This window comes from Myotis myotis, unplaced genomic scaffold (genome assembly GCF_014108235.1).
Source record: "Myotis myotis isolate mMyoMyo1 unplaced genomic scaffold, mMyoMyo1.p scaffold_m19_p_6, whole genome shotgun sequence".
Classification (NCBI taxonomy): Eukaryota; Metazoa; Chordata; class Mammalia; order Chiroptera; family Vespertilionidae; genus Myotis; species Myotis myotis.
Window position 1 is genome coordinate 80,920,587 of NW_023416368.1, and position 258,564 is coordinate 81,179,150.

Below are 258,564 nucleotides of genomic sequence, written 5' to 3' on the forward strand. Positions count from 1 at the left end.
ACAACAAAAACATATTTTAAAAATAAAGTAAAATTGTGTTTCTCAATAAATAAATAAATAAGTAATTGGTAGTCTTCAGCTTCTGAGTGGCCTTCAGTGGTGGGACGTGGCCAAAATGTTCCTGGTCAAGGGCTTGTAACCTGATTCTGATTTGGAAAATAATGTCCTAGTGATTTTGCCCCACCTCCTTCTGAACAAAAAGAGGAGTCTTGCCCTGACCGGTTTGGCTCGGTGGATGGAGCGTCGGCCTGTGGACCGAGGGATCCAGGGTTCAATTCCGGTTAGGGGCGTGTGCCTTGGTTGCGGGCATATCCTCAGGGGGAGGTGTGCAGGAGGCAGCTGATCGATGTTTCTCTCTTATCGATGTTTCTAGCTCTCTGTCCCTCTCTCTTCCTCTCTGTAAAAAGTAGATAGAATATATATATATTTTTTTTAAAAAAAGGAGTCTTGCTCCTCTCCTTCCTTGGTGTGGGGCTCAACCCCCACCCTCCAGTCCCCAGCGAGCGAAGTCAAGGACATTTGCCATTGAGCATGTGCACCTGTGGTGGAGGAGGGGCAGGAAAAGGCAGCTGCACCACTGCTTTCACCACCACTGCCCCGTCCTCCTGTCCTCCTGCAAGCCTTCCTGCCTGCCTCCCCCGTCTCCCCCACGCTAGGGTTGCCAGGTAAGATACAGGACGCCCAGTTCACTTCACACTCAGAATGAATATCTTTTGGGGCTATAAGTATATCACATGTGATATTTGGGATATACTTATACTAAACATCTCTTCATTGTTGATCTGAAATTCAAATGGAGCTAGGCATCCTTTTTATTTTGTTGGTTTCGAGAAATCTGACAGCTCTCGTCCTAAACCCATTTCCCTTTCTCTGCCCCAGCCATGTCTTCATGGAAAATCTGTCATCTCCCAGCCTTGGGGGCTCCTGGACAGGTATTGCCCTCAAGGAAAGGTGATGTCATACCTCCATTGGCACCCAGAGTTGTCTGTCTTCCAAGTCTTTGTTTCTGAGATTTTTGCCTGCTGCCCCTTTGCCTCCTCCTCATACCCCCTTCTCTGGTTCCTGCCCTTCCTCCGGTTCCTCCCCCGCTTTTTCCCTCTCCCCCGGCTCTTCCCTCTCTCCTTCTTCCTCTTCCTCCTCCCTCCTTTTCCTTCTTCCTCCACTCCACCCCTTCCAGTGGGAGGACTCTGAAAACTTCAGTTCTTTTCAACTGAGTGTAGTGGAGGGAGAAGCAGGCTAGCAATGTGCCACAAGGTGGCGCTGCTGGCCCCAGATTGGTCTCTGCCTGGTCCAGGTGTCCTTTGTCTGCCCTCCGACCCTTGCCTCGTCCATTCATCCGTTTATCAAGCATCTCCTATTATGTGTACGCCATACCAGGCCTGGCCTTGAGGACCCAGTAATCATTGGCTTTTCACCCATTCAACAAACAATTATTAAGCACCTGCTGTGTGCCAGGCCTTTGCTAGGCAGCCCTGGCGACCTGGTGTCCACCTCAGCCTTCCCGGCACTTCTAGTCCAGTGGGGAGACACACATGGGACCAGCAGGACCACAGTAAGACCTTCACGGGCCCAGGGCACTTTTGCCAACGCCGGTCCCTCCCTCCATGAAAAAAAATGCTACAAATTACCTTTTACAGCTGCCTTGGTATCATTTTATTAATTTTTTTTTCCTGATTTTCAGAGAAATTAAAATAAAACCATTTTGTTCATCCCCAAAAGTGTTGCGGAACCTGAGTCTCCTGTGTCTGGTGGTGAGTTGGCTCTGGTGACCAGGTGGATGAAATAGAGAGTGATCAGGGCTGTGAAGTGGGTGCACAGGCATGGTGGAGCCCAAAGGAGGGGCTGGACCCAGTTGGGTGGGGGATGGGAAGTCCTGGAAGGCTTCCAGGAGGAGGTGATGTCTAAGCTGAGGCCCAAGACATGAATAGGGGTCAGGCAGGTGAAGGGATTGAAGAACTGTTTCAGGCAGAGGGATCAGAGAGTGTGAAGGTACAGATAAGGCTGGAGGGTAGAATGCTGTGGGGGCCAGGGTGTCAAGGAGGAGAGATGGAGTTAGAGTTAGGCTGGAAAGGGCCAGACTGACAGAGTCCTGAGAGCACTGGGGAGCCACAGAAGACTCTAGAGCAGAGTCAGGAAGACAGGTTGGAACATTCGAAAGATCTCTTGGGCCTCCCTGTGGAGGCCCTGCGAAGGAAAGACCTGGAAAAGGAAAACAAGCCCACCTTTCTCAGGTGAGGCTTGAAGAAGGGTAGCACTTAGAAAGGTGGAAGGGGGGTGTAGGAGGACATTCCAACACCGTGATGTTGGTTCTTTGAGGAAGTGTTTATTTATTTTTTTTAATTTATTTTTATTTTTTTTAAATATATTTTATTGATTTTTCACAGAGAGGAAGGGAGAGAGATAGAAAGTTAGAAACATCGATGAGAGAGAAACATCGATCAGCTGCCTCCTGCACACCTCCCACTGGGGATGTGCCCGCAACCCAGGTACATGCCCTTGACCGGAATCGAACCTGGGACCTTTCAGTCCGCAGGCCGACGCTCTATCCACTGAGCCAAACCGGTTTCGGCGAGGAAGTGTTTATTAAGTGCCTCCTGTGTGCCCTTCTGGGGATTTGGCTGTGACCCAGGAAGAGAACATCCCCTGCCCTTTTGGAGGGAGATGGACCAGATAGAAAACTACAAAGTACACATTAGAGTCTATTGGAAGGTGGCGTGAGCCGTGGAGAAAACTACAGCAGAAAGGAGGATGGAGAGTCGGGCAGTTTGTGATTTTCAGATAAGGTGGACAAGGGAGACCTCACTGAGGTGGTGACACCTGAGCTGAGACCTACAGGAGGGAGGTGGCTGAACTACCTAAGTGGCTCTCTGGATGAGGTGTGCATTACGCAGCAGCAACAGCTGGTGCAAAGGTCCTGGGGTAGGACTCTGCCCTGTTGCAGGGACAGGGAGGAGGCCGTGTGGATGGAGCAGAGTGAGTGGGGGCGGGGGAAAGGGGAGGGCAGGGAGGAGTTGAGGTAGGTCCTACAGGGCCTTGGGAGAGCAGGGAGGACGTGGGCTTCTACCAGGAGGAAGATGGGAGTGCTGGACGTCTGAGGATGGAGGGACAGGACCTGACTCAGGTGGGGGCCATGGCTATGCCTGGGGTCCTGAGAGAACAGAAAGCTTTTGGGACAGCAGAGCTAAGCAAGGAAGAGCAGTAGAGTGGGGGGCAGGTGGGAGCTCAGGTCTCATAGCAGGGTGTGCAGGGAGAGGGGCAGATGAGAGAGAGACTGCAGACAGAAAGAGTGGACAGGCCATGGTTCAGAAGGTGAGGTTGACATGGGCCTCTGGCTGGGGGCCCTTGGGTATGGGAGAGGGGGACAGCAGGGCCATCTCTGAGGCTGGGACCAGCTGAAGGGCAAGTTTGGGGGGATGTTGGTGAGCCCAATTTTGCCTCTCCCAGAGCCCCTGGCCTAGGATGGCAGGCTTATCAAATAAAAATATGCTGTGACACAGTTACATGCGAATTCCAGATACACAAAAAATGCTGGTAAGCAGAAGTTTGTCCTAAATATTGCAAAGGACACACGTATGCTAAGAAACCACTTGTTTACCTATGTGTCCTGTATTTTTTTCTGGTGGCCCAAACCCAGCTATGACAGGCCTGCCCATGTCTTCCCCTGCACCACAGACCCAGCCAGTGGGGGACGGCCTGGCCGGCTGCGGCTGCCCCATAGCCAGGAGGCAAGGTTTTGTCTCCTCGGGCCTGCTAGCCAAGGAAGCTGGGTCTTTTAACAGGCAGGCCCTGGCCTGGCCTGTGTCCTGCGCCACTCTGAGCCCCTCCCCCACCCTGCCCCTCCCTCGTGGCGCCAGCTGTCCAATGCTTCCTGCCCGGTCACCTGGGTTGGAGGAGGGGGAGGGGACATGTGCTAAGACACACTGTCCCTGGGCCAGCCCTTCCAGGCGAGGTGGGTCCTACTGGGCACCCTCAGCCCCAGATGCCAGGCCAGGGGTCTGGCCGCGAGAAGGTCTCCATGGGGCTTTTGTTCCCTCTCCCCACTCCCACCCTCCTCTCCTGGCCTTGGCGGCCCATCCAGCTCCCGGCCAGACATCTGAGGCCCCCTGGCCTTAAAGTGAAGTTCGGGAGGCAGAGCGGGCGGACTTCCTCGTCAGAAGGCACCGGAAGGACAGAGGCCGAGGGGCAGCTTACCAGGAACTAGGTCCCTCCAGGCCACAGCCACCACCCCCCACACTGAAAGCCTTGTCTAGGGTGGCCAGGCCCGGAGACTCAGGACACGGCCCTACGAGTGCCAACTGCCGGGACGTGCCAGTCACGTTGGCAGGGGAAGAACACGCAGTTCTTGGCTCTCCTGGCTGCCCCTTTGTTCCCAGGCAGAGATGGGGGGCTGTTGTCCTGGCAACCAGCCCTCCCCCCCACACCAAAGAGTGTCTTGAGGTGAAGACGGGAGGCACCTGGGATCTAGGAGTTCTGGCCAGAGAGGGTCCCCTGTCCTCCAGGGTGGCAAAGGAGGCCCCTCCTCCAGCCAGCCCTGCCTGCTCAGAGCTCATGAGTCTCAGACCAGGGGGGGCGGGGGGAGGCCAGGTCATCCCCTGGAGATGGGCGAAGGGGAGGACATTCCCAGCGGGGCAGGCTTTGTGGTGGCAGTTGCGGGCCCTGCCGGTTCTGTGTGCCTGGCTGCAGCTGGTGCTGGTCGCTTTGGTTGGGGAATGGGGGGGTGGGGGGGATATGTTATTTTGGGGGTGGAGGCAAGGGAGCGTGAGAGGCACCCCCGGGGGCAGGAAGTAGGACGGCCCCAGCTGTGCTCTCTGGTTGGCCCACCTGGTCCTGTGGGCACCACGGGCCACCGCACAGGAAGTGTTCCCAACGCCCGCCTGAGTGGTGCCCTGAACCTGGGCCTGGAGAGGAGGCAGCCGGCGGGGAGGGTGCAGGGGCCGAGATTGTGGGTCCGAATCTTCCAGAAGACCCCAGCTGCGGTGAGTGCCGTGACCGCTTACTTTGGCTGATAAGGTTTATAGACTTTGGCTCATTTAATCCCAGGTTCTTCAGGAGGGATCGGCTATCGCTGAAGCTCAGAAACAAGGGACACGCCCAAGGTCACACAGCAGCTGAACGGAGCTGGGATTCTCATTCGCATTTGCTCTCAGATAGACTAACTCACCACAGGCTCCCAACCCTGTGGCGTGAGCAGGAGTCCCAGCCAAGGCGGTCCTTGGCGTCCTTGGGGTGTCCGGAGACGTTTTTGGTTGTCCTGATTACCGGGTGCTCCAAGTGCATGGGGGCCAGGGATGCTGTTCAACACCCCACAGTGCCCAGGATGGCCCCACCCAGGAAATAATCCAGCCCCCAATGTAGCGTCTTGCAGAGGTGAAAAAGTAATAGCATTAACAGTAATAGTTATGTTTATCGAATATTACCTCCATGCTGATGAGGAAACTGAGGTTCAAAAGCCTTTATTGGACTTCTGGGTCCCCCAGGCACCCATTGTCCTTAGCTGCTTCCACGGCGCTTTCCTCAGCTTTGCAGTAAGGGAAACTGAGGCCCAGAGCGAAGCTGTAAACGGAGGCTCGAACCTACAACGTCAGCACAAGCTCCTCTGCCTCGTGGGGTAGAAGTCCCTTTTCACACATCCAGCCTGCAGTGGCTGCACTGGCTCGGACACTCCTGGGTCCCCATCCCAGCTCGGAACTGATGTCCAGGGACGCGGGCCAGCGATGCCACCTGCCTCAGCATTGCATCTCTGTGACCGGTCCCTTCCTTTTTAGCTGAAGCAGTAACAACGAGAGGCTCTGTGGTTCACAAGTGGTATGTACTGTGGCTAGGGGCTCTAATTCTGGCTGTGAGAACTTGGGCAAATCACTGCATGTCTCTGAGCCTCAGTTGCCCCATCTGTAAAATGGGAGTGATGATTGTTGTCCTGAACTCAAAGACAATGGAGAGAGTTAAATGAGGCAATATATCACAGCACAGTGCCTGGGACACAGTAAGTACTATATAATGGTTGGATGCTATTATTATTTAAGTTTTTTAAAATTGTTAAATACACACAGCATAAAATGGAACGTAACCATTTTTAAGTGTACCGTTCATATTGTTATGCAACCATCTCCATCACCCATTCCCAGGACTTTTCTATATTCCCACATTAAAACTCTGTCCCCATTAAACACGAACTCCCCATTCCCCTCCCCAGCCCCTGGCTCCCATCGTCTACTTTCTGTCTAAATCTGACTTCTCCTAGGACCGCCAGTGAGTGGAGTCATGCAGTATTTGTCCTTCTGTGCCTGAGTTGTTGCACTGAGCATAATGGCCTCAAGGTTCATTCATGTTGTAGCAGGAGTCAGAACTTCCTTCCATTTTAAGGCTGAGTTACATTCCATTGTCTGGATGGACCACATTGTGTGTATCTTTCCATCCAGCAGTGGACACTCAGGTTGCCGGACCGGGATAGCAACAATGTAAAGGTTGAGAATCTGGAAGGATTTGGAAGGTGGAGCCAATGGGTTATGCCGAGAAATGGGTTGAGAAATGTGTTTTTAAAAAGTAGATCCACAGCCCTGGCCAGTTTCTCAGTGATTGGAGCATCGGCCCACAGACTGAAGGGTCGTGGGTTCGATTCCCCGTCAAGGCCTCCTACTTTGGTTGCAGGTTCAATCCCTGGCCCCAGTCAGGACACGTGCTGGAGTCAACCAGTTGATGTAGCTCTCTCACATCAATGTTTCTCTCTCTCTCCCCCCCCTCCCTCCCTTCCACTCTCTCTCTAAAGGTCAATGGAAATAATATCCTTAGGTAAAGATTAAAAATAATAAGAAAAAAATAGATCCACAAATTTTTACTATTTTTTATTTTTATTTTTGATCCACCATTTTTTTTAAAGGTGGAGGTTAATTCTCCTCCTCAGGCATGTGGGCTGAACTTGGTGAATTGTGTCCCACAAACAAAATATGGTAGAAGTGATTGCGTTTGTCACTTCTGAGATCAGGGCATAAAAGGCATTCAGTGCCCGGCCTCCTTTCTCTCTGTCTTGGACCACTTCCTCCAGAGGAAGCCAGCCACCATGTGGTGAGGACGCTCAAGAAGCCCCTATGGCAAGAAACCGAGGCCTCCCACCAACAGCCATGTGAGGAGCTATCTTGGAAGCGGCTCCTGCAGCCCCAGTCAAGCCTGTAAATGCATTTTGGAACGCTCTCTCTTTGGCTGCTGTGTTGAGACTGGACTGTGGAGGGAAGGAGTGAAAGCAGGGCCACCTGGGAGAGGCTACCTGAAAGGTCCAGGCATGCATTGAGGGTAGCCTGCATTCAGGTAGTGGCAGGGGAGGTGGAGAGAAATAGGTTTAATAATTACTTAGGCCCTGGTCAGTGTGGCTCAGTTGGTTGTTGTCCCATGTACCAAAAGGTTGCTGGTTCGACTCCTGATCAGGGGACATACCCAGGTTGCGGGTTCCATCCCCGGTTGTGTGAGTGTGTGAAGCAACCAATCGATGTTTCTCTCTCCCTCTCCCTTCCTCTCTCTCCAATAATAATAATAATAATAATAATAATAATAATAATAGCTGGGCTAGCATGACTCAGGGGTTGAGCATTAACCTATGAACCAGGAGGTCATGGTTCGATTCCCAGTCAGGGCACATGCCCTGGTTTCGGGCTCGATCCCCAGTGTGGGGCGTGCAGGAGGCAGCTGATCAATGATTCTCTCTCATCATTGATGTTTCTATTTCTCTCTCGCTCTCCCTTCCTCTCTGAAATCAATAAAAAATACTTTTTAAAAAGTATTATTATTATTTAGGAAGTAACACAAACAGAACTAAGGAGAATAAAAGGTCAGTAATAACCCTTAGGTGGGGCCTTCAGTGCAATGGAGAGCTGAGGGCGAAGGGTGAAGCAGGTAGAAGTAGGGATGGGAGAAGATGGGGTGACAGGCTGAGCTGTGGCCACATTGAGCCCATGTCCAAGGGCTTCCATAAATGTAGCTAAAAGAATAGACTAGAGGCTCTCAACTGGGGGTGATTCTGCCCACCCAGGGGACACTTGGCAATGTATGGAGACATATTTGGTTGTCACAACTGGGATGGGGCAGGGTGGGGGATTGCTGTTGGCATCTTGTGGGTAAAAGCGAGAGATGGTGGTCAATATCCTACAATGCACAGGACTTTCCCCTATAAAAATAATCATCTGACCCCAAATGTCATGTGTGGAGAAATCCTAGGGTAGACCAATAGCTGGAATAAGCAAATCTCAGTTTCAGTGGAGTTTGTTTACTCAATGAAGTTTTATTTCTTGTTGTATGTGACAATCAAGTGCAGATCAAGTTTCCTGGGCAGCTCTCTTCCAGGCCTCTCCAAGCAGCTGGCAAAAGCGGAAAGAAAGAACAAGACACCTCTGGAAAGTTTTTAATGGATCTGACTGGGAGTTATACCACTTCCTCTTGCATTCCAAGTCAGAGGCCAAGTCAGTCACGTGGCCTCACCTTGCGGCAAGGGATGCTGGGAAATGTAGTCTAGCCCTGTGCCCAGAAGGAAACATTTTGACATTGAACCTGTTGGTGCCACAGTATTATTATTGTCCTCGTTATTTCTGTTATTATTCAGACCTAGCAGCTTCCTGAACATATTTCTTTTTTTTTTTAAAGAACTTTATGTGTATTGGTTTATTTCTCTTTATAACTAGTCTTTTTTTAAAAATATATTTTATTGATTTTTTACAGAGAGGAAGGGAGAGGGATAGAGAGTTAGAAACACCGATGAGAGAGAAACATCGATCAGCTGCCTCCTGCACACCCCCCACTGGAATTGAACCTTGACTGGAATTGAACCTGGGACCCTTGAGTCCGCAGGCCGACGCTCTATCCACTGAGCCAAACCGGTCAGGGCTCCTGAACATATTTCTACTCCCATGTTTTTTCTCAACTCTATTCCATCCACAGGGTTAGTGGAATGATTTTCAAACCTATTCTATCAAATCCTCACTCTCTATCCCATCAACAAAGAAAAACACTCCAAATATTTCAAGCCAAGTTCAGTGCCCTTGGCCTAGCATTTCCAGAATTCAAAATGTTGATCAAACAGTGGAATATGGGTGTCTGCGGAAATAAACCTTGAAGGTCATGTGTATTTCAGGTCCTAGAGGAGGAAGGGCCGTAGTTCTGCCAGTCATGGCTGGAAGGCTTCCTGAAAGAGGAGTCTTTGATGCTGTGTCTTAGAAGGAAGCGGAAGCCCCAAATCCAAAATCTGCGATGTGGGAGAATGAGAAGGGTGTGGCATCAGGGAAGTCAAGGGAAGAGGATGTTTGAGGGAAAAGGATGCGATCAGCTCTAAGGAATGCTGGACAGAGATTAGAAAGATGATGGGGGTGAGGAGGTAGTGGGGTGGGGGTGGTATAGGGAAAGCTCCTCTTTGCAGAGCAATTCAGGTAGCAGATGTAGAAGGAATCTATAGGTTTAGAAAAATCATTGTTTTGCAACCACCAGTGAAATAACTGATTCAAGCAAGGGGCACCCATGGAGACAAAACCCACCTGATGAAAGGTTGTAAGAGACAAGGTGGTCACAGATTGCTTATTAATCTATAATAATAATAACATAATAAGCTAATTAGACCGGATGACCTTCCGGACGAAGTCGGGGCTGTGACGGGAGCCTGGTCCAGGTGCCAGAGGGAAGCCAGTGCCAGCAGCTGGGGAAGGAAGGCCTACTCTTGCACGAATTTCGTGCATTGGGCCTCTAGTTATAAAGGCAAAAGGAACTTAAAATGCGGAGATCTGATTGACACCACTGCAACCAAGTGGTCAAGGATCACATCACTAGTCACGTGACAAAGCAGCATCATGTGCCTCCTGATACCATGCACTGAGGAGAACACAGTATCAGTTCTGAAATCTCAGCCTGAAACTAATCAGGAGGAAACACCAGATTGTGGGTGACTCTATAAGACAACTGGCCCAGACCCCTGAACGCACACAACAAGGCAAGGGGAATGTTCTAGATGAAAAAAGAGCCGAAGAGTGTGCCCAAAAAAAAAAGAAGCAATGTGTGATCCCTATTGGAGCCTGGATTTGTCTCCACCTCCTTGCCACTCCTCCCCCCAAAAGTCCCAACTATAAAAGATATATTCAGTGAGAATGTAAAATAATGTAGCTGCTGTAGCAAATGGTAAAGCAACTCCTCCAACAATTAAACATAGAATTAGCACATGGTCCAGCATTTCACTCTGGGCACACACACAAAAGAATTGAAAGTGGGGTCCCCAAAATACTTATTTGTGCACCCATGTTCATAGCAGCATTATTCACCAGAATAATAATTCCAGAAGACGGAACAACTTCAATGTCTATGGATGGATGACTGGGTAAACACAATGTGGTCCCCATCACACACTGGAATGTTGTTCAGCCTTAAAGGGAAAGAGATTCTGCAACATGGATGAACCTTGAGGACTTTATGCTCAGTGAAGTACAAATACTGTGTGATTCCTCTCACATGAGGTCCCTAGAGGAGTCAGATCCATAGAGACAGGAAGTAGATGGTGGGAGTCAGAGGCTGGAGGGGGCGGGTGGGGCGCCCGGGGGAGGAGAATGAAGAGTTAGTGTTTAATGGGGACAGAGTTTCAGTCTGGGAAGATCAGAAAGTTCTGGGGATGGATGGTGGTGCTGGTAAAAGAGCAATGTGGTCCTAGCCGGGTTGCTCAGTGGATAGAGCATCGGCCTGTGGACTGAAGGGCCCCGGGTTCGATTCCGGTCAAGGCAACCAATCGATGTGTCTCTCTCACATCGATGTTTTTCTCTCTCTCTCTGTCTCTCCCCCTCCCTCCCACTCTCTCTAAAAAACAATGGGAAAAATGTCCTCGGGTGAGGACTAACAAGAAAAACGACAAAAAAGAACAATGTGAATGTGCTTACTGCCTCTGAACGGTGCACTTAAAATGGTTAAGGGTAAATTTTATGTACTGAATATTTTACTAAAACGATACAGATATATGGGACAGTGGGGAATGGGAATGTGGAGCACAGACCTGAGATGGCGGTGCTGCCCCTGTGAAAGCCCAGAGAGTGAGAATGGTCCTGTCGTTTCCTCGGAGAAACTTCTGATTCTTAGCATATGGGTTGGAGCGCAGAGCACTGCAGTGAAGTGCTATGATGCTGCAACTTACTTCAAAGCGGTTAGGCCGTGGTCGGCAAACTGCGGCTCACGAGCCACATGCGGCTCTTTGGCCCCTTGAGTGTGGCTCTTCCACAAAATGCCACGTGCGGGCACATGTGCAGTGCGATTGAAACTTCGTGGCCCATGCGCAGAAGTCGGTTTTTGGCCTGGGCGAGTCTATTTTAAAGAAGTACTGTTGATATTTGGCTCTGTTGACTAATGAGTTTGCCGACCACTGGGTTAGGGGGACAGAGGAAGAGAAAAAGGGGAAAATGGTCAATACCAACCATGGAGAACAGAGTGGGGAGATCACGTGTCTATTGTATCGGTCTTTCAGCTCTTTTCCATAGGATTGGGATTTTTCCAAATAAAAAGCCTAAGATAATAAGAAGACAAGGACAGTGAGGTGACAAGGTCCTCCAAACCCTAGAGATGGCTATTACTGTCCTCTCCATTTTACAGATTGGGAAACTGAGGCTCAGAGAGGAGAAATCACTTGCTCTAAAGCAGAAGTAGGGATAGTATAGTGAGGTGGAACAACCCAGCACGAAATCTGAAGCCTGCTTCTGGTTCAAAGGTGCCCCCGTCCTGACGGATGCCGCGCCCCTTGAGGGGCATTCACCCGCTGACTTATGACTGACCACGGTGCCTGAAATGCTGCCTGTCCTGAATGCCGTTGTTGTGTACTTGACCCCTGAACAATGTGGTCTGAACTTCAAGGGTCCCCTTATACGCAGGTTGTTTCAATTGACCCACAGAGTCCAAACCTGTGTTGTTCAAGGGGCAACTGTACTCCATTCTACAAACACCTGGGGCTGGGTGGTGCGGGGCCTGAGGAGGACTCTGCCATGGCTCCCCCAGCTCAGTTCCCCGGCACAGAGCAGAGCAAGACACAGGCCTTTGCAGTGCAGGTGGTCGGGATGAGATGCAGGAAGGGGACTGGGCCTTGGCTCTGCAGCGGTGAAGAACACAGCCCTTCTGGACTTGGTTCGAGGACATGGGAATGGCCCAGACTTGGCCGCGGAGCCTCGAGGATCTCAGGCTGGGGCTCAGGACATTAGGGCAAGCAGGGCCATCCCCATCTCCCCTTCCTCCCCAAAAAAGCTTTTTTGTGAGTTTCTGGGAAGCGGAACAGACAGATGAGGACACCCTAGGGAAGATCACATACCCAGGCCGGCAGGGGCACATCCCACCCCAGTCCAGCAGCACCAGGGAGCCAGCCCCCGCCCCCCCTTTCGCCCCCGCCCCCCCCCTCCGCAACTAGCTTTTGCAGATATCTTAAGAATGTGTTTGTGAGGGGCCTCTCCCTCGACCTCCCCAAAAGATAAAAAAATAAATAAATCTGTGCATCCTATTCACTCTGTCTCCCCCCTCCACACACACACACACACACACACACACACACACACACACAGTTTTATTTAAAACAGTGACTCAGTTGGAGCTACCCACTTGCTCTTTGGGAATCTTCCAAGGGCTGGGGAGGGCTGCTATTCAAGTGTATATGCCTCCTGCCTGAATCATGGGTGAGGCGAGTGTGGGTATTTTGCGGCCTGTGGTTGCCTGGAGAAATATTTTAGTCATTAGCCAAAGGGAACACACTCTGGCCCATTCCTCTATTCCTGACTATGCAGGGCCTTGCTGGCCAAGGCGATTGCTGTGAGGACCTGATGGAGGTTTTAAGTCAAAGGGTGAGGTGGCCTGATTTGTGTAGGGAATCCTTGAGTTGCTTGGGGAATAGGATTGTCAGATAAAATCCAGGCTGCCCAGTTAAATTGGAATATCAGACAAACAATGAAGTTTTATTTTTTCTGTTAATCCTCACCCAAGGATAATTTTCCCATTGATTTTTAGAGAGTGGAAGGGAGGGGGAGGGGGGAGAGAGAGAGAGAGAAGCGTCTATGTGAGGGAAACACATTGATTGGTTGCTTCCCGCACACACACCAACCTCCTAACCGCACCCCAAACCCCCAGCCAGGGAGAGGATCTAACCTGCAACCCAGGTATATGCCCTTGACTGGGAATTGAACTCAAGACCCTTCAGTATGTGGCCGATGTTCTAACCACTGAGAAACACCTGAGAAACACGGGCCAGGGATGAATGAAGTTTTAAAAAATATTTTTACTGATTTCAGAGAGGAAGGGAGAGGGAGAGAGAGAGAGAAACATGAATGATGAGAGAGAATCACTGATTGGCTGCCTCCTGCACTCTGCCTACTGGGATTGAGCCTGCAACCCAGGCATGTGCCCTTGACTGGAATTGAACCTGGGACCCTTCAGTCCTCAGGCCGTAGCTCTATCCACTGAGCCAAACCAGCCAGGGCCTGAATGAGGCTTTTAAAACAAAGGCATATCCCAGGAATGGTGTGGGATGTACTTATGCTAAAAAATTTTTTTTTGTCCCTTTGAAATTCAAATTGAAGTGGGCATCCTGGGAGGGAGACATGGTCAGGAGCCAGGAGATCCAGGTGCAGGTGACTGCACTGGTCCAAGTAAGCGATGATGATGGATGGATGGAAGCAAAGTGGAGAGAAATGGGAGGATTCTGGGTAGACGTAGGAGAAGGAGCCCCTATGTCTTGCTGATGGATTGGACATGCGGATATGCATGCCCTTGGCCTTGGAGGACTTTGGTTGAGGGGAGCCCTGGAGCCCAGGTGGGCTGAGTGGAGGAGGGGCAGGAGCTGATGTGGGTAAGAGGCCTGCAGATGCAGTCCTGGGACTCAACAACCACCTTCCCCTCTGAATTGCTCCAGCCCAGGGTCTCCCCCTCCACACTCCTGACATTTGGGTGGGTCAGTCTCTGGGTTGGGGCCTTCCTGGATACTATGGTTACTGAGCAGCACCCCTAAGCCCCAATGACTTAGTGCCAGAAGCACCCCCTTCCCAAGTGATGGTCCAGTGTCCCCTGGAAGACAGAACCACCCCTGGCTGAGGACCCCTGGTCCAGGCACCAAAGACCCCAGGGAGACCCAACCAGCGTGGCTTAGTGGTTGAGCATCAACCTATGACCCAGGAGGTTGGGGTTTGATTCCAGGTCAGGTCACATGCCTGGGGTGCGGGCTCGATCTCCAGTGTGGGGCGTGCAGGAGGCAGCCTATCAATGATTCTTTTTCATCATTGATGTTTCTATCTCTCTCTCCCTCTCCCTCCCTCCCTGAAATTAATAAATTTATATATATATATATATATATATATATATATATATATATATATATATATATATATATTTACATGGAGCTGGGGCCCTGGACGGCTTGTCAGTTCCCTTTGTGCCCTCCTGGCAGTGAACTTTCTGGGGATGGGAGAAGTGGATGCCCAAAAGGCTGGAGCTTGGGGAGGTTTAGATAATGTGCTCCCACACCAGACTCATGTGAAACCCATCTGTGCAAGACAAAGAAAGGGCCGCTGGTAGAGTGATAAAGCTCTTTCTATTTAGAAGTTTGGGCACTTAATTCTGGCAATCCTTGCTCATGGCTAACACTGCCTTGCCCACTCCTGCCTCTGGCAGCTGTCTGAGTCCAGGGCGGTGCTGGTGATGATGATGGGAATCTTGGCCTTCACGCTGGTCAGGGACCAGGGCAGGTGCACCGTGCTGACCAGCTCGTACTGGGTGCTCATGATCTCGCCTTCCTGCAAGTCGCTGCTCACAGACAGAACCGGCGGGAGGTTGAAGATGCTGACGATCTTGGTGGTGTCGAAGGGTACGATCTGGGTGTTGGCCTCCTGCCGGAGCAGCTCGCAGCTCTCCACCCGTGACCGCCGCTCCGTCTTGGGCGTGAAGCCCTCGTACTGCACGTGGGTGTAGAGGGCGAAGACGACCGTCTTGATGCACTTGCTGGTCTGGTTGTTGATCTCCGTGGTGAAGAGGACCCGCTCCCCTGGCGTGAAGGTGTTATTTTCCAACTGGATCTGGACGCAGATGCTGCCCTTCCTGCAGCAGTTGTAGGAGACCTTCTTCTCAGTCTCCACAAACAGGGGACTCTAGAAGGGGTGGGGTTGGGGGAAATGAACCATTGTGAGGCACTGTGGCCACGCGATCCACTCATCTGCCTAACGCCCCACTATTTCAGCACTTCTGAGGCTTGAGCCTTTTGGGACTTTCCTAGTCAAAGGCATGGAGATGGAATCTAGAATCTTAGGGATGTTGCAGCCAAAAGCCTGGAGTCACCTCCCAGCTTCCTTTAATCACAGCCCTTGCCATTCTAAGTATCAATTTCTTTATATGTAAAATTAGAGGCCCAGTGCCAGAAATTTGTGCACAGGTAGGGTCCCTAGACCTGGCTGGTGATCAGGGCCAATTGGGGCCTTCCAGCCGGGGCCTTCCTTCGTTCTGCGCTGCCCCCTGGTGGTCAGCGCATGTCATAGCGAGCGATCGAACTCCCAGTCTCCAGGTTGAACCCTGAGGGGACACTTCGCATATTAACCTTTTATATATATAGATAGGGCTAAGAATCCACCAGATCCTAGTTTTATCCCCAGCTCCCTTACTCATTTGCTGTGTGAACTTGAACAAATGGCTTGACTTCTCTGAGCCATGGTTTTCTGGGAAAAAGGGACTGTCTTAGAGTCTAAGCCAGCCGTGGGCAAACTACGGCCCGCGGGCCGGATCCGGTCCGTTTGAAATGAATAAAACTAAAAAAAAAAAGACCGTACCCTTTTATGTAATGATGTTTACTTTGAATTTATATTAGTTCACACAAACACTCCATCCATGCTTTTGTTCCGGCCCTCCGGTCCAGTTTAAGAACCCATTGTGGCCCTCGAGTCAAAAAGTTTACCCACCCCTGGTCTAAGCCCAAGACTAAGGCTTACCCAAGTTGCTCAGATTTAAGGAGGAACTATGATGAGCTCTGAATCATGATAAGAAAACTATAGGGTTGAAATTATGTAATGTGTTAAAATAAATGCTTCAAAATGCAGCCCTTATATCTACTCGTCAGCTGCTGGATTGCAAATAAAGTCACATATACATTATATTTAATGTGTGGCTTGAGTTACATTTTTTTTGATTTGTGGATAATATTTAAGAGACTTGATGTAATGTGGGCGGGTTTAGAATTTGCCTGCATGCTTATTCCCTTTAAGCATAAAAGTGATCGAGAACAGTGTTACAAATGCTTGCAAAGTCCCCTCAAACTTCCCATTAGTGGCATGAGGTTAGTAACTTGAAATTGACTATGACGGGAGTATTTACACCATGGAAATTGGCGAACATTACATATTAGGGCTGTCTTGCACCAGAGCAGGTTGTTAATCATTTACTAGAACAGCACTGTCATGTCCTGCTTTATCAGCAGGTAGGACTTCTCCTGATTTGTTTCAGAGCTCTGTTCACTGAAGAAATAAAACACCAGGCTTGGTGGGCGTGGCTCAGTGGTTGAGCGTCATCCTATGAACCAGGAGGTCACGGTTTAATTCCTGGTCAGGACACGTGCCCAGGTTGCTGGCTCAATCCTTGGTGTGTCCAATTGATCATGATTCTCTCATCATTAATGTTTCTATCTCTCTCTCCCCCTCTCCCTTCCTCTCTGAAATCAATAATAATAAAAAATAAAACATCAGTATTGCACAACTATGTGAACTGTACACTTAAAAATGGTTAAGATGGCAAATTTTATGTTATGTAATATTATCACAATTTAAAATAAAAATAGCCCTGGCCGGTGGGATCAGTGGTTAGAGCATCAGCCCCTACACCAAAGCATTGTGGGTTGGATTCTGGTCAAGGGCACATACCTGGGTTGCAGGTACAATCCTTGGCCCCAGTGGGGCACATTCAGGAGACAACCAATTAATATGTCTCTGCCACATCAATGTTTCTCTCTCTCTTTCCCACTCCCACCTCTCTAAAAGTTAATAGAAAAAAATATATAACCTCTGATGAGGATTAACAAATAAATAAATAAAACATCATCAATATCATTGAAGCCCCCGTGGACCCCTCCCCAATGCATCACCTCTTCTCTCCCTAGAGGTAAGCATTATCTTGAATTTGGGGTTTATTGTATCTATGCATTTTTTTTAAAAAAACCCAAACATTATAAAAAAAATACAACTCAGATACAGAAAACTTCACAAAACAAATGTATAACCTTGTGAATTATTATATGGCCAACCCTCTTATAACAGCCACCCAAGTCAAGAAGTAGGAATTTGCCAGTTCCCCCCCTCTCCAAAGTTCCTCATATATGACCAGAATGCAACTATCCTGAGTTTTATTTTATTAATTTTTTTAAAAATTGATTTCTATAGAGAGAGGAAGGGAGAGAGAGAGAGAAACATCGATTGGCTGCCTCCTGCCCATTGGGGATCGAATGCACAACCTGGGCATGTGCCCTGACCGGAATTGAACCAGAATCGAACTGGCAACCTTTTGGTGCATGGCACAATGCCCAATCAACTGAGCCACACTTGCCAGGGCACAACAATTCGGAATTTTATTTATTTATTTATGATTTTTAAAAATATTTTTTTTATTGATTTCAGAGAGGAAGGGAGAGAGATAAATAGAAACTTCTATGATGAGAGAGAATCATTGATTGGCTGCCTCCTGTGCACCCCCTACTGGGGATCGAGCCTGCAACCCAGCATGTGCCCTTGACTGGAATTGAACCTGGGACCCTTTAGTCCGCAGGCCAACGCTCTAATAATCACTTTCTTTTACCTGCACATGTGTATGTGTAGGGACCTAACTAAGATATATTGTTTTAGGAAAAGGCATATAAAGAATAATAATAATAAAATAATAATACAAAAACCTAAAATGTATCTTCCAATATGTTTGAGAAATAAAACATTACCTATTATACTGAAATCTTGTGTGTTCTGTGGGCTTCAACTCACTGCTCCCTCTCCTCTGTGCAGCCAGCCATGATCTGAATTTGGCATTTGTGGTTCTCAGAGAATTTTCACATTATTTAGGAATACATCTATTTTTTTTTACATATTTTAAATAAGTCAAACTGCACATGTCTCCTAGCAAGTTGCTTTTTCCAGCTCAATATTCTGTGTTTGAAATGCCTTCACATTGGTGCCTGCCATTCTGGTTAATTAGTCTTTAGGAATGCAACTGAGTGTGTTGCAAAATAATTTATTCATCCTCCTATGATGGACATTTCTATTTTTCCATGAGTTTGATATCATAAAAATGCTAGAAGGAGCAGCCTGAAGACAATTTTTGGGGGCTTACAACATGAGTTTCTCTAGGGCATGAATTGGCAAACTTTTTCTGTAAAGGAACTGATAATAATTATAGTTTAGACTTTGCAAGCCACATACAGTATTTATAATATATTATTCCTTTAAAAAAACACAGTTAAAACATAGGTTTTTAACATTGAGGCAAAGAATAGAAATCTGTATGTACATCTCCACCTAGATCGGTGAAAGAGAAGCAAGTTTATGAACTTCTGCTTCCTGTTCTACTCTATTTGATTTATTTAAAAAATGTTGGTTGCAAGCCTTTGAATTTATTTTTGTTATTTCTAGTCCATTTACTCTAGTCTATCATTTTGTTTTATATAAAACAAAAATTTTTATAAAAATTAGCTAGTTGTAACCCACCAAGTTTTTTTTTTTTCTTTCTGGAAAACTCTATTCTATTCTTTCACTTGAAGTCGATTGCAACCCACCAAATGACTTTTTTTGATATTTCTATTCTATTTATTTTATTCTCTGTTCTTTCTTCATATATAAAAATGATTATATACATATACATATACACATACATATACATATACATATACACACATACACATACATATACATATATATGTGTGTGTGTGTTTGTACCCCACAACGTAGATATTTTCTTAATTTTGGTCTTGCCTATTCTTTCATTTTACAGAAATGTGTTTGCAATCTGCTGAATTGACTTTGCAACCCACTAATGCAGTGGTTCTCAACCTTCTGGCCCTTTAAATACAGTTCCTCATGTTGTGACCCGACCATAAAATTATTTTCGTTGCTACTTCATAACTGTAATGTTGCTACTGTTATGAGTCGTAATGTAAATATCTGATATGCAGGATGGTCTTAGGAGACCCCTGTGAAAGGGTTGTTCGACCGCCAAAGGGGTCGCGACCCACAGGTTGAGAACCGCTGCACTAATGGGTCAGGATCTGCGATTTGAAAAGCACTGTTCTAGGTCCACTGTGTCTCCTCTTGGAGACCTCGGGTGACCCCCGACCCCTTTGGACCTCAGCTCCTGCCTTCTGCCTGTGGCCCTACTTCTCTTTAGCCTTCACAGGCTTCCCTTTCCCTAGGAAGGCTCATTGAGGGGAGTTTAGGTTCTAAATCCCTCTACTGTTATTCGAAATGGCGTGGCATGCGTTAGGACCCCGCACGCACGTGTTAAGGAGCTCCCTGCTCTAACTCAGGGCCGGGGCTGTAGTTCTGTCCTGGCCCTGAAGGAGGTGTGTAGAGCAGCCAGCGGTGGTCCGGGAGACCTCCACGCCTGACCAGTAACAGTTCCAATGCAGAGCCAACACTGGAGTTCTTAGACCTGCGAGTTCTTTGGAACCCTGTATTTCCTTAGCATATATGACACTGTGGGAGGTGGGCTCATTCATTCAACTGGGTTTTATTTGCATCTACTTGGTGCCAAGTTTAGGGAAAACCCATAGCGATGAAGACCTGCTCTGGTTGAGGAGGTGGATGTAAATGGCACGTGTGAAAACACACCACGTCGTTTCTGGTTGAGACAGTGATGAGGCTGCGATGGGATGCAAATGGGGGACATAATGAGATAAGGGGAGCAAAAAAAGGGGGTTTCCTTAGGGTTGCTAGTTAGGAAGGGGCTCTAGGACAAGCTCCTCTCCCAAATGGTGCTGAGTGGAGGGGATGTGGAGGAATTGGAACCCTGTGCATTGCTGGTGGCAAGGTAAGATGGCGCCGCGGACAACAGGCAGTTCCTCGGAAGGTGAAACAGCCTTACCATCTGCCCCAGCAATTCCGCTCCAGGAAGCCACCCAGAGGAAGGAAGGCTCACGCCCCACAAACACTTGTACTTGAATGTTCACAGCAGCACGATTGACAGTCACCAAAGAGGCAGCCCAAGTGTCCATCAATGGGTGCCCACCGTGCACTGATGCAGCCTTAAAGAGGAGTGAAGCACGGACACTCGCTACAACACGGAGGGACCTTGAAAACATGACGCCCAGTGAGCGAAGCCAGACACAAAGGCCGCACAGCGTGTGACTCCACTTCTGTGAAATGTTCCGAACAGGCACATCCACAGAGAGAGTGGGTTAGTGGTTGTCAGGGGCTGGGGTCCGGGCAGAGGGAGGCTGGCTGTGACAGCGAGGGGGGGCAGCATTTCTTTTGGGGGTGATGAAATGTTCTAAAACCGACTGTGGCGACGGTTGCATAACTCTGTGTACACTTTAAGTGGGTGAATTACAAGGTATGAGAATTATATATCAATAAAGCTGTTAGAAATAAAGAGTGGAAGGGTGGAAGGGGAAAAGTTTCTTTGCTTCCAGCTCCCCTACTCCCTCCCACAAGGCAGCGTTTGTGGCCAGTTGCTCTGCTCTCCTTCCTGCAAGGAAGTAATTTGTTTTCACCACCAGTGGCAGGCTAGACCTGCTGTCCTGAACTTTGCTTTTTTCATTCAGTCCAGTGACTTGGAGATCCTGACCAGGGGCGCTGCCTCACTCCGTCATCGTCCGTCTGTCTCTTTTGCTTTACTCCATAGAATGTGTCTTTTTGCCTGGGTGTTCCTACGCAAACAATTCCCTAAGCAACAAACATTAGACTTCCCAATTTTTTTGCCACTATAAACAATGCCGTGGGGAGTCATGCCACATACGTGAAAGAACGTCAGTAGGAGAAATTTCTAAAAGGGGAATGACTGGGGCAAAGTGCATGTTCGTTTTAATATGGATAGATGTAGCGAAGTTGCCCTGCATAGCTTGTGGCTGTTTATTCGGCCATCGGCAATGCAGGTGGATGAAGACATGGCTTCTGAGCAAAGATCAGAAGGATAGCAAGGTCACATTATAGTGTTCCGAGCAGAGGGAACAACTTGTGCAAAGGTCCTGGGGCAGGACTGTGCCTGGTGTGTTGGAGGAGCAGTGAGGAGGCCCATGTGGCAGGAGCAGAGTGGTGGAGGCGGAGGGGAGGTGCGCACGTGGAGAGAGAGGGAGGACATGAAGGCACAGAGGAAATGGAGGCAGGTCATGCAGGACCTTGTGGGCCGTGGGGAAGACTTGGGCTTTTCCCCCAAGGAGGGTAGGCACCCTGGAGGGCTGTGGGCAGAGGAAGGTCATCACCTGACTTCCTCTGTCTGCTCTGAGAAGGACAGACTGTTGGGGGTTAGGACTATGCCTCTACTTGAATCAGCGTAGTAGCCTCTGCCCTGGCCCCCCAGCTCCTGCCCTCAGCCTGCCTCATATACGCTATCCTGCCTCAGGACTTTTGCACATGTTGTGTGCTCTGCCTACAACACTCTACTGCCATGGCTTTCCCCCACTCCCCTTTCAATTCTCTACTAAAATGTCACCTCCTCCAGGAGGCCTCCCTTGACCAGTTTGGTTAAAACAGTACTGAGTAGTTGGAAAAAACAGTATTTTCAGACTCTCAAAACTTATCTGTGATAACTCTCCTTGCTGCTCTGATAGCGATTTTAGCTCTTCCCACTTCCTGGGTGCCTCCTATGTGTAGGCATTGTGCTTGGTGCATAGCAGTCCTCACAGGCACCCACGGAGGGAAGTGTTGCTGTTATTATTATTATTCATTATTCCCATTGTACAGATCAGGAAAATAGAGGCTCTGCAAGGCGCTGGTAAGGCTATCTGGCTAATGAAGAGTCTGGTGTTGGAGATATAAAGCAAGGTCTGACCCAACACCAGTGTTTTGTCCCCAGCTCCTGTCTTGTTCCCTTGGCGCTCCAGACTGCCTCTGAAGGGAGCCCAGAGAAGAGACATGGCCTGCTCAAGGTCACACAGGGGGCAGGGGACTAAGCAGGCCTTGAGCTCCGACCTGCTCATCTCAGGGCTGACCCACCCCTCCAAGCACCGACCTCTCCTGGCCGCCTCCCAAAACCATCCCGTGAGATTGGCTGGACTAGAAAGGACCCCCTTGTTACACAGATAACAATACAGGTGGTGGCAACAGTGACACGATTTACTGCCCCTTGCCAGGCTCTCTGAGAAGCCCTGGACTTACTTGCATCAACTTCACTCATTACTCCCTCCATGACTAGGAGGCAGGCACTGGCTCTCTGCTCATTTCACAGATGAGGACAAGGAGACCCAGAGAGGCAAGGTCACTTCTAGAGGGTCACACAGCAGGTAGGTGGGGAGGGGGTGGAGTCTGGGATTTTAGTCAGGACCTCAAAAATGAAAATGCCAGCTCCCTGAGCCGCCAACGCTGGTAGCAAATGAGGCTCCAGGAAGGTGAAGTGACTGTGGTCAACGGTCCTCTACCCGCTTAACTTCCGCCTCTGCACCTGGGCCTCCAGAAACCACCCAGAAATCCTTCTCCGCTCAGGCAGACTGGTGCCACATGCCCTCCCTTCCCCTGGGATGGAGGCCGCCCCCTTCCCTTGCTTCTTGCGGGGAGGGGGGACACCACCTGCATTGTCTGAGGGCTCAAAGCCCAGGACGAGTCACTGAGTGTCCAAGTCTCTCTCTGACCCAGGGGACCTCAGATCAGTCTTCACGTACTGTAGGGTCCAGGACACTGGGGCCTGGTCATTCTCTGTGGGGGGCCATCCTGGGCCACCCACCAAGGCCAGGAGCACACCCACTGGCGACAACCACACATGTCCCCAGACATTGCCCAGGTGAATCACCCCGGTCGAGTTGCACTGCGTAGTTCCTGCCCTGGTTTCTGATTCACACTTGTGCACTCACTGGGCCCGGGAGCCTCCAACACCCTTCCCTTCTTCCCTGCCAGGGCCTCCTCAGTCGCACGCACGCCCCCTGCCGCCCTGGAGCTTTGAGGAACCAGCCCCACCAGGGCTCCTTCCCCATTCCTACCTGGTTTTCTCGGGGGAAGTCCGAAGTCCCTTGAACCAACAAGTACATTCTCTTCTTTGCTAGAATGTGCTCCCGGCCCATGCAGGAGGCTTGCACGAAGTAGAAGACATGGCCAATTTTGCTGGTAAAGGTAGAAGGGAGCCTGGGAGGTAAGTTGAAATGGAAATCAAAGGTGTGGCTGCCTGCACTTAACCAATTATCTGAAAGCAAAACACACCGATGCCATCAGAAGGTTCTAGCAGCTTTTTTTTTCTTTTTCTTTTTCCATTTTGTTTTCCTCTTTAGTTATTGCTTTGGTGGGGGAGGTTGTTCGGGGCCTGGCCTGCCTGTCCCAGAGCTCGGCTGAGCTAGGTGCTTTTAGGGACCTGAGTGGCCCATAAATATCAGGCCCAGGCCTCAGGGGGGCTGAAAGGGGATGCCCCAGGTGGGTGACGGGGCTGGGGTGGTTGCTCCAAAACAATGGTGGGGACGCGCTCAGTTCTGCCTTGGGTCTGAGGAACTGGTCCTCATGATTCAGTCCCCAGGAGGACATGGCTTCTGAATTCCTCTGCTGGGAATGAGAGGGGTTCATTCAACAAACACAGCCTGAGCCCCTGCTACATGCCAGGGGCTCTTTTAGGCAGTGTTTGCTGCAGTGAGCAAGGCAGCCACACCTCCTTGCCCTCGCAGAGCTCAGTCTTCAGTGCACTGTGAACAGCAGCATACAGTAGGTGCTTAATATCTGTTGATGGACTGAGTGGAGACTGAGGACCAGGGAGAAACTCACACTGCCCCCATTTCTGTGACCTTATTTTTTATTTTTTGCATTTCTCCAAAACTCTCTTATGATTGTGTTTTTCCCGCCTGAAGGCAACCCAACGACACCAGGGACCATGTGTGTGTTCTTCGCTGTTGTATCCCCAGCACCTGGCACAGTGTTGTGTCCAGCAGGTGCTCACTAAATGTTTGTGAAATGAATGAATGAACCTATTGCAGGCTTAAGGTTGATACTTTTGCGGGGGAATACAGTCTCTTGGAAATGGGGAAGGAGGGGTGGTGCCTAATGCTGGGGTGGTACTGGGCAGGTGAGTGTTTTGGTTGAAAGAATTAACATTTATCAAGCACTTACTGTATACCCCGCACTATCTAAGCCACTGAATCATTAAGCCCTCAAAGAAATCTCACGAGGCAGGACTTGTTATTTTCATTTTCCGGATGGCTAAATGGGGACCCAGAGGGGCCACATGATTGCTGAGGATTAAGATCTGGCATCTTGCTGCTCCTCCCCCAGATGTCTGCATGGCTCGTGTCCCTCCCGTCACTCATCTTTGTGCTCTGTTGTCACCTCTTTGGAAAGGCCTCCATGACCAGCTCCTGAGATCTTATTTTCGTGTATCTGATGGTCATTGTTTTACAGGGATTCCCTCCTACGGAGGAGCCACGTCTCTGCCCATTTCTGACATCCCCGGGGTTTGCTGACCGACTAACATCTGTTTACCTTCCAGACCCAGGTTCCTATTATGTTTAGGGTTGGCTGCTGGCCTCCTCCTTACCCTGCACTGGGAACTTCTTTGACTTGTGTACATAGTCGGCCCTGTTGTTGCAAATAACATCTCTGCTATAATCACGGGATGCCCCGGTTTCTTCACTCCACTCCACGTAACCCCTTCCCACGAGCTCCACCTTCACAATGGGGTCCACCAGGGTGCTGTTCAGGGTTAGAATCACCTGCCCTTTTATGCAGGAGCCGGCCAGGTAGATCGCATCCTTGGGCAGCACTAACTCGATCCACTTCACCACAGACATGGAGGGTTGGGCGGGTGGGGAAACATCCTCCCCCTTCCTCCATGCCACGGAGATGCCGGGGTTCCTTGGCCTCAGTGAGGTCACCTGTCTGTGACATCATCCAGCCAGGGTTCCGGGAAGGGATCCCCAGTGACCAGGAGGAAGGGAGGCAGCAGCTTGGGAATCCCAGAGTCCTCACTGGTTTGTAAAATGGTAGCCTGGAAAATAACACCTTTTCCTAGAAAATAATAAGCAAGCAAACAAAAAACAACCATAAGGCGCCAACATTCCGGTCACACAGGGGACCCCTATCATCATGCCAGGGGTTTAGGGGCCTTGGGTGGGAAGAGTTGGTCCAGCCACTCTGCTGAGGTAGGTGGTGTGAGCTCTATGTCCAGATGGAGAGGCACAGCAAATGAGCCCAGAGGTATTTTCTGCCCCATCTGATGGCCCCCAAATTTGCTGTGTGCGCCTCAGGATCCACACACTGTTCTGGGGTCAGACACAATCATTTTCATTTTTTAAAAAATATATTTTATTTTTTTACAGAGAGGAAGGGAGAGGGATAGAGAGTTAGAAACATCAATGAGAGAGAAACATTGATCAGCTGCCTCCTGCACACTCCCTACTGGGGATGTGCCCGCAACCAAGGTACATGCCCTTGACTGGAATCGAACCTGGGTCCTTTCAGGCCAATGCTCTATCCACTGAGCCAAACCGGTGAGGGCAATCATTTTCATTTTAATGGTTCTATATTCATCCCATTCTGTGTTAGAAAAAAGATTAAAGATGTGGCCAGGACATGAAATCTGATGTGAATTGAAGGTGCTCAGAGCACTGTGTGGTCCTACCTACACGTGGATGCCACCATGAAGAACCGTCTCCCTGCACAACTGACATTTCCCTTTATGCCTTTGTCTCCCCCATTGGATGGGAAGTGCCTTCAGGGCGGGACTTCGTCTCAGTAAGTGTTGTGTCCACCAATGTCTGCTGGATCCAGGACCTGATTGGACCAGGGAGGGCAATAAAAGTTTGCCGAACATCTTACTGACCTTCAAGAGTGTATCATTTCACAAAAGGGAAATTGAGGTCCTTTGTACTCTAGTGGTTATTCCTGATTGGCACGTGGGCTGGTGCCTAAGTGAGAGTGACACTAAAGCAAAAGAGGCATTGGGAAGTGTCCATTCTCCAGACTCTGGGAAGGCCTCATTCATCATCTTTGCTGTTTTAATGTACATGATGTCTTTTGTGGACATCAACATATTGTCACCCTAAAGGGTTTGTAAGTGTCTTTTGGAGAAACTTGGCATAGTATCTTTTTTTTTTAAAAAAATGTGTTTTAAAGAGAAAGAGTAAGGGAGAAAGCGAGAAACATCAATTTGTTGTTCCACTCATCCACACATTCATTGGTTGACTCCTGTATGTGCCCTGACTGGAGATCGAACACACAACGTTGGCTCATTGGGACAACACTGACCAATTGAGCCACCAGGCCTAGTTTATTTATTTATTTTAATCCTCATCTGAGGATATTTTTCCCATTGGTTTCCAGAGAGAGGGGAGAGGACAGAAGGGGGGGGGAAGGGGGGCAGAGAGAGAGAAACATCAACATGAGAGACACATTGATTGGTTGCCTCCCGCACCCACCCTTACTGGGGCTGGGGAACCTTCAACCAAGGTATGTGCTGTTGATGGGGAATTGAACCTGAGACCAATTGATCCGCAGGCTGACCCTCTAATCCAGCGGTTCTCAACCTGTGGGTCGCGACCCCTTTGGCGGTCGAACGACCCTTTCACAGGAGTCACCTAAGACCATCCTGCATATCAGATACTTACATGACGATTCATAACAGTAGCAACATTACAGTTATGAAGTAGCAACGAAAATACTTTTATGGTTGGGTCACAACATGAGGAACTGTATTTAAAGGGCCTGAAGGTTGAGAACAACTGCTAATCACTGAGTAAAACTGGCAAGAGCTTATCCATGTCTGTTAATTAACCCAAGCAACCCCTCTCTCTCCAAATGACTAGAGAAATGGGGATCTGTGTCACCAGTTCTTGTGAACTTTTCTGCAGGAAAAGCCAGATACCAGTACTTCTGTGTTACTTAACTTCAAATGTCCAAGGAGCCTGGGCTGTGCCCTGTATCAAATGTACAGAAAGAATGTATTACCGCTTTGGGCGTGCTGAGTTTTTGCAACAGCAGGTTCAGCAGATGATATGTGCTCAGCAGGAGCAGGCCAGGTTCCTGCAGCAGGTTTCATTTGGAAGGTTTCATTTGCTAAACAGGCTCCAGTAGGCCTGATGGATACCTGCTCCCACCTGTGACATGGCCTCTACGTGGCTGAATGCTGAGCCCTCAGAAATGTACTTGGTAATACGGAGTCCTGAAGTTAGAGAAAGTTAGCAGCATCTGGACTTTGTGTATTGGAGTGTATTAGTTTTCTATGGCTGCTATAACAAATTCCCCCAAATGTAGTGGTTTAAAACAACACAACTTAATTCTCTTACAGTGCTGGAGGTAAGAAGTCTAAAGCAGGTTTTAAGGAGCTAGGTCAAGGAGTTGATGGGACTGTGTTCTAGGGGTCTAAGAGAGAATCTGTTCCTTGCCTTTTCTAGCTTTTAGAGGCTTCCCACCTTCCTTGCCTCTTGGCCTCTTCATTCCAAACCCCACTTCTGTTGTCACATCTCTTCTCTGACTCTGACCCTCTCTCCTCTACTTAATAGGACCCTTGTGATGATATTGGGCCAGCCCAGATAATCTAGGATATTTCCCCATCTCAGGAGTTTTCACTTACCCAGCTGTAAAGCCCCTTTTATCATGGAAGGTATCCTATTCACCTGTCCCAGGGATTAGGATGTGGGCATCTTTGGAGAGGCAGGATTCTGTCAACACCGGGAAAATCAAAGCAGAAGTACCAGTGCTAAGATGGAATGGACTCTACAGTGTCAGAGAAACCTTGTAAAAGCATAAATGGCAACTCCTCACTTTTCTACTCACAGCCCTCCCGTGCTACTTGCTGCTCCCAAGAGACCAAAGTCCTTCAGGTGGCCTGTGAGGTCTTATCTGACACCCCTCTGACCTCACCCTCTCCTAACCTCCCTTCTGCTGTGTCTGTTCAGCTACTTTGGCCTCCTTGCAGCTCCCCCTACACCTCTCAGCCTTTTCCTGTTTCTGAGCTTGCCCTCCCTTCCTGAACCCATCTGTCCTTGGTTTCTCTTCTCAGATCTCAGCTCAAATGTCATGTTCCAAGAGAGGCCCACCTCTCCACCTCACCCAGAATATCCTCCTTCCCCACCCCCACAGGCCACTGGCCACTCTCCAGCTGTTGGTCTGAAATGATCTGCTTCATTTATCCATTTCTTGCCCGGCTCCTCAGATAAAAATGTACCCTCCTGGAGACCACCCACAGGGTCAGCCTTGCCCACTTGCTGGGCCCCTAGCTCCGAGCTCTCCTCCAGACGCTTTGTAGGTGCCCAGCATGGATGCCCGCCAAGACTGGCCAGAGCAGAGCAGGCAGGGCAGCCCTTCTCGCCTGGACAGCCCGGAAAAGGCGGGAAAAAGAGGCGGGGGGGGGGGGGGGCGGGGGGGAGCGGGAACGTGGGGGAACCAGCAAACAAACAAGTCTCATGGGTGGGTAGAGTGGGAGTGCCGGCGGGCCCTGACGCTAGGAAGTGGGGCTGGGGGCAATCAGCCTGTCCATCCGGTTGGCCCCCCACATTCTCCTGCAGTGGTGACATTGATTCCAGCCTTCCTTGCCCTACTGGTCAATGGTGCCCAGGTCGGGGTGGGGGGCCCGGGGGTCTGCAGGAGCCGACTTAGTAGGCCAAGGGGGGGTCTCTATTCTGGATGTGCCTAGGGCTCTTTGGAGGGCAGCATGTGGGGCGACCCTGGTCCCACCACTGGGCCCCATGTACGCTGGGCACCCAGCAGAGCGCGCAGGCCTGGGCGGGGCCGTGGCCTGCTGGAAGAAGCGGGGGGGGGGGGGGGGGTGGATTGAGGCGGGGGCGCCCCCCACCCCCTTTCTTGCTTCGCGCCACTGCAGCGGCCAATCACCGTGCAGGCGCCCGCCCCCTGCGTGGCCTCCCACAACTTCTAAACGCCGAGTTTTCGCGGGAAAAAAATCAGAGCAGCTGGCAGCGTGGGCAGACTGGGCGCTCCGGGTCGCACGCACGTCCGCGCGGGGTCCGGGCCACACACGCCGCTCTATCGCCATTTCCAGGGCCAAGCGCGCAGGCAGGAGAGTGGGGGGGCGGCCGGCGAGGTGAGTGGCCAGGCGACTTGGGGCACCAGCCTGGGCCGGTGTGTGTGTGTGGGGGGGTGGGGGTGGGGGTGGGAGGGCGGAGGGAGAAGGGGGTTGGGGGAGGTGGGAAACCCAGCACACCGGGCGCTGAGACTTTGCAAAACTTTCCTGAGCGGCCTGAGACGCGCGGTCCGCACCGGTGCCGGCGTGCCCGCGCCCACGCCGGCACCGGGCTCTCCTGCACGCGGACTCGGCTGTGCCGGAACCTCGGTCGGCCCTGGGCAGTGGCCTTCGGAATTCCGGACGTAGGCACAGGCGGGCGGAACCTCCCCGGAGCCCCGCGGGGGTCTCGCCAGCTGGGTGGGGGAGGGCCGGGAGAGCCGCGGGGGACCTTGTCAGGCTCCGCGCCTGCGCGCGGGGCGCCCCGCGATTCAATTGTCGCGCCGGAGCCCGGTTTCGCGCGCCCTTCGTTCCCCGGGCACGTCTGGGCCAATGAGGAGCGGGCGGGGCGGGGCGGCCTGGCGCGGCGGAGCCAATGAGCGAGGCGGATCGAGCGAGGGGCCCCTCCGGCGGCCGGGCGGTGGGGGTGGGCGTGGGCTCGCTGGCGTGGCCCACTCCGGCGGGAGGGAGGATAAGAGGGGCCCCGGGGACGGGAGTCAGAGTCCGGGGAGCGAGAGCCGGCGCGCGTGGACGTGGTGGGGCTGAGGTGAGACGCTCGGCGTGTGCGGGGGTGGCCGGGACGGGGCGGCCGGTTGCCATGGCCACCGCGGGGGCCAGCCGCGTCGCGCCCCGGGGGCCGCCGACACCGAGGGGTCGGAGCCTCGCGTGTCTCCGGGGTTGGGGGTGGGGGGTTCTTCCCCTTTGCACTTAGTTGAGTTCCCAGGGACTTCTGAAGTTCCGACCTGCGCCGGACTTTTGGGTTTCCCTCTTGCGTCAGTATTAATTCAGTGAATGAATGAATGAATGAATGAACGAACGAACTCGACCCCTCAGCTTTTGGCTGTGTCCTTCCTCCTCTGGACGTTGGTGTCTCTCCTCCGAAGCGGGTGTGTGGGTTGGACTGAGTGGATCAAGAGGCCGTTTGCCTTCCCTAATTTCCCCTTCCTCCTAAACGCTACCCTGGTGTTAGTCATTTACGCGTTAACTCCTTTAATTTACTCTGCCTGGCCCCGGGCTAGCTCTGGCCGACTGTGGGGACCAGGGGGTCCGAGAGGGCGTTCGGGGAGTTTTTGGGTGTCCTCGCACTGGACAAAGCCAGGATGACCCAAGTGTGGCACGGGCCTGGCGGGGGCGGCAGCGGCAGCGCTGACCGGAGGATCCACTCTCTGCTCTCGCAGCACCAGCAGGCATCATGTGGATCCAGGTTCGCACCATGGACGGGAAGGTGGCCCACAGCGTGGGCTCGCTCTCCAGGCTGACCAAGGTGGAAGAGCTGCGGGAGAAGATCCAGGAGCTGTTCCACGTGGAGCCCGGCCGACAGAGGCTCTTCTACCGGGGCAAGCAGGTAAACGCGCCCTGCAGGCTGCCCGCCGCCCAGCACCTTTGTTCCTGTCTCGTCCAGGCTTTGCTCCCCCGCCACCAGCACATTCAGTCCCCCCCCACCCCCCCCATCCGGTCCCGCTTCATGTCTCCACAGAAAACTCCCATGCCTGAGCCAGGAACAAAGGCTCAACTCACAGACTGACACACTGGGCAGGCAGCTGGCACTGGAATCTGTAGCATTCGGGCTTCTCACACTCCCTTTTCCTTTTATTGTTTTTGAAGCCCCTCAAAATAATTTCTAGGAAAAGAAGTTGGAGGTGGCTGACGGAGAGCCGATGAATTTCAAGGAAGAGCCCAGAATCCTTACTCAAACACTAGGGCGGAAGGGACCGCGTTGTTCTTTGAAACGCACACTGGTGGCCCACGGCCTGCACCTATTTTGAGTTTGACCCCCCAGGGGGTGTTTTCTAGAAATTTGGACCAGCTTATTCAGAGGCGGGAGACGGTGCTCGAAAATCTGGAATTTCTGCCACTCTGGGCCTGCGGGGGCTGCGGATGAGCAGGGGCTGGTGCTGTGGTCTGCGGCCTTGCTGTCCTTTGCGCTCTGTCCTCCGACCCTGGTAGCAGTTAAAATGGCCACCCCTGCGTTAGCGGTGGCTCGCAGTTGGGACGCTCTCTCCAGTGGCATTGGGGGAGGTTTCCAGTTTTGTAGTTGTCCTTGGGGGATGTACGCCTGGGAATGAAATTTCCCTGAGTGGGAGATGGTGGCACGAAGTGTTGGTCCTGTCTGCTGGGACCGACCTGGAGTAGGGACGGGTGTAGCGATTGAACTGGATTAAAAGTCTTCAGTTGGGCTGTGTGCCCGACTTTGTTGTTGTGGCGTTTTGAACTGGATCCTGCCGCCATCTGGTGTCTAGATTGAAAAATAAACACTCCGTGTCCGCGCCTGGGCATGATTTTTGGGGGTTGGGAGGATCCTGTGTGCTTACTTGAAATGAGACCTGATGATTAATTTCTTGGGCTTGGAGCGCCCTGGAAGACCTTTAGCCTCCTTCCTGTGAGAGATAGGATGACTTGAATGTCTTAAGAATCTGAGTTAACCCGCCCTGCCTGGGGAGGGAAAGCCGATCCTGCAAACTTGGGGATTTAACTGTGCAGTCGCATTCCTGTTGAGAAAAGGCAGGGCTTGCGTGGAGCTCCGCTGGGCTGCTGTCTCCTGCCTCTTAAGTGCCTCATTTGGTGGCATCTACACGGATTGTGATTTGCCACTTAGTCGATTTGTTCAGCAGAGGTCCTTTCTGAAAACCTCCTGCATGTGCCTACTAAGCAGTTCATGGTGTAGTTCAAAGGCAGGTTGAATGGAGTCCTCACAAAGTTCAAGGAAGCACGTATGTTTGTTTGCCTGTTGTGTGCCAAACACGTTTTTTTGTTTTTTTTTTAAAACGTCAGTAGGTTTATATTCTATTAAACACTGTTCATTTTAATTTTTACATTGCAAACATGTAGAAAAGTTGAAAGACCCACGAACACATGAACACCTCCCTAGGTTTTACCACTGCTATTTTGTGTAGTCACTTTTATCACTCGGCTCTGTCTTGCTCTATCCATCCACCAATATGTCTTATTTTTTGGGATGCATTTCAAAGTAAGTTTGCAGACGATAGTTCATATCACCCCTAAATACTCAGCATGCCTGTCATTAAGTAGAGTTCACTATTGGGGTTCTCACTGTCTTTTTAGGTAAAATTTGTATATATCAAGGCACGTCTTTAGCAGACCATTTGGAGTTCTGACAAATGTCTATACCCACATAACCAAACCCCTATCTCCCTTCATTCATTATACAATATTTGATCCATTCAAAAGTCTTGCTGACCTCTGTGTAAGTACAAAGCATGATGACAGCAACACCAAGGTGCCTTAGATACGCACATAGTGCTTTTAATCTTAAGGCTGTTGGCGATGAGATACAGGACTCTTAACGCTGCTTTCACACAGTGCAGCTTTTATAGTTACCGCAGTGTGGCCCGTTCTCCTTCCTGCTGTGCTCCTCGGCAGGCAGCTTTGTGAGGGAACGTGCAGTTGTTTCTGTCTTCCGGGTAAGGAAGCCAGGCCTCAGAGCCTGATGCAATTTCCCCAAGGTTGTCTGGCCAGGAATCGGCCTGGTGGCTTGGAGGTGTGGACATCGACGGGAGGGTGGGTGACAAAAGCACACAAGCCACGGCTCCAAGCAAGTCAAGCCTGCAAACAGACTGGACTAATAGTGATAGGAAGTGGTGCAGTTTCCAGTGGGTGCAGGAGAGCTGTTGTTTTCCAGAACGTTCTAGGGAGTCTGCACAATCTCCCCGCCCTTAAAAGAAATATGGCAAAGCAGTTCAAGTTCTGCAGGGAGGTTGACTGAGATCATAAAGCAGAACATAGCTGAGTCTTTCTTCAGGATATGGGAGGGCTTTGTGGCAGCTTGTTTAGGCTGAATAGGTTGGCGGTTATGTCGCTTGATTGGCGGAAATACAGGGAGCATGGGGGGAAGGGACCTCGGCGGCAGGCCCAGCCTGGGCAAGGAGAGAGGCATCTGGCGCCTGTTTTTTTGCTGCCCATAAAATTAATAATAGCTGTTATTTGTGGCATAGCCTTGAATAAGCTCAGGTACAAGGCTTTGCGCTTTACATGATCTTCCCAAGTCCCCTGTCCCAGAGGCTTGGCCATAGACTCTGTTTGGACGGAGCTAATTGTGGACCCACGGCATGGTGGCATGGTAAGAATTCAGTGAGGTAATGGACGTGAAGGAATGAGCCCATGTCTGGCTCACAATAAAGGTGCAATAAATCAGCTCAGGGCCTGTCCCCCTGGGGGCCCCCGCCATGGGGGCCGGTCATTCTCCATGAGGGGCTTGGTCTTTCTCTGTGGGGGGCTGTGCCGTGTTGAGCAGCATCCCTGGCCCCACCCACTCAATGCTAGGAGCACCCCTGGTTGTGATAACCACAAATGTCCCCAGCATCACCAAGTGTCCTCTTGGGGACAAAATCACCCCTAGTAGTTTTGTAGCTAACTTAGGAAAACAGCTAACTTGGCCTTGCTGAGCTCCAAGGCTCTGTTAAGGTCAGTCTGAAAGATCAGTTGAAATGATATCCTGGGAATGGCCTTGCAAGGGTCACTCATGTCACAGTAACCTACCAAGTGTCCCTGCTGTAGTGGCCTTTCCAGGACACTGCCTGCCTTTCCGAAGGGCAGGGTCAGGCAGCAAATAGGACAGTTCCTCGCAGAGACTTGTTCTTCCGGCTGCTTGAGGGAAGGTCCCTTTTTCCCATGGAGAGCTCCCAGCTAGAGGGCATGCCCTCTAAGCCGGGGGTCAGCAGATTCTGTCTGTAAAGGGCCTGGCAGTAAATATTTGTCTCTCTGGGGACGGCTCACCTCCACCACTGGAGCAGGAAGGCAGCCACAGACAGTATGTAAACGAATGGACCTGTTTCAGTAGGCGTCACAATACATTTTGTTTACAAAACCAAGTGTGGGACAGAACTGTCACGAGGGCTGTGGTGTGCCAATCACCTTGTGCTCTGATCCAGGCTCCGGGTTGGTGAAGCCAGGTTTTATTCTCAGGAACAGCATTGCTGTGGAATGTGTCAGGGCCCTTGGTTGCAGGAGTTTTTCCAGGGCAGGGCGCTCAGACTGTTTGGTCTCAGGCCCCCTGTCCACCCTCCAAAGTGATTGAGGACCACGAAGAGCTTCTGCTGGGGTTATGTCCATTGTTTCTTGCGTGTTAGAAATTGGAAATTAGAAGTCAGAATTCACGCGTGCACGTTTCCTTGGTCGTCAGAATGGTGGCATCATCCTGCATTATGAAGGCTCCCCTGTATCCCTGTGAGACTATCGGAGTGAAAATGGCCAGGGTCAGCGTGGAGCCATCACAAGAGTTTTGGCCTTATGACCACTGAAATGTTGCTCCAGGGCACATGGTCAGCTGTGGCCCTGCCGGGTCAAAGGACAGAGTTCAGTGGTCGTGCCTGATTTGCATTCTCCATGTCCGAGGGGGGCTAGGATGTGCGAGAAGGGTCGTGCTTGAGGCGCTCACTCTGCTTGCTCCTTCCCGAGTGGGCAGTGTGTCACCTCTGCCACATCTGGGATCCTTCTTCCATCTCTCCATCCCTCTTGTCTGGCCTGCACCTCAGGCTGCTCTGCGGAGGCCTGGAGGCTGAGATGGGAAGATGGGCGGTGGGGTAAGCTGCATCCCCTGGAAGAGGGGCAGAGCAGTTTCTCACTTCCTGCCTCCGCAAGTTCCCTTTTCTCCAGCTCTGGGTCCTTCTTGGTACCAGGCTCACGCTACCCTCATTAAGACCCTGCAGTCTGGTTTATGTCCTCTCCACCTCTCACCCAAATTGCCGCCACATGCCAAACCCGGTGACATTTATTTCCTGCTCTCTTGTGTTTTGGGGCAGCACACGGCACCCTGAAAAGTATCCCCCAAAAGTCACAAAGGGCAGAAAGTGAACAGAAGCAATAGGCATGGAGAGCTTTTTTATTTTCTTATTTGTATTTTTTGTATTTTATTGATTTTAGAGAGAGGGGAAGGGAGAGGGATAGAGAGATAGAAACATGGATGAGAGAAACATTGACCGGCTGCCGCTTGTGCACCCCTATTGGGGATCGAGCCTGAAACCCGGGCATGTGCCCTGATCAGCAATTGAACCTGGTGACCTCTTGGTTCAAGGGTTGATGTTCAACCACTGAGCTACCCTGGCCAGGCAACATGGTGAGCTTTTTTTTTTTAAAGAGCATCTCCTTTAATTTTTTTAATTTATTTTTTTAATCCTCACCTGAGAATGTTTTCCATTGATTTTTAGAGAGAGTGGAAGAGAGAAAGACAGAAATATCGATGTGAGAGACACACATTGATTGGTTGCCATCTGCACTCACCCCGACCAGGGCCGGGGAGGAGCCTGCAACTGAGGTACATGCCCTTGACCGGAATTGAACTGGGACCCGTTGGTCCGCAGGCTGACGCTCTATACACTGAGCCAAACAGGCTAAGACATGGTGAGCTTTTTTTCTTTTTTTTAAATATATCTTTATTGATTTCAGAGAGGAAGGGAGAAGGGAGAAAGAGAGAAACATCAATGATGAGAGAGAATCATTGATTGACTGCCTCCTGCACAGCCCCTACTGGGGATCAAGCCCACAACCCAGGCATGTGCCCTAACCAGAATTGAACCTGGGACCCTTCAGTCTGCAGGCCCATGCTCTATCCACTGAGCCAAACCAGCCAGGACCGTGGTGAGATTTTAATACAAGTTTCCAAAAGGAACAAGGTGCTTACTTGTTAAATTGTATATGTGTTTATTTAGATTTACATGATGCCCATGGCATAAAATTCCAAATGTCCAGGAAGCATACTTGGTTTAAAAGAGAGAAAGAGAGACATAATTTAAATATTGTAGGCAGTTGGCCCTGGCCAGGTAGCTCGGTTGGTTAGAGTGTTGTCCTGAGGCGCCAAGGTTGTGGGTTTGAGCCCCAGTCAGGACACATACAAGAACCAACCAATGGGTGCATAAATAAGTGGAACAACAAGTTGATGTTGCTCTCTTTCTCCCTCCCCCCCTCCCCTCTTCCTTTCTCTCTCAAATCAATTTAAAAAAATACTGTATGCAGTTTTGCTGTCAGACCTGAATCTGCAGTACAGGGGTTATGTGCCTCCAAACATATATAGTCAGTCTTCCATATCTGCAGGTTTTGTTTTGTATCCACAGATTTGACCAACCACAGATAAAAACTATTCAGGAGGGGAAATCCCAGAAAGTTTCAGAAAGCAAAACTTGAATTTGCTGCATGCCAAGCACTATGCTGAATCCACGCAATTGAAGGGATGTGTAAGGTGCCCTGCTCTAGGTGCTGTGCTGTAGCCTGTACGCATGTATAGGTTCTGTGTAAATACTACACCCTTTTATATAAGGGGCTTGGGCATCTAACCATTTGGGTGTCCCTGGGGGTCATGCAAATGTAGGTTATGTGCAAGTATGCTATCTATATATATAAAAGGCAAATATGCTAAGTGTCCCTCCGATAGTCCGGCCAGTCGCTACAATGTGCACTGACCACTGGGGTCAGACGTGCAATGCAGGAGCTGCTGTGACATGCACTGGTCATTTACAAAGAAATGGCACTGTGGACCTGGCGCTGACAAAGCAACACTCGGCTTCCCCCAAGTGGGACACAGGCCCTGCCACCACCCTGGAGCAACAGCCCACCAACTCGCAGCCAACGCTGCCGTGACCCCATGGCGCAAAATGAGGCCCACAGCCCAGCCCAGCCCAGCCCGGAAGTGGTCGCTGTGGGCGCCAGGTAATGACGTCACGTAGCAACGCCTGGCTTCCTCTCCCTAGTGACTAGCCTCCTTGCAGTTTCTTCAGCCCAGGAACATGACTTGCTTTATACTTTAAACATTTTACACTTTAACCAAATGTCTGTGAAGCATTTTCCCGTGCCTCATCTCATTTCATCCTCACAGAAGTCCCGGAATGGGTAGATAGGAGACTCGGTGGAATCCTATTTTCTTTTCATTAGCCGGAAAATGGAGATTTAGAAAGTTTAGAAACTTGACCTGACTGAAAAGAAGTAAGAAATGGTGGACCTTGAAAATGACTCCAGGTTTTTTTACTGCTCAGAATATAGCCAAACACTGCTGCAGTTAAATATTTCACCCTTTGTTCTCCCTGCGTGATCTACAATGATAATCTGCTTCGTGTTGATATTTACTATGTTGCTGACAGTTACCTGAAAGGGAAGTTGAGGTGCTTCACTGGGCTGGAGAAAGTTTAGCTAAATCAGAAAGCAAGTCTAATTAAGCAAGTTTATTCTATATATATATATAAAAGACTAAGTTGACTCGCCCATGCATGATACATATAAAGCTCTCTGCACCAATTGCACGCTTGTGTTTCGATCTTTCATTGTTGATTGTGAATTTGGTTGACACTTCTATTGTAGAGAAAGGGCAAATAGCGATATTAAAATATTTCTTCTAATTAGTTTCCTTTCAATGTGCACGAGTCCATGCACTAGGACACTAGTTTTCTTTAAGGGACTTGAGCATCTCGCGATTTGGGTGTCCTTGGGGGTTCAGGACCCACGGCCCCGCAGATATCTAGGTACAACTGCATATTTTACTACAGGCAATTTAAGGGGTTGTCAGTGGAAATTTTGGTTATTCAAGATTTTAACTTCAGGTTTAATTTTTTTTTATTGTCTAAAGTTTTACATGTCTCCTTTTCCCCCAATTGACTGCCCCCTCAGGTTTAATTTTAACATTAGAACCTCTAATGAAAGGTGGTGCTCACTTGTCATTCAGTTTTTATAGCTTTTTAAAATTTTTTATAAACATCAGATTTTTATTTCTTACAGTTCTGGAGGCTGGAAGTCCAAGATCAAGGTGCCAGCAGATTTGGTGTCTAGTGGAAAAAGCTATAGCTTTTATTAATGCCGTTAGCCTTGGTTGGAATTTTAGGATCTCAATAACGAACCCAAACCTTAGACTGTTTGGTCACCTCATGCGGACATGTTAGGATGAGGTAGGCCTGGGCCCAGCCTCTCTCCCTGTGGTTTCTGAACGTTTCTGCACAGCTTTGGGGAAGCCGATGGGGGTAGACAATAGGGGCACACAATACACCTCCTCACTGTAGCAAACAGTTGTGCAAGCTGCTTCCTGCTGACTGCAGGACCCTTCTGGAAAGTTCTAAGTTGTGAATCGTGTCCTGCAGGCAGAGTTTCATGCCAGCCTGGCCCAGCCTGAGTGCCCCCTTTCCTGCCCTGTTTGTGCCTCTGTCTGCGCCCTTGTGCGGGCAGGCAGGTCGCCTCCTCCAGGAAGCTCAGGCCCTGAGCAAGTCAGTGGGCTTCTGTCAGTCTGGCTTCCTGACCTGTCATGGAGGTGAGGGGCCAGGTCAGGCCCAGCGTGGGCTCACCCTGTGGGAGGTGTTGTCAGTAGAAAAATACCATGAGAGAGGAGTGGTGTGAGTGCTGAAGCCAAATCAGAATTCCCCCTGCCTCCGTGTCTGCGTGACCCTTTCCACCCCTCCTCTGCACCCCCAGTGGCCATTCTGGTGCATTCTGCCTCCTCTCTTACCTCAGCCTCCCAGCTTGGCCTCTCTTCTCTCCAACTCGGTCTCTGTCCGGGGCCTCTGTCCGGTGTTCCTTGTGAAACAAGTCTGATCACGTGCTCCCTTCTGGCTCGGCCCTACAACTGCCTCTGTCGCCCAGGCAGCTAGGTTTATTTCCCGTCCTCTGAAGTGTCGTCTGAAGTCGTCCTCGTTTCCCTTGATGTGTGTGTGTGTGAGACACATCCACTTTTGTTGTATTTCACTGTCACGTGCAGCTGTGTGATACTCTTTTGCATGTATAAGCCATAGTTTTGCTTGCAAATAATGCCTGTGAATATGCCAGGTAGGAACATTGGTGTCTGTGTCCTCAAGCACATGTGAGGGTCTCTCTAGCTTACTGGTTCTCATTGAGGGCAACTGCCCCTGGAGACACTGGGCCTTGTCTGGGGACATTTGTGGCCATCAGGACTGGGGGTGCTCAGGCATTAGGTGTGGGTAGAGGCCAGGGATGCTGCTCAATGCTCAGGAGTGCCCAGGATGGCCCCTCCCCACAGAATGACCAGGCGAATGAGGGATGTCTGCCTAACCCTGGAGGTGCTGGGCCCTAGGTACGAATGTCTTGTTTATCCTTTTTAAGGCCATTTGGCTTGCCCTCTGCTGGTTTCCTGTCACAGTTACACTCGGGGCATTTGTCCTTCTTCATCTTTTTTAAAATTAATAAACTTTATTTCTGAGAGCAATCTTAGCTTCTCAGCAAAATGATGAGGCAGGTTCAGAGATTTCCTGTGTACTCACAGCCTACTGTCAGCATCGGGCACCGAATGGTGCATTTGTTATAAGCCATGTACCTAGATCGGCATGTCATAGTCACCCAGAGTCCGTAGGCTACCTTAGGGTTCACTCTTGGTGTCATAAATTCCATGGGGTTGGAAACTACACAGAGTAGTTTCACCGCCTTAAAAATACTCTGTGCTATACCTGTTTTCCTCCCTCCATTTCCTGGCAGCCACGGATTCTTTCACTGTCTCCATAGTTTTGCCTTTTCCAGAATTTCATATACAGATGCCCTTTGACTTGTGATGGGTTGTGATATGGATTGTTGAGATATTCTAAGTAAAAAACATATTTAGCCCTGGCCAGTTGCTCAGTGATTGGCACGTTGGCCTGAGGACCTAAGAGTCACGAGTTCCATTCCTGGTCAAGGGCACTTGACTTGGTTGTAGGTTTCCCTCCTCCTCCCTCCCTCCCTCCCTCCCTCCCTCCCTCCCTCCCTCCTCCCTCCCTCCCTTCCTCTCCCCCTCTCCCCTCCTCTTGCCCTCCTACTCTCTCTAAAAGTCAATGGAAAAAATATCTTAGGTGAGGATTAAAAACAAAACAGAAGATATTTAGTACACCTAACCTACCGAACATCACAGTTTAACCCAGCCCGATGTGAATAGAACACTTACATTCGCCTCCCGTTGGGCAAAATCCTCTTGATGCAGCTGCCCAGCACCACAGAGTGTATTAGACTGCATATCGCCAGCCTGGGACAAGATCCAAATTCAAAATTCGAAGTATGACTACTACTGAATGCGTATTGTTTTGCACCATCGAAAAGTCGAAGTAATCGCAAGTTGAACCATCATAAATCAAGGACCATCTGTGGATGGGATTATATATAGGTAGCCTTCTTTTCTTTTTTTTTTTATTAAATATATTTTATTGATTTTTTACAGAGAGGAGGGGAGAGGGATAGAGAGTTAGAAACATCGATGAGAAACATCGATCAGCTGCCTCTTGCACGCCCCCCACCGGTGATGTGCCTGCAACCAAGGTACCTGCCCCTGACCGGAATCGAACCCGGGACCCTTGAGTCTGCAGGTCGACGCTCTATCCGCTGAGCCAAACCGGTTAGGGCCTTTTTCTTTTTTTAAAAACTATATTTTTATTGATTTCAGAGAGGAAGGGAGAGGGAGAGAGATAGAAACATCAATGATGAGAGAGAATCATTGATCGGCTGCCTCCTGCACACTCCCTAATAGGGATTGAGCCAGCAACCCAGGCATGTACCATTGACCAGAATCGAACCCGGGACCCTTTAGCCTGCAGGCTGACGCTCTATCCACTGAGCAAAACCATCTAGGGCCTTTTCTTTTTTTTAAGGAAAAAAAAGCAGCTTGATTGAGATTGAACTCATAACATACAATTCTCTTAAAAATATGCAATTCAGTATTCTGCTCTCTATATATAGATTTGCAACTGTCATCACAGTAAATTTTAGGACATTTTCATCCAAAGGAAACTACACCTTTTAATGATCACTGCCTTATTCCCCATCTTTCTCCCCTAGCCCCTGGCAACCATTACCCACTTCCTGTCTGTGGATTTGCCTGTTCTGGATGTTTCACATAGATGAAAACACATACTGTGTGGCCTTTTGTGTCTGGCTTCTCACTGAGCATCATGTATTCAAGGTCCATTCACGTTGTAGCGAGTGTCAGTGCTTCACTCCTTTTCATGGCTGAATAATATTCCATTGTGTGAATGGGTAAACATTGTGACACCTAGGGGGATTTCAGAGGGGCCCTGGCAGCCTCTGCAGCTGTAGGCAAGTGATGGTGTGTCCAGATGCATTTTTTGGGGGGAGGGGTCATCATCCCTCAAATTCTCAGGTTTGTGATGAAGAAAGAGTAACAACCACTGGACTGAAGGATGACCTTGGACCCTGGAACTTGCCTCCACTGTGACCCCCAATGCTGTTTGCATATTAATTGCAATCAGCCCTTTGAAACATCAGCTTTGGGTAAAAATTTGGAAGGAGGGAAGTGTATGTTTTCCTCTCTTTTCCCTTTTCTTTAGGGTACCGCTTCTGAACCAGGTTGTTCTGCCCCAAGGGGACAGTGGAAGTTTGGAGACATCTGTGGTTGGCATGACTGGGGGAGCTCCTGGCATTGTGGGTGGGGGCCAGGTGTGCTGCTCAGCACCTTGCAGTGCTCAGGATGGCCTCCACAGAGAACGATCCAGCCTGTGTCACACAGCCCGGCTTTAGGGGCATCTGGATAGAACAAGGTGCCCTTGCTGGTCCTGTTGGGTGTTGGCGCAGTGCTGCGGGATAGTTCCTAATAAAAGGTAACTCCTTGGCCTTTTGTGCCATCGGGATGCCACTCAGAAGACAAACTTCACACCCAGGGGTGTAGATTGCTGAGCTGTGCTGGCCACAGTGTCCTGTTAGCAGGTGTCTAGTGTGGGTGGAATTAGCATCAAGGAGTTAATAGGGGTGGAGGTAACGGATCTGAGAAGTTGCCCTGTGTGGGTAAGACCTGAGCTAGAGCTTTACAGAGGAGACTTGTGGATGTTGGGGTGCATGTCTCCTTGGACTCCCGTAGGCTGGGTCTCCTTCCTGGCCACTGCTGACACTGGGGCCAGGTCATTGTCTGTGGAGGGCCATCCTGGGGAATGTGGAAGGTGTTGCAGTATTTCTGGCCCGATGCACTCCATCGTGACAACCATAGATGTCCCCAAACATCGTGTGCCAGTGGCACCTGTATGCCGGATTGCCCTCAACTGAGAATGACAATGTGTGTTTATTGTAACAAAAGTTGCAAAGCACGTTAACACATGAAGTACTAAGGAAACCTCCCCTGACATCTGATGTGTGTCTACAGCACAGCAGGATTGTGCTGTGCTCATGGGGACACTTACCTAATGACACCAGGAGTCCTCATTTGAGAGGGTCTGAGGAAGGGGTATCAGTGTGCATGCCCAGGAGGGAACAGGTTTTGTTGTCCCATAATCTGAGGGCAGATCCCCTCCTTAGCTCACAGCATGTGCCTGTGCCTGGCACCCAGAAGACACACTAAATACAGGCGGGTAAGTGATCTCTGTCTTGGTGTCTCTGCAGATGGAGGATGGCCACACCCTCTTTGACTATGATGTTCGCCTGAATGACACCATCCAGCTCCTGGTTCGGCAGAACCTCATGCCTCCTCCCCCCAGTAGCAGCAGCAACAACAACCAGGAGAGAGACTCTGAGCTTTCTGACACGGATTCTGGCTACTGCCTGGGCCAGAGTGAGTCGGACAAGTCCTCGACTAGCGGTGAGGTGGCTGCGGAGGCGGACAGGAATTCAGGCTTATCTGATGAGGCAGTGTGTGATGAGACGGAGCTGGGCCTGTACAAGGTGAGGCTCCTGCAGAAGGTTTGGGGTCTGGCCGATGTCTGCATCCCTGAGGATCATTCCTCATGCTCCACTGATTTGGCTTCCCCACCACCGAGCCATGAGCTCATGAGGGCGGGCCATCTCCCCTCCATCCCTGTGGCTGGGCACCCACAGTCCTGTCGTGAAAACCTGAAGTTTCTTTGGCAGAAGCATGTGCTACTCCAAATTTCTTCCTGATCCCTGAAACAGAATCCTGGGTCTGGCCTACAGGTGTCTGCTCTGGCCTCTGTAGTGGCTGTAAAATTTCTGAATTCTCTGCCACCCTCTAAGATCATGAAATTTCATATAATGATCTGGATTCTCAGCTTTTCTTAAGAAATGAGTTCTGGCCTCCCTAGGCTGATTCTGCTTTCAGGGACATTGGCAAATCTTGGGACATCTCTGGATGTCATGACTGGGGATACTGCTGACATCAAGTTTCCCCAGTCATGGGGGACAGATTCTCAACACCCAACAGTGGCCAGGATGGTCCCTCACAGAGGCATCCCTATGACCACACACAGTGCTGCACTCGAGAAACCCGAGTCCAGGCTTTTGGGTTTGCATCCCAGGCCTGAAACAGCCAGTGCCAAGGATCAAAACAGGCCTGAGATATGATGAGCGAGTGTTGCTGATCAGATTTCCTTCCCTGGGTTGGACAAGAGAGTTTCCCTTTACCTTGCAGGTCAATGAGTACGTTGATGCCCGGGACACGGATGTGGGAAGTTGGTTTGAGGCGAAGGTTGTCAGGGTGACAAAGAAGCCACCATCCCAGGACACGCCTTGTAGCTCCGCCTCATCTCAGGACACGCCTTGTAGCTCTGCCTCATCCCAGGACACGCCTTGTAGCTCTGCCTCATCCAAGGACACGCCTTGTAGCTCTGCCTCATCCCAGGACGCACCCTGTAGCTCCGCCTCCTCCCAGGACACACCCTGTAGCTCCACCTCCACATTGGAAGAAGACGACGACGACGACGACGTCATTTATCACGTGACATATGATGAGTGAGTGTCATCCCAGGGAGGTGGTGGGCCTGAACTGTTGGTCCTGTGTATATAGAACCTGGAGTTTGGTACAGCCTTGGGGATGATGGTCAGGATTCGAGGCTCCCACCCTCATGCTCCCAAACAACACAGGAGGCCGCACCTAGAGGACTAGTGTCACAGGGACCCAAAGCTAGGCCGACCCCTCCTCAGGTCTCCTAGGAGAGCTCTGCTCTGACTTTCCAGTCAGACCCCCCTTCCCCATTTCCTGTTCTATTTTATTCATACCTCGTATCATTGTACCACATGAAACCATCTTACGTGTTTGCCCTCTCCCTCACCGGAATGGGTGTTTATTGAGCACTTACTGTGTGTCAGGCCCTGTGCTGGCCACAGGGAATTCTTGTCTGTTAACCCAGAGGCTGTCTTAGTAGGCTTGGGCTCCATAACAACATACCACATGCTGGGCGGCTTAAACAGCAGACATTTATTTTCTCAGTTTTGGAGGTGGGAAGTCCAAGGTCAAAGTATTGGTAGGGTTGCTTCCTTCTTGGCTGTCTTCTCACTGTGTTCTCACCTGGAAAGAGAGAGAGCTCTGGTGTCTCCTTCTCTTACAAGGACACCAACCCCATCAGATTAGGGACCCAACGGTATGACCTCATTTAACCTCAGTGATCTCCCGAAAGGCCCCATCTCCAAATGATAGTCACATTGCGGGAGGGATACAATTCAGTCCACAACAGGGCAAGCATGCCTGCCTATAGGAAGCTCACATTCCAAAGGGCACAAGAGCTTCCTTTGGTTCTCTGCTGGGCCCCTACTGCCTGTCCCAGTTTCTGGCACATACTAAGCTTTATTAGCTCCATAAAAATTACAGAAGTAATTGAATAATGAATCACAGTAGACACAAGATTCCCATCTACTTAGGTTAGAGGATGCAAACCAAGCCTGAGGGCCAAATCTAGCCCACCCCTTGTATTTGTAAATGAAGCTGTATTGAAACACATCAACGCCCATTTGTGTTTGCCTATTGCCTGTGAATGCTTTCTTAGTGAATGCAGCACAATTGAATATTCATGATAGAGACCTTTTAGCTCACAAAGCCAAAAATACAGTAAACCCTCGATTTAATGGACTTCGGATTTAACAGACAAAATTTCTAGTCTGTAAGTCATATGTGAACATTAACACCCTGATGCCCAGCTGGTGTGGCTCAGTGGTTGGGTGTCGGCCATGAACCAGGAGGTCATGGTTCGATTTCCCATTCAGGCCACATGCCTGGGTTGCAGGCTTGATCTCCAAGGGGTGGCAAGCAGGAGACTGCAGATCAAAGATTCTCTCTCATCATTGATGTTTCTATCTCTCCCACTCCCTTCCTCTCTGAAATCAATACAAATATATTTTAAAAAAACACAAAAGAATTATTTGGAGATGTTTAAATGAAGCATCTCTAGAGTACGAATTTTAAAAAAATTTAACACCCTGTTAATTTTGAAATGCTTTTAACCAAGTGTTGTTTATAATTAAATCACAGGTTATTTTTGTTATTAATTCACTTATTTTAAACAAATTTTAGTGATTAAGAAATGTAGCAAAAAACACTGTAGTAATTTTGCCAATATAAATAATGTATATCTATAGCTATAGTCTACATATTTAAATCCAAGTGTCACCACTTCTAAACAATGTTTGGCAAATGATTAGCACATGATCACCCAGCATGGCACTTGGTATTAGTGGTGTTGTCGAGTGGTGTGACTTTCTACAGCAGTTTTCACGAGTGCTGGCTGATGTGCTAAGCTACCCCCCCCCCCCCACGTGTGCATTTGTTTACTCAAGGTGACTAATGAATGCACACATTTACTAGATCAATTCAGTATAAACTTAAAATTACAGTAATATAGAAAACTTTTCTGTGAAATTAAACTTTTCATACATACTTAATTTTAATTACACAAATATGTCTGCATAAGTCAAAATAGGTAAACTAATTTGTCAATTTTTTAACATACACATTCGGAAAACACTCTGTTATATAACGGGCTTTCAGCTTTAATGGACACCCTCTCGCTCAGATTAGTCTGTTATATCGAGGTTTTACTGTATTTACTATCTGGCCCTTTACAGGAAAAGTTTGGCAACCCTTGCCTTCGGTGGTTTACTAGCGAAAATAATGAGCGCCAGGCGATATAGCTACCCATAATAGATTTGGAGTTGTCCCCTCACAGGTGAGGTTTAAGTTTGTTTCGGATAGAATTTGTTTCTTTCAGGCCAGTTATTTTACGCCTTTTATGAGGCTGCTGGAATATTTCTGTATATCCAGCATAATGACTTCCTATTGTATCCTAATAGCCAATGCATTATATTTATATAAATGAGTTAATGCATGTCCCTCTGCAAAAATCATTTTCAGAATGCGGAAAAAGTTAGTTTACAGTTCCAGAGGCCAAAATCAAGGTGTCAGCCAGGCCATGATTTTCCCGAAACCTGTAGGAGAGAATCCTTCCTCGCCTCTTCCAGCTTCTGATGGTGGCCGGCAATCCTCGGCTTGTGACTATATTATTCTAGTCTCTGTCTCCCCCTTCATGTGTCATTCTCTGTGTCTGACTTGTTCCATCTTAGAAGGACACCGGTTAAATGGATTAAGGCAGTGTGACTTCATCTTAACTTGATTACATCTGCAAAGACCCTATTTCCAAATTAGGTGCCATTCCCAAGTGCCAAGGGTTAGACCTCCAGCATATCTTTTTTGGGGACACAAGGTCAATCCATAGGACCTTCTGTAATTGAAACCTGTCTTCTGCACCTGTGTATTTTCGACACCTGCAGAGGGGAATTTGCTTGCTTCTGTGATGAGATAACCCACACCTCTGTTGTGTGTGGCCTTCTCCTTGCTTCTCTCTTCTTGGAGGGAAAGTGGTGTGGTGTTGCCCTGGGATCTGAGTGTGGGGTTTTCCTCCCAGTTACCCGGAATACGGTGTGGTCCAGATGAGTTCACAGAACGTCCGGGCCCGAGCCCGAGAAATCATCAGATGGCAGGAGCTGAAGGAGGGCCAGGAGGTCATGCTCAACTACAACCCCGACAGCCCGAAGGAACGGGGCTTCTGGTACGATGCAGTGATCACGCGGAAGAACCAGACCCGGACATCGCGGGAGCTGTATGCTAACGTCAGGCTCGGGTGAGTGGCTATCCAGCCAGCACGCTGTGGGCAAGGCCCTCAGCCTCCACCTGTCCGCCCCTGTGGGGCTCCGCTCCACTTCCTGCTGGTCTACTGGTGATCTTTCTGAGACTGACCCTTCATGCCCCTGCTTGGGAACTGTCTCTGAGCCTCAGGTGGAAATGTTGGCCTTCCTTGTTCTCTTTTATTTGTTGTTTTAGATTTGGCAAATAGGTAAGAACATAAAATGCATCCAAGTCAGAAGGTACTGCCCTGGTTGGTGTTTCTCAGAGGTTAGAGCGTCAGCCTGTGCACCAAAGTGTCTCGGATTTGAATCCCTGTCAAGGGCACATACCTGGATTGCGGGTTTGCTCCTCACCCCGTCAGGGCGCATGTGGGACGGTCTCTCATATCGATGTTTCTATCTCTCTTTCCTCCTCCCCTCCCTCCCTTCCACTCTCTGGAAAGCAATGGAAAAAAATGTCCTCAGGGAGGATTACAAAAAAACAACACCTTTCTGGAGATAATGACTGTTCCTGTGAACTTCCAGGGACATTCTGTGCACAAACAAGCATAAACATGCAAACACACCAACCCACATAATGGTGTGCCCCATATCCAGGGTCAGCAAACTGCAGGCCAGAGCTGGCCCTTCGCCTGTTTTGGCAAATAAAGTTTTATTGGCACACAGCCACACCCATCTGTTTGCTGATTATCTGTGGCTCCTTTTGTGTTGGAAGTGCACATTTGAGTAGTTGGGAAAGAGACTGAAAACATGTACTGTTTGATTTTTTGCAGAAAATATTTGCCAGGCTCTGTTCTACTTTGCGTTTCTGTATGTGTGTTAAAACAATATATAATAGAAAACTTACTATCCTAATCATTTTTTAAAATAAGTTTATTGATTTTAAGCGGGGGGAGGAGAGAGAAACATCCATGTGACAGGATGCCTCCTGCATGCCCCCTTCCGGGGATGGAGCCTGAAACCCGGGCATGTGCCCTGATCGGGAATTGAACCAGCGACCTTGTGGTGCTCAACCAGTTGAACCACACCAGTGTTTTTTTGTTGTTAATCTTTACCTAAGGATATTTTTTCCATTTATTTTTTTTTAGAATGAAAGGGAGGGGGAGAGACAGAGGCACACATCAGTGTGAGAGAGACACATCAATTGGTGGCCTTCCGCATGAGCTCTGGCCAGGCAGGAGTGGAGGGGTGGGAATGGGGATTGAGCCCACAGCCAAGGTATATGCCTTTGACTGGAAACGAACCTGCGACCCTTCAGTCTGTGGGGCGATGCTCTAACCATTGAGCAACCAGCCAGGGCCATCCTAACCATTTTTAAGTGTACAGTTTAGGGACATTAAGAACATTCACGCCAAACCGGTTTGGCTTAGTGGATAGAGCATCGGCCTGCGGATTGAAAGGTTCCAGGTTTGATTCCGGTCAAGGGCATGTACCTTGGTTGCGGGCACATCCCCAGTAGGAGGTGTGCGGGAGGCAGCTGGTCGATGTTTCTCTCTCATTGATGTTTCTAACTCTCTATCCCTCTCCCTTCCTCTCTGTAAAAAATCAATAAAATATATTAAAAAAAAAAAAAAAAAAAAACATTCACATTGTTGTGTGACCATCAACACTTGCCCATTTCCAGAGCTTTTTCATCATCCCAAACAGAAACTATTTTCATTAAACACTAATTCCCCACCTCCCTCCCCCAGCCTAACACCCACCATCTTCTTTCTGTCCTTCCTCCAGGGACCTCATGAATGGAATCATACAGCATTTGTCTTTTTGCGTCTTTCTGGCTTATTTCACTCAGCATAATGTCTTCAAGTCTTATCCATGTAGTAGCTTGTGTCAGACCTTCCTCTTGGTGACTGGATAATATTTCATTGTATATGGTGACTATAGACACATATCTGGGCAACAGTGTCCCAAACACAGATAGGTGCAGAGATTCTGGAGCAGGGCCATTCCTGGTCCATTTGTGGCCTAGTGAGGAGGCCAGTGGGCTGGAGTGGAGGGAGGGAGGGAGCGAGGAGTGGAGACTGGAACCCTCCATGTGTCTGGATATTCAGGGTATGGCCAGGAGTGGTACAAACTGGTGTTTAGTCTCTATTGCTGGCAGTCATTGCGGCATTTTGAGCCTGGGAGCCACATGCTTTGACCTACAATTGAGAACCATCACCCTAGCAGCCGAGCAGGGAATGGACTGCAGGGGGCAGCATGGCAGCCAGGACACCAGGGAGGAGGCTGCACTGATGTTATTGTGAAAAAATAATCAGCTTTTTGTTTCACTGCTATTCTCTATTGTTTTCTTGTTTCCAATTTCATTGATTTCCTCTCGTCCTTTTACTTTTCCTTGGATTGATTTTGCTCTTCTTTTTCTAGTGTCTTGAGGTAGCAACTTAGACTAGTGATCTGAGAAATTTCTTTTCTAATATAAGCATTTTAGTGCTATAAATTCCCCTCTAAGCAGTGCCTCAACTGCTTCCCACACATTCTGCTATATTATATTTTTCTTTAGGTTCAGTTCTCTATTTTTAAAAATATATACTTTTATTAATTTCAGAGAGGAAGGAAGATAGAAACATCAATGATGAGAGAGAATCATTGATCGGCTACCTCCTGCACATCCCCCAACTGGGGATTGAGCCCACAACCTGGGCATGTGCCCTGACTGAGAATCGAACCATGACCTCCTGGTTCAGAGGTCAACCACTGAGCCACACTGGTTGGGCTCTATTTCTTTTATTTCCTTTGAGGCTTCCTCTTTGACTCCTGGCTTACTTAGAAGTAAGGTGTTTAATTGACAAATACTTAGAGATTTTTGCATTGTCTTTCTGTTATCTTTTTTTTTTTTTTTTAAATATATTTTATTGATTTTTTACAGAGAGGAAGGGAGAGAGATAGAGAGTTAGAAACATCGATGAGAGAGGAACATCGATCAGCTGCCTCCTGCACATCTCCTACTGGGGATGTGCCCGCAACCCAGGTACATGCCCTTGACCGGAATCGAACCTGGGACCTTTCAGTCCACAAGCCAACGCTCTATCCACTGAGCCAAACCGGTTTCGGCCTTTCTGTTATCTTTATATATGAAATCCTAAGTGACCATCCCACCGTCTGACTGTCTGACTGGTAGCTATGACGTGCACTGACCACCAGGAAGCAGACGCTCAATGCACAGGCATGGAAACACGGAACAGACTGATGAATCTCAGAAGGGAGGGGGGAGGGCGGGAAGAGATTAACCAAAGATCTTCTATGCATACTAGATTCGTGCCCCAGTGGGGTCCCTCGGCCTGGCCTGTGGGGATTGGGCCGAAATCAGCTCTCCGACATCCCCGGAGGGGTCCCGGATTGCAAGAGGGTGCAGGCCGGGCCAAGGGACCCCACCAGTGCACGAGTTCTCTCATTAATTTATAGTTTGATTTTATTATGTCTGAAGAACATACTCTGTGTGATTTCAGTTCTTATAAATTTCTTGAGGTTCTATGTTGGTGAATAATCCATAGTTATTGAAAAAAAAAAGTATTTCTGTCATTGGATAGAATGACCTAATATCAGTTAGATTTTATTGGTTGAATTTGTTTACTTCTTCTAATTCTTTCTGATTTTCTGTCTAGTACTTCGACTGGCCCTCATCAACTGATAGAAGTCCTCAGCTATAATTGTGGATTTGTCTACTTCTCCTTTGAGCTTCATACTTAAGAGACTGTTGTTTGATGTATATACATTTAGGATAGTTATCTCTTCCTGGTTAGTTGATCTTTTTATCATTATGTAGTATCCCTCTTTGTCTCTAGTAATTTTCTTTGCTCTGAAGTCTACTTTATCTAAGGTATGTGTATGTATTGAATACACCTGCTTTTTTAAAAAAGTTACTGTTTGCATGGTGTATCTTTTTATCCTTTTACTTTCAATCTATGTAGTTGAGTTTGAAGTGATTTTCTTGTAAACAGCATATAATTGGGTACTTTGTTTTGTTAATCCTCACTCAAGGATATTTTTTTTCCCATTTTATTTTATTTTTTTAAAAGAGAGCTGAAGGGAGGAAAGGATGCTGGGGAGAGAGAGAAACATGAATGTGAGAGAGACACATGCCTCCTGCACGTGTCCTGACCAGGGCCAGGGATCGAACCTACAGCACAGGTACATGTTCTTGACTGGGAATTGAACCCATGACCCTTGGATGCAAGAGCCGATGCTCTAACGACTTAGCAACACCAGCCATGGCTAATTGGGTTACTTTTTAATGCAATTTGCCAGTCTTTGCCTTTTATTTTTTTTTAAATATGTTTTTATTGATTTCAGAGAGGAAGGGAGAAGGAGAGATAGAAACATCAATGATGACAGAGAATCATTGATGGGCTGCCTCCTGCACGGCCCACACTGGGGATCAAGCCCGCAATCTGGGCATGTGCCCTTGACCAGAATCGAACCCGGGACCCTTCAGTCTGCAGGCCAACACTCTATCCACTGAGCCACGGCAGCCAGGGCAGTCTTTGCCTTTTAATTGGGATTTTTAGACCATTTACATTTAAGGAAATTATTGATATGTTAGGGGTTAAGTCTGTCAATTTATTACTTGTTTTCTTTCTTTTTTTCTGTTCCTTGTTTCTCTTTTTCTGTCCTTAGATATTTCCTTAGGATTCTTCATTGATTTATTGTAGTCTTTGGAGTATGTTGCTTTGTACATAGTTTGCTTAGTGGTTTTTCTGATTTTTTTTTTTTTTTTTTTTTGTGGTTTTTCTGAATTTTACCATATAAACATGTGACATCTTGGTGTGTCTCACCCCCCTTGGGTCCCCTCCCCCAACACCTCTTGTTCCCCAGACTGGTGTCAATTTTGTCATTTGAGTGAAGCATGAAAATCTTTCTTCCTTTTAGGTCCCTTTATCATCACTTATTATCTTGTGTATTGGATGGTGTTATGATTTATTTATTTATATATTTTTAATTTTTTGGTGTTATGATTTTTAAAAATATATGTTTTCATTGATTTCAGAGAGGAAAGGAGAGGGAGGGAGCGAGAGAAACATCAATGATGAGAGAGAATCATTGATTGGTTGCCTCCTGTATGCCCCTTACCAGGGTTTGAGCCCACAACCTGGACATGTGCCCTGACCAGTAATCGAACCATGACCTGGCTTACAGGTTGATGCTCAACCAATGAACCACGTTGGTTAGGCATGATTTTTGGTTTAGTCACCACAGATGATTTTGGAAAATCCTGAGGAGGATAATTGTATGTACCCAGAGTTCTGTTTTTATTTTTTTTCTTCCTTTTTGCTCTAAGATTCTTTCCTTTATAACTTACTATTTGAAGAACCCCCTTTAATTTTTCTGTGAGAGTGGGTCTATTAGCGAGTTGTTTTGATTTTCCTTTATCTGAGAAGGCTACCACCCCATCCTATTGCCATAACTCCCTCAAATCCAATCATTTCATCTGTAAATATTTTAGAATGTTGTTCTTAAAAATTATTCTTGAAGAAATCCAGTTATAAAGCTATTATTACAACCTAAAATTGCTCTTGAAGAAATCTAGCTATAATGCATTTTGTTACAACCTAATAATAATTTTTGAGTAACACAGATCTATTGTTCAACCTTCCAATTATCTTAATTTTTTAAAATATATTTTTATTGATTTCAGAGAGGAAGGGAGGGGGAGAGAGAAATAGAAACATCAATGATGAGAGAGAATCATTGATTGGCTGCCTCCTGCATGCCCTCTACTGGGGACCGAGCCCGCAACCCTGGCATGTGCCCTTAACTGGAATTGAACCAGGACCCTTCAGTCCGCAGGCTGACACTGTCCACTGAGCCAAACCGGCTAGGGCTCACTTGTTTGTTTGTTTTTTAACCATTTCTTTGATTAGAATCTAACTAATGTGTACAGATTTCAGTTAGATCGATATGTATGTTTTAAATCTTTTATCTTTAGGCTTTCTGTCTTCCCCTTTTTTCCACTTTTCCTTCACAATTCATTTGAGGAAACCTGGTGGTCTGTCCCATAGAACTTCTGCAGCCTGGATGTTGTCATTTCCTGTGAACTGGCAGGTAGATCTGGGCCTGTCCTGTCTAGTTCCAGCCATGGGCCACGAGCTGCCGGGCACTTGGAGTGCGGCCCGTGCACACTGAGATGTTCCCTGAGTATGCAGCACTGGCTGTATTTGGAAAAAAGCTATTAATCTGTACTTTCTGTTGAATTTGGCTGTGAACCAAATACTGCTCTAAAAAATAAAGTCTACTATATAAAAAAAGGCTATTAATAATTCTTTACTATTCATTACATACTGAAATAATCTTTTGTGTACGTTGGGTTACATAAAACATATTCACATGAATTTCATCTGTTCTTAACTTTTTGAACGTAGTTCTTAGGAAATGTGGAATTACCCATGTGGCACCTGTTCGTGGCTTGTGGTCATTTCTGTGGGACATTGTGGATGTTCAGTGGAACCTTGGTTCTTGATCTTAATTGGTTCTGGAAGGCTATTTGAGAAGCAATTTGTTCGAAAACCGAATCCTTTTTCCCCATTAAAAGTAATGTAAGTGGAATGAATCCATTCCAGACCCCAAATGCTTCTGTTTTAACCTTTCTTATATACAGCACGTGTCGACTGCACTGTTTCATCCATAAAGACTTAAATTTATCAAAGCACCCCCCACTAGCCTTAAACGAATTTTTCATATATTGCTGCCTCTGAAATGCAATCACTGGTTAACTGCTTATCAGTTATCCAATCAACAACAGTTTTTCTACCTATTCAATTGCCTGTGATTGTTGTTTTGTGAGCACTTTCACACCCTTAGCAACATTAGCACTCTTGCTGGTTTCTTTATGTTTTAAAATTGTGCTAATCATTGATTTCACCAGCAACAAAAGCATTTTCTCCTTTGTTCCCTGAGAGATGTTTTTTGTCATGCTGAGGTATCAACATGGAAGGGTTGTCAGATTGAAAACTGAAGTTTTGGTCCAGACAGCCACATCCAGCCACATCCGAGAAACAGGTTTGAGTGTCTATGGCAGTGGTTCTCAACCTTCTGGCCCTTTAAATACAGTTCCTCATGTTGTGACCCAACCATAACATTATTTTCGTTGCTACTTCATAGCTGTAATGTTGCTACTGTTATGAATCGTCATGTAAATATCTGATATGCAGGATGGTCTTAGGCGACCCCTGGGAAAGGGTCGTTCGACTGCCAAAGGGGTCGCGACCCACAGGTTGAGAACTGCTGGTCTATGGGGTCATTTTAACTTAGAGGAGCTTTTGTATTTTGATGACAGCAAATTGATCAGACTTTACCTTGGTGATTCTTGCACGATGGGCCCTGTTCAGTCAGCCTCCCCTTGCCCGAAGGTTAGAACTTGCTCTCACTGCATCACGTAGTGAAACTGTTTTATACTCTGCTTTCTTTTATCTTGTGTTTGATTTAGTAGGACTTGAATTGGCAATGCAGTAGCTACATGAATGCACTAGGGCCCTGAGGAGACTCTTACTCAGTGTCATTAGAGAGGTGCTCATATGCTCTGAGAATGTGCTGGGTGGCCAAGTCCTCTTGGAGGTGCCTTAGCAGGGCTGGCCAGCTGGAATGTTCTAACGGCTTGTCTCTCACAGGAGTGGCTCTCTCAGCAACTGTCGGATCATGTTTGTGGATGAAGTTTTCAAGATTGAGCGTCCGGGCGAGGGGGCTCCCATGGTTGAAAACCCAGTGAAAAGTGAGTTCTGATTCTGCCCTCTGTCTCCCGCCGTGGGGGTGGGGTGGGCCTCCTGTTTCTCTGGCTGGCCCTGCCAAGCTGACCCAGCCGCTGTGTCCAGGGAAGAACAAGCCCTTCTGCGATAAATGCAAGGATAACCCGAGCAAGCCCTGCCACGAGTGCTCCTGCAGCCTGTGTGGGAGCAAGCAGGACCCCGACAAGCAGCTCATGTGTGATGATTGCGACCACGCCTTTCACTTGTACTGCCTCAACCCGCCTCTCAGCAGTGTTCCCACGGAGACCGAGTGGTGAGTGGGTGCCACGAATGCTCCAGAGGCGGGCTTGGGCCGTGGTGCTCAGCTATCCAGGTTAGGGGGCCGGCGGGTGCCAATAAATAACACGCATGTTGCCTGTCACCTGGTGAACCCAAGAGGGGCAGTGGGAGAAGTGGGGTGTGAAATTCCCAGCAGGAGAGGGACAAGAGTCTGTTCAGTAGAATGTCCTGTGAGGATGGCAAGGCTCTCGCTCTGCACTTTCCACGACGGTTGACCCTCCACACATGGCTCCTGGCCACTTCAGCTGTGGCACGTATGACCGAGGAACTGGATTTCTTGTTTAATTTTAATGAATTGAAATGTAGAAGATTTCCCATTTCGGACAGCTCAGGAGGTTGGGAGCTGGAAGGAGCCAGCTATGTGTGCAGGGCCAGTAGGAGGCTAAGGACAGAGGTGATGTCCCTGTTGTCACAGGTTCTGCCCTAAATGTCGAAATGACGCCAGCGAGGTAGTGTTGGCAGGGGAGAAGCTGAAAGAGAGTAAGAAGAAGTCGAAAATGGCATCGGCCACATCGTCCTCGCAGCGGGACTGGGGCAAGGTGAGGTGGCCCCCTTGCTCTGTACGCCCCCGGCAGCTCTGCCCGCCCTCCCGTGCTCACTCACACTGTCTTCCATCTCTTTCTGGACTGGACAGGGCATGGCGTGCGTGGGGCGCACCAAGGAGTGCACCATCGTTCCATCCAACCACTACGGACCCATCCCAGGGATCCCCGTGGGCACCATGTGGAGGTTCAGAGTCCAGGTACTCGTAAACATCTGGAGTTTGGCCTCAGGCACTGATCTTCCAGAAGCCCCGTCGCCGGAGAGGGCCACCCTTCGAGCAGGGGGCATGGCTGGAATTCAAGCCAGCTCCTCCTGTGCTGTGGCCCAGCTTCAGGGGCGAGGTTCTCATAACAGGCGTGATACACTCGGAGGGAAAGTCAGGCCCCTGGCTCTGAAAGCAGCAGCAGGAGGGTGAGGGGGAGCGTTTCTAAGCAGCCAGTCCAGATGGTGCCATTTGTTTCTCGGTGGTTTTCACAGGTCAGTGAGTCGGGGGTCCATCGGCCGCACGTGGCGGGCATCCATGGCCGGAGCAATGATGGGGCGTACTCCCTGGTCCTGTCTGGGGGGTATGAGGACGATGTGGTGAGTGGGGGTGGTTTTATTTATTTTTTAAATGTAAAATACACATAAGATGTGCCATATTAACACTTTGTAAGTGTACACATCTCAGTGGAATTTAAATACATTCACATTGATGTGTAACCATCACCAGCATTTATCTCTAGAACTCTCTCATCTTCCCAAACTGAAACTCTGTCCCCATTAAACAATAATGTCCAATCCCTCTCTCCCAGCCCCTGGCTCCCACCATCTCCTTTCTGTCTCGATGAATCTGACTCCTCTAGGGACTGCCTGTGAGTGAAATCACACTGTATTTGTCCTTTTGTGACTGGGTTATTTCATGGAGTATAATGTCTTCAAGGTTCATCCATGTTGAGCATATTGCAGAATTTCCTTCCCTTTTTTTTTTAAAAAAAAAAATATTTTATTGATTTTTCACAGAGAGAAAGGGAGAGAGATAGAGAGTTAGAAACATCAATGAGAGAGAAACATTGATCAGCCGCCTCCTGCACATCTCCTACTGGGGATGTGCCCGCAACCCAGGTACATGCCCTTGACTGGAATCGAACCTGGGACCTTTCAGTCCGCAGGCCGACGCTCTATCCACTGAGCCAAACCGGTTTCGGCTCCTTCCCTTTTTAAGGCTGAATAATATTCCATTGTCTGAACGGACCATATTGTGTGTGTCCATCAATGGATACTTGGGTTGCTCCCACCTCTTGGATATTGTGAATAACGCTGCTGTGAACGTGAGTGTACAGATATCTCTGAAATGCCCTTTCAATTCTTTTGGGTAGAGACAGACCCAGAAGTGGCATTGCTGGGTCACATTTCATTTTTCGAGGGACTTCCATAGCATTTTCCACAGCAGCTGCCCCATTTTCCATTCCCACCAGCAGTGCACAGGGTTCCAATTTCTCCACATCCTCATCATCACTGGTTATTTTCTGTTTGACAGTTGACATTCTAGCGGGTGTTGTGGGTTTATTTTTAGTGGAGTCTTTCCTCTGTGGAGGGTTCAGCTTGCTCTTCCCTGTTGCAGGACAATGGGGAGTCTTTCACGTATACTGGTAGCGGTGGTCGAGATCTTTCCGGCAACAAGCGGACTGCAGAACAGTCCTGTGATCAGAAACTCACCAACACCAACAGGTTCGCAGAAACAAGGTTTTCTTATTTTTTCACCAACTCACTTCTGCTGCGTCCTCTGGCGGCTACCCAGGGAAGGGGGTTGGTTCTGTTTTAGGGTGTCATGTCCAGGAAGTTAGATTCCTTTTAAGAGTGTGGTAGAACATATGGATGCTGAAAATCCACATCTTTCTATCTCTGTCTGCTAAAGACTTGTGAGTCATTCAATGCATTAGAGCAAGCATGTCAAACTCGCAGCCCACGGGCCACATGCGGCCCACAACGAACATTTTTGTGGCCCAGCCAATATAATGGAATGTAAGAAACATTTTAATAAAAATTTCACAACTTAATTTTTACAATATCCTATTATACATAATTATTAATAACGAACTACAACGTTCGCTAATGACTGATTAATCGTGTTGCATTCATTTCCCCTACACGCCTTACATGCAGGCGCACCATTTCTCTCCACTAATACTAGCAGCGAATATTCTAGCAGCTGATTGCCATGTCATTATTCTTGGACTGACTTGTTTGGTGTGTGCAACAAGAAATACTTCACTTTCCGAGAACAAGAGAAATAGGTTTATTTGCATTATGCTTATTAATTTGTGCAGTTATTCAGTGTCTGGTAAGTTAATGTTCAAGCAAAAATACTAATTTTTATTAAAATGTTCTGTTTTATGTTAACGATGACTCATTTATTTGCTCCCATTGTATTCAGCATGTCTCTATTGAGATAAACCTACGTTTCTGTGAAAGTTGAAGCTTTTGTTTTTTGCGGCCCACATAAACTTACACTTATTTGGCTCGTGTTAGCCTTTGAGTTTGACATGCTTGCCTTAGAGTGAATTTTCCCCTGAAGAGGCCAGATAATCTTTTGGCTTTTTGAACTGCATGATCTCTGTTGCAGCCAGTCAACTCTGCCATCATAGCACGAAAGCAGCTGCAGAACTTACATAAGTAAACACGCATGGCTGTGTTCCAATAAAACTTGATTTGTAAAAACAATCAGTGGGCTGAAGTTTGCTGACCCCTCATTTGTAGGATAGGGAAAGGTATTTTTTGTTGTTGTTAATCCTCATCCGAGAATACTTTTCCTTTTTTTTTTTTTTTTTTTTTTTTTTTTTTTTTTTTTTTTAGAGAGAGAGAGAGTGGAAGGGGGAAGAGAGAGAGAGAAACATCTGGTGTGACAGAGACACATCAATTGTTTGCCTCCTGTATGTGAATGAGTCTGCAACTGAGGTATATGCCCTGACCCGAATCAAACCCGACCCTTCAGTCTGTGGGCCGATGCTCTATCTACTGAGCCAAACCAGCCAGGGAGGGAAAGTCTTTGTAAGCATAAAAAGTATCCTAAAGCCTTGCCCTGGCCGGTTTGATTCAGGTCAGAACACATATCTGGGTTGCAGGCCCCATCTCCTTTAAGGAGCGTGCAGGAGGCAGCTGATGGATGTTTCTCTCTCACATCTCACGTTGTTTTCTCTCTCTCTCCCTTTCCTTTCCTCTCTCTCTAAAATCAATAAAAAAATATTAAAAAAAAGGTATCATAAAACCCAAAGGAAAAGATAGATTTGATGACCTAAATATTAGAAATTGCATTAGTAAAATCCATAAGTAAAATGAAGATCAGATGACTCTTTGGGGGAAAATCTGTAACAAACATGACACAGGATTGTTATGTAAAGAGCTGTTGCAAATCAACAACAAAAAAAACTCATAGAAAAATAAGATCATTCACAAAAGAAATGGAAATCTCTAATGACCATAAAAAATTATTCAACTTTAGTAAGCAAAGAAATACAAATTGAAGTGATGGTGGAATACTATTTATTTCCCCTGTGAAATGCCAAGACATAGACTGGTGTTCCAACAGAAATACAAGTGGGTACCTTCTTTCTGGGAAGGTGTTGAAAATGATCTTATGACACTAATTCTACTTTGAAAGTGTATGATGAGACATGGGGAGGGGAAAATCTTATAATTAGTAATGTTTATCGTATCAGTATGTAAAATAGCAAAGTATTAGTAGTACCTGAATGTTTTTTTGTTTTTGTTTTTTTTTAAAGGAAGGGTTTGTTGTACATTTGTTTAATGGAATATTTTAATTTCAGTAGCTGTTAAAAACCATGTTTTCAGAAAAGGTTTAATGTGAGGAACTGCCCGTAAGCTAACATTAAGTGGTACTTGCTGCACACAAACTAAGAAACTTGTTTAAAGTACTGTTTGCACCCTGGCTGGTTTGGCTCAGTGGATGGAGCATCGGCCTGCGGACCAAAGGGTCCCAGGTTCGATTCTGGTCAAGGGCATGTACCTTGGTTGCAGACTCCTCCCTGGCCTGGGCCCTGGTCAGGGCTCCTGCAGGAGGCAACTAATCGATGTGTTTCTCTCACATCGATGCTTCTCTCTGTCTTTCCCTCTCTTTTCCATTCTCTCTAAAAATCAATGGAAAAATATCCCCGGGGGAGGATTAACAAAAACAAACAAACAAACAAAAAAATAAATAAAGGTGATTACATTAAAAAAAAAATTACTGTTTGCACCTAGAAAACAGTTGCAGAGTTGCAGCTCTTTTTTCTTTCACACCCAATAGAGAGGTCAGAGTGCTGAGCCTGACCTCTGGTTGGCTTTTCCCAGGCCCCTGTGCCCTTGGGCGAGACAGACCTGCCCGGCCAGCCCTTGTTTGCTGCCTCCTCTTTTTCTTGATGATGTCCTCCCCACATGCCGTGCTAGTAGCTCGTGGCTCCAGTAATGAAATACCACGAACCGGGTAGTTTAAAACAACAGAAAGTCTCGCATATTTCTGGAAGCTCAAAGTCAAAATCAAGATGTCAGAGTCATGCTCCCACTGAACTTTCTGTGGGAGGGTCCTTGCCTCTTCAGCTGGTGGCTACCAGCAATCCTTGGTCCCTCAGCTTGTGGCGGCATCACTCCAGCCTCTGCCTCCGTCTTTACACGGTGTCCTCCTCTGTGTGTCTGTGTCTCAATTTCCTTTTCTTCTAGGGCAGTGGTTCTCAACCTGTGGGTTGAGACCTTTTTGGCAGTCGAACGACCCTTTCACAGGGGTCACCTAAGACCATCCTGCATATCAGATATTTACATTATGATTCATAACAGTAGCAACATTACAGTTATGAAGTAGCAACGAAAATAATTTTATGGTTGGGTCACAACATGAGGAGCTGTATTTAAAGGGCCAGAAGGTTGAGAACCACTGTTCTAGGGACACTAGTCATTGGATTTAGGGTTCCCCTCATCCATTCTGACCTCCTCTGAACTTGACTTTATCTGCAAGCACCCTTTTCCCAAAGAAGGTCACATTCATAGGTTCCATGGGTTAGAATGCCCTTTCTTTTTGGGGGATACGATCCAAACAATAGCATGTGACCCCCCACTCCCCCTGCAGGGCACTGGCTCTCAACTGCAGCGCCCCCATCAACGAACGCAAAGGGGCCGAGGCCAAGGACTGGCGCTCAGGGAAGCCGGTCCGGGTGGTGCGCAACGTCAAGGGCCGCAAGCACAGCAAATACGCCCCCACTGAGGGCAACCGGTACGACGGCATCTACAAGGTGAGAGGTCCTCCCTGCGCCCACCGGCGCCACCTCCAGTCCCAGATGACACTGACACGGGCTCTCACTTCCCACAGGTTGTGAGGTACTGGCCTGAGAAGGGGAAGTCCGGCTTCCTGGTATGGCGCTATCTTCTGCGGAGGGACGACGAGGAACCTGGCCCCTGGACGAAGAAAGGGAAGAACCGGATCAAGCAGCTGGGACTGACCATGCAGGTGCGTGTAGGCTGTGCTCGCCTGGCCCAGCAGTCCTGGTTTGAACATCGTCTTCCTGGTCAGTCCCTGGGGATCATGGCAGGAGAACGGCTGTGAGTGCTCAGTTAGCCAGAGCCTGCCTTCTTGGCCTGGCAGCTCTCCGGGTTTCTCTTTCAGCCTAAATGATGTCCAGGAGCCGAGCTGGCCGCATCTTGCTGCTGTCTGCCCCATTTCAGTGCCGCAGCCAGTGGAGATTGGGATGCGCAGAGTGTGTTCATAGTTTTAGAGTTGAGATCCAGACTTGTCTCACCGGTGTTATAGTAGATAGGTTTACCTGGGGGAAAAAGAAACCAACGAAACTGGTGGAATGTAGAGAAGTCAGTTCTAAAGATAAGGAGGATTGGTCCCTCCCGGCCATCGCTTGCCTCTTTACAGAAATGGAATCTTCTATTTTCCAAGAATTCACCCTGTGCTGCCATAGAGCTTTTGGCACTATAATTGTGGTGTTTTCTATTTATTATTGTGAGGTGCTCTAGCAGCTGGTAACTGTTTTGGGCCTATTTAAGGAGTCTTAATTGTCACTGAGAAGCTGATAGTGCCTATCCTCTGGGGGGTGTCACAAGGAGTTGAACGTGACGTGTGTACCCGTAACGGGTAATTTCAGAAGCTGAGGAACTGGGACAGGAACATCAGCATCTGATGGGAGTAGGGTTTTTATTTATGATTTCAGTTTCCATTGCAACTTAGTGTTTCTTTTAAAAAAGGTTGGAAGTTTCTTGATAAAATATTTCCAAATCAGACATGACTCTAGGTGCCTTAGATATGGGGTTATAACCAAGTAATGCTTGTGCGGACCTGGAACCCAAGGGCCATCGAAATGAGGTTGGATGGCAGTAAGGCCCCCTGGGGCAGTTGTTTGCAAAAAAAGTTTTCTCGGTGCAACCACGGCAGAGCTGGAGATATATTTACCACCCGACCCCTTGTGGGAAAGTTTGCCTACCCCTTAAAGGAAATAATGAAGATAATAAAATTATCATATTGGCTTGATCTGACCCTAAGAATTTTACCTGCACGGTCTCATTTAATGCGTCACTCTCACCCTGCCAGGGCAGGTTAGCCCTGCATTCTTGGTAAGTGCGGTGATGAGATTGCTGCTCCAGGCTCCTGAGTTGAGTGGAGGCCTCAGATTGGAGGCTGTAGAAGTAGAAGGAGTTAAGGCTTTTAAGGCTGGTATGGGGTCGGGGGAGGGAGTGACTTTGAGGTGAGGGGAGATGGGAGATGGCAGGATGTGCGGAGCCAGTGTGGCAGATGTCAGGTGGGGCAGTCGCCGGTCCCCCACCCCACAGGAAGTCTGGGTCACCCAGGAGTCCCACCGCTCCAGCCTGTGCCTTTGCCCTTTCGTAGTATCCGGAAGGCTACCTTGAGGCTCTGGCCAAGAAGGAGAAGGAGAAAGAGAACAGAAAGAGGCCGACTGAAGAGGCAGAGGAGAAAGACGAAGAGGAGGAAGAAGAGGAAGATTTCACGTCCCCCAGGAAGAGCAAACGGAGGAGTAAGTCAGAAGGTAGGTCCCTCTCCATGGGCAGCCTGTCCATGTGCTCTTGGCCTCGCCCGCCCTCACCACTCTGCTCTGTCTCAGGTGCCTGCTCCCCCAGGGTTACACCCAAGAAAACCAAGGTGGAGCCTTACAGCCTCACAGCCCAGCAGAAGGCCCTCATCAAGCAGGACCAGAGCAACACTAAGCTGTGGACCGAGATCCTCAAGTCACTCAAGGATGGGCCGGTGAGCACCCGTATGGCCTGAGCGGCCTTTCGAACCCTTTGTCCGCATTCCACCCCCTTTCCCCATCATTTTTTTTTATTATAACAAAATAGAGATAACATGAAGTGCATCATCTTAACCACTTTTCAGTGTACAGCTCAGTGGCATTAAAAGACATTCACATCATGCATTCACCCCATCATTCATCTCCAAAAATTTCTCATCTTCCCAAACTGAAACTCAGTCCCCGTTCTACACTAGAACTGCCCATGACCTCCCCCAGCCCCTGTCTGAATGACTCCTCCAGGGACCTCCTGAAAGTGGAATCACAGTATTTTTTTGTTCTTTTGTGCCTGGCTGATTTCACTAAGCATAATGTCTTCAGGTGCATCCACATTGTAACAGGTGTCAGAACTTCCTTTTTAAGGCTGAATCATATTCCATTGTCTGGAAAGACTACATTCTGTGTATCTGTCATTTGTGAGTGGACAGTTGGGTGGTTTCCATTTTCTGGCCATGGTGAATCACGCTGCTATGTACACGGGTGTGCAACCATCTCTGTGCGTCTCGGCTTCCAGTTCTCTTGGGTATATATGGATGTTCCTCAATTTACCGTGGGGCTTTGTCCCCACAAATCTGTCGTAAGTCACATGCATTTGATGCATCTAACCTACTGAATATCACAGTTGAGCTCAGCCCACTGAGCATGTGCGCAGGCACGTCCATGAACCTCCACTTGGGCAAGAGCCCCTCTCTGCCGCTGCCCAGCTCCACAGGTCAGTATCAGACTGCGTATCACTAGCCCGGGACGGGATCAAAATTCAAAATTCAAGTACGGTTTCTACTAAATGGGTATCACCTACACACTATTGCAAAGTTGAAAAATTGTAAGTTGGGGGCTGTCTGTACCCAGAAGTGCGATTGCGGGGTCATATGGCAGTTCTAGTTTTACAATATTTTGAGGAAACTCCATATTGTTTTCCACAGTGGCTATGTCAGTCTGCATTTTTACCAACAATGCACGAGGGTTCCCTTTTCTCCAAATCCTCACCAACCCTTGTTGTTTGTTGATATATTGATGATAGACATTCTCACCGGTGTGAGATGATTAATTTGCATTTCTGGTGATTAGTGATGTTGAGTATTTTTTTCCACATGTCTATTGGCCTTCTGTAGTCCTCTTTGGAGAAATGTCTACTTAGGTTCTCTGCCCATTTTTAAACCAGGTTATTTGTCTTTTGGTGTTAAATTGTCCAAGTTCTTTATATATACGTTTTGGATATTAATCCCTTATCATATGTATCATTAGTGAATATCTTCTCACATTCAGTAGGTGGTCTTTTTGTTTTGATGATGGTTTCCTTTGTTATGCAAACTTTTTAAAAATGTATTTTTGTTGACTTCAGAAAGGGAGGGAGAGGGAAAGAGAGAGAGAAACATCAGTGATGAGAGGGAACCACTTATCGGCTGCCTCCTGCACGTCCCCTCCTGGGGATCGAGCCTGCAACCCAGGCATATGCCCTGACCAGGAATTGAACCTGTGACCCCTTGGTTCCTGGGTTGATGTTCAACCACTGAGCCACACCCGGCTGGGCCAAAAACTTATTTAGTTTAATGTAGTCTCATCTCAGGGTCCTCAGTTTAATTCTATTTGCAGTTTCTTTTAAATGGAAGGGAACGCATACACTGATCCTGGGGTTCAGATGTATTTTAGGGGCATGGTTTAGCCGGGCACATGTCCTTCAGGTCACCTTCTCTACAGAGTGTTCTGTGACCACCTGCACTTTGGATTGGCCCCTCCCAGGCTCCATGCTGTATTTCCTAGCACTGTTGTGACATTTCTGTCTTTCCTCATTTTTTTTTAAAAAATATATTTTATTGATTTTTTTTTTTTTACAGAGAGGAAGGGAGAGGGATAGAGAGTTAGAAACATCGATGAGAAACATCGGTCAGCTGCTTCCTGCACACCTCCTACTGGGGATGTGCCCGCAACCAAAGTACATGCCCTTGACTGGAATTGAACCTGGGACCTTTCAGTCCGCAGGCCAACGCTCTATCCACTGAGCCAAACCGGTCAGGGCTTTCCTCGTTTTATCTTTGCCCCCCTCCCCACCCCCCACAGGGCTCCAAACTCCGTGAGGGCATAGGGTTCTTCAGTTTAATCCACTGCTGGACCCCGTGCCCAGGCAGCACATAGAAGGCACTCAGCCTTATTTACTGAGTGATCTAGATTCACGCCCTCAGCTAAAGCCTGCTCTGGACCCCGACCCTGGGTGTCCTGCTCAGCCCTGTGGAGGCTGTGACCCGGGCAGGCCGTGCCCGTCTCCAGGTCCTGGGCAGGGCCTGCACCGGTCTGGGCCTCTGCTTTCTCATCTTAATGGGGATCACACCGCTCCTGTCTCCTGGGGTAAGGATAGGAGGATTACATTAGGGAACCAGGGCCAGGCTCTAGTAGGGAGCCCCGTTTTCTGAGGATTCCATCAGCATGGTTCATTTCGGTGTAAGGTTCTGCTGGTCTCATGCATCCTCTCTTCTGGTTTCAGAAATTCCTGAATAAAGTAGAAGAAACATTCCAGTGTATCTGCTGCCAGGAACTGGTATTCCGCCCGATCACCACCGTGTGCCAACATAACGTGTGCAAGGTGAGAGGCGTGGGCATGGGAGCTGGGCTGCCATACACCCAGCACGTAGTATGGGCTTGTTGGCTTGGCTTCTGCACTCTCCTGGCTCCCTTTGCAGGGCCTTAGTGTCTGTTTTCCAAATAGCCGTGGTCATAGTTGCCTCCCGGCCTTCATCAAGGGATCCCATCGCCCCCCTTCCCCACTCCCCACCCTCCCGTGCTTCCCTGGTGCTGTGGAATCAGATGCCAAATCCTTGCCCCAGTCACCGACCCACCTGGGCCGCCTGGCACTCCAGTGTCACCTCGCCTCATGATTCCCTCTTCTGTGTGTTGGCTGGTTCTCTCCTCCCTCTGGAACACTCTCCCCAAGTCTCTCGTGTACCTGGGGGTCCAGGGTGGGGGAGGATAGTCGGCAGTCCTGGCCTGAGGTCTTGTCATAATAAATGTCTGTAAAGCAGGCGGTAGAGCCCAGCTGGTGTGCTCAGTGGTTGAGCATCGACCCCTGTATCAAGAGGTCCCTGGTTCAATTCCTGGCCAGGGCACATGGCTGGGTTTCAGGCTCAATCCCAGTAGGGGGTGTGCAGGAGGCAGCTGATCGATGTTGAGGCATTGATGTTTCTATCTCTCTCTTCCTCTCTCTCTAAAATCAGTAAAAACATATTTTTAAAAAGAGCAGGCTGTAGAGGCATGAGGTGCTTGTCTCCTAGAGGAGCCAGGAGGAAGGCTTCCTGGAGGAGGGGGCCTTAGCTTGTTATCTGAAGAGGGCCTCTGGGAAGCATTCCAGATTGGCGGGATGGCATGTGCAGAAGTTTGGACAGGCAGGCATGCCTGAACAGCTGGGGCCTGGAGGGGATGTAGGGCTGGGAGGTGGGCCATAGGCTCTGCCTGGTGGTCAGTGTCAGGAGAGAAACAATGTGATTGAAAGAGAGATGGGGAGCTGAGATCAGATTAACCAGGGTCTCCCCTTCCCCTTGCACTGTGGACATTGGGGCCAGAACATTCTCTTGGGGGGGGGGGGGCATTTTGGGCACCAGGGGGCGGGGGAGGAGGTTGAACAGCTTCCTGATCCCCATCCACTCGCTTCTCCATTCATGACAACCACAAATATCCCCAGACATGGCCCAGTGTCCCCTGGGGGCAGAATTGTCCAGGTGGGAAGCACTGGCCTGTGTAACTGGTTTCTTTGCAGTGTTTTCTGGCCCAAGTCTGTTAATAGGAACTTATGGGCAGTGTAGGCAGATGGTGTCAGAAGTGACTGTCCCCACCCCCTGGTCACCCTTGGTCCCTGAGCTTCTGGCTCTTTCGTTCTCGGATCTGGCCCCCTTCCTTGCCCTGAGGCTGGCTCAGTCCCTCAGCTGTCACCCTCGGGGAGGGGCTCAGAGAACATGAAGCAGTGTGGTGGTTTGGCCATCAGAGCCAGGCCTCCACTTTTCTGCTTTTGGGCTCTGCCACCTGCCACCATGTTACATGGGCTGATGGTGTTCCTTCAACTCTGTGTCTTGGAGAAGTGGCTCGGGATTGGTGGTGAGATACGGGCTTTGGAGCCAGCAGCCAGGGTTTGACCCTCCACCCAGCTCTGCCCCTCCCATCCTTGGAAAGCCACCCAACTCTCCGAGCCTTAGTTGCCCTTTCAGTGAAAAGGGGCGTAGCAGTGCCTTCTGGCCTGCTTCTGGCTGTAGGTGACACATGCTAAAGTGCTTTAGGCAAGCAGGCAGAGCGGGCCATTGATGCAGGGGGAGCTTACAAAACGTCAGTCCTGGATAGCACTGCAGAAATGGGCTGAATTGATGGGGTTTCAGGGACCAAGCGTCTCATATGTGCCATTAAAGTGCCAAGGCTGCCCTGGCCATTGTGGCTCGGTTGAGTGTTGTCCCATGCACCAACCAAAAGGTCACCAGTTCGATTCCTGGTCAGGGCACATGCCTGGATTGTGGGATCCATCCTTAGTGGGATCGTGCAGGAGGCAGCAGATTGATGTTTCTCTCTCACATTAATGTTTCTCTCCCTCTCCTCTCCTCTCTTTCCAAAAACCAAGTGCCAAGGCTGTGAAGGAAGAGGGTACCGACATTTATGTGTCTGCCCCGGCTGTCCATGCAACTGTAGTTCCATCTCCCAGAACATCAGCATGTGAGGGTTATGGGAAAACGATCCTCACCTTGATGTCCCAGCACCTATTTTTTTATCTCATTTTATTAAATAATTTTATTATAGTAAAATACACATAACATAAAATTTACCATCCTAACCATTTTTTTAAAATCCTCATCTGAGGATATTTTCCCATTGATTTTGGAGAGAGTGAAAGGAGAGGAAAAGACAGAAATATCGATGTGAAGAAACACATCGATTGGTTGCCTCCTGCATGCGCCCCAACCAGGGACCGGGCTGGGGAGGAGCCTGCAACCAAGGTACATGCCCTTGACCGGAATCGAACCCGGGACCCTTCAGTCCACAGGCCAACGCTCTATCCACTGGGATAAAACCAGCTAGGGCATCCTAACCATTTTAAGTGTCTAGTCCAGTAGCATTAAGTACATTCATATTGTTGTGGAACCATCTCCACCATCCACCTCTAGAACTTTCCCATCTTTACAAACTGAAACTCTGTCCCTATTAAACACTAACTCTCCATCCTCCTGCCCAGCACCTGGGTTCCCACCATCTACTTTTTTTTTGTTTTTGTAATCTTTATTGTTGCAAGTATTACATAGGCCCCTTTTTCCCCCATTGACCCCCTCCAGCCCACCCCAGGTCTTTACCATCTTCTTATCGTCTGTGGCCATGAGCCATGCATATATGCATACAAGGTCTTTGGTTGATTACCTCCCACTCACCCACCCTCCCCCGCCTTCCCTCCGAGTTTCTGCACTCTGTTCCATGCTTCCATGTCTCTGGATCCACTCCGTTCATTTTATTAGATTCCACATATGAGTGCGATCATGTGATACCTGTCTTTCTCTGACTGGCTTATTTCACTTAGCTTGATACCCTCCAGGTCCCTCCATGCTGTCTCAAGGGTAAGAGATTCTGTTTTACTGCTGCAGAGTATTCCATGGTGTAAATGTACCACAGCTTTTTCATCCACTCATCTACTGACCACCATCTACTTTCTCTCGGTGGATCTGACTCTTCTAGGGACCTCCTATGACTGAACCTCCTGAATATCTGTCCTTTTGTGTCTGGCTTCTCTCACTGAGCATCATGTCCTCAAGATTTATCTGCACTGTAGTGGGTGTGTCGGAATTTCCTTTTTAAGGCCAAATACTAGTCCATTGTCTGGATGGACCACACTCTGTATCATTCATCTGTTGATGGACACTTGAGTTGTTTCCCCCTGTTGGGTGCTATGAGTCATGCAGTGATCCAGAACCTGATTTTTGAACATAGACCCAAATCTTAGTTGTTTTGAGCAGAAAGAGCTACCTTTTGTTCCCGGAATCAAGGCCATAAACTTTTTATTGAAAAGGAATTTAGGAATTGAAAGAATGTCAAACAAAAGCCTCAGTATGCATTTGTGGGGGAACGTGCCATAGCGTCAGCAGGCTTTCCATCGTGTTCACATTTACCCAGTTGCCTGATGTCATCCGTCAGGTGTGCACACCTATGCAGGTGTCTGCATACATGTGTGCATTGTCTCTGCCCAGGTGGTAACAACTCAAGTGTCCATCAACAGATGAATGATACAGAGAGTGTGGTCCATCCAGACAATGGACTAGTATTTGGCCTTAAAATACTTCCCTGTTTCTCTGATTCTCTGTTTCTCTGATTGGGAAGTTGGCTCTTCAGGCCTGTTTCTCTGTTTGGGTCTTCCCTGTTTCTCTGATTGGGAAGTTGGCTCTTCAAGGCCTGTCCGAGTCATAACTATCTCCACCTGGCTTAGTTTGAACCCAGAAGTCTGGCTCAGAGCCAGAATTCCTTCCTTTCTTCCTTTCTTCTCATTGACGCATTTTATCTATCACCTACTATGCTTGGTGCTGGGGAAGTCAGTGAGATACAGCTCCATATCACAGGGAGCATCTGGCCTATTAGAGACAAATGTTAGTAAATAACACGATGCCAGAAGGCAGAAAAGATGCTGTTTTAAGGCAAATTGGGGAGGTGACAGGACTGGCTGTGGTGGGGCTGCTTAAGATGATGCTTAAGGGCTGTCAGGGAAGGGTCCTCTGAGGAGGTGACTTGAGCCAAGGCAGGAGTGACGGGAGAGCCAGAGGACAGACCTGCTAGGTGGTGTAATCTGTAAGTGCCAAGGCCTGGGGGCCAGGATGAACTAGTCTTTGAGGGGTCCTTGGGAGGTCAGGCTGGCAATGGGCAGTGAGTGGTAGAAAGTGAGACTGAGGACCAGGAGGGGCCCTCTGGACCCCATGAGAAGTCAGTAAGTGCTCTCAACTCTGTCAATGGGGACAGTGGGAGGCCAGGAGTGGCTCCACTGACATGGATGGAACGTCTCACCTTCCTACTCTCTCTTGTAGAATTGCCTGGATAGATCCTTCAGAGCCCAGGTGTTCAGCTGCCCCGCCTGCCGTGGCGAACTGGGCCGAAACTACTCCATGAAGGTGAACCAGCCGCTGCAGGCAATCCTCACCCAGCTCTTCCCCGGTTATGGCAATGGACGGTGATCCACAAGCACTTCTCGCCGGGCGTTTTTAAAAAACGCATCAGAGGCGTCCTCGGCCCCTCCTGTTTTTAGTGGGCTTAACTTAAGTATGTAGTTTTTCCTCTACTTCTTAAAAACCCTTGTCTTCCTGGTTTTGTTTTTTTAATCTATAAATTTTTAGGAATTTGTATTATGGCTCAAAGAAAGAAAGAAAGTTAGACTGCTCAGTGTTTTATCTTGGTTTTTTTAAAAAGTATAAAGCCTGCAGTGTATGAGCAAGAACACAAATGCTTTTTCAGAAGATGAAATTAGAAATTACTTGGCCCGAAGGCCGCTGTGTTGCCAACATCGGGTTCTCAGAGGCTCCTGCAGGATGGCATTGACTGCCTAGAACCATCTTTCCCAGGTGTGTGGGCTTGGCCCCAAAGCTGAAAGCGGGCACACCTCCTGACAGCGGTTCATCGCCAGAACTCAGCAGGGTGGTACCTGGTGGTGGCCCTGGGTGTGTCGTGGCCCAGGAGTCATCCATCAGGACCTGTTGAAAGGGAAAAAGGAAAAGATCCCATTCAGCCCAGTTTAAACTCTGGCCTCACAGCCATCCGCCACCAGCCTGCTTCCGGGGTTAAGACCCACAAGCAGAGACCTGTGTCCCTTGAGCAGAGTTGAGGCCACACAGAAGCTACCTCCGCTGGACTGTCCTGTGTGTGGAGCTGGGTGTGCAGCCAAACGCTGTCCCCTCTGGAACGCCGCAGAGGTAGATGCACGAAGCCATGTTCAAGTGCCTTTGGTTCTTCCTTTCTATACACGGGGCTCTTTTTTTAGCACTGAATTACTGAAAATGCCAACCAGACTCTCAGATTGGCCAGCCAGTTCTTTCCAAATCTGGGTGAGTGTTTGGGGATAGGTTGAGTTTTGTTCTTCCTTTACATTGAATTTTCAACTCACCAATTGAGATTTACAAGAGGGAATTTGTTTTTAAAATAAATACTTTTTCTAAATGAAATTTTTTTGTAGTTACTGTATATGTACCAAGAAATCTATAACTTAGGGATTTATTTTTTATTTTTTTATTTTTTTGGAATTATTTGTTAATTTTTCTACAAACTTTACCAAAGTTTGCAGCTCATACCTCAATAGAACAGGGATATTTTAAATCACATAACTGCAGACAAACTGGAACAATATTGTTTGAAAGGTTTTTTTCCTCTTTATTAGGTGGTTAATGTATTAGGAAGAAATGACAAAATCCTGTGTAGGCATTTTCTATAAAGTTCAATATTCTTTGTCCAGATTTTAGACTCTCAGAATAAATGTCTTTTACAGATGCATTTGGTTGTCTTCTCCTGTTTGCAAATCGCTTTGTAGCCCACCGGGTACTTCTGTTTCTATTATTTTATTTTCACAAAAACCCCAGGAGACAGACTAGGCAGGGTAGCCTCATCCTCAGTTGGCAGATGAGAAAACGGAGACCCAGAAGATCAAAGTGATGGGCAGTGGTTCTAACTCCTGCTCAGGAGGGGTTTGGCTTTGACCTTTATGGGGTCAGCAGACAGTTTGGAATGGGGGTGGTTACTTATTCTCACTAATGTGCTTCTGTCTCCATTTACGTTTGAGGAACCCTAGGCTGCAGTGGTCTCTGGGAGTCTGCAGGTCTGGGGAAATTTGGGTATACCGGGTGTGTGGGGACTGATAACCTGAAATGCTAATTCCAGGGGAAGTCAGGACACGATGAGGGAAGGTACTAGTGCTGAATTCTGAAGAGGTTTTTATTTACATTGACCTATTACCCGGTGCTTTTTATTGACAGCCAGGTAATGACATGGGCAGATTTAATAAGAAAGTTCTGCCTCTTTGGTCCTTAAAAATGTGTTATGAGTGTGAACATACTAAGTGCAAGAAGGCAGTCACAGTGATCACATATGATTTCATATGAAATCTCCAATACAGGAATCCATAGAGACAGATGAGTGTGTCCCTGGGTGGGCCCTATATGGGACAGAACACATTGAGGTGGGTTCATTGTCAAGATTGTGGAATTTTGGGGTGTTTCTCTCATTTTCAAAGTTAAATATAACAAGTATATTTGTGGAACCACTATGCAGAAATAATCGCAATATTGGGCATATTTCTTTCCTGGTAGATTTATAAAATTTTAAAAAATGGCTTTGTTGAAATACATTTCATGCTGCCATAACATTCACCTATTTAAAGTGTACAGTTCATTGGTTTTTTAGCATGTTCACGAACTTGTGTGACCATCACCATTTTCTAGTTCCAGAAGGTTTCCATCACCCCAAAAGCAACCTCACACAATCCTCCAGCCCCACAACCACAAATCCACTCGCTGGATTTGTCTGTTCTGAACACTTCATATGAATGGAATCATGAAATACTTGGCCTTTTGTGGTCTCATGTTTTCAAGGTTCATCCATATATTTGTGGCTAATATTCCACTGTGCAGGTGGGCCACATATTTCAATCCATCTGGTTGACTTTTTAATGTAAAATATCCTTTTCCTTCATCCCAGATTATAAAATTCATACACAACCCCTTTAGAACACTTGGAAACTGACTACATGAAGAAAAAGTCAAAATACATAATTCTGCCAACCAGCGGGTTACAATTTTCAGGCTTTGTACATGTATGTGTGTCATTGTAATATTCAACCTCAGAACAACCCTCTGATACAGTTTTGACTTGTCTGTTTTGCAGGTGAGGCATATGTATATTTATATATTTTATATGTAAACTTAAAGAACAAAATTAGAACCGTGCCATATATTCTGCCTTGTGTCCAGTTATTTTTTTGTAATACATTTTTTAAAAAAATATATTTTATTGATTTTTTACAGAGAGGAAGGGAGAGGGATAGAGAGTTAGAAACATCGATGAGCAAGAAACATAGATCAGCTGCCTCCTGCACATCTCCTACTGGGGATGTGCCCGCAACCAAGGTACATGCCCTTGACCAGAATCAAACCTGGGACCCTTGAGTCTGCAGGCTGACGCTCTATCCACTGAGCCAAACCGGTTAGGGCTGTAATACATTTTTATTGCTTTAAGAGAGGGAAGGGAAAGGGAGAAAGAGAAACATCAATGATGAGAGAATCATTGATCAGCTGCCTCCTGTACGCCCCCTACTGGTAATTGAGCCTGCAACCCGGGCATGTGCCCTTGACCGGAATTGAACCCTACAGTCAGCAGACGGCGCTCTATCCACTGAGCCAAACCAGCTAGGGTCCCAGTTTTCTATTGATTTCAGTTCATTTACCAAGTAGCCACTTTGTCTAACACCTTAGTAAACAACCATGTGTGCCATGGTCTGGTGTTTGCATATTTGCATATTTGTATCTGTGCTCATAAATGTGAAACATGCTACGTGTCTAGTGACATATGCTTGAAGGTTTGGGATGCTAGAATTCCTCCCCCAAATCTTTGTTTTTTAAACATAGGAGGACGTATCTTTCCATCCACCTCTATTTTTTATGCGTCGGACACCTGGAAGCAGGAGTGGAGGAGTCTGTAAAGTTGGAGACATTTCTCGGCTCCACACCTTATCCATTGGGGAAGGTGAAGACCAGGTCTATAAAAAAAGATCAGGCTTCAAGCTCTTTGAAGGCCAGTACCAGTGCACCTCCTCCTGGCCTTCTTTAGGGGAGAGATCCCCAATCGAGATTTGCACCTGTCTGCAAAGATGTGAAAAAACAAATAACAGGGCAGTTAGGTGTTTTCCCCAAACTAATTTGTCCATTTGAAAATTCTGGGAGTGTGTCCTTCCTACAATGCATATGACACTTAAAGAAACAGTGAGCCCTGTCTGGTGTGTCTCAGGCAACGTCCTGTGCACCAAAAGGTTGCTGGTTGGATTCCTGGTCAGGGCACATTCCTAGGTTGTGGGCTTGATCCCAATAGGGGGCATGCAAAAGAGAGCCAGCGATGTTTCTCTCTCCCTCCCCCTCTCTCTAAAAATCAATAAAAAATATTTTTAAAATGATGGTGATTATACTTTTCACTAACATTTTATCATGAAAACTTTTCAGACAAAAGTTGAAAGAAGTGTAGTGAATCTTTAAATATACCTACTGTCTAGATCAGGGGTGGGCAAACTTTTTGACTTGAGGGCCACAATGGGTTCTTAAACTGGACGAGAGGGCCGGAACAAAAGCATGGATGGAGTGTTTGTGTGAACTAATATAAATTCAAAGTAAACATCATTACATAAAAGGGTACGGTCTTTTTTTTTTTTTTAGTTTTATTCATTTCAAACGGGCCAGATCCGGCCCGAGGGCCGTAGTTAGCCCACAGCTGGTCTAGATTCTACAGTTGTTAATGTTAAATTTTTAACATAATAGATGGCATTAATAAAATGTCTTCCTAAGCCAAAGAAGAAAGTTGACAACCTATTTAGGTACCCCAATTAAATTAAAATTTCAGAGTCTGAAATCCAAACACCTGTAAATTCACTGTCTTATATGATAAACTTGGAAGTAGAAAAAAGGCTAGTGTGTGTGTGTGTGTGTGTGTGTGTGTGTAAAATTCCTTCATTATTGCACTTGTGACACCATTATCAAATTTCATTTTTGTTTTTCCCACTGGTTAGGGAGTTCCTAGGGGGCAGTTATTTCCCATTTTTTAAGTTAAATTTTAACTACATGAGGAATATATATGAATATGATCCCAGGAAGATTAAAAACACCCCAGACAGCAGTGTGGTGGTTGCCAGAGGGAGGGAGGTTGGGGGAAGAAAGGGGTCCTAATATGAGGTGACAGGGAAAGATCTGACTTTGGGTGGGGCACATGGTTCTATACACAGATTTTGTAAATTAGTAATCCACACATGTAACCTATATGTTCATGTTGACTAATGTCACCCCAATAAAATTTAAAATATTTAAAAAACAAACAACAAAAACACTCCAGAACAGATTCAAGTCTTCACCAACTATCTCCCCCTACCCCCCCACCTTTTTAATCCAACATGGACCTCTCCTCTTCCCAAAGATTGAGTTCTTTCAGTTTGGAATGGCCTTTTTCTGTGTGTTGACATAGGTATGTGCTGGTAGAAGCCTGACATTGGTTTCTCTGCGTTTGGTTTCAAATGTTGGATATAGAATCCTGGATCCCTCTGCAGCTGCTCTGCAACATCTGCAGGGGATCATTCCAAGACAGTACATGTGGATCCCTCTCTCTCTTTTCATTGCTGTACAGTTAATATTCCACAGTACCCTCGGCCACAAGTTACTTATCCCACAGGGATGGATATTTAGAGCAAAACACGGTAAACAATTGTATAATTACTTTCTCTGGGTACATGATTTCCAGGAATATAGTGTAAGTGCTTACAAGAAAACGTCCGATTGTCCGGTTTATACTGCTCCCTGTGAAATAGGGGCGTGCTCACACCCCTTTCTGGTATGCAATTAATAATGATTGCGCCAATGTGCATATAAACTATGCTGTTGAATACCTCAAAAAAAATTAATAATAATGGCACCGTAACCGGTTTGGCTCAGCGGATAGAGCGTCAGGGATGTGCAGGAGGCAGCTGATAGATGTTTCTTGCTCATCGATGTTTCTAGCTCTCTATCCCTCTCCCTTTCTCTCTGTAAAAAAAATCAATAAAATATATTTAAAAAAAATAATGATGGCAATAGCAAACCTTAATTGTTCACCATGCAAAGCCACATTTTCAAACCTTTTACGTGCCTCCTCCCACTTAATTCTGGCAACATTCGGAGGAGAGAGCCAGACAGTGGTGTGTGTGTGTGTGTGACCATCATGTCCACTTCACTGGGGGAAGATAGGCACAGCGAAGAGTTGAGGCCCAGCAAAGAGACCATCCTCGGTGAGGCGTGAACCCCAGTTGAGCTTTGCACCTAGGTCAGGTAACACCAAACTCCTCCCTTCCCCTAAGTTTTAGCGGGGAGGAAGGGGAGGCACTTAACTTTATCCGGAAGGCCTTGCCTCCTTTGCAAAGGTTGATTGTGATGGAAATGAACTTGGTTATGTTTTGGGGACATTTGCTGCTTGACTTCTATTTCCACAGTTATCAGTTCCCCAACTTTGCAAAATGGCATGCGTTGGGGCTATACTTCCTAACTCGGGACTTTTTAAATTGGGGAACTCTGCGCCCAAATTCCGGCTACGGCTACGAGTCTCGAACCCCATCGCCACACCTCCCGGACCCGGTGCTGATGTTGTGCTGGGTCTCACGTACTCAGCTGCTGCCTGATAACTAGGGCGGGGCCAGAGCCGTGATTGGCACCCGCTTCAGCCAGCCCGCGCCTCGGGCTGACCCCGCAAGCCAATACCCGCTTGTTCCCCTCGATCCCCGAGGCGTCCTTGTCAATCCGAGGCCCAGCCGCCGTTTAGTTGGTTGCGGCCGCCTTGGCTGGCGTATGCCGCCTCCAATGAAAATGAAGCCGGTCAGCGGGCACGTGGGTAGGCTCCGGCGTGTCCCCGCCTGCCGCCCAATAGGGAGGCGCACCCGAGGCCTGCGCCCGCCTAGTCGAGGCTTGCCGGAGGCGGCTGGTGCTGTGTTGATCGGCCCGGCGGAGGGGAGGGGCGGAGCTGTCAGCAGTAGCCAATGGGCGCGCGGGCGTGGGCTCGGGGACCAATAGAATCCGGGGCGGGGCTGGCGCGCGTCCTCATAAGCCCCTCCCGTAGCGCTCGCGGAGGGCTCGGCCGCCAGCGACCGAGCGGGGCCCGGCCCGAGCGGGACCTGGGGGTGCGACGCCGAGGGCGGGGGAGCGCGCGCCTCTGCTCCGGATCGGGCCGCGCGCGCCGCCTCAGGTGAGCCCGCGGGAGGCGGCCGCCGCATCCGAGCGCGGGCCTTGCCACCGCCGCACCCGCGCCACTCCGGGGGCTGTGGGCGGGCGAGCGCCCGGGACTCGAGGCCCAGGCCTCGGGTGAGGCCTGCTCTGGCCGCGGTCGCCGCGCTTTGTCCCGGCCTGTGAGGAGGTTGGGGGCGTTAACCGCCCGGCCCGGGGCGCCCGCTGGGCCTCGGGCGGGGGCGGTGCGGCTGGACAATAGCAGGGCCAGGGACGGGAGGCTGGGGCGTCCTGCCTGGGCTAGGGGCTCGCGGGGGTTGGGCCGGGGCGTCCCCGCCGGCCCCGCACAAAAGATGACAGCGTGGGTGGCCCATCCAGGCCGGCCCTGTTCGGCTGGGCCCTTCTATTATTCACAACAATCCTGATAGTTAAAAAAAATAATAATTACAATAAAGAGAGCCCAGGCCCTGGGTGGAACCCCCTGCATTTCCGGCCCTTTAGGCACTAGTGGGGTTAACGGGGCGCTTCCCAGGGACTCTCCCCCGAAATATTCATCACTGCATCCCACTCCCCTCCCGGAGTCAACCCGCAGTGCCATCTCGGGCTTCCAAACTTGCCTTTCATCTCCGTTAGCCCCCCCTAAAATAAGCATGCAATCTGGATTTTTCATTTTAAAAAATGTATCCACTTGCTATGCACATCACAGATTATAGACGCGTCCCACAGTCCCTCCCCCTCTCAGCTCCATCACTATCTCCAAGTCCCCCTTCTCTGTAGCAATAAATTGTGGAGTGGCTTCCGCATCACCTCCTAGGGCTGTCCTCGCCACCCCGAGGGAGCTGGGGATGGATTCATTCTGAATGACACCTGACCTGGAATGTGCAAGGGCCCAGGTCTGCACCCCATGGATGCTATGGCACCAGGGGAATTGGGGTGCAGGTACACCTGGGCGAAGTGAAAGGTTTTACAGGGTTGTTTTTTTCCCCCCTGGGCTCCGGGGAGGCATGGACTGTGCTTCAGTGTGTCCCATCTGTTCTCCCTCCCCCCGCCCCCCATTCTTTTGTTTTAATAATTCAGGTGCACCTGGAGAACTGTTTCCCGAGTTCTGTTCAGTGGAGTCCAAGAGCCTGTTATATGTAAAAAGTGTGTTCTTTTCCATGTGTTTCTGTCAATGGCATTTATTCAGCAAGCTCCTTGGGCCCCAGTGTCTTAAGGTCTGAGATGCCTGTCCCACCCCTCTGCTTCAGCAGCCAGTTATCTGGCTGCCCTCAGGTTGGAGAAAACCCCCAACACGGGCTCATTAGATGACTCCTGTGGGCTTTTCTTGCCCCCATGGTGCAAGAACTAATGACTCCCCTAATTCTCAAATAATAGCTTCCTTATGAGGCATGGGGAGGGTTTGTCAACTCACTGGTCAGCCTTTTCTTGCCTCCCTTGCAAAAGCAGTGGGTAGCCTCTCTCGTCTTTGCAGTTTGTTTTTTGGAAACCGAAGGACAGAGTGTAAAAGTCGAGGAGTCAACTTGTGATTGTCTAAGTCCAGGGTTTTTGAAACTCACTGGTCCTCTTTCTGTGCGTCTGATTGGATGCTTGGCAGATTTTGCTGCTCCTGGTGCAGGGGACACTGATGGTCAAACCACCCTCCCCTGGTGGAGGTCATGGAGGGTGCGGGCAAGAGAATGGTTTCCGTGTGATGACACAAATGCTCCCAGGTGTTGCCCGGGTGTGCATGTGGTTATTGTGTCAGGTGCCTCATGTGCATGTGTGCATGTGTGTAGTTCTTGGGACTTGAAATGTATATAGATCTTAGTAACAATTGATTTTCTTGCATTTTCTAATCCTTGCCTCTTTAAAGAGTGGACTGCTAAGGAGCTGTTAACGTTAGAGCTTAAATAACGTTCAGGACTCCCCTCCACCTTTGTTCTAGAAAGGACCCTCCCTCTGTCCTAGAGCCTTCCTGCAGGAGCTCCCTGGGGCAGTCAGGGGCCCTCTGTGGTGTCTGTGTCTCCCCCCCACCAACCCCACAAAACGTGATCCCACATCTCTCCGCCTCCTCTGCTGGTTTCTTGTGCTCCACCCCTTTCCCCTGGCTGACTCATCTGAGCCTCTGCCCTGGAGAGCCCATCTGTTCCTTGGTTCCATCTGACACCTGTGAGGATGGGCACTGGGGATGTGTGCATGCTGAGGCAGGTTTGGGGAGTCCCTGCCTTTAAAGGGGCTTCAGATTTAGCGAGGGAAAGAGAAAGGGGATGTTCCCAGCGATGATGGTGGTGTGGAGCCCACTGCCCTCAGGGGGAGGGCTGGCTATGGAGCAGGCAGGATGAGGTGATGGGTGCTGAGGAATGGAGGAGGGGACCGACCAAGGCATGGGCAGATGAGCATTTCCAATTGGCTTGCTTCCTGGGATCTGTATTCAGAGCCTCGGCGTGGGGTTCAGAGCTGCGTGACCTTAGACTAGTCACTTGCTCAAGAACAAAATGGGGTGGTCACTAAACCTTCCCAAGTGTGGTTGAGGTGTGGAGAGCAAACGAGCTGTGGGCAGATGGCAGGACTGTGACGGCTCCATACACCTGCTGGGCCACTGGGTACCTCTGCTTCCAGCTGAGAATGCCAGACAGAAGAGGACAGGGCCTAACCTGGACACTATTCTGGCTTGCTGTTCTTGGCCGTGTCCTTGTCTTCCTGTTCTCTTCATTCCCCACATGAGTCTGAGGACCTGTGTTCAAATCCCTCCTTTGGGGCAGGTTACTTCACGTCTCTGGGCCTCACTTTCCTCATTTGTAAAATGGGTGTAATGAGAACCCAGCTCCAGTAATTGTGAGGATGAAAGGGGATGAAAGGCTCTAAAGTGCTTTGCATGGCGCCAGGGAGCTGTGAACCCCAAGCTGATTTATTAGCACTGGGTGCTGTCTGATTCTGCCCAGGTCTCCCCGTTTGCCCTGTCCACACTTGGGCTGGATTGTTCTCTGGGAGCGCTTTCCTGGGTACTGTGGGGGTGTTGAGGAGCATCCCTGGCCCCAACCCACTTGATGTCAACAGCACTCCCCCTACTACCAATTGTGGCAACTGCATTTCCCAGACATTGCCCAGTGTCCCATGGGGGGCACAGTCACCCACAGGTGAGACTCTCTCACTTAACAGCAGCCTGATATTTGGCCGTATCCCCGATGTATCTCTTATTCTAGTTCCCTTTGCCCCCTTCCTCCCTTCCTGTCTTTAATAGGGAGGGGCTTCTATTAACAAATTGTGTCTAGCCCATAGTCCTAGGCCTGGATGTCCAGGTTTTTCCCAATTGTCACTCTGACTTTCCCCCGTCCTTCCCAGCCTACTGCTTCCATCTCTCCATCCCCCAGGAGAGAAGCTCACAGACACTCCCATGCCACCTGAGCTCTTGCCCCTTGTCCCCATCCTGTCCATAGTGTGGGGGTTTTCCTAACTGTTTTTGGCCTCTGGGAACCACAAGTCTCCTACCCAGGTTTCCACACCCTCCTGGCACCATATCCCTTCCTGTCAATTTGCTTAACAGTTGTCTGGACTTTAAGGTAACTCACTTCTTTAATCTTTGCCTCTTCCTGAACAGTTTTGTCTGTGGAGTCAGTGGACTGTTAATATACTAGTTGCAGATACTTTTACACAATAAAATTAATTTTAAAAAGTTTGCCGAAACCGGTTTGGCTCAGTGGATAGAGCGTCGGCCTGCGGACTGAGGGGTCCCAGGTTTGATTCCGGTCAAGGGCATGTACCTGGGCTGCGGGCACATCCCCAGTGGGAAGTGTGCAGGAGGCAGCTGATGGATGTTTCTCTCCCATCGATGTTTCTAACTCTCTATCTCTCTCCCTTCCTCTCTGTAAAAAATCAATAAAATATATTTAAAAAAAAAAAAGTTTGTATTCATACTAAGGCCTGAGTGGATCAATGAATTTATTTTATTGTCAGATGAATTGGTTTTTGAGTTTACTCCCTGGTTTGAATTGGCCTGTGCTGGGAGCATCTTGGTTAGATAAGGTGTCCTGACTGTCTTTTTTCACTCCTGCTTGCTCAAGGTGCTTAAAAACCTTTAAAAATGGCCTTCCTCTGCTTAGAACCCTCCAGTGAATTCTTGTTCTTAGAAAAAATTCCAGCTCCCTTTCCATGGCCTCCCTGCTTTGTCCTCTGTGGTGGTCTCCCCTCGCACTGTTCTACCACCCTCCCCTCCTGTGCCTGTACCCCTTCAGTCTAACCAGCTTCCCTGCCTCCTCTTCCCTGCCTCAGGGCCTTTGCACTTGCTGTTCCCTCTGCCAGAATGCTGTCCCCTCCCATCTCTACTCAGCTGGCTTCTTATCTTTAGGTCTTGGCTCAGAGAGGCCATCACTGCTCACACTGCCTACATTCAACCTTCCAGCCACCTTGCCCCCATCCTGCCTGTTCTTTGCACTCAGTATTACCAGAAATGCATATTAATCTGCTTATGTATTTGCTGTCTGTCTCATTCATGAGGGGGAGATTTTTCTGTAAAGGGTCAGGCGAGATGGCGTCTGTTCCAACTATTCCACTCTGCCTTGTAGCACAAAAGTATGAGTGGGTGTATCTGTTCCAATAAAAGTTTACTTATGGACACAGGAATGTGAATTTCATATACTTTTCATGTGTCATGAACTATTTTTCTTCTTTTGATCTCCCTCCCCCCTCAGCCATTAAAAAAATCAGAAACAGCCTTAGTTTGTAGGCTGTACAAAAGCAGGTGGCAGGCTACGTTTGACCCGCAGAATAATACCTGTCTTCATTGCTGCGTGTCTCTCTAGCACCTAGAGCAGTTCATCGCACACAGTAGATGTTCAGCAAACATTAGTGTGTTAATGGAATGAATTTCCATCTTTCTTACATCAAAGCATTTAGAGTCATAGTCTGTATTTTAAAAATGGGTTTCAAGGGGAATTTAAAAAGTACAGGGGATGTAAGAAAATGTTTTGACTCCATCCACCCAAAAAACCTCATAGTAAAGGAGAAAAAAAAGAGTCTGTGTACGGTAAATGGGTAAATATTTTGCTGTTTGCAGATGCCTGCCTTTTTCATTCTGCTTCACTCTATACCTTTTGCGTAGCATCCCGCCAGAAGATTGGTAAGAAGTCTACCTGGCTTCAAAGAGTTTGCTTTGGCTTGGCAGAAGCTGAGGGTTTAGAAGGAAGACACTGTTTCCTAATCATTTGGTTTTATAAACATCCAACCCATCAGCTTTACCATTACCAATGCCCCTGTCAGGAGGGGTGAATGTAGTCCTGGGAAATGCTGCTTTTTGCATGGGAACACTCGTGAAGAGCTGGCTTTTGTGGGTTCGACATTTGAGCTTTGTGGGTTTGACATTTGAGCTTCGTGGGGTGAGTGGATGGTGAGATGGCCGTGTTGGGTGCGAGGTAATGGCGCTGCCCATACTTCCTTAGCCTCACTCCTCTACCTCAGCTTTTGGGAGCGAAGACTGGCTGACGAGTGATTTCTGAGTCAAGCAGGTCTTTAGCATCTTGGATTTGGTACTGTCCTGGGAACGTTCTGACTTGTCAAGGAAGCACACCGTTAATTGACGGTCATGCCTTCTTTAGTTGATTGAAATAAACAACCTGGAGAGGCTTCCTCAGGACTTCTTGGCTTAACAAAGTTGCCTGTCCTTTTTGTTTGTTTGTTTGCTTCTTTTGATCTTCCTCTGCCTCTCCATCTATCCCTTCCCTTCCCTCTCCTCTTTTCTTGTCCCACCCCAGTGGTGCCAGTGGACATAGGGGGTTAATGAAAAGTTTGCATTAAGCTGTCTTTGCTTCATGGTTGGGCTGTGCTTTTTGGGCTGTGACTCTCTGGGGTAGAGGCCTTGAGTGTGTTTGTTCAGTGGACAAAGAATAACAATCAGAATGCCAGCCACTGAGGGCTGCAGTGCCCAAATGGGTCTCCAAGCCCAGAACAGAACAATAACAAATGTAGCATTTGGCTCCATTGGCCGGTACCAGTGATGGCAGTTAGGACTCTCAGACAAGCCTCTACAGCAAGCTGTGAAGGGGTGGGCACTCAGCATTTGTCTCCAACATCCACTTCCCTTCTGTGTTTGCATTTGGACCCAATAGATGACATCTTCTGGGCAGATAGGGGTGGAGATGGGCCTGCCTTCATGGTTTCATTGCTGCTGCCTCCAGTCTCGGAGGGGGGTGGGGTTGGTGGAGAGAAATGATTCATGTAAAATGAGCTGGCAGTGGATCCAGAACTGTGCTTTGTGCACAAGAAGCGAGAGGATGGATCAGGAGGCCTCTTTAGAGCAAGAGCCAGCCTGAAGCCTCCAGCAGGCAGTGACAGCCTGACAACAGGGGCATGCTGGGGATCTCCACACAGGTGGGGTGGAACCGGGCTGTATGCTCAGCCAGAACCCGGACCCCACCATGCTCAGCACCCCATCTCTACTTGGAGAGCTCTAGATCTGCTAGTTATGTGCCCCGAGTGAGTATGGGGGTAACTTGCTTTGGCTCCACAGGATGCATGGGGCATCCCAGCTGGGCAGCTGGACTGGGAGATTCCATCATATTGCTGCTGGTCTCTTCAAATCTCCGCTGCTCCCCCATTCTTTTAAAAAAAATCCCATCTGTCAGAAAGGGTTGACCCTAAGCAGAGTGGGCTTCCTATCTTAGGCTGGCAGCTGTATGGATCTTGATTATCTTGGTCATAAGTCGAGAGAGATAATTGTTCTATATCTAGCTGGCATATGAGTAAAGCCCCGGGAATTTAAACTCTTTTTAAAAAATATATATTTTTATTGATTTCAGATAGGAAGGGAGAGAGAGATAGAAACATCAGTGACAGCAGAGAATTGATCAGCTGCCTTCTGCACGCCCCCTACTGGGGATCGAGCCCACAACCAGGGCATGTGCCCTTGACCAGAATGGAACCTGGAACCCTTCAGTCCGCAGGCTATGCTCTAGCCCCTGAGCCAAACCGGTTAGGGCTAAACTCTTCATTTATTGTTTTAGTAGAGGCCTGGTGCACAAAATTCGTGCACTGGGGGGCGGGGGAGTCCCCCAGCCTGGCCTGTGCCCTCTCACAGTGCGGGAGCCCTCGATCGATTGCCCCAAAGAGGTAGGCCCTGCCCACCCATCCGGGGCTCCTTGATGGATTGCCCCAAAGAGGTAGGCCAGAGCGGTGTGACCTGCCTTCGCACCGGGCACGCACCATCAAGCCCCCACCCACCCGCACGTGTGTGCTCGCTGTGTGTGCAGCCTCTTGGTGATCGTTGCGGCGTGAGGGTTCATGGTGTGAGGGCGTGATGACCACATAGGCTTTTATTAGTATAGATTCCAACTCCTTCCCCCTGGGAAAGAGTAGGGAGTCGGTAGAGAAAGCTAGTTTTCTGACACCTTTTTGGAAGAGAAGGCATCTTGTTTCACGGCCTTCCTGGGCTACAGCAGGTGGACGCCAGAGAATGGTCTTGGCCACTCGGGCCACTTTTTGTCCTTCTTGCACCAAAGGCAAAGCGGAGCCCCGATCTGAGCTAAAGACTGATGAGCAGTGTTGTTCATTGAGGAACTGGCTCCTCTCACCAGGCCCCATGGAAGGAAGGAGGGGCGGCCAGATGGATGGACTGAAGGACAAAGCTCATTAGCCACTGATAGAGCTATAGCAAGTGGGTGTGGTCAGGTTCAGGGACCTCGGGCAACGTGTCTTCGGTCATGTGGCCTCTGCAAACTCTGAAGCCATGTCATCCACCAACCTCAAGGCGAAGATATACAACTGAGAATGGAAGGTCTCTCCTGCATGGTCTTGGGGACAAGCGGCTTGTTTTTGTGATTCTGGTTGGACTGGGGCTTTGTGGTGGACACATAGCCATGGGACATATCCCCCAAGCCCTGGGTCTGGCTGAGGGTGTCTGCATTTATCTAGTTGAGTGAGACAGTTGTTGAGCCTGCGTGTGTATAGCCAGGTGAACACCATGTCCTGCCCACAGGGTCATGGGGCCATGGATGGAGCAGGACTGGGGAGATCAGAGTGAACGGTGGGGACCTGGGGGGATGTTGTGCAGAATTTCGAAGATAGATGGGAACCAAACCTGTGGAAGCACGGCTTGGGCAGTGCTTGTGGCTCAGGTGTGACCAGGGAGGCAACTGAAGAGTTGCCATGTGAGCTGAGTCTTGTCATCTTGGGTAATGGTGAGCTGGTGGGCAGAGAAAGAGGCATTTGGAGGGGACACTGGGGGCTGTGGCCTGGGAGACCCGTGTGGAAGAGCATAGAGGAGGCAAAGGAAGCTGGGGGAGGCCCATTTGTTTCTTGGGTGCCTCTGGGGGCCCCCCAGTGTCAGGCACTGAGTGGTTAAGATGAGCGAGAGGTGGCAGATCTGCCCTCAGGGAGCATAGAGTATGGTTGATGAAGCAGGACCAAAGTCATTCCAGTCACTGGGGAGAGCTATGTGATAGCTGCCCAATGATTGGCTCTGGTATACTGACCAGACCCCGAATTTTCTAGGACAACAGCCCCTCTTAAAATGTTCCGCCCTGTCTTCTTATAAAAAAATATTTTGATTGAGATACTTACATACCATAAAATGCACCATTTTAAAGTGGACAATTCAGTGGCTTTTAGAACATTTACAGAGTTGTGCTACCATCACCACCCTCTAATTCCAGAACCTTTTCATCAGTCCAAAAGGAACCCCATCCCTATTAAACTATCACTCCCCACTTCCCTCAGCCCCTGGCAACCACTAACCCACTTTCTTTCTCTGTGGATTTGCCTGTTGACATTTCACATAAGTGGAATCACATACTATGCGGTCTTTGGGTCTGGCTCCGTTCACTGTTTTCAAGGTTCATCCACATTGTAGCAGGTGTCAGTGCATCGCTCCTTTTTATAGCCGAGTAATATTCCAATGTTTGGATGGACATATTGTGTTGATCCACTATCTGTTGATGGACATTTGGGTAGTTCCTCCTTCTTTCTGCCCCTTCTTTCCCCCTGTCTCAGAGTTCTAAAATTCTAGGGCTGGAGTGTGCTTACTGCTCACCCAGCTGATATCCTGTGCAGAGGCAGCACGGGAAGCCTTTGTGGGGTTACGCTTTGGAGGCTGAGGCTGGGAGGGGTCAGCAGAAGAAGGTAAGAATAAGGGAGGCCTGGCCTGTGGTGTGTGGGTTCTAGGTTGGGGTTGGGCTTCCAGGAGGAGGGAAGCCTGGCATGTCAGGTGCAGTGCCCAGCTCACCACCTGCAGGAAGCTGCCAGGCTGTCCTTTGCACACTTAGGCCATGAACTCCAGTATTCAGTGGTGAGTCCTCACCTCTCTGCCTTCCTTTCCTCCAGCCCAAGCTGGGCAGGGTCCACCTGGGTTGGGCTGTGCCTAGACCACTGGCATGTCCCCTGAAGGACCTCTTAGTGCAGCCACTGGGCCTCTGCAGCCCCTGGCCAATTCTCTTTCCTGGTCTGTCTGGTCTTGGCCCTGACAGGATTGTGAGTTATCTCTTAGAAGGCAGCAGCTTCCAAGTTTTAAGCTTCTCTGTGGCCCTTACAAGCCCCACTGAGTAGTCCTGTAGGTGGACTTGGCTCTTGCCTTGGTATCCTTCCCTCCAAGGCTTGTGCCATCACTGTGCCTGGTGATTTGGCCCACTTGCTTTTGCTGGTGTCTTCCCTGTGGGGAAGAGGTATGTGTGTGTGTGACTTGCAGTCCCCCTGGCAGAGGATACAGATAACCTGGGTGTCCTGAGTGCTAGGGCGTTGCTTATGGCACTAGGACGATGCCATGGGGGATGCACACGAACACTAAGTGTCAAATGTCAGAATTGGGCCCCTACCTCATGCTGTATACAAACACTAACTCCAGATGACCAAAGATCTAAAGTGAGAGCTGAACCAGCAAAAGCCTTGGGAGAAAATACAGCACAGATATAAAGTGATGTCTGAGGTAGTGCTGCCACTAACGACATAAGGCAGCCCCATGCATAATTTAAAATTTTCTAGTAGCCACACGAAAAGGTAAAAAGAAACAGGCGACTTTAACTTGAATAGTGTATTTAAGTGAACCCAAATATCCAAATTATTACCGTTTCATGTAATATTGTATTTTAAACTTGACATCTGGGTGTATTTCCCATTCTGACAGCCTGTGTCTATTTCACACTTGATGTCCTGGTGCTTTTCACATTCAGTGCTGCTGCACTAGGCCTCACAGGCTGGTCTTTGGGAAGACTAGTCTCTGGATGAGCTGAGTGCTGTGGTTGGTCAGGGATGTTGTAAATGGGGGTGCCTGGTATTTAGTGGAGGCTGGCCCCTTGCCATCAGAATTTCTGGATCTGTTAGCCTGTAACTGGAGAGACGAGGCAGACCCAACACAAACCAGCGACAGCCATGTGAGGAGTGAGGGGGTGAGACCCACTGTGGTGGAGTGTAGCTGAGGTGGGGACAGGGAGGCCCTGAGGCTTTCATGGAGGTGGTGGGAATGAAGCTTGGAGGAGAAGGAGGCTGTGGGTTTGCCTGGACAGCACAGCTGACCTTGGGGAGATCGGGGACTGACCCCTGGAGGGCCTGTGATTGAGATGCTGTGGGGAAGTGGGAACAAGCTGAAAGCCCTTCCCTTGAGACTCTGGCCAAGCCAGCCTGCCGCTTACTCCAGGATGTTGGGCTTGATGGCCAGCCCTCAGAGGGTTGAGCAGCCATGGCTGTGGCCCAATCCTTCCCATGGACCCTTGCACACAGCCTCTCATCTTTGACAGGAACTTGAAACCTTGTCCTGGCAGCAAGGCCTGAGGGTTCTGAAGGCCGAACCGATGGCAGTGCATTTGTGGCATGTATGCTGGACATGCTGGGGACTGTGAACTTGGGACTCGAGATATTTCCATGGAGGAATCGGAAGAACTTGGAATGGTGCTTTGGGCATAGGAAAACCCAGGAGAAAGAGTTGTGTACAGCGTAGTTTGGAAATAACATCCACAGCTGCAGATGATTTTTAAATGGCCTGAGGTCTTGAGGTCGAATGGCTGAGTGGGATTGGCAGCTAGAGGCTGGTACTCATGCACTGAGCCTGCCTGGGTTCAGATGCTGCCTCTGCTGAGTTTTTATCCTTAATCCTAAAATGGGGATGATAGGGGAGGTTTTTGCTTCAAGCGTGGGTGAGATTAACTGAGTTACTACATGAAAATCCCTTAGTAAAAGAATTCCCATCCTAGGAGTGATTCTGCCGCCAGGGGACACTGTGCCTTGTCTGGGGATATCTGTGGTTGTCACAGTGTGTGTGGGGGTGTGCTGCTGGCATCGAGTGGGTGGGTGTCAGGGATGCTGCTCAACCCCTCACAGTACCCAGGATGGCCCCCACAGAGAATGTTCTGATTTCAAGCACCCTTGGCCAGGGATAGGCTTCATTCAGTAGATTACAATAATGAGTTTTCTCTGGGCCTCTGTTCTTTCCTTGACTGTGAATCAAGATGTTGCAGTAAAAGCTTCTAAAATCATTTTCCATTCCAGGACAGCCCATAGGTTTTGGTGCTGCTGTTCCATATTTGTACTGGGAAGGAAGTTAGGGAACAATTGAGGTTATTAGAAGCCACCTTGAAAATAAGTTGGTTTCAGCCAAAGGACTTGTATGCATGCATATAAACCTAACCAATGGACACAGTCACCAGGGGTGGGGGTATAAGCGGGGGGGGGGGGGGGCAGGGGGGAGCAATGGGGTGATAAGGACACATATATAATACAGTGGGGCCTTGACTTACGAATGTCCCGACTAACGAGTTTTTCGAGATACGAGCCGTCTCTCGGCCGATTTTTTGCTTTGAGTTGCGAGCTAAAATTCGGGTTACGAGCCATCTTCAGATACCCCACCGCTAGTTGGCGCAGCGAACGTCACAGTGAATGCCACAACATCAGCCCAGAATCACGTGTCTCACTCGTTCACTTTTTGATTTGCCATACGAGTAATTTGAGTTACGAGCTCCGTCATGGAACGAATTAAACTCGTAAGTCAAGGCCCCACGGTACCTTAATCAATAAAAAAATTGAAAATAAAACAGTAAATAAATAAATTAATTAACAAACAAGTGTTGGCAAGGATGTGGAGAAAAGGAAAAAAAAAAGTTGGTTTTTCTTCTTCTGAAGCTTCTTTACCAGTATTTTATGGGGCAGATAGAAGAGTTGGACAGGGTTTTATGGACCAGGAAGCTGGGTGGTATTCCTGGGGGAGGCTGGACTGGAGGCAGCCAGGTTGGAGCTCAAAGTCCTGCCTGTTCTGAACACCTCTTCAGGTTGTTTCCTCCAGTGAACCTGGGGTTTGACATGGATCCACCAGCCCAGAGCACTGTGGTCCTGGGGTGAACGGTGGTGAACTGTGCCTCAGGCCCATGCGAGGGCTGGGGTGGGACGGTGGCTTTGCAGACTGACTCCTGGCAGTGACAGGTTTGGGTTAGGTTTCGTGTTCTTCGGCTGTCTCTGCTTGGGCTCAGGTGTCCTAGGTGTGGCCACAATGAGACCAGATACCTGGAGGTGCTGTTTCCAATCTAGCCCCTGTTCCCTGCAGCCACAGGTCTCTTGGATTCATTCATTTGGCCTTTAGCCAAAAGAAGTCCTGAAAATGTTATTGGCCAAGTCGTAGTGGCTGTTCCCCTAACTCAGTGGTTCTCAACCTTCTGGCCCTTTAAATAAAGTTCCTCATGTTGTGACCCAACCATAAAATTATTTTTGTTGCTGTTTCATAACTGTAATGTTGCTACTGCTATGAATCGTAATGTAAATACCTGATATGCAGGATGGTCTTAGGTGACCCCTGTGAAAGGGTCGTTCGACCGCCAAAGGGGTCGTGACCCACAGGTTGAGTCTTAGGGCCTAACAAGACTCCTAGAGGGATCTTCATTATAAAAATAATTTATCTTCACTGTATAAAAATCAGCAGTTTCAGCAAAGCAAAACCAAAACAATACAGACCACTAGTAGTCCCTGATGAGCTTCTGATGTGTGTGTTCAGTCAATATGGAATTTGTGTGGGTCCCTCTGTGTGCTCCTGGGGTCCAGCTGTCGGTTTGGGGGTGACAGGATATTTTTCTTGCTCTGAGAGGCTGATGTGGTTATTGGGGAGGCAAGAACTCCCATGTGGGGCTGGTGATATAGTCCTGTGACCAGTAGGCAGGGGGTCCTGTCACATAGTCTGGGCACCCAGAGGCCTGGGACCTCAATGGAGTCAGGATCGGGCACGGGTGAGGGAGCAGGTGTTGCCAGTGACCATGACCCACTATGCACTGCACAGGTGAGAGGCGAGTATGCCTGATTGAGCCCCACACTCCCTTTCTGCCTGTAGCGTCGGTGGTTTGGCACTGCGCCTGGGCTGGGCTCAGTGATGAACTTGGGGCTGTGGAGGAGACCTGGCAAGAGTGGGTGTCTCAGGAAACTGCCAGAACCCTTAGCTCTTTGCCTTGGAGCAGCCCTACAGTGACATGACTGGCTTGGAGAAAGCCTATTGAACTCTGATTGATCCCCTAAATGCTGATTTTGTCCCTTGAGGTGTGGGTGAGGCAGACGGGGAAGCATTAAGGGCTGTGGGACTTGGTAAAGTCTTCCTTGGAAAAGAAGCACCCCCTAGGTATAGGAACCCCCAGCAGTCCAGAAGCTCAGGAAGACCAGGGGACTTTTGGGGTGTGGGTGGGAGACCAGCATCTCTGTGCCCTCCAAGGGGGCTCCTGGGTCTCAGACTGAAGCTGCACTGGGTTTGAGGTATGGAGTCATAGCTCATAATGGGACACAAGCTTCCAAACCCTGTCACTGCCACTAACTTGGGGCGAACAACACAGGCTCTTTGGGCCTTGCGTTCTTACTTGCTTTCCTTGCCAGATGATGGCAAGCAGCAAACAGGGCAGTGTATGTTCATAAGTGCTCTGCATGGGTGCTGTCATCCCTGCCTCCATGTACAAGTTTCAGTGGCATTCTTACAGCTAGCCGACTTTACCAGCCTCCCTACGCAGAAGACAAAACTATACTATACCCCCAATGGCTCGGGAGTCTTATGTTTGCTGTTTGCATGTTATACCTTTTTTCATTCTTTTTTTCCCTAGCCTATTTATATCTTTCAATCTAAAGAGTTTCTTCTATAGTGGCTCAGTTGATTAGCGCACTGTCCTGTATACCAAAAGGTTGTCGGCTTGAATCTCAGGGCACATATCTAGGTTACAAGTTCGATCCCTGGTTGGGGTGCATATGGGAGGCAATCGATTAATGTTTCTTTCTCATGTCAAGGTTTCTCTCTCGTTTTCTCTCTAAAAATCAATAAAACATATCCTCAGATGAGGATTAAAATAATAATAATAATAATAATTAATAAAACCCTGGCCGATATGGCTCAGTTGGTTGGGTGTTGACCCATGTACCAGGAGGTTGTTAGATTCCTGGTCAAGGGCATGCATGGGTTGGGGGCTCCATCCCCTGTAGGGAATGTGCAGGAGGCAGCTGATGTTTCTCTCCCTCTTTCTTCCTCTCTCTCTAAAAATCAATAAACTATTCTTTAAAAAAACACAAAACACAGTGTCTCCTATGGACAGCATGTCATCATTGGATCTTGTTTTTGTTTTTTCTCCAGTCCGGCAAGCTCTGTCATTTGATTGGATTGTTTAATTCATTCACGTTTAATGTCATTATTGCTCCAATTGATTTATGTCTGTCATCTTTCTTTTTGCTTTCTGTACCATGTCTTTTTCCTCCCCTTCTCTTGTGAGGCTCTGCCATATCAGGACCAGGCTTGGGAAGGCCCCTACTGTAATTTTCCTCCCCTTCCTTCCTCCTTTAATGCTTTCCTTTGCATTAAGTGAATATTTTCTACTGTAACATTTTAATGCCTTAATGATTTTTTCACTCTGTTTTTGAAAGTATATTCTTAGTGGTTTCTCTAGGCCTTATCATGTACATTTTATCAGAATCTACTTCTGGTTCCCAGTATTATTTGACACAACTCTGCTGATTCCATTGAACGGTGCTTAATCAGGATTAAGCTCACTTGATTAATTCAGTGACTTAAGTTTTGGGTTTTTCAAGGATGCTGATGTGTCCACTTGCCTGAATGGTGCCCCTTTGTTCACATTCGGTGAAGTGAACATTCAAAAGCCCTCTTAGGACCTGTAATAATCAAAACTACTTGTGGGGCTCTGCCATATCAGGACCAGGCTTGGGAAGGCCCCTACTGTAATTGCCCTTTGTGGTTCTGGCCTCTTCTCCCTTGTCCCATCAAAGCTGACTTGTTGGTGGCCCAGATCCTGCCACAGGATTCCAAATCTAGGTCAGTGTGTCACATCCACTTGGAGGCAAGTCTTTGGGCTTTAAGGAGTGCCTGGTACTTGTCTTTGAGATCAGTCAATGGAAGGCCAGCAAGACAGTGGTTCTGACTGGATTGTTGACTTGACTCCTGTTGGAGCCTAGGTGGGCAGCCTGACGGCGGTGGTCAGGATGGTGCTGGGCAGGTGGAGAACCGGGTGCAAATGGAGCAGGTGCTGCTCAGCACCAACAACGTGGGCAGCCATGGTGTTCTGGCTATGCTTAGTTGAATCTTCAACGACCATCAAAATCTTTTTTTTTTCTTAAAGAAATATTTTTTTTTATAATGTCACCTTAGGATATTATTCCATTGATTTTTAGAGAAAGTGGAAGGGAAGGGGAGAGACATTGATGTGAGAGAGACACATGAATTGTCTCTCCAGCACGCTGGGATCAAGCCTGCAACCAAGCTGTGTGCCCTTGAACAGTATCAAACCCGGGACTCTTTAGTGGATGCTCTATCCAATGAGCCAAACTGGCTAGGGAGTACCATCAAAATCTTGATCAGAACTTTGGGGAGCTTTTGTGCATTTATTTTCTGATTTGGTATTTTTTTTTAAATAACAGCTTTGTTAAGCATAATTCACATGTTACATAATTCACTGTTTTAAAATGTACTATTCCGTTGTTTCCACTTTTTGGCCATTACAAATAATGCATACAATGGATAATATGGACATTCATGTACGAGCTCTTGTGTTTTCATTTCTTTTGGGTAGATACATAGGAGTGGAATTGCTGGATCAGATGGAAACTCCATGTTTAATGCTTTAAGAAACTGCCAAATTGTTTTCCAAAGTGGCTGCACCATTTTTACAATTCCACTGGCAGTATGTGAGGGTTCCAATTTGGCTTGGTATTTTAAGTATGAATTTAGGTAGGGAGTGGGTACCATAATCGTTTTAGTGATAGTTAATTTCAGGACACATTGTCTCTTTCCCCTGAGATCCACTTTTGTCTACTCAGATGGACCAGCCAGTGAGCTGCTGGAGGGATGGGACCTCTGGGTCCCAGGCATAGCTCTGGAGGTGAGCTCTAAGTACTCTTGTTTTTATAAAAGTGATACATAAGCATTGTCAGTAAAGACAAGTTTACGCAAATTACAAATTTCCCCAGATCCTGAAGGCTCTATGGTCATCTCTGTGCCAGGCGAGGTCTTTCTAGTTCATTGACTGCATACTCCTTTGCTTTCATGTGAGCGTGTATGATTTCCTTGCCCATTTCCTGATTACTTATATATTTTCCTTTTTAAACAGTGCTTCCGTGAGCATCCTTGCTGCTATCTCCTTGAGGTGATCTGTGAGTGTGGTAGCTCAGAGCACGAACACTTTATTATTTTGACCATGTTGCTCAGCAGTCCCCAGAAAGGTGGTCTGGATTGACCTTCCTGTGACAGCTGGAGGCTTTCATCACACCAGTGACAGCCTCAGCTTTGTCCTTTCTTTTAATCTATTATCTCCTAGTCACCGCTTTTTTGAATTGCCATTTTATAGCTGTTGCCCACTTGTTATATAGCGGTGTTTGTTTATTTTTCTTGACTTATAACAGGTTTCTCAGCTCAGTACTATTGATATCTTTGACTTGGATCATTCTGTTGGGGACCATCTTGGGCTCTGGGGGGTGTTGAGCAGCATCCCTGGCTTCCACCCCCTCACCACCAGGAGCTCCTTCCCATCTCCAGTCATGACGATAGATGTCCTCAGACATCACCCAGTGTCCCCTAGGGGACAGACTCACCTCTGGTTGAGAACCAGTGTTTTATAATAACCCTTCTATATTAGAGCTATTAGCACCCTTTTGTGTTACACATTTTTTTCTCAGTTTCTCATTTATCTTTCAGTTTTATTTTGGATGTGTTATTACGTCAAATATTTTAAAGTTTATTGCCAATTTTGTCTTTTCCTGTAAAGTTCCTGGTCTTGTGACCTGCCTAGAGAGGTCTTTCCCTCCCAAGATTATAAAAGCACTAGGGGCCTGGTGCACGAAATTCGTGCACTGACGGGGAGGGAGTTGTCTCTCAGCCCAGCCTGCCCCCTCTCACATACTGGGAGCCCTCAGAGGATGTCCTAGTGACGGCTTAGGCCTGCTTCCTGCTCCCCTTGGGGATAGGGCCTAAGCCGCAGTCTGGCCTCCCTTTGTGGGAGGTGACCAGGCTGATCAAGGGAAGGCACCAGCCCCATCACCCCACTGCTGCAGTCACTGCCAGTCACCACAGCCAGCAAGGTTTTTTCATCAACATGGACTCCAGTCCCTTCACCATGAAAAAATGACAACTTTCTTTAGGCATTTTCAAGATGTGTCTTTCATATAATAATAATTTCCTTATTGTTTTTTTTATCCTCACCTGAGGATATATTTCCATTGATTTTTAGAGAATGTGGAAGAGAAAGGGAAAGACAGAGAGACACATCAAAGTGAGAGGAACACTTTGATTGGTTGCCTTCTGCATGAGCCCTGACCTGGGCCCCGGCCAGGGAGGAGCCTGCAACCTAGGTACATGCCCTTGGTCAGAATGGAACTCAGACCCTGTGGTAGGCAGGCCTAGGCATTATCCACTGAGCCAAACCGGCTAGGGCAGGATATGACATTTCTTAGCCCTCCAGCAGCGGACCTTCGTTTTTTTCACTAGGAGTGTGGTGAAAAACCCTAGATCACCTTTTTGGATTCTTATTACCCAAGTTACTAAGAATATTACCAGTGGCATACAGGGAGCTTAACCAATGAGTGGTCAGAAAAGGTGTTTCCTCTGTAGTTCACACCAGTCGCCGGCTGGGCTCCCCCCCACCCCAGACCTGACACCTCTGGCCCAGGCTTCAGGCCTGGGCAGGGGACCCTCATCTCCCTCCCATCACCAGCTCTGCCCTCGGCCAGAGGCGTCGACTCCATCACCCTTCGATCACCGGATCGGCCTCTTGCCCAGGCCTGATGCCTCAGCCAGAGGCGTCAGGCCTGGGCAGGGGACCCCCAGACCCCTCCGATTGCCGGCCCCGCCCCCCCGCCCAGGCCTGATGCCTCTGGCGCAGGCATCAGGCCTGGGCAGGGGACCCCCATCTCCCTCCCATCGCCAGATTGGCCCCTCGCCTAGGCCTGATGCCTTGGCCAGAGGCGTTGACCCCCATCATTCTCCGATCGCAGGATCGGCCCCTTGCCCAGGCCTGACACCTCCTCCAGAGGTGTCAGCCTTGGGCAGGGGACTCCCATCTGCCCCCGATCACTGGCTCCGCCCTCGCCCAGGCCTGACACCTCTCGCCAAGGTGTCAGGCCTGGGCAGGGGACCCCCAGACCCCTCCAATTGCCGGCTCCACCCTGCCCAGGCCTGACGCCTAGGCCAGAGGTGTCAACCTCCATCATCCTTCGATCACCAGATTGGCCCCTTGCCCAGGCCTGACGCCTCTGCCAGAGGTGTCAGACCTGGGCAGGGGACCCCATCTCCCCCCATCACCGGCTTCTGGGCGACTTCTGGGGCTTCTGGGGCTGGCCTGTAGCCCGGGATGGCAGCTCGTGCTGCCGGCTGCGCTGTACCCCACTGCCTGCAGTATGCAAATTAGCTGCCATCTTTGTTGGCAGTTAATTTGCATATCGTGCTGATTAGCCAATGGGAGGCATAGCGAAGGTATGGTCAATTACCATGTTTGTCTATTATTAGATAGGATTGTCTGTGTTTTTCTCTGCACTTTTATAGATTGTATGAAGATCTGCAATCTAGAAGCACAAAATGGGGACAGAGCTTTGTGTTTTCCATGTGTCTCCCTGCTAGTTGGCATGGGCTGGCAAGGCTAGTGGTTAGGATACATATTGAGAGCTGGGCTCCCCTGTTGCTGGCTGTGTGGTCTCAGGTGAGTCACTTCACCATATGTGCCTCAGTTTCCCCATCTGTGAAATGGGCTGTGATAAACAGTACCTATTTCCGAGGGTTTTGGGGCTGATCAGATATGTCAGGTGCTTAGAGCCATGCCTGCATGTGGGTGAACTGTGCCCCCATCACTGGCCTTTTCATTTTTACTGGTCATCTCTGATCCCAGCATAGCTTTGAGGGAAGGCCCGGAGCAAACTCTAGAAGAAGGGTGATGTTCAGGGGGGTTAGTAAACCTGTCCAGGATCAACAGGGCCGTGAGTGAGGAGCAGGATCCTCTCCTGGCATATCACTTGTGTACATGTGTGTCTTCCATCCTTACTCAGAGCCTACATAGATCGCCACAAAATTACAAGGCATATTTGTGGAGAAACAAAGATTACTTTGTTAACGATTGTGGTTTTATTTTAAAATATATTTTTATTGATTTTAGAGAGGAAGGGAGAGGGAAAGAGATAAAAACATCAATGATGAATCATTGATCAGCTGACTCCTCACGCCCCCTACTGGGAGTCAAGCCTGACTGGGAATCAAACTGTGACCTCCTGGTTCATAGGTCAATGCTCAACCACTGAGCCACACTGGCGGGGTGATTATCGTTTTAAATGGTTAATTATAGAACATCTAAGACCTATACATATGTGTAAAGAATGAACTGGTAGCACTGCTGGGTGGCTCAGTTGGTTGGAGCATCATCCTGTGCACCAAAAGATTTCGGGTTCAGCCCTGGCCCATGTGGCTCCTTGGTTAGAATGTTGTCCCATGCACCAAAAGGTTGGGGGTTTGATTCCCAGTCAAGGGCACATAATTGGGTTTCGGGTTCCTCCCTGCTTCCCCAGCCCCCTGTTTTTCAAATCAATGTTTCTCTGTCACATCGAGGTTTCTCTGTCTGTCTCTGTCTCTCCCTCTGTCCCTTCCACTCTCTCTGAAAAAACAATGGAAAAATATCCTCAGGTGAGAATAATAATAAAAAAAAAGTTTCAGGTTTGATCCCCAGTTGGGGCGCATACAGGAGGCAACTGATCAATGTTTCTCTCTTACGTTGACTTTTCTCTCTCACATCGATGTTTCTCTTTTTCCCTCTCCCTCTCTCTTTCCCCTTCCTCACTCTTAACAATGAATAAAAAACATGTTTTTGGGTGAGGATTAAAAAAAAGAATGGAGTGGTAGTATTTTGAGGGTCTGCCAGGGTGGCCTTCTGGTTGGGTGGGGAGTTTGCTTGTTCCCCTCAGCCCTCAGGATGCTGGCATCCCTTTCTGTTGCTGTGAGGCTCCAGCCCCTTGCCTGGGGCTGTGGGCCGGGGGACAGGTGGCCTTTGCCCATGCTGCTGCCTTGACCCTGTTGAGAGCCTAGTAAAGACGAAGGTGGGCTGGCAGGCCCTGTTCTCCTTGTCCATGGTATTTCAAAGCAAGTGCTGGCAGCCAGACCTGCATCTCGCCTGGGCTCCTTGGCCTTCTGCCAAGCACTTCCTTTTCATTTTTCCAACCCAAGTGCTTTTTTTGTTTTAAGAAAAAAATTTGGAGACATAATTTCACATTTACAGAAAAGTTTGCAAGAATAATATTAAGAATTCCCTGATACCTTTCACCCCATTCTCATTTTACTGCGTCTGCTTTTATTCCCGTTGTCTTCCTCATTCTCTCTGTGTGAATGTTTTTAAACTCTTCCAGGTAGATACATACCCCTTTTTCTAATTACTTCAGTGTTTACTTCTTCCAAACAAGGTATTCTCTTATCAAATTATCAAAATCAGGAAGTGAATTCTCCAAATTCTCGAAAGAGAATCCAGGATCACACATTGCATTCAGTTGTCATGTTTCTTTTCATCTGGAACTGTTTAGAGTCTGTCTTTAGAGTTCATGACTGATGTTTTGAAGAATACAGGCCACTTATTCTGTAGGATGTCCCCCAATGTGGGTTTGTCTGATGATTCCTCACGACTGGTTCAGGTTACACAGTTGGCAGGAATGTCCCAGAAGTGATCTTCTTGGTACATCATATCTGGAAGCCCCTTGTGTCAGTTTGTCTCATTTCTGGTCTTGTCAGCCTCGATCACTTGGTTTCTGCCAGGTTCTGTACCATAAAGTTATTATTTTATCATTTGTGTTTGTGTGTCTTGTGGAGAGATACTCTGAGACTATGTCAATACCCTGTTACTCTTCCAACACTCCCTGCTTGTTTTAGCAGCCATTGCTGATTCTTGCCAAATAGTCTAATTCCATCATGCTGCATTCATTGGTTGGCTTTTACTGTAAGGAACAGCTCTCTCTTTTCCCCATTTGTTTGTTTATATCACTGTGGGCTCTTGGATTCTTACCTGACTTAGTAGGTTATAATCCGTTGCTCTCCTTATGTTGCTCCAGTGGTCCCAGGTTTGTCCAGAGGGAGAGCCCTTGCTGGCTCCATGTGTCCTTTTGTCACACCCCCTCTACCCCCCGCCATTCCCTGGGCACGTCCTTACTTTTAGGCACAGTGAAATGTTCCAGGCCTATCTCTCTGCCCAGCTCAGGGATTGACCACTTCTGTAAGGCGCCCTAGTTCTTTTTTATTACTATTTTATTATTATTATTTTTAAATATGTTTTTATTGATTTCAGAGAGGAAGGGAGAAGAGAGAGAGAGAGAGAGAGAGAGAGAGAGAGAGAGAGAGAGAGAGAGAGAGAGAGAAAAACAACAAAAAACATCAGTGATGAGAATCATTGACTGGCTGCCTCCTGCATGCCCCCTACTGGGGATTGAGCCAACAACCCAGGCATGTGCCCTTGACCAGAATGGAACCTGGGACCCTTCAGTCCGCAGGCTGACTATCCACTGAGCCAAACCGGCTAGGGTGAGCCCTGGTTCTTTTGTGGACAATGTTGTTTTGAAACCAAGATCTGGGTGCTCAGTGTGCTCATTGCCAATGGGGTGTCTTTACATCTAAGCCCTCTTATTAGCCGGAGCTGGGAAATAGAGGTGTGAATAAATACCTACGTGCATACATTACCTTCTGTATATATATCTGTATACATGTGTCAGACACACACCACACACACCCACCCACACGGCATCCACATCCATTTCTGCTTCTAGTTTTCTACATACACACTCTCCTGCCCATGAGTTCACACCAATGCCTCCAGTTCTAGTCCCACATGCAGACTCCTTGCTGGCTTCCCCTTTCCATTTTTGTAACTCCCTTCTCAGTCAGTGCGAACCTGTCCTGTCACCTACAGTAAAATAAGCCTTCAGACCAGCAGTCAATATTTGTTTTATCTTTATTTCCAATACATCTAGTTCCAAAACTGTGTTTAAAAGTCACGCAGATTAGTTCTTTCTTTTCCCTCTCTACTATGGTTATATTATTTACTTGAAATACAGTTTGGTTTATTTGTTTCTGTTCGCATTTTGTGGTAGGATTTCCCCTCCAATTCTTGTTGATTTCATTTATGCATTCTCATTCATTCATTCATTCATTCATTCAGTATGTGGGACATTAGCATGGTTCCAAGTCAAGACTACAGAGATATGTCATCATCCTCACCCCTCCCTAGTTTCACCTGGTGTCTGATTTATCCTTTTCCAGCTGCTCAAAAGAGCAGACATGTCTTTTCTTATACCCCCACCTTTCTCACATGAAAAGTGGGGTTGTGGGGATATATCTGTGCTTTGCTCTTTTCACTGGAAACAGCTGCATCTGGCCGTGGAGATGTCCTTGCTGTCCTGCGCAGCTGCATGGTGTCCACTGTGGGTCATAGCACAGTTAGTGCAGCCTCTCCCTTGCATGGGCATTTCAGTCATTTCCAGTATCTTGAAGGTGCAGGCGGTGCTGCAGTGAATTCCCTTGTATATAGATATTTTTGTATTGTTGGAAGAGCATTGTGATGGGTGGGTTTCTAGAAATGGGAATGCTAGGTCAAAAGATAAAAGCAAATGTATTTTGTTAGCTTCTGCCAAGTTTCATTCCAGAAGGTGCTATTGGTTTACTCCCACCAGCACCATGGGATGAGAGGGTCTGGTCCCACAGCCTATTCTATTCTATTTAAAAAATATTGGCCCATCTGAGAGGTGACAAATGGGATCTGTGTAGTTTTAATTAGCATTTCTGAAATTATGAGTGAGGCTGAGCATTGTTTAATATGTTAAAGGCTGTTTTTGTATCTGTTCTGTGAATTGTTAGTTCATGCTTTTCACCCATTTTTCAATTGGATTTTTGACCTTTCCCCCCAAACCTTTAAAATTTCAATATATGTTAGGGAGATGAGCCCTTTGTGATCTGTATTGCAAATGTTTTCTGTCAGTTTTTCAGTTGCATTTTGACTTTTTTTATGTCTTTTTTTTTCCCCTTTACAGTTTTTAAATGTTGATACAGTGATTTTTTTCATTTATTGCTCTGGATTTTGAGTACTAGTTAGAAAGCTGAGCTTGAAGAGGGATTTACCATGTTTTCTTCCAGTACCCACCCATATGGTTGCATTCTTTCCATGTAGATCCCTCATCCTTTCAGAGTTCATTGTTGCAAATGGTGGGAGGTATGGACCCGACTTTATATTTTCCCAAATGGCTACCTAGCCAGTTATCGCAAGTACCAGTGCTTCAAGATGCCATTGTTATCTCCCTCTCTCCATGATCTGTAGTCCCCCAGCCCCCTGGAAGCGGTCACCCTCTAGAAAGACATGTGCATACATGTTCTTTTCAGCATGCTAAGTGTGTGCCGTGCGTATCACAGAACTTGGCAGATTGCTTCCAGATGTCTTACAGTTCACAAGATCCAGCTGGAACCTTCCCTGGTCCCAGTGCTCTCTTGGAGGTCTGTTTACTGAGCCCCCACTCTGTTGCCAGGTGCAGCATGTCTGGAGCATAAAGGCCCAAGATCGGATGGTTAGGAGGGGTGGGCATTTTTTAGGGGGTTATTTTTAGGGAGTGGGCATTTAAAAAGAAAGTTGCCAGGTTGTCCTTCATAGAGGCCTTTCGTGGACACTGGGAGCATGGATTGATGAGGGCATCTCACCCAGTGTGTCATCAGATTTGCTTTCTTTGCCTTTGTGAGCCTATTAAATGACAAAGCCCATAACAGCTGCTATATATTGAGGGTTTACACTGTGCTAGGTTCTCCTTTAAGTGCATTCTGCCTGTTACCTTATTTAACCCTCCACAACTCCAGGAGCAGGGCATTAATATGGTGATCCCTTCTTTACAGATATAAAAACTGAGGCTCAGAGTTTAGGAACTTGTTCTAGATCACACAGCTGGGCTGGGAACAGGCATCTGGGGCCTTTGCTCATCTCCCCGGTCCCACCATGATTTCTAGGGAGAAAGCTTGAGAGAACAGAGGACATACCTTGAGAAGTATAATCGTCAAAACTATTTATAAGGCTCTACATGTGCCCTGCCACCACTCTCTTTGGGGTTTTAGCCTCTATTCTTCCCCCTTGCTCCATTGCTGTTATGTTGAGTTTCTTCTCCTGTGTTTGTATATCTTGGGGGAAATGTCCATTCAAATTCTTTACGCGTTTGTAAATTAGGTTATTTGTCTTTTTGTTGTTGAACTGTAAAAGTTCTTTATATATTTTCAATACAATTCCCTTATGAGATATAAGATTTGCAAATATCTTCACCCATTCTGTGGGTTGTCTTCACTTTCTTGATTAAGTTCTTTGAAGATCTAAGTCCAATCTATTTTTTTCTTCTACTTGTGCTTTTGTTGTACGTCTAGAAACCATAGCCTAATACAAGGTCACAAAGGTTCACTCATTTGTTTTCTTCTAAGAGTTTTATAATTTTAGCTCTTACATTTCGATCTCTGATCCATTTGAGTTAATTTTTTGCCTGCAGTGTGAGGTAGGAGTCCAGCTTCATTCTTTTGTATGTGGATGTCCAGTGCAACTATTGAAAGACTGTTCTTTCCCCCATTGAATGGTCTTGACAACCTCATTGAAAATTAACTGACTTTAAATGTGCAAGTTTATTTCTGGACTGTCAACTCTTCTTCCATTGAGTGCTGTGTCCATCTTTATGCCAGTACCACACTGTCTTGATTACTGTAGTTTTGCCAACCTGAGTGATGTCTAGGCCGGGGGTGGACGTTAAAGAAAAATGATGTGATGTGGTCCTTAGAGTTCCATGTAAGGAGACTAGAGCCTTCTTAATTGGGATCCAGACAACCCGGGGTGCCCGCCACTTCCCTAACTGAGCCTTCGCATCTTCTGCACATCCTTCATTTTCATGGGCATGGAGGATTTGGTGCGATATTTGAAAATAAGAGGCTCTATGCCCAGTAAGCAAAGGCGGATGAAAAATGTCAGTTTTTCAGTTCTTTCTAACAGGAAGGATCTGAAACTTGGGTTCAGCAGGTTGGGCCTTTAATGGGTCCTGAAACTGGATTGTAGTGTGGTGTCAGCTTGCTTTTTCTTATCAGTTTGGATTTTTTTACAGCCAGACTCTCCTCTTCTGGCTGAAACCTGCTGTGCAGTGAGCTTCAGAGGGCAGAGGAAGAGGTTTTTTATTTTTATTTTTTGAATTTTTATTTTGAAATAATTTTAGACTTATTGAAATGTTACAAAGACAGTACATAGAGTTCCTGTGTACCTTTCAGCCCCTTCCTGAATGTTAGCTTTTAACCACAGAAGAATGGCACAAAATAAATAAGCAAAAAACATGGAGGAATAGTATTTACCAAACCAGGGATTTTATTAGGACTTTACCAGTTGTCTCACTCATGTCCCTTTTCTGCTCCAGGACCCCATCCGGGATGCCACGTCACATCTAGTCATCATGTCTCCTCAGGCTTTTCTGGGCTGGGACCATTTCTCAGTCTTTCCTTTTCTGTCACAACCTTGACACTTTTGTAGAATGTCCCTCAGCTTTGCCCAGTGTTTCCCCATGATCAGATGGAGGTTATGTATTTGTACTTCTCCATGCAGCATATCAATGTCCCATCACTGGGGGTGTCAGTTTTGATCCCTTGGGTAAGGTGGTGCCATCCAGGAGTCTGCACTAGAAGGTTACTTTTTCCCTTTGGGATTTTGAGAGAATGCAACACCCCGTTTCTCTTCAAACTTCTGCCTGTGGATTTTAGATCAAGAACAATTAATTACATGCAACAGTATACTCTGGCCTTCTCATGGAGACATGCATCACCCTCAGTCCTTCTCCATTTATGAATTAGAGTTCTTTTGTAGAAGAGGGCTTCCCCCTTTCAAATTTTATACCAGTAAAGACCTTTGCATATTTATTTTATCTGCAGGTTATAATCCTGCACAATCACTATTTATCATGTTGCCCGAGTGATCCTTGCTTTGGTCGTAGGGCGCCCCTTCTCCTTCCTGTTTGGCTCCCAAGTCCTTCCTTCATGTCCTTCTCCTGTAGTGAGGGCTTCCTTCCTCCCTGCCCCCACGAGATGCTCAGGTTGACCACTTCTCCAAGGAGCCTATGTTCCCTGTGTTGTAGAATGGTATTAAAAACTCGTCTGGCCACCGAGTATACTCTCAGTGCTGGGAGTGTCATGGCTTCCCAGGCCTGTCAGTTGACAAAGCTTGGAGATGTGAATATCAACCTGTGATTCTGTGCCCCTCTGTATTTATATCTGTGTCCATCTATCTGTAGATACATATTTTTTAAAAAACCCATGAGTTCATACTGATCAGACAATAGAGTGTTCAAGTTGTGGGTCGTTCTGAGGCTTTGAGTGGCTTCCCTGCACTGAGAGGCACAGAGAACCTCCAGGATTCAGTAGGCAGCAGGATACATGTGCTCCTTTTGGGGGCCACTTGGGGCTTATGGGCTTATAGGCAGATTAGGGAGCTGAGCCCTCCTAGGTCAGCCGAGTGTACAGGTGATGGCTCCCTTCTCTGGTCCATGGGATGCTCAGTCAGCTTTCTGCCTCTTGGACCTCAGGCCTAGCTCTAGGGCAGGAATGGGTAGTGTGGCATGGTGTAGATTCAGCCCCTGGACCCACCCTAAGGGTCAGCCTTGGGCAGCCGAGAGCTGGGGACCCAGATACGTCTTCCTAGGGTGTGTGGCCAAGCTGTGGAGTCCCAGCGACGCCACTTGTCAGTGGCAGTTCCTGGTGCCTCAGTGTTTAGGTATCGCCAGCTCTTTGGTTTCTGCTTTTTTTTCCTTTCCGGTCCCACTGCCTGCCCTTTGCAGAGGGGGTGGAGAAGTAAGCCATTGTGCCTGCTGCTTTCGTCAGCATCTGCGGGCTCGGGCGGGCACATCAGAATAACAACGTCATCTGGTAGTCAGACTGCGCCATTTTAAAGGAGAAATGGTCAGACTGCGTTTTTTTAGGGGCATTGGTGTTTGATGCCTTGGCTTTTACCTGCTGCAACCGGACTCCCTCTTGAGTTCTATTCTTAGCGCCCCAGATTTCCCAGGACCCACAGCGAGGTCAGCAGCTAGGCTGGGCCAGCCTGGGCAGCAGGAGGCATGAGACCCAGGCTGCTTGGGCCTTTTGGATTTGTTTTTCTTTTTGAAAATTACTTTGACTTTATTTTTTAAACAGTTTAGATTTATAGAGAAATTAAGCAGATAGAGTTCTCATAAACAACCTCCCCTTCGTTTCCTTATTAATGAACATGTTATATTAGGCTGGTATATTTGTCAAAATTAATAAATATATTCTTATTAATTAAAGTTCATACTATATTCAGATTTCCTCAGTTTTCCCTAATGTCTTTTCTCTGTCCCAGGATACCATTCAGCATCTCACATGACATTTAGTTATCACATGTCTTTAGACTCCTCTCGGCTGTGACAGCTTTTTTAGATTTTTCTTGTTTTTGGTGACTTTGGCAGTTTTGAGGAGGATTGGTCAAGGATTTTGTGGCAAGTTTCTAAATCGGGGTTTGTTTGGTGTTTTTCTCATGGTTAGACTAGGTGATGTGTTCTGAGAGGAAGACCCCAGAGGTGAAGGGCCCTTTTCATCCTATCATGTCAAGGGTCATATGTCACTTTGACTTATTACTGTTAATGTTGACCTTGATCCCCTGACTGAATTGTGATTGCCAGGTTTCTCTACTGTAAAGTCACTCCCCATTTGGGAAGTAAGTCACTCTATGCAGTTCGCACATAGGAGTCCTCTGATCCCTCCGCCCTGGCTGCCTTGTGTCAAGCAAGTCTCTGGCTCAGTCTGAGGCCAGGCCTCTGCATCCCAGAGCCTGCAGGGGAGCCTTCAGAGGAGCAGTGGACGTGGGTGAGCCTGGACTTGGTTCCTTGTAGACATAGGTCAGGGTGGATAGAGGCCTCGCCTCAACCTGTGGCCTGAGAACTGGGCCTTGACCTCAGCCCTAGAGCTTCTAGCCTTCTGGCTTGGGGGTTGGTGCTTTTGGCCCCCAAAGTATGAGAGCAGAAGAACCCACAGTCTGGGTGGCCCAGCAGCCATGGACAGCAGCAGATTGGGGTCTGTCCAGCTGAGAACCACAAGTGACTTCTCTGCCTTTTAGACCATGTGTTGGTAGGGGCAGCCTATGTCCAGGAAGGGAGACAGCATGCTAAGAGACAGTTATAAGTGACGGGGGAGACACCTGATCCCATTGAGACACGGATGAGGGATAGGGGCTGGCAGCTCATAGCAGAGGTCTGTGTGGTCAGTGACAATGAAAAGACCCCTCACCTACTCTGTGATCAAGAAAAGACACATTGACGCTTGTAGCATTAGTCTCCTTTGCTGAGCTGATAGATGACCACAGACTTAGTGACTTAAACACACACATTTATTATCTCACAGTTCTGGAGGCTGGAAGTCTGACATGGTCTCACGGGGACAAGATCAAGGTGTGGTCAAGGCTGGTTCCTTCTGGAGGCTCTAGGGGAGCTCAGTTCTTTGTCATTTCTAGCTTCTGGAGCAAGCATGTCAAACACAAAGGCTAACACGGGCCAATAAACAAGGTGTAAGTGTATGTGAGCTGCAAAAAAAACAAAAGCTTCAGTTTTCATAGAAGCGTAGGTTTATTTCAGTAGAGACATGCTGAATACAAAGGGCTGAAATAAATGAGTAATTGTTAACATAAAATAATAGAACATTTAAATAAAATTTAATATTTTTTCTTGAATATTAACTTACCAGACACTGAATAACTGCACAAATTAATAAGCGTAACGCAAATAAACCTAGTTTTCTTGTTCTCTGAAAGTGAAATATTTCCTGTTGCGTGCACACCAAACAAGTCAGTCCAAGACTAACGATGTGGCAATTGGCTGCTAAAATATAAGCTGTTAGTATTAGTGGAGAGAAATGGTGCGCCTGCGCGTAAGGGAAATGACTGCATCACGATTATAGTAACCAGTCATTAGTGAATGTTGTAGTTCGCTATTAATAATTATGTATAACAGGATCTTATAAAAATTAAGTTACAAAATTTTTATTAAAATATTTCTTACATACCATTACATTGGCTGGGCCACAAAAATATTCATTGTCCGCGAGTTTGACATGCTTGTTCTAGAGCAGTGATGGCGAACCTATGACACGCGTGTCAGAGGTGACAGGCGAACTCATTTTTTTGGTTGATTTTTCTTTGTTAAATGGCATTTAAATATGTAAAATAAATATCAAAAATATAAGTCTTTGTTTTACTATGGTTGCCAATATCAAAAAATTTCTATATGTGACATGGCACCAGAGTTAAGTTAGGATTTTTCAAAATGCTGACACGCCGAACTCAAAAGGTTCGCCATCACTGTTCTAAGAGGCACCTGCACCCCTTGCCTTATGGCCCCTTCCTCCATCTTCATAGCCTGTCATTCTGATCTCTGCTTCCGTGATCACATCTCCTCTGACCCTCCTGCCTTCCTCTTATAAGGACCCTTGTGATGACAGAGCCCACCTGATAATTCAGGATACTCTTCCCATCTCAAGATCCCTCACTTAATCCCATCTGCAAAGTGCCTGTTGCCCCAGAAGGGAGCATTGCCACATGTTGTGGGGATTCAGAGGTAGACATCCTTGGCAGCTGTTATTCTGCCAGCTACGGCTACATGGAGAGATTTCACAGTAATTGGATCCTCTGACTTCAGCTCTGGCTGATGTCAGGTGCTGGCAGGGCTGTGGAGTGGGGCGGCCTTCAGCTATGCAGGTGGGAGAGGCCCAGGAGCTTTTGGGAGAGCCAGCGACAGCCTACTGTGTCCCGAGGAAGATGTATGCAGCCCTAGCTCCACAAATTTACAGCCTCATGTGGCCTTTCAACCAGGGGTTGTGCCCTGTTAAAAGACAGTGAAATCACTAAAATGGGTTGTGCCGATACTTTTAAAAACCAGCTTAAAGTAAGATTTAGAATGTTAGTGTGCATTGTCTGTTATAAGAGTGCTGGTGAAATCCGTGCTATTTAAAACTCTTGGTAAATTGGAGAAAGGGTGTGGGATTGAGTTCAAGGGGTAAGCTGCCCTTCCTGGTATGTCAGGCCCATCCTCATGCTCAGGTCTCGTACAGCATGTGCAAAGGTCCAGAGGCAGGGAACATCTGGTAGACCCTGTGCCATTGTGGTTCATGTGTCTGGAGAGCTGTGGGGAGATATGGGTGGGAGGGCTGGTGAATTGGGGGTAACTGTAGCCCAGATTGTCAAAGGTCCTGGGGCCAAACCCAAGTTAAAAGTCTTGTGCTGTATCCATTCCACAGGTACTGGACTGTCTCTGCCCAGCTAGCTTCTAGGTTGGGACCCAGCCCTGGTGGGGTCTGCACAGCCCCTGCCAGGCTCCCCCAGTGTGCACCTTATGGGGGTGCAGGTGGTGGTCACCGTGCGGCATTGTCCATGTGAGTGTCCTCCTTGGAGGGTGCTTTCCCTGGCTTCAGGAGTTCACAGGAGGCAGAACTTATTGTAAACCTCCAAGAAACTGCCTGTACCTTAAGGTTTCTAAAAGCTTCTCTGGTTTAATTTGTTCCTGGAGATCCTTGCTTTCTCAGATGCTGATTTGTGGAAGATGAGCTTAAAACGGTTGTGTTCCTGCAAAGTGGCAAGGATTTGGATACATCTGAATAAAGGCAAGAGTGTCCTTGGGCTACATGCCACTGTTAGGAGTGTAATGTGGATTTTAGACTTAAGCATGTGATAAATGTAGTTAATCATGCTTTTATTTTGTGCATTTTAGGAACCATCACCATTGCAGGAACCTGACAGAATCCAAGCCATTTACTAGAGCATCTCTCATTGCAGCCTCACCATCGTAATATACCAGGAACTTTCAAGTAAGTGCAAGACCAAGGTCCCAAAGGCCACAGCCTCCTCCCAGGTGCCTGTGAGGCTGCATGCTGTGGGGAGAAGGTAGCCCCATGTGATTCTGAGTTCTTGGGGTCTCCAGGGTCTGCCTGCCTTTAGACAGAGGAGCTTAGAACCCTCTAGGAGTGGCTCTGCTGGGTGTCTCTTTTCTAGTCTGCATACTCCATGTTTGTCCTCTCGAAGCCCCAAGAACCACTGAGAGTTTTTATTGATTCTGGGGTTGCCTAGGACGGGCTGCTCTGTCGTTCGAATCAGGTGGGATACTGTTTCTGGGCTTTCTGAGGCCCTATTCACCCCACCCCACAACCTGCAGAGGATGGTGACCAGTCACAGCCAGGGGTGGTGGGGTGGGGGTATTTAAAATGAAAGATTCTTTTTAAATGGATTTAAAAGAATCCCATTACCCAGCTGCTTCTAGGTGTCAACTCCAGGCTGTCCACCTTCTCCTATACTTTTCTAATAAACCAGGGACAGAGGACAGAGGGTTTCAAGGTGGTGGCCTCTGGCCCTAACTGGTTTGGCTCAGTGGCTAGAGTGTCGGCCTGTGGACTGAAGGGTCCTGGGTTTGATTCCAATCAAGGGCACATGCCCAGGTTGCAGGCTCGATCCCGAGTAGGGGGCATGCAGGAGGCAGCCGATCAATGATTCTCTCTCATCATTGATGTTTCTACCTCTTTCTCCCTCTCCCTTCCTCTCTGAAATCAATATAAATAAAAAAATAAAGTGGTGGCCTCTTTATTTATGGTATCCCAAGGTGGTCACTGGTAAGAAGAGAGGAAACAAGCTAATCACCTCCCAGCTCACACCCATGGGGGTGACAGGTTGGAGGACAAACAGTCCTGTTCACTCCCTGCCACGTTGGCTGCTCCCAGTGGTCTAAGAAAGGCTGCCTCGAATTCCATGTTCCGTGTTGACCTCAGATGCAGGCCACATGGCTAATCAGGGCCAGGTGTGGACTAGAACTCGGTATTTTCAAATGCATTGAAAACCCCAAACCACTTTTCAGAAAAAGTGATTCTGCATGCGCATCCCACGGCTGTTGCACTGTGACTGTAAACCTAGTGACTGCAAACAACGCATATTCATTCCCTGACAGTTCTGGGGTCAGGAGTCTGGAGTGAGTTTTATGGGGCTTTAGGTGTTGGCAGGGCTGCTCCTTCTGAAGATTTCAGGGCATATTTGATTTCTTGGAGTTTTTTCAGTTTTCCACTCCTCAGGTCCCCTTCCTCGAATCACTTCAGCCTCTGCCTCCATTGCTCTGTCATCCAGTCTTCATCTCTCTCCCTCTTATAAGGACCCTTGTGATGACACTGGGCCCCCTGAGGATTTCCAGGACTATCCCCATCTCAGGGTCCTTCACTTAATCCATCTGCAAAGTCCTTTTGCCATGGAAGGGAGTGTTTTCACAGTCTAAATTAGAATGTAGATGTCTTGGGGAGGTGATGGTGTATTATCCTGCTGATCATAATTTCATCTAAACCACCAAATTCTTCTGCAGTGGTGCTACCGTCTTAACATTCCCACCTGATTATATCAGTGTTCCAATTTCTCCACATCCTCATCAACAATTCTCCTTGTCTGTTTTTCTTGTTCTAGCCATCCTAGTGGGGATGAGTGGTATCTCACTGTGGTTTCGATTTGCATTTCCGCGTTGGCTAACATGTTCAGCCCCTTTTTACCTGCTTGTTGACCTTTTGTGTATATTCAAGTCCTTGGCCCACTTTTTAATTGGGCTGTTTGTTTCTGTATATTGAGTTGTCAGAGCCCTGCTTTTTGGCATGGCTCTGTCTGGTAAGGAGCACATCCCTCTTCCTGACTGTGCTGCGAACTCCCTCCCTGGGGCTCTCCCTGTCCTCTGCCCCTCCCCCATGTTTCCAGTGAACCAGAAGATTGGCCCAGGACTGGCATCCAAATTCCTGTTTTATTTTTTAAATATGCCCATATATGATTTTTTATTTGCCCTCACTCAAAAAAATGTGTCAAGGGTTATGGAGTGTTGGGATTACAAACCATTTTAATTTTCTTCCTTATATTTAGGTACTAAAAAAGTTCATTTCAAAAGGCATGAATAAGAGAGAAAAAAAATCCTATGGAATTTACCATGGAGCTGAATCTGGATGAATCTGGTGGTTGGAGTAGAGCATCTCTTGCCAGTGTGCATATGCAGAATACTCTACCTGCTGTCTCAGCATCTGCTTTTCCACCTCCTGGATGGGAAACTCATCTCTGTGTCATGATTTTTGACATGAGAGAGAGCGCGCTCGTGTGGGCAGGGCCCCGGGGCTGCCCCAGCTCTGCCTGGGACAAGCTGGTCCTGGGGAGGAGACTGTCACTTCCCACCAGTGGCGCCGGGTATTTGGGTGGATGGGTGGGAGGTGGCCTCTGCGAGAGGCTCTTGTCCCCCTCCCCTGCGGGCCACTCGGGAGCCAGCCTCAGAAGAGAGGCAGCCAGCTGGCCAGGACTGGCCGAACTCAACATGAGAGCTGTTGGGTGTGGGTAGGTGTTGGCACCTGCCACTCACTAGGGTGGGAGAGAGGTGGGAGATTCTGGCTGTCTCAGCAGAGTCTGGCTGGGCATCTGGCCCTACCACCTACTTGCCAAGTGGCTTAGGCATGTGACCTCCCTTCCTGGGGTCCTGTGTCCTCAGTGAACTATGAAAAATGGGCTCATTGTGTAGAGTGGACAAGTCACCCGTGTGAAATGCATAGAACAGGGTTGAGGGCCTCTGAAGTGCTGATTTGTTCACTGCCTCCAGATCTGGGCGCAGGTGGCCATGGCAGACTGAGGAACCAGCTTCTGGACTTTTGCCTGGCCATCGAGGGCTTTGGACCAGGGGCTGAGGCGGGTCAATCATGTCAGGCAGCAGGCCTCCGAGGATGAATCAGATTGTCCATGTGGTATAGGTGGGTGGCCTATTGCTCTGTACAGGCGGAGGCCTTGACCTCCCCAGTGGGTGTGGAAAATCTCGAGGGATGTTGACGTGGGATGGACAGGAATGGGTGGCTAGGATGGTGGGAACGTGAGGAAGGCCAGCTAGCTCTCCTGTTTTGGTGTCTCATTTGAGGTCCTGGCCCATGGAGCCCTCTCCCGCCCTTCCTTGTTCTCCCACCATAGCCGTTAGCACAGCTCAGAACCACACTGATGTGCACAATAGTATTGGGGTCAGGATCTGTCTCCCCAGGCCAGATGTGCTGTCCTGTCTGCCTCTGTGCAGTGAAGGCCCACAGTGAGCCCTGTGTGGCTGCATCTGGGCTGGAGGGGAGAGGGCAGGTAGGCTTGGGGCTCAGGTGGGGTGGGTGGGGGTCCCAGGTGGGGATTCAGGTCCTGGCTCCTGGCTGCAGGCAAGGGGCCATTGGCATGACATGGTGGTCAGTCTTAAAGACTGGTCAGGGCTCCAGAGGGGCAGCCTGGCTGAGGCTGGGACTTTCTGGTGCCTGCTGCTCCCTAGGAGGGATTGTGACAACCCCTCTCCTTTTATGAACCGTGTGTTCTTGGTGGTTCTGTGTGATCCCTCCCAGAGCTACTGTCAGACGTCACAGGCTCGTGACCTGCCATGCACACTTCAGCTTTGTGGCTGCCCCTCGAGAAAACTTGAGACTTGTTGTGGTCACAGGGTCATGGTGGGTCCCAGCCTGGATGCAGCAGTGAAGCAGTGACATCTCCCCGCCCTCACCCCCACCCTTATGTCAGGATTCTCCGGGGCCCTCGCCAGCAATCCAGCGCGAGTCTGGCCCTCAGAGGGGGGCTTTAGCTGCTGTCCCCCTGGCCCCAACCTCATGTGTCCCAGGTATGGGATGGGGTGTTAGGGGCAAGGCCAGAACAGGGTACCTGTGAGCCTGGGGCCTCCAGATCTCTCCCAGGGGAAAATGACTTCCTCAGTGGCAAATCCTGGGTTTGTGCTGCCCTCTAGTGCCCTCTGCAGGCATCACCTTTTGGAAGCATCTTGTTACCCCTCCCCCGCCCCTTTCTGGGACCACTGGGCTTCTTGGGTTTCTCATTCCCCAGCTCACTTTGGGGTGGGGTGAGGTGAACTTGGTTAAATTGTTTTCGAAGTTCTCAGGTCTGTGTGTACTTGGATTCTGACTTTTTCCAAATCCTGGTGGGAGTCTAGTCTTTTGAACCTGGAGAATTTAATCGGCCAGCAGGGACCCTTCCCAGAATCTGTCACTGAGCCTCTTCCTGCTCAGGGTGGGCCACCGACAACCACACTGGGTCCCCTTAACTCCAGAGACAGGAGGGGGCCATTCCAGTCTGCACCCTTCTCCCCGAGAGGAGCTCTGGTTCCCAGTTATCTTCAGGCGCCTGCCGTGAATCTTAGAGTGCATGACATAGCACAGTCTCCCCTCTGTGCCAAAATGTCCAGGCATGGTTATGACTGAGGGTGCCTTGGAGCCTCTGATTGCAGGCAAGGAGCCGTTCTGGCCGGCCTTCTACCCTCTGGTTCCTGCCTGGGGCTTCCCATGGGTCCCTGGGCCTGGGTTCACTGACAGCAGCCAGGCCAGTCCTGGAGCGACCCACATATTGCTCGGGGTGGGCCCTGCCTGGAGTTGTGGTTCCCCTGCTTGCAGGCTGGTGCCTCAAAAGAAGGCAGACTCACACACAACCTCACTTACCTTGCAGAACCTGTCACGTGATCCGATGTCTCTGCATGTCCAGCTCCAAAGGACATACATTGATTTGAGTCCCTGAAACGAAAAGCTTTTATTTCCTAGGCCCCCAGCTTAAAATTAGTGCTCTGGCTTCCAGTATCACGTTGGCTTTTGGAACTAGGACACCTCTGTTTTTAATTAGTTGAAGTCATCTTGGTCTTTCGTGCCAGAGCAGAGCAAGGCAGTCTCCTCTCTGCCCCGCATTGCTTCCTGGGGCCCCGGGTACTTTTAGTGTGGTCTATGGAGCAGGGCACCTGCTGGTGGCAGCACCGCCTGCTCACGCTCTTCTGTCTTCCCTCACAGGTGTGGCGGTGTCTCAGCTGCAACCATGGGGTCTGAGGATCATGGGGCCCAGAACCCCAGTTGTAAAATCATGACATTTCGCCCAACTATGGAAGAATTTAAGGACTTCAACAAATACGTGGCCTACATCGAGTCCCAGGGAGCCCACCGGGCAGGCCTGGCCAAGGTGGGTGACAGACATCCTAGTCCCGCGCAGCTTCTCTGTGTGTGTCCATGTCCAAAGGTGTTGCACCCATTAACCTGTTCACTGACCCGTTTTGACCTCATTTATTACAAACAGGACAGAGTTCTTTCCCTGTGCCAGACACTGTTCTAAGCACTGGAATTCATAATCAACTCACACCGCCCCTGTCCCTGCAGGGGTTGGCAGGCTGGGGCAGAGACAGCACTGTGCTGAGCCCAGCCCAGCGGGCAGTGGCCACCAGGGCATCATGGCAGCAAGTCTCACCCCACTCGGGGAGAAGGAGGTCTAGAGTCTGGGGAGGCTTCCAGGCAGTTGATGCCAGGAAGGCCTGAGGTTTTGCCTTTATATTCTTAGTGAAACAAGGTGTGTTTTTATTGTTGCTTTTTTGGAGATAGTATACACAGGGGAGGCAAATTCAAACAGTGCAAGAGGGCAGAGAGTGATGAATGAGTCTCTTCTTCCTTCCATCTCCCAGCTCCTATCCCTGGAAGCAACATGGTTACCATCCTGTCTCCCTCCTTGGCATATTATACACATAGGTGTGCATGTGTGAAAGCAGACAGACACACAAGCTCATCCTGTGTCTCTCTTTTTCCTTTGTGTGTGTGTGTGTGCGTGTGTGTGTGTGTGTGAATCTTTACCCGAGGATATTTTTTCCATTGATTGTTTTTAGGAGAGAGTGGAAAGGTGGAAGGATTGGGAGAGGGCTGAGAGAGAGAGGAGAGAGAGAGAGAGAGAGAGAGAGAGAGAAACATCGATGTAAGAGACACATTGGTTTTTTCCCACATGGGCCCCAACTGGGGCTGGGGATGGAACCTGCAACACAGGTACATGCCCATGACCAGGAATCGAACCCATGACCCTTTGGTACTCAGGCCAAAATTCTAACCACTGAGCACACCGGCCAGGGCCTGTGTCTCTTTTTAACACATTGTATGCGGGAAACGTGTTTACACGTTTTATGTATTTATACGTTCTACCAGTGTAGTAGAGCGCGGGACACGTATTAATACGTTTTTTATGGACTAGCGGTAGAATGCGGGTAACGTATAAATACGTAAACTAAAGTTATCATAATTTTACTGAACATTGCCATTTGCGCAAAAAATTAGCAAAAATGGCCCGCGCCACCTGTTAGCGTGCGATAAAAACTACCCACAAACAATGTGTTAATATAAATGGCTTTTCCTTCCTTCCTTCCTTCCTTCCTTCCTTCCTTCCTTCCTTCCTTCCTTCCTTCCTTCCTTCCTTCCAAGTCCTCATTGGAGAATATGTTTTTACTGATTTTAGACAGAGTAGAAGGGGAAGGGAGACAGAGAGAAACATCAGTGTAAGAGAAAAAAGTTGGTCGGTTGTTTCCCTTATTACCCCAGACCAGGGATCGAACTGGCAACCTAGATATGTGCCCTGACTGTGAATGAAACCAGCTGCCTTTCGGTGTATGGGATGACACTCCAACCAACTGAGCCATCCGGCCAGGGTATGGCTGTGTTTTTCATGTTCATGTGAACCTGTGTGTGGCATTACTCACCTAATGATGGGGAAGGTTTGTAACATGTTTGCTTAGGGTTCTACTAGTTGCTTCCTGGATGAGTATCACTTTATCTAAGATTCCTAGTTGTCTATTCCTTAAATCAGGAGGTTGGTAAACATTTTCTACAAAGAGCCTGATAGTATTTTTTCAGCTTTGCCAGCCGATAGTTTCTGTCTACACCACTTAGTTCTGCTGCCTTAGATGAGCCATGAACCAACGGGCGTGCTGTGCATGAGTAAAACTTTATTTATGGACACTGAAATGTGAATTTCACAGAACTTTTACTTGTCCCGAAATCTTCTTCTTTTAAAATATTTCCCCAACCATCTACGAAAGAAAAACAACAGCAATAAAAATACACCAAACAAAGCAACACATTCTTAGCTCACAGTCTGTACAAAAGCGGACAGCTGGTGAGATTTGTACCACAGACTGCGGTTCGCTACCTCCTCCTCCCTTACCCCTGTTTTTGGTTGGTTTTGTTACTAATACCAGTTCTGGTCCTGGTGACACCCATACCTTCAACCTCAGCCTCAGGAGAAAGGAGAGCAGTGTGCCTGCAGCACCTTTCCCTCCCCTCCCCTCAGGATTTTTAGTCATATTATACCTGATAATATAGACAACACAGAGTACTTTATCTCGTTTGGGAACCATGGCTGCCATTGCCATTTTAACTTCAATTCTCCCTTTATATGGCTTCAGTGCTCACCGTCTGTGTCTTACTCGCCTGCAGTTTCTCATCTCCTGAGAGAAGGGCTCTGGAAACGCAGTGCCTGGGGTTCTAGCAAGTTCAGAAGCGTTCATTTGGGGCTTTTTTGCCGCCCACCAGTCCACAGTCTGGTGTCCATTGTCAGGTGAAACTTTCCTGCCACCCCTCCTGTTGCAGGCCCCCAGTGGGGGGGAGATTCTGAGGCCAACGGAGTCCTGGTGCCTGTGGGGGTGGGGCGTGGGGGTCCCTTCCTTTATCTGCTGTCACCTTGTTTCACTTCTAGTTCACATCCAGCCCATCTACCTGCCTTTGGATTCACATCATCTATTATGTCAGGAAACTTGTACTGTTCTGTTGGAAGTACCTTTAAATCCCACCCGACACTCTTCTGCTATCCTTTCACCGCCGTCATTTCTGTCACCCTTCCTTCACCTCTGTGTGATCCACACCATTACCTTCTCTCTCCCCCTCTTCCTCTCCTTCACTGTCTCAGATGCCTTTGAACCCAGATGCCTCTGTTTAGGCTGTTAATTCCAGTGGACCGATTTTTTGCTAATTTATTTGGATCGGTGGGAAACTATTCGGACTGGGGATTTTGTGAGGCAGATATTTTCAGGGTATATTTTCCTTCTGCCTTTTGTTTTGCATGTCCCTTTTCTCTCTTAAGTGGTGTTTTATTTGCCACTTCCTCTCTGATAGTCACCTTTGGATGCGGGAATTCTTTCTAAATCCAGCTGAGGGGGAAGCAGTCTGGGGGTGCAGGCACGGGTTCTGGTGATTAGGGTCACAGCGACACACGTGTGCACATGTGTCCCTTCTTCCATCTAGCAGGGACAGGGTGTGGTGCCTCTAGTCCCTCAGTGGCCTCCCTGCCACTCTGGGGACAGATGGATCCAAGGAAGCAGGGGCTTTGTCCCTGGGCACCTCCCATTTTTTTCAAAGGTGGATCCTTGGCTCTCAGGCTGCTGGTCTCTATGGAGAAGGGATATGATGCCCTGCTGGCCTGACATGGATGTCCCCCTACCCTGGTCTCATCAGCCTTGATTGCTCTTCTCTGTGTGTATGTGCATGTGTGTGCATATGTGTATGTGTGCACACGTGTGTGTAGGGGTTTCCTTCTTTCATAAAAGCTGTATTTGGTCCCCTCCTCAAAAGCTCTGTGAGGCTCAGTAGAGCTGGGTGGGAGTGGGTGTTCAGCAGGCACAGGTACAGTCAGGGCCGTGGCTAGAATCGGCTGTGGGTGTGTGGGAACCCCACTCTGGGGCCATCAGGCAGCCCAGTCATATTCCTCAGCCACTCTGCATATACTCTGAGGCCCGTGCCCAGTGGGTCCCTGCCTCCCACAGACCAGGGCTGGTAGCCTCCCTAGGCTGCTTGGGAAGCTCGGGGGCAGGAGGAGCCAGGGAAGGGTGGTGGGGCAATGGGACAGTGTAGGGTCCTATGGGAGGGGTCAAGGTGCTCTGGTGCCCAGGTGCATCCCTGAGGACAGTCCTGAAGGTAGACAATGCCCTGGTTGCTCTCAGCTGCCAGGCCTGCCCCATGAAGAGTGGCTTTGGGACCAGGTGGTTTTTTTTGGGGAGGGGGGGACAAAGGTTTGCCCCTCACTCTTCCCTCTTGCAGTGTTCCCCACACCTACTACCCCAACCGCACAGACTCCTAGCTTTGCCATACAACTCGCACCTAGGCCATTTGCCCAGTGTCCCCTCATTCATTTGAAGTGTGTGGCCTTACTCTGGCTGAACTTGCTCTCCAGGAGCTTTGAGCAAGGGTCAGTCCAGGGCTATACCAGGCAGGGGCACCAGGTGCCGAGTGGGGCCAATCAGAATGCTGGAAGTTCTTTAGGTGACATTCTTCAGATGTCCTTTGCCTGGGATCTCCTTTTATTTTATTTTATTTTTTAAAATATATTTTTATTGATTTCAGAGAGGAAGGGTGAGGGAGAAAGAGATAGAAACATCAATGATGAGAGAGAATCATTGATTGGCTGCCTCCTGCATGCCCCCTACTGGGGGTCGAGCCCACAACCTGGGCATGTGTCCTTGACAGGAATTGAACCTAGAACCCTTTAGTCCACAGGCTGACACTCTATCCACTGAGCCAAACCAGCCAGGGCGGGATCCTCCTTTTAAATCTGATTTTGTAGTGGTGTGAGGGTATTAGGCCAGAAGGGATTTTTCCAGAAGCTCCAGTTTCCAGACCAACTGGAAGTGGCCCTCCTTTCAAGCAGTTTTTCAAAACCTGCTTAGAATGTGTCCAGGAAGGAGTGGTTACATGTATGCAAACCAGGCATCGCACGTGTGTGTGAGGGTCCCTCCTTGTTGTCAGATGTCTTCACACAGCAGTGTGTGAGGGGTGGCATAAATGAACAAAGTAGCCTCAGGCTCTTGTTTGAAGGTGGGAAATTTGGGAGTGACATACTTAGTTCATTTTGCCCCAGACTGGGACTAGGATGGACTTCTAATAGAACTGAAGTGGGGCCGGAGCCTGTGAAGGCTCATGGCACTTTCCTGAAAGAGGTTTGGGTTTTCTGTCAAAAGGAGACATCAGTAACATAACTAAAAAGCAGCTCAGGGTCATGGATCCTTCCTCACAGAAGAACGTCTTGGATCCTGGAGGCATAGCCCCTTTTATTTATTTCTTTTGTTTTCCAGTCTTGAATGTTTTAGTTTAGCATCCGAATCTTCAGATTTCTCACCAGAAATCTAAGAAAACCTTCTGCTGGCAGGCTGACCCCAACCAGTCCCCTTTTGTCACATGGCCTCGCACCAGAAACAGGCGGGTATTCTAGGTGCCTGTTGCGTTGAGGCCGCAGTTGACAGAGTAAGAGAGAAGACGTCCCCAAAAAGAGCCTTCACTGAAAGGTTGTGTCCTCATCCTCATTAAACTCTTATTAGGGTCCCAGCCTTGGCACTGCTGATATCTGGGTCGGGTATCTGTGGAGGGCCATCCTGGCCACTGCAGGGGGTGCTGAGCACCTACTCGATGCCAAGAGCACCCACAATCATGACAACCTCAGATGTCCCTAGACATCACTCACTGTCCCCTCGGGGCAGGGTTGCTCCAGGGAGACCCACTGACTTCCTCTGTTGTCATTTGAATTTTATAAATAAACTGTGTGCTGATAGGGGATGCAGCACCTTTCTGTTGTTAACTGGCAACTGGAGAATGAGTGCCAAGCAAAACATTTCTTTCACTGGTGTCATAGGTGGGATTGTGGAGTCCTTGGGGATGGTAAAGGGATTTCATCCCTTTTGGAAGCTGTCTGCAAACTTGGGCATCAGCGCGGTGTTCTTCCCTCATTGGCCCCGAGTAGGGTGAGGGTTCAGCCTCTTTAGAGTCCATGGCTGATGCTCTGGAAACAGGTTGGGTTAGCCCCGCCAGCATGGCTCAGTGGTTGAGCGTTGACCTCTGAACCAGGAGGTCACCATTCGATTCCCAATCAGAGCATATGCCCGAGTTGCGGGCTTGGTCCCGGTTAGGCTTGCAGGAGGCAGCGGATCAATGATTCTCCCTCATCATTGATGTTTCTATCTCTCTTCCCTTCTCCCTTCCTCTCTGAAATCAATAAAAATATTAAAAAAACAACAAAATAGGTTGAATTAGTTCCTTTTCCCAAAGCTGTTAGGTGGCCTGCTGGGCACCCTGAAAGGGGCCTTGAGGCTTGCAAACAACCACCCAGGACTGGAGGCACTAGTCCCATTTCGCCCTGTGGGGCCCAGAAGGGTGCCTAATGCTCAGGAGGCCCTTGGTCCAGCCCAGAGGTTGCCCCTGACCAGGAAGGTGAAGGGGCCAAGAGTGGATTTCTGAGCCCAAGCAAGCCCGGCACAGTGCCCCTGACACTAAGCCCTTCGTGCTGCTCCTAGTGTCCCCTTGTGGAGAAAGGCAGGGAGGGCCGGGGCAGGAGAGCTGCCATCAGCTCACAGTCAAGGCCTGGTGGTTGGTTGCCATTGGATTTGCTCCCATGAAATAGCTGTGCCTTTTCTCAAAGGCAACCTTCTGAGGTCTCCTCCCACTTAGAATTGTCACCCTTCCCTCTGCCTCTGGGCTTCTTACCCAGCCCTTCTTTATTTTATATCCTTAGTACTTACAACTGGTTACCTTCCCACAGTTTCCTTAACTCTGTGGGTGGCCCCCTGAAACCCGGCTCTGAGGTGGAGCCACACCTTAAAGGTATTTATCATCTGCCCTCTTCGTGGAATGTAAGGCCCTCGTGGCTCTTTGTTTTCCCATGTTTCCCCTCCCCAGCACCTAGAACCGTAATTACTCCCTAGTAGGTGTTAATGAAGGGGATTCCTAGAACATGTGTCTGGCATAGCCTTGCTCCTTTCCAAAGCTAGAGGGCAAAATGGCCCTGCCCTCCAGTGATAAAGGTTTTAAAAGGACTTCAAATGCAGCTGGTGGTGTCCATGTTTCTGGCACCAGATCACTTGGGTGCTTGATAAAAGCACAGATGGTTCCTGGTGCCCCTGTGGGGAAGTCCCAGGTGTGCTTCCCAGGTAGTGGCTGCTGGTCTCCCAGGAGTGGGGAGTGGGTCTCTGATCGTTCCCCTGTCCTGAGTGGATGTGCCTGTCTGGAGGCATCGCTGACTTCCTCCTTGGTCTCGCAGATCATTCCCCCGAAGGAGTGGAAGCCACGGCAGACGTACGATGACATCGATGACGTGGTCATCCCAGCCCCCATCCAGCAGGTGGTGACGGGCCAGTCAGGCCTCTTCACACAGTACAACATCCAGAAGAAGGCCATGACGGTCGGGGAGTACCGCCGCCTGGCCAACAGCGAGAAGTATGCAGCCGGGACCCTGGCCGGTGCAGGGCAGAACCCTGAAACCTTAGCTCCGAGGTGGAGCCACATGTTAAAGGCCTCTACCCCCCTGATCTGCAAAGCCCAGTCCACTGCGGGCTTTGGGATGCAGAGATTGTAGGGCACACGCAGCCCTCTACAAAACGCATGCCATCTGCTCTGGGTGCACTGGGTGGATCTCAACATCTCGTGCTCAGAGACCCCCCCCTGTTCAAAGAGGGCAAAATCCAGACCCTCACCAACCCACAGCCACCTGTCCACCTCACCCTACCTTCAGTAGCCACTACTGAGGGCTGCTCCTTGGGGTTCAACCTGTTCCCTGTCCCTGGAGTGCATCCTTTATACCCTCCCATAATGTCTCAGTTCTGATGGCGCCTCCTCAGAGAGGGGCTCTCTAGCATGCATTCCTGCATGTTGCTTCCTTCAACATGGCGCACACATGGGCACACTCATGCACATTCTGTGTGCTCATGGGTACACTCGTGGGCATTCCCAGTGCATACACGGTGCACTCACGAGCATACCACTGCTGTTTTCTCCTTCCTGTTCTCTGTTACTCCCAGATTCCTGGCTTTCTAAAATTGTGCATTTCCAGCAGTACCTTTGCTCTCCGACATAAGTGTACTGTGAAGGCAGGGTGTTGTCTGCCCACTCATGCAATGGCCCTGGTGCCCAGGACAGCGCCTGGCCCGTAATCAGTACTCTTAGTATGTGCTGAGCAGTGGGATGATGAGAACCGCCAGAGCCAGGCCCATCCACCTGCTCCAGCTGCCCCTGGTGTGCGTTGTGACTTGGATACCACAGGCCCAGCTAGCTGATGAGGTGGGATAAGTGGGCATTATTCCAGGCAGGGCCACCTGCCCATCTTATACACACACCCTGGAATAAATGCTGTCCCAGTAGCAATGGGACCACATTTATGTTTTCTGGGTATGTGCCCTGTGGTGGGGACAGTGGGTGATCTGGGCAGAGCCTCTCTCAGTGTGTCCGGCAGATGCCCTGGGTCTGGTTCAGCTGTGAGATCAGGCACATGCTCTGAGACCCCCTTTTTGGTGTGCTGTTTGCTCACAGATACTGCACTCCTCGGCACCAAGACTTCGACGACCTGGAACGCAAGTACTGGAAGAACCTCACCTTCGTCTCTCCCATTTATGGTGCCGACATCAGTGGCTCCTTGTACGATGATGTAAGTTCTGGATACCAAGAGGTTCTTGGGAAAATGAGGGACTCGGTTTCCATGGTGGAGGTGAAGGAATGTGAATGGAAATGGAATTGAAAATGGAAGTTAAAATGACACAAACTTAGCTGGGCTTTCTGTTTGGGCTCCAGTTACAACTACGTGCCTGGTCTTAGAATGAATGATGAAGGGATCCCGTGGTTTTCTGACTTGCAAAATCTTTCCTACTGAGTTGCAGAGTTCTGATGGCTCTGATCCTGGGAACCCCAGGTTCTCAGCTGGCCAAGCTGCCATGGGTTCACTTATTTCTGGTCCCTGTGCTGGGCTGGGGGGCTTTGGGGACACCCAGGCAACAGAGAGGGGCCTGTCCTTGGCCTGTCCAAGGACTTAGACCAGGTGCTGGTGACTGTGACCAGAGGCCCAGAGAGGTGCTGGTGTTAAGCAGAGGGAGGTTGAGTGGGGCCCTTTTTTTATGGGATAGTTTATTAATATTTATGGGACCTCAGATAACCCTGGTTAATTTCAGAGTTACTGAGCCTAGCTCTTTCCTGGGGGTGTTCTGTATGGGGTACCCTGGGCTAAAATATGGTCTTTTCCACTCCCTAGGTTGTCCTCTTGGTTTCCATATGTGCCCCTCACTCCACGTTGTCACTCTGAAGGTCATTTCTTACCAGGATAGTCTCTTCCATTCACTCAGCCCCTGTTTACCATGAGAGCAGCTGGTGGGCACCACCTGAGTTCTGGTCTTGGGTGGGACTAGAGTTGGGTGGGAATACCATCTCCTCCTGGGAATGAGTGGGGACTCTCCTGGATGCTCAGAGAGGAGCCTGTTAGAACAGGCGGGGCTTTTAACTCCCAAAAGGTATTGGAAAAATCAGGACTACTGCGTGGGTCCCCACATGAATTGTTGGCCAGCATTTCTTTTTGCCCAGAGTGGTTGCGCCATGTTGCATTCCACCAGCAATAAGTGAGAGTACCTATTGCTCCACATCCTCGTCAGCATTTAGTGGTGTCAGTGTTCCGAATTTTGGCCATTCTGATAGGTGTGTAATCGTAGCTCATTGTGGTTTTAATTTGCATTTCCCTGGTGACATATGATATGGAGCATCTTTTCATGTGCTTATTTGTCATCAGTGTATCTTACTTGGTGAGGTTCAGGTCTTTGACTAATTTTTTAAGTGGATTGTTTATTTTCTTATTGAGTTTCAAGAGTTCTTTTGCAAATATTTTCTCCTAGTCTGGGGCTTGTCTTCTCATTCTGTTGAAGACTCTGCATTGTTTTCAAATAATTCAAAAATTAAAAAAAAAATTAGAGCCTTGTCTAGGGAGAGCCTCTGGGTTTGCTCTTCTGTGCTGCCTGCAGTTGGTCATAGTGATGGCCCCGTGAAGGACCCTGCTGCCCAGTGAGGCTTGGCGGGGCCAATGCTGAGATCGTGAGCAACGCCTGCCTTAGGTTCCTGAAGAGGCTTTGGGGCCCTGTGTTCCCCGTGCCTGATCTAGTGCAACAGTCTCCTTTTACAGACGTGAAAACTTAGGCTCAAGCAGAGAAATGACTTGCCCTGGCCACACGATGAGTTATTGCCTGGCTTAGACTAGATCCCAGGTCCCCCGCCTGTGGCTGCATTGTGGATGTGTGGGCTGGATAGTGAGGTGAATTGGACAAAGCTTAGGGAAGCGACCTCTTTTTGATGTGCCCTGACCTTGGGAAGCTTCTATTCAAGGCGACCTTGGGCTTTTCTTTCTTATACTGAGGGGTCTGGTCAGTCTCCCTCCCGCCCCCCATGTCCTGGGCTTCTGCCAGGACTCACCTTACAAAAATCAGCCACTAATCTCACCAAATCAAGGGCCTGTAATGTGGACAGGAGTGGGTGGTACAGGGTGGATTGGGGCAGAAAGAAGGCTGATGTTCACTCACATCTCAACAGGCTTGAAGGGTTCTCTAGGGAAAGGAAGTTGATTAAAGCATATTTTGTGAACTCTTATGACAGGATGCAGTTTGCTTGCTTGTGGCATTAGGAATAGATGAGACTGGTAGGTGAGGATTCCAGCCTTGTTTGCTTGGTTCTGAGAACCATCTCCATCTCCTCCATGCGGAGGTCAGAAGGGCTATCTGGCACCTTCACTGGTCTAGTCCCACTTGGCAGTTGTCTACCTCCTTCTGTGTCATTGACTTTGAGGCACACTAGTTACTCATGACCAAACTGAGGTCTTTACTGCTGAGATGAACACATACCTCAACGTGGAGTCTAGAGAAAGCTCTGCCCAACTGCATAGCACAGGGCAGTCAGTCGGCATCTGCAGGGTATGAGCAGCCCAGGATGGGTTTTGGATACTGGGGTGGGTGAGGCTCTGAAGTGGGCAGGCAGGTTTGGAGCTGACAACAGGGCTCTTGGGCCCTCATGGGGGTCACACTGTAGCAGGCGGCTCAGAGGGAAGGACACTTCCTGTCCTCCCACTAGTGTCTGGGGCTGGTGGGGCCTGGGTACCCAGGGTTGGCCAGCCCACTGACTGTGTTCCTGCTGCCCCACAGGACGTGGCCCAGTGGAACATCGGGAACCTTCGGACCATCCTGGACATGGTGGAACGTGAGTGCGGCACCATCATTGAGGGTGTCAACACCCCCTACCTGTACTTCGGCATGTGGAAGACCACCTTCGCCTGGCACACGGAGGACATGGACCTGTACAGCATCAACTACCTGCACTTTGGGGAGCCCAAGTCATGGTGAGTGTCCAGCCAGCGGCCTGACTTGCTCCACAGGGCAGAAGGTCTCCGCTGCCAACAGGGCAAAGGGCGAGGGAGGGCAGGTGGATAGGCTCCTCCTGGTCAGGCAGGCATGGGTGCCTTCTGTGTGGCTCCCTGTGGCCAGGGCTATTAGGGAGGGTGGGCCAGGTTTGGAGCTCTGGTAGCTCAGGATCTTCTGGCTCTGTCTGCTCCCACTGGCTTCATGACAGCCTCAGTTTACTCATTAGTTTGGGGATGAGGTATACGTGCCCCTAGAAATGAGCTTCCTGATTTGTGGAGTTTGGCGTTTGGGCCTAGAGAGCTTCCCACTGAGCAGCGGCTGGTTCTGAGCTCCCTCAGCACCTCCCCAGGCCGAGTCAGGTGTGGGGCTGTTGTACTGGGGCTCTCCTGGGGCCACAGGCCTGGGGACAGGGTAGCCTTGAGCACTGAGCCTCCCTTGCCTTCCTCTTGGCCTTCAGTTTGAGGGGTGAGGTTCCCAGTAGGCCCCTGCTGCCTGGGGTCCCCACTAGTGTGCAGGTGCTGAGCAGGGGTGGGTGAGCTGTCCCAAAGGCCACTCTGTGAGTGCTGGGCTCTGCAGGCTGGGGCATATGTGCAGTGTGCTCTGTGTTCTGGAATCTCTGAGCTAACACTCACCTCACATCCAGCTTCTGCTGGCAGGCCCGGAGGCAGCTGCCTTCTGTTTGTTCACGGCTGTTTCCAGCGGAGACTCCTTAGCTGGGGCTTTGCATCTCCCTGCCCCTGTTGTCACAATAATCAGCGAAGCTCAGAGGGATGGTAGGGGAGGCCCGGGAGCAGATTGTGGCACTCCAGACCTCAAACAAGCTGGCTCGGGGCAGTGGGGGGCAGGGGCAGGGGGACACAGGCAGCTGGGGACACAGGCAGCAGACCCTGGCCAAGGCACCCCTTACCTTGACTGAGCCTCTACCCATAGGCACCTCAACTCCTTTAAGTTGCTTGGACCTCCTGGGGCCCTTTGCTGAGTGGGGCAGGATCAGGAGTTCTGAGCAGAGGACTCAGGAGCCAGCAGGAGATTTTGGGTGGGAAACCAGGCCCCCCTCTTCTTCCTTTGGCTGTATGACCATGCTCTCCTCACCTCTCATGTGAACAAAGCCGTTTCCTCTCAGACAGGCAGAGCAAGATAGAGAAGCATTGGACACGGACGTGGTGGGGGCATTTGTAGGAGTGTCCCAGGGCTACTGTGACAAATCACCACAAGCCTTAGCACACACACATTTATTCTGTCATGTTCTGTCAGGAGTCTCACAGGTGTGGGCTGGGCTTTTTCTTTTGGAGGCTCTATGGGAAAACCCGGCCTTTCCAGCTTCTAGAGGAGCCGTATTCTGGGTTTGTGGCCCTTTCTTCCATCTTCACAGCCAATAGCGCAGCCTCTTCCACCTCTGACTCTGACCCTCCTGCCTCCCTCTTATAAGGACCCTGTGATGACCCTGGTCCCTCCTCCCCATGCCCCCAGGGGTATCCAGCGTCCTTAATCTATCTGAAAAGTGTCTTTTGCCATATGAGGTGCCATGTCCACAGGTCCCAGGACTAGGACTGGGATGTCTTTGGGGCCATTATCCTGCCAGCCCTGGGCCTCTGGCCTTTGAACTGTGCTACTCTGCGTGTGTGGGAGATCCTGTTACCGTTCCAGGGCTTGTTTTCAGCCCACTTCTCTCCTTGGGTGGTGTGCGTTGGCTTTGCATTAGCCCTTGGTCATCAAAGCCTCCAGGTTGAGTGGTATTTACCTTTTAGGGGTGAATTTGGAAGGGATTGGTGAGTTGGTGATGCCCTTTTCATAAGACCTGAATCTCACACCCCCCAGCGTGATTCTGAGCACTCGGGCAGAAATGCTTCCTGGTCAGTGGCACTGTCCCATTGCTGTCCAGGAGGTCCCAGTGGCCGTGTAGCCACCTTGTCCCCTCCTCTCTCCATGGCAAGGCTAGGCTGTGACTCCACAGAGGCCCCAGCTCAGGCCTGGAGGAGAGGGGGCCACGCTCTGCCCCAAGTCCACACCTGCAGGCAGGAGGGCGGGGCCTGGGAGTGCAGCTTGTGGTGTGAGTGGACCTGCCCCTCACCTGGGGGATCTGCCTGCCGCCTCTCAGCAGTCAGCATGCTCTCCGTGGGCCGTGCAGGCTGAGTGCCCACGAGCAGCCCTCCGACTCCCTGTGCAGATCCACAGGCTGTGTTGCATGTTTGTGTGTACGCCTGAGTGTCTGAGTGTGTACATGTGTGCTTGTATGTATGTGAATATATGTATATGTATGTGTGAGTATATGTGTATGTGTGTTTATGTATATGTGTGTGTTTCTATAGTTGAAGTGTTTTTGTGTACGTATATGTATGTGAGTGTGGTGTGTGTGTGTGTGCTGGGCCTGCTCAATGGCCTGGATCCGTGGTCGGCAAACCGCGGCTCGCGAGCCACATGCGGCTCTTTGGTATTCAATTGATAAATGAATAAAGAGCAGAGCCACACTCAAGGGGCAAAGAGCCGCATGTGCCTCGTGAGCTGCGGTTTGCTGAGCCGCAGTTTGCTGACCACTGGCCTGGATGATACTTCATGGTGTTGGCCAGTGACTTGGCCACGTATCTGAGTGACTGTCCTCTGTCCTCCCTGTCCCAGTTCGGTTGTGTGCAGCTCCCCTCAGGGCCACTAGATGGCACCCCTGCCCTTCCCCCATGGACCGTTATCTCCCAGCACGGAGGTGGAAATTTCCTAGGTTCTTTTTATCCTTTTTAGACTCCACCTTTTTAGAACCCAAATGATCATCCCAGGGCCCCTTGGGAGCCACAGTAGGAGAGAGCAAGGAGGGGGCAGGGGGATGGGCGGTAGGAATACTGCCTCTGATCTGCTCAGCTCCGCGAGCATGCTCCGATTTTAAGGGCATCTGGCTGGCAGAAGGACCTTAAGGGAAGAAAACCCACCTTTTCCTTAGAGAGAGAGGGGAAGAAGCAAGCCAGTGCTGAGTCCCAGCACGTGGTGGCTAAGCTCTCGTAGATGTGACCCTGGGGCAAAAGTGTGTTCTGGGGTCACGAGGCTCTGCAGCAAGCAGTGAGGATGCCGAGGAAAGCTGCTGGTCTCAGGGAGGTTGGTGCAAGAAGTGGTGTAGGGAACCTGGCAAGGAGGCTGGCTGGTAGTGAGAGGGTGGGGGCCACAGAAAAGTGGCTGGGATGGATGGTAGTGGGAAGGTGGTGGGACTGGCTTTGAGGGAGGTGAAGTGTGAGAAAACGCAATAGAAAGTCCGCGAGAGCTGTCCATGAGAGGGGACCCCGGGAATGTGAGGGCACAGCAGCCCCCTCCCTGGGGGATGCAGCAGGGCAGACACCTGGCTCTGCATCTTGCCTCCTGTCACCAGCACTCGGTGCTCTCTGGCTGCAGCCCCTGAGGACAGCCCCTGCTTTGCATGCTGTACGCCTGGTTTGCTTGGGGTGGCCCTTGTGTCTACCCATCACCTCACCTACACCCTTCTCCACAACCCGATTCCCGAGAGCAATGGGGAAGCCATCAGCAGGGCTGGCATTGGACACAGCAGCGCGTCTCTGACAGAAAGAATGTTCCAGAAGGCACTTTGACCGTGGTCTTGGTTTCTGGTCCAGAAGGGGGGTGGGATGGCACTTGGAGGTCTCTCACACAGACCGAGTGTGGCCAGTGGGAAGGGACTTCTCAAAGTGTGGCCATGTAGGGTCCCAGCTCCCTGCTCCATGCCTGGCCAGCTCAGCCTGGTCGTCGTGCTGGGGCCCTTCCAGCTCTCGCTCCTCAGGATCAGGGAGGGGATGTTGGCATCAGTGTCTCCCCACCAGACCATGGACCCGGTGAGGGCAGGGCCCTCGGTCTTCCTTTTGTACCCAGCTCCCAGCAGGGGCCTGGCATAGAGAGGGGCCTGGTAACTATCAGGAGACCTGGGTACTTGGACCACAGTAACCCCTCCACCTCTCAGAGCCCCAGTGCGCTGAGGTTTCCATCGTGTGGAGCCAGTGCCATCCTGTGGGAGCCGGCCCTCCTGGTCTTGCTCTGTCACGGGGCCAACATGGACACTAGCCTGGGGGGCCAGGTGAGGTGCTCTCTTGCCCCTGGGCTGGGGGCTCAGGGAGCCACTTGGCAACTCCCTGGGAGGATGATGCCTTGCTCCCACCCCTCCCCAGAGAGGAGACATTCTCTGGCAGATTGTACTCACACGTCGGTCTCCCTAATATATGTACTGCTCTGCTTGCGTCTACAGTAGCTTAATTGCAACCATTTCAGATTATTTCCGTAGCACTTTTTTTAAAGTGTCGACATCCTCAGGTTTATTGCGTTTTATGAAGCCTTTCTGGTGTGTTGCTACTTCGGTAGTGTGATTTGTGTGTCAAAGTGACGTGAACAGCCTGGTGTCGATAAAAGCATGAAATTTGCTTTGAAAGGCTGGCAGTACGTGGTGCTCTCAGGCAGCAAGGCTAAGAATATCTGAAGCATTTGAGTGCTTCAGAATTCCTTTTGAGATGGGGATTGAAAATAGACTGGTACTTATACTCACACGAGGACCATTCTTGCCACTGCTTGACCTTCCTGCCACCCTGCTGCCCTGTCCATTGTTGAGGCCAGGAGGGTGGGTAGGCATGGGTATCAGGAGGAGGCAGGGCTGGCCCTGCAGGACAGTGCCTAGGGGGTGGGCAGCCCAGGGCTTAGTGTCCAGAGATTGTGCCCTATAGAACCTGCTGTCATGGACCAGACTCGTTCTGTGAAGCCCATGGGTGGTGGTGGTTTAGCCAGAGATGATATTCCCACAGCCTGTCCCAGGACCACTCTACCTGAGGGCTGCCCCTGGGCCATCTGCCACCTGGTTTGGCCCCTGTGGGTCTCAGGCCAGGTCAGCTACCAAGCCCATCATTGGAAACTTCAGCTCCGTGTGTGATACACCCACCTCGTGTTGTTTCACACTGTTTCTCAGATGCAGCAATAACAGTGTTTCTAGCAGTATTGCCACATGCAGCACCTGCCACCTCCTGTCCTCCCTGCTGCTTCCAAGTGTCCCCAGGAAAGAGATCTGGGCTGGGAATTGGAGAGCACTGGGCTCTGGTCAGCCCTTGTCTTCCTGGGCACTTCGGGACCATCTGGAGTGTGCTGTGGACCCTGAAGAGGAGAGCAGAGTGCCTGCCACACTGTGCAGGGTAGCCTGGAACACATTACTGCCAATGTAGGGAGTCAGTCCCCCTGGCCCTGCCTCCCAGGGTGGGGAAGGTGCCTTGTGGTGTGTCCTGTGTGCCTGCATGCCGGGCAGTGGCTGGCTATGGCTTCGGCAGGGCAGGCTTGGGAGATGACAGCCTTCGAGGGTGAGGCCGGCTAGGGCGGGGGGCTCAGTTGCAGGAGCCAAGGACCACTGCGAAGAGCAGAGATGGCGGCTTCTACCGTGCTGGGCAAGGCAGATGAGCTGCAGGAGCCCGGTGCTCTGGGCGGCCGAGAGCCACACTTCGGGCACCAGGGCCTCTCATGGGCTGCTGGACTGTGACGGCTGGGATGCAGGCAGAGCTGTACAGTTGTGGTTTTCCTTTCCATGTTTTAAAATTTATTTATTTATTGATTTCAGAGAGGAAGGGAGAAGGAGAGAGAGATATAAACACCAATGATGAGAGAGAATCATTGATTGGCTGCCTCCTGCATGCCCCACACTGGGGATCGAGCCCTCAACCCAGGCATGTGCCCTTGGCCTGAACCGAACCTGGGACCCTTCAGTCCGCAGGCCGATGCCTATCCACTGGGCCAAGCCAGCTAGGGCCTTTCCATGTTTTAAATGCTGTGAGTGGGGGAAAGCCCCTCCTGGGTGACTGAGGCCAGAGCAGATGTGCTTTACCTGAAGGAACATCAACACAGTCTAGCAGGGTCACGTACAACCCCCCCGGCCCCCATCCCTCTTTGTCCCCCTAAACTCCCTCTGGTTCTGCTTGTACTTGGAGGAGGTGGAGATGCCTATTTCCCTCTGGAAGGGGGTGTGCCCCGGTGGAGGATGAGGATGCTCTCCTGCCTCTGGGGATTGGCCCTCAGGGCTGTGACCTTGGCCTTGAGGCCCCAGACTCTGCAGCATCCCATGAGTTCTGTCTCTGGCTTCCCCAGCCCCTCCATCCTTCCCACTTTGATTTATCTGGGATACAGTCTTCCAAGTCTCTGGTATCAGTGTCCCTGTGAGGGTAGGGGGGAGAGACAGGGGACACGGGAGAGAGTCTGATTGCACTCCCATGAGGGGCATGGAGCCCTCATTAGCTCTGGATGGTCCTGAGGTGCGCTGAATGGATCCTTCTGTGCAGGGTTAGTGGAAGGAATGCTGGCGAGAGCCTGGGAGTCTGGGGGATTGTCTGAGAGCTCTGCCCCTTTGCTGACCTTTCAGAAGCCTGATTGAGGCTCCCAGTGGATTGGAGAAATTTTCCCTTTGATTCAGCTATACCTAGAGTTTTTCTTTGGCATTTTACTCAGGGGAATTTCATAGGAGAGGGATTGGGAAGCCTTTGCTGCCAAAAATTCCCAGCAGGCACAGCCATCTCTGCCTGTGCTCGGTACTCTGGAGGTGTGTGTGTGCACGTGCATGTATGTGCACCTGTGTACATACACCTGTGTATGTATGTACATGTGCATTGCATGCATGTGTGCACTGCACCTTTGTGTGCATAGCTGTCCTGTGTGCATTGAGGTGGTATGTGCACATGTGCTGTGTGTGCATGCCTGCGTGTGTATGCATTTATGCATTCGAGGACATGTACTCCCTGCCATGGGGCACAAGGAGGAAGTATGCACACACTGGCTGACTCCCATGTGACCTGCTCTCTGACTGCAGCCTGGGCATTGATGGGTGTGTTGCCCAGGCAGAGCAAGGTTCTTTTGGGGGAAGGGGGTGCTGCTGGGCTGCTCTCTTGCCCCTTGACCTGGCCCCTGGGGACCTCTCTGCAGGTCCACTTGAGGCAGCATCAATCCTTTTCCCAGCTGCACCTTCTGCAGCATTGAATAATCCCTCCCTCCTTCCCTTCTTGCCTTCTCCTCCCTTCCTCCTGCCTCCTTTCTACCTTGCTGTCCAAAGCCAACTCCCCAGGCTTGGCTGTAGGTGGCGCTGGAGGACCACAGTGCCTGGTCCAGGCCCTGGGAGGGTCTCTGCTTTGTTGTCAGGGAACCAGACTGAGGTGCGTGTTGGAGCCATGGGAAGATGACCAGGCAGCAGCCCCGAAGGCCCTTGGTGGAGAGCACTGGTGTCTAGAGGAGGCCTGGTTGGCCATGTGCAACTTCATGGCTTCTGAGACTCCAGGGCAGCAGTCACCAGCAGGCCCCATTCCCTGACTCAGGCACAACCCCTTCTCCAGCTTCAAGGGTAACTCCTCCTAGCCACCTTGCTCTGGCAAGATCCCGAAAGGCCCCATGGTGGTAGGGAAGGCTCTGTGCCAAGGTTGGTAGGAGCCTGACAGCGTCACAGATTGGTTTCAATAACTTAGCTTCCCAACACCACACCCTGTCACCTCACTGGTACAAGATGCGAGAGCAGATAGACATTCCCCCCTTCTCCCCTCACTCACCCGGCCGAACTCCCACTTGGTGTCTGAGCACAGAGTTGGTGTGGCTGTGGTGCCTGGGGAGGTCAGATGGATAAGACCTACCAAAATGTCAGCAGGTGGCTTGATTTGTACCTTGTAACTTGGTGGGAAAACCTAGGTCCTGAGCTAAGGTGACAGAAATAAGAGTATTTTAGAGCAGAAACCTCCTCCTGCGAGCAGATGTAAGCGTGTTTGGGGAGCTGTGGGTTGCTGGGCTCATCCAGGGGATCGTGGAGAGGGGAGGAGCGCCTTCTTGGTCACCTTTCCAGTCTCCTCTTTTGACCATGACTGTGGCCACGGTACCAGAGCTGGGTGTGCTTTATTCCATTTGTGCCTAACCCACTTGCCCACTGCCTCCTTCCAAGACTCCTGCGTATCTGTCAGGGACACCAGCGCCACTTTCCTGGATGTAGTTGCGGGGGTGTTGCAGTCGTGCACTCTGGCGCTTGGGATCACATCGGTGGCGCAGCGCTAGCATGAGTGGTTTAACACCATGGCCAGGAGTGTCTGTGCATGCAGGTGCTTAGGGGAAGGATGGCTGTGTCACCGCGGCCCAGAAACCCTCCCAGCCCTCCTAGCCATCCCTCTGCCTCGCTTTTGCCAGAACCACACTATTGCCCTGATGCCCCAGCCCTGGCTTTCTGCTTGTCAGGATTTGTGTAGTAAATCTAAAACTGAAAGCTGGTTTTGGCATTGGAAAAATTAACTCCTGATGCTAGAGAGACCTTAGAGCAGTGGTTCTCAACCTGTGGGTTGCGACCCCTTTGGCGGTTGAATGACCCTTTCACAGGGGTCGCCTAAGACCATCGTGCATATCAGATATTTCCATTACGATTCATAACAGTAGCAACATTACAGTTATGAAGTAGCAACGAAAATAATTTTATGGTTGGGTCACAACATGAGGAACTGTATTTAAAGGGCCAGAAGGTTGAGAACCACTGCCTTAGAGTTTGACTCTGGGCAATCAAATGCCATCGGACTATGAAACTAGGATTGTGTTGCTCATCCCCATGGTGGGTATGGCAACGGGCAGTTTCAAAGCATTTTGTACAGCATGGCACCACGCAGTTTTAATCACAGATCCTTCCATTCGCATGACTGGTTTCTCTCACCAACCTTCCCCACACTAAATTCTTAACAGCCTGGCTGAGCCTAGCGGTGGGTCACGTGAGAACACGTGCCTGTGCTTCTCAGGCAGAGCAGGGCACCCAGGAAACCCAGTGTGTTTAGGGGCGCTCACCCAGGGGCTCCCACACTTCAGTGCCATCTGTCTCCATGGGCTGGTTCCTCGCGTGTTGCTGCACACTGGCAGGGACAGACACAGTTGGTGTTTGTTCAGGGAATGCAAAGTGATTTTAGCATCGAGTTAAGCAGAGGAAGGTCAGCCTTCTGCTAAGGAAAAATCTCACCATGTGCTCTCATCCAGAGCCAGCAAGACTGAGGTGGGGGGTCTGATATTTCTGACCAGCTATTGCTGTACTGTGAGCCCAGACAGCTGGGTGTCCCTGCAGCCGATGGAATTAGGAAATGGGCTTTTTTGCAGGGGTGGAAGGTCCCAGCATGGACTGGGGCCAGGAGTTCCCAATGTAAAAACTATGAAGTTGTTTCTTGTTCCTTAGTCATTTGTTATAAGCTTGTCTATTTGTCACTGTTTTGGTAGTGTACTCTCTCTTTTTTTAAAGACTTTATTTTTTTGGAACTGTTTTTAGATTTATGGAAAAGCTGAGAATGATGGTACAGAGATTTCCCATGTGCCTCACACCTGGCTTCCTTATTATCTTTTATTAGCCTGGTACATTTGTCACAGTTAATGAACTCACACTGATACACTCCTGCTAACTACAATCCATACTGTATTCAGATTTCCTCCATTTTCCCTACTGTTCTTTCTCTGTCCCAGGACCCAGTCCAGGATCCCAAGTGACATTGGGTTGTCACATCTCCATAGGACCCTCTGGGCTGTGACAGTTGATCAGACTTTCTTTATTTTTGGTGACCTTGACAGTTTTGAAAAGGGATTTTGTGGAAAGTCCCTGCATTAGGGTTTGTCTGGTGTTTTTCTCATGGTTATACCAGGTTCTGGGCTCTTGGAGGAAGACCCCACAGTGAAGGGCCCTTCCATCCCCTAATACCCAGGGTCATGTGTCACCATGAGTTGTCATAGTTGATGTTGACCTGGCTGAGTGTGTCAGTTACTCTCTCCCCTTGCCATGCTGCCCTCTTTGAAGTGTGTGTGGTTTTTTTAAAAAAATCCCAAAACTTCCAATATCAGAATTAGGAAGAGAATAATTAGCAGAACAGCCCTGTGCCTGATACCCAGATGGGACAGATATGGGCCTTCTGGCATTCTTCTGTCAGATGTTTTTCACCTCTTTCCTTTCTCCTTTTCTCAAGTTGGGGTAGTTTCAGTATTTCTGTTGCTTCATAATACATCTGCCCAGAGTTCCGGCTTGCATTGGTTAGTTCACACTTCTGTAGGTCAGAACCAAGGCACAGGCCAGCCGGGTCCTCAGTTCAGGGGCTCAGAGGCTAAAGTTGAGGTGTCGGCGGGTCCTTTTCTGGGAACTCTGGGAAAGGTCTACTTCTAGGCTTATTCAGGTTGTTGGGAGAGTGAGGTCCTTGTGTTATCACTGGCTGTCAGCCTTGGGTGCTGTCTGCACCTAGAGGCCCCCTTAGGTGTCCCCCTACATCTCCAGGGAAGTCTTGGGGGGTTCCCTCACACTTGGCACCTCTGACTTGAGGAAGGGCCCCACTCCTCTTCAGAGCTCACCTGCTTAGATACGGCCCACCAGGGTAATCTCTCCAATTTTAAGATTTACTGATTTGGGACCTTAATTTTAACAGCAATACACCCTCTTGGAAGCACCGGGAGGAATGTTTCAATAACTGAGAACAGATGTGTGAGCCCCAGGGGCCAGAAGTATTGGAGACATCTGAGAACTGTGTTTGCCATAGTGTGTTCCCTTTATTATTATTATTATTTTTTAATCCTCACCCAGGGATATTTTTTCCATTGATTTCTAGAGAGAGTGGAAGGGAGGGAGGAAGGGTGGGGGCGGGGGGGGGGGGGGGGGAGAGACAGAGAGACAGAGAGAGAGAAACATTGATGTGAGAGACACATCGACTGGTTGCTTCCCACATGCGCCCCTACTGGGGCTGGGGAACCTGCACCCAAGGTACATGCCCTTGGCCAAGAATCAAACCATGACCCTTTGGACCTCAGGCTGACACTCTAACCATTAAGCAACCAGCCAGGGCTATAACTTTAAAAATATATATATATTTTTATTGATTTCAGAGAGAAAGGGAGAGGGAAAGAGCTAGAAACAAACGATAAAAGAGAATCATTGAATGATCGGCTGCCTCCTGCATGCCCCCCACTGGGGAGTGAGCCCGCAACCTGGGTATGTGCCCAGACGGGAATCGAACCCAGGACCCTTCAGTCCGCAGGCCGATGCTCTCTCCACTGAGCCAAACCAGCTAGGGCTATAACCTTTTTTTTTTTTTAAATCATGAAACATAACATAGTACAGAAAGTATACAAAATATGTATGTACAAAAAATATATATTTATGTCCAGTTAACCAAATGGCTCTACAGCCAACCCCTGGTTAACCTTCATGATGTCAGGAAAAGCACCTTCTCCCTACCATGCACTGGTGCCCCTCCCTGAGAGGCTCCCTCCCCATCCAGAACTGACGACCACCCTCCTGCCTTTGATGGCGCTTCTCTGTGTCATTTTTCTGCTTGTGTCTGTGTCCCTGGGCAATTCAGTGTTGGCCAGATTTGAACTCCATAAATGGACTCATTTGTATCTTGCGTTTGTTCCTGTTACATGTGGCGATAATTTATTCATTTTCATGGCTGTAGAATTTTCAATTATATGACTGTTCCTCCATCTGTTTATTTGTTCACTGTTGATGGACATTTGGGTTGTTTTCAGTTTGCGGCTGTTGCAAACAGCGAGTCATCTTTTACCTGCTACTGTGTAAGAAGTCCATTAGTAGGCATGACGATGAGATGAGAAATAACATACTAGTGCTTCTTGTGATGCTTCCTATGTGCTAGGCGGTGCTTGGAGTGACTTCTTGTACTTGTCTGCAGCCCCTGCCATCCTCCATCACAGATGAGGCGTAGACACTGGCTTGGAAGTGGTGGGACTGCGACTTAAACTAGGCCATTGGCCCAGCCCGCATTCCTAACCACTGCTCTACTCTGCCCCTCAAAGCATCATTCTTTGAATCAGGAGGGGTGGCAGTTTCTGGCCAGGTAGTTGCTCAGCTTTGGAGACAGGGCAAAGTTGGTCCAAATTTGAAGGTCAAGTTCAGGAGAGAAGGACCCTTTTCTTACAGGGCCCCTAAAACAATCACTGACTCTAACTCCACTAGCTGAAATAGGAACTGGTAGGTTCTTGTGGGAGATGGAGCGGATGATGAAGGAATATGGGGCCCCAGGCTGACAGAGGCCCTGCCACCTTCCACAAAGAGCTTCCAGGGTACCCTGGGCATAAGTGTCCTGGTGGGGGAAGAGGGAGGGAATGTTCAGGGACCTTTGATAGACAGGCCTGGGAGGCAGCATCCATGCCCACATCTCATTGGCTGTTGTCCAGTTACATGGCCACACTTTAGTATTATGGGATGCTGGGAAACATAGTCTAACTATGTGTCCAGGAGGAGAAGGGAAAGGGGTGGGTGCTGAACGAAGGTGGTTGTCAGGTTGTAGAGGAGACGGGTCTGCTCAAGCCCTGGACTCACACGAGGACAGATGCCATCTGTCGGGAAAGGAGCTTACAGAGTGGCTGTACCTCCCCTTCCCGTCCCTGCAGCAGGGCAAGCCTGGCATTCTTGGCAGCCTGGGAGCCCCTGAGATGGAGACAGGGAAGCTGCAGGGGTGAGGAAGTCTGTGGAAGGAGAGGGACCGGGGCAGCCCAAGGAGGGGCCCAGCTGGAGGGTGGGCGGCTAGATCAGGAGCTGAAGTCTAGAAGTTTCCTGGGCTAGAAAGCTACTGCACTGAGGCATTCCAGGAAGCTTCCTCTGGCCAGGAGGGTGAGTTAGCATGGGAGGGAGGCTCCAGGGCCTGGGTGAGGGTGGGCAGGGTGGGTTAGCCCTGCTGCCTGGTCGCCAGCCCTCTATGCAGTTATGATCATCTCCTGCCTGCCTGCCACTCATGGCCGCAGGCATCACTGGCTGGCGCGTGGACCCGCTGGCTTGCTTTGGCAGGAGCAGATGGCCCTTCATTTTAGAGTCTTTTGTTCAAAGTAGGTGCTTTAGAGTTGGCCCAGCGATGTCCTGCATTATTGTGAGGCTGCAGGGTTTTTGCTTTAGAGCAGTTGGAGCCAAGAAAGCCCTCCTGGTTCCCACGTTCCGGGGTCTGGGATGGCACCAGACGAGAAGCCCGAAGCCTTTCCCTGCCCACCACTCTAGAAACTGTTGGCTCTTCGGTTTGAAATGTCAATCTGGAGATCCTCCCACAGGCATTGTTTAGAATAGGAGTTGATTCAAACTGGGGAAGGGGGGGAGGGGTCTGTGGCTGCTGCAGGGGTGGTGGCAAGGGGCTTTCTGTTGCAGAGAGGGGCATCCTGGCCCAGAGTTGCTTACCCCCACACTTGTCATTCTAGCTGAGCCATGAGCGATTTGGGTTCTCTTTTCAGGGTCTGGTTTCCATGGCGAGGTTGCTGCCAACAGATTTCAGCTCCCCAGAAGGGAGATTCCTGGGAGTCTGTGAGTAGGGGGAGTCTGCTTAGCTTTGCTCACAAATCTGGCGGTGAATGTGCTCCTCTCATGTTAGCCCATCAGCAGCAGATGGGAGCCCTTGTGGCCTTGGGATGCTGTGGGGCAGGTGCAGGATGGGACCAGAGGAGGCCGTGTCGCCAAGACGAGACACGCTAATGGCCCTTGTTCAGCAGCTTCCTGTGAGGCTTGATCTGTCTGCTCTCTCCCTCCTGATTGCGAGCTGAATAGAACTGAGCCAATGTAACTTGTGTGTGAGCTTAACCCTCTCCAAAGTGCCAGGGCCCAGAGCGACTCGGGAGCGACTCTAAGTGCCCTGTGGCTTTCATCTCCTGGGCAGGAGGCTGAGACCCAGATGGTCTTACCCATGGAAGCTGGAACCCCTGATGGTCACAGGGCCTGTTTGTAAAGTTTGTGTAATCCTCATGCCCACCATTCTAAAAAGCTAGTCCCCTAGTTAAGAGGGTAGGTCAAAGATACCCAGGGTCATCTCTAGTCCTTCCAGTTGCCAGGGGCCTCGGCTGCCAATGTGTGTCCACACGAGGTTCAGTAGGCCTTGTGAGTCTGTGTGACAATGAATGCAAATAACAGTGATATGGGAAGTCATTTTAATAGATCTGGGGTCTCCCACATAGAAGGTGTCCTGACTGTTCTCAACCTACAGAGACGGGGATTTCAGCCACCCTCTCAGGCCTGCACCAGCTCATTCCCACGTCCCGGGCTTGTGTTGAAGACTCAGGGGCGGCTGACCATGGTCTGTCTAATTCCTCTCCACTCTGATCAAATGGGAGCCAAGATCTTTCTCTCTTGAGTCAGCAGCCCCTATCCCTTCAGACACTCCTGTCCTCTCAGTAGATCGTCCTCGCTCTTTTCTGTTCAGACCGTCTTACATGTTTCAACAGGAATAAATCAAGCATGTCCTCTGCTAAGGCACACACGCTACTGGAGGAGGAACTTGGTGGTGGGAGCAGCCAGCGTCACTAGCTACCACAGGGTTCTGGGCACACTGGGAGGCTGCCCCCTGGTTGTTTTACGAGCAGAAATTCAGACCAGTTCTATGAGAGGAGACTGAGGTCTTTGTAAATGGCACCAAGTTCTCACCAGCCTCGTGTCCCTTGAATTGGTCTCCCCCACGCTTGGCAGCATAGGCCCTTTCTTCCTACTCTTACCGGATGCTCAGTCGCCTGTGCCTGCCTTTCAAAACCTCACCTGAGAAAGACACCCCCCCCCCCTCCCCCCGCCACCACCACCACAGCTTTAAAAACAGCATCAAAAACAAGCCCAGTTGGCATCCTTGGTCCTGTCACATACCAAAAATGATTCACCTGCCTATAATAAACTGGGGCTGGGAATCAGATGTCTCCAATTCAGCGATTAATTGCAGGCTCAACACCACTCACTTTGTAAAGTCTGCTCCTTTAATTAAAGTGGGCTGGCAGTGTGTGCAGCCAACTCCCGCTCCCCTGAAGCTGGGCCCTGTAGCTGCGGGACCTCTAGGATGCTGACCTACCCCAGATCCCCACGGGGAGGTGCTGCAAACAGCTGGGACCCAGTAGAGATGGGGGCAGGCTGGGCACAGCCCTGGTGCCCAGGTGCTGACAGCCCCCCCCACCCCCACACACATACACACACTCCCGGCCCCCACCCTGGCTCAGTGCACCTTTGTCTCCTGCCAGCAGGCCAGTTCATTTTTGCATTCCTACTGGCGGTCGTCTCCGTCTGAGACATCCCATTTTCTCTGAGCAGATGCTCCCAGGACTCTGTTTATCTCGTGTGTAGGTTTCAATAAAAATGTCATTATTTTAAATCATTGACACTGCTGGTGTGAGATACCAAATTTCATTCTCTGTTGTCTCAGAAAACGATCCATTAAAGATAAAACTGCCGTGGCTCAATAAGGTCCTTTCCTGGCAACAAGACACCCTGGTCCTGGGCTGATCCTATCTTCCCAGCAAGTGTTCATATCTGTTCTGGGGTGGGGACAAATGAGGGAGGCTGCCTCCCCGTTTAACAGGGCTCCTCGGGAATTAAGATGGGATTTCCAGATAAACTGGGCCGCTATCCCTCTGCTGTCAGACCATTTCAGTCACTCTCTCAGTGAGGGAGCCGTGCAGCCCAGGCCATGCTCCTTTGTGTAGCGGTGACCAAGTAGGGGTGTACAGGAGCACACCCCCCCCCCCCCCCCCGCCAGATTGTAGTTTCCATGTGTGCACCAACTGTTCAGGGGCCTGGAGACGTACTTCTGTTTCGCTCCTGAGTGTTTAGGAAAGGGCCTTAGCCTCCCCTTTCTTCCCTTGGGCCAGGTCCTCTGGAGTCTCCCTTCCAGGCTCACTGGGTTGGGGACAACGCTTCCTTCCCTCCCAGTGGGGCGGGTAGACCCAGGGTGTCTTGGTGATTCCAGGGCCGCTATCCATCCAGGCCTTTGGACCTGCTTCCTCGTGTTTCAAGGGCAAGTCTCTCTGCCAGGCGCTTTTTCTGACATTTTTTATTTTGCTAGACGACCCACTTGTCCTGCTTACCTCTGCTGTCCAGGGTACTGTTAGCAGTGCTTCTTCCATATTTCAACCATCATGATAAGGCCACCCTGCTCATACCCACCACAACTGCAGTCAGTGCTGTTGTCACAATCAGTTGGCACCCCTACCTTGTTTACTGAGGGACTTGATCCCAGGTGAGTTTCTTGCCCTTTCCTGCTCTGTACAGAGGCACCAAGCGGTTGTCACCTATCAGCATCAGCCCTGTAGGCTCTCCTGGGTCAGATTCTGATTCTGTCAGCGGCAAGCACTCACTGGGGTTTATGTTTAACCTTGTTTGTGGTGAGGAATTTCTGCTTTCAACCCCAGGCAAGGGGCAGGAGCGACCTCAGTAGGTTTCATAGTCTGCTGTGGATGTTTCTGGTGCATATGTTGATTTTTTAAATTCTGTGCCCTTGCCGGACTGTTTCGTCTTGTAGTTCATCCGCTTGTTCTCTTAGTTTTCCAAGTAGAAGGTTGTGTTACTTAAAAGAAAAAAGCTTGTCTCTTTCCTTCTAATTGTTACTCCCCTTTCTCTTTCTCTTGACTTATGACCTTGGCTAGTGTCTTCAGTAGGTGGTGTTGAGTGGCTGCAATAATGGGCAGCTTGCCTTGCTCCCAACTTTGCAGAATGCGTTCTGCCTCACTGTGAGGTGTGACCGTAGGAAGGTTCCTCCTAGTCCTAGTTGGCTAAGAAATTTTATACTGAGTGGTTTGAAATTTTATATAGATTTTTATTTGCAACCTTGGGGATAAACACTTGGTCTTGTAATAAACATTTTTGTGTCTGATTTGCTGATATTTTATTTAGGACTTTTGTGGTGTGAGACTGGCCTATTATTTTCCTGTGTATCTTTATCCTGTGTTTGTGACAGGGTTTCTCACTCATTCATTCATTAAAAAATATGCCAGATTCATAAAATAAGTTCACTAACATCTGATGCTCCTGTCTGCTCGGTAGTATAAGTAGGCACTGGCTCTTAGTGTGAAGGTTTACTAGGACTCAGTAAAACCACCAGGGCCTGGTGCCATTTCTAGCCTCTATGACTTTGTCTTTTCAGGGTTTCTGATTTGTCTGATGGGGCTTGTATTAACCTGGTGGATGCCTTGGTCTAAGGCACAGAAGATGCTGAAGAGCCAACTGCATTTGTGACACAGCCAAGCACGGGGTTGGGTACCATGGCTCACCACTCCTGATCCTCAGGGCTGGGACAGGGTTTGTCTCGGTGGCCATCACATCAGGGGTGACTGCTTGTGATTGTGTCTCTGGGCACATCCACTCCACAGTGTAGACAAGTGGAGTAGTGAGGCCCAGCTCAGTCTAACCATCTCAGAAATGGCTCTTCTGTTGCTGGGGTCTCTCGGGGAAGCCTGTTCTGTGATTTGGTCTTTCTTCTGGGCCTGTCCAGGCCTTGGGGCAGTGTCCCACCGATTCATGGTGAGAGAGGTCACAGGCTGTGGCCACACAGGGGCTTTGGGTTTGGGGACTGCAGTGATAATGGCTTTAATGTCTGCCCAGCATGCAGGGCCCCGGCAGAGCCGATGGCATTTGGAGCTGCCTCAGCCTCCTGGGCCTGTGCGGGTAGGTGGCTTGCTTGTGTCAGGTGGCCTCCAAGTTGACACGTGGTCTCGATACTTCCAGTGGTCTCTGCCTTCTTGCTTCTGTTTCCATAATTACAGCATGTTAAACGACGCCGGGCCTGTCTGCCCAGGCCTTGTGCAGACGCTGTGAAATTAACTTTCTTACCTTTCGGCACGCGTCAGGCTGAACTGACATTTCCAAAGGACTCCTGGCTGGACCCCTGCTCTTGGCATGAGTTTCTCAGCAGAGAGGAGGGTGGGAGATGAGCCTTCTTATCACCGGGGCCTAATTGCAGGAAGCCATGTGCTAGTGGAAGCTGTCACGCTCAGCGATGAAGAAATTCCAGGTACTGTTGTCACTGGCTGAGTGGAAAGAGTCTTGGGGGGAAAAAGAAAGTCAGTGTTATGGGGTTGTAACTCCTGATTCTGAGCAGGGCGGTCCCAGGCAGGAGCCCCTCAGAGACTGGGGGGCCTCGCCAGGAAGGATCTTTGGGGATTTAGAGCTTTGATTTGAGAGCCTGGCCCCCCATCAAGTCTCATTATCCTTGCAGGGCAGGACAGGGTGCTGGGAATTACCTCATTACCATGTAAATGCCTCTCTCTTTGAAGGGAAGCCAGTCCACCTGTGATAGCCCTGCAGCCCAGAGTGGCTGGCAGGTGCGAGGAAATGAGGGGCCAGTGGCCAGACCATCCACCGGGCTGTGGGCTGGGTGAGAGCGCGTCCACTGGAGTTTCACATCGCAGGTCCTGAGGATTTCTCCGTGACCACGGATTTTCTTGCTGGTCTGAGAGGCAGCAGCCCCTCTGGCATTGCCTGTCCATGGCCCAGGAGAGGAGGGGCAGAGGCCAACCACCCTCGCCTAGGTTTTTGTATGGCTGTCCGAGGGCAGTGACACACAGGATCCTGGGACTGCTGGGGGTCAGCTGGGTGACAGGTACTGTGGTGCATGCACCCGAGTGTAGCCCTCTCTTGGGGCATCACACCACCCATCCAGGCAGATGGCTCCAAGCGCCTACTCCTGGTGGATACAGAGGATGGTGGGAGTCCACGCTGAGAGCTGATTGGCCCTGTGAGGCCCTGTCGCACGTCCTCATAACTAATGGCCCCCGAGCAGGTCCCTGCTCTCCAAGATGCTCTGTGTTCCTCTTCCTGACACACTCATTTAATTTTTAACTCACAAGGCATTTGCTTATTTATTTTCATTGTTCTTGATAATAATTCTAAGCCATTAGAGGGGAAAATTATATTCAAAAATGCTGTTTCACACTTTATTTGTTTGATGATTTAGAGCGATAGAAAGTAGCACATTTGCTGGCTTTTATAGTCTGATAATTATTCACATCCATCAAGCCATTCCAGGGGAATAAACAAAACACCGAGAAAATGACACTATTAATAGCATCCTCCTTGGCGGACAGGAGACTTCCCCGGCCGTGTTGGTGAAATGGAGGCTGCCTGTCCCCTGGCTGAGGCGAGCAGCCCTGCCCACAGAGGACACGTTTCCTTGTAATCACCTGGCTCCGCCAAAAGCCACCTGGCCAACCTGCTGAGGCCTCCACCTACCCAGCACCCATGATGCACCCAATGTCACAAGCCCTGGAATTTCTTTATTGGTCCCCTGTCGTCTGCCATGACCTGCACTGGCAGAGGCCCCTAAGGTACAGGGCCTTGAGGTGTCCCCAAGCCACTGGCCTGGACTCAGGCCTGGCCTCAGCGGGCCTGGCGAGAGGTCTTATCCTCTGGCCTCAGGGTTAAACCAGGAACATTGGGCCAAATGACGCTCCTCTCTAGTGTCCAGTCTTTCTAATATGTTCCCGAACCCAGTAAACGGGTCAGACTCTCAAACATGTAGGTGGGTCTGTTGGTTGGTCCATCGTTTGAACTGTGAAACTGCTGGACTGTTGTTTCTTAACCATCATGTGGCTTTTGGGGGGCCTTGAGTCCTCATGGGGACCCGGTTTCTGGGCTCCTCTATTTCCTGTTGCATCTCGTGAGCTTTATTCCTAGTCTGAAAACATGTTATTTTCTCACCGAAGCCCCTGCTATTTGCAGACAGCTGCCTTTCTGACAACGGTGTCTGGCAAACGACGCCCGGTTTGTCTCTCTTGGCCTCTTCCGTGCTTCCACGACATTAAAGCAGGGTTATGGAGCCTGTCAAGTCCTGCTGCAGCCCCTGCAGGGTTACCTGATGGTTGCCAGGATACCGTTCTGACCATGCAGCCAAAGATATGAACCAAATTTTCTGTGACGTTCTGGTTTAGAGTGGTCCAGATGTACTTTGTGTCAAAAAAGCTTTAAAAGCAGAGAGAAAGTAGGGAGGGGTTTTAAAATACGGAGATAAAGACACAGGTGGATGGGGCATAGCTCTGGAGAAAGTTCCGGAAGGGCAATTCTGGCCTGGCTGACCTCAGGGCTGGGACTTGCCTTGTGTCCAAAGTGGTGGCCAACATGTCCTCTAGGAGGTGCCTGCTGTGACTGCCCTCAGCCACTGTCTTAGAGCCAGGCTCCCACAGGCAGGGCTGGGGACTGTGGCCCGAGGGACCTGGGTGACGCTGCACAGGTAGCCTGAACCTCCCCCTATTTCTGCCTCTACCTCTAAAGCCCCTGCTCGCTTCTCCCTTGCACTCTGCCCTGTTCCTTTCTCCTCACATCTCCAGATTGTGCCAGCATGACTGTGTGCTGGGCCGCAGTCTCTCCATGCCCTCCCACTGGCCTAGGGAGTTGACTGCCCAGAAGGGCCCAGTAGATGCTACTTGTCCTGGAAGGGGAAGCAGGTTGACTGAAGCACGTGGCCAGCCCTGGAGGACGCATGAGGGCCTATGTGTAGCAGGGCATGAGGGGCACCAGCCTCGCTGGAGAGGCTGGGGAAGAGCGCTTGTGCTGGTGGAGAGTGGGCTTGGGGAGCCAGGAGAGGTTCCGAGCAGCATTGGGGCTGAGCTGGAAGAGGGAGAGAGGCTGGAGACTCCGCCCTAGCCCAGTCCTGAGACAAACAGGTAGTCAGGACAGGTGAGGCCAGAGCTCCCATGGCCTTCTGTCCAAGGAAACCACATAAGAACCCGCTGTCACATATAGAGAGAGGCTGCCTGGGGTTGCAGCTGGCAAAACTGATTGGTTTGGCCCTGAGGTGTGACCTTGTGGTGGGGACAGATCTCTTGGGGAGTGAGACAAACTGTCCCCATGTTGGTGACCAATATACTGACTCCGTTTTATGGCCCCGAGAACTCGCTCACTAATGTCCAGACAGATGCTCCCTGCCTTGAGGGTTAGCGAACACACTCGCTCAGCTCCAATAGCTGCTTCTCCTTCTTTCCCTTTTTTTTCCTTTTAGAGCCAAACCTGAGAGTCTGGACACCCTGATCTGGGCATGAGACTGGGTGGGACTGTGACAAGGATACCATGCACAGGGCTTCTTGGGGGCCCCAGGTGGGACCCCCACAAGGCTTTGGGGTCCCCACAGGGTCCTGGGGACTTCTCTCCAGTGGCAGATGTCAGTCTCTGTTGGAAGGCAGCTCTGTGACTGGCTCACTGGGGCCCCTATGGCATCGGGCTCACCGGGGCCCCCAAAAGGTCAAACCTGGTGGGAAAGGGCCCAGTGGGAACCTGTGGCCCACAGTTCTGGAGTTTCTTCCAGCCATTGGAAGGCCGCAGGACTCGGCTGTGGTCCAGAGGCTATGCCAGGGGTCCTCAAACTTTTTAAACGGGGCCAGTTCACTGTCCCTCAGACCTTTGGAGGGCCGGACTATAGTTTTAAAAAAAACTGAACAAATTCCTATGCACACTGCACATATCTTATTTTGAAGTAAAAAAAACAAAACGGGAACAAATACAATATTTATATTTGCATGTGGCCCGCGGGCCGTAGTTTGAGGACCCCTGGGCTATGGAGTCTTTACTGTCCCCCTCCCCTTCCTCCTTCGACCGGCTCATCTTCAGTGCTCTGTGTTGTTAAGGACCCTTGCCCCAGTTGTACCTGCCTTCCTCTGAAAACAGGTTTTCATCTTGCCATGTCCCAGGGGCTTGGGCTGGCATGGCGTGTCATTGGCAGTGCGGCTTCTTGGCACCACTGAAGTTGCCACTGAATTGGTCCAAATGGTGGGAGGCACTACTGGCTCTGGGACATTGGAGCCAGCAGGCCCCATGGCGCCGGCTCCCCTTCCTGGAGTCTTTCTAATCTCCCCAAGGGCTGCTCTCCTGAACGCTCAGCCTAGTGTCCTGCCGTCTGTACTTTCTGATAACAGAGGAGCCACGTTCCAATGTATTAAACTTTTAACATCCACCAGACTCAATTAATCTTATCTTTACAACTCCCAATTACAGGCGGTAATTAAGTGAAAGCAGCATTGTAGACTGGGGATACTGCATTAATCATCACAGCCTTGGTGCCAGAGTTAGTCCTTCCAGTCTGCTGGCGTCTTCCCAGAAGGGACAGAATGTTTCATTTCCCCATTTTGGGGGGGACAGTAATCCCCCAAAGATGCTTCAGATTGGGGTTAACTTTTACCGTCTTTGTGTAAGCGATAAAAGGCCATTTTAAAAAGCGTAACTTCATCTTTGTACAGATGATGGAAAATTATCTGACAGCAACAGAATTGAAGGTGCTGGGGCCATCTTCTCAAGGGCCCCAGAGTGCCCAGAAATTAATTATTTTTATCCTTTAGATTAGAGACAACACAATACTCACTTACTCCTACCCCCGCCCCCTTTTATTTGATTAAAAAGGAATAATAGACCTCTCAGTTGGAATAGACTTAACCAGCTACAGCATCTGGGCGATCTTCCATGTTCCCTGTGGGTACCCATCCTTTGCCTGCACCATGAGGGAGGGAGGAGGGAGCGGCCCGATGATGCATCTTCACATTTGACTCATTCCAGAATGTGAGATAGTGGCCTTTTTTATTCTGTCCTCCTCGGGGTCTGTCCTTCTCAGCACTATCTGGTGCCCTATCGTTCTCTTGGGGGGCAGCCCTGGGCACTGTGGGGGGCTGTGCAGCATCCCTGGCCCCCAGCCACTCTATGCCAGGAGCACCCCTAGTCATGACAGCCATGGGGACATGGCCCAGTGTGCTGGGGGGGGGGGGGGGGGGGCAGGGAACAGGATCACTCTGGTTGCAACCCATTTTCCTGGAGTCCCTCCTAGATGGGACTTGGGTGTGCTCAGCACTTTGTGTCATTAGAACTTGCAGTTCTGCCTGCATTTGTCCAGAAATTGAAGTTTTCATCTTACCAAGTCCCCTGACGTGGGCTGAGGCTGGCATGTCAGTTGGGTTGGGGCTTCTCAGTACCACTGTATTATCCGCCCCCCCCCCCCCACATCCTCTTGTTCTGCCAGCTTCCTCACATAGCATCAGCGGGATGTCATTCTCGCTTCATTTGTTTGTAAGCTTCCACCGCACGTTTTTAAATTTTTGATGGAGCCCTATATGTAAAATGAGTAAAATTAAAGCTTGTGAAGTGGGTGACAGGTGAAATTTTTCTCCTCCCTGAAGCCTCTTTCCACCTTGGCCCCTGGGCCCGGCAGGGCAGGCTGGCGACACAAGGCAGCCAGGGTTCCCACCCCTCCAGCTCCAGTCCAGTGCTTTTATTGTATTTTTTGCTTTGTAAGCCTGATCGAGGTTTAGTGTCGCTTAGGGAATGTCTGCACTCCTGGCATTCAAGAGTGCTGTCACACCCCCTGGGTCCCTGGTCTGTAGCCCTTCTGCCTCACCAACCCCTTCCGTGTGGAATTCCTTCCCTGACAGCGCCACTCCCCTCACAGCGCTGACCACAGCTACAGTCACACGTCTGCTCTGTGCATGAGCTGTGTGTCTCTCCGAGGCCACACAGGCTCCCCGGGGACTCTCAAGTGTGTGGTGGCCACAAGAGCTCACTTCTGACATGCCTTCCTTCTTGTAGGTACGCCATCCCACCGGAGCATGGCAAGCGCCTGGAGCGACTGGCAATTGGTAGGTGTCTGCGACCAAGAGCTGGGGGTCTGGGACCTGGGACCTGGGGCCTGGGCAGGGCGAGGTGGGGTAGGGGGGGTAGGGGGGTAGGGGGTAGGAGGAGGAGAGAGGGAGGTGGAGGGGGTGGGGAGGGGGGTGGTGGGAGAGGGGGGGTGGTGGGGGAGGGGAAGAGGGAGTTGGGGGAGGGGGGAGGGGGGAGGGAGGCAGCGGGTGGGGGGAAGTGGGGGAGGGGAGGAGGGAGGCAGCAGTCATCCCTCCCAGTTTTGTTGTGTGTCTGGGCTTGAATTCCTGGGAGTTGTAAGAAGTCACTGTCTTATTTTACCATTTTCTTGCACCGCTGTGATTAGATCCGTGGTCCATCTGCTAGGGGGTTTGTCACTTCATGGATTCTGCACAGAATGCCATTGCTTTAAACGCCCTTGTTTTCCGGTTTCTTAGCATGGAATTCTTGGATGTGACCACAGGCTCCCGAGGGCCAGGAGAGCAGCTGTGTTCTGTCTCCCTCCCCCGACGCCTGGCACTGCATCTTGCCCTCTTCTAAGTCTTCAGGCCTCTGTTCAGCCTGGAAATGAGACGTTAGTTAGGAGCACCCTCACCGGGCCTCAGAGTGCATGGTGGCCACAGGTCCCTACCCTTCTGTGCGGGGTTCTGACTCGCCTGGGCTCCCTCATTAAATGTCCCTTCCAGCAGCCACTGTCTCACCATCTGTATTTGGATCCTTGCTGGGGCCTCATGGGGCCAATGGATTTGTCTGAGGGGGGTCCCAGGCCATGTCTGGAGAGGGGGCACCCTTCATGGCACCCTGTTTCTGTCCCAACGGGGTCTGGCCCTTGCTTGTCATCTGGAGAGCCAGCCCCTCCCTCAAAGGCAGCACTCAGGCCTGGGTGGGGTGATTGTTTGGGAGCCACTCCAACATCACAGGGCCCATCTGATCATCCTGACCCTCTGGGTTGCAGTGACAGGCAGCCCAGCCCTCCCAAAGCAGCCATAGAGCCTTCTGGAAGCCATCGCTCAACATTGGTGCAGGCTCTCTCACTGCCGGCCACAGTCCTCTGGCCCCTCCTCACACCTCACCAAAAATTCCCATTACACTCTCTTCCTCTTCGCATTGATGTTTTGACTTTGGAGATGGGAATGGTGGATCTTTCTGAAAAATAGGGGCCCCTGTCCTAGCTGCACTCACAGCTGTGTGCCTGCTCAGCAAATACTACATGCCAGTGACACAGATCCTGAGAACGGAGGAAGGGTGAGTGGGTAGGTGCCCCAGCCTCCCAGGCGGAGGGTGGTGGTTTGTTTAACATTTCTGTTGGAGACCTGAAGCTGTCCTCATGGGAAGAGCTGCGCCCTGCTCTCCAGAACATGCTCTCATGGTAGAAATGCCACAGTTGCACACAGCCCTAGTCAAGGTCTATTTCACTTATTGTGCTCTAAAATAAAAACCAGATTTAAAATGTTTTCCCATTGCATTTTTTAAAATAGACATTTAAAATACATTTTTTAAATCCTCATCTGAGGATATTTTTTTTTATTGATTTTTAGAGAGAAAGAGAGAGAGAGAGAAACATTGGTTTGAGAGAGAAACATGGGGATTTGTTGCCTTTCGTACATGCCCCAACTAGGGTTGCGCCCCAACTGGGAATCAAACCCACGACCTAGGTATATGCTCTGACTGGAATTGACTCCGCAACCTTTTGATTCATGGCACAACTCTCCAACTGAGCCATCTGGCCAGGGCTAAAATATAAATTTTAATTTAAGAATATAAATTTAAAAATTCTTTTCCCATTATGTTAGTTTATTCTTGCTGTTATAAAAAGTTATCACAAGCACAGTGACTTAAAACAATACAAATTCTCTCAAACTTTCTGTAAATCTTAAATTTCTCTTTTAAAAGTTCTAATTAAAAACAAACAACCCCACAGATTCATTTCCTCGAAGTTCTGGAGATCAGGAGTCCAAAATGAACCTTTTGGAGCTAAAACCCAGGTGTGGGCAGGCCTGGACCTTCCTGAGTTTCCAGGGAGAATAGTTTCCAGCTTTTTCCAGCTTCTAGAGGTGCCTCATCTCAGGCTCATGGCCCCTTCCTCCATCTTCACAGGCAGCAGCTCAGCCCCTTGCCTCTTCACTCTGACCCTCCTGAGCAGCGGTCGCCAACCTTTCGGACCTCATGGACCACCAGTGGTCTGCGGACCACCAGTTGGCGACCGCTGCTCCTGAGAACCTCTTATGAGGACCCTGTGATGACATTGGCTCTCTGGGAAATCTAGGGTCATCCCCATCTCAGGGGCTTTAACTTAATCCCATCTGCAGAGTCCCTCTTGCCAGAGAAGGGAACATATCACAGGTTCTGGGGATTAGGACACAGGCATCGTGGGTGGCCGCTGTTCCGCCTCCCACACCTACAGAGCCACAGGAGAAAACATCCCGGGCAGTCAGCACGGACATGCTCTGGTGAACACATGGCTGATATCACCTGACCCTCGCCAATAACTTCTCTAAAATTCAGCAGTTAGCCACACCCGGACTGTTGTCGTTCAATGTGCCTTTTCTACTAGAAAAGTTTCGGATGATCTGAGTGCAAGCTGGAGAACCTAGGTACGCTCTGGGGCCACCTGCCTATCCCGATGGTACTTCCCCTAGAACTTGGCTGTGCTTCCTGCACCATTCCTACAGCCAGGGCCTTGCTGTCCCTGTAGTTTCTGACCCTTGAGGTTGAGGTAGGGGCGGGAGGACCTGTATGGCTGGCAGGAAGCTTATTGGCTGGGGCTGGAAGAGGAAGAGTGAGCAAGCTCTGAAGTCTACGGGAGGCCACCCATCACTGCTTTTTGAAAAATAGGGATTCATTAAGTCACTCCTCAGCAGGGTGGCTGGAATTTGAGAAGCTGGGCTTTTGGCACTGGAGGAGGGTCCGGAAGCTGTGGTGAGGCCTTCCTCCATGGCCCCTCACTCAGGCCTGCTCTCCCCTCCTCTGAGAAAGGACAGAGAGTTCCAGGACACTTGAAGCCTGCCCCCTTCAGTGCCTCTTTCAAACTTTGTTGGGGGCAGGCATCTCCGACTCCATTGTTGAGATGGGTGGAATGAGTTTGTGATTAATATGGAAAATGAATAGCTGCACTCCAAATGGGCTCACTGGGAGAGTTGTGGAGCCCACAGAGCATTAATGTGTTGGCGCATTATTGGTGCTAATCACTTAAAATGTGTGCCTTTATTAGAGCTTTAATGAGAGCCACTTAAACTGTGCATTAAAAAGAGGAACTGCAGAGAGGCCGGCGGGCCAGGCGGCAGGCAGCCATAACTCTAATTGAAATGCTTTTAGTGCAGAGGAAAGTTGCAGGATTCAGTAATCTTTTGCACTTTCTAGAACCTTGCCATTGTGTCCTTTCAGCCAGGCGCCATCTCCCAGCATGGAAAGTGTCAAAGCCCCTTCTCCCCAAGTCAGCGTGGGCATGTGCTTGCACACACATGTGCGCATCCACATGTGAATGTGCCCTCTCTGATCAATGACCTATCAAGAGTGTGTATCAAGGCCTGGGTCAGCTTCCAGAAGGGTCACTGGGCTGACTGTGCCACAGGGTCAGTCCTGGAGGGCAGTGGGTACTCCTGGGTACATCCCACACCTCATCCTCACCGAATCCTCATGGCAGCCCTTCCTTGCCACTCTCGGTGATGATTTGCGATGAGACCAGCTGCCTTCTGGTGGAATTGCAGACCTTCAGGTGGAATTCCAGAACTTGCCCAGAAATCAGGATTTTAAAAAGATTCCCATGTGATTCTAATGTGCAGCCAAGGTTGAGAACCACTGCTTTAACCACAGGATGCAGCTGTTACTGGTTTAAGATTCAGCCAGCAAGTGGTTTGGAAGTGTCCCTGAGCTGTGTTAAACACGGTTTCTGAGCAGGTAGAGCTGATGGCCGAGTTCCACATGTTTATAAATATTACCTTAGGTTAGTTACACGGCATCTAATCTAATAAAAGAGAAACATGCAAATTGACCACACCTCCGCTACACCTAAGCCACGCCCACCAGCCAATCAGAGCAACTATATGCAAATTAACCCAACCAAGATGGTGGCCGGCAGCCATGGAGCTGGAGCAAGCAGGAGGCTTGGTTGCCCTGGCAATGGAGGAAGCCAAGCTTCCCACCTGCCCTGGCCGGCTGTGGCCTCCGCTTAAGGCAACAAAATTTCAATTACAGAAGATAAATAAATCCTAGCTACCTGCTTCCAGCCAGCCCCCACTGGGAGTTTGGGTGGTTGGGGGCCATGGCCAGCCTGCAAACAGCCCTCAGCCCCTCACCCAGGCTGGCCAGGCACCCCAGCGGGACACCCTTCAGGGCAAACCAGCCAGCCCTCACCCATGCACCAGGCCTCTATCCTATATAATAAAAGGGTAATATGCAAATTGACCCTAACAGCAGAATGACTGGGAAAGAGTGGTCACTATGACACACACTGACCACCAGGGGGCAGACGCTCAATGCAGGAGCTGCCCCCTGGTGGTCAGTGCGCGCCCACAGGGGGAGCTCTGCTCAGCTACAAACCAGGCTGACGGTTGCCAGTACAGCAGTGGTGGTGGGAGCCTCTCCCGCCTCCTCAGCAGCGCTAAGGATGTCCCACTGCAGCTTGGGCCTGCTCCCCGCTGGCAAGTGGACATCCCCTGAGGGCTCCCGGGCTGCCAGAGGGATGTCTGACTGCCAGCTTAGGCCCAGTCCCCCGGGAATTGGGCCTAAGCCAGCAGGTGGTCATCCCCCGAGGGGTCCCAGACTGCAAGAGGGCACAGGCCAGGCTGAGGGACCCCCCCGAGTGCACAAATTTTTGTGCACCGGGCCTCTAGTATATATATAGTCTTGGACAAAAATAGTGCCCAAATGCAAACTTTGTAACAGGGTTAGGGACCTGTGTTGTGGACACAGCCAGGATCGGGCTGCTCTGCCATTTCCCCATAGGACTATAGGCCTTGGGCAGGTTAGTTGATGGCCCAAGCCTTTGTCTCCTTACCTGCCCAGTGGCTGTGTGCACAAAGAGCCAGGAGCAGAGCCTGGGCCACTCTTTATTGCAGATTTGGTCGTGGTATGTGTGTGGAGAGCATCACTCACTTCTCACTTATCACAGCTTGTCTGGTTCTAGAACATCAGCTTCTGTGTCCTTTCTTTTGGGCTGTGCTCTCACGTGGCTGAATGACCATGCGGATGCAACCCAGTTGGTCTTTGGAGGGGTTTGGAGGGGAAGTGTCTGTGCGGCCACGCCACACCCTGTGCCCCATCTGTGACAGGTGTGCTGTGGGTGTGTGTCCTGTCACACAGACAGCCCCGGCTTGCCCTCTGTTCCAGGTTCACTAAATGAAGGCCAGGGAGTGTCATCATTGCGGTCACCAGCAGAGCTCATGGGTGTGTGATGGTCCATGTGGTTGATACCCTTGGTGCTGCAGGCACCCTGCTCTGTGCTCTGACAGGAGGAAAGAGCTGCCCAGAAAGAGTTGTCCTGGCTCAGCCCCCACCCTGGTCTTTAAACTGATGCCAGTCTTTTTCACTCCAGGGTTCTTCCCCGGGAGCTCCCAGGGCTGTGACGCCTTCCTTCGGCACAAGATGACCCTCATCTCACCCATCATCCTCAAGAAGTATGGGATCCCATTCAGCCGGGTAAGTAGGGGCTGCTCTAGGAGGGGTTTCTGGCCCAGGTGATCACAAACACCCCAGGAAACTGGCTTTTTAACCCTTAAGAAGGTTCTAGAACAGCCGTGGGCAAACTACGGCCTGCGGGCCGGATATGGCCCGTTTGAAATGAATAAAACTAAAAAAAAAAAAGACCGTCCCCTTTTATGTAATGATGTTTACTTTGAATTTATATTAGTTCACACAAACACTCCATCCATGCTTTTGTTCCGGCCCTCCGGTCCAGTTTAAGAACCCATTGTGGCCCTCGAGTCAAAAAGTTTGCCCACCCCTGTTCTAGAACAAGGGCAAGCCAGGGGAGGAGGACCCTATGGGAGCCTGGGTTCTGAAGGTTTCACCAGAGGAGTGATTTGTCAAGTCTGGTGGCAAATTCTGTGATCAGACCTTCATGCTTCACTCTCACCTGAGTGTCAGCCAGTGGGAAATTGCTTCTGATATTTCAGTCTAACTGCCGGCAGCATTAGTGCTCGGATCCGGGCTTCATTCTTTCTGTTGGGGCCACAACCAGGAAGCGACTTCCAGCCACTGCTTCATTAGGTTCATCAGGTTGCAGGGTTTTTGATTTGAGAAATGCAGGTTCGCATTTTTCTCTTCTCTCTGTGTTCGGTCAGAACACCTTTTGTTACCAGGAACCTCATGAACAGATCACAGCATCGCTCATGGAAGTGAGAAGTACTTGCCCCCCTGTGGTTTGTTAAGAACATTCTCCAAAGTGGTGCTTCCTGGTCAGGGATGCAGAAGTTGGCTGGCAGGACTCACTTTTCCCTCTGAGGCCAGCAGGGTGAGGACCCTTGTCTCTGGGCTCTGATGGATGCCCGTCAGGGTACGATGTGAATCCCTGATCTGAATTCCTGGTGGCCTTCAAAGGAGTGACTCCCACACTCCACTTATAAATCTCTTAATGGTATTTACTTCTAGAAGAAAGCACAGATCAATAGCAAGCTTTTTAATAATTAAAAGTGTGTGTTTCTGGAATCTGTCATTGACATCCTCATTTATTCTGTGCCAGCTTGCACAAGAAACCAAATTCCAGGCTTTCCCCATGACTGGCGTTTGGGGCTGGCACTGCTTATTACTTTGCCACCCTGTCTGTCCATCATCCCCAGTGCCTTCTAACTTACTGTCGGGATCATGTTGACGCCGGTGGCACAGAGGACAGACACTGTGGGCTTGAAATGAAGCCTCTGGGACATAGATTTCTGACAGGAACATAATCTTCTTGTCGTCCTGAGTGCCTCTTCTGTTCTAGGCCTTGATTCATGGTGGGGATCAGGCCCCAAAGTCCGCCCGAGCCTGGAGTGGAGGTGCCTCCCCCACACCTGGGGTGTTGAGCTTAGCATCCCGAGGACCCTGCTAAGCCCCCAGAAGGCTCTGTGCTCCCACCACAGGGTGCCATGCCCTGGTGGAGAGAAGGGGAGTGTGCAAGTTGGCGGTGGAAGAAAAGTGCGACGGCACCTTCCAGGGTCAGCGTAAATAAAATAAGAAAATTAGTAATTGCATTTAAAAAAATCAAAGCTCTAAATCCTGCTGCAGAAGCAGCCCAGAGAACCCTTGCTGTGGATGGGGTAGCTAGGACCTTGGGGACCCGTGAGTGTTCTCTCCCCCCATCTCCTGCTCCATGCTTCATTCCCTGCTCTCGGCTGTCACTTGGACAGGAATTTAAAAATATAACTTAATGCACACTGACTTTCCTTGATTGGTGCAATTCATTATTTGAAAAGAAAAATATCTCAGTGTTCTGAAGGGCTGGCTTTGCTCCAGGCTGTGTCAGTTCTGATTGATTTTTGACTCTGTGGGAAGTCTCACCCCCCCTTCTTGCTGCCCATTCTCCCCACACCAGGGTTTGATGTCTCACTGGTACTTAAATGAATCCAGTGATTTCTGCTCCTCTCTCTGGGGGAATAAGTAAAGATCAGCAGGCCTGAGAACGCCGACAAATCAACAATAAAAAGATGAACCATGAGATAAATAGAGAGGGGTGAAAGAAAGGCTTGAACAGACTTTGCAGAAGTTTGCACAAACCGACATGGTGTGACATTCTGTGGATTTCGCAGAAAGATGACCAAATCAAGGAGATCCCACTGCACATGCCCAAATGCTGAGAGGGGAGCACAAGGAACTCTCACTCACCACCATTGGGGGTGCAAATGGGCAGCCACTGTCGAAAAACAGCAGTTTCTTGGAGATGTGGCCATGCACCTGACTTGAGACCCTGAAACACCCCCCCCCCCCCCCCCCCGCACTCTGTTTATTCAAAAGAAATGCAAACACGTGCTGCAAGGAGACTGGCCCAGCAACTCTATTCACCAGAGTCCCAAAGTCTGTACACAGGAGAATGGGTAATAGTGACACATCTCATGATAGAATTCCCTTTGGAAGACTCATGTGCACACGCACTGAATGACTCTCGAAGAGCAAAGAGCCAGACGCAGGAGTACAGACCGTCTGATTCCATGAAATCCTAGAGAGAAACATAATCCGTGGTGGCAGAAAGCACACTGGTGCGAATGTACTGGGGTCCTTCAGTTCCCACGGTACCAGAAATGGTCTCTTTCTGTCTGGGGTGGTGGTTACTCAGACTCTGCACAACCTGTGGTCTATGCCTTCTACTGACTGTACAAATCAAGGAATAGATAGGCCCGACTTCAGAGACAGTTTCTCCCAGGCAACTATGGATTAGGCCAGCAGGCCCACTTCACGAGTCCTGGGGAGTGGTCAGTGTGGTCATGGAAAGTGTCCCCTCCCTGGATGGGGGGATGTGGCTGCAGCCCCGCCCCCCCCCCCCCCCCCATTTTCCTTCGGGCTTTCAGATGGTGGTTTCAGAAGCATCAATCTGGAGGCATTGTGCGCCCCATCCTGTCAGTCATGCCCAGCTGCTAGTTTTAGAGTCTGTTTCAGTGTCTGGTTGTCCAGACTATTTGAGTAGATGGAGAAACATCAGCCCTCTCTTCGGAGCTCTGACCTTGACATTGTTTTCTTCCACATGCTGATGTGTTTCTTTGGTCTCTTTGACATCATCTAGAAGGACCCACCTCTTGGAATAAAAAGGACAGATTCTGTGCTTATGATGGCGAGGGGACTTAGGTTATTTTAGGGCAAGGACAATGTACTGCGTGTACACCTGTCCTGTGCTCAGAGGTTCTACAGCTGCCATCAGCGCCGTCTGCCCCTGATGTATGAGAACATCTCACAGTGGACAGGAGGTGTGACATGGCCACCTCCCTCCAAAACTGGAGACCCCCTCCTCAACAAAATGGAGAAGTGCCTAGATTGGTAAATTCCATTGACTCCCAGAGTCAGGCTCTCTAGCACTTGTTGGGAACTCCTTGAGCCCACATCCTCCTTCTGTGCTCCTTGGTGGCTCCCGGTGGCCTTCGCCACCAGCCTGTCCCTGCTCTAGGCCAGGCGTTGCTTCTGGCAGGTGAGCCATGCATGAAATCCTCTTCCTTCTAATTCTGGTCCTCACCCTCACCTGTCAGCCTCCCCTCACCTGTTGGACTCTTTTTCCTCAGATCACGCAGGAAGCTGGGGAGTTCATGATCACCTTTCCTTACGGCTACCATGCTGGCTTCAACCACGGATTCAATTGTGCTGAGTCGACCAATTTTGCTACCTTGCGATGGATTGATTACGGCAAGGTGGCCACTCAGGTAAGTGTCCTCAAATGCCGTGAAAGACTAAAAAGGGGCCCAGTCCCTTCCAGCCACCTCCCTTGGGCCTAGGTCTATGCACCCGCTGGCTGGGAGCCTAAACTTTCCATCAAGGTCTGTTTCTGAGATCATAGTGAACTTGTTCCCGGAACATTTGTCACCTGGAGGAATGGGGACAAGGGATGAGTGGGATGGGTGTACATGCGGCAAATAGGGCCTGGGCAGGCCTAGGGTCAGGGGCCCCCATCTCCTGGCAGACCCCACACTCTCTGGGCCTGAGGGCTGCCTGCTGCATTGCTCCCCTGCAGGATACTGAAAGGTGAGGAGACTCCTTTGATTTACTCCCCCCCCCCCCCCCCCCCCAGTAATTTGCCATTCCTGGTCTCTAAGCGTGGATTATTGGCCAGAAGATGTGACATCTAAACTGAGTGCTTGTTCTCAGATTCCCTGAGCTCTGAGTGCGTCTGTCTTTGTGGTTTTGATTGACAACATGGAGGGTGCTATGGCAAGTCCATGGAGTTGCTGGCTGTGAGACTGGGTCATGCCTGCTTCATCTCCTTCCTCTTGCTTGTCTCCTGTGGAGGCTTAAAGTGGCTTTGGAGATCCAGGTGACAAGATGCACACAGGACTAATGAACTGCAGGCCTACCCAGTCAGCTGGGGGATGGTGGAATCTTGGAGGGAGAAGCAGGAAGGAGGACTGTTGGGCCGGCAGCAGGCCCAGCCCTTTCCCAGCTGCCAGTACCAGGAGCCTTCCTCCCAGGACTGTTACTGCAGCCCTCAATGCCTGTCCCGTCTGCCACAGAGGAAGACGGCAGGCAGGCTTCTCCCATCAGGCTGGACTCAGGTAGATCTTCCCCAGCTCATGGGTTTTAGCCCGATGGCCCTCTCTCTCCATGGCAAAGGCAGGTCCAGCCACTTGTGGGCATCTTGCACTGGCGCTGGGGCACATGGAACAGAAGCTCCTCCGGCTAGCCTCATACAGGATGAAACGGAGCATTTCCTGCCAGCCTTCCACATTGGAGCCTGGGGTTTCTCTGCACAATCGCTTAGTTGTTCCCAGTCAAGGCCCAGGGTCAGGACAAATGGTGGAGTCAGTGTGGAGGAAGTGTACCCGGGCCCTATCCCCTGACTCATGTAGCATTTTCTAGACTCAGACCTTTGCAAAGAGGGCCTACCAGTGGTTCTCAACCTCCCTAATGCCGCGACCCTTTAATACAGTTCCTCATGTTGTGGTGACCCCCAACCATAAAATTATTTTCGTTGCTACTTCATAACTGTAATTTTGCTACTGTTATGAATCGTAATGTAAATATCTGATATGCAGGATGTATTTTCATTGTTTGCGACCCACAGGTTGAGAACCGCTGGCTCTAATCAGTGATGTTCAGACCATGGTCAGTGGCCACACGCAGGTGTGGCGGCCTTGAGATGTGGCCCATTTGCATGGAGATGAGCTGTGCATATAACACATGTACAGTGTCTAACAAAGAAGAGGAAATATCTCACCAAAAATCTGTTTATATTGGTTATGTAGACTGATACTTTTGCATAGCTTAGTCAGGTTATACAGAATATTTCATTAAAGTGAATGTCACCTGTTTCTTTTCACTTTTTGAATGTGGCGACAGAAACATTGAGGTTACAAAGGTGGCTTGTGTTCTATTTCTATTGGGCAGTGTTGTTCTAAACAAATGCGCTAGCCTTTATTTTTCTAATTATCTATTTCTCTAGCTTTACTATTTCAGTGCAGTTTAGAAAAGGAAATGGGCTTTGTAGTAAGGAAGATGGGGGAGGTGCTCCCAGGATTTGGAAGCATTGGGCTTTTTATACTTAAGTCAGAAAATCATGATGGGATTGTCACAGGTGGGGACTCTGGGTGTCACTAAAAGAGGAGACATCTAATCGTCAGGATCTGCCTGTTTGATGTGGGGCGTGTGGTTTGGTTGTTTGCATTGCATGGTAAGACTCGAGGAGGAGAGAATCCTCACGGCCTGTGTGCGCCGTGACCTGCCGCAGTGGGAGCTGCGGTGGAGCCCAGAACCCGGGGCCAGGCTTTTCCTGGAGCGGCTGTCAGAGCCGAAACTGAGCGGGGCCGGGGACTGCCTAGATATTAATTGCTACTTTAGGTTCAGCCATGTGTTCACAAGCGACATTTGGGAAGTACAGCCTTAGATTGGGCCTCCACGCTTACATTGCCAGGCAGCGTAGCGTGAAATTACTGAACAAGTGGCACTTGGTGCTCAGAGCAAGCCGGGGTTCAAGGTGAGCGTTCAGGAGCCACGCGGGGCTCCCCCCGAAGAGCTGGCTGAGCTGCCCAGGCCCCTGAGGCAGGAAGGCAAGGGGTTCAGCCAGGAAATGACCATTGGCCACTGGGCATCTGTGCATGGCAGTCCTGGATGCCACCCCACAGTCTTTGGGGTGACAGTTCCTGACTCTTGCAAGCTCTACTGCCCCCATAACTAGTCAAAGCTGCAGAGTCCACCGAAGTGCTTGGCCTTGCTGATAAAAAGCTAAGGCATGTCAGAGGCAGGCCCAGGGAGAGGCAGGGCAATCATTCAGGTCAGATGGCGCACGGGGACCTGCGGGTCCTCAGCCAGATTTTTAGGGAGCGGGGAGGATCCCACAACTCCTTTTCCTGCAAGTCAGCCTGAGCTGCCCCACTCCATCTGTGTTTTGGGCCAGTTCCTTCTAGCATCTTCATCAGAACATAGCCCAGGGGAGAATTTCCGCTTCCCAGATTTTAGGGACTGTTTTACTTGTTGGTTTGTTACCTTCTTCAAGCTCCTGCCCTCTATTGTCCCTTTTCTGTCATTCTGCCTTGTGCCAGCACATTAAAAGCCAGACTCTCACACCTACCCAGTCTGTATGAGTTTCAGGTGTCTCTTTCCAGAGCAGAGGCTGCACATTGGTAGACTGACTACTTTTGTATGGGCTGCAAACTGAGAATGATTTTTACATTTTTAAAGAGTAGAGGGGGATCAAAAGAATATGCAACATGCAATTAGATGAAACTGAAATTTCACCTTCATAAGTAAAGTTTTATGGGTGCCTACCTTCGCTCAGGTGTTGACCTGTTGTCTGTGGCTGCTTTTGCCTGCAGTGGTGGAGTTGAGTAGTTGCAACAGAGGCTGGCCTGCAAAGCTGAAAATATTTGCCACTTGGTGTGGGCCTTTCCTACCAGTTCTGGCTCTAGTTACTTAGGGCTGAACAGTCACCTCCTGCACTCCCAGAGCCAAAACCACTGCCTTGGGAGGCTCCGGATGGGTCCGAGAGGGCGCCAGTAGTTGTGGCCATTCAGCAGGATATGCAAATGCTGATACCTGCAGAGCATCACCCACCCCACCTCCTGACGGCAGGGCAGAGAGGCTCCTAGGTTCCTCCCGCCATAAAGGCCTGGAGAAGAGAGCTTACAGACTGTCACCAGAGGCCCTCCGAGGGAGCTCCTTTGGGTCCCGTTTGCAGCTGAAGGCTGCCTGGGGTGTGTTCTCTCTCCACCCTCCCCCTGCAGCACAAACACAACACTGACCGGCTCTGTCCATTGTCTAGCTGAGACGGTGTTTCTCTTCCAGATGGTTTCCTTTCTGAGTCACTTGACTGACATTCACCCTCATTACCCATCTGTGCATGGGAAGAAAATGCATGGCTGCCTGTACTGCCCAGCCTCCCTGTGGTAGGGGTGTCCTGTGTGTCCCCACCTCAGGGCACTCAGGGCCTGCCTCCTTCACGGCCTGCGATCTTGGGACTACCTGCGCTTTTCTCTCTATAAAAGGGACGCCCTTTCTTGGCGCTGTATTAACATAACATGGCAAAAGACATACAAGAGCACTGTGTGTGGGACTATGCCTTCGCGAGTGTCCCCAGTCTCTCAGACTCTGGCTTGTTGGTCCAATCTAGGGTCCTTCCTCACCACAGTGGACATGTGGGGCTGTCCTGGGCACTGTGGGGGATTGTGCAGCATCTCTGGCCCCCACCCATGCCATGCCAGGAGCGCCTCCAGTCATGACAACCGCAGATGTGCTCAGACATGGCCCAGGGTCCCCTGGGGGCAGGATTAGCCCTGTCGAGACCCCTGTCTAGCTGGACTTGCAGGTTTCCTCTTTCTCTTTCCAGGCAGTGGGTGGTTGTCCAGCGGTATCTGTGGACTCTGACACTGGGGTGTCAAGCTCAGTGTAGTTTCTTTTCAGAGTCCTGCTAAGGGCATCTCCCAGGACATCGTGTTTGGGGCTTAGAGCCTCCTTGTCCTACTGAAAGTCATTTTCTCTCCTGTGTTCTGAAGCCATGGGGTTTGAGGTCTCTGAAGCAGGACAAATATCAGATATCGTGGCCAGAGATGTGAAACCTCACTTAACAGACCACCCCCTCAGTGAGCTTGGATAAAGACATCCCCCTACCCCAGTCTCCACTCCCCACCCCCATTCCAGGGATCGTGGGTTTGATTAGTCTCATGTGCTTCTCTTCTCTAGTGGGGAGGCTGGGCCAACAGGGAGAGTTGTGGGAACGAAACAAGGACTCCACAGAGCACCGCTTTGCCTTATCCCTAGGAGTTGTTCCTCTTTGAGGAACTAGATGTTAGAGCGAGTGCCCCTCCCCATTCTGGGATTCCAGCGTTTTTTCAAACCTGCAAATCACCCCCCCCCCCCCCCCCCCACCCCCACACACACACCAGTGAATAGGTGACATCCACCCCCAGGGACCCATTGGCTGCAAGAACAGGGAACAGTGAGCCGACGTTTAATTTCTTCTGGATGGAGGTTCTTTTAGCCAAATGCACTCAAACCCAGTGCCTAGCAGCTCCTGCAAAAACCCACCCTAATCAGAGGGCGGGCTCTTCTTCCTCACAGTTTCTGGACCACAAGTTTCCATCACTGCTGCACTTCCCAGGCTGTTGTGGAGCGTGGGTGGTGCTGGGCCTCCATCTGGAGATCTATGAGGAAAACTGCCCTGCCGAATCATCGTGGACAGTAAATAGCTAGGGTTCCTCAGAGACTCAGCCCCAAGCCAGTCTGCTTGGAGAGCAGAGGGGAGCCTGGGACCCCAGAGGAGGAGGTGGGGATTGCCGGACGATTTTTACAGCTTCAGGGAGGGGTTGGGAACATTCTGCCAGCTTCATCCATCACCTATGGGAGATGTGTGTTAGAAATAAGGCGAGCCCTCAAAATCAGGGGTCCTGGTAGAACACAAAGCACACCCAGGAGCCAGACAGCAAGGCAAATTCTTTCCTCCTGCAGAAGGGTGCGCACCAACACAGACTCTGGCAGCACGTACCCTGAGCGGGCGGTCGCTCGGGTTTTTATTCCTGACCCACGTGCTCTGTCCCTCACTCTTGATTGGAAGAGCTTAGGCTCACACTCTTGCATGATTGGCTAATCATTTGTTTATTCTCACACGTGGAACTGAAAAATACACATTGTTGAAAATCAGAAAACAAGGCAAGTAGAAAGAAGGAAAACAGACCTTCCATTTCTGCTACCCACTCAGCCTAAAAAGGAGTGAAGCTCCGACACTCACTACAACGTGGATGGACCTTGAACACACAATGCTCAGTGGGAGAAGCCAGACACAAAAGGCCACATCATGCGTGATTCCATTTATGTGACATGTTCAAAACAGGAAGATCCATTCCTGAGCTGTATGCTTTAGACAGGTGGATTATAGGGTGTGTGAATTCTATCTCAATAAAGCTATTAAGAAAATTCTACCACCCAGATTAGTTCTTACCATATTGAGAGAAAGCTGGAGGTTTTTTTTTTTTGAAGGAAAAAAAAAAAAGTCTTACCACTCAGAATAGTTCTTATCAGATTGAGAAAGATAACCCAGTATAAAAAATGGGCAAAAGATGCTCAAGTTGCTCACAATAGGTTGGTACACAGGGTGTGGGCAGGTCTACAAATGGATGCCTGTGTGCACTAAGCAGAATCTCCTGTTGTCTGCAAACACTCGAGCATATGTTATGTAGGAGGCAAACTAAGCACCAGTGGGATCATTTCTTTTTACATTTGGGACCGGTAGGCCCTGGGGGCTGTGGGTGTGGAGCCCTGACCCCTTGGTAGGCTGCTGGGGGCAACCTCCACAGAGCCCCTTATGTGTGTCTCCTTTGATGAAGCAGTCTTCCTTCCAACAAGTGCATGGTGGTTTTAGGGATAGTCATTGCATCGTTAGTTCTAATAGTGGGAAATTTATATCTGTGACTGGATTGGGTGAACTAGTAGAATATTATGCAGCCATGAAAATGGGTTCACTGGGTATATTGGTACTTTGAATGAATAAATAGGTTTTGGATCATGAAATGCAACCCCATTGTGTGTGTGTGTTGTGGGGAGGGAGAGGGTAGAGGAATTTGCCCAAATGTTGGTAGATGTTAGGTCTCTGTGGTGGAATTTGGCATGCCTTTAAAAACATTCACAAATTATCAGTACGTTCCTGTCTTTTTCTACAACGTAAAAAAAAAATTAGTGTAGCTTTTGGGGAGGTTGGAATGACCTTGGCCCTTCCTGGGTACTTCTATAAACCCCTGCAGCCCCTCGAGGTGAAAGGGTTTTGTTTCTGTCATTGTCATTAGTGGTTGTTTGTTGATTTGTTTTTAAAATGGGAATTAAAAGTCAAAACCATGAGGACCTAATAGCAAGGCTAGCCATCACTGCTCTGAGCCCGGCTTTCTTTTCCCTCCATGTCCTGGCCTGGAGGGAGGGAAGCATAGAACATCAATGCAAACCCAGTCCACTGAGCACCTACTGTGTGCTTAGGAGGGTCCCAGAATGAGCTGAGACTGCCCGCCAGCAGGGAGAGGGTGAGAGTGCAAAGCTGGAGGGCCCTGGGGACCCAAGGACTCTATGGGACCTGAGGTCAGAGTAGGCTGCAGGCCTGTCCCACAGCCAGCCACCCTCACTGCCTGTGGTCACACGCTGCTGCTTTTGTTTTATTTTGAGTGGTCCCTTTCCTCAGAGCAACATTTCCTGGGTATCTGTCCCGCCCCTACCCCCTCTGCTCCTCTCCCTTTCCTCTCCCTCTGTCTGTCTCTCTCTCTCCAGCTTTACTGATGTCACCAACATGCATCAAGGTCACAGCAGCAAGAGGGCCGACCCTGAACACCCTCAACCTTCCTCTGTCTCCCTCACCCCCCTTGGAGGCCTGCACCTATTCTGGGTCCAGGAGACACCCTCCTGCCCTGAGTGTCTCCCAAGCCAGTGGCCTCCTCTTGGTGGGTGTCCAGTGCTTGGCTGGGGTGTCTGAAGCAGCCTGGGGTGAGGGGAGTAGTTGCTTGATTCAGAGAAGGATTCCCTGCACACGCTCAGATGGTTGGCTTTGTAGTGAAATTACCAACTGGGAGATCAAAGGGATGCTGCATTCTCACTCAGGGAAGATAAAGTGTGCACGTACCAACCATTTTTAGGTCTGAACTCGAATTAGTCCTACAAGGCTGCATGCCACGTTGGATTAGCTGAGCATGGCCTTAGCTGCTTTCTAGGTAGGTGGTGCTGGGCAAAGCCTGACAAGGCTTCTTCCCTCCATCATGGGCTCAGTGTCTGTGCCGAAGGAGTTGACTGCGCGAGAGAGATTTAAAACCCAGTTTGCAAGGCCAGGAGCCTGGCTGCACTTACCTGATTTTCTGCCAGCTGTCTGGGCGCTGCCTGCTGAGCACTCAGCCTCCCTGGAAACGTGAGCTCCCCCTAGAGGCACCAAGTAGGGAGGGCTTCTGTTCCGTGTGGAGGAGAGGCAAGGCTTCTGGAGGTGGCCCTCATTCCCTCTACTCCCACATCCAGGGTGGGAGTCTCTCCTGAAACCCCAGCCTGAGGTTCAGCAAGCTCATCACTTGTAAAATGTGAACCAAATTGTTTCTGCTGCCTCCAAGCACATGTGTCTTCTGCTTGGTAATGATGCTGCCTGCTCCAGGCTATTAACCTGGAGCCCAAAGGGAGGAGGTAGAAGGTGGGGTGTAGGTGGAGAGGGGTGGAGCAGGCTGGAATGGGCCCGCACCCGGAGCCTCCAGGATCCGAGATGCCTGCCTTGCCCGCCTGCGCTTCTGCGCATCCCTGATCCTCTGATTTATGGGTTGTGTGGTCGGTGCATGGGGTCTGCAGTAAGTTGCCACATGAAATATATTTTCCTCTCGTTCCTTCCCCTGGAGCTTCCTGTCACTGTCCCTCGTGGTTTGCTTAAAGCCCATTCCCTTAGTTCAGGGAGGGCCAGAGACTGTGGGGAGACCCCTGAGTCTGGCCTAGGGCATGATTCTCTGCCTTTTTGGCATTATTGCCACCCCCTCACTCAAACCTTTTTACATCATTCTTCTAGGTATCCCTCGTTTTAACACCATAGACAGGCTGTATGTCTGCGTATGTAGAGAGTATAAGCGTTTCTACCCAAGAGAGGAATGTTTCCTGCCCTTAGCAAGGACAGTGCTGCCCCCAGTGAGAGTGCACAGGAGGACTGGTCTTGGGGACTCCTTCATGACCACCACTGGCTTGGCATGGGCAGGACTTGATCACTTGGTGGGCTCCCTGAGAACCACCTTTTCTCCAGAGAGGCCTGCAGCCCTGGCCCAGCCCCAGCAGGGCTCGAGGTGGGAGCCTGTGATCCCCAACCTTCATTTCCAGCACCTCCCTCCCTGTTGCTGTGGCCGGGAGGGCTTGGGGCTTATACCAGGCCCAGGCTGGGATCTGCAGGAGATTCCTGCTCTTCCATATGCTCCCTCCTCCAGTGCAGCTCCCCTGTGACAAGCTTTGCATTCGTCTAGGCAGGAACACATAGCAAAGAATCGCAAGTGTAATTGCAGCCCCCTCCCTCGGAGGACACACCAGCCTCTGTCTCGTCTTGCGTGCCCCTGTGGCTTCTGTTAATTCTGTTCACGGTGCTTTGAGTGCATCCTGAAGAGCATCAGCGCCTGACCGTGGTTCCTTGAGAGCTGGATGCTCGGTGCTGTGACAGGCCTCCGCTCTGCCCCTTGTCCTCCCTTGCACTTTGCAGCTCTCTGGTGGTGGGTGACAGACACGTCCCAACCTCCTGTCGGCCCCAATCCCTCTCTCTTCTTCCACTCCTGTCCCTGGGGTTGTCCCCGGGTTACAGGCAGCTGAGTTCAGACTTCCCGTTTGCTCAGAGGGAGGGCTTGAGAAATCCATGCTGGTCCTCACACCTAAGTCTCTCTGGAAGTGGGAGCTTGCAGGCCCTGCGTGGGGTGCCACCTGCTCCTCTTGTGTGCCACTTCCCTGTCTCCCCTGGTGGGTTGGCAGGCACGTGGCCATATGGCACTGGGAGAAGGATGCTGGCTGGTGTGTGGCTTGCTCATGTCAGTGGGCTTGCCACTCCTCATCATCATGGCTTCGCTGCTTTTCCTGGTAGAACTGGGAGCCTGAGAGTCAAATCTGCAGATTCAGTCTCTTCCCCTTGGCACTGCTGACACTGGGGCCAAGTCACTTTGTGGGGCTGTCCTGGGCACTGTTGGGGTTGAGCAGCATCTCTGGCTCCCACCTACTTGATGCCAGAAGCACTCCCAGTCATGACAATTACAGGTGTCCCAGACATCAGCTGGTGTCCCCTGGGGGAAGAGTCACCTGGTGAGACCCCTGGTGAGTTCTTCCTTCCTCATCCTCCTATTCAGTGCCCAGGCCTCCGTTGACGCTGCTAGCTGGCGAGCTCCAAGGGACAGAGGCTTTTTTTAGATGAGGGTATGATCTGGGTGGAGGTACTTCATGGGCAGATAGAGGATGTAGACCCTCTGACCCCCCTCCTGAATGGGCCTTCACCCTCATCCACCTTCCATGGCTGTCCTGCTAGGGACAGAGTTTGTTTCTTGGCTGAAGTAAATGATGTGGTGATGGGTGAGGTTTATTCCGAGGTCAGGCTGGGCAGGCTCCCCTCAAGGTGGCGGCGATGGAGGAGAGGGAGAGGGAGTTTCACTCAGCAGAAGGGAGAGCCCAGAGATGAAGAGGGGCCCAGGGCTGGGGTTGTGGCGCGAGGGCCTGGCTCTGTGCTCAGAGCAGGCAGGGCTGTTGGGAGTGTTATGGGAACATCCTTGGGAGGTGCCTGGCTCAGAGCACCTGGGTTTATTATCGCGATTGTCATCATCATCTGTGCAGAAGAGGTGGGAGGGCAATCACAGAGAGGCAGAAGGACCTTCTTGGCTTTCCAGCTGCGGCACGGCCCCTCAGCTCAGGGCACAGGAGAGGGAAGGGGACAGGCCATGAAGAGCCAAGCTCAGGCCTGGGAACCCTGGGGAGGCTGACAGGGACACAGGGATGAGGTTTCTTTTAATTAGAAAGGGAAAGAGGGTGACATTGGGGCTCTGGCCTCCTGGGGGGTCAGTGTCGTGCCAGTCGAAGGTCCTCAAGATTTTGCCTGGTCCCTGGCTGTTGGGTCCAGCTGTCTGTCAGCGGTGGTGGGAAGCAGGCCCTGGGGCCAAGGACCAAGGGAGCCCCTGCCGGCACCTAATTGTTTTGTTTATGAAGCGCTTCTGAGAGCTTCCAGTGGATTTCCTAATGAACTGGTTTGTTGTGGCGTCTCTGCTGCAGAGCTGGTAATTACATCGGAAACAGGGGGCCATCGTCTGGGAGCCCTTAGAGCAGATGCCACCTTCTTGGCTGGGTTTCTGCCCCTATCTTTGGGTGGTTAACACTTTCTTTCGTTAACGCTTTGTGGGCTGAAGTGCCAGGCATACACCCCCAACCTTTACCCCGATTGTTCCATGAGAAACATGTTTGTCACCCCTGGTGTTTGGCACCCACTCGATAGTCATGGTGCGAGTCACTGCTCAGCTGCTGGGAGATAGGCCGTGAGACAGGTGAGGCACCAAGGAGGAGACAGATAAGGGGCAGGAGTTCCGGGAAGACTTGGGAAGACTTCTGACCCTAGAGAAACTGCAAAGAGCAAAAGGGATGATGGAGCTGGGCAGCAGGCTGCAGGTGTTGCTGGGAGGAGGGGAGGTTGATGCTGCATTGAGACCCTGGTGTGTTCATGTCCTGGGGCCACTGCCACAAAATGCCATAACCTGGGGAGCTGGGCCACAGCAGTTTGTCTTCTCCTGTCTGGAGGGCAAGGTGTCAGGCAGGGCCATCCTCCCTCCCTGGGCTCCGCGGGAGGGACCCTCCTTCCTATCACAGCTTCTGGGGGTGGCTAGAAGTACTTGGTGTCCCTTGGCTTATAGACACATCTCTCTAATCATTGCCTCTGTCGTTGCATGGCCATCTCCCTGTGTAACTCTCTCTTGTAAGGACATCAGTCATTGGATTCAGGGCCCACCCTAATTCATTAGGACTTCACTTTAACCAATTACATCTGCAGAGACCCTATTTTGAAATCAGGTCCCATTCTGAGGTCCCTGGGAGGCATGAATTTGGGGGCATTCTTCATCCCTGTCCCTTTGGGAGCATGGTGGGGTGGGGGTGGGGGGCGGAGGGGAGGAGAGGCGGGGAGCCAAAGAGCATTCTAGACCAGGGGCAGAAAGTGCACAGTCCTTGAGAAGAAAGGAAAAAGGAGGTGAGACGGCCTGATGTATGTGGGGTGGGGTGGACAGTTTGGAACTAGGTTTTAGGGTGTGGCCTGTGGCCTGCGGGACTGCAGCGGAGTGGAGCAAGTATCTGGGCGCGGCAGTGGGGCCACTTAGCTAGCAGAGAGAGAGAAGGAGGGACCAGTCTGCCAGGGCTGCACTGTCCAACACTGGCTGCATGCATAGCTATTTAACTGTAAATTAATTAAAATGAAGTAAAATTAAACATTCTGGGCCTTAGTTGCAGCCATAGTTCTAGTTAAGAGCCATGCAGGCTAGTGGTGACCACATCAGACAGCACAGATACAGGACATGTGGAGGTATCTTGGGCCTGAATGGTCACAGGGTCTGCAACTCCATGGCCAGGGCCCGGGAGTGCTGAGGGAGTAAAGGGGGCCTTTCAGTTAGGATGTATGGCCTTGCAGGTGACAATGAGTCATCAGCTGGGAGACCGGCCCCCCCCCCCCGGTGTTTTTAAGGGCCCCCAAACCCATGCACCGCAGGGCAGTCTCAGTGGGCCGGGCCCCGCATAGCCCTGCATGTCCTGTCTGGTTCCTGACTTAGGGCTGGAGTTGGTGCTACTGCTCGGATCAGAAAGTAAGAGGGTCCCTGTAGTCAATGCTGTTTGAGTTGATGATTTAATTGAACCACATTTAATAATTTTCTTCTTAGGCCCATTTACTCTGCTTTCCCACTTTGTTATTTTATATGAGCAAACTCTAATATCTAGTCAGCTTTTTTAAAGAGGTATCCTCTGATTAGAGCTCAGTGCTGTTTAAATTGGGGGAAATGTGGCAGATAAGACCCCAGGGCTCCGGGGCAGCCCAGCCTCATTACTTTATACCAGGCTCATCAATTGTTTCGGGGCTGCTCGCATGTCCCAGGAGCCCGGACAGACCACTGAAAGCTCCCAAAAGGCGCGTGTGGCATCCTCTGATTGCTGTCAGTCCTGCTATGACACTTTCACCTTCCCTGGGTGACCAGCCTTTAGGGCGCGATGCCTCAGTGCTGCCAAGGGTCAGGCCAGAGAGGAGTAAGGAATGTGGAACTGGGCACCCCTGGAGAAAGATTTGGAGAGGGGCCAGAGGTTGGGGGTGGGGAGGGAAACAGGGGTAGGGTAGGACCAGCAGTGAGGGCTGATTGAAACCAGCTTGTAGGGTAGCAGCCATTGAGTGGTGTCGAAGTGCTTTCCACGCCTCACATCGTGGAAATGTCAAATAGTAAGATCCTCTGGGTTGTATTGGGCATTCATGTTCATTCCCACGAAAAGGTTAAATTTATTTTGCTTTCAAGCCCAGAGAGGGAGAAGTGGAGTCGAGGTGGCCAGTCCTTGGTTATAATCCTGCTTTGGGTCCCCAGCAGCAGTCAGAGTCTTGTGCTGGTGGCCGATCACTCTGGGAGGTGCCCTGCCATGTGTAGTAAACATGGGGAGCCCAAGTGCCATGGGCCCACTGAGTCTGCCCTCCGCCCTCTACCCTCCACTCCCTGCGGCTGGGACAGCTCTAGCCAAGCGCTGCTGGGCCCCATGGGCCACCAGCTCTGATCCAGACGACATTCCAATTTCTGTTCTTCATGCTTTGGAAAGAAGAAATCTGTTTGCCTCTGCTCGGGGCCCTGCTCTGATAACCGGGGGCAAACCTCCGCCCTACTCTGTTTTCTCATTTTCCTTCAACTTAGCAGCAGGTCCTGGGAGACCCCCGCACGAGCGTCGGGCTGTTTGATGTGTCAGTCTTCTGACGCAGAGCGACAGCCTCCCTGCTCTTGGCTCGGCGCTCACATTAGGCCCAGGGCCCCTGCACTTGATAGTTGTAACTCTTTTCATTTGTCATTTGGAAGTGACAAGTGCTCATCTTGTTGAGCCTCTGGCTGGAGCTCTCAAGACCCCTGGCCTTTTGTATGAGTCTGTGACAGGTTTGAGCCACTGGGTTCACATAGGCCGGTGTTTGTGTGACAGGAGGCTCTGTTGGGGACACACTTTATGGGGAATGACCTGAGCCCTGGTGGCCGAGCTTCAGCAAGGTGAGGCTCCAGCCTAGGCAAACCCTCCCTGTCCCCATCTGTCCCTTCTCTTCCACCTCCCTGTTGCCTTCCTTTCCACCCCTGTTCCTCCCCTCCCCTCTCTGCTTGTCTTATCCCCCCATCTCCTCCCTCTTCTCTCTCTGCTTCCCCTTCCTGCAGATCTGGAGCTGGGCACATGCACGCAAGGGTTCTAGGTGAGTCTATGAGGCATAGTTGCAGGATGGGCGAGGAGGCAAGAGAAGGGACCCTCCCCCAGGGCCTCCTCTTGGCAAAAACGCCAATAACTAGAGTGGCAGAGCTAGAAGAGCACATAGTAGGTGCTCCTTCCTGACAACCAAGGGGAGGGTCAAGTGGACCCTGAGTGGATGTAGCCCTTCTCTGCACCCACATTCCTGTCTCCTCACCTGCGTGTACTTCTCTGCAATTCTGCTGTAAGCTGCTGCAGGGCAGGACCCAGCATTGTGTGGTGAAACCGCATCAATTCAGCCTTACTAGTTCAGAGCGCACAGTAGTTCTTCAGATGTGGGAGATGGGACTTGATTTGAGCTAAAAGTTGGAAACCATTTTGCTCTGGGCTTTCAGAATCTAATCTAAGATCATTCCCTTTTTTAAAAAACACACATCTAAAACCTTAGGAAATTAAAGGCCCTTAGCATATGCTTCCACTCCTAGTCTGACTGTTCTGACAGGATGCTCTGTTGTCAGAGAAGCCACACCTGTAACTCGGACCTCATCTTAGACATTTTCCTTAGCGGCACACAAACGTTACTGCTTGTAGGTGTAGAGTATTGGAACTGCTTCAGTGGGAAGAGGGACCCCCACCCACACATCCACCACACAAAAGATAGAACAGGACGACCCCAAATTGAAGGCTGGCTGTTTTTGACCTGCTGCTGTAGCCCCTGGCACAATACTTCTCAGTAAACTGGATGACCAGGGGCCTGACCTTTTCATTCCTGAGGTGTTTCAAAGACCTCGATCCCATGTTCCTTTATTTATGAGTGTCTGAGTTCATTAACACAGAAAACCCTGGGGCAACCCAGGCAGACTGTGTGAAATCTGTGGCTCCGTTAGGAGGGGGAACTGTGCCTCCAGGTCCCATTGGCCTCCAGGTCCTGTTTGAGGCCGGGTCCCCGGTGTGGGTGAAGTGCAGCTGGCCCAGGCCCGCTGAGGTCTCATTGGATTCTGGGGTGGGGTAGAGGTGGGGGGTTGTTCCTTACCCTGAGTGGCCAGCTCAGGTTGTAGGTGGGGCCGGACAGGGTAGGGGCAGGTGACCTAGAGGTGGAGTCTGAGGCCAGGCCCCCAGGCACTAGGCTCTACGTGCTCCTGGCACATGTTGAGAGTTGGATTCTGGAAGCAGGAGTGGGGAGTGTGGAGCCCACCAGGCTCAGTAAAAAACGGGACAGTCAGGACACCCATCTCAGCCAGCTCAGGTTACTGTAACACAATATGGACTGGGTGGCTTAAACAGCGGCATTTATTGCTCACAGTTCTGGTGGTTGGAAGTCTGAGATCAGAGTGCCAGTGTCATCAGGTTCTGGTGAGGACTTCCTGGTTTGCAGATGGCCAGCTTCTCACTGTGTCCTCACGTGCTGAGGGGTGAGGGGCCTGAGAGGGATTTGAGGTTTCTTCCTTTTCTTAAAAGGATAGCAGTCCTATAGGATAGGACCCACCCTATGACCACATTTAACCTTATTTACCTCCTAATGGCCCTGTCTCCAGATAGTGTCACATTGGGGTTCAGGGCTTCAACATAGGAATTGGGGGGGCACAGTTCAGCCCATAGGACACATCTGTGGTCGCTCTCACAGTTCACTGAAGTTGGCATGTGGGAAGCTCACCACCAAGGTCCTCAAGTTACTCTTTAAAAATCATTTTATGACTTAAATCAAGGCTGGACAAACTTTCCATAAATATTTAGTGAATATTTAGGGATTACAGGCTACGCGGTCCTTGAGTAATTGCTCAGCTCTGCCATAGCAGCACCAACGCGACTGTAGTAGGGCAATGTGCCAAAAAAACTATTTACAAAAACAGGTGGCAGGTCAGATTTGCCCACGATCCAGAATTTGCGCACTCTGACTTAAGTCATTTACCTGCTCAATAAAGAGATTTAGAAAGATAAATAGCACAGATTTTTTTTGACTCCACAAACAGAAGAACCATGGTTGGCGTTTGATGAATGTCCTTGGCTTTTTCTAAAGATTTGTGCTCTTAATTGGGGCTTTACTGTATTCTTGACTGTGTATTTTGTATTTCCTCAGATAACAGATCCATCCTAAGAACGTTTCTGTTATTTAAATGGTGCCATTGGGCGGATTTATCTTTTATCCAATCTGTCCACGATTGTTGAACAGCATGGTTAGTTTTTCGTGTGTGTGTGTGTGTGTGTGTGTGTGTGTCAGTAATGAAACAGAGAAAGAACGCTTTGTCTGGATTTTTCACTTCTTTGGGCGAGATCCCTAGGAGGGGGAGGTGAGGGACGAGTTGCTGAAAGGAGCTGTGGTCCTCATTTTGTTCAGGGCTTGTCAGAGCTGCACCTCCGTCTCTGTCTGGTTGGCAGCTGGTGTCTGCTGTCTCCAGCAGCCTGGCCTTGCTGGGGCTGCATGGGGCAATGGGGGCCAAGCCGTCCGGCCCTCTTTTCCTCTGGGGGGCGGTACAGGGGGTGGAGCTGTGCCTTCTTTCTGCTGTCACTTGAAACAGCACTTGTTCCTCCTGTGTTCAGGGAGCATCATTGAACTCACTCTGCTGATTAATTAAACCGTTGCAGGCAGCTAGCTCCTGGAACGGTGGCGCTGTCAAGGGCTCTTTGAGGCACACTTTGCAGGCTGTCAGGTCTCTCTTGATGTTAGGCACCATCTGAGAGCCAGTTTCTGCTCATGAGTGTTGGGGGTGCCGAGAAGGGTGCCCATCCAGCCCCAACCCAGTCGTGCCTCTTCACTCTGATGGCATCACTGGTGAACGGGGAGGGGCCACGGGTGCTGGGCCCAGGATCTTGGGATCGGGTGAGCAGGTGGGGGTCTAAGCCTTTTGTGGACAGGCCCACCCAGTGAAAAAGCAGCTTGTCTCAGAGCAGACTATCAGTGGGACCCAGGCCATGAACTCCGCATCCCCTACCCCACCCCTCATGTCCCTGTCTCTTACCTTGACTCCTTTATCTGTCCCCAGATGCCCCACTCAGCACTAATGGAGCCACCAGCCTCTGGGCCCTGGCTGATTTGAGCAGGACTGGCCGCTCAGAGTCCTCATTACTTAGTGGCTCTCAGAGCGGGAGCCCCTGCCTCTCATGGTTCTGGTGTCTGAGTGCCTTATGCCTCCGTGATGGTACAGAAGGCCTGGGGCATGCAGGGGACCCCTCAGACCTCCTCCCCCACTGGTGCTCGATTTCTCTGTCAGAAACTAATGACATGGCCAAACCCTTGGAGGAGCCTGTCTCTGTGGTGGTGCTGACGGGACCGCCAAGTGGAGGAGCTGGAATGAGAGCAGCAGAGCTGTCAGCTTTAGGCAGTCCCGCAGACCCTTATGAAAACACCAGTTTCCCAGAAGGTTTGGGAGCCCTCTGGGCTGGAGGGGGCAATCGATGGGGAAAACAATAGTGTGATTTACTCTCAAACTCAGTTCCTTCCCTGGGCGCTGCTCTGAGGCTGCCCTAAGGACTCGGCCACCAGCCTCTGCCTCCTGCCTGCTCCCAGCCCCTTTCCAGGATGGGCCCTGCAGGTTGGAGGCGCTCTGTGCTGCTCCTGGGCCCAAAGTGAAACAGCTGCAAGTAATGTTCCACTATGCACGTGACCCCCAAACAGAAGATGGCCAGTGGGGGTGCTGTTGTGGGGTCTGGCATGTTCAGCCCCTAAAAGTTCCTATTAAGATGTTACCTTAGCGACTTCCTTACCCAACCTGTCAGGCTGAAACAGTAAAGGGTCTGCAGTGCCTGCACCCTGAGCTCAGCTGCTCAATCCACAGAGGCAACTCTCACGGAGTCCTGAATCCAGTGGGCAGTCACTTCCTTCCCGTGGGATCCACAGGACCCTGCCTTCTTCCTACTGCTTCCTCACAGGTGCCCATGCTCCCCAAGTCTCTGTCCCTAACCCGTGACAACCCACCCCACCCAGAACCTGCACAGAGCCTTGAGAGAGGCTGTCCCCAGTGGCTTCGTCCTGGTTGAGTGAGGAAGCCAAGCCAGGCTCCAGGCCATCGGAGCAGTTGGCTCCCTGGCTTGCGTCTATGTGTCCCCCTCTGTGGGTGCACGCAGGTGCTTTTTTCAATTACTTAAAGGAAAAGCAATTGCAGAGCCGCTCGGTATAAATCCCTTAAGCTGCTGTTGATGGTGATGCAGGGGAGGCCACGGCCCAGCCAGGATTCTGAAACGCGGGCACCATCTGTGGTCTTGCCATCCACAGCCAAATTATACCACCAGCCTTTCTGTGTTCTGCAGATTTTCATTAAATGAATTGAGTTTACTGGGAATCTCTTGGCCATAAATATTCCCTCCCTGTCTGCATTGTGTCAGTGCTGCTCCGAGTCCAAGCTCCCACATCCAAGCTGGGAGTGGGGAGGGCGGGGAGGGGGCGCTGGGGCTGCAGGAAATGCCCCGGGACATTTTTTGCAGCCTCAGATTTGGGGTCATAAATACTTCACTGTTTCCAGAGAAAATTGAGGGGAGTTAGAAGGACTTGACAGGGCAGGGTACATAATTGCCTCATTTAATTAAGTGTTTTCCTTTCTGTTTCCTTCTTTTCCATTGAGAAAGTGGCAGTGACAGCGAGAAGGTTGTAAAAGGAGGGAGAGATGTGCATTTAAAATGGAGATGAGTTTTTAGCCATGGTTGGAAATGAGCTTCTCCTGAGCCTGTTTATAGAGTGGCCGGGAGAGGTCCCAGCTTGTGGGGGCTGCAATAGGTATCCCTGAGGGGCAGCTGCCCCGAGGCCTCCTGTCACCAGTTCTCAGGACAGGCGTGTCCCCAGAAGAAGGCAAGGACTGTGCCTACTTTAGAGAAAGGCAAGTGCGGCATCTCAGGGTCAAGGTCATCCCTGAGATCCCCTCATCCTCTGCACCCTTTTCCCGAACTTCCACACAGCTTCAGCCATCCCTGTGGAGACCCCTCTTCCAGAGTCTGTCACCCATTCTAGGGGCTGCTGTATCCTTGGGAGCCTAGACCAGAAGCCAGCAAACTGTAGCCTGTGCCAAATCTGGCCCCTGCCTCTTTTTGTAAATAAAGTTTATAAACGCAGCCATGCCATTCCTAAAGTATCTCTGATGGTTCCCAGCTTCAGGGCAGAGTTGAGAGGTTATAACAGAGACCATGTGGCCCACAAAGCTGAAAAGGTGATTGCTTGGCCCTTTATGGAGGTTGCCAGCCCTGCCCTAGATCAGAAGTCCCCTCTGTTTCTTCCTCCCTCTCACAGTAGGATGGTTCCCATCTGATCTTGGCCTCATGCACAGGTAAGCGGGAGGCCAGGACCACCTGGGTTCCTCTCGCTGACAGGGCTCCCTGTTGGAGTCCAGATTCTGGGATTCTTGGCTGGCTTCTCTGGCCTCTAACGCCCCCAGGTGTCAAATGTCCCCAGGATACCTGAGGTGTGGTGCCTCCTGCACATGCCCAGCCCTGGGGCCACCACAACACTATAACCTGGAGGGAGAGGCTCTGAGAACATGTGGTTTGTTGCAGGGCGTGGTGTTCAGAGCATAAGGACTGTGTTTGAACCTGTCCTCATCACAGGTGTTTGCCCCTTTGCTGTGGACACAGGGACCCTCCTGTTCAGGGCAGTGTCTGCTCCAGGCCACCTGGCATTTGTTCCTTGGCACCATGTGCCAGGTGTTGGACCAGAGGCTCCTATTTGGGGGGGTGGGAGGGTACAGCTTGGAAAAGGACATTCAGTGGCCTCACCTTCACCTGGGACAGGCAGATACCACTTCCTGACTCATGATAGAAGGTCTAGTGTGGGGTGGCTCGCCCTCGGGCTCAGGGTCTCTCCTGCCTCCCGCAGTGCACGTGCCGGAAGGACATGGTCAAGATCTCCATGGACGTCTTTGTGCGTATCCTGCAGCCAGAGCGCTATGAGCTGTGGAAGCAAGGCAAGGACTTCACGGTGCTCGACCACACCAGGCCCACGGCCCTGAGCAGCCCTGAGCTCAGCACCTGGAGCACCTCCCGGGCCTCACTCAAGGCAAAGCTCCTCCGAAGGTGAGTTGCCAAGGAACTGCCCTGTGCCTGGCACTGCTGGCGACCGTAAGTGACCCCCAACCTAGCCAGACCCTGCTGGCAGGTGGCCTCAGGCTGTCCCCTCCCTCTCTCCCTCTTTTTCTTTCCTCTTCTCCTCCTCTTCCTCTGTATCTTGCTGCTTCTCAGTCGGAGTGTTTCTCAGGCCCTGACCTTTTCGAGTTTGCAGGCCTTGTAGCAGGCAGTGTCTGTGTTGTTAGACTCAGTTTCCCTCCTGCTCCTTGTCCACCAGCTCCTGGGAGGCTGACCCTTTGACCCTCCAGCCATCCGGGTCCTCTCTGGGACAGCACACGCTGTCTCTCTTCCTCGTCTGCTGTGACCTTAGGTGAGAAGCCCTAGGTCTCTGTGTTGGGGCTGTTGGGCTCCTTCTTGACTCCGAACGATGGCAGGTACCATGCTGGAGCCGTGGGGCACAGGGGTCCAGTACTTGGTCCGTATCCCTGCCACTTCATGTTTTGACTGCTCGCTTTGGCTTTTCCGATAATGTGCTGCTCAGATTCACAATCTTGGAGTCACTGAGAGACCCGTCCTCCCAGGGACATCCTTTGCCACCCTCATTCCATCTCAGGGAGCCCCCTCCTGGCTCATGCCTTTTATGACAGCGTGGTGGCTGCCCAGCCTCGGGCCTGGCAACCATTGGGGGTGAAGTGGCTGCACCCTCTTGCCATCAGCACCATAGTCATGGGGGCATGGGTGGCAGGTCCGGAAAGAGGAAGAAATCGACTTCCTGCCAGGAGGGAGATAGCAGTGAGCACTGTGTCTGGGTATCGCCTTGTAGCCCCAGAAGCGGCGGCCCCATTTTCCTCTCTTCTCTGGGAAACGTCAAGGCTTTCAGGGCTCTGAGCTACTCAGACAGAGTTCCAACGCACTCAGTTTTGGTGCCCAAGGAATGTTCAGCAAGTCCTCACTGCGAAAGCCACCACAGACAGTAGGCTTTGCATAAACAGTGAATGTGGTGTGCCCTAGTGAAACTATTTGTGGACTGAAGTTGGAACTTTATATCACTTTCACATGTCACATTATTATTATTCTTTTAACTTTTTACCAGTTAAAGATGGAAACAACTTTCTTAGCTGGGGGGCCACACCAGAACAGGCAGTGGGTGGGTTTGGGCCTCGGGTGAGGTTTTCCAATTGTAGCCTCTTGGTCACTTCTGGCTTCTCTTGTCCCCACTGATGACGGACAGTTGGCCCCAGGGACAGGCATTGAGGAGGTGGGGGCACTCGGACAGTTCCTCCCTTTGGCTGTGCCTGTTGGCGGCACTCCCACACTCTGCAGAAGCACCCTTTAAACTCTGCACGCTCCAGAACCTTCTTCCCCGACGGGGCTGTTCTAGTTTTCAGCGCGTTTGTGTGTGAATCCAGAGCCTTTGGGCAGTCTTGGCTTCACCCACGTGTTTTCCCACCCCTTGGCCTCTGCCTTTGAGAACGTTCCATCAGCCCAGAATGCTTTCACATCTGTTCCTGACAGCCCACCTGAAGGTGAGTCTCTCTTTACTGATTTCTTTTGTTGTCTGTCCTTTTGATTCCCGCTCTCCTGTGTGTTCTCACGAAAAGCAACTTCTCTCGGTGAGGCCCATCTGTGCAGCGCCTGATCCCTCCCAGCAGGGTGAGCTTGCTGAACAGAGCCCAGTGCAGCATTTGCATAACGGCTAATGGATTGTGGCTCAGTCTAATTGGTCAACAGAGCAGACTGCCAATAATTAAGCGCACATCCAGAAATGGATGGGATTAGAGGACCGGGCCCCGCCAGCTATGCTTCCCTTAGCCGGAGCCTGCTGTGTGCAGAGGAAGCTTCCCCACAGCCAGCTGCCCCCCTCACTCCCTGAGCCCAGCCAGCCCTCAGTAGAGGGCGGTTGGCCCGCTTGTCACGCTCTGTTCCTTTCTGGAGCGTTCCTCTCTCGTCTCAGCCTCCTCTGCTTCCGACCTGGGGAGCTGTAATATTCCGACAGAGGGATTGAATAACAAATTAAGTCGTGTCCCCAAGGATATAATTTTCTTTAAAGCTTTCAGTATGTAAAATAAGACAGACCCCCCCCCCCCTTTTTTTTTAAATCATAGAGGAGCTTTCTCTATAAAGGTTGATTGGGGGACTGGCATTTCAAATCCCAAGACTGCTACCCTCAACCTGAGAGTCAGTGACTCTCACAATTGCCTGTACCTTTCTCTCCTGGCCCAGTGCCCACAACACATGGTCGTCCTGCCCCTGCCCCTCATCTCCACTGAGGGGGGTGCTCTCCGGGGCCTCAGAGAGTTTGTTTTGAGGGAAGGGCGGCTTGGGCTAGATACAGGTAGGGCAAATGTGGCTTCTAGACCAGGGTTGTGTGTCTCCTCCCCTGAACTGTCCCCTGTACCCCTGCACTGTGGACACTTAGGCTCATCATTCTCTGTGGGGGCCCCTTTGGGCACTGTAGGGTGTTGAGCAGCATCCGCGCCCCCTCCTAGTCAATGCCAAGAGCTCCCCAGTCCCAGTTCTAATGGCCACAGATGTCCTAGGCAGCATCCAGTGTCCCTGGTTGGAAACCCTGCCCTAGGCAGAGGTGGTGGCATTGAAGTGGGCTCCATGTTCATCTGCTGTCCATCCCCACTCCTCATGTCCCCCTGCAGCTTCGCCTTGTCCTTTGGCCCTGCAACTGCTCCCTGGTCCCTGCTCAGACCGACCCAGCCAGGTCCCCCCCACCCTCACCCCTACATGGAGGGTCCAGCCTTCCTGACAGCCCCCCACACTGAGCCCCACATGTCATCTTAGAGCAGAGGCCAAGTGTTGGCCTCTCCAGGAGAGAATGATCTCATCACCCTCCCTCGGGTTGATCTTCCATGCCTAAATCTTGCTGAATGCACTGGCCCTCCCCCGTGACAAACAGGGCACAAAGCTGGGACTTCTTGCTCCCGGCTGTGTGGCCTCTTCGGCCCTCACTACCAGGTGGGATCCTGCTTTGCTGGCACAGGCCATCATAGAGTCTGGCGCCTCTCCCAGGCCCGGTCTCTGCCAGCCTCCCCTCCTCCCATTCCTACCCGCAGCCCTTCTCCATGTGCAGACTGTCTTTTCCTCCCGCCTCCTTGTTACTTCCAATGAGAACATCAAGAAACGCAGCCCATTGACCACATGTTGCAGCAGGTGTGCATTCAGCTTGCTGCACACATGCTTGTGGAACATCTGAGCTGCCACCACCATGCTAATGCAGAGAGGATATGTGCTTCCTCACCAGGACCCAGGGTTCCCGTCCATTCCAGCCCCTGCTAGCTCCACTGGCTGTGACCTCCAGCTACCCATGCCGTCCATGGGGGAAGCCACCAGCTGAGCGTGGCCAAGAGCCCCCTGGCCCTGCTTGCCCACCCGCACCACCTCTCACCACCTCTCGGATCACCATGGAAATGAGGAGCCAGGAGCAGCTCCAGCACCCCCTTTGATGCCTCCTGACTAGACACTGGACACCATTGAGCCTCTGACCCTACTCTTGCCAGGGTTGCCCTGGCGACTTACTGAATGTTTCCTAAATTGTTCTTCCCCAGAACACCCTCAGCAATTTCTCAGAGGCAAAAAGCCTCTAGACGCCACACACCCACTTGTCTATGTGGGCAGGGAGTAGTAGGAGGAGAGGGGCACATGTCCTGGGTCCGGGTGAAGGGGAGAAGGGCCCTGGGGTACAGAGCTCACAGCCTCTTGCACCCTGACCCAGGGGCTGCTCTGGCACCAACAGCCTTGGATGCTCCAAACTCCCTCTGGGTAAAAGCTGGTCCTGTGAGGGTTGACAGTCCTGCCTTAGGGAACAGAGGGATTGTGTGCTTGGGGCCCCTTGGTTCCCAAGCCCAGAGCCACTCTGAGCCCACTGTATAAAGTGGGGCCCATGGGGAGCCCCCGCTCTGCCTCTCCTGCCATTTAGGTTCCAAGGACACCCACTTCCATCTTGGAAATATTAGTACAGGTATTTGAACTCAGTTCCAATATTTGGTTTGTATAAACTTAACTAAGTAACGTCCAGTTAAGCCTGACAAAGTGCTCATTTATCTCCATCCTCCCATGAAATGCCACTAAAATGACTGTAAAGGAGTGACAAATGGGCAAGGGGGCCAACTGAGCAGCTGCAGCAGACTTGGAAGAGGAGGAAAGGATGGCCAACAGGTACCTGACTGCAGCACAGAGGAGGCTCAGTTCAAGGGCTCACAGACAGGGTGCGGCTAGTTTGTGCTGAGGAACTTCGGAAAGGCATAGGTTTCCAGATGTGGACACCTCCTGGGACAGCACCAAGATGGGCTGCAGGCCAGTGTGTAAGGAACTGCTGGGCTGGGGGCACCCCTCACTCCACCCTAACTCCCACCAGAGGACGGTGGCCCTGCTGCCTGGTGAGGTCAAGCCTGGGTGGTTCTGGGCCAGAGGGAGGGGCCTTCCTGAAGGTGAGGTTGTGGGAGCCTGGCTGCCAGCCCCACGTGCCTCTAACCCCAAGGCCAGAGACTGTAAGGGTCCTCTCTGGGTCACAGAATAGCCCAGCAAAGCTATAGGTTCCGATGTTGGGGGTCCCCCTTGAAATGACTGGACTCCTGCCCTCTCCATCCCCTTCAGCAAGCCCTGCTCACCCATGCATAGCCACCAACAACCTTCTTAGTCCCTCACACAACTCAGCCAGAGGTCCCTAAACCTCTGAGGAAACTCAGTGGAAGACAGAGTGTCTCAAACAAAAGGGAAAAGCAGAACTCCCCAGAAAGAGATGAGGCAAGGAGCAAGGAAGCTTACCTTCTTCTGTGCATTTATGATAGAAGCACCTGTTGCTATAAAAAGAAACATGTAGGAAAGAAATGGCTCTTGGACATTTAAAATGAGAGCAAAGAAGCCCAGCTGGTGTGGCTCAGTGGTTGAGTGTTGACCCATGAATCAGGAGGTCACAGTTCCATTCGGTCAGGGCACATGCCCCGGGTTGTGGGCTCAATCCCCAGTAGGAGGTGTGCAGGAGGCAGCTGATCAGTGATTCCCTCATCATCAATGTTTCTCTCTCCCTCTCCCTCTCTGAAATCAATAAAAATACTTTTAAAATGAAAAAATAAAATGAGAGCAAAGAAAACACAAGAGAGGGTTGGAAGATACCTTGGGAAAACTCCTAGAGGGCAGGACAGAAAGATCAGAGGCTCAGTCGAGGAACTCCAGCCTCTACTAGGGGTTTTAGGAAAAGAGAAAAGAATGATTCGCAAGAACCAAAGACGTTTTCAGATTACAGAGCCTGGCACGGGATGAGGATTATACGCACCTCGGAATATCACAACTCTTTGGTTAAACAGAAGGTTTCCAGCTTCGGGAGTGAATAAATGCCAACATAAAGAATAAGGGACCCAAATGGCATTGGACTTGGTGATCATAAGGCTACAAGCTAATAGACAAAAAGGACGAGGCCTTAGAAGTATGTACCTAGTGAAATTACCAACTAAATATGTGTGAAATAGGATCTTTTTAGACATGCAGAATCCCAGGTTTTCCCCCCTTTCTGAGAAAGCTAAAGGGTGTGCTCTAGCTAAGCAATGGCATCAGCCAGGAAAGACACAGAACCAGGGAAACCAAATCCAACCCAGGAGAATCCAAACCAGTCTCAACGTAAGGATGCCAGGGAGGTGTGTGTGGTGCCCGGAGTAGGAGACCACACCAGAGCTTGGAGATAACCAGGGAGGCCAAGCATCTAAGAGAGGAACAGTTACTCTAGGAAGAGCGAACAAAGCCTGCAGTGCAAGCAGCATGGATGAACAATATTTACAGTCAGTAAAATGTCAAACGTGGAATTTCACCACAACCGAAGGTGGTGGCAGATTCAGGCAGAGAAGCTGGTGGATGTGGAAGCAGGGAGCATAGCCACACCCTGAGTGGTAACTAAGAGCCTCTTGGTAACTATGCAAAGGAAGCCAAACCAAAAAAATTAAAACATAAAAAGGAAGCAGCGTGGGGGAGACGCATGGAAGTAACTAAGTGAAGAAACAGCTAGAAGAGAGGAGGGTCTCGTGTCTGGGGAGCAGCCCGGGGGATGCTGTTATGGTTGGAATATGATAAGGATGCGCCTGGTGGATGTCTCCCCTCCCCACCCCCCCTCCCCACCCGTGGCAAATTGGCCACAGGTTCTTCCTGTGTTAGTCTCCCAGCTTATGTACTCACAAAATGTGTATTTCTTTGAGTGCTGACATTCATCTTGCCTTCTCTCTGCAGTAGGGAGTAGCCCTCTGCTTAAGTCTGTCAACCTAGTTCCACTCATTCTGGGGGTCTCTGTATTGGGGGGGTGACCAGTGGTGCTGGGGGGCCCCAGAGCTCTGAGGCTGATGGAGTGTAGGGGGACGAGGGAGACCTGGCTCTCTGGACAGATAGGGCCCCAGTGGGGACACTACTGGTCAGCCCTGGGATTGGGTGGGCAGGGCCAGAAGTGCCAGTCCTGGGGTGGGGTGAGAGGGCACCGAGGGGCTGGGCAGCTACGGGAAGCCGAGGCCAGGTGAGTTGGCAGTAGGAGAACACCCCTCTACTGGGTGTGGGGCCAGCGTGGGGGTTCGCTTTGGGCACTCAGCCTGGTAGCCCTGTAGCCCCGCATCATTTCTAGACGTGGAGAGAAGCCCTTCCTCAGGTGACAGCTGGTGACGAAAGCCAGCTACATCTACCGCCAGGTCTTGGGGCTTGCTACCCATTTCACTGTGGGGCCATACCTGGCATTTCCCAAACTGACCCGGTGCGGATTCGCTGGTGGCTCTGCTGTGGTGGGGAGCATCTGTGGCTCCTGTGTCCCCTTCCGCCCCTGCCCTATCCCCTTCACAGTGACCCTTGCACGCCATGCTGTGTGTGATGCCATGCCTCTGCCCATGTTGCTCAATCCCCACCGAATGCTCCCTGCTTTTCACCTTTGGTCATGGGGTGATTCATGCTGCAAACATCAAGTGGGGCTTGTCACGTGCCCACTGTGCTCGGGAGATGGAGCAGCAGAGACTAGGGCCCTTGAGGTAGGCAGCCAAGCCATGAGAACAACCAGCCAAGGTTAGTGTTAGAAGACGGTTAGGAGGGGCGCCCCAGAAGCCACATGGAGAGCAGGGATGGGCTGGGGAGGCATCACGGAGGCTGTCAGGTCCCAGGTGGGAGGTAGGGGTCCTGGTGTCAGGAGCCCTCGGGGCCTCCCTGGGCTCCTACCCTTCCCTGCTCAGATAGCCCTGCTTCTGCTTAGTGAATGTTGGTCCTTGGAGGTGTGGCTGCCATGGGGACCCCCAAAAGGTCTTCATATCTGAGTCTGACCTCACTGGGGCCACAGGAGAATTCATGGACAAGGGAAGCTGCAGCCAGCACCTCTCTTGGAAACGTCAACATTCTCCGGTTGCAGACTGGGATAGATGAAAAGGTAGTGGGGGCTGGTCATTAGGCCTGGAGCCGGCGGCCATGTGGGAGGGTATCACCCCCATTCTCTGGAGGGCGTCAATGCCCTGCCCAAGGCTGGGCCTCTCCACACACCTGCCTCTGCCTGAGCTCCTGGGGTACTACACGCCTCCTGTCTGTCTCAAAGCTGCTCTGTCCCCTCCCGGAAGGCTCCAGGACCCTGTTTCCCAGAACCCCTACAGGGGTGCCTGGCACTAATCTGCAGGCCCACCCCCTTTGTTGCTTTCTTTTCTTCCTTTTTAACCCAATTCTCTCTCCTTTTCACTAAGAAGCCGTAGCTAAGCCTCAGCTTGAATTCTCACTGTGGGCGAGGTTCGCCCCGCCATCCCCAGGACTGTTACACCCTGAGCCGAGCTGGATGTGGGGACCCGACATCCCGCCGGCCCGGGCCCTGACCTGGAGGCGGGTGGCAGGGCGAAGAGGGTCAAGGGTGCAGGTTGTTCCCTGGGCGTGGAGCTCCGGAGTGTGGAGAGGCGCACGGGGAGCCCTACGGAAGCAGGCGCCGAAGTCGAGGCCTTAGATGAGGCGTCTTGGGGAGTTAACACCAGTCCTAGAGAAAAACTCCCTGACATTTACATTCTAGACAAATTAGTCTGAAAGAAAGCAGACACTGGAAAAAGACTGAGGAGGAGAGGAAACCAAATCTAGAGAGGAAGAAAGAGCAGAGCAAAAAGCCGGGCCTGTCGTAAGTGCACCTTTTGTTTTGTTTGTCGTCTAGGCATTTTCCACCAGCAGCTGTTTCCATTGGGATCATGCTCCCTGTCCCTCCCACCCCCACCACACGGGGGCTCCTGGAACCCAGGTTCATCCAGTCATCCCATCTCCAGCTGTCATCAGCACCCGCTTTGACATGGCCCCACCATCCCATTGCCCTCCCCACCCCTCCCAGGCCTCTCTCCCTCCACCACCCCTGCCCTGGCCCCTGGAGCCACCTCCTGAAGGTCCCCTGTCCCCTGTCCCCTGATTCTGGTTGTGGAGGCTCCGTACTGCCGAGCACAGATCTGGGGCTCTCCCCTCTGCTGTTTCACCTCCTTTCTGATGACTTCCCCTCTCCAGGTCTCACCGGAAACGCAGTCAGCCCAAGAAGCCCAAGCCAGAAGACCCCAAGTTGCCCGGGGAGGGGGCGGCTGGGACGGCTCCTCCCGAGGAGACCAGTGGTAGTGCGAAAGAGGAGACTGCACAGGAGGCGGATCCCGAGGATGAGGAGGAGGATCCCCAGCTGCCACCGCAGGGCCGGGAGGCAGAGGGCACAGAAGGTCAGTTACAGCCGGGCAGGGAGGCCGGGCCTGGTGCCCACGCCGGCTCCTTCCTGACCCCCGGCCGGTGGAAAGAGCCATCTTCGCTCTGAGTACAGGGTTTCTGCTCTTTAAGAACCCATTTCATGTGCTTTCCTGGCTGGGTGAGGCATTTCATAAGACATGTATGTTCTAGGGGTGCTGTGAAAAGTCCCTCTTCTCCCAGAAACTGAAGAGGCGGTCTCAGTCCACTTGGGCTGTTCTCACAGAACACCACAGGCCAGGCAGCTTAAAAACAGCAGCCTCGTGTTTCTGGAGGCAGGGGGTTGAGATCGGGGTGCTGTGTGGCCGGGGCCTGGTGAGGCCCTCTTCCAGGTCGCAGATGGCTGCCTTCACGCTGTGGCCACACGTGGAGGAGCAGCGAGCTCTGTGGCCTTTGCTGTCAGGGCACCGATCCAGTTAATGAGGGTCCTGCTCTCATGGCCCGATTACATCCCATAGGCCCCATCTCTTGAGACCATCGCCTTGGGGGGTAGGTTTCAACATAATGCATCTTGGGGGACATTCAGCCACAGCAGAGTCTGCCCATCGTGAAAGTGGCCAGATGTTGGTGAGCCTGCGCTGGGGCCGTGGTGGAGTGTCTCAGAAACATACCCTTCACACAGCACAGGACCATGTTAGCCATGGAACATTAGTATGTGTTTTAAAGGTTCCCACTCCCATGTTTTACAGCATTTCCTTTTCTTTTTTATAGCTCGTTTCATTTTTCTAATTTATAGCTTTAGCTACTCCCACGTTTGCACATAGCAGCTGCTCCCAGGGTAGATGAGGGGCCTCTCCTCTCTGGCCCCTTCCAGGCTCTGGGCAATAATGAGGCCCAGATGGTGATTGCCTGGGGGTCGTGCCTCAGGCCCCGGTCACAGGCCATAGTCACCGGAGGGTTCTGCTTGGGTCCTCAGTTCCCCTCTTGATGTCTGTGTCTTGGGATGTGTGAGCTCAGCACGGCCCTGCCTATTTCAGCATCGTGTGCTCACCAGGATGTGGCATCCAAGGTGACTATCCATACGTCACAGTTGGAGACGTACCTGGACGTACCCACAGGCCGATGCTAGGGTTCCCAGTTAGGGAGTGACTGTCCCCTGGCTGGCAGGTGAGTGTCTCTGAGGGGGACCCTCAGGCACTCACAAGGGGAAGAGCAGAGCATTTCTGGGTGAATTGTGTGCTGGCGCCTTCCCAGACGTTCCAGCACGTGCTTGTCTAGTGGGGCGTCACACACCCAGGAGGTCCAGAAGGCAGGATGGAGCAAGAAGGCGCCTAGTTGGCGAGGAAGCATGTGCTGGCAATATCTGGGCATAGGCGTGATCCCCTACGTAGAAAGGGATGTGGGGACTGAGCCATCGGGTCATTGACCCGGTAGAGGAGCCGAATGAGCCCCACACAGAAGTCAGGTCTCATTCCCATGGCCAGCCATGGGCAGACGGCAGCATTGTTGGGATGCTACCTACAGTAACAGCAACCAAGGAGTAAGCACCTTGGAACAAAGCTAACAACAAATAAAAGACCTTTATGGAGAAAATTAGAGACATTTTTGAAAAGTAAGGAAGAATTGGTAAATAAATGAAGCCATGTGTGTTGGGAGAACTCCCCCGTGTGAAGGTCCAGTCCCCACTCTCCCAACCACTACCTGGGGGTTCTCAGCTCCTTCAGGATCCCATTAGGGTGTGGGGGTTCGATCTAAATGTAGATGGAGAGAGAGAGGTAGAAGAGGAGAGTCAGGGGAGGTCTGGGGACTCAGTTCACAGGGCAGGAGTGAGCACCCCCTCCACTGTAGGTGGGAGGGGTGAAGGTCACTGTCTGTGCCCAGGGGACTCGCAGAGGTAGCCTCAAATGTCGGGGGGCACGTGTGCAATGTCCCATTTACTTACAGTTCAGAAAACTCGCCAGCTGGACAGTGGGTTGTTGAGGGAGCGGTTGAGTCGTCTTAGGCTGCCTAACGAAGCACCCAGATGGGCTACGGGGGCTTCAAAAACAGTTTCTCGTCTCATGGATCTGGAGGCCAGAAGCCCATGATTCAAGGTGTTGGCAGACCTGGTTCCTTCTGAGGCCTCTCTCCTTGGCTTGTAGATGCCGTCTTTGCATTCACATGGCGTTCTCCCTGTGCCAGCATCTCTGCCCTAATGTCCCTGTCACGAGGACACCAGTCACATTGGATTAGGGCCTCCCTGATGACCTCACCTGAGCTTATGACATCTGCAGTGACTCTAAATAAGGCCACATTCTGGGGCACTGGGAGTAGGACTTCAACATAGGATTTGGGGTTTGGGGACATAATTCAGCCCATAATAGAGAATAAATACACGAAAACCAAGAGAGAGAAGCCTTGGGTTACTCCTGGGGGCTCCCTGAGTGGGGGTGGGGGGGTCTGGGAGGGGCACATGGTGTCACGTGCCATGGTCCTTCAGGCACGGCACTGGCGTTGTGTGTGCTCTTGGACGTAAATACGAATGAACACGCACGTTCTGTAAGGCATTTGGGTAGTCGAGCTTGGGTTGTGATGGTTAATAATGAGCTCTCCGAGGTGGGCCCCGGGACCTAGGGCCTCATGATAGGAGGCTGCTTCCCCATCTGGCTGCCTAAACAGGAGGTTTCGTGTCCCTTGAGACTAAAACATGCGCTATGGGTGAAACCACAAGCCACATGGAGGGGGACATGGAGGACACGTGCTCTCCTCACCAGTCGTTGCAGTCACTCCCCTTCCCCTCAACAGTCTCACCCCAGGACCCCTGGGCCTTTTCCCAAAGGGCTTCAGGGTCTGCATTGCAGGGATGGTCACAGTGTCATTATGGTGTCATGTGGCCAGGCCTCGGTGCAGTCCTCCAGGGCTGTGGCTTTCATGGCTTCCAGCGGCACATGGACCCCAGCAAGGATGGGGCCATTTCCGGGGTGGTGTGTCTGCTCAGGGCTGAGAGTGCTTCCCAGTGTTCACCACCCACCTTGTCCCTGTCCCATGACAGAGCCCTGATCCCAAGGAGGAGGAGTTGGGTTGTGTGTGGGGGGTCTTTTTCTAGAAAGGAAGTGGTCCCCTGGGGGCACCGGATGTGGCTGCCACTGCTAGAGAGCCTCCTGGGAGCCATCTCTTGAGCCCTTGGTGGGAAGACAACTCTGAACACATCAAATAAGTGTTTGCAGTCAGGGGTGACAGCAAACACATTGGGGAATGAGTAGAAGGTTTTAAAGTGGTTTCCAGACTTCCTTTAATACCAGCTTAATGTCCCTAAAAGCTGTAAGTGCTAAGGATCATGTCATGTGTGAACAATAATTTTGTGTTTGCAAAGGGAGACCATTTGCTGTTGCTCTGACAGCATCTGGGTGCTGGAGGGACAGGAGGAAGCCCCCGGGGGTGGGAGGGACCCTGGGCTGGCTGATGGGGCCCTAGGGCCTGGGAGGCTGCTTCCCAGCTGCAGGTGTCCCCCTCTACATCTGCCGCTGGGTGGTCTGGGAAGAGCTGCTGCCCTGGGAAGGACCAGCAGCCTCTCTCTGTCCTCCACCCCCATGCCCACCCCTCCCCCAGGCAGAAGGCAGGAAGGCAGCCATGTCAATCCTGGTTTGCCTGGACAGCAAGGGCTCCTTTCTCCTACCTGGCCGTGGCCATGTCGCAGTGCTCTGGCCCCACCTGTACTTGGGCATGGCCTTTTGGGAGATGGGGCAGCAGGGACAGTGCCAAGACCCAGGAGGGCTGGTCCCGCCACAGTGCCGTACACTCCTAGGCAGAGCACGCAGCCAGAGGGACCCACCCTGAGACCTCCCAGGGTCTCGAGGAGACAGGAGCACCCTGTGAGCAGTATGTGCTGTGGGCAGTTGCAGTTGATGGTCATGGAGCCTCTGGTTTCAGGAGTGGCCTGACAGCTTGTGACTGGCTTTAGGACAGGACAGCAAAGGCTCCTGTACCTAGCAGGGAACAGATGGGCTGGGCCTTTATGTGTCTTCACTTGGAGACACATATTGCCATGTAGGACGCCCCCCCCCCCGCCCCCGCCCAAGCACAGTCCATCCAGGCCTCACCCACACCAGGCTGCATCCCTGCCTCGGGCTCTGCATGGGAAGAATGCAGAGTTGACAAGAGTGGCCTGGACCATGGGACCAAGATCAGCTCGCCCAAACTGGGCAGGGGGTGGAAGGGTGTGGAGTGGAGGGTCTCTAAGCCAGATTGCAGTCATGAGGCCACCACCCCCTTCTGTGGGCAACGTATAGCAGAAGTTGAGCTTGGGATCCCAGATCTATCACGTCATCTTAGTGCACCTCCTTATCCCCCTCTCCCCCTCCCCCCCGCCATGAACTCGGTGCCATAGAGAAGGTGTGGGAACTCCAAAGAACCAATCAGGTTGATAAAATCCAATGGGGGTAGGGGGTGGTTTTGGCTGTGGCATCCTCCCCACGTCTAAGAATAGTACTAGAAGGGCCTCAGCTCGTCTGCTATGGGAGGGGGGCAGGGACCCGCATTCTGCCCACCTGTGTCCTGAACCCCAGGAGGTAGGTGGCCCTACCTGCTGGGGAGGGACTGGCTGGGATCCTAAGCCTCCCTTTTTTTCCCTTGACCCTAAGCCCTTTTTTTTCCTATTAATCCTCACCCGAGGATAATTTTTCCATTGATTTTTAGAGAGAATAGAAGGGAGGGGAAAGAGAAACATTGATGTGAGAGACACATCAATTGGTTGCCTCCAGGATGCACCCTGACTGGGGTTGGGGATCAAATCTGCAACCCAGTTTACATGCCTTTGGGAATTGAGCCCATGACCCCTCAGTGCGGGGCTGATGCTCTAACCACTTAGCATACCAGCCAGAGTGACCTTAAGCCCTTTTAATGTGACATTTCTGCTCCATTTTGAGGCTTCCTCAGGCCCCAGCAGGTGGGGAGCTTGCTGAGGTCTGGCAGTGTGGCCTCTGATGGGGTATGAGGTGGGAGGGGAGTCCTGTGGTAACAGAGCCCTGAGCCCCCAGGTATCCTTCCTGACCTTGGGCTTGTCCCCTTAAGGGCCCTCTGTGTGTTTGTCTCCCTTGGCTTCCCAGAGCCTGGAGACATGAGGAAAAGGCCGGAACTCGTACCTTTTTGACAGTAGAGTCTCCAGAGTAGAGAGTAAATTGGACCCACTGTCCTCAGGATGACAGACCTGTGTGATTTCCATTCAGTATTTGGACTATGAGGGAGGAAGAAATACTGAATTTCTTTAGAGAACAAAGCATTTATCTGAAAGTGCCTTTTACACAAATAGGATAGCGGCTCTAGGGCCAGCCTCTGTGCTGGTTCTGTAAATTAGCCCCAACACCACTCTGGCCACTGATCTCCCAGGCCCCTGGTCACCTTCCGGTCACCTCCCGGGGCCATGGTGCTGTTACGAGGCGTTACTGAGCAATGCTCCACATCTCCCTCCCTCCACGTCCCTGGATGGGGACGGGGCCTTTGTTGTAGGGAGCCATCCACTACTGGAGGGGAGGGAGGTCTATTATTTGCTTTCCTTGGCAGATAGCTTGACCAGACTCATGAGGGTCTGGCGGAAGGGGGCCAAGGCTCCCCTTGGTGGGGCAAAGGCGAGGGAAGAATCCTTGGTGCCTCCAGAAGACTCAGGACCAGAAGGCAGGGGCCAGGGTGGGGGTGAGCATTCCCTGTCTTCCGGCTGATGGAGCCTCTCTTGAAAGACGCAGGTTATGCTTGCCAAGGACACCATGGGCTGTCCCAGATGAGCCAGTGCAGGGCTGCAGCTGCAGACGCGGGAGGATGGGAGCAGGGAGTGGAGAAGGGGAGGGGGAGGGGGAGGGGGACTGGGGCACGTCCTCATGGTTCCAGAGGCCTGGTTCCAAGCTCTGCAGCCCCCTTATTGGGGGTGAGTGGGCGATTCGGCTCCTCTCAATGCTTTGGGCTGGGTGTCTGCTGGCAGGGAGGTTCCTTGCTTGTTCCTTCTTGGAGTCACAGTGCCGATCAGGGGTTAAGTGACAAGCCCTCACCCAAGGTCATCAGCACTTATTCCGTCATCTTTGGCTGAGGAACGGGTGACATATGGACGGGTTTTTATAGCAAGAGGTAAAAATGTGGATGCCGTGTTGCACACCAGAACTCATTATACTTCCTGTTGTCACTAGTTTCGCATGGAGAGGGACAGATCCTTGCCCTCCATTTGTCCTTATTTTCCCAGCCTGAGACTGTCGAGCACAGGTAACTCTGGGCCTCCGACCCTCATCCCAGGGTGTTCAGGAGCCCCTCCGTTGCAGGCAGCCAAAATAGTTGGTCCCCTGGTTCCGACCCAGTGTTCCTCTTTATGTAGCATCCTAAACCCCCGGGGACCTGGGACACCCAGATGTTCTATGTGCCCATTCTCCAGACGGGGCAGGCAAGGCCTGAGGGCTCTAGAGCTCGCTGTGCTCCCAGCTCGCCCTGGTAGGTCATCGCCAGGCCTGTCATCCTTGAGAGGAGAGTCCCTGGGGCTGCCATGATTCTGCTGACCACACACACCCATCCTGGCCCCCAATTAAAATGCCATGGGAGACACGCCTCATCTACTTCTCACCCCGCCCTGTCCCCTGTCAGGAAATCCCCCAGCACCGGCCGTTGGGGGCGGAAGGGTGTTCCGGGCCCTCCATGCCCATCTGCTCTTGGTTCCACTTAAGTGACTTCTCCTTTATGGTTTATTGTTTGAGTCTTTGCTTTTAAAAAATTCTGCAAGTTGTGTGTTTTTACTGTAGAAATACACAAAACTCAGATATCCGAAAGGAAAACAAATCCTGCCTCTTCTACCCCACCCCTTGGGAAAGACACATGCCTTTCCTCTACCTCAAGCTAATTCCAGAAGGTGCTTTGAGCACGTACAGAACCCAGAGGTGAGGGCAGGGGTGGGGGTTCCCCCAAGACTCGGAAGTGGCTGGTTTCCTGCCACCTGGCAGCATAACTGGCAGTGATTTTAACTTGCTCGAAGCCTGTGTTCTTTTGGGGAAGTCCAGAGGGGTTTCTCCTCCCCTCCAGCCAGCTCCTGCCTGCGTCAGGGGGTTCCCACGAGGGTGCATGGCCACTGGCCTCAGCTGTGACCGGTCTTTCCTCTCTCCTCACAGAGGACAGGAGGGGCAAGCTGCGGCCAGCCAAGGCCAAGGGCGACCGGAAGAAGAAGAGCCCCCTGCACCCTCACCACCCACTCCTACCCGAGCTGCCACCACCCCTGCCCCCCCAGTTCCCCGGTGAGGAGGTGCCACCGCCCCCACTGGAGCCCCCAGTGCTGACCCCCGGCCCTGAAGTCACTGAGGAGAGCCCCTTGCCACCGCCCCTCAATGTCATGCCCCCCGAGGCACCTGGCGAGGAGCTGGAGCCCAAGCCCCGCCCCATCATCCCCATGTTGTATGTGGTGCCCTGGGCCAGCCAAGCCACGTGTGAGAAGGGCCGAGTGTCCTGCCAGCAGGCGTCTGAGCACTTTCCCCAGAAGGGCCCCACCTGGAAGGAGCAGCTAGCCCCCATGGAGCTGACGGAGCCTGAGGAGGACAGTGGAGCCGGCGAAGTGCAGGTAGGATGCCCTCCAGGCTCCCTGGGGCTGGGGATCCTGCCTGTCCCTGTGCACTGGCCACAGCATCCCTGCTCATGAAATGGCCCCCATGGCTCACAGAGGCCTACAGCGTGTGGGTGGTTTAGAAACCACAGTGGCTCTTGCCACCTCTTCCTGCTGGGGAAACTGAGGCACCACTGGGCTGAACCTGCTCCCGTCTCTGAGCTGTGACTCAAAGACACTTCCTGTCCTGTGTTTCAGGCTCAGTCAACGTTCTCCAAGTTGAAGATGGAGATCAAGAAGAGCCGGCGCCACCCTCTGGGCAAGCCGCCCACCCGTTCCCCTCTGTCAGTGGTCAAGCAGGAGGCATCCAGTGATGAGGGTGAGCGAGGCTGCTGTCCCCTGCCTGCTCGGGCCCCAGGCTGTGTGACTAGAGGAAACCTTTGAAACACCCCTCCCCAGGCAGACAGCTGTCATTGGAGACACCCAGGGCTTAGACCTATGGCTGGACATAGGGGGGTGCGGGGAGAGAGGTGACACAGGCTGGGGAGCCACCAGTTGCAGCAGAAGTGACTCTTTGAGCCGCTGGGCTGTGGGAGTTGGATCTGGAGCCGCCAAGCCGTAGCGGCGGAGGCTTGGAGATGAGACGCTTGTACTTAACACTCGGCTAGAGCTGCTATTTCGTGGGCAGAAACCCTGAGAAGCCAGTTTTTCATCTTCCGCTTTAGCCTTCCGCTTAAGAAGCATGTGGAATTTGAAAATCTTCTGGATGGCTTCTTTTATTCTGAATCTAATTTGAAGGCTAGGGCAGGGAGGGTTCTAGAAGCTCCATGGATCACAGCGTTGAGCTCCCAGGAGTGGAAGGGGTCTCGAGGAAGATGCCGCTGTGAAGGTTGGGGCCTCAGGATTGAGCACTGGCTTCCAGGGCAGGCTCCCAGGGGAGCGCTGAGTCTCAGGTGCTCAGGAAACCCAGCAATGAGACTTCGGGGACAGGGGCTGGTAATGGCGGCCGTGAGGTGATGACAGGCAGGGCGGGGGAGGGGGGACGGAAGAGACCCTCTAATTAGTGACCTCCATCTTCCCTTAATACAGCGGTTCTCAGCCTGTGGGTCGCGACCCCTTTGGGGGTCAAATGACCCTTTCACAGGGGTCGCCTAAGACCATCGGAAAACACATACATAATTACATATTGTTTTTGTGATTAATCACTATGCTTTAATTATGTTCAATTTGTGACAATGAAAATACATCCTGCATATCAGATATTTACATTACGATTCATAACAGTAGCAAAATTACAGTTATGAAGTAGCAACGAAAATAATTTTATGATTGGGGGTCACCACAACATGAGGAGCTGTATTAAAGGGTCGCGGCATTAGGAAGGTTGAGAACCACTGCCTTAATAGGACTTTCTGGTGACACCACCTCTCCCCCTCCTACCCGCTTCCCCTCCACAACTCTCAGCCACACTCTTTTGGCTCCTTTGGACTCAAGATCCTACCTGACCTGCCAAGGTTTGGCTCAGCCCATCTCCCACCCCCAACAGGACCAGCCCCCTCCACCCCATCCTGGGTGGCTTGGTGGCCTCTCTGCAGAGAGACTCGGGGGCTGTGTAAGTGAGGACACATCACCAAGAATTCTCTGGGCAGTAAAAAACCCACCCTTCGAGGTGGGAAGTGAACCTCAGGCGAGGTTTAACTTTTTCTCCCCCGCCCCCCTTACTCTAGAAGCCTTCCCTTTCTCCGGGGAGGAGGACATGAGTGACCCCGAGGCCTTGAGGTCCCTGCTGTCCCTGCAGTGGAAGAACAAGGCTGCCAGCTTCCAGGCTGAGAGGAAGTTCAACGCGGTGGCTGCCCTCACCGAGCCCTACTGCGCCATCTGCACCCTCTTCTACCCGTACAGCCAGGTGAGCGCATGGCCCCACAGGGCCACACAGGGCGCTGTCTGTTCCCCTCGGTGCCACCATTTGCTCTGCTGAACAGGAACTCTGGGGCAGGTGGTGGGAAAGGAGAACCCATTTGCTGTAGGAGCCACAGTGGGATCAGTTAGAGCCTGGAGGATGGAAATGGGACAGGTGGGGGTGGGACAGTCATAGGAAGAAGCCCGTGACAGTTCAGGGCGTGCGGGATCCTCCCTATGTGAGGGCTGTGGGGAAAGGGCCAGTTTCTGAGTTTTATCTAAAGGTGATTTTTCAATGGGAATAAAAATGGGGTATCAGACCGAGGGGTGGGGTTACGGCATGGAGGCGTCATGGCCACTGTCCTCGGAAAGTTCCTCAACTTGGCCTGGGATTGGCACCAGCTGGGGCCAGAGGGCATGGGTGGTGACCAGCCAAGTCCCAGAGGTGGGCTGGGGCCAGGGCAAAGACCCCCTGTGGCCCAGCTGGGACACCAGAGCTATGAAGACCTGATGGCTCACCCCTGAGCCAGGCACACAGCATTCTGCACTTTCCAGACTGGGCCCCCCTCTGTCCCATGTTTCCCAAGTTGGGAGCCTGGCATCTCCCTGCACTCTGTTCTGTGCCATCAGCCTGCCCAGTTTCCCTCTTAACCTCTTATTTCAATCCCTTGTCCCCCTCCCCTGCCCTGACCATTGCCTGCTTTCCAGCCCTTCCCTCCCTCCACAGGGCCCCTGTCCTTCCTGTTAGCGCCTCACCATGGCCAGGACAGGCATTTGGGATGCTGCTCCATCCATGTACTCCCTGGCTGGAGACTCTGCCAGGCTCACCACAGCCTTCAGCCGGGCCACATGCCCTGTGGCCTTTGACAACTGCCCCCCTCCCCTCCCACAGCAACAGTGTTCTCTTCGATGTCCCCCAGCGTCTCCCACCCCCAACCCCCTGCCTTGCCAGTCAGATTTTTGTTCATTCTTTGAGTTCACTCATTTGCCACCTCTTCCAGGAAGCCTTCCCAGACCTGCTGTCCCCAGGCTGGCTTTGGAATGCCCCACCTTGGGCTCCCCACTCTGCTCTGCTCTTGCTCCTGCCTCTGTGTTGTTGACCCCTGGACTGTGAATCCCTGGAAGACAGAGCCAAGTCTTGCTTGCTTTTCTGGGTCTTGTGTTCCTAGCCTAGTGCCTGGTGCTTTCTACACATTAGCTGAGCTGCCTCAGGGTCTATGCCCCATGCCAAGGGCAGCGTGCCCGTCTCTAGAGCTGCCCAGACTCACTGTCTGTAAGCAGACTCAGCGTCTGGGGGAGGAAACAAGTGATATCCAGATGTCTGCTCCAGGCACATCCCCCTCAGTGCTGCTGGAAAGGCTGCCGGAGCCAGAGTGCTGGCACCTCCAACTTCAGACGTGAATCTTCTTAATTCCAGCTGTTAAGCAAAGAGTTGTGGCTAACTTTAATCAGCCCGCAATGCCAGTGGGCTTGTGGGCCAACCGTTTCCAAAACCCAGGGCCCTCGCTCTAAGCAGGTGCCTGTTTGGAAAGAAGTCATTTGGGGCAGGTTAGAGGGGTGGGGAGAGACTGATGTGAGGCTCTTGTTTCAAAGCTAGTCCCCTAATCTGAGGTGCCACCATCCTCCTGACACCTGGCCCATGAGGCCAAAGTTCTCCAGTGGAGCGCTTTCCTCCTGGGTCAAGAGCAGGGGCAAATGCTCCTCTCACACCTTGGAGGGCCTGGGGAGGCTCTTTTGGGAGCCCCATGCCCTGTGATAGGCATGGGGGTGCTAGATCCCAGTGCCTTGGCAGGGTCATTTCACCACATGGGGAGATCTGGAGAACTCATTACAGCCATCGTGGAGTACATATTGGAGGTGGGGGACATCTACATAGGTACACAGATAACATGGCATCAGGTGACAATCTGGACCACAGAGACAGATAGCAGAGCAACGGGCTAGGGCTGCTAGTCACCTGGGCAGGGCAGGGTCCAGAACAGAGATCTGAGTGCTCCAGGCAGGGGAAACAGTGTGTGCAAAGGCCCTGGGGCAGGATGGCATGTGGGGTGTTGAAGGAAGAGCAGGGCCCATGTGGCTAGAGGAAGTGGGTAAGGGGCTGTGAAGGCATGAGGGTGAGGGCAGCAGGGTGGTGTCGGTGCTGCATCCAGATGTGACCCTAATGGAGGGTTTTCAGTGGGGGCAGAACAAGATCTGACTGTGTTTGGGAGAGCAGGTTGAGGGCTGGGAGGGTGCACTGGGGAGGCCCCAGTGCAATAGCTGGGAAGGTGGGAGGCAGGCTAGGGCTGTGTTTGGATATAGAAGCAGCTTGAGGAGTGGACCAACGGAGGTGGCAAGGATGGCCCCGAAGCCTGGTTTAATTATGACAGGTGGCCCCATACTGGGCTCTCCACTGGAGGCACCCCCCTCTACAGTCCCTACAGATGGAGAAGGAGGCCTCACAGGCCTCCCTCGGGGAGGGCCCCTCCATACCACCTTCCACATGCGGCCAGAAGACGCGGCCGCTCATCCCTGAGATGTGCTTCACCTCCAGCGCCGAGAACACAGAGCCACTCCCCGCAAACTCCTACATCGGTGATGATGGGACCAGCTTGCTGATCGCCTGTGCCAAGTGCTGCCTGCAGGTCCATGCCAGTGAGTGGGGTCCCAGACGACAGGCAGCTGGGCTGAAGAAGGACTGTGGGGGCTGCGGCATGCAGCCGTGCTCGCCCTTCTAGGATGGCCACCGTTTCAGCTGTGGAGCAAGACTCCCTTCCCCTCGGCTGCTATTACGGGGCTGTCACAGGCCCTGGGTCCTGGGGCTGGGTCCTGGCCTTCAGGGGAAGACTTCTTGCCCTTTCCCCTGGCCAAGGTGGGCCTGCTTGATCAGCCTCCTTCCAGCCAGTTCTGCTGAGCCTTGCCCTGCCCTCTGGGCCTGGGTGCCGCAGGAAGTGATTAGGTGCTTGTTAGGCAACATCATGATTCTAAACTCTGCTTTGGGGCCAGAGTTGATGGTAAAGATGTGACTCTAGAGCAGCCGTGGGCAAACTACGGCCCGCGGGCAAATGAATAAAACTAAAAAAAAAAAGAGACCGTACCCTTTTATGTAATGATGTTTACTTTGAATTTATATTAGTTCACACAAACACTCCATCCATGCTTTTGTTCCGGCCCTCCGGTCCAGTTTAAGAACCCATTGTGGCCCTCGAGTCAAAAAGTTTGCCCACCCCTGCTCTAGAGAGGTCCGGGATCTGATATGACTGGTGTCAGCAGCCACCCTCTCCCAGACCCTGAAGCATAGCCCAAGGAGACAGGGGAATGGACCTCTGCCCCCTTCAGGCATCAGGGCAGGGAATGGGAGGCTGAGATCTCAGGAAGGAAGAGAGCCTTCTGGGACCATGTAATTTCCTGTCCTACAGAGGAGAGCAGCCAGAGGTCTCTGTCCCTCGTCTGTCCCTCCTCTGTCCCAGCAGAGGCTGCCTGGGGTCATTCTGTCTCCTGTCTGGGAGCCTGTTGGCTCAGTGAGATGCTCTCCAGGGCAGGCTCCCAGGGACCACTCTAGGCCTGTGGTTGGGTTCTCAGGGGAAGAGGCACCTCACTCACTGACCTCAGGAGGCAGAAGGCTGAGCACAGGTGTGCTCCTTGAGACCTGGCTCTGGAGGGAAGTGAGCCCCTACTTCCTCCAGGAGCCAGGCCTCCCAGGCACTGACCTTGGCTGAATGCCTTGGGACAGCACAAAGGGGTCCAGTGTAGGCTCTTGGGCACTTGTTGTCCTTTGGGGTCTCCTCTAAGGACCCCTTAGCACCTGGCTGCTGCCCACTGCAGCCAGCCAAGCCAATTTGGTAGGTGACCAGCCCTGAAGGCTGAGGGCCCTGCAGTGCTGCTGGGCAGTGACCCAAGGGTGACGCAGAGCCCCTTGTTCTGGGCAGCACCGTCTGTTTGCCTCCTCCTTGTGCCCTCTTCCTGTTTCTGAACCATGACCACGTTCCAAAGCAAATCACCTTGGTGACTCAGAACCTCTGACTTGTGTTTCAGAAATAGCTGTTCGCCTGAACACTGGGCCGGCCCACCCAGCCCAGCACATCCTAACTCCAGTGTCCAGGCTGACTTTGCATGTTATACAACTTCTTGGTCACTTTCCCAGGGTCTCAACTCAGCAAAGCTTAGGGAGGAGGGGGTGGGGGGGGAGTGACAAGGCCCTGCTCCCCTTCCCAGCATCTGTTTCCAGACCCTTCTCCTGCCCTGTGTGCCGTGGCTGGGACTGAGGTAGAGGAGGTGAGAGCAGTTCCCCCAGGGCCGAGGCTGGGTTCCAGGAGGCCCCGAGCTTCGCGTGCAGCTGCAGTGACAGGTGCACCTGGCTCAGCCGTCCTCCGCTGCCTTCCAGGTTGCTACGGCATCCGCCCGGAGCTGGTCAACGAAGGCTGGACGTGTTCCCGGTGCACGGCCCACGCCTGGACTGCGGTAACTCACCCCTGCAGCTGGGGTGGTACTCTGAGAGCTGTCCAGCCCCATGGGGGAGCCAGGCCTGGGCCCTGGGCTTGCCCGATCCCGCAGAGTAACCCTGGGCTGGCGATCTCACCTCCAAGGGCCTTGGTTTCTTCACCTTGGCAGTGAGGGGGTGGAGCCCGACGCACTCCTGGCCCCTCCCTTTGGTGACTGCTAGCTTGAAATGTAAGGACTGGGGGACAGGGGATGGACCAGGCCACAGAGCAGCATGGGGGCAGCCCTCCCTTGTGCCCCCCGCACCATGGGCTTGTCTGTTCCCTGCAGGAGTGCTGCCTGTGCAACCTCCGGGGAGGAGCTTTGCAGATGACAACAGACAAGAGGTGGGTAGAAGGGGTGCTGCTTCTCCTGGGTGTGTGCCCCTAGAGGTGTCGGTTCCTCCTCAGGGCCTCGAGTTGGGGTCGGGGACCAGGAGGAGCAAATAATCACTCAGATTAGATTATCCCTTAAAGTCCTGTAAGCCCTGACCGGCCAGCAACAGCACTGTGGATAGGGGTAGTGCCAATAGAGTGAGATAGCAAGGGGCAGGGAGGGGGCACGGGGCACCCATGACCTCTGATGCCCCCCAGATGGGTCCATGTGATCTGCGCCATCGCAGTCCCTGAAGTTCGGTTTCTGAACGTGATGGAGCGCCATCCTGTGGACATCAGCGCCATCCCTGAGCAGCGGTGGAAGCTGGTAGGACCCCTGGATCTTGTCCTGTAATTTTCTTGCTACCTAACTAGCCCCTCTTTTTTTTTTTTTATCGTGGTAAAAACACTTAGCATGAGATCTCCCTTCTGAATAAAATTTTAGGTGCACGGTACAGTATTGCTAGCTATAGGCACAATGTTGTGTGGCAGAGCTCTGGGATATATGCAACGCGTGTAACTGAAACTCATACCCATTGATGAGCAACATCCCTCTCCTGGCACCCACCCCTCCCGCCACTGCTTCTCTGAGTCTGACTGTTGTGTGCACCTCCTTTCAGTGGAATCCTGCAGCATTTGGCCGCGGCCTCTGGTTTCTCTCGCTGAACATAATGTTCTTACGGTCCCTCCATATTGTCACAAATGGCAGTATTTTTTTATCATGGCTGAATAATATTCCACTGTGTGAATGGATCACATTTCTCTATGTATTCATCTATCAGTGGGCACTTAGGTTGTTACCATGTCTTGGCTATGGTGAATAATGCTACAGGGAACACAGGGGTGTATACAGGGTGGGGCAAAAATAGGCTTACAATTATTCATATGGCATATAATATCCTATATAATAAAAGGGTAATATGCAAATAGACCGAATGGCAGAACAACCGAACAAACAATCAAAGTGTAATATGTTAATGATATACTAAGGCTGCTCAACTGCTCACTATGACGTGTACTGACCACAGGAGGGTCCCTCAGCCTAGCCTGTGCCCTCTCGCAATCCAAGACCCCTTGGGGGATGTTGGAGAGCCTGTTTCAGCCCAATCTTGCAGACCACTCCCCTTGGAAGGGACTGATTGGGCACAAGCCTGTGGCAGGCACAGTGGGGCTGGGATGAGCAGGAGCAGCAGGTAGGAGCTGCAGGCAGCGTTGGACTGTGGGTTTTGGCCTGATCCCTGCAGGCCACCCAGAGGGATCCCACCTGTGCACAAATTTGTGCACTGGGCCTCTAGTAGTAAATAATGCTACAAGACTAAACTGTTTTGCATATTCACAAGTGTAAACCTACTTTGCTCCACCTTGTATATTTATCTCTTCAGTATCCTGTTTTCATTTCTTCTATATATGCCCAGAAATAAAAATTGCTGGGTCATATGTCTGCTGTTTTTAATTTTTTGAGGAATCTCCATACTGTTTTCCATAGTGGCTGCACCAGTTTACATCCCCACCAGCAGTGCAGGAGGATTCCCTTTTCTCCACATCCTCACCCACACTTAGCTCTTGTCTTCTTGATGCCTGTGATGATAGCTCCTGGTGGTTTTGATTTCCCTGATGATCAGTGGTTCTGAGCACCTTTTCATGTACCCCTTGGCCACCTGTACGTCTTCTGTAGAAAAATGTCTATTTAGGTCCTTCACTCGTTTTTAAATCAGGTTGTGTGTTTGCTGTTGAGTTGTTGGAGTTCATAACTGACCCCTCTTGGTTTACGTCGAGCTTCCCCTCTAAGGAGCATGTGGCCATCCTTGGTGAACCTCTGGGGCAGCAGGCAGTGTGGGCAGAGGGTGACTGTTGGCATGCACTGGCTTCCATTCCTGGCTCGGCCGCCAGCCAGCTGTGTGACTCTAAACACACTCCTTGACCTTTCTGTGCTCAGCCTTCCCCTCTGTATCATCTTCATGGTGCACATTGGCGGGGCCTGACAGCAAAGCCCTGATTATGCTGTCTGAGCACCTGTGCCTGCTCTCAGGTTTATTGTTACTGTGAGTGTGTGGCAGCCATGCTGGGGATGTGTCCCACGCAGGGATGTGGGGTGGCAGTTCTGATGGGGACTGTCATGTGGCACCCGGGAGCTGGAACTTTGGCTGGGGCATCCGGAGCATCCATGGCTGTCTTTTCTTCCCGTTTTATTTCCCAGCTTTTCTTCCCATTTTATTCCCTGGGCAGTCCTGGGTTTTGATGTGCCTTCAGAGTGCAGAAGGTAGAGAACGTGGGCTGTCGGCAGTGGGCCTGGTGGGGAGTCCTGCGGGAAGGAACAGGGACACCCACCTCGAGCCCACAGGTGCTGGGCCACGAGGCAGAGCTGAGTGGGCACCAGCGGGAGCCTGTGGGGGTCGGGGACCTCAGGCATGGAGTGCTGGATGCAGACGGGCAATCAGGAGGAGGCTGGTGGCCTGCAGGTGATCACAGGCATAAAAGCTTCATCATTCAGGTGGAGTGATGGTGCGGTGCACGGCCCGTAATCCATCCTCCCCCAGACGCTTTATGGAGCATCTGACATTTCCAGCTTGCAGCCTCTTCATTACCAGCACTTGTAACGATGAATTAAAAATCCTTTTACACGAGGCTGGCTTGTACTGCTTAATGGAGCTGCGCAAGGAAGCCAGTGGTTAACTCCTGCTTGTCCAGCTGCCCGCCCATCTTCCTGCGCCATACAGGCCACATGTTGGAGAACAGTCACTCCAGGTCTTTGTCCATCAGTCTATCCCCAGTCTTCCCTGGCCACCGTCTCTGTGCCTGGGGGGTTCTGGTGAGCAGGGGCTGACCCTGTCTGTCCAGTGGCCTGAGCCATGCGCTCATCCCCTCACCAGGCAGGGATGGGTGCTGGAAAAACCTGGACACTGGACCCACCCCATGCTCAGCTCCTGACAGATGGCGTGGTGGGGGCCTGGCCCACATTCTTCATGATGCAGAAGCTCAGGATAATGAGCTGCCACCCACTGGGGCGGGGGATGATTGTGTTTTGAGTCAGGCTAGGCCGATGGTTTCTCCTGGGCCTCGGTGGAGCAGGTGACACGTGCAAGATCTGGAGCCCTGCCGGCTCCTCCGGGATCTCAGGCGCTGTGCTCCCCTCTGCTCTGCGGAGGCCCCGGACCGAGGGCTAATGCTGCCAGGGGCATGTTGTATGTCAGCGCCGTCCCAAGGCCGGCGGGAGAATTCGATATTGACAGTTTAATAATGAGATCTCATTGCCATTGATCAGCGTGGCAGCTCCTGCGGCGCCCTTGGCCGCCGTGCTTATCTGGCTTTGGAACATGGTTTACAGCGTGATAAAGGCTGCTTATTAAATGCTCAGAGTGACGGGCACCAGAGGGCCTGCTGACTGCTGAGCCCCGGCGTGGGGGTGTCCGGGTGCTGACGCCACAGGAGCAGGTCACTCCAGGCAGGGGCATTCCCACCACAGGACCGCCACCGGGTGCACGCTCTCACGCAGACCCTCCTCCTTTTGAAGGAAGCTATTCTGTAGTGCTTTTTATTCAGAATTAAGGTAGAATTCACTATTGTAAAGGGAGCCATTCAGTAGTAGCTTTTAATACATTGACAGAGTTGTACAATCATCATCTCTAATTCCAGAGCATTCTATGATCCCCAAAAGAGCCCCCCAGGCCCCCTGCTCTTGGCAGTCCACTTCCTATCTCTGGATGTGCCTGCCTGGACATTTCACATGAATGGCGGACACACTGTGTGGCCTGTGGTGTCTGGCTTCTCCCACTGATCGTGGTGTGTTCAGGCCCACCACGTTGTAGTGAGTGTCAGCGCCTCATGCTTATTGTTGGCTGAGTGTGTTCCGCCGTGTGGCTGAGTGGTGCCTGCTGCAGGCACCTCTGCAGAGGGGCCGGTGTCGGGGGGTCCTGGGAGTGCTCCTGCGGGTGGGAGGGAGCCACAGGCCAGTTGGTTTGAGGGGCTGTCCACTGTGGCGAGGGACTCTCTGCCCCTTGCTCATCGGACTCCCTGGGCTTTTCCCAGGTGACTCTAGCCAAGGCCAGGCTGCCGGGGCCCCTGTCTCCAGCCCTGGGCCTTGGGGGTCACTCCTAGGAAACAGTCCTGGAAGCTCAGTGGGGAGGCTCCCAGCACCAGGTGCCGGCAAGAGCCCCATTTCCTCTCTATGTCACCCCAGAAATGCGTGTACTGCCGGAAGCGGATGAAGAAGGTGTCTGGGGCCTGTGTCCAGTGCTCCTGCGAGCACTGCTCCACTTCCTTCCACGTGACCTGCGCCCACGCCGCAGGGGTCCTCATGGAGCCAGATGACTGGCCCTACGTCGTCTCCATCACCTGCTTCAAGCACAAGTCGGGCAGCCACACCGTGAGTGCCCAGCCCTTCTGCCCCCTCCCATTGCCCACCCACAGCCCGAGCGCTGACGCGGCCCTCTCCCCTCCGCCCCAGGTCCAGTTCCTGAGAGCTGTGTCCTTAGGCCAGGTGGTCATCACCAAGAACCGCAACGGGCTTTACTACCGGTGCCGTGTTATCGGCTCCACCACGCAGACCTTCTATGAAGTGAACTTTGATGACGGGTCCTACAGTGACAACCTGTACCCGGAGAGCATCACTGTGAGCTGTGGGCGGGCATAGGGTGGGCAGGGGCTGCTATTAAGAAGTCAGGAGTGGCCCCAATCCCTCAAAGGAGTCATCTGCGTCCAGGGTCACCTATGACTCCACTGAACAGGTCTAGGCCATAGGCTTAGCGGGGAACAGAGCAGAAAGCAGTCGGTCTGGATGAGCCTACAGCAAGGGTGGCCCCCCAGGGTGGGCACTGCATCTCCCCCACCTCCCACCCCTGCCCAGCACCCGATCCTGTATGCTCAGAGAGCGCCACTGGCTTCCACAGGCAGTAGAGCATGGGGAGGATCTAACCCCACAGAGCCCACAGGTGGGTGCCGGTGCCCAGGGACCCACCGTCTCACCTCCTGCCACATTCTTGCTTCTTTTTTTGTTTTGTTTAAAGTTTTACATATGTCTCCTTTTCCCCCAGTTGACTCCCTACACACACACATTCTTGCTTCTAACAGAGTCGAGACTGTGTCCGGCTGGGACCCCCACCCGAGGGGGAGTTTGTTGAACTCCGGTGGACTGATGGAAACATCTACAAGGCCAAGTTCATTTCCTCTGTGACCAGTCACATCTATCAGGTGAGCAGGGTGCTGTCTTCCAGGTATAGGAGGCAGGGGACCCGCAGGCTTGGGTGGGGCCCTCGAGTGTGCTGTTGGGGACTGCACATCTTTGCCCACTTAACCTAGAAAGTTAGGGCTTGTTATATTTTTAAGCTGGAAGGGGCCTCAAATTGTTTAATATTTCCCCCTTACAGATGTTTTCTCAATTTTTTGTGTGGGAAGACATAGATAACATAAAATGTACTGTTTAACCATTTTTAAGCAGACAGCTCAGTGTCCCTGATTTTTTTTTTTTAAATGAAGACGGATGGTGGTTCCTTCCCATGATTGTGGAAGGGAAATTATTTACAAGCGTGGAACCCTAGAAGAAAAACCACCCGTGTCCCAGCACCACAGACAATGACTGCGAATTCTTTGCTGTTTTGCTTTCTCTTACCAGAGAAAACAAAAACAGTCTGGACCCTTCATCACTTTGAAAAATATATATATATATATATATATATATATATCTCGATTGATTGATTGATTTCAGAGAGGAAGGGAGAGGGGGAGAGAGAGAGAGAAACATCAATGATGAGACAGAATCATTGATTGGATGGTTGCCTTCTACACGTCCCACACAGGGGATGGAGCCCGCAACCCGGTCATGTGCCCTAACTGTGAATGGAACCATGACCTCCTGGTTTATAGGTCAGTGCTCAACCACTGAGCCATGCTGGCCGGGCAACCCTCCATCACTTTTAATCACATCCCTTTCCTCTTGTTGCCCTTACTTGATGAGTGGGGACATGAGTGGGCCGGTGGGGATGCCCTGACTATCACCCTGCTTGGCAGTTGAGCAGCAGTGGCCTGGGTGGTGGGACCTTGGGAGTCAGTCATTGGTGCTGGGCACCAGCCTGAGAACTGTGCCCCCGGACAGGTGGAGTTTGAGGACGGGTCCCAGCTGACAGTGAAGCGTGGCGACATCTTCACCCTGGATGAGGAGCTGCCCAAGAGGGTCCGGTCACGGCTGGTAAGTGGCTGCACAAGGTGGGCTGCCCTCAGAAGCCTTCGGGAGTCATGGGATGTGGCCTTGACCTCCCTGCCGTGGCCTTTGCTCCCCTAGGGGGCAGCTCCCAGGAGTGAGCATGGTCTGGCAGGTGGGAGCACGTTGGAGGGCCCTTCCCAGTAACAGCGCAGGGAGGAGGAGATGAACCTGCACCAGGCAGGCGCCTGGTGACACGTCCTGCATGTGGAGCAGCTGCTGCTTGCACACACAATCTGAACTCCCAAGGTTGGCGGTGCAGAAAGAGACACTTTCTAAAGCTCATCCCTTTCAAAGGGAACAGTGAGCCCGGGAGGTGGGAAGCGATGGGCCTCTTCTCCCCGCCCGTCACTGTTCCCTTTCTTTTGTGTTTAATCCAAAGGCCAGGTTTTGAGGAGCAGGCAGCTGCGGCTGGGGGTGATTGAGCTCAAAGTAAGAGCTCGGGGGGACGACGGGGGTTTTGCACAGCTGACCTCAGACACCAGGTTCCCTTGGGGAATGGACTGGAGCTGCCAGACAGATGAGCAGCCTCACCCCCCTCACTCCTCATGGCCCGGCCACCCCCTTTCTAGAGCCAGTGACGGAGGTGTTGGATCCCCTCCGGGCCCACCTGCTGGGAGGCTCACGCACAGGATTGGGGGTTTACACAGAGACAGGAGCACTGAGAAGGAGAAGCCATCCCAGGGACCAACTGTCCCTCTTGGAAGGTATTAGGTGAGGGTCAGTGGCCTTCTGCCCCCACAGGGCAGGCCCCGGTGGAGCCCTTGTTTCAGCCTGTCCTGGCTGCTATAACAGACCACGGACTGGGCAGCCTAAACCACAGACATGGCTTCCCAAAGTCCTGGAAGCGGGAAGCCCAAGATCAAGTGCTGGAAGATCTGGTGTCTGGTGAGACCCACTTCCTAGTTCACAGCCAGCCCCCTTCTGGGGTCCTTATGTGTGTGTGTTGCGGGGGGAGGGGGGGAAGAGCACTTGAGCCGCACAGCGCGTGCTCTGGGGTCCTTTCTGTAAGGGTTCTAATCCCACTCAAAGGGTCTCACCATCATGGCCTAATGCCTTCCCAAAGGCCCCACCCCTAATACCATCACACTGGTGGATAGAGCTTCAACACAGTAATTTGGGGACATAAACCTTTAGTCCATGACACCTCCTTCTGCACTAACTCCTGTGCTGTCTGGTCCCCACAGTCAGTCAGCACCGGGGCGCCGCAGGAAAGCGCCTTCCCTGGAGAGGAGGTGAAGGCCGCCAAGCGCCCGCGAGTGGGCACTGCGCGTGCCGCTGAGGACTCGGGGCGGAACCCAGACTACCTGGCCTTCATGGAGAGCCTTCTGCAGGCCCAGTGCCGGCCCAGAGCCCCCTTCTAGGACAGCCAGCCAGCGCCCAGCCACCCCTCGGCCCAGCAAAGCAGGCGGCAGCGGGCCCGGGCATCTGCTTGCTGTGAATTCCTGTCCTCGCCTCCCCGCCCCGAGAGGCTACCTCCATGCTCTGCGGGGACAGGAGCAAGCAGGATGCTGCAGGGCCCAGACTCAGGGAGTGGGGCCATGCCGGCTCCGGGGGCATCGGCTGGGGCTCGCGCCACCCCTACTACTCAGATTCGTAAACCACGTAAAGCTCTTCTTCTCGAAAAGGTGCTACTGCGTTGCCTGCCTCCTGAGCAGCCTTTGAGATTGTGACTCCTGTACATAAATCTCCTTTGTGAGGCTCTTTCTATAAATACTTATTGTTTAAAAAACTCAAGAAAAAAGGAAAACAAAGAAGAGGAAAAAAGTCCCTAAAGTTGTTTTGTAGATTTGTGGCTTTAAAAACAAAACAAAAAATATTCTTTTTATTAGAACCAAGACGTGCTGAGGGAGACAAAAGCATCTCATTTTTTTGTTTGTTGTTATTTTAAGATCTTACTCCTCTGTGAGCAGGCAGGGAAGTGCGGTGAGGCCTGGAGGGGGGATGACACCCAGCGACAGGCCATGCCCTGTCACTCTGCTCTCTCCCTGACTTTGTGAAGGTCTGTCTGCGCAGCTGGCCACAGTGCCAGCCCCTCTCTGGCCAGGCAGGAGGAGGGACAGGAGGAGGTTGGAGGACCTTTTAGTGGCCAAGTGCTGGCCACGGTGTCTAGGAGCCTCCCTCCTGTCTGAGCACCTTTGCAAATAAACAATCTCTTCTGGTTTGTTCCATCTTTTGCTTCTTCCCCCATGAGAACCATTCCACAGTGAGGCCTGCAGTATGCGAGGGGGCTCTGTGCCGACGGAATGCCCCTGGTGCCACCCAGGAGTCCCTCAGCCTGCTCAGGGGAGGGAGCCCTAGTGTGGGTGGCCTGCAGCGGAGCAGATGGGCGCCCGGCTTCCGGGGAGGGAGGACACTGAGCCGAATCAGGCCTCCAGGTGGCCCAAGTCCAGCCTGTGTCCCCAGGCTCCTGGTGCCCCTGCTTTGGCTGCAGCCCTACATGGGGAAGGGGCATGGGGAGGGCTTCCTGAGACCCCGAGGGGCTGGCAGCGTCCTCTGTCCTTTCTGTGACCCGTGTGTCTGGGAGAGTGAGCAAGAGAGGGAGAGGGCATCGCTGCTTCAGTGTGAAGGAATCCGCCCCTGACGAGTGGTGGGTGGACTTAGGAGAGAAACACTTTCCCGCGAGCTCGGGAAGGGCTCCGCGCTCTCCATCCCTGCCGTGCCCTCTCCCTGCAGGACTGACAGCGTCATTTACGTGTATACATTTTTTTTAATTAAAAAAAAAAGTGTTCTAACGCTTACCAGGCCAGAGAAAACTATTTAAGGAAAATGGAGAGTATGTAAATGAGCCAAGAACCTTTCATTCCCTTGGTGGGGGGAGGAGGGCAGTTGTCCGTGTGGGCGGGGGCGGGAGGGACTGAGGGGAGTCAGCCGAGATGTGGGGGTCTCCCTCTGCATGCAGCAGCCCCGCCTGGTGGCGCCATCTCTGTATTCATATGTAGTTTGAAAATGCTATTTATATTGTAAAGAAAATAAAAAGAAGCAGGCAGACACTCTGTGGCCCATGGGGTCCTGGGGGTCTGAGGGAGAGCCAGCCCCGTGGCGGGGTCTCTGGGTCGCGCCCCTGTCATGGGTTCCGGGATGACTTGTGCAGACAGGTCGCCGCACAGCAAAGAGAAACACATTTCCCCACAAAGATATATGTCTATGTGCAAAAACAGAAACCCCACCCACCCTCATTTTTTTCCGACCCAGGATTAAGGATGTGCTGTATTTTTTGCCTAATTTCCCTGCCTCTAGGTTCATAATGAATTAAAGGCTCATGAGCACTGCGATTACAGGTCCATGTCGTTGGTGTGTCTTCATTTCTGAGTGGTGCCTGGGCGACAGGAAGGCGGTCTCCCCAGTGGCCTGGCCCCTCAGCTCGCAGCCCCCAGGGAGGAGGGCTCCCCACGCTGATGTCCACAGGTTGTATCTGCACACATTCCTCTCGCAAGGCTTTCTGGCCCCTCAGGCAGGTGGCTGAGGTGGCTGTGGCAGTGGGCCCCCTCTGCGGACAGTCAAGCAGCACCCTCTGGCTTTGACTCCTCTCTTGTTTGGAGAAGATGGCTGCCCTCTCCTACTGCCTTCTCAGCCTCTGCCCCGTTCCCGTGACACCTGAGTGGTGGGCGTCTATTGGGCATGAAAGACAGCGGGTCTCCTGGCCCTGGGGTGAGTCTGGGCCCCTGGCATTCATGAACATGTCACTCCTCTCACAAGTACTGGGAAACAGCACCAACACAGCAGATCCGATCCTGGCCCTCAAGCTGACACCAGTGAGAGAGGCAGACAGTAAGCAAAATGTATGGGATGTCAGCTGTGCTGTAAAGAGCAAAGGGGGACAGGGTAGGATGTGCTGTTACTAGTGTCATATTTTTACACACGAGTTCTGAAGGAGATGAGATAGTGAGCCATGGGGACAGCCCATGCAAAGGTCCTGGGGCAGGACTGCCTGACATGTTGGAAAAGCAGCCAGGACGCCTATGTGGCTGGAGCAGAGTGAGCGAGGGTGGGGGGGGGGGGGGGTGAGAGCAAGGAGGTGATGGGGGCAGGTCATGTAGGGTATGTGGGCCCCAGGGAGCACATATTCCTTTATCCCAAGGGAGGTGGGAGCCCTGGAGGGCAGTGGACTGAGGAGGGATGGAACCTGGCTTGGGTGCTCACAGGCGCCTTCTGGCTGCTGCAGGGAGGACAGCCTGGAGGGTGAGGGTGGGAGCTGGAGATCAGCGGGAGGGAACAGCGCTGAGCCCCTGGGAAGATGGCATTGCCATGAGCTGGAATGGGGCGGCTCGTGCAGAGGCTGAGGCTGGGGAGAGAGCCCCCACGAGAAGAGACGTGAGTTTGGGGCCAGGGCAGGGCCTTTAGATGTCAGCTCAAAGGTGGTATGTTTATGGGACTGGTGAGGACAGACTCAGAACTGGGCCCAGGGTGTTCGTGCAGGATGGTGAGGAGGAGCAGCCTATGACATGGGGGTACCCCTCTCTGAGCCTCGGCTTTTCCTCTGCAGAACGGGTGTCCTTGCAAGGCAATTGTGTCCTGAGCAGAGATTTCCTTTGATAACGTTTCCATCCAGCCACAGCCACCCTCACCCATCTCAGACCCTTCTTTTTAGAGAGAAGCAGCCTTCAACAGCACCAGGACTCAGATTCCCCATTTGCTACAGGGGCCTCTGCATCACTGACTAGACAGGTCAGTGTCCTCTGAGCCTGCCCAGAGCTTGTTGGGCACACTCAGTCCTCAGCCCCGCGGTGGGGGCCGCAGAGAGCAGACCCAGGTGGTTGGCACGGCAGCAGCTGGCCGCCGTTACCAGCATTCTCTGAAACATCGTAAAACAGGGAGGTGTGTGCGACAGCCCTCATGGTCCGCAGCCAGGGCCGAGACACCTGGCTGGGCCCACTGTGCAGCCATGTGGAGCCTACGGGCCCTGCGCTCAGCACTAGAGTTTGACTCATTTATTCTGGCAGCAAATATTCCTGCGCACCTGCCCTGTGCCAGGACCTGAGGAGCTGGCTGAACAAAAGGGAGACACAGCCATTGCTTTTGTGGGGTTTAGAGTTCAGGAGAGCAGGCAGAGGACGGAAATGTCAGGGACCATAAATACATCTCTGACATATGCCCTGAAGGATGAGAAGGTGGGGGTGGTGGAGGTCCTGGACACTAGGATGTGGGGGAGACGTCTTAGGAGGTGAGGTTTAATCAGATCCAACCCTTCAAGGGGTGTCCTATCCGAAGGACGTGGGGCCAGGGGCACACTGCGTCCAGTGCCCCGTCTTCCTGGGCCCAGAAACCTGAAGCCCTTGGGCCAAATCTAGCCCTCCATTTGTTCTTGTTTTGTTTTAATCTTTACCCAAGTATTTCTAGAGAAAGTGGAAAGGAGGTAGAAGGGGGGAAAGGGGAAGAGAAACATCCATGTGCGAGAGACACATCCATGGGTTGCCTCCCACACGTGCCTTTGGGAATTGAACCCAGGAACCTTCCGTCTGTGCACCACTGCTCTAACCACTGAGAAAAACCAGGCAGGCCCTCCACTTGCTCTTTATAAATAAACCTTTATTAGCACAGCCAGACCCACTCATTTAGCATCATCTATGGCGCTTCCACTCCACAACAGCAGAGCTGAGCAGTAGCAACTGAGAACCCCCTGGCCCCAAAAGTCAGACATGTTTAGCATCTGACCCTTTACCAAAAAAAATGGTCCTCATCCCAGACCTAAAGTGGAGGTGGCTGCCTCCACACCTGCTGGGTGCCCCTGACATCATTCTCCCATGGGCAGCCCTCATGCCAGACCCACCTCATCTCTCAAAGCTCCCTCATTCCTAGCGCACTTCCCCCCGTAGGAAGCATGGCAGAAAGAGAAGACTGACCAAGGACCCTCCACTCATCCATCACCCATCCTCTGGGGCTCCGCCCTCCACAGCTCCGCCACCTCAGCTGGTCCTCCTCACTGCTGGCAAGAGAACCAAACCTGTCGGGTGTCCCAGCCCTGCAGGCTGCCCCACCCCAGGTGACCACTGTCAACCCGCACAGAAAAGGGTTTGGGCCTCCGTTAGTCCCTGCAGGCCGGTGGTGGGTGGTGCTGAAGTCTGTGTCTGCTCCCACCCCACTCCCCCTCGCCAGCTGTGCCTCCCGTCCCCAGGGCACCCTGTCCCAGTGAGACCATGGGGAGCCCTGGCACCCTCCCCAGGGAGCATGATTTGTGGATTAGATTTACTTGGCACTTTTGCTCTGTTAATGGAGAAAATAAGAATTATTTGCTGTCACGGGCAGCATGAGGGGTGACACACGCCAGGCGAGGCAGGGAAGAGTGAGTATCGGGGTGCCTGGTGACTCCTTGGGGTGGCATCCATCCTGCTGCTCCCCAGGGGACAGACAGATGTGTCCCAGCAGCTTCCTGGGGCTGGTGGCTTAACACAGCAGACGTTCTCTCCCCGTCCTGGAGGCCAGAAGTCCCGAGAGCCAGGTGTCCAAGCTGCACGCTGCCAGAGGCTCCAGGAGAGGGTCCCTTCGCCTCTTCCAGCTTCTGGTGGCCCCGGTGACCTATGGCTGGTGGCCGCATTGCTGCAGGGTCTGCGTTCTCCACATGGCCATCTCCCCGACTCTGTGTCTCCTCTCTGTCCAGTGTCTCTCATCCTGCTTCGTATAAGGACACCCGTCACTGGATTTGGGGCCTGCCTGAATAATCCAGAACATTCTCTTCATCTCAAGACCCTTGATTACATCTGCAAAGATGTTTGTTTTTTTCCAAATAAGGTCATAGTCTCAGGTCTAGGAATTAGCACCTGGCGTATGTTTGGGGGCCCCCAGGCCACTCCAGCATCCTTCCCCCACCACGGACCTAATGACCCTGATGTCACTGCCTGGTCCCACGACTGCCCCCCACCCCCCCCACCCCCCGTGGCCACGAGCGCCTCGAGCAGGACAAGGTCTTGTCCCCTTGGCATGTGCTGAGCTCTTACGCGCATAGTCTTGTTTCACGTTCCTCCAACCGTAACTGAAATCAACCAGGGTGCGGTGGGGCCATGGAAAGTAGACAGCAATGTGTGAACCCAACTGTGCCACCGAGAGGGAGAGGAGAGAGGGAAGCTGGTCTGGGGGCTTTGGAAACGGTGTTCTGACTGGATCCTGTTAGGCTACAGACAAAGATACACACCAGCCCGCACCCACGCTAGGAACTGGTTCTCTCCGGCAGCCACGCCGGAGCTACTTTGGGTGCGTCCTGGGGTTGGACAAACGAGTAAATAGGTTGTAGGTGATAGATCCAGGTTCCTCTGAGTCAGAGAAAACAAGTTAGGGAATCCTAAAAAAAAAGAAAAGAAAAAAAGATACAGACGTAGAAAAAACACAGGACCCAAACCTAAGCCAAGGCTAGAAAAATTTGAACAAGATAAATTACAGTATTGAAATATAACCAATAGAATAACATATACAAATTGCTACAAATAATTGAATTGATAAGTAAATGGGCTGGGGGCGCCCTGGCTGGGGGGCTCGGTTGGTTGGAGCGTCATCCCGTATACTGAAAGGTGGCGGGTTTGATCCCCAGTCAGGGCACACGTACATGAGGCAACTGATCAATGTGTTGTTGTTTTTTTCTCACATCGATGTTTCTCTCTCTTCCTCTCTCTCTCTCTAAAAAAAAAAGAAAGAAAGACAAGAAAATCAATGAAAACGTATTCTTACCCTGGCCAGTGTGTTCAGTGGTTAGAGCATCGGCCCACACGCCGGAAGGGCCATGGCGTCAACTCCCAGTCAAGAGCATGTACCTGAGTTGCAAGTTCACTCCATGTCCCGGGTCGAGGCACCTGGGGGAGACAGTCAATGTGTCTCTCTCACATCGATGTTTCTCTCTCTCTCCTCCCCCAACCCATTCACTCTCTCTGAAAAGCAATGGAAACAATACCCTCAGGTGAGGATTAACAAAAACAAACAAAAAGCATATCCTTGGGTGGGGATTAAAATAAGTAGGCTGGGGAGAAGGGACTGCCCTTTCTTTCAGATAAGTTTGATGGATAAATGTAGGAGGGAAGAAAGGACAGGAGTCCACATCCAGTCACTCAGCAAACGCCGGCGGAGTGCTTTGTTGTCCAGGCTCTGTTCCGGGAGCCTGAGCTGCACGGGGAAGAAGACAGGCAAACATTGTCCCTGCCCGGGGGCTCTCAGTCCCTCAGGGGCGGCAGACAGGACAAACAGTCCCACTCCGGAGCCGGTTAGGAGATTGTAAATGTACGTGAAAAAAAGAAATGGGGGCTGGGGTACGATATTATATAAGGGGTTCAGGATCTCGCTCAGAAGGTGACATTTGAGCAAAGACCTGAAGGAAGTAAGGGAGTGAGTCAGTGTACATCTGGGAAAAGAGAGCTCCGAGGGGAACACACAGCCTGTGCAAAGGTCCTGGGGTGGAACCGTGCCTGGGGGAACAGTGAGGAGGGTCGTGGGGCTGGAGCAGGAGGGGAGAGGGGGAGGAGGTGGAGGGGTAAAGGGGGCAAGTCATGCAGGGCCTTGAGGGCTGTGGGGAGAGTTTGGGCTCTCACCCATGAGGCAGGTGGGAGCCCTGGAGGGCTTATATTCAGGTGCTCACTGTGCCCTCTGGTGGCTGTGGTGGGGGACAGGCTGTGTGGGGCAAGGACAGGAGGGGAGGGAAGGGCTGGACCCGGGTGGAGGGGGCTGCACTGATCCAGGCAGGCGATGATGGGGCCTGGGCTGGTGGAAGGAAAGAAGAGACCATTCTTTGGGGTCAGCGGAGGTTTGTGTGACCCTGAAAAGGGACAGTTAGGGTGGAGCAGGGGCGTGAATGCCTGGTTGGAGAGGCGTCCACATTTCTGCACACAGAATGGCCCTGTTCTTGGGTAAAAAGTAATATTCCATTGTACAGATGGACTGTAATTTGTTTAATCAGTACCCTATTGATGGACGCTAAAGTTATTTCCAATATGTCTCCATTAGGGACAATGCGACAGCCAAGCAGGTTTCTTGAATGCATGTTTTTCTAGAATAAATTTCTTTTAAAAGAGTGTGTGTGTGCCGGGGGGGGGGGGGGGGGGGGGGGGGGCGGGGATTTTTGGGTGGAAGCACCTATAATTTGACTTTGAATTCCTGCAGCCAGATGTCACCCCCAATGCCTCTGGGCCCTGCTGTGCGATGGCGAGAGTGCCACGTCCCCTTACCCTTCAGGACATAAGCTATAACCAGCCTGTGATCTTTGTCTATTGGATTAGCGCAAAGCCATGTCTGATCATGGTTTAAACGTTCATTCCTCTTATAAGCTGAGCACCCCTTCATATGATTAAAAGCGCTTTGTCAGACCATCTTGAAACGAATTATTTAAAAAGTTCCCAGTGACCATTGCCCCTTGATGCGATGTTCAATCCTTCGCCCCTCGATCCATCCAGCTCAGTGTCGCTTGCTGAGTCGTGAGTCAGGGACCACCCCCAGGCCTACTCTTCCCCTGATTCTGGGAAATTAGAAAAACCAAGCCCGCGATCACTGTGCAGTGAAAGCCGCGGCAAGTGGCTGATGACTTCATATCCGTTCAAACTAAGACCCAGAGCATGCAGACCTGTCTTGCCAGAGACCCGTAAGGAGGACCATCCCGCGTGGGGAGGCAGCCACACTGCGCGCTCCCTTGGCTGCCCTAACGCTGAGCATCCCACAGGGCGTCTGCTGAAGCCGTGGATCCAGGTTTGACATATGCCCGCGACGAAGTTCCCTCTCATGCTCCAACGGGAAACGAAAATCGTCTGTGTCACCGACGGGTCAGACCCCGGGCGACGGCACCATTTGTGCAAAAGCGCAGTTTTCTTAAGGAAACCCAATTTGCTCTCCGAGGGAGGCATGTCAGCCCAAAGGGCACCCCAGGCTGCCAGAGGGCGGCACGCCTCCCTGCCACACACCCAGCGCAGCCCCATGAGCAGCTGTCTGAGATAATGGCCGTGGACCTGGGTGGAGTGATCGGCGTCACCAAAAAATGTATCTCAAAATTTGTTTCAAAATTGCGTGCGCGCCCTCCCCGGGAGCACCCGCTTCCCTCAGCAAACAGCGCGAAGTTGCTGCTGCTGCCAGCTTGTCCCTCGCTGAGGAGGGCGCTGGGCCTGTAGCCATGACCACCTGCGCTTCGTTGCTGCGCCCCAGAAGGGACATCGCAGGGCCGCCACCCCTCCCCGCCCCCCGCCGTGTGGAAAGCTGCGCACAGGCTGTGGCTGAGCCCACCATACATTTGTGTAGGAGCGGTTCCTCCCAGTTGTCCCCAGGCTGATGGGCCTTCAGGACCGACCTCACCCCCTTCCCCAGGCTCCTCGCAGCTCACAAAGCTTCGCTGGAAAGACCCTCTTCCTCGTAAAAAAGGTTTTTAGCAACTAAACAGGGCAGATGCTATGGCAGGAAAACCCCTACCTGCTTCTGCCTCATTCTCTTCCTCTACTTTAAAGGCTGGGAAATCAAACACTTGCCTTCCCAAACTCCCTTCCAGCTACGCACGGCCATGTGACATGGTTCTGGGCAATGAGACATAAGTGATTGGGAAGTTCTGGGGAAGCGCGTTTATTTCCTCACAGAAGGGACAGTGAGGGCTGGTGCCACCCCTTTTCCCACTCCCCTTACCTCTTCCTCCCGTATGGAATGGGGCGTGTTGGCTGGAGCCACAGCAGCCATTTTACAATCATAAAAGCCAGAGCCTGAGAGATGTCTCCGACATCATTCATCCATTCACTCATTCATTGGCTGGGTAGTGTTTGCCTGTTTCCAAGGTGTAAACACTCCCACCAGGCAGATTTCCAGCCACTCACGTGTGGCCACCGAGGGCAGCATTCAACAGAGAAGCCGGGAGCGCACCATTATAAAATGTTGCCACCAAAGGGAGACAACAAATATAAAGAAAACCTCAAGAGCATAGATTATAGCAAATGCAGGAAAATAGTTCACAAACAATGAGTTTTGCATATTTAGCTTTAGTTTTAATACAATGTATTTAATTATAAGCTTTTATATTTTACTTTCCCCAATGGCTGTTTGACAACCTGTTTGCAAAATTCCCGAAAACCTGATGGTGGACCCTCGCCAGCTGGGATGAGCCGGCCCTGCGCACCGCCAGGGACGGAGCCGGCTTTCGCGTGAGCAGCACCGTGCGGAATGGGCCTCCCGTCAGGTTTGCTTCGGTCCCTGGCAATCAAGTCTACCCATTCGATACCGGAACTGCACATTTGGCTGAGCCCAGAGGTCACTGTGTTTTGTTGGCGAAGTGTTGTGTTGGGTTCTGTTATATTTTTGGCAGCTCAGACTGCCAGCGACCCCCTGTCACCTGTTAAGAGCACCTCCCAACCACCGGCTCACCAAGACCGGGGCTTGAGTGGCCACAGATCTGATCAATGCAGCCTCGCCTCTGCACCCTCCGCTCGCGCTCTCTCGGTGCTGGCCAGGATCCTCACGCTCACAGCTTGACGGGTCCCGGCGTGCACAGCCCTGTTCCCCACTGGGCTGACCTGGGCCACCGCTCACGCTGACAGCCTGTTTCCAGGTTGCAGTATTGCCCAGGTGGCTTATCAACAGCAGACACTTACAGTAAGTCCTCACTTGAGGTGGTTGATAGGTTCTGCAACTGTAAGCAAAACAATGTATTATGCCCCTAACCCAGTGGTTCTCAACCTTCTGGCCCTTTAAATACCGTTCCTCATGTTGTGACCCAACCATAAAATTATTTTCGTTGCTACTTCATAGCTGTAATGTTGCTACTGTTATGAATCGTAATGTGAATATCTGATATGCAGGATGGTCTTAAGCGACCCCTGTGAAAGAGTCGTTCGACCACCAAAGGGGTCGCGACCCACAGGTTGAGAACCGCTGCCCTAACCGGTTTGGCTCAGTGTACAGAGCATCGGCCTGTGGACTGAAGGGTCCTAGGTTCGATTCCGGTCAAGGGCATGTACCTTGGTTGTGGGCACATCCCCAGTTGGGGGTGTGCAGGAGGCAGCTGATCGATGTTTCTAACTCTCTATCCCTCTCCCTTCCTCTCTCTGTGTAAAATCAATGAAATATATTTAAAGAAAGGGGAAAAACAAACAAAAAACCAATGTATTATGAAGCCAGTTTGTGCCGCACCAGCACGACCAAGGGTGATCCCGAGTGGGGGGGGGGGGGGAGGGGGGAGGGGTGAAAGGATTAAGGAAAGACAGACAAGAGAATAATAGCTGGGTCTCGGTGGGACGCTGCTCCCTGATGAGGAGACAATGACAGCGCCCACAAGCCGTGTCTTCATTTTATAGCTGATGCCACGAGGCAAAGCAGGGGCATGATCATGTTGTTTACAGCATTCTCGTGAGTTCCAACCTCACTCAACTACATGCACCCGAACTCTATCACAAGGCACGTGGGGCTACGTGTTCGGACCATAGGTTCCAGCTCACAGCCACAGCCGTTGGCTATGATTGTGCTGGGAGGGCCCTGCCCTCCAGCTGGGACTTGCACGTGGCAATGAGAGGACCCTGACCTTCCATTAGTCCGAGGCTTGAACCTGGCCAAAACACCGTACCCGCGTCCCACACCAGTTCACCATAGATAATTGACATAAACAAGAGTTACGTCCCCAAGTTATCTCAGCAACAAGAGTTAAGTTCCTGTGGTATCTCATCAACGTTATAATTTAACAAAATGCTGTTATTCGAGGACCTGCTGTGTTTCTCACGGTTCTGGAGGCTGGAGGTCCAAGACCAAGGTGCCAGCAGGTGTCTGCTGAGAGCTCTCCTGGTTCACAGACGCTGTCTTTTCACGGTGTCCTCACGTGGCAGAAGGGGCAAGCCAGCTCTCCGGAGTCTGTTCTAAGGGCGCTAATCCCATCCATGGGGGCTCCACCCTCATGACCTAATCACCTCCCAATGACCCCACCTCCATACACCATCACATTGGGGTGTGGGATTTAATTGAATTTTGGGGAGATAAACATTCAGTCCACAGCCGAGGGATCTGTACTACCTGTCACTGGGAAGTCATTTGGTTGTGACTGTTTTTGTGAGCTGTGTGAAACCTAACTTTACACGGTGGACACTTTTCCTCTCATTAATTATTCATGCTTCATATTTTAATGCCAATCTGATATTTTCAAATTTTTTATTGAGCCATAATTTAGATTTCATAAACATGTATGAAGTTGTACAGCCCCATAAATTTGGCAAGTGCCCACCCTTGAATAACTACTGCCCAAAACAAAATATAGAACATTTCCCTCCACCCAGAATATTTCCTTGTCAACCCACCGCGCTCAGAGGCAACCCCTGACCTGTTTTCTGTCATTAGATTAGTGCTACTGTTCTAGAATGTTCTTATATGTGGGACTATTCAGAATGTAGTCATTTGTGTCTGCTTCCCTCCCTCAGCACGATGCAGGTGAGATTCACCCATGTCGCCGCAGGCTTCTGCAGTGCATTCCTTTTCACTGCCGTGTGGTATTCCATGGCCCGGCTGGGTCACAACTCACTAGTTGCTCACTGGTTGATGACCATTTGGTGATGGAAAGTAAAGCCGCTATAGCCCAGCCAGTGTGGCTCAGGGGTTGAGCATCGACCTATGAACCAGGAGGTCCCGGTTTGATTCCATGTCAGGGCACTTGCCCGGGTTGCGGGCTCCATCCCCACTGTGGGGTGTGCAGGAGGCAGCTGGTCAATGATTCTCTCTCATCATTTCTATTTCTCTCTCCCTTCCTCTCTGAAATCAATAAAAATATTTAAAAACAAAAAGAAAGTAAAGCCACTGTGAAGCCATTTATACCCACGGTGTTTGTAGATATTTATCCTGTTTGGGGGACACATTGAAGGGGTTTCTAAGGGACAGTGGACAATGGTCCCTGCACGTAGCTGTAGAGCAGAGGAGAGACAAAGCCTGGAAGGTGGGGGCATTGCCGGCGGCCAGTAGCAGCCGTGGGGGCAGGACCTGGTGGGGCCCATGATCCAGGGGAGATCTTTGCTTTTGTGCATTTTTCTGGAAGACAGTGGGGAGCACTGGGAGGATGCAGAGTGGGGAAACTTTAGGACCCATCCAGGGTTTGTTTCGGGGACAGGAGTGGGAGGCAGGGGACCCTGTAATCTCCTGAAGGGCCACAGGGATGGAACCATGAGGCTGACGGCCCACCTGCACCGGAGCGGGGCCGGGGCCGCCTGGCACCGTGGCCCCAGCTGGGGTGAGCGCTGCTGACATCAGGGCCACGGCCATCTGATAATGGAGTCTGTTCGCAACAGCTGCCTGGTGACAAGTATAATAAAGTGTATTAATGAGGCCATTATTACTCCCTAATTAAAAGCTAATAACTAAGAGTTAATTGCCTTTAAAAGATGAAGCTAGGCTGGGCTGGGATTTATATCTGTTTGCCTTTGTTTGCCTGGATAGGCTGATATTTGGGGACTAATTAATTGAATCAAATCTTACAGAAAACTAAATCTCCTTGTGCTACTTGGGCCATTAAATTAAAAGGTGTTTGTAGCATGTAAGGTGTCTGGGCCCCCTGCTCCTGCGGGGGGAGGCGGGGGGTTGGCAAGGCAAAGTGGGGGGTCTGGGGACTGCTCGTCGCCCTGATTCCTGGTCATTCTTGGCTGGTCGGGGTCCAGGCGTCCACTCAGGCCTGGCATCAGGCCACCCAGAGGCCGTTCAGACAGGCCCAGCTGAATCTCAGATCCACTTCCACTATCATCATCATCATCATCATCATCATCATCATCATCACCTTTTATTTAGAAATAGCTTAAGACTCACAAGAAATTGCCAAAAATAGTACAGAGAAGTCCTGTGTACCCTCCACCCAGCCTTCCCCAATAATTGCATTTTATACAACCATAGTATCTATTAAAACCAGGGAATTGGCATAATACAGTTAACTCAGACATAGCCTTATACAGATTTTACCATTGTCTTTTTTTAATTAAACCTTTATTGTTCAGATTATTACATTTGTTCCTCTTTTTCCCCCCCCCATAACTCCGCTCCTTCCAGTTCCCACCCCACCCTCCGCCCTCACTCCCCACCCACTGTCCTCATCCATAGGTGCACGATTTTTGTCCAGTCTCTTCCCGCATCCCCCACACCCCTTTCCCCCCCAAGAATAGTCAGTCAATTCCCTTTCTATGTCCCTGATTCTATTATAATCAACAGTTCATTCTGTTCATCAGATTATTTATTCACTTGATTCTTAGATTCACTTGTCGATAGATGCATATTTGTTGTTCATAATTAGTATCTTTACCTTTTTCTTCTTCCTCTTCTTAAAGGATACCTTTCAGCATTTCATATAATACTGGTTTGGTGGTGATGAACTCCTTTAGCTTTTCCTTATCTGTGAAGCTCTTTATCTGACCTTCAATTCTGAATGATAGCTTTGCTGGATAAAGTAGTCTTGGTTGTAGGTTCTTGGCATTCATCACTTTGAATATTTCTTGCCACTCCCTTCTGGCCTGCAAAGTTTCTGTTGAGAAATCAGCTCACAGTCGTATGGGTACTCCCTTGTAGGTAACTGAGTTTCTTTCTCTTGCTGCTTTTAAGATTCTCTTTGTCTTTTGCTCTTGGCATTTTAATTATGATGTGTCTTGGTGTAGTCCTCTTTGGATTCCTTTTGTTTGGGATTCTCTGCGCTTCCTGGAGTTGTAAGTCTATTTCTTTCACAAGGTGGGAGAAGTTTTCTGTCATTATTTCTTCAAATAGGTTTTCGATATCTTGCTCTCTCTCATCTTCTGGCACCCCTATAATTCTGATGTTGGTACGCTTGAAGCTGTCCCAGAGGCTCCTTACACTATCTTCGTATTTTTGGATTCTTTTTTCATTTTGCTTTTCCGGTTGGGTGTTTTTTGCTTCTTCGCATTTCAAATCTTTGACTTGATTCTTGCGCTCCTCTGGTCTGCTGTTGGGAGTCTGTATAGTATTCTTTATTTCAGTCAGTGTATGCTTAATTTCTAGTTGGTTCTTTATCATAACATCGAGGGTCTCATTAGATTTCTTGTAGATCTCATTAAGTTTATTGGCGGCTTCTAGACAGCTCTTGAGAGACCTTAAAAGTGTGGTTCTGAACTCTATATCTTCCATTGACAATTTTGTCTATTTCTTTGTCTCCGCATTTTTTTTATGCTTTCTTGGTGCACCCCCTAGTGGTCTTTGTGCACAGTCTTGTTGTAGTTAAGCCTTGATTGTTGTAGTTAATACTGGGGGGATTTGACCTCCAGGCCAACTGGCTGTGAGAATCAGCTGTGTCAGCAGTGGGAAAACTTCTGTCCTCTGGGGAGGTGCTAATCTAGCCTTTGCCTGAGGCTATCCGGCAAATGGCTCTGCGCAGGGCTTGGGGGGCAGGTCAAAAGGGATCAAACAGAGCGGGTGGAGGGAGCAGTTATGGCTGCTCTCAGTCCCGTCCCCAGAGGCTCTGCCTCTCAGAGTCCCAGCAACCGCTGCAAGCCTCGGAGAGAAAGCTGCCCTCGCGTTCCGACCGATGCCAGACAGTCCCGCTTCTCCCGTTTGAGTCTGGGTCCCTAGAGACTCACCCAGAACTGGAGCTCAGGGCCTGAGCCTCCCTCCAGATTGAAAACGACAACCACGCCCTCAGCCACCAGCCCGCTCCGCGCGCACCTCCGCACCTTTGTATTTTCCGCACTGCGCCTCCTCTGAGTCTCGGTATGCTGTTCTCTTTCCTTCTAGTTGAAGAATTTCCCCTCAGCCAGCCTTCCTGTGGTTCTGGGTGATGTCCGTTCCGTCTTTTAGTTGTATTTTTGAAGTGGTTGTGCGAGGCAGCATTCTCCGGTGTTTACCTATGCCGCCATCTTGGTTCTTCTCTCCATTTTCTTTTAAAATACTTTTTTAATCTGTATCTTTTTTACAAATTTGGGGTATATGTCACGTACCAGAAAGATCAGCCAGTTCAGTGGCTTTTGTTGTATTCACAAGACTGTGCAACCATGACTGTCTAACTCCAGGACACACCATCACCCACGAGAATCCTCGGCCCCCGGCGCAGCCACCCACCGCCCCCAGCCCCAGGGAACCACCGGCCCACTTCCTGCCCCCGGATGTGCCGTCCTGGCCATGTCACCTGAATGGATCACACTGTGCGGCCCTCTGTGTCTGGCTTTTCTCACTGAGCATCGTGTATTCAAGGTTCATCCGTGCTGTAGCGAGTGTCAGTGCTTCACTCCGTTCTGTGTGCAAGTGTTTGTGTGCACACGCTTCCGTTCTCTGTTCACACTAATACAATGCTAAGCTGCCCGACACTGAGCAAACAGCGTCTTTCTCCCCCTCCTGCCTCCTGCCTCCTGCCCTGCCTGGACCCTCCCCTGGAGAGGAGAACCTCGCCGCGTCGGTGGGCCTTCTACACGCTGCTCCGTGTGTATAGACGTCTGCGTGTCCCCACGGAAATGCACACAGCATCTCAGGATTGTTTTCTTGAAGATGAAATCTCAGTTCTAATGAAATCTGGCCGTGCTCCTTGTTGTTTTCTAGAAAATCCCCATAGACTTACCGCCTTCGGTTTTCTTTCCTTTTGCTCTTACAAATTGAGTCACAACAAATGCAAACAGTGCTCTAACCTTAAGAGAGCAACTTGAATGATTTTGTGCAATATATATATCCTTGGGATCCCCAAAGCAGGATATATATGGTTACCACCACCCTAAAAATGTAGAACAGAGATCAGCAAACTCTGGCCCACCAGCAGACTAAGAATGTTTTTACATTTTAAAATGGATTTTTAAAAATCAAAAGAAGACAAGTCTCTCACCACACATGAAAACTGAATGAAATACAAATCTCTGTGCCATAAAGTTTTATGGGAACACAGCCTCAGCCATTCACTTTCCTAATGTCTGTGTCTATGTTCATACCACAGGCTCAGCGCTGAGCATTGGGGACAGAGACCCTCCAGCCCACAAGGCCTAAAGTATTTATTCTCTGGCCCTTTATAGAAAACTAGAGGCCCAGTGCACAAAATTTGTGCACAGGTATGGTCCCTAGACCTGGTCGGCGATCGGCGATCAGGGCTGATTGGGGCCTTCCTTCCCCCAGCTGCCAGGTGCCGGCCGGGGCCTTCCTTCATTCCGCGCTGCCCCCTGGTGGCCAGAGCTTGTCATAGCGAGCAGTCGAACTCCTGGTCGGTCAAACTCCCGAGGGGACAATTTGCATATTAGCCTTTTATTATATAGGATGTTTGCTCACCCTAGTTCTACTTGCACTGAAACTCCGAGAGGTTAAGAGCTGTGCTCAAGGTCGCACAGTGTCAGGGGCAGCTTAGCATTGTATTAGTGTGAACAGAGAACGGAAGCGTGTGCACTGGGTCATATTCAAACTTTTTGCTCAGTCATTTCTTTATGTAACAGACAATTTAATGCTGTCGCCTATGCCCTTCCTGTGCTGGTTGAAACTGGGGCCTCAGAGACAAAACCAGAGCCAGACACCCATAGTCCTGTGGGGACAGAGCTGGGGGAGGCCAGGGCAGGCAGCACTGGACCCCCAGAAAGCTGCCAGTCTCTGGAGGATGATGAGGAGGAGTTCTCTGGGGAGAAGGGTGTCAGCAGGTACAAAGACCCCACGATGCAAGGTGGGGCGTGGCGATCAGAGCCTGAAGGCACCCAGAGAGATGGTGGGATCTTGGACTCCATGTTGAGAGGGTGCACCAACCCCGAGAGTGATAGGGACCCATCTGAGTCACAAAGCTGGTAGCACCCCTCCACTGCTCTGCAGCCTCCCATGGCTCCCCATCCTCAGCTTTAATCCATTTGTGTTTAAAGTAATTATTGATAAGGTCAGATCTTAACTATTGCATTTTGCTCATTGTTTTCTGGCTGTTTTGTAGATACATTCTTTCTTGCTTCTTTTTTTTTTTAATGTTTTTATTGATTTCAGAGAGGAATGGAGAGGGAGAGATAGAAACATCAATGAGAGAGAAACTCGATTGGCTGCCTCCTGCATTCTCCACACTGGGGATCGAGCCCACAACCCGGGCCCAGGCCCTGACCGGGAATCAAATCAGTGACCTCTTGGTGCACGAACGACACGCAACCACTGAGCCACACTGCTGGGTGTTTTTTGCTCCTTATCCTGCTGTCCTTTTGTGTGTCTCGATGTCTTTTGGTACCAGTATCCTGTTCCTGCTCCTTTGTGACGTTATTCAGGATTTTCTCTGTTGGTTACCATGAGGCGCACATAAGGGCCTTAAAATGATACGTCCCTACTTTAAACCAATAACAACTTAACTTTGATCATGTTCCTAAACTTGACTTGTACTTCTCCCCTTCACATTTCAAGTTACTGATGTTACAGTTTATGTATGTTTTTATATTGTGTATCTACTAACAGATTATGGTAGCTATGGTTATTTTTACTACGTTTGTTTTTTAACTTTTAAACTAGAATTGTGTGGCAATTATGCACCATTATCTTGTTACAGAATCTTTGACATATACAGGGCGGGGCAAAACTAGGTTCTCAGCTGTTCCCATGGGAAATAATAATTAATAAATAATGATACAAAATAGACTCTGTTTCATGCACTCAACTGTAACCCTACTTTTGCCCCACCCTGTGTTTACCAGGCTCAGTGAGTGTTATGCCACCTGCTTATGTATTTACTAGAGGCCCGGTGCACAAAATTTGTACACGGGGGGGGGGGCGGGGTGGGGGGTGTTGGGTCAGCCCAGCCTGTGCCCTCTCACAGTCTGGGAGCCCTCGGGGGAGTGGGCCTAAGCTGGCATTTGGACATCCTTAGTGCTGCTATGAGCCCGGCTTCTGGCTGAGTGGCGCTCCCCTTGTGGGAGCACACTGACCACTGCATTGAGCGCCTGCCCCCTGGTGGTCAGTGCGCGTCACAGTGACTGGTCGTTCCGCCATTTGGTCGATTTGCATATTAGCCTTTTATTATATAGGATGCTGCTGCTTAACGTCGCTTTACTTCCACTCAAAGAACTCCCTGTGCCTTTCTCGTAAGGCAGGTCTAGTGCTGATGGACTCCCTCGGCTGTTGTTTGCCCAGGAAAGCCTTTATCTTTTCTTCATTTCTGAAGGACAGCTTTGCCAGGTACAGAATGCTTGCTTGACAATTTTTTTCTTTCAGTATTTTGAATATATCATCTCACGCTCTTCTGGCCTGAAAAGTTTCTGTTGAGAAATCTGCTGATAGTTTTATGAGGGTTCCCTTGTGAGTGACATGTTGATTTTTCTGCTCTCAGGGTCTATTGTTGGGTAAGACCATTGCCTGAGCTGTGAGGTCAGGGGTCGGGGGTACCATTGGCTGAGAACAGCTGGACAGGACGGCTGGCTCAGTTCCCTGTCCAAGGAGGCCGGAGGTGGGCTCTGCAGCTGCCTGGCTCTCTGGTCAGACTGCCTTTTCCACTGGGACTGGGTACTGTACTCAGCAGTAGGCGGAGCTATGAACTAGCTTCTCTGTCCCAGCTGAGGCCTGCAAAGGGGACCCAAATCAGGCCCGACTGTGCCCTGAGCTCCCTGACAGGTGGGGCCACTGGTTTTGCTCTGTTCAAGTGCTGCCGTCAGCTGGGCTATTGGTGGCCCATGTGGCCTCCCACATGCTCTGGGCAGGTGGCCTGGCCAGGTGGGCTGAGCTATGAATGAGTTTCCTTCCAGGGGGAGCAGGAGAACTGGCTCCAAGGCCGGCACTGACCCTGTGGTCTTGACTTAAGCCCTGCCAGGCCCCAAGTTTCCTGGCTGAACAGGCTGCGGGCTTTGCTCTGTGGACAATCAGATCTGCGTGCCAGATGCTGGGCTCCAGCCTGGCTGGACCACATGGCTTTCCAGATGCTCCCAGCTGGTCTGTCTGCTCAGGTGTTGCGGGGAGCTGCGTGCAGTGGGCGGGGCTGTGGACGAGGGCCCTGCCTGGAGGGCCACGTGCAAGCAGCTTCCCAGGTGCTGCCAGTCAGGCCTTCAGGTAGGAGAGGCCGGGTGCTGCTCGCACGGTGAGTGAGCTCTACATCAGCTCCTCTGTTTGGGGGCAGCCAGACCCGGCCGCACGGCCCGCCGACCTGCACCCCTGGCCCAGCCCGCCAGCCTGTGCCGCTGTCCTGGCTCTGCAGGCGAGTGAAGCTGCTGGTGCCTCATGGCTCCTAGGACTCTGCAGGTAGGAACCAGGTCTGCCGAGACCAGAGCGCTGGTGTTTGCGAGCCCCTCCCCCATCACCAGCCTGTTCCCTGTGTCAAGCCCCACAGACTCCCCGGGGTTGAGACTGGAGTGGCGGCTCCCAGGAAGTGAACCAGAGCGCGGGGTGTGCTTGGATGACTGCCCCGGGCTCCGTGTTCCCACTGGAGGGACCACGGGCTCAGGGAGACCTCGGCGTGGTGCTGCCCGGCCGGAGGAGGGGAGACGCGGTCAGCGTGGGCTTGCTTTTCTCGCCCTTTGATGTGGTTTGCTGTGGTCTCTGTGGTGAGGTGGGTGCTTCGGGCTCACCCGTGTTCTAGGGTTTTCTCAGTGGGTTCTGGAAACACTGGGAATATTGATGGCGTCCCTCCCTGATTCTCTGCTTTACACTCCAGGCATGGCTGTTTGCAGGTGCCCACACTCACCTCCTCGGGGCCTTCGCACGCGCTGTGCCCTCTGCGGGGGCACTGGCTCCTCTTGTTTACCCCCCTCCCTCTCCTGTTTATTCTTCGGCTCCCAGTTTGGGTGTCACCCCCTCCAGGAAGCCTTCCCTGCTTCCTGATATTATGTGTTACGGACCCGTCCCCCGGGGAGCCCTGGTTGCCAAGCACAGCTGTGTTTACGGCTCAGGTCTGGAGCTGTGGGTATGGTTTTGAGTGTGCGAGAGTAGTCTGAACCTGCAGAGGATTCACAGAGTGTTTGGAGGATCCCTGGAGAGAGGACGGCATATTTGTAAACTGGGATGAAAACCAGAAAAGGGCGTGGCAGGACAAGACAGAGAAAAGGGCTCTCGGAGAAGGACCAGCCCGAGCAGAGGCCGGAGGGAGCCTCACCAGCACCGGCCGCGGGGGAGCGTCCGCCTCTGTCCCTCTGGGCCCAGCTCACGTGGGTGTGCTCTCCGTGCCGCTTTGCCTGCCACGCATCTGTGCGCCGCCACCTGCCAGGGCCCAGAGCGCCAGGAACAGCTGGCAAGTGATGGACTGTGCTTCCGCACGCCGTGTTGGCAAGGCTGGTTTAAACAGAGCCTCTGCCAGGGTCGAGGCAACATATGAGGCGATGTGTCCCAGCTCGGCCCCGTGAAGTTCACGTGCACCCATTCTATGCAGGTGAGCCCTGCAGAGCCACCCCCTGAGCTGGCGTGTTCTTCATGATGAGTCTCCCAGGAAATCAATTGATCTGCACCAAGGTCCTGCTGTGGGAAGGCTGGTCATATGGAAGGCTGGTCACGGAGAAGGATGGTCATGTGGAAGGCTGGTCATGTAGAAGGCTGGTCATGGAGAAGGATGGTCATGTGGAAGGCTGGTCATATGGAAGGCTGGTCATGGAGAAGGCTGGTCATGTAGAAGGATGGTCATGTAGAAGGCTGGTCATGTAGAAGGCTGGTCATGGAGAAGGCTGGTCATGGAGAAGGATGGTCATATAGAAGGCTGGTCATGTGGAAGGATGGTCATGTAGAAGGATGGTCATGGAGAAGGATGGTCATGTAGAAGGCTGGTCATGGAGAAGGCTGGTCATGTAGAAGGCTGGTCATGGAGAAGGATGGTCATGGAGAAGGCTGGTCATGTGGAAGGCTGGTCATGTGGAAGGCTGGTCATGGAGAAGGCTGGTCATGTAGAAGGATGGTCATGGAGAAGGCTGGTCATGGAGAAGGCTGGTCATGGAGAAGGCTGGTCATGTGGAAGGCTGGTCATGTGGAAGGCTGGTCATGTGGAAGGCTGGTCATGTGGAAGGCTGGTCATGGAGAAGGATGGTCATGTAGAAGGCTGGTCATGTGGAAGGCTGGTCATGTGGAAGGCTGGTCATGTGGAAGGCTGGTCATGTGGAAGGCTGGTTATATGGAAGGCTGGTCATATGGAAGATTGGTCACATAGAAGGCCACAGATGTCAGTTTTTATTTTGAAATAATTCTCGATTCATGGGCAGTTATAAAGGTAATACAGAGAGAAACAGTATATGCTTCACCCAGCTTCCTCCAATGGTTACAGCTTATGTGGTTAGTATGACATCAAAACCACTAAACTGACGATGGTACGACGTGCCTAATTCTGTGCAGTGTTATCACGTGTGCGGACTCTTGTAACCACCCCACCGTGCAATCCAGACACAGACCTGATTGTTGGCACAAAGCTCGGCCTGAGCTGCCTCTTCGGAGTCACTGCGTTCCTAACCCGGCAGCCCCTGAGCGCCCCCATCGCTGTAACTGTTGTGAGGCCAAGAGTGTCCTCAACGCCTCCCACGGTGCAGCTCTCCGAGAGAGGCTTTTTGCAGCCGAGGCATGCTCTGGGGAGTCGGCCACGGCTGTGTTAGCGGCTTGTTCTTTTTCATTGCTGAGGAGTATTCCACAGCACGGATGTCCGTGATCTGTTTAATCGGCCACACGTTGAAGGACACCAGGGTTGTTCCCAGTGTGTGCCGAGTGCGAATAAAGCCTCTCTGAGCATTCACGGCGGGTTAAAACCTCTCTGAGCTTTCCCTTGTCTGGGTTAAATACCCAGGAGTGCAATTGCTGCATCATATGGCAAGCGGCTCGTTTTTAAGGAAACTGCCAAGCTGTTTCCCAGAGGGACTGTACCACTTCACAGTCCCACCCGCAGAGCCTGGGAGCTGGCTTCTCTGGGCTCAGAGCATCTTTTATCTCCATCCAGGCTTTTCCTGGAATCCGCGTCCCAGGCGCTGGGGAGAGGGGCTCCTGGGCCCCAGAGGAAGCTGTTGGAAGAGAAACATGGGCTTGGCGTTCTGCCAGGAGATTGCCTTGGGCTCCGCTCTCCCCGCACCCACCCCGGATGCTTTATGTTGGAGCCCTAATCCCCCACGTGCCAGTATGGATGAGGCTAGAGCCCCCCACGAGGGTCTGGGGTCCTGTGGGCGGCTGAAGGGAGCAGGCGCCCTCCGTGTGTGTCGTGGGAGGACACGGGAGAACGCGCCGTCTGCAAACCGCCCAGAGCTCTCACTGGAGCCGACCCTGCTGGCGCCCTGCTGGCGGCCTCCAGCCTCCAGATCCGTGAGGATGTGTCCGTTGTCTCAGCCACCCATGGATGGGATTTTGTCCCGGCAGCCTGAGCCGATGGCAGCTTGGAGGGCGCCCAGCCCGTGGCCCTGAGCCTCCCGAGCTTCTGGGATCACAGATGCACCGGGCAGGAAACCCGCACAGAGCAGGCGCCAGAGTTTGAAGCGATCGATCATTGGAGGGGTTCAGCGACGAGGACTTAATCTTCCAAAACAAGCTCCCGACTCGCTCCCTGCTCTCCTCTGGTCCGCACGGTTTAACTCTGGGCAAACCATCCGCATAACGAACCACAGGTGTGTGGAGCTCAGTCTGGGCGTCTTTTCCTCCCAAGAAACGTCACACTAGACCAGTGATGGCGAACCTTCTGAGCTCGGCGTGTCAGCATTTTGAAAAACCCTAACTTAACGCTGGTGCCGTGTCACACATAGAAATTTTTTGATATTGGCAACCATAGTAAAACAAAGACTTATATTTTCGATATTTATTTTATATATTTAAATGCCATTTAACAAAGAAAAATCAAAAAAATGAGTTCGCGTGTCACCTCTGACTCACGTGTCATAGGTTCGCCATCACTGCCCTAGACACACGCCGCGCTCTGGCCCTTTGCTGGCGCCGTGTGAATGGCCACAGGGGCACTTAGAGGGAGAAATGGAGGCTCCATTCGTTCCCCCAAAAGCCTCTCTCTTAATTCATTACCAGACAGATCTTTCTCTCTTGGTTTTTAAATTTTTAATCCTGATATAATTATAGACTTCCAGGATGTTGCCAAAATAGCAGGTAGCCCCATGTACCTCCCCCCAGCGGCCCCCGTGGTGACACCTTCTATGGCTGTAGGGCAGCATCGAAATCAGGACATGACAGTGTGACAGGACTGACGACGACGTCCAGTTTCAGTTTTTAAAGTCTGCGTTCACGCATGTGCACATGTGTGTGGGTCCGTGCAGTTTTATTCCACATGTAACTTCATGGACCCACCACCGTCACCAAACTACAGAACTGCTGCACCCAGAGTCTCCTCTCGCGCCGTTTCTCCGTGTTAACCGGCCTCCACGTCCTTGTCCCCAGGAAACCGCCGGTCCCTCTCCGCCTTATCATGTCCTCCTTTCGAGAATGCCGTGTACGTAAAAGCAGGCGGCGTGCGGCCTCCGAGACGCCTGTTGCCACGCTGCCCGCCCAGGTTGCCGCGTGTAACCCTCGCTTCCTTTTTATGGCCAAGTAATAGTCCAGGCACTGTTTGGCCAGCGTTGGTTCCCCGGCCAATCCCTGCAGGACATCTGGCTTCCCGTGTTTGGTTGTTACGATTGGGGCTGAGACGCACGCTGTGCACACTGTTTTGCGGGAGCATATGTTTCCGTGTCTCTGGGATGCATGCCCAGGGCTGCGTTTGTTGGGGGTATGGCAGCTCCCTGTTTACTTTGCAAAAGCTGAGGCGCCGTGTTCCAGAGCGGCTCTCCCCGCCCGTGCCCGCCAGCCTGGCAGGAGAGCCAGTTCCCCGCATCCTCTCCAGCACGGGAGCCGCCTTGTTCTGTCTTAAGCTCTTCTAAGGGCTGTGGAGTGGATCTCACTGTGGTTTGAGTTTGCGTTCCCCGGACGGCCGATGGTGTTGAACATCATTTCATGTGCTTATTTGGTGTCCGATCATTTATTCTCTTTTAAAAAATAGGTGAGCCCTGTCCAGTGTGGCTCAGTTGGTTGGAGCGTCATCTTGTACACCACAGGGTGGTAGATTCGATTCCCTGTCAGGGCACAGGCCCAGGTTGTGAGTTCGATTCCTGGTTGGGGTGCATACCGGAGGCAGCCAATAGATGCTTCTCTCTCATCAATGTTTCTCTACCTCTCCCTTCCTCTCTCTCTCTCTCAAATATCAATAAAAGCATATTTTTAAAAAAGTGATCTTATGTCTTTACATACCATACAGTAAAGAACATATATCTTTAGTGCATATCTCAATAAATTTTTACATTTGTGTAGAGCAAGCATGTCAAACTCAAAGGCTAACACGGGCCAATAAACAAGGTGTAAGTGTATGTGGGCCGCAAAAAAACAAAAGCTTCAATTTTCATAGAAACGTAGGTTTATTTCGATAGAGACATGCTGAATACAATGGGATGGAATAAATGAGTCATCGTTAACATAAAATAATAGAACATTTTAATAAAATTAATATTTTTTCTTGGACATGAACTTACCAGACACTGAATAACTGCACAAATTAATAAGCGTAACGCAAATAAACCCATTTTTCTTGTTCTCTGAAATATTTCCTGTTGCGCACACCAAACAAGTCAGTACAGGACTAATGACGTGGCAATCGGCGGGTAAAATATTCGCTGCTAGTATTAGTGGAGAGAAATGGTGCGCCTGCACGTAAGGGAAATGAATGCAACACGATTATAGTAACCGGTCATTAGTGAATGTTGTGGTTCGTTATTAATAATTATGTATAACAGGATATTGTAAAAATTAAGTTACGAAATTTTTATTAAAATGTTTCTCACATACCTTACATTGGCTGGGTCGCAAAAATATTCCCTGTGGGCTCGAGTTTAACATGCTTGGTGTAGAGTATTGTGACCACCCAGATCAAGACACAAAATGTAGCGGCATCAGAGGCTCCCTGAAGTCCCCTCCCAGCTGTTTCCCTCTCCTCGCAGTACCCAGCGATCTGACTCAGCGTTTCAGTGTATACAGAATGAGCCGCCGCCCTCCCCCCCGCCCCCCCCTCCCCCCGCAGATGTCTACAGCCTGGTCCCAGAACCTGTGACTGTGTTAGGTTATGTGGCAAAGGGCAATTAGGTTTCAGATGGACTGAAGGTTGCTAGTCAGCTGACCTTAAAATAGAGAGATTATCATGGAATATCCAGGTAGACGTAAGGTGATCACCAAGGTTCTTACAGTGGGAAAGGGAGGCAGAGAGAGAGATGAGATTTGAGAAGCACTGGACCCGCCATTGCTGGGTGTGAGGATGGAGGACGGGGCCGTCACCAAGGGATCTGGAGCTCCTAGAAGCCAGAAAAGGCAGGACCCGGAGACTCCCTGAGGGAACCAGCCCTGCAGGCACTGTGATTTTAGCTCTGTGCGACCCTCTGACCCTCTGACCCCCAGAATTGTGAAAGAATACATCTGTGCTGTTTTAAGCCACTAAATTTTGGGTAACACATTACAGCAGCAATGAGAAGCAAATACAGTGCTACGGCTGAGTTTGTTCTGTTCTTGAACGTTATATAAATGCAATCACAAAGACGGTCACCTTTGGCATCTAGCTTCTTTTAACATAACGATTTGGAAATTCATCCATGTTATGTGAATATTTCACTCCTTTTTATTGATCAGTGGTGCTCCATTTTATAGATGGACTAGTTTGTTTGTCTGTTCATTCACTTGTCAGTGGATGATCGGGTCGTTTCCAGTTTGGGGCTATCCTATATAATAAAAGGCTAATATGCAAATAGACCAAATGGCAGAACAACCGAACAACCGGTCCCTCTGATGTGCGCTGACCACCAGGGGGTGTGCATGGAACATGGCGGGCATCATCCATGGCAGGATGGTGGAGCAGGTGAGCGGGAGCGCCAGACCAAGGCGGGGCGCAGTCGCTGTCATTGGGGTGAGCCTCTGGTGGTTACTGAAAACTCTTTGCTCCCGTGCACCATGGTCCTGCCTGGTGCTTGTACCTGCTGCCGGTGCCAGAACTGCCACTCGCACCCACTGCCAGCGCCTGGTGCCGGCCTCGCTCACTCGGTGCTGTCAGCGGGTGCGAGCGGCGGCTGCCGGCCCTGATCGCCCCTCCGGGCTTCTCCACCTCCCCCTGCTCCTGAGGGGAGATCGGGGCCGGCAGCCACTTCTCACACTTGCTGCTGGTGACAACCCCGCTTGCACCTGTTGCTGGTGCCAGGCACCGGTCCCAATCGCTTGTCACCATCAGTGGGTGTGAGCGGTGGCTGCCGGCCTTGATCACCCCTGAGGGCTTCTTTACCTCCCCCTGCTCCTGAGGGGCGATTGAGGTTCGCATCCACTTACGGCGCCAGCCCCACTCACACCTGCTGCTGGCGCCAGCCCCAATCGCTCTGCGCCTTCAGCAGGTGCGAGTGGGGCCAGCAGTGCTGTCAGCACATGGGAAAGGCGGTGGCTGGAGTGGGGCCACAGTGGGAGGGGCTGGGCAGGGGCGTGGAGGATGGGCTGAGACCTGCCCCTATGTCTACCGTAGCCTTGCAGCCCACAGTTCCTTTCAAGGTGCACGAATTAATGCACTGGGCCCCTAGTTATAAATAAGGCCACTGTAAATACTTGTCTGTTGGTTTTCGTGTAAACACATGCTTTCATTTCTCTTGGGTAAATACCTAGGAATAGGGTGTCTAGGTCCTAACTAAGCAAATCATGAACTTTATAGGAGTCTGCTAAGCCAGTTCCAAAGTGGTTTCACCACATTTTGCATATTAGCCTTTTATTATATAGGATTAACCAATGTCACCCCAATATATTCAATAAAAATTTAAACCCCCCAACATATGCAACAAAGATGAGAATAACTGCAAAAAAGAAAGACTATATTTCCCTGTCTCCTCTGCAAGTAGATGTGAACTTTTCACTATATTCTGGCCAATGAGAGCCTAGCAAAAGTTTTGTGTGGGGTTTCTACGAAGTCTCCTATAAAGGAACCTGATTCAGCCCTGACCGGTTTGGCTCAGTGGATAGAGAGTTGGCCTGCGGGCTGAAGGGTCCCAGGTTCGACTCCGGTCAGGGGTAAAAAAAAAAAAAAAAAGAAAAAAGGAACCTGATTCAAATGAAACACACACCATTTTTATCCTTCCCTCACTCTCCTCCTGCTGTCTGGAATGGGGGTGTGATGGCTGGAGCTCTGGCAGCCACCTTGGGTCCTGAGGTGACTCTGAAAACGGTGGAGAGAAGCAGCCTGGGACCCTAATGCCACGGATGTGCTGACCCTCAGATACGTTGTTTATCTTGTTTGAAGCACCGTTACTTCGACATTTACTATTTATCTCAGTTTGGGTTCCCAGAAGGAGATCCTGAAACAAGGATTTGGGGCAAGTGGCTTACATGAGAGGTGATCCTAGGAAGCCATGGGGCGGGGGCGGGGCAAAGCGAGTTGGGAAGGAACGGAGCCGACACAGAATGCGTTTATGAGCAGGTGTGGGTCATGGGGGCTCAGTCCACCGGGGACAGTGCAAGCACAGCCTGGTGGTCCCACCTGAAGGGTGAGAGCTGGGGTATTTCATCTACCAAATCCTGCCGCCCCGAGTGAGGGGTAAGTGGGCTTCAGGTTGCGGCCAGCAAACCCCCAGCACCCCTGGCTCACTCTGCACAGGGCTGAGCTTGCTCCTGCGGCCAGAAAAAAATCCTCAAGACAGGAGCTGGGGGTTGGCAATCAGCAGCTTGTGGTGTTGGGAGGAGCGTGAGGGTGTGAGCTGTATCTCCTCACCGAACAGTGGCTGAGGTGTCTCCCAGGGCTTCCCCCTGCTCTCAGGACAACCTCTTCACTGGGGGTCTGCGGCCCTTGCTTCCACATCCTGGACCTCACCTCACGCTCCACTTCCCACCCCCACATCCTTAGCATGGCCAAGCCCTTCCGCCCCACAGGCCCCTGCTCAGGCTGCTCCCTAGGCCTAGAGCAGCTTTCACCCCTCCTCCTCCTGGCCAACTCCTATTGGTCACACCACCTCCTCCAGGAAGCCTCCCCGGGTGCCATCATGCAGTTTGATGGGTGCCATCATGCAGTTTGATGGCTTCCATCGCTCTCCGGATTCCCGCCTTTCTGTGCTCACCTTTGGAGAACTTCTCACAGTCAGGTTTATACGATGATTTGTAGAGGATTTAGAGTTTTGTCTCATCCACCTGCTCCCCTAAGGACAGAACACCCACCTGGCTGCATGTAAGGCACCCAGCCAGGGACCCGGCACACAGCCGGTGCTCAGTATCTACCGGGAAACTCAGACTGCAGGCCCCGATCACACAGCATAGCCCTCGCGCGTCCTTCCCGAGGCTTCCACAGCGCCCCCTAGGGGCCGCCTTCGCCCTCTCCCTGGGAACTCCGTCACTGAAAGCAAATGTTCCTTCCAGAAGTTTCCCCTATCTGTGCTCATCTTCTGTGCGGGCTAATTTTATTAAAGTTCCCCAAAGAGAGAACTGTAAATTCATTAGCTCGCATCTTGGACCAGACCGTCCTGTACGCCGGGTAAAAAGAGATTAGAAGTCAGCTGGGCCCGACGATAATGAAACAGAAGACGCTGAGACATAATTCTTAATTAAACTGTAATGAGATAAGAAGTTGTCGCCGGCTTGCGGCCTGGCCCGAGTTGCCGTGTTCTCGCCATAATGCTGTGATTTACGATTCTCCTCCCTCCAAGATGTAATTAGTTTTTTCTCCCTCCTTAAAAAAAAAAATCCTAAACATTATTTAGATTATAAAACAACAACAACCAGAAAACCTGGGCAGCTATTGGGGATTGTTTTTATCCTAGTGGAATATTAACTTCGATTTAGAAAAAAGTGAGTGTGGGAGGCGGAGGAGGAGGTTCAAGACGAGAAACCAGAAGGCGGTGGCAGGAGACGGTCCGGTTCTGGCCCGAGCCAGCCCACTGCACCTGGGTCATTCAAGGGGCCCGCCTCCCTCGGAGCCTCCAGACCAGCCTGGGTTGAGGCCCGTGTTGCACTGAGGCAGGTCTTGGGCCCCGTATTTGGGTTGCAGCTGAGTTCTGTCTCCCGGTCACGGTACCCTGTGCTCAGGACTCGCTTGTATCTCATGGGATTTTCCATTCATTCTCTCACTCACTCCTTCACTTGCTTATTCCTTTGCTTATTCGACAAGTATTTACTGAGCACCTACTATGTGCCAGGCCTGTGTTGGGAACTCAGGGGTGGCAGAAACGACTTCTAGCTGTCTTGGAGGGGAAGGGATTAAGCGGGAGGATCTGAGGGGTGATGTACAGAATGGAAATGGGGGGACAGTTCGCTTGACGCATGGCCTCCTGCCATCTCCCTCCCCTCATGTCACTTCTACCAGCTTCAAAGCCAGTCTAAAGAGTGACCCAGACTAACCCCTGACTGCCCCTCATGCTGACGGGCATGAGATGAGGGGAGGACCCGTCTCTTCACTAACAGAGGGTGCCATGATACCCCCAAAGCCACATGCAGTAAGAGCCTCCCTAAAACAGAACCCACGTGCGATTGGATATGTGCTTGGACTCCAAATGGTGGTTGTCTGCTGTAGGACTTAATGTAGTCTGTTTGAAGACAAGGGTGCGTGTGGGGTCTGGGTCCCCCCTAGGACATCTCATTCCTCTGGAGGTGACTCATAACGTCCATCTGGGCTGCCTACCCCATGTTAGGAGTGATCAAAACAACTAACATTTGCCAAGCCCCTCTATGCCCCCAACACAGTGGTCAAGCATTGTATCAGTCAGCTATTGCTGCATAACAAGTAATTCCAAAATATAACAGCGTCAAACAACAACATTTATTCTTTCACAATTCCTGGGGGCCTGAACTCTGGGTGCAGCTTTGGTGGGCCCCCTGCTTGAAGATCTCTCAGGCCATAACAAGGTTTTGGCAGGGGCTGCGCCCTCCTTTGAAGGCTCATCTGCTCCCAAGCACACTCCTGTGGCTGTGGGCAGGATTTAGTCCTTGTTGGCTGTTGCCTGGGGTGGGGTGGGGGTACCCTCTTTCCTTATGACATGAACATTCCATGTGCTTGTTTACGAGTGGGCCAGAGAGTGTGAACAAGACAGAAATTTATAACCTCATCTCAGAGTGACATCTCATCACTTTTGTCTTATTCTGTTTGTTTGAAGTCAGTCACCAGGTCTCATCCACACACAAGGGATGGGGACCACATAAAGCCATGACCAGTAGGAGGCAGAGATCAGGGGCCATGTCGGAAGCTGCCCAGCCATACTACACTGTCCTCTGTGCCGGTATTGTTCACTGCTGTGCCCTCATACCTCGCACAGTGCCTGGCACACACTGGGTGCTCAGTGAACGCGTGTTTGTCAAGTCAATGAATGGTCACCAGACTTCCAGATTCACTCACTCCTTCATTTTTCATTTGTTTATTCAACAAATATTTACTGAGCGACAGCTGTGTGCCAGGCCTGTGCTGCGGACTCAGGGGTGACCCAGAGGGACCAGATCCCTGCCTTTGGGGACCTCACAATTAGTGGAAAGAAACCGACATTTAATAAACAACCGCACACGATACAAAACCACAACTGTGATCAACGCTGAGATGGAACAGGGCGAGGAGGGTGTTTTCAGGGGGCTTGACCCGGGTTGCGGGGGAGGAAGTGCAGTCCCTGAAGACTTCTGGGAGGAGTTTGAGCTGGGACCTGAGGATGGTGGGAAATGCAGGGCCGGACAGGGCAGGGAAGGTGCTCCCGGCAGAGGGAACAGACTGGACACAGGCTGAGCAGTGGGGCAGCAGGAGGGGGAGTGGGAGGCAGGCAGTGAGGAGCTTGCCTGGGGAGGCCCTGAAAGGTTAGAAAAGGTTTTAAAATTGAGATAATTTACATAGAATAAAATTCACTGCTTTAAAGAATACCATTCATGGCTTTTAGTACATTCACAGGGTTGTGCAACTATCATTAGTATCTAATTTCAGAACATTCTCATCACCCCACAAGAAACCCCATCCTTATTAGCAGTCACCCCCAATTCTCCCCTCCCCAGCCCCTGACACCCACTAACCCACTTCCTGCCCCTGTGGCTGTGCCTGTCCTGGACTTTCACATGAACGGAATCGCACACCGTGTGGCCTTGGTGTCTGGCTTCTCTCTCTGAGCGTCACGTGTTCAAGGTCCATCCGCGTTGTAGCGAGTGTCAGCGTTCACTCCTTTTCACGGCTGAGCACTGTCCGGTGTGTGGGTGGACACATCTGTATACACTCGACCTTGATGGACGTTTGGGCTGTTTCCACATGCGGGCTATTGCAAATCGTGCTGCTGTGAGCGTTTGCATACAAGTTCTTGCGCAAACAGGTTTTCAAGGCCCAGGAGTGGCGTTGCCGGGTTATGTGTTAATTCTACGGTTAACCTCTTGAGGACCTTTCCAACGGTCCCAAAGCAGCTGCACAATTTAAACCCTCCAGCAGCAAGCGAGGGCGCAACGCTCCCACGTCCTGGTCAGCGCTTGTTGTGGTGTTATGCCCAGAGTTCGGGGTCCCCAATAATCCACCACCAGGGAGCCTCTTCCGGTGCAAAAGCAAGGAGTCTTTATTAATCTTATTAATCAAACCTAGGTTTGGCTCCCAGCCTCTGTCCGACGCAGCGGTAAGGCGAGAGAGCGTATCCCAGGAGAACAAAGGTTATATAGGGCTAGTTATTTGGGTGGGCTTAGGGGGTTACAGAGATTGGTCATTTAGGTCAGGGTTTTTCATCAGGGTCTTACAGCACAAAGGTCAGGAAGTGACCAGCACATTCTGAGGCTTGGGCCGTCCCCCACTATAGCCTTACCAGGACCTTAGCTGCATTCCTGGATCTTCATTGGTCCACTCAGGTGGTGGTTGGGGGAGTTAGGTCAATACCGGCATTATTGTAGTCACTCAGAAAAGGAGGGGGCTTGGGCTGAGGGCCCAGCCCTACAAGGCAAGATAGGGGAGAAGGAGGGGAGTATGTTTCTGCTTTGTCCTTTCAGTGGCATTTCTTTGGTAGGTGAGCCATCCGACTGCACTGAGTGTGCAGGCGCTCACTGGGGTTCTCGCCGCTTACAAACCTGGAGGGACATGCCCGGAGGGACACGGGTCAGCTCATAGGAAGTCACTGCGGAGAGAGCTCAGACCTGGTGATAGCGAGGGGGTGCCCGCCCACCCGGGGGGTGCGGCTGACCAGTGCCCAGCTCCCCCACTCTCCTGCCCAGGGCCGCGTAGGGGGGCCCAGGGCGGGAGGGAGGGGGTTAAGCCAACCCAGTCACTCCAGAACTGGGAACCTTCAGCAGGGCCGCAAGGGAGCAAGGCTGGCTATTCACAGGGTTTATTCAACCGTAGCCCCTCCCACCCCTTCCCAAAGGGCCGCCAAAGAGCTTGGAAGCCGGGGCGCCACTTGGGAACAAAGCTCCCAGACACGGGGCCCCTCCGTAGGGCGGGGAGGCCCTGTGGCTTCAGCTGCCCATTGTCTGCCCTGATTGAAATGCAAAGAGAAGATTAGAATTCACCGGCTTCCTCTCTCCTCTTTCTTCTGGATTTTAATGAATTCCGTGGTTACAGGCTGAGCAGGTGAAGAAATGGCTTTTGAGATGTTTTATAAAAGAAGATTTTTCCATTCCAGGCTGGTCCCCACCCCCCACCCGCCCAGGTTGCGCCGTCTGGAGGCTCCCTCTCCACTTCTGGCCGTTCTGCCAGCGTCCTCCACCAGCTCGCTTCCCCTTTGGATCGTCAAGGAGACTTTATAGAGAGAGCCACATGTGTCACTTGTGTCCCAGACAGATCGTCAGGAAAGCAAATATCTGGGAGAAGATGTTTGCAAAAGATACACCTGACAAAGGACCGCTGTCCCAAATACACAAAGAACGCGCAAAACTCAACAGCCAGCTCACGTCTGACTCCACGGCAAGACGCTAACGCCAGGGCCGCCTCTTCCTGTGGCCAACAGAACAGGAGGCCCACGCTCGCCACCGCTACCCAGCGGAGTCCCAGGCGTCCCAGCCAGAGCAACCAGGCCAGGAAGGGAAGTAAAAGCCACCCTAGCAGGGAAGGAAGAAGGAAAACTGTCCCTTTGCCAATGACCTTGATACTCCGATTGGCAAGTTCGGACTCTCCTCACAGGTATTTGTCCTACGAAGTCTGAAGAATAAAATTCAGGGACTAAAAGATTTTCAACAAAAGTGTGGAAGTTTATTGTAAGCGTATACACCCCCACCCCCACCCCCGGAGAGGGGGCCCCATAATGGGAGAGCTGGCTCGGGCTCGCTCTCTCTCTCTCTCTCTCCTCTCTACTCTCTAAAAATGGGGGGGAAACCAGTCCTGTGAGTTTCCTTGTCTCTGGGTTTGTAAATGCTGGTAGTTTCTTTGTCTGTTTGTCCCACCTTGTAACTGGACCCTTCCTCATCTAATGTCCCCCGTGCTTTCCTAATTGGCTGCTTTCTCCCTTTTCCCTTCGTGGTATCAGTGTCAAAGTTTCCAAGCTCACCCGGTGCTCCCTCTTCTTCTCCCCCTTATTTTTTTTTAAATTACTAGTATTTTCATTGATTTCAGAGAGGAAGGGAAAGGGAGAGAGAAGCATCAATGATGAGAGAGAATCATTGACTGGCTGCCTCCTGCATGCCCCCTACTGGGGATGTGCCCGCAACCCAGGCATGTGCCCTTGACTGGAATCAAACCCGGGACCCTTCAGTCCGCAGGCCGACACTCTAGCCACTGAGCCAAACCAGCTGGGCTCTTCCCCTCGTCTTGTAAGCTTCTTGTAAACAGTTGGCGGCTTGGCGCTGCCTCTGCGGGCATGTGTGCGCTCCTCTCCATGGACCCCTTCCCTAAAACGACCTCTCCTGCTTCTAAAAATCCTTTCAACACGATACTATACGGTAAAAACCCCAAAGACCCACCAACATAACTGCTAAAGCTGGTGATAAGTGAATGCAGGGCAGCTGTAGGACACAAGCATCAAGATACAGAATCCGTTGTGTTTCTGTACTAGTACACTACCCATGGACTCTGAATAAGAAGTTGAGAAAACATCCCATTTGCAGTAGCACCAAAAAGAATGAACCGCTTAAGAATAAACTTAACCAAGAAGGTGAAAGACGTGTACACCGAAAACTACAAACCACTGATGAAAAAACTGAAGAAGACACAAGTCAATGGGAAGATGCTTTGTGTTCAAGACTTGGAAGAATTAACATTACTTATATGTCTGTATAACCCAAACTGACCTATAGATTCAAGGCAACGCCTATCCAAATTTCAATGGTGCTTCTCAGAGAAATAGAAAAAAAACCCTAAAATTCATAGGGAGCCAGGACAGACCCCGGCTCTGGCTGGTGTGCTCAGTGGTTAGAGAGCCAGCCCCCACACACCCCAAAGGGTTGCAGGTTCGATTCCCAGTCAACAGGGCGTGGCCTCAATTGCAGGTTCGATCCTTGGCCCCAGTCAGGGCATGTGCAGGAGGCAACCAATCGATGTGCCTCACATGGGTGGTGTGTGGTTGTTTTTTTATCTCTCTCTCCCTCCTCCTCTATGCCTCCCTCCCTCCCACTCTCTCTAAAAGGCAATGGGAAAAATATCTTCAGGTGAGGGTTAACAAAACAACAGAAGACCCTGGAGAGTCCAAGCAATCTTGAACAAGAACAAAGCTAAAGCTGTCATCTTCATGATTTCAAACCATATTACAAAGCTACAGTAATCAAAACACCATGGCACAGGCATAGAAACTGTCCGGGGATTTGCTGAGAGAGTAGGTCTTAAGTGTTCTCTCCGCGCGCACACAAGGGAGCTGTGTGAGGTGCTGGGTGTGTTCATTAGCTCGACTGCTGTGACTGCTTCGCAGCGTAAGGCATGTCAACCCCAGGTGGCACCCCTTCGCTGTGTACAGCCTGGATGTGTCAGTTACATCTCAGTCAGGCTGGGGGCCGGGGGGGGGGGGGGCAGTAAGAACACAAACAGCCGACGACCAGACCAGACCTCCCCACGGAGGGTACACGGATGGCAAATAAGCATGTGAAGGAGGCCCCAGGGAAAGAGACGCAAACGAAACCGCACTGAGCTTCCACCACACGCCTGTCAGAGCGGCCAGAATCCCGAACCCCCACAGCAGCGAATACCGCGAGGGCTGGAGCCACAGGGACTCGCACTTGTGGCTGCAGGAGGGTAGAGCCCCTTCGGAAGACAGTTTGGTAATTTCTTACAAAACAAACATACTTTTACCAAACGTTCCAGCAGCCCGGGCCCCGTGGTATTCACCCGGGGGAGTTGAAAACCATGTCCGCGCAAAACCTGCGCATCCATTTTCACGGCAGCTCTGCTCGCAATTGTCAACGCCTGGAAGCAACCCCGTGTCCTTCGGTAGGTGGTGGATGGACAGATGGTGGGACCTTCAGACAAAGGGATGTTACTCGATCCACAAAGACATGAGCCGAGAGCCGCCAAAAGACATGCAGGAAACTTAGATGCATGTAGCTGAGTGAGGCAGCCAGTACGGAAAAGCTACAAATTACGTGATTCCAACCCTATGACATTCTGGAAAAGGTGAAGCTATGGAGACAGCAAAGGGATCAGTGCTTGCCAGAGGGAGGGCGGGTGCACAGGCGGAGCACAGAGGAATTTTAGGGCAGAAAAACTCTGTGTGACACTGTCATGGTGGTCACATCACTATACACTTGTCCAAACCCACAGAGTGTACACCACCAAGAGTGAGCCCTGATGTCAGCTATGGACTCTGGGTGATGGCGTGTCCGTGTTCGCTCATCGCAAATGTCCCTCTCTGGTGGGACATGTCAGTTATGGGGGGAGGCTGTGCATGTCTGGGGACAGGGAGCTGGGGGAAATCTGTACCTTCTACTCAATTTTGCTGTGAACCTAAAACTCCTCTAAAAAAATCAAATTTATTTAAAAATATGTAAAGGAGCCTGGCCAGGGTGGCTCAGTTGGTTGAGCATCGTCCTGTATACTGTTCGACTCCCAGTCAGGGCACAGATCCAGGTTGCAGATCCGATTCCCCATCAGGGCGTGGACAGAAGGCAACAATCGAGGTTTCTCTCTCACATAGGTGTTCTTCTCTCTCTATCTTTCCCTTCCTCTCCCTTAAGCATGTCCTATTTTTTATGAAAAAATTACATTAATAACAGTTTTCCCGCCCAAGGACTTGACTACCAGAGCTGATGTCCTTAAAAAAAAAAAAAAAAAAGAGATTGGAGGATCCAACAGTCCCACTCCTGGCAGCTCTTTTTCACTGCTGTGTAGTATTCCATCATCTTATGGAGCCCATATTACATGATATTCCACATCTGTGTACAAGAATGCTCACAGCAGCTTTGGTCCTAAACCAGAAGCAGCCCAATGCTCAGAACAGCAGAGTGGATCATCCAGCCACAGAATATTACGCACGCAGCAATGAGAAAGAGGGAAGCCTGTAACAGAAGCAACACATACCACGTGCGTAATGGAGGCCCGACCCCAAAGAGAACATGTTTCATGATTTCATTCCTATGAAGCTCAAGAAGAGGGAAGATTGCTGTATCCGGTTTGGCTCAGTGGATAGAGCATCAGCCTGCAGACTGAAGGGTCCCAGGTTTGATTCCGGTCAAGGGCACATGCTGGGGTTGTGGGCTGGGTCCCCAGTAGGGGGTGTGCAGGAGGCAGCCAATCAGTGATTCTCTTTCGTCATTGATGTTTCTATGTCTCTCTTCCTCTCCCTTCCTCTCTGAAATCAATAAAAATATACTTAAAAAAATAAGAGGGAAGATTAATTTATGGTGATGGAAATCAGAGCTGTGGTTCTCCCTGAGTCGGGAAGGGGGCGATGACAACATGGACTAGAAGGGGCACCAGCGAGCTTTTGAGGGGGGCTGCTGTGACAGAATGAGATGAGGAGGCTTATAGACAGCAGACATTATTTCCCATAGTTCTGGAGGCTGGAGGTCCAAGATCAAGGTGCAGCAGAGTCCACATGTGGTTTATAGACAGCACCTTCCCGCCGTGTCCGCACGTGGCAGAGGGGCGAGGGCACCTTCCCACCGTGTCCGCACGTGGCAGAGGGGCGAGGGAGTCGCTGGGGTCTTTTATAAGGACACTCCGCCCACTCAAGGGGCTCCACCCTGGCGACCTAATCACCCCCAAACGTGCTACCCCCTGACCAAGCACAGTGGGAAGTGGGGTTTCAATGCACAGTTGGCCCTTGAACAACATGGGTTTGAACTGTGTGAATCCACTCAGACATGGATTCCCCCCCCAGTAAACACTCATAAATGTATTTTCTCTGCCTTGTCATTTTCTTAATAATGTTTTCTTTTCTCTAGCTCACTTTGTTGTAAGAATACAGTACATAATACATAGAACATACGAAATATGTGTTCACTGACTATTTATATTATAGGTAACGCGTCCGGTCAGCTGTAGGCTATCAGTTTTTGGAGGAGTCAAACGCTGTATGTGGGTCTGTGACTGTGCAGGGTCAGCGCCCCAGTGCCTGGGCTGTCCAGGGTCCGCTGTATGTGGGTCTGTGACTGTGCAGGGGTCAGCGCCCCAGTGCCTGGGCTGTCCAGGGTCCGCTGTATGTGGGTCTGTGACTGTGCAGGGGTCAGCGCCCCAGTGCCTGGGCTGTCCAGGGTCCGCTGTATGTGGGTCTGTGACTGTGCAGGGGTCAGCGCCCCAGTGCCTGGGCTGTCCAGGGTCCGCTGTATGTGGGTCTGTGACTGTGCAGGGGTCAGCGCCCCAGTGCCTGGGCTGTCCAGGGCCCGCTGTATGTGGGTCTGTGACTGTGCAGGGGTCAGCGCCCCAGTGCCTGGGCTGTCCAGGGTCCGCTGTATACATTTTGGGGAGACACATTCATAGCGTCGCAGGCTGGGAACATGCTATCATCTTCATCCCGTGGGTGAGCAGATGTGAAAGTTCATCCGATTGTTCACAGATATTCGGACTTTGATGACATGTAAATTATACCTCAATTTTTTTTCAAAGGGGAGGGAGGTTGGCAAGGGTTAGGTGGTTATGAATTAACACATGGCTGAGTCTTTGCGCTGGGCCCACACAGGAGAGTTCTGAGAGATTCAAACGGAACGTCCTCACGTGTGATCCGGAGTTGTCTGGTGCCATCCCTGTGCCGTCTGAAATCATCAACTCCATTGGTCTCCGGTGCTTTGGTCCCCAAACTTGGGAAACCCTGTGTGTCGGGCTGCCCGGCTGCTGTAAGCAGGGCCACAGGCTGGGCTTGAACAACAGGCACGTGTCGGCTCCCGTCCTGGAGGCTGGAGGCCACGGTCGGATGAAGGCAGGGCTGGCTCCCCGTGAGGCCTCCTGGGCGTGGGACGGCCGTCCCCTCCTGTGTCCTCACATGTCATCCCTCTGCGAGTCCGTGTCCTGGTCTCCTCTTCTAAGAAGGGCACCGGTCGCACTGGGTCAGGACCCACCCCCCCATGGCCTCCTTTTCCCTGGTCACCTCGGTCCAGACCCGATCCCCAAACCCAGTCACCCTCTGAGATCCTGGGGTTAGGGCTTCAACAGACGGACTTGGGAGGACACTCAGCCCGTGAGGCCGGGTTAACTCAGTGTGGAATCAGAAGGAAAAGATGCCGGGGTCCAACCCCAGCAGGTCCAGGGGTTCCCAAAGGTGTAGGCGAAGGAGTCGGCGAAGAAGGAAGGACACGGAGACAGCGTTCAGTTGATCAGCAGCCTAGCCAGGATCTCTAGCCAAGTTCTGGTCAGGATCTCCAGCGAAGTTCTGGTTAGGATCTCCAGCCAGGTTCTGTGTCCATGTTCTCTTGCTAGGTTCTCCAGCCAGGTTCTGTAGCCATGTTCCCTCGCTAGGTTCTCCAGCCAGGTTCATTCACCAGGCTCTAGTCAGGTCCTCTTGCCATGTTCTATCCAGGTTGTGTAGCCAGGTTCTGTCTCTAGGTTCTTCAGCCAGGTTCTCTCGCTAGGTTCTGTGTCTAGGTTCTGTCTCCAGTTTCTGTCCAGGATCTTTTGCCAGGTTCTCTCGCTAGGTTCTGTCTCTAGGTTCTGTGGCCAGTTTCTGTCCAGGATATTTTGCCATGTTCTCTCCAGCGAAGTTCTTCTGTCTCTTGGTTCTGTGTAGGTTCTGTGTCTAGGTTCTGTTTCTAGGTTCTATCTAGGTTCTGTGTCTAGGTTCTGTTCTCCAGTTTCTGTGTGTTCTGTTGTCTTGTTACATCTGTATTTATACCAGTTGATTCCAATCCTATCAATCTCTATTCCAAAGGTTAGGGCGTTTCTTATCTCCATTCCAGAGAGTAAAGATTATGTAGCTTAAGCATGATTGTTCATAGTTAAAGTGATTAATTACCTGCCTGGCACTTAGTTAAGGGGTTTTATTCCCCCCCTAACTTCAGGGGAAAATCCCTACCTGGGGAAACAACCTTTCTCAGAGAGGTTACCTTGGTTAAAACACATAGTGCCAAGAAGGTGAGCAAACATATTAAGAACAGTATGTCATATATGCCAGGTCCCTTGAAACAGCAAGGATGGACCGGCTCCCAGCAAAACTCAGCTCCCGGGCCAAGTCCTGGGCAGGGGGAAGTCTCCACGTGGGCGGACGCACTGCGCTGCAGATCTGCCCTCTCACGGCAGCACTGTTCATGCAGCAGCCCTCCCCGCAGGTTGGCTTTCTGTGGTTGTAGCCATCCATGGTCACCGTGGTCCGAAAATATTAAATGGAAAGTTCCAGAAAGAACCAGTTCATGAATTTTTAAAAATATATTTTTTTTATTGATTTTGAGAGAGAGAGAGAGAGAGAGAAACATCGATGTGAGAGCACAACATCCATTGGCTGCCTCCCGAGACCTTCTGAGCCACGCCGGCCAGGGCAGCAGGCGATCAGCGTTAGGTTGCACACCATCCTGAGTTACGTGATGAAAGCAGTTCCGCCCCAGGCAGGAAGTGAACCTTCCCTTTGTCTGGCGTCTCCGCGTGGTGACGCTCCTGGTCCATGAGCCACCGAGTAGCATCTAGGTGACCAGATGGCCCGTTCCGGCGTCACAGGCTTGCGCTCGAGTCACCCCTATTTTACTCGGTCAGCCACGGTCACATCACGTATAGAACAATCATAGCAGTACCCGTGATTTTATCATCATTGTTAATATCTCACGGTGCCTGCTTTATAAATTAAACCCGCACATAGGTATTATCTGCAGGGAAAACACAGCCTCACAGCGTTCGGTACTGTCCACAGTTTCAGGCGTCCACTGGGCCCGGGGACTTGGGAGAGAGGCGGGCCCCACGGCTCCCCCTTCTCCCGAGGATCAATGTGGTGGAAGAGCCGACAGTTTGGGCGGAACAGGGTTACCAGGACAACAGGTGCCAGCTGGGCACAGCCTGCAGCCTTCTGAGGCTCATGAGCCCCCATGCGCAGGGCCCAGCCCCCACTGTCCCACTCGGAGCTGCATGGGGAGGGCCCACGTCAATCAACACAAGTGAGTTGAATGATGGGGCCGGCAGTTTGCATCTGTCCAGGGTGCCCTCAGGTGCTGGGCTCTCGCTGATCTTTAGAGGCACACCCTTCCCCCTCCCTCTCTCCCACCAGGAAGAAATGAAACCTTAAAATCCTACTTACCCCTCACATGGCTGGGCAGCTTTTCCTGACACCCTTCAGTCTATGTGCCCATGATCCCTTGGGTTCCACCCCGCAGAACAGGGTAGAAATTTCCTGCTTACAGTTCTGTCTCCCCCGCTCGTCACAAACCCCATGAGGTGGGGGTGGGCTACGTGCTGTTCGCTCTTGAACATCCAGTGCCTGGCACAGTGCTCACTCAATATTGTGGACACTCTGGGGCCAGAAGGCCCAGGTTCAAATCTTGGCTCTGTCGTTTTCTGGCTGTGTGACCCTGGGCAAGTTACTAAACGACTCTGTGCCTCACTTTTTTCTCATTTGCAAAATGAGGATGATAATATTATGTTATCACAGTGTGTGCAATACCACAATGCCCCGCAATCAATGGGAGCTATTTGTTTTGTTTCCATATACATATTTTATTTCAGAGAGGAAGGGAGAGGGACGGAGAGATAAAAACATCAACGATGAGCCCTAACCAGTTTGGCTCAGTGGATAGAGCATCGGCCTGCAGACTGAAGGGTCCCGGGTTCGATTCTGGTCAAGGGCATGTACCTTGGTTGCGGGCACATCCCCAGTAGGGGATGTGCAGGAGGCAGCTGATCGATGTTTCTCTCTCATCGATGTTTCTAAGTCTCTATCCCTCTCCCTCTCCCTTCCTCTCTGTAAAAAAATCAATAAAATATATATATTTTTAAAAAACACAAAAAAAATCAGTGATGAGAGAGAATCACTGATCAGCTGCCTCCAGCACACCCCACACGGGGGATCGAGCCCGCAACCCAGGCACGTGACTAGGAATCAAACCGTGACCTCCTGGTTTATGGGTCGACGCTCAACCACTGAGCCACGCTGGTTGGGCAAAGAAGCAGCTGTTTTTTTGTGTGTTTTTTCATAGTGACAGGGCTCTGGGGAGGTGATATGGCAAGATTTACTGTGCCCTCATTTTTGAGGGCTGCTGCTCTCTGCTCACCATGAGCTGATAATGGATGAAAGGGCTTTGTTCTTTTAAATTCATTTTTAATCACACCATTGCTGCATAAATGCATTTCCCATCATACAAACAGAAGAATTACTGTACGAACGGAAGTTCAGTCATTTCTCATCCTGGTCTCACCTTCGCCCTCTGTCCTAGTGTCCGTTCCACACAACCTTCCCCCCAGATTTCAAGCTGTGAGCCCGATCATTTTGTTACGCTCACTGACCCAGTGAGTCGGCACTGGGACCAGGTGTGGTGGGGACACCTGTTTCCATGGGTGAGGTCTGGGGCGTCAGTGAGGCAGTGGGGACTGCAGACCAGGGAGTCACTTAGCTCCATTTCCTCCACTCCTGTGGGTCCTGACAGTCACAGGCCTGCCCAGGTTCAAGGGGAGGGGACACTCCACCTCTCAATGACAGAGTATCAAAGAGTTTGTGGTCAGGTTTTTAAATGGCCATATCTCACCCTGGCTGGGTAGTTCAGTGGGTTGGAACATCATCCCGATATGCCAAGGTTGCAGTTCAATTCCCGGTCAGGGCACGTATAAGAATCAACCAATGAATGCACGAATAAGTGGAACAACAAATCTCTCTTTCTCTCTCTTTCCTTCTCTCTCCATGTTTCCCTCTCCCTGTCCCCCGTCTCCCCTCCTCTAAAATTAATCAGTCAATACAAAAAAGAAATAAAAAAATAAATTGGCCATATCTCTCTCACCAGAGGTGTGCTATCAGCTTAGATCTATAGCTTTCCAATATCTTTGTCTTATCTATATATATAAAAGCCTAAGCAACAGTTAAGACTGGTTGACTGAGCAACTGGTTGCTATGACGTGCACTGACCACTCAGTGCAGGAGATGCTCAATGTTGTCATTGCTCTTCCGCAGCCAACCTCCCATGGCCAGCCAACCTCCAGCAGTCCTTTCTCCTGGTCGGCTGGCCCCAATCAGCCCTGATCGGGGCTGGGCAAGATGGCCCTGATCAGCTTCAATCACCGGCCAGGCAGAGGGACCCCACCTGTGTACAAATTCGTGCACCGCGCCTCTAGTGTGTTTATAATCACACATGTCCCCAAGAAAAGACATAGTGTCTTTTTTTTAAGGTGGATACTCTTATAATCTTTTTTGTCTTCTTTTATTGTAAAATACACATAACATTTACCATCTTAACCATTTAAAAAATATATATTGTTATTGATTTCAGAGAGGAAAGGAGAGGGAGAGAGAAACATCAATGATGAGAGAGAATCATTGATCAGCTGCCTCCTGCACACCCCCTACTGGGGATCGAGCCTGCAACCCAAGCATGTGCCCTTCACTGGGAATTGAACCTGGGACCCTTCAGTCTGCAGGCTGACACTCTTATCTACTAAGCCAAACCAGCTAGGGCACCATCATAACCATTTTTAAGTGTACAGTTCAGTGGCATTCAGTACATTCACATTGTTATGCAACCATTACCACCATCCATCCATAGCCCTTTTCATCTTGTCAATCTGGACCCCTCACCCCATTAAGCACCTCTTCCCCTGTCCCCTCCTCCCAGCCCCTGGCCCCCACTATTAGGGCCTAGTGTCCTTTATATTTACAGTTTCTCACTGGTTATTGTTGTTACAACAAGCTGATGACTTTAAAAATTACTATAACTTTCTATTTTGAAACCATTTCAGACCCACAGAGAAACTACAAAAATAATACAGAGAGACCCTCATCCAGCTGCCCCTCAGGTGAGCGTCCTGCCTGCACAGGCCCTTCCTGGAGCAGGACTCCGACCTGGTGCCGCACCAGCCACTCACCGACAGGGCTGCCTCCGCTCTGGCCCAGGATCCAATCCAGGACCCCCCGTCCCAATGACTCATCACGGTTCCTCCGTCTCCTCTGGTCTGTGACAGTCTCATTCTTTGTCCTTTATGGTCTTGACCCGCTAAAGGGCACTGGCCAGTTCAACGTCCCTCAACTTGAGTTTGGTGTTGACTCACAATTAGATTGAGATTGTGCATTTTGCGGCAAGAGAGTCACAGAAGAGAGGCTGTCGTCCTCAGGGCTGTGTCCCAGGAGGCAGGTGCCATTGACATGTGTCACCCCTCCCTGGGGGCGTGTCTCCCTGTACGTTACTACTTTTCTCTTGTAAAAGAAGGAGTACCTTGTGTGGAGAAACCCCAAGGCTGCCAATATCCCGTTCTTCCATCCTTTCTTCTATTTTTTTCCTCTACCCCCAACCCCTCCCCTCTGGCAGCCATCAGCTTGTTCTCCTTATCGATGGGTTTGCTTCTGTTCTGTCTGTTCATTTGTTGTGTTTTAGATTCCACAGAGAAGTAAAATCACACGGTATCTGTCTTTCTCTGAGTAACTATTTTCACTTAGCGTAATACCAGGACCCTCTTGGTCCAGGCAGGTTGTCGCAAATGCAGATCTCATTCTTTTTCATTGCTGCGTAATATTCCATTGTGTGCATGCTCCGCATCTTTACCCATTCATGTGTCAGTGGACGTCTAGATTGCTTTGGTATCTTGGCTAGTGGTGCCGCAAGGAACACAGGGGTGCATGTATCCTTTTGAAGTCGTGTTTTTGTTTTCTTCAGATAAATACCCAGACTTGGAATGGCGGGGTCATAGGGCAGCTCCATGTTTAATTTTTTTAGGAACCTCCATACTGTTCTCCACAGTGGCTGCACCAGCTTGCACTCCACCAGCAGTGCACGAGGGTTCCCTCTTCCCCGCATCCTCGCCAGCACTTGCTTGTGGATTTGTTGCTGGTAGCTACTCTGACGCCTGTGGAATGGGCGCTCATGGTGGTTTTATTTTGCTTCTCTCTGATGTTTAATGACACTGCCTATCCGTTCATGTCTGTGGGCCATTTGCGTCTTCCCATTTTCTAATCGTTTTGTTTTTATTTTTTTAGTGGTAAGTTATATGAGCTCCTTATATGTTTTGGATATTAACCCCTTATTGCATGTGTCATTGGCAAACATCTCCTCCCATTCAGTAGTTTGTCTTTTAGTTTCGTTGGTGGTTTCCTTCGCTGTATAAAAGCTTTTCTGTGTGATGTGGTCTCATTTGTTTATTTTGTTATCTGTTGCCCTTGCCCAAGGAGACACGCCCTAAAACATGTTGCTAAGGGCAATGCCAGAGGTTTTACTGCCTATGTTTTCTTCTAGGAGTTTTATGCCTTAAATTTAAGTCTTTAATCCATTTTGAGTTTATTTTTGTATATGGTATGAAAAAGTGGTTCAATTGTCTTATTTTTTTCACCTACTAATTTTACTACTATTACTATCAACATCACCACCTCCTTCCTTCTTTACTTCTGTCTTTCTTTTTAAAAAAAAAAGATATTTTGTATTGATTTGAGAGAGAGAGGAAGGGAGAAGAAAGGAGAAAGAAACATAGATGTGAGAGAGAAACATCGATCGGGTGCCTCCTGTATGCACCCCGACTGGGGATCAAACCCGAAACGTGGGCATGTGCCCTGGCTGGGAATCGAACTGGCCGGGGCTTGCTTCGGTCCTCGCTGACACATTATAGTTCACAGTAACTTGTACCAGGTAACACTGTGCATGTCCTAGTGACACAAACAGTGGCTTTCAAAAAAATCCCTTCTCTTAACTAAGTAATTGAACTCAGAGAGAGAATCACTGCACAGGGGGGGTGGGGAAGAGCCAGTGAATGGGGCCCGGCGTTGCCTGGACAGTGAGAGTTGGGATCAAATGCAGTGTGGGAGGGTGGGGGGCCTCGCTCTTAGGTGGAAAATTGCATTCTTGTCTGGCCTGTGAGTCCATGATCATAAATCTGAGTGTACTGAGTGCTTGACAAGAAATTGGATCAGAGCTGTCCATGGCTGGGAATGTTCTCTGTTGAGCTGCTCCAGCTTCAGAAATAGGCCAATGACTTTTTATGGCAGCTTTGCAACCTATTATTGGGTTTTCTTATCTCCAGTGCAGCTGAAGGCAATGCCAGTGGTCTAGGCAGGCACTCGCAGTTTCTGCGACAATGAAAGTTTTGTCTAACTAGTCCAGCTGACTGTTTGCAAGAGACTTGCTGGCCTGCAAAGCCTAAAATACTTACATCTGGTTCTTTGTAGAAAATGTTTGCCAACTTCTAAAGTTCCTGCATTATCAAGGTAATTTATCAAGCTATGGAACAGTTTATTTTTTTTTTAATCAAATGCTTTGGGGTGATATTGCTCCCCTTTTCCATTGATAGACATATTATTTTATTCCTCCAGATATGCAAAAGTGATATAATGGACACCAGGTCCTTCACACCCAACTTAATGAGTAAAACACTGCCCACCTCGTTGGGTTTAGCTGTGTACTCCTTGCTGATGCGTCCCCCCTTCCTCCTGCCCAGAGGAAACACTACCCTGAATTTGTTTGACATAAGTTTTTCTAGTTTTTTGTTTTTGTTTTTTTAGAAATAAAAGACAAAGATTTATTCATGGTTCTTAGAGTTGGCAAACTGAAAACACATCTGGGAAAAACCCATAAATGTTCCAAAGAAGAAAGAAAATTTAAGAGTTATTATACCATCGCACCAAAAAAAATTAAGATACCTAGGAATAAACTTAACTAAGGAAGTAAAAGACCTGTACTCAGAAAACTACAGGACACTGAAAAAATGGATAGAGGAAGACATAAACAAATGGAAGAACATACCGTGTTCATGGATTGGTAGAATCAACATCATTAAAATGCCCATACTACCCAAAGCAATCTACAGATTCAATGCAATCCCCATTAAATTACCAACGGCATATTTCACAGACCTAGAATGAATTCTCCAAAAATTCATCTGGAATAAAAAAAGACCCAGAATAGCTGCAGCAATCCTGAAAAAGAAGAACATAGTAGGAGAGATCTCAATACCAGATATTAAGCTGTATTACAAAGCCACTGTTCTCAAAACTGCCTGGTACTGGCACAAGAACCAATGGAATAGAATAGAGAACCCAGAAATTGACTCAAACCACTATGCTCAATTAATATTTGACAAAGGAGGCAAGAGCATACAATGGAATCAAGACGGTCTCTTCAATAAATGGTGTTGGGAAAATTGGACAGATACATGCAAAAAAATGAAACTAGACCACCAACTTACACCATACACAAAAACAAACTCAAAGTGGCTAAAGGACTTAAACTTAAGATGGGAAACCATAGAAATCTTAGAGGAATCCACAGGCAGCAAAATCTCAGACATATGCCGAAGCAATGTCTTCCGATACAGCTCCTAGGGCAATGGAAACTAAAGAGAAAATAAACAGATGGGACTACATCAAAATAAAAAGCTTCTGCACAGCAAAGGAAACCATCAACAAAACAACAAGTTCCTATCTCAGTGATGTGTATTCAGCATAAAACTCACGCTGGACTAGGACTCCTGATAGACTGAAAACTGAGCCAACGGAAGAAAGCACAGCATTTAGAATCATAAAGAATTACTTTTCCCACTGCATGGGAGAACATATTGCCAATGATGTTTCAGATGAGGGTTTAATCTCCAACATTTACAGAGAACTCATACAACTTAACAAAAGGAAGATAAATGGTCCAATCAAAAAATGGGCAAAGGAACTAGACACTTTTCAAAAGAGGACATACAGAAGGCAGAGAGACATATGAAACATGCTCAAAGTCACTAAGCATCAGAGACATGCAAATCAAAATGACAATGAGGTACCGTCTCACACCTGTCAGAATGGCTATCATCAACAAATCAACAAACGACAAGTGCTGGCGAGGATGCGGAGAAAAAGGAACCCTCGTGCACTGCTGGTGGGAGTGCAGACTGGTGCAGCCACTGTGGAGAACAGTATAGAGTTTCTTTTTAAAAGTTAAAAATGGAACTGCCATTTGTCCCAGTGATCCCACTTCTAGGAATATATCCCAAGAAACTAGAAACACCAATCAGAAAGGATATACACACCCATATGTTCATAGCAGCACAATTTACAATAGCTAAGATTTGGAAACAGCCTAAGTGCCCATCAGTAGATGAGTGGATTAGAAAACTGTGGTACATCTACACGATGGAATACTATGCTGCTGTAAAAAAGAAGGAACTCCTACCATTTGCAACGGCATGGATGGGCCTGGAGAGCATTATGCTAAATGAGATAAGCCAGTCAGAGAGGGACAAATATCACATGATCTCACTCATTTGTGGATTATAATGAACATCATAAACTGATGAACAAAAACAGATCCAGAGACAGAGAAGCATCGATCAGATGCTCAAACCTCAGAGGGAAGGTAGGGGAGGGTGGGGGTAAGGGGGAGAGATCAACCAAAGGACTTGTATGTACGCATATAGGCCTAACCAATGGACACAGACACCAGGGGGGTGAGGGCATGAGTGGGGGACGGAGGGGGGGCAATGGGAGGATAAGGACACATATGTAATACCTTAATCAATAAAGAAAGAAAGAAAGTTAGTATAGTAAAAAATGCACTCTTGAGAATAATCAGTTCTGTATCCTTAGCCCTAAGATTGGTCCAGGACGGCTACTAGCCAGCTGTCAGGTGGTCTGGAGGACAGGTGCCAAGCGGTCTGGTCACCTGAGTCCTTTAGGGGGTGGTCAGAGGGTTGTAGGTAAATAGCTGTTCAGGCATTGACACAGGATGGATAGTTCAAAAGCTAAGTTCCGAGGCTAGTCTGAGACAAGAACAAGAATTGTTTTCTGATGTCTCCGCCGTCCTAATGTGAATAACTTAGCAGCCTGGTTAAAGTCTCTCCATTTTGTGTTTCCCTGTCTTCACTCTTTACCTCTGAATCAAACATCAACTATTTATTCTCTCTCACAGTTAATGCAGATCAGGAATCTGAGAACAATTTAGCTGTTGATTCTGGTTCTGTCCTAGGTTTCCGCCGGGAATGGAAGGCTTGGCTGGGGGCTGGGAGACCCATTTCTGAACCCACTCGCATGGCTGTTGGGGGGGGGGGGGCTTCCGCTCCCTGCCAGGTGGGTCACGCCTTGCAGCAGGGCAGCTGGCTTCCCCCAGAGCAGCGATCGGCAAACTCATTAGTCAACAGAGCCAAGTATCAACAGTACAACGATTGAAATTCCTTTTGAGAGCCAAATTTTTTAAACTTAAACTATATAGGTAGGTACATTGTTATTAACTTAATTAGGGTATTCCTAAGGCTTAGGAAGAGCCACACTCAAGAGGCCAAAGAGCCGCATGTGGCTCGGGAGCCGCAGTTTGCCGACCACAGCCCCAGAGTGAGTGATGTGAAGTCCAAGTGAAGAGGCTGAGGGAGCAGATTCCATTGCTCTCAACTTTTGTGTAGAAAGTTGAATTTCTACACAAAAACTTTCCTTTTTTTTTAAATTTAAAAAGGCATTTAGTTATTTGCATTCTTCGTATTGTGATGATGGGGCAGAGGCCATGTGCTCAGAAAAGTGCCTTCTTCCCGAGCCCAGGCCCCTGCTGGCCACACCCAGGATTTCTTTGAACTAACCAATGACAAGCAAGGGATGTGCGCGCCATAGAGATGACCACATCCTGTGTAACAAGACCCGACTTGCGCCTGGCCAATCGGCAGGGCCACAGCCAGCTCCCCTCCCCTCACTATTAAAGCCCTGATTTTCTCATGGGTGGCACTCGGTTTCCGGTCGCTGCGTTGACTGGAGGCCCGGGTCGGGTTAGCTAACTCAATAAAGGACCTTCTGCTTTTGCATCGGACTGACTCCCTGGCATGGTTTCTTGGGGATCTTGAATTCTGGGCATAACATTTTGGGGGCTCGTCCGGGATCCCCAACACCATTGAGGGGACCCCCAGTCCGGAGGGCCTGACTGACCGCGGTAGGTCTTTTGTTTGTGTCGTGTGTTTTGTTTTGTATCTATCCGGTGTGAGCTCACTTCTGAAATCTGTAAATGCCTGTAAATGCCTGTAATAATGATCTGAGTGGATGCACAGGATCAATAGGCGGGAGGAGCCGGGGGACGCTCTGATCCTCCATCTGAAGGGGTATAGCTTTGCTTCCGCGGAGTCGGAAGGTCTGTAGGAAACCCCTTAATCTGAGACAGGCAGGAGGAGTAGGGGGGCGCCCTGATCCTCCATCTGAAGAGGGGAAAATTTGCTTCCGCGGAGTCGGAAGGTCTGTAGGAACCCCTCAATCTGAGAAAAGGCGGGTCGCTCCTGCTGGTTGGCGCGCAGCCATCGTCTAGCTTTCGGTTTTTGCTTCCATGGAGTTGGAAGGCTGTACTTTTTTGGGCCCTTTAGTTGTTTGTGTTTCCGTTTTATTTTGTGGACTTGCTGGATTAATAATTTCAAGGAGATTGGGGGAGGCTTTAGAGCTCCCTCAGGAATGGGGAAGTTGTTAGGAATTGAATGGATTGTTTAAACTCTGAATGGATGTCTGGTGAAAGTGTATGAATGTGGAGGGAGGGGGACTGCTCTCACCCCTCCTTTGTGTGGCGGTCGGGCAGCCGCCTGAGTGAGGGTCTGTGGAAACAGGTCACCCCCTCCCCAAGTATTCTAAAATTAAAATCCTTCTTGTAATTGAAAAGCGTTTACAAATTTATAAATGCATCCGGGATTTCTGTGCACATGTAAAGGGAAAAGGCCAGTTTAAAAACGAGTGCGCATAGTTTTGAGCTGAACTTGACCTTTTGCTGTGTACAGAATAAAAACCCGAGACTGTTTTGGCCTTAAAAATGGCAAAGTTGAACCTAAGAAAGAAATTTCCCAAGGCGATTTAAAGTAGCTCTTTTGAAATTTCCCGCCCTGAGGCAAAGTACCACCAGGAAGTTGATGGTTTTGTTTCTTGACTTCCCCAACAGGAAAATTGTGACCATTTTAGCAGCTATGCCAGGCTTATTGGCTGGAAACTTAAAACTTTTACGTGCAAATCATCTAAAAGCATTGACAATATAATGTTGGCCATCTACTTTTAGGGGTTTTGGTTTGCTCTGTCAGAGAACGGTGGACAGCCACAATGTTGAGCTGCCTGACTTGGCAGCCGCCATGTTGGCCGCATGGCCTGCCGCGCCCCTGGGGGCCGCCATCTTGGAACAGCCCCGCCCTCTGACTTAGCCAATCACAAAAGGAGTGTCTGCTCACTGAGGCAGGATGGGATTTCAGGGGTGGAGTTTTAAGGCGGAGTTTTACTGCGGAAATGCGGATGGGGCAAAAAGTGTGCTAGCCTCGCGGATTTATTTAATACTTAATAAATTAGCAATCACGGTCTTAATATAATTTCAGTGGTATGATAGCAGTAGAACCACAGTTCTCTTAAAATGTATTGCTAATCACCTAAGAATTAAGGCTAAGAGTTCTAGCTACCTGGAAAGCATGGCCTTGGTGTGATAGGAGAAAAAAAGAAATGTTAAGTGAATAATATACCAGTGAGCTGGGACTGGTCACTAATGATGGATTGTGAGAAGGGCTGAACATGGCCTAATTTCTCCTTCCTTGGTACCCCTGAAACGTCAGAGGATCCCATGTGTTTAATCCTCTTGAAGGACATTGAATGGTTCTTTCCTTCCTCTTTAACTTTTAGGGGATTGTATCAAGAATCTCTAAGGGTTTTAGAAAGATAGAAAAGAAGCATTCCTAGACAGTTTTCTACCGCCTCTGTTCAGGGACTTGTTCTGTATCTTGACACAACTGAAACTGATTTGTTGGTATTTTGTGATGTAAATGTGGCATGCACCTCAAAGTTCTTAATGGGGA

The 258,564-nt window shown here is 50.9% G+C and overlaps 3 protein-coding genes across 22 annotated transcripts; 2 read left to right on the plus strand and 1 right to left on the minus strand.

Annotated features, from left to right (window-relative positions):
* Window positions 1–4,885: 4,885 nt before the first annotated feature.
* Window positions 4,886–71,356, plus strand: UHRF1 (ubiquitin like with PHD and ring finger domains 1). 4 transcript variants are annotated; one of them, XM_036314229.1, is made up of 17 exons: window positions 4,886–4,976; window positions 23,180–23,265; window positions 30,465–30,631; window positions 42,580–42,858; window positions 43,562–43,881; window positions 46,824–47,039; window positions 54,645–54,745; window positions 54,846–55,032; window positions 55,474–55,597; window positions 55,693–55,800; window positions 56,079–56,183; window positions 57,205–57,311; window positions 60,700–60,862; window positions 60,940–61,077; window positions 62,461–62,835; window positions 65,358–65,456; window positions 69,904–71,356. In XM_036314229.1, the coding sequence occupies exons 3-17, from the start codon at window positions 30,479–30,481 to the stop codon at window positions 70,048–70,050; spliced, it is 2,622 nt and encodes an 873-aa protein (XP_036170122.1). In that variant the 5' UTR covers window positions 4,886–4,976; window positions 23,180–23,265; window positions 30,465–30,478; the 3' UTR covers window positions 70,051–71,356. The 4 variants fall into 4 exon arrangements, with proteins under 4 accessions (XP_036170122.1, XP_036170123.1, XP_036170124.1 ...); XM_036314231.1 differs by lacking the exons at window positions 4,886–4,976; window positions 23,180–23,265 and adding an exon at window positions 29,701–29,833 and having other exon boundaries at window positions 62,461–62,617; window positions 62,693–62,835; XM_036314230.1 differs by lacking the exons at window positions 4,886–4,976; window positions 23,180–23,265 and adding an exon at window positions 29,012–29,148.
* Window positions 14,545–24,901, minus strand: ARRDC5 (arrestin domain containing 5). The gene is given in 4 exon segments (XM_036314232.1): window positions 14,545–15,116; window positions 23,117–23,358; window positions 24,221–24,241; window positions 24,649–24,901. Coding segments are annotated over 4 exon segments (1,023 nt in total). The 3' UTR covers window positions 14,545–14,609.
* Window positions 71,357–76,693: 5,337 nt separating the features above from the next.
* On the plus strand, window positions 76,694–213,990 carry KDM4B (lysine demethylase 4B). 17 transcript variants are annotated; one of them, XM_036312187.1, is made up of 24 exons: window positions 76,694–76,822; window positions 107,980–108,076; window positions 113,060–113,225; window positions 120,093–120,268; window positions 121,358–121,472; window positions 123,994–124,187; window positions 147,470–147,519; window positions 153,054–153,157; window positions 156,703–156,840; window positions 176,322–176,518; window positions 184,518–184,619; window positions 184,991–185,190; window positions 192,268–192,710; window positions 192,951–193,071; window positions 194,420–194,598; window positions 196,961–197,225; window positions 198,955–199,031; window positions 199,341–199,396; window positions 199,643–199,751; window positions 203,601–203,786; window positions 203,868–204,032; window positions 204,491–204,610; window positions 205,512–205,604; window positions 206,804–208,896. In XM_036312187.1, exons 3-24 carry the CDS (start codon window positions 113,085–113,087, stop codon window positions 206,978–206,980), a joined length of 3,408 nt encoding a protein of 1,135 aa, XP_036168080.1. In that variant the 5' UTR covers window positions 76,694–76,822; window positions 107,980–108,076; window positions 113,060–113,084; the 3' UTR covers window positions 206,981–208,896. The 17 variants fall into 17 exon arrangements, 16 of the variants coding, with proteins under 16 accessions (XP_036168080.1, XP_036168083.1, XP_036168084.1 ...); XM_036312190.1 differs by having other exon boundaries at window positions 197,006–197,225; window positions 206,804–206,980; XM_036312184.1 differs by adding an exon at window positions 107,779–107,872 and having other exon boundaries at window positions 76,718–76,822; window positions 203,601–204,032.
* Window positions 213,991–258,564: the final 44,574 nt, after the last annotated feature.

Bases quoted from the DNA above. Each gene is read 5' to 3' on its own strand.
- UHRF1 (XM_036314229.1), top strand. From the start codon at position 30,479: ATGTGGATCCAGGTTCGCACCATGGACGGGAAGGTGGCCCACAGCGTG. The intron at 56,184-57,204 runs GTGAGTGGGGGT...TCCCTGTTGCAG, and splicing joins GGGGGTATGAGGACGATGTG to GACAATGGGGAGTCTTTCAC. The intron at 60,863-60,939 runs GTGAGAGGTCCT...CACTTCCCACAG, and splicing joins GGTACGACGGCATCTACAAG to GTTGTGAGGTACTGGCCTGA.
- KDM4B (XM_036312183.1), top strand. From the start codon at position 113,085: ATGGGGTCTGAGGATCATGGGGCCCAGAACCCCAGTTGTAAAATCATG. The intron at 194,599-196,960 runs GTGAGCGCATGG...TAATTATGACAG, and splicing joins TCTTCTACCCGTACAGCCAG to GTGGCCCCATACTGGGCTCT. The intron at 197,226-198,954 runs GTGAGTGGGGTC...GCTGCCTTCCAG, and splicing joins CTGCCTGCAGGTCCATGCCA to GTTGCTACGGCATCCGCCCG.